A 274,142-nucleotide genomic window follows, 5' to 3' on the forward strand; every position below is an offset into this window, starting at 1 on the left:
GTCCTGATATATTTTGTCCTGGTATCTTTTGTCCGTGAGATCATTTGTCCTTGAGATCATTTGTCCTGAGATCATTTGTCCTGAGATCATTTGTCCGTGAGATATTTTGTCTGAGATATTTTGTCTGAGATCATTTGTCCTGAGATCATTTGTCATGGAACCATATATATATATATATATATATATATATATATATATATATATATATATATATATATATATATATATATATATATATATATATATATATATAGGGTCATATATGATATATACATATATATATATATATATATAGGCTCATATATGATATATACATATATATATATATATATATATATATATATATATATATATATATATATATATATATATATATATATATATATATATACATGGCGTTTGTCATGATACTCATCTTGGCAAGATTTATCTGCACATAAATTGCATCTGACCGGAAACAGATTACTGACAAGGTAGACAAGAGCGGATGTCCATCCACATCCGCTACCCCCCCCCCCCCCCCCCCTCTAAAAAAAACAACAACACCATCTCGCTGTGATTGACGAGTCTTACATCTGATCCACCGTAAGCGGTGGAGCAAGTGAATGGATTCGGTGGAAGACCGCCAGATCTGAGCGACCAAACAAGATTAGAATCTCAGCCCCCGCTCCCTGCGCGGACGCCTGCAGACGCCCAACAGCAAAAAAAAAAAAAAAAAAGGCCATGGGCGGGCTATTCAGAGTTTTGACACCATGTAAACAGAAGACGGGTTCGCCATACTGATTAAAGGGGACAAAAGGTGAGGCCGAGCCCATATTCAATGATTCACCAGTAATAGGGGCTTGCAAAAGCCTCTTCAAACCATATTCCCCTGCCAATATTAATTTTCTTTTTAAACATATCCCAGAGCCCAGCGCGCGCGGGGAAAGAATTTCTTGCACAATTTTCTTGAGATGGAACTATGTTAACAGCGGAGGATTAAAAATGGGGGTAAGTAGGCTTGGAATAGATTGAAGGCAAACAGATAAAGATACGTGGAAATTATGGTTTTTATCATCGAAGAGAATTTATTGCATCTATTTCTGCAACGTTTGCAAGTTCCGATTTACTCAATAATAACCCTGATCAGACGTGTTGTTTATTAAAAATCGCAATCTTAATTTTAATTAATAAATATTATACTAATCAATCTGATTAACTTAATCGAAACCACTTAATCATTTTTATTCTAGTAAAATAAATACTCATTGCAATCAACATGCAAAAAAAAAAAAGAAAAAAATGCATAAAATTGAATCCAAATATTAAAAATGCAATTGATTAATATAACAAATTATTATACAAAAACTACAAAAAATGCAACTGATTACGGTTTTTGTCAGAATGAACTGTTATTAAATTGTCTGCCTAGACACAATTAATTATAACACTGATAAGAAAGATTAATTTAATGGAAAAAAACGAGAAAAACAACAACAAAAAAGCAATAAGAATTTAAAATAAAGTGATATTGGCAAAGAAATTAAAAAAAAAGAAAAAAAAAACCCAACCATTTCTATAGCAACACAATTGTATAAAACATTGAAAACCGCAGGCCCGGTGGGGTAGGAAAGGGAAATCACCGCGAGCGATCCATGACGCTGTATACTGTGACGAGAGTTAAAGATGTAACATACATCGAGCGTAGCGGCGAGAGGGTTAACTGGGGCGGGTCGACATGGGAGGTCCGGGGTAACAGCTGCAGCCAGGCGTTAGAGGGTTAAAACCGACAAAACCGACACCAAATGTGTTAATCATGAGGGTGTGATACTAAAAATGGTTTCTATGAACTAGCGAGGTTTTATTCATAAGTGTTTGATGGTATGTGATTCTAGGTGTATGATATTTCCAAACTGGAGTTATAAATGCAAATTTCCATACGAGCGATATAAGTGTATGATATTTATATATAAAAGTTTTCGAAGCATATTTCCATATTGGTGATAGTACATTTACATTTGGGAGATTAAGATATATATCCATATGGCAGATTTAGATGTGTTTTATTTCCAATAGGGAGAGTTATGTGTATGTTATTTCCATTGACGAGTTATGGTTCAAAATGGGTGATTTCGATGTATAATATTTTCACATGAGAGGCAGTTTTTCTCACGTTGTTAAATGTTACTTTTATTTTCTTTTTTCCTCATATTAGAACTAGGCGCAGAGAATAAGCATTAAAACTTTATATCATCAACCATCTTTTAACTTTTGTGCGATGTGTATTTTATTATTGTGTATAGTGAGAAATTTTTAAAGTTAAAGTCGAAGTCTTGAAAAATTTGGGATAGAGATTCAAATCACGAAAGTTTATGGTTAAAAACTACATTTAATTAACACAACCCGATCCATCCCCCTCAAAGTTATTTTTAATTAGACGTCTAAGTCTGTCCCCACCCCCATTTTCGATAATTAGTCTGCAGTAGTCTCCCCTTGCTAGTCCCACTCAACGCGCGGCGCTGCGAACGCCAGTATCCGCCACCCATCTTTTGATCGGTCGGTACCTGATGGATCCACGAAAGGCAGGATTATGCAAATGAGGTCCCGGTTCCGAGTGGACTGACGGCTGCGGGAACCTCACCCTGCCGTGACGTCATCGAGTGCCCCGTCGTCCGATGGTATCGGTCCGGGGATATATTACGTAATTACTTCATTGGGAGCGAAGTGATCCGAGTGATAAGAGCCCCCTAGTGTTGATGTCCTTGTGAAGATAAGGGTATCGCACCTGAGGACAACACAGGTAGCAGGTGTAAGACGGTAACTACCACACACCAACCCAGCCACAACTGCAGAATTACAGAATATTTTTTTAAAATTATAAATACAGGTAGGTAAACTATTTCTTTGAAAAATAGTTCGCTAATATTTTCTAAAACAAAGAAAAATAGTTGGCTAATATTTTCTAAAACCACAGGTAGGTAAGAATATTTCAATGAAAATAGTTGGCTAAAATTGTCTCAATCTCTAATTAAAGAGTTGTCCTGTTTTTCAAATCAAATAACAGTATTTTGAGATCATTAATTATTTAACTGTAACCAGTAAAATGTTTTGGATTCAAAAGAGATATTAACATCTACTTTTCAATATTATGAATAAACACTATACCTTAGATTTTTTTATACTTTTAATTATAGATATAAAAATATATATAAATAAATAGACAAATAAATAAATTATATATATATATATATATATATATATATATATATATATACTTGTTTTTAATTTGTGTGTAGTTTTAACAATAAATACTTAATAGAATTTAAAAAAATAAAGAAAATATAAATAAGTGAATAATTAATTGAGAAATTATGAAAAGAAAAAATGTGTTAACTGGATAGCCCAGGGAAACAAAAATAATAACGAATGTAAGTTAAAATTACATTGATATTCCGAATAACAATTGTTTATGTGTTTTTTTAATATACTAATTACTTCAAATTTTAATTTCTCTTAAAAGCTGACACTTTTAGAAAACGACTTTGAGAATTTTACAAAAAATATAATTAATTACATGAAATATCATGAAACGTTTTAAAAATAAGTAGCGTATAAATTAAATTATCATTGTAAGAGAACATTTAACCTCTTACGATGGTTAAATTTAGATTTGTAGTGCGCTATAAAGTAATATTGGCTTTGTAAAGAGACGGAAAATTTAAAATATTTTTTTTTACTTTCAATTTCTTAGTTAATTCTAGTTGGCACATAAAACTAACGTTTCGCCGTCTAAAATAGTAAACGATTTGACTTAACCGTATGCTCTCCAAGTAAATTTAGTGTACAATAAAAATAGCGTGTAAGAAACGTGTCTTCTAGCGTTCGAATATTGAGTCCAGTAGCGTTAACGCCTAATTTTGTTAGCAGCGATTAACTGGGAAGAGAGCCTAATTGTTTTATACTTTTAAAAAAAAACACAATTTTTCAAATTTACAGTAATCATTATATTATGTGGTGTAACAAAAAAACGAGCTATTTTATAACAGTAACAACCTTAAACGAACTAGTAATTGTTAACTTAAACACTGTTCTCTTTTTTCACAATTTATACTAAATTTATTTTATTTTGGTTACTAGTTTCCAGAGGCGTCGCGAGGCGGGAGTGGGGGGTGCGGACCGCACCGGGTGACACCATTACGGGGGGGGGGGGTGACACCAAGACGAAAATTTGCAAAATATATGGAAGGAAAATGCTTTTTGCCTGTTCAGTGAATGAATAATTAGTGTTAAAAAGTCTTAAGTATACATTGAGCATCTCGACAGAACATATACACCCACACACCCACCCCACACACAAGTATATATATATATATATATATATATATATATATATATATATATATATATATATATATATATATATAACATTTTAACTTAAAAACAACAATATTTATCGTTTTATTGTCATTTGCATTCAAGATTTTCATTTTACTTTAAAAATAATTTCCTAATTTGATTAATGTGCCTTTCTCGTAATATATATATATATATATATATATATATATATATATATATATATATATATATATATATATATATATATATATATATATATATATATATTTATATATATATATATATATATAAACAGAGAGATATATATATATATATATATAGATATAGTTATATATATATATATATATATATATATATATATATATATATATATATATATATATATATATATATATATATATGTATAGTGACAAAAATTAAAAGGATATTTTGACCGCTGTGTAATTTCTAGGTCTTAAGTTTCCATGTAATTTAATGAATTTATATATATATGTACTGCCTGTGTATTATATAAATTATAATTGAATAATTGAATATAATTGTTTCTTTCTTATAATTAAGCCATACATTTTTCAAATGTAGTTTTAATATAATTTTGCTATTTAAAAATGGTTTTAATTAGATTTAAAATATTAAATTTACATAAAGTATGCTATTTTATGTATGTACGTATTTTAAAAATATGACATACATATTAACCGTAGTAATCTCGTTTAAAATTTTTAAAAATCGGCAAGTTGTTTTTTTATTAAAGAAAACTAATGACAGTAACTTTATTTTTTTCTTGTTTCAAGATTTTAAAACACTTCTTAAATTTTGCTTGAATTTATATTTATACAAAATTTGGCATCAAACTATTGATAAGTAGGCAGACTATCCTTACACAATAAATTCAACTGCATCAACATTTTAAAATAAAATATATTTTTTCTTTTGAGTGACAACATAAAGTTAAGTTATCCTTTCGAACCTGACGGTGTTTGGGGCAAATGAAGTAGAGTTTACATGTTTATTTGACCTCGGCATATATAGAGAAATGGATACTTTGACCGCTGTGTAATTTCTGTTTTATTTTTCCATGTACTTTAAATTTTAAAACGCTTAAACTACATACCATAAATAAATGAAATTAAAGTTAAAATATCATGCACATATATTTAACAATAGGAAAAAAATATATGCATTTAAGTTAATTATGGTGTTTATTAAAATTAACATTGTATAGAGAGATGTTATTCGCGATGTTAACAAAAGTTAACATTTTAAAGAAAACTATCAAACACGATATAAATTATGCATGCTAGCAGTTATCTTAAAGATGAATATACATAGTCACCAAGAGTAGCCTATACTTGCCGTAAACTTTGTTTGAATCTAGAGTAGTAAATATGATTTATTCTTTATTTGTGATGTATACACGAGTTTATGTTTTCATAATTTTCTGAGAAATTGTATCAAATATATAAATAGTGCCAACTTTTTACACAAAGGAATCACATAAAGCATTCTTTAAAGTATCTTTAACATTTAACACCCGTGATCTATACGCGAGTTTACGTTTTCTAAAGTATCTATTATAAATTATAAATAGTCTGTATGACAAAATCATTTGAAGTTTTTCCAGTTAAAAAAAATTAATCGGTAACTATTTTAATCATTAACATTACATTAAGCATTATTAAACAGAATCTGCAACATTCATCATTCTTATTTTTTCTCTCCATATAACATGAAAACTTTAAACACATTGAGGCACAGAATAAACACTATTTTAGCAAACAATAACCAACTCGCTTATAGTATCAATCAAGCCTGAAATTATTTTTATTAAAATGTTATTAAGGGAAGTAACTCTGCTGCCCTCATATAAAGAGAAATATATGACAAATAATACATTGGGGTGGCAGATTTGTATTAGATTAAGCTGCTTCACATCTAACTCGGCTTAGAGATTTACAAAGGATTAACAAGCATACTAAACGTGGCCGTCATTAAAATAAAAAATCTTAGTGCACACAATATTAAAAAATATATATTCACTAATTTAACTATACGGAAAATGAATTACCTTTTTGGGTAGATAAAGTAGAGTGATCTTTTTTTTTTAAATTTAATTCATAGACGAGTCTCGGGAAGAGGGTGTGTGTGTGTGTGTTCAAAATAAATACTTATCAGCAGATTTAGTATAATTTGCTATACTAAAAGTGTTCGTTTCTTAAAGTGAAATATTAGATTATGATTTATTTTGTTATTTTTATTGGCAATTTATTAGAAAATGTACATTAAACCATAACCTATAATTTACCGTCGTGTAGATTAGCGCTTTTTATCCATCGCGCTTGAAAACTATGACCCTATCGGGCGATGTCTAGAGGCAACACTTATCCCATTTAAAATGACAGGTTGGGCATGCTACTCAATCTATATATCCTAGACACAGGTGAATGTCCAGGTAAAGGTGATTGCTATGTGATGGTGTAGTGAAGACTACTGTGTGAGACCCGCTGGTTCTGAATATCCCATGTGTTAAATAAAGCTTGAGTTTGAACCAGAGTCTTAAATGTGAACAGTTCCCCCCACTTCAATTTAAAAAAAAAATTTGAACAAACTTTTCCCCAACCATTTGGGTATTCATATTCGCCCGGGCCGCATAAAGGCCCACTGACACGCAAAGCATCCTTCACCTGTGAAGGTCAACAGCGGGGTCAAAGTTGAACAATGAACCCCAGCGATGGTGGCTTTTCACTCAGGGGAAAGAACTCTATTCAGAAGATTAGAAGGTGCTCGAAAGGGAGAGAATTCGTGGGGTTGGAATTGAATAGTTTGTACCACCTGATAGACCACCTGGAATTCAAATCAACTTAGATTTTTGTAAGTCATAAATATTTAATTAAAACAGCTCATAATATGCAGAACTGATCAGTTCAATTTTTCTCAGTCATAAAAAAGTCTTAACCCTTATTTAACTGGGATACCCCAAATGAAAAGGGTGCGTTACTCGTTAAGAAATGGTGTAAAGCTTACTTAAGTAGCAGTGATTCTTGGGATGTTTCTTTCAAGTTACAAATATTTTTTATCCAAATACTTAGTAAAGACCTTATGCTACCTCAGGGGTCGGCAACCTTTTGAGACAAAAGAGCCAAAAGTTACAAATTACAACATTATCCGGTTTTTAAAGAGCCACTAACATTTTTTGTCAATAGTATATTTGTTTAGGATTATATATATATATATATATATAAAATCCTAAACAAATATATTATATATGTAATTTAAAATAAATAGCTTTGAATATATGAAATAATTTCATTTGAATTTGTGTTGAGAGGATCTACTATGTAAGTCAGAGTACTTGCATTTGTTTTGAATTGCTCAAATCTCTCAGGGTTTTCCTTTCCTTTCAGTTTCTCACTTAGCTGGTTTAGTTTCTTCGTGATATCCACTATGAAGTTGAACGTTTCAATTCGGAATGGACAATGTAATAGGAAGTACACTAAATATTATAATATAATAGTGAATGTTTATTGTTTATATCTATTGTTATATCGTTTATTACCGAGTGTTGCAGACTAATATTTTTATGAGTTTTGAAAATAAAATAAAATAATTATTAATATTTGTGCATGGAGCTGAAGAGCCGCAACTGGACACCAAAAGAGTCGCATGCGGCTCGCGAGCCGCAGGTTGCCGACCCCTGTGCTACCCAATGGGGTTTGAAATTGAGCAGTGAGTCCTACCCACGTCTGTAAATGTATTGGACGGAGCCCTGACCGGAAACGGAAGTAAGCAGAGGTTGCTTACGGAGCAGCTTCTACGCCGTGACATAATAAATAGTCGAAGTAGAGTTTAGCTGATTTTCTAGCCACCGTTGATGGAAGCTTAACGTGGTTAACATAAAAGACGAATAACCTATCCGCATTTCATTTCGCCACGTAATTCGGTACATAATGTTGTAAGGTGATAGGTTAATGAACTGTGGTTAGGGTTATGATTCTGTAAGAAATTCTCGGAACTTATGTTCTCTTGGAAAATAATGTTAGAGGGTCGGGGGGTAGGGGGGGGAAGGGGGAAATGAAGAACGGGGTGGTTATCGCGAAGTAAAAAAAAAAGTATATTTTAGAAGTTAGAATCACAGCCCTAACTTAATTTCTGCCTCCAATCCTAGTACAAGCCTGACTCTAACCCTAACAAACGTAGAGACAGAGCAGAAAAAAAAACACAAAAAAATAAAACAACACCTATCTCAAACAAAAAACACTGAGACAAACACACACAAATACACAATTAAACAAACAAATAAACACAAAAGCATACTTAAACATAGACTAATACTAAAACAAACACACCCACAAACACACACAAAGAAATACATACACACAAACACATACACTAATAAACAAACACCAAAACACAAACAATAACTTAAATATACACATACATACACAGCACACAAAAAAAAAACAACACCCACTCAAAAACACACACGAAAACAAATACAAACACACATATTCACGCAACAAATAAACAACACACTAACAGAGCACTATAACACACCTTAGCTAAACACATCTATAACCATTTCTTAAAACAATCTTGATTAACTTGTCATGTTCATGACGTCATTCTAATTAAGCTTTAATCAACACTGATCCACCCTTCAAGATTTATTGTTTAATTTTAGCTTTTTGTAGCGGTCATTAATTGAAAACATAACAAGCTAAGTCGGAGTTGTTGATATTAAAATTTAAACCATTACATTTTTAAGACAACGGCGTCACGAAGATAAACAGGTTTTAATTACACACGTCATCAAGCCGTCGTTAGTGATTGTAATTAATTATGTTTTTCTTTCCGAAACTCAGATTCTATCTTTAAAAACACATCCGCTTTATCGCACGTGAAAATCATTTGCTCTCTTCTCATAATCCATTAATTACTATTACAAGTCAGAAATCGAAAATTGTTTCGTTTAAAAATAAAATTCATATTTTATTTTTCGCCTTGAAAAAAAATCAACAACAAATTCGTCGGATAATTCGGTCTTAATCAGCAAATAAAATATGAGCAAAACACATTTCTTTGTGGTGAAACACGCGGTAATATATCATAATTAATAAACAAACTTATAGGCATGCAATTAACTCTCTTATCTGATTACTGCGAAGATTGATGTGTATCTTAAGCCCAGCAGATAGAAGCTGCTTTTCATCCTGTTTATTTTTATTTTTTATGTGAGCACGATTAGCATAATGTGTATGTAATACTCCGAATTCTCCCCCAGCATATAGCGATAATTCTTGTTCTATTCATCATACATTTAGTTATGTTCGGAGAAAATGAATACCATTAAAAAAAACAACAACAATATCTGGTAGATGAACAGTGATTCTTCCAGACTTTTTTCTCCCGGGGTGATTGGGGGGGGGGGGGTGCTGGTAAAATCCTGGTAAAAGTATATATTTTCAATATTAATTCTGTGTTTCCTCGGGAGGGGAGGGGATGGGGGGGGGGGGGTGGTAGGCGTTGCCTGAAAGAAACTCTGTAGATGAATTATAGCATCGATATATTTTTTGGGGTATAGATTGAATATACATGAACACAATTTTGACATCTATCTGGTAATATTAAAACGCATGTTGATCATGGTAATTACTTAATTACTTTACTTCTTTATTTTTCTTTTATAAATCCTACAACTTAAAAACAAAACATAATAATACATCCGTTGCCGTGAAACGTTTTCGAGGTTGTTTTTGCTAGTATCATATAATTTACATTTATCTTGACTCTGTACAAGTGGTATTTCGCTGTATAACCATTTAGACAATACTAGGTGCTTTTCACTAAATAATCATTTAGAGAATACTAGGTGATATTTTACTGAATAAACATTTGGCCTCTACGAGGTGGTATTTCACTGTATAACTATTTAAGCAATACGAGGTGGTATTTCGCTATAGTCATTTAGCTATAGTAAGTGGTATTTCACTGCATAACCAGTTAGCATATACAAATGCCATTAATTCAAATAACTGTTAATGTCACAAATTTTAAAAATATTTTTTCTTTTAGAAATATCACCAAAACAAAAACAACCCAGACAGAAGCAGGCAGAAATACCATAAATGAAAATCCACCTATTAAACACAGACAAAAAAAAAAACAAAACAACTACTGAAATGCCAATCACGAATTTTATACCACACGACAGCAACTCCATAGCACACATGGATTTTCAAGTTTGACTAAAGACTAGACAGGTACCACAATTTATGTTGATAATCACAATTATTTCTTCCTCTATTCATTATTTTATGTTGAAACATAAAAGCTGATAATTAGCCCCCAGTGAATCATAAGTGGTTACTATTTCATTTGGTTTTAATTAAATTTGGTAATTTCTAATTAAAATAAATTTTATAAGTAAAATTACCTAGATCTAGCAAAAACCAAATATTACGCGAAGCATATTCTAACTCTGAAGTGTTTGAAAATCTAAAAGAAAAAAAAATACCATAAACATAACCCTGAACTATTTAGCGAAGTAAACCCGTAAACAAAGGTTAAGATATAGGATATAAGTTCCGATTTCTGCGTTGGATTCCTTTTTGAGGAATCGAACCGCACGATATGATCTTATTAGCCCACCTCCCGCATTAATTGTTTAGGTCCAAACATTTAGGGTTTGGGTCCAAGTTTAAGTTTTGGTTATTCCATTACGATTAAACAATACAAATAATTTTTAATCGGTTAAAATAAGATTTTCATAATTTTGTTCGTTACCATGGATATTTCGGGTTTTCATAGTTTCGAAAATTAGTGCTTAAGTTACATGTACAACGACGAAACGGGTTTCCATAAGTTGTACCAATGCGGTCGCCCGTACAAATCTATCAATATCATGGCCTACCGGCGCAACGCCATGATTGGTGCAGAATCGCATGGAAATAATTACTAGCATTAGCACCGGCGTTGGCAGAGGACTAGTGGAATAGTGTGTCGTTAGGCGCGCACCGTGCTCTGGCGTGCACAGCAGTCATCAGTGCGGCGGCGGCGGCGGTGGTGGGGTGGACGAATTTGTGACGGATCTGTTTAAACTGGTGGGCATAAAACACGCGCGGAAATGGAAGACCAACTCACGTGTGGCCCTGTGTGTGTGTGTGTGAGTGTGTTTGTGTGTCTTTGTGCGGGAGGGGGGGGGGGGAGAAGGACCGACATTTGATTTAAAATATTATTATTTGCGTTTGTTCTTTGTCTTTTATTTCCATTGAAAAATGTATGGGTTCTGGTGACCGATATGTGTATGTGGAATATTTTTAACACGACAATACGAACCCGACTAAATGGCCCCAGACAAAACGACCCAATCAAAATAGTCCCCGACTAAAGGACTCCCGACAAAAAAGCTCACGACAAACGAACCCGCGAAATTTGGCATATTGCAATAAATGTCCAAAGGTTTTCCAGATTAAATGGGTTCCCGATATATTGGCACCCGGTTATAAACTCAAATGTGGCCCACGCAAAAGAGTTCATTTAGACGGAATTCCTAAGAACAAGGGTCCATGCAGTGCGTCGTAGAGAGAATAACAACCCAGCAGCTTGCACCTGCATCTACGAACCCACCCCTCTCTCCTGTACCCCCTATCTCCCCCGCACACTCAAACGGAAGATGAAAAACAACCCGTCTGCTCATTAAATTCTGGGATTCGTTAATGAATTACCAGACTTCCTGTCTTTGACTTGACCCCCAGTGGAAAACAAAATCTCATTTAAACATTAGAAAATGTGAAATTAGTCAACGGCTTAATTCTATAACTAAAGGACGATTTAAAAAATTAAGTACATGTATGTCGTTTACAGGCGATATATATATGTTACGGTCAAAGCCCGAAGTGCGGCCAAAGCGCGGATTGGCCGGCCAATCCGCGCATTGGCCAGCTCTCTTGGCCAAAGCCAGAAGAACTGAGAACTAAGATCGTATTTCGTACATTGGCCGGCCAATGTGCGCACTGGCCGGGACGTACTGGCCAAAGTCCGAAGCGCTTAAATTTGACAACGTATTTTGTACATTGGCCGGCCAATGCGCGCACTGGCCGGTATGTCCTGGCCAATGTTCTATCTAGACTAAGTTGTGATCGCATTTTCATTACTCTGGGTGATTTTCATTGAGAGTAACGTATTGTTTAGCTTTTGTTTGTAAAGCATTCTATATGCAAGGCGACATGGATCAAAAGGGCCGTCAGACCATGAGACAGACATAGCAGATGGCTGTCAAAAGAAAAAAAATGTAAATCCATGTTAGTTTCCATATATGGGCTCTCGATACAATAGTTACTGAGGAAGATCTTGAGAACATTGAACAAGAAATGGAGGTTGCCATAAATGCTACGACATCCTCATCTAACACATCTGCTTCCGTGGCGGAACGTCCAGACCAGTTGCGTGACAATAATGTGGCCATCAGGTTCTGTATAGTTTGTGAAAAACATTGTAGAACAGCCCATTCTTGTGGATTCTGTGGCAACGATGTCCATGCTATTTGTGGAATACCCAATGAAGCAGACGAAGGGTACGGAGGGAACATTACCTGCAGATTATGTCACAACAAGCAAGACATTATGGAACACAGGTCAGCAGCTCATACTGGCGTGCAAACTCAAGGTGCTAAGATGCTTAAAACATCAAATACAAAATTTAAAGATGGTGAAGTGGGTGACAATGTACGCATCCGTTTTCCAGATGTTGACAGAGGTCACGGTGATCCCCGAAGCGTGATTGCAGTTGTCATGAGCGCCGAGGGCGGTTTCTACAAATTAGGAACGGAACATGGTGTTCTAAAACAACTGTATGCTAGAAGTGAGTTTTCAATTCTTCATGAAAAACTGCTCTTATTGTCGTCAAGTGGCACTGAGGAAAAATCATTACGAACCATCGCATCTTCACAATCATTGACTGGGGGCCAAGGCTACACTCGCTGCAATTGCACATTTAAGTGCACAACAAATCGCTGCAAGTGTAAATATAACAAGCTGCTATGTAATTCTAAATGCCATAAAAGTTCAACTTGTTGTAACAAATGATGATATTGATAGATTGAGACTATAGTACAATAAAAAATTTGAATGTTTCTGTCATTTACTTTAATTAATAATCAATAAAGACTTAATTTCATGATCTTTACGGCATTAAAAAAACCCAAAATCTGCTCATGATCTTCTAATTCGGACTTTGGCCTGTCGTCCCTAGCCAGATGATCTTCTAATAAAGACTTTGGCCGGTCCACCATGGCCAGACCGCGGACTGGCCGGCCAAAGGCAGAAATCAAGCAGAGTTTCGGACTTTGACCGACCTATGGGAGGCGATATTGGCCAATGCGCGGATTGGCCGGCCAATCCTAGCATTGGCCGACTTCGGGCTTTGACCGTAACATATATATATATATATATATATATATATATATATATATATATATATATATATATATATATATATATATATATATATATATATATATATATGTGTGTGTGTGTGTGTGTGTGTGTGTGTGTATAAAGACATCTTTTAATGAAGACAGTTTTTTTTTGTAAATAGAACACATCATTGTGTATAAAAAAAACACAAAAAAAGGGGAGAGAAGTATCCCGTGTTGTAAAGTCTCACCTTAGAACACATTATCGTTCTTGGCGTGACATTTCCTTCTAGGTTCTGTGACCTTTTTCTTCGTTGTCCGACCGTCTAGTCTTTGAAACCCAGAGTTTCTTCCAGGCATCTCTTCGGGGGGGCGAATTTTTACCGCCCCCCCGAACGAAATGAAATTTATATAATTTATATAGAAAATATATACTTTTAACAGTGTCCGCCCCCCCGAAGAAAGTTTACCGCCCCCCCCCGAAGATTTCAAGTGCCCCCCCGGAGAAAAAAGTCTGGAAGAAACACTGTTGAAACCTAATATTTGTAACACTATCGCATATACAACTACTGAAACAACTTTTTAAAAAGTATGTTAAACGTCGGATTAAAAGCAGATTTTAAAAAACCGAGTTAGTACGACGAGTGCATCAATTTTTACACGTGACTAAGGACAATTATTTGGTTGACACTTTGGATCCAGATAAGCCTCTCCAAAAAGTTAACCCCCGCCACCCAAAAAGATAATAAAGAAGAGGATATCAAATTTGAGATTTTATTAAAGAGGGTGAAATTGGGATATGTCTTTAATAATTAGCATAAAAAGGTCTGTATTTTGTTACCGTTAATCCTAATCCTAACTTAAGCAACTATTTTTACAGCGATCATTTAAATATTCAAATGTCTATCCATCAGAAATAGTTCACTTTTCGCATTTTTTTTTTGGGGGGGGGGGGGGGGGGGGGCTTATCTTTACAAGACCCAATACATTAACTGGCTGTCTTCATCCCACTTTTAAATGGCAAAAACAACAAAACATTCTTCATTTTACACATTGACTCGTATAACAACTAGACAGTGTTGAAGACAAATGAAGTACGGCAACTTTTTTTGTGAAATCAGTGTATATTTAGATTGGAAATGCGGCAAGCTTGTAGGGTATTTTTTCAAAATGCCTGAAAAATTTAGGCCTATAATTAAATAACATCACGTAAATCGACTGCCTCCGTTCTAACCCACCCGCAACACACCCGCCCCCTTTGAGGTTTCAGCAGTCCTTTGTCACGCTCAAATCTCTCCCGTGTGGCCTTGTAGCTCTGTGTCACCACGTCACACAGCAGGGCAAATTGTCGCACAATTTCCCCCTCACACACCTACCCCACACACACACTACTCACCCACCCACACACCGTGCTCGTGTCACACCAACAAACAAACAAACAAACAAACAAACAACCACCTCACGTCGTTTGCGTGGATCACCCACACCTCACGTAAAGAGAAAGAGAGAGTGAGCAAGACACGGGAGAAAAGAAAAAAAAAGAAAAAGCCAGCCTGTCCCCTCTCTCTCACTAGCATCCAGATCAAATTAGGAATAGAGTCGCGGAAAGTGCCGAAGATTTGCGTCCCTTTGGTTCTCCCCCTTTCCGCTTTATCCCCCCTCCCTTTCCCCTCCGCGCGCGTTCATCTCCCGTGTATGTGTGTCTGCGCGCGTCTCTTCCAGTCGCCAAGCGTATCGAATGTGTGCAGTGTCCGACAGCCCCCACACACACATCAGCTCGTCTGCTCGTTGATTTCATTCATTCGCGGGGTTTCACGCATGGTTGCCCGGTTCGCAGGCTGGTTGTCGGGTTGTTCCTGTGTTTGGTGCCACGAGTTCCTTGACGTGCTTGTCATTGGACGAGGATTTCTGTGTTTACGTTTCGCGTGTGCCGGCATTACACTTGTGCCGTGACAGAACTCGTGTGTTTTCCCCGAGGATATGTCGAGTGTTCTAAAATATCATATCAATGTGTAAGTTTCTATCGTCAACGATAATAATGTGCTATCTCTAGGGACATAGGGTCATAGGTTACTCATTCATTTGTGTAGTTGCAAGTCTTATGTGAACAAAAAATAAGGAAAATATTTCATTATCGCGACCGTGTACCATATATTATCTAGTATTACTTTTAAATAGTAGACTAGTAACTAGATCGGGGACTAGTTGTTTACAAAAGTATTGTATCATAATACTATCAATCTAGATTCTAGATAGATGCGCAACTAGTGTAAGTATATGTATATCGTCTAGATCTAGATCTAGAGTATAGGCCTACTGAGATACATCTAGATCTAGCCTTATTTTTACTGTCCTAAACATGTGACGAATATGTAAACAAATTCAAATACGGAACGCGTAACACTGATTATCTAATAAGCTGTGTAATATACAGGCCTATTTGTATTATTAATAAGATTATGATTACAATATTTAATTTTATCTTTAGTATCCTTTAGTAGGCCTAATCCCTAAATTTACTAATAAATTAATAATATTAATTTAATACTAAACCATGCTCAACATCGGTTTTTTTAATCAGAATTTATGAATTTTGACAAAGATATTCTTTATAGCATCTGGGGAAAAACATTTTATTTTACTCGCTAAAAGCTATTAATTTAAGTAGGCCTAGAATCTATAGCCTAACCAATATATTAATATTAATAAGGTTGAGTCAAGGGCTACAATAATACAAATACACTAAGCCTAAACCCTAGTATTAGTGCCATTAATCTGGTTAAATTTTTTTTTACCAGAATGTGAAGCGTAAAGATTAGAATTAGATCTCGCTAAATCAAGTTCTACTCCACTATTCAGTATTTATTAAATTTAAGTCATCTAAATCTAGATCTAGGATCTAGATCTATAGGCCTAGATCTCTAGATCTAATATTCAAAGCGTTTATTTATCTCTAGATCTATAAGAAGTTGAGTACTGACGTTAGCCAGTGACATAGATCCAACTGTCTGGTTTACAAAACACAAAATATCGATTCACACTCGATACAGTTAGCGTCCGTCTTCATCTCGATTGATTGTGTTCGATCTGCTTACCTTTGAGTGTCAACACGTCTCGTGCCGGCCAGTTGTGGACATGACGCAGACATTTAAATGGCAGGGGTCAAGTTTCGCCCAATGAGAACCGCCGTGTTTGGTGTGTGAAAACATGAAATAGCCGGACGGAAATAGTTCGGGGTCGAATTTGACCCAATGAGAACCGCTGTGTTGGTGTGTGGTTAAACAAAATGAAATAAGACACGTACATAGTTCGTTGTTAAAAAAATAATTCGTTTGGATTTATGTGTATAGTTTTATGACCACTAAGTGACCAGTAGTGACCTTTGAGTTTGTGATATGACTACACAACTGGATACAAGATGAGTTTATATTTCCTAATTTGTGAAGGATTATGAAGGTAATTTTCTATTTTTTTTTTCCCATTAGACCTAATTTATTTTTGATAATCCATCTTTCTGTAAACATGCTTGCTATGATAAAATGATAATAGTTGCTAACCGACACTGTATGTTTATTACATACGCTAGGCTTGGCTATGTCGTACTGTATCGATAAACATTAATAAACAATAACAAATATTCTTCTAAATCTAACAGACGTCTATCTCCAGACATTGATGACAGATCTAGTTTGATAAAGTAACTTAAACTAGCGTTGTTTTACTTTTGGCGTGAAGTAACTTAAACTATCGTATTACTTTTGGCTTACAGTAACTTAAACTATCGTCTTACTTTTGGTGTAAAATAACTTACTACCGTTGTGTTATTTTTTTCGGAGTTTTAGTGTTAGGATTTGGCCTAGTCTGAGTTACCAGCTGTCAAATACTGTAATGGTTAGATTTGGGCTTGAAATATTATCCGCAGCCATATCTATGTAACTCGGATGGGTTCCTAATCCTTAAAGCTCTGACATACATACTGTTATATCTAATCCAACAAGATGTAATACCAGTTAAAAAATAAAATAAAGATAGGTAAACTATGATATGAAATATGAAAAAAAAAAAAAAAAAAACTTGCCATACATTATATTTAATGTCTACTTCTAGAGATTATTTGTTATTTATTTTCCTGGCGCTGTTGTTTGTTCCATGTCGTGGCGCCAGGGGTGAGCGTATCTTCTGTGCGAAACATTGGGTGTGGGGTGGGGAGTGTGTGTGAACATATAGGCCTATTTAGGGGGGGGGTGAACATATAGGCCTAGGAGGGGGGTGGGGGGGGTGAAAATACAGGCCTAGTTAACAATACATAAACATGTATATTCTGTTACATAGTAGGATGTTAAAAATAATATATTGGTGATTTAAAAAAAATTGGAACTTTCGATTCGATTTAAAAACTACTAAGATTTTTTAAATAAAAAAAAAATTGATATTGACCTTCATTAAAGTAGGATAAGTTATCTGTATATCTCTATTAAAAAAATCAAAGCTGTAAATATATTTAAGTATATGACCATAGAAAAAAAAATTAATCGTTCATAAGTATGAATAATGAAGGATTTGAATGCATACATTTTATGAAAATACAATAATAGAGATACCAGTAATAGGCCTACTATTTACATTAATGCATTCATGATTCTATTTTAAGATCAAATGTAAAGATAGCAATTTTAAGGGCAATACAAAAATGACATACATAATTTAAAGGAAACTTCAACCAGTAATATATTTTCACGACCAGTACAAAATTAAAATAGATAGTCTATATATTTTGTTTTGTAGTGAAAATTAGTATGTTATAAGTAGAAATATATGATCATATTGTATAGCGCCCAGCTTATTCTTAATGTATTACAACGTTGATATATATCTGTGTGATATTTACATTTGATTAGATTTTACACCTACATATTTTAATAATTTCACAAATATAAAAACAACCGTTACAATTTTTAACATCTTTTTTTTTCCCTCTGGCGAACTCAAAATGGCTTAAATGAAGAACTGGTGTATAGAAATTTTTGAACATATTTGAAATATCAAGAACAATCTATAAGCAATTACGTCTCAGCCTTAGGTCTTCGTAAGACTTTTAATACGAAAACACATCTGAATCAGTCTTATATATATAAAAAAAAAAAAGACGTTAAAAACTCATTTTCCCCCTCTAGCCTCGACTAGCTGACGAAGACTTAAGGTCGAAACGCCAATATCAAAAGTTCACAGAAGCTCTGGTTGCAACAAAAAGTTTACCCCGTCCCGTCTCCCCCTAGGGCGAAACAAAACAAAATATTCTCTCTTAATACCCCGGGAAAGCCGAGCCCCACATTAGCAGGGCCGGCTCTTGACGGAGCCGTTCCTCCTGCTAATCCCGTGCCGATGAATAAAACATGCATCTGCAGGGCCCGACCCTCGAGCTTTTGCCCTCACTCCCTAAGACGCTTAGCCCTGCTCCGTGGATGCTTGCAAGTCCCTCTGTATAGCCGGGCATCCAGTGTTGTCAAACTCTAAAGTTTGTTAGGATTAGAAGGGGCAGAAAGTCGATCTGTCATTTGAGAGAACATTCCTTTAAAGCTGCTACTGTGTTCTTGTCATTTGTATATTTGTTATTGTATTTTGTCATTTGTATTTTGTCATTTGTATTTTGTCATTTGTATTTTGTCATTTGTATTTTTGTCATTTGTATTTTTGTCATTTGTATTTTTGTCATTTGTATTTTTGTCATTTGTATTTTTGTCATTTGTATTTTTGTCATTTGTATCGTCATTTGTATTTTTGTCATTTGTATTTTTGTCATTTGTATTTTTGTCATTTGTATTTTTGTCATTTGTATTTTTGTCATTTGTATTTTTGTCATTTGTATTTTTGTCATTTGTATTTTCATTTGTATTTTTGTCAATTTATTTATCATCATTTGCATTCCTGTCATTTTATATTTCAGTTTTGTATTTGTGTTATTTGTAGTCTTGCCATTTATAGTATTGTCATTTGTAGTCTTGTTATTGTATTTTTGTCATTTGTAGTTTTATTACTTTTAGTCTTGCCACTTGTCATTTGTAGTTTTGTCACTTTTATATTCCAATGCCCCTGACTCTGTGCCTATATTCCAATGGCCCTAACCCCCCCCCCCCCCACCCCTCAGTGCCTATATCCTAATTCCTGACTCGTTACATAGCAGTACTTTTGGTTCAAGTGATGTTATAACCATAAATTATTTAAGGATCAAAATCGAATTTTTTTTTATTTGAAGCTTACAGTATCAAATGTGTGGGTCTGAAACGTCTGAATTTAGTTAATGTCTTTAGAAAGTTGTCTTAAATTATTAATGTCGTTTGAAAGTTGTCTGAAATTTGTTATGTCGTTTGATAGTTGCATGAAAATAGTAATGTCGTTTCATTAATGTCGTTCTGTAATGTAATTTTTAGAGTTGTATAAAATTTGTAATGTCGTTTGAAAAGTTATGGAAATTTGTCATGTCGTTTTAAAGTTGTCTTAACTTTGTCATGTCTTTTGAAAGTTGTATAAAATTTGAAATGTCGTTTTAAAGTCGTATTATCGGCTAAAGATTGCAAGGTCCTAATTGACAAGTCATCCTCAAATAATGTAACGCTGAGCAACCCAACAAAATTGTGGTTTTTTTTTTGTGTGTTCCTGTAATTAGCATCTGATTCTAATTTGTCTCGCAATTAAAAGAAAGCAATTAAAACTAATTTCAAATTTTTATAAAAAGTCATTTTTGTTTTATTTTAAATACAAATTTTGGTAAAAAAAAAAGTCAAACCTCCGGATATTAGAATGACCTGTTTTAGTGAGTCATTTCAAGAGGGATGGAACAGTTCCGTAGTGTTGGCGTTTTAATTTTTAAATAAAATATCCGCTGGTTCTGACCAGGGGTGTGGTCCATATTGCCCGAACTTGGTTTAAGTATCGCCCGTACACCAAAAGCTCCCCGTGGGGTCGTTATGGGGCGGGGGACACAGAGGGGAGGGGATAGGACAAACACAGTGTGGGATGGCGCGAACTAAAAAATACGATACTCCTGTTCTATTATACATTACATTTTATTTTTACCTGTTTTTAAAAATAATCTATAAAACTATACATTTTTTGAGTGGCCTCAAGAGAACGACCACGGATTATTCAGTATAACAAAATGACTTATTAACCATACCCCTTTAATGTTATAAAGCATTCACATTGACCACACCCCTTATAATTTTATAACATTTCTATAGACCACATCTCTTATTATTTCATATATCACTTCTATAGTTCACAACCCTTATAATTTTAAAATGTTATATAACATTTCTGTAGACCACACCCTTAATGTTATATAACATTTCTATAGACTACGTCCCTGATAATTCTCTATAACATTTCTATAGACCATACCCCCTGTTATGTTATATAACATTTTCCCCAAAACCGCATATTATAAAACATTTCCCTACCTGTTATATAATACATGCACGTTCCCCAAGCACTCACTTTTGCATATTTTATAAATTAAATTTCCAGATCTTAATTACACAACTTGGTCTAACAACCAGTGGATCTCAATTTTTCGGAGACTAACCCCTGCTTATTCAGTAATACAATACAAAACTGCATACTTTAATTATAAACATATTTACTAGAAATTAGTGCCGTATAGTAAAATATAAAGTTATATCTTTAACGAGATTTAAAAAAAAACGTAAAACAAAGAACTGAGGTGTGTCTCGACAATATTTTGAGAACCACCGGTTTACATCAAAATCGAAATGCAACTCGTTTCATAGTAACGCGATCGCGCTGTGTTCTGCTGCATAGAGAAATGAGATATTCATAATAGATAAACTCATACAGAAGCAAAAATATCTTTTTTATGTGCCGGTCTAGATGTTGTCTATACGACTGGGGAAATTTTAGTCGGGAAAATATGTCAGCAGAGAGAAGGGGGCTGCTCTAGTAACGGATCAGTTTTATAGATAAAATTTAGTAGTCCTGCGTTTATGTTCCTACGTATATACTCATATACATACATACATATACATAGAAACGAATGCATACAGGCCTATATGTTTATATATACACATGAGTCTGTATGTATCTGTGTATATGTTTGTATATTTATATATGTATAAGAATATATATTATATATATATATATATATATATATATATATATATATATATATATATATATATATATATATATATATATATATATATATATATATATATATATATATATATGTGTGTGTGTGTGTGTGTACATATATATATATATATATATATATATACATATAAATGTATTTGTATATATATATATATATATATATATATATATATATATATATATATATATATATATATATATATATATATATATATATATATATATATATAGCGTGTGCATGATATATTAACATATGCCTTCCTCTGTCTGTTCATAATAAAAAGACAAACCTAAACTAGCCATACACATCCTTAAATAAACATATGTATGTATATAATATAAGGGCATATTTGTGTGTAAATGTTATTTACTTGTATATGTTACATATATAATATAGCTCTGACTATATCTTTAGCATTTGTTTCCGTTGTTTCTGTGCTTGTACCCCCCCCCCCCCCCCCCCCCCACCCCAACTCTCGCTAATGCTAGAAAGACGAGCGTGCCTTTGATGGCAAGACAAACAGGATACAGCACTGGATTTCTCCGAGGCTTCCAGATGAGTTCCCCCACGCGCGCCCGCCGGAGACCTGATATGGTACACCTGCAATATTGGGCGCTTGATCGATACACATTAGCCCGCTGGGTCGTGTTACATAGGGCGTTTATATCAATATGTTTTATGGGTGGGGTGGGGGGGGGGATGGTGGCATCACACGTAATGGATGGACTTGTGGGGTAAGTGTGAGGGGGGGGGGTTGCGTTAAATGGACTTGTAGGGTGAGTTGGGGGGGGGGTCGCGTTAAATGGACTCGTATGGTAAGTGTAAATGTGAGGGGGGGGGGGGGGTAAATGGACTTAAGAGGTAAATGTGTGTGTGGGTGGGGGGGGAGTTTAATACTTGTAGTGTAAATGTGGATAGGGGGGGGGGGGGTAAATGAACTTATGAGGTGAATCTATGTGTGTGTGTGAGGGGGAGTTTAATGAACTGGTAGGGAAAGTGTGAGGGGGTGGGTTAAATGGACTTGTGTTACGTGCTACCACTTACATGATCTGGACAACAACACATGATACGTTTATGTCGTGAGTACTACATTTTACACAACTTACCCAAGACCGACTCTCCCCTGACATTTTGCATTAAGATACACCATCGCGCTACTAGCTGCAACATGGGCATCCGCGAAAACGGTGTTGATCCCCGCATTGTTCGGAGCCCTATGACAAATGGTGTTTTAGCATACGACGCCGCAAGAACGCGAGCAATGCTTAGGCTGTCCACAGTGTAAGTATATCTCGGCATGGCTGGAATTCTTGCCTCACACCCGCACCACGTGATACGTTGATTAAGCCCAGACCGAAAGAATAGCACCGGGGGATGATTTACTTTCTGACGCGCCTGTATGAAACAGAGTGATATAGATCAAGTATTTATATACAGGCGGAGGGATACAGGCGAATAAATAGAAACAGACATATTTATGAATAGGTTCGTAAATCGATAGATGAAATATAGATAGTTGGATGAACACGGGAGTGGGCATGGGGGTTTTAGTTATTAATGGAAAGACTGACAGCTAGCCTAGGAGGCAGACATGTAGTTTTACATGTAAATATCTAGTCTTATACAGACATTTGGTGTCTTCTACAGACATTTTAATGTTAGTATTAAGGAGGGAAAATAGTCTGTGATTAAATACACATATTGAGCACTTCATAAATACGCTACTTTAGTAAGTTGTTTTATAACTAGTTTCGCAGCCAGCTAGCGTTACAGCTAAATAAGCTAGCTTGTCTTGCAGACAGCGCGTCTCACAAATAGGACAACGTACAGCCAGCTAGTCTCACGGCTAGCTAATCTCAAAGCCAGCTAGTCTTACAGGCAACTATCCCTACAGCCAGCTATCCCCACAGCCAGCTATCCCAACAGCCAACTATCCCTACAGCCAACTATCCCTACAACCAACTATCTCTACATCCAACCATCCCTACAGCCAATTATTCCTACAACCATCCCTACAGCCAGTGGCGTAGGCAGGGGGGGGGTTAGGGGGGGTCATAACCCCCCCCCATAGACCCCTCGGTATATATAAAAAGTATGAGGGGGGTGCAAATCGAAAGTTTGAGGGGGGGTGCAAATCGAAAGTTTGAGGGGGGGGGTGCAAATCGAAAGTTTGTCCCCGGGTAAAAATTGGAACCCCCCCCCCCCCCCTTGAGACGATCCTGGCTACGCCACTGCCTACAGCCAACTATCCCTCCAGCCAACTATCCCTACAACAAACTATCCCTGCAACAAACTATCCCTGCAACCAACTATCCCTACAACCAACTATCCCTACAACCAACTATCCCTACAACCAACTATCCCTACAGCCAACTATCCCTACAACCATCCCTACAACCATCCCTACAGCCAACTATCCCTACAACCATCCCTACAGCCAACTATCCCTACAGCCAACTATCCCTACAACTATCCCTACAGCCAACTATCCCTACAGCCAACTATCTCTACAGCCAACAATCCCTACAGCCAACTCTCCCTACAGCCAACTATCCCTACAGCCTACTATCCCTACAGCCAACTATCCTTACAACTATCCCTACAGCCAACTATCCCTACAGCCAACTATCCCTACAGCCTACTATCCCTACAGCCAACTATCCCTACAACTATCCCTACAGCCATCTATCCCTCCATCCAACTATCCCTCCATCCAACTATCCCTACAACCAACTATCCCTACAGCCAACTATCCCTACAGCCAGAAACTCGACATAAACATCACCACACGAACGTGATGAAACAAACTCCAGCAGTTTTCTCTCCTCCGAGAAAAAAAACAAACACCCCCCCCCCCCCAACATCCAGTCGTCGCCCTCACCCAAGAATAAAAAAAAACCCACCGGACAGAACCTCAAATCAATGTTTACCCACAGTGGTCGCACAGGAGTAACTACTTAAACACAGAGAGAAACCAAACCCTCTGGTCACTTCCAGGCCACATGCCCCGGCTCTCACATCCCCACCCCCCACGCCATTGATCATCTGGATTAACAAAGTCCAGTGGCACTGTTAAGGTCGAGGACCCCCCCCCCCCCCTGGATATCGATCTCATCGTGAGTTGCATAATACAAGACAGCACGCCTCAGTCCTCCCCCATTGACTTCCGTGTTTGTATAACGCTAATCCAATCCTTTCTAGTGGTCGCCGAGTGGACATCACGGAAAATCTATACCCCCGATTGTAGTTTTCTCTTCTTTGTTTGTTGTTTTGGTATTATCTGGCACCATTACGTTCATTTCGGTACATTGTAGTGCTAAAAACAACAGTTATTAAACAGTTGTCAAGCTTAATTTTAAAACAGTTCCCTAGACCAGGGGTCGGCAACATTTTGAGACGGAAGAGCCAAAAGTTACAATTTACAAAATTTCCCAATTTTTAAAGAGCATAGAACCATTGCCACGGGGGCTGGCCACAGCACAGTTGTGGGGCTGGGCCTAATGCCCAGCGGCTTTCAGCTGTCCATATACGTTCTACTCCATCTATTCTCATTGGGTTTTTAAAAATTTCGGTTAAAGTTGTTGTTGTTTTTGTTTTTACAGTATAATATTTTGAGTTTTGAAAATAAAATAATAGAACTATTATGGATTGGAGAGCCGCATCTTGACATCAAAAGAGCCGCATGCGACTCGCGAACCGCATGTTGCCGAACCCTGCCTTAGACCAATACACGAGAGAGATCAAACTCTGATTCCATCTGTTTTGGGCTAGTCCATGAACGGTTCTTAGAACCTTTTAAGAGAGAAACAGAGCTGCTCTAGAACATTTTTTAGAACAGTACCCGAATAGTTATAGACAGTGCTTCTTTCAGGCATTTTTCTTCGGGAAATGGAGGGGTGGGGGATGACGACAATGACGACACTTTTTAAAGTATACATTTTCTATATAAAATATATTAGGCTGGTTTCTCTTTTTAGTTGGGGGGGGGGGGGGTAGGGGGCGCACTAACTTTTTCGAAAGGGGGTGGGGTTGGAAACGACGTCTACGAAACGGGTTAAAGTATATTTTTTCTATATAAAATATACTTTTTTTTCCGTTCACGTGTGTGTGTGTGGGGTGGGGGGGGGGGGGTGCGCACTAACATTTTCGAAAAGGGGGGGGGGGGGTTGGAGACGACGACTACGATACGGGTTACAGTATAAATTTTCTATATAAAATATACTTTTTTCGTTCAAGTCTATGGATGGGGGGGGGGGGGGGGGACACGACGACGCTAGAAGTACTATTATGGTTGGGCGCAGAAAAGTACTAGAAGAGTATCGGGATTTTTCAATGTTGATAAGAATAACAACGTTCAGCAGCAAAATTGAACAATTCTAGAATCTTCCACGAGCCGTATCAATATAGTACACAGAACAGTTCTAGAATCCGCACTAGAACAATAGCACAACCTTCAGCGCAGTGCCGGAAACGGAGCCATCAAGCTTCATCTAACACGTTGACATAATCCGAATTAAAAGAATTTCACGACCGGCTGACTTACTTTAAAAAACACCCCTCGCCACCGCCTCGTTTAAATAACAACTCGCTGGACCATCTGTGTGGTAGCGTCGTCTGACCGGCAATTATACGATGGGTGACTGACAGATGTCGGGTGTTGGACCAGGCCGTTAGCATCAAATTGGCCGTCTAGTATCAAACACAAATTTGCCGTCCAGTATTTAAAAAAATGGCCATCCAGAATTAAAAACAAATTAGCCATCCAGCATTAAAAACAAATAGGCCGTCTAGAATTTAAAACAAATTGGCCGTCTAACGACCAACACAAATTGGCCGTCCAGCATTTAATACAAATTAGCCGTCTAGTATTAAACTCAAAATGGCCGTCCATAATTAAAAACAAATTGGCCTTCCAGTATCCAACACAAATTGGCCGTCCAGCATCCAACCCAAATTGGCCGTCCAGCATCCAATACAAATTGGCCGTCCAGCATCCAAAACAAATTGGCCGTCCAACATACACCACAAATTGGCCGTCCACCATCCAACACAAATTGGCCGTCCAGCATCCAACACGCATTGGCCGTCCAGCATCCAACACAAATTGGCCGTCCAGCATCCAACACAAATTGGCCGTCCAGCATCCAACACAAATTGGCGACATTGTCAAGTGGAGTTTATTGAAGCGTGAGGTACCCCATTCAGGAACAAACAAACACTGCCGCGCATTGTAGGGGAGCTCAGTGGTCCTCACTTGCTTGTGGGGGTACCCCTAGACATGGGAACATCCACACTGCCGCACATTGTTGTAGTGGAACGCAGTGGTGCTCAATTGTTTGTGTTCGTACCCCTAGACATGGGAACATCCACACTGCCGCGCATTGTAGGGGAGCTCAGTGGTCCTCACCAGCTTGTATGGGTACCCCTAAACATGGGAACATCCACACTGCCGCACATTGTTGGAGAACTCAGTGGTCCTCACTTGCTAGTGGGGGTACCCTAAACATGGGAACATCTACACTGCCGCACATTGTAGGGGAGCTCACTGGTCCTCACTTGCTTGTGGGGGTACCCCTAGACATGGGAACATCCACACTGCCGCACATTGTAAGAGAACTCACTGGTCCTCACTTGCTTGTGGGGGTACCCCTAGACATGGGAACATCCACAATGCTGCACATTGAAAGGGGTAAGGAGCGGGCACAGTGGTCCTCACTTGCTTGTGTGAGTAGCTCCAGACTAGTTGGGAGTATTCATTAGAGGGGGAAGGGGGTGGGTACGGGGCGCAGTGTTCCTCACTAGACTGTGTGAGTGCTCCTAGACATCCTGGGGATATCCACACTGCCACGCATTGTAGGGGAACGCAGTGGTCCTCAATTTCTTGTGTGAGTTCCCCAGACTAGGCTAGTTGGGAATATCCACACTTCCGCACATTTGGATAAGCACAATGATCCCCACTTTCTTGTGGGGGTACCCCTAGACATGGTAACATCCACACTGCCACACATTTTAGGAGGGCTCAGTGGTCCTCGCCTGCTCGTGTGAACACCTACGGTCCCTCTAAGAATCAAAATTTTGTTATCAAAGTACATTTTGTTTGCCGATCGCCTTCATTGAAACATGATAACCGACTGTCACCACTAACATACTAAGGGAGTCATTTTATTCTGACGTTTTTTTTTGTCTTTAGAGAATATATAACTTTATGTATAGTTTACTATCAACCTGTACGTACATGATTTCTAGGCATTATTTGTGTAGTTTTGTAGATCTTCTTAACATTTCCTTTAGCAATTGTGTGTATATCGTCTTCCTAACATTTATTTCTGTCCTGTAAAGAGCAATGATGTAAATTGGTCACGAGTCTACGGATACACTAGGCACTAATTCGTTCAGCAGTGAGCGTGTAGGCAGACGCGCTATCGATTGGCCACTTGGTTCCACGCACATCTAAAAGCAACTATTTTATAAGGACAAGGACTAGGACAGGGTATAGTGTCTCATGGACAAGGACTTTTCAGGAAAAGGACTATACAGGACAAGGACTTTTTAGGACAAGAACTTCAGTTTTATGGATAAGAACTTTTATTTAAAAGAAAAGGACTTTATTTTTAAAGACAATGACATTTTTAGGACTAGGACTTTACTTTTTTAAGTACAAGAACTTTTATTTGAAATAAAAGGACCTAATCTTTAAGGACAAGGACCTTTTAGGACAAGTACTGTTGATTTAAGGACATGGTCCTTTATTTTGAGGAAAATGAATTTTTTTTATGTACAAAATCTTTTCTTTTAAGGACAAGGACATATTAGGATAAGGTTTGTTGCTTCAAGGACAAAAACTTTTGTTTTAAGGACTATGCCAATTGTAGGACAAAGACCGATTTTTTAAATGACCACAATTGCTCATGAATACAAAATATTTATATATGAAATAAAATATTTCAATTGTCCAGTTTCATCTGATTTTTTATCGTCCCTAATCTTACTGTAATATTAAAAAAAAAATTGGAATTCAAGTCACGTGGTATTAATGTTTGTTTACCAAAAATACCGGTAGCACGTGACTATGGTTTAAAAATAAATGGCAAGGATGACGTCGTGTGTTATGTTTTCGTGTCTGAAAGCTCACTTGGGAATATGTGAACGATTGTTTTTTGGTAGGAATGTGAAACATCATGGCGTCGGTTTTTTGTTTTGGTAAGAGCAAGGAGTTTTAGTCCGTGGCGTAGACAGGATTCTTGGCACCCATGAATACAATACGAAAAGTACAGAGTTATATGTACTTTTTTAAACAGCTGGGTTCTCAGAGATTGTGTACAATCGTGGTACTTTTAATACATTTGTTTCTACTTTTCTTCTTTGTTCTTAGTTCTAGTGGGAAGGGATTCCATCCAACACAATGAAGTATCTATCTAGGAAGGGGGGGGGGGTTATGGTCCTTGACGAGCTACTTATAGTGTTTTAAAGAAATATTTTCAGTGGCAGCGTTGGTACTGTCGAATTCACAAATTATGAATTACTGAAAAGTAGAAAAAACAACAACTAAATAGCGGCGTATGTTATGCCGCGGGCCGGCACGTTACGTATAAACTTGGTATGCTCTGAAATCCGAGTCGACGGCATGTATGGTGCATAAGTTGACACGCAATACTTATTTGTGTTGGAAGAAATCACTTCCAACATTACAATTAAGAAACAACAACAAGATCTGCTTTAATAAACCACCTGGACCGAAAGGGCAATTTACTAATTAAAGTATAGGGGATTTAATAATGACATACACTGCCCAAAAGCAACTGCGTATTTTGCTTTCTGATTAATCCATCTGACTTGTCTATTTAATCAATGTAATCCCCATAGCCTAAACACAACCGAGTTTTAAAACGATAGCTATTGCACGCTGTTTTTTATTTTATTTTGTGGGTTATTATTTAACTTGGGGGTCCTAACTCAGATTTTTTAGAAAGCCACCGGGCTGACAAGCAATTTGTTACCCGCGACAAAGCCTCGCATTTTGTCCGTTCAACGTCGAATCAATACTCGTCAACAGCTCGCTAAATAAAAAAAATAAAAAATTTTCACGAATTTTTTTTTTTCTTCCTCTGCTCCCGAGTCTTGGGTAGGCACTGCGTGAAATGTTCGCTTCGGAAAGATCGTGTTTGTGTGAAGGTGTGAAGCGAATCGATTATCGTAGGAAAGGTCAGGTGTATTGGTATTGATACAGTATATTTTCGCCGTCACGGTGGTTGAGTTTTTAAAAGTCACGGTCTTGTTGGGTTCTCTGGAGATGGCATTTAAAGTTTATTGATAAGGGTGGGTTGATTCACCCAATGACCGTTTGTGTGTTTACATGTGCGGATGGGGGGGGGGGGTACTTTCCGGATAAATATAGGTAGCACGGAAGGAGTGAAATATACCTCGAGCAATCGAGTCAAGCGATGAGATGTGTAGTTTTAAGGATGTATGCTTTGTGTGTATTTGTGTTTCGGTTGTTATATTGTTGTGTTAATGCGTATGTAAGAAAAATAATGCGTGTTCTAAAACCCTAGAGTGTCGATAGAGTAGATGATTATTTGTAGGTTGAATGATAAGAATGCTGTAAGGTATTTTTACATGGCTGATTTTTTTTTACGTTTTACCTATTAATGCATGTTATGACTTGTATTATACGTATTTGGTGTATGTTTTGAGATATATGTTGGTTTTAGAAAAAAGTAATCTGTTTTTAAGCTGGTAGAAATAAATAACTAAGGCATCGGTTTCAATTTAATTAGTTCCTAAAAGCGCCTTAATTATCTAGTAAAAAGTAGTTCCGACAATGGTTTTGTACCGAAATGTAGTTCAAACATGTGTCTTGATTTGTTGGTAAAAAAAGTAGTTACAACGCCCGCCTTATTTCCAGTAAAAGTAGTTCCAACACGCGCCCTGATTTCCTAATAAAAAAAATAGTTCCAACATGCGCCTTGATTTCCTAATAAAAAATAGTTCAACACGCGCCTTGATTTCCCAGAAAAAAGTAGTTCCAACACGCGCCCTGCTTTCGTACACGTGTAAGACTTAAATGGAGAAAACACCACACCAGCTGTTTGTAATGGCCGTCCTGTTTTCGCCCTGCACCTGTCCATCGCCATCACCACCCCATCACCACCCCATCACCACCCCAACACCACCCCCATCACCACACCATCACCACCCCCATCAACATCATGCCCGTCGTCTTGCAGCACATATCAGCGTCACCAGTCTGTCCATATTGCGTCAATGTTCCTTAAAACAGATCTCCAGATGCCGAAGACATGCTTTTGCCCTGTTTAAAAAAAACAACAAAAAACTCGTTTCGGGAATCTCGAGAATTATTCAGGGTCTGTTTACAGTTCTGTTTAAACGCTTTCATCAGTTACCGCCTTTATGTCGTCTGCCAGCATTGTCTTTGTGTGAACATGGAACATGGACAAAGTTTTTTAAAAATCGTGCTTTCCCACACTGCTGAGTGCTGGCACGGGTTTGTAAGAGTGATCATATATATATATATATATATATATATATATATATATATATATATATATATATATATATATATATTGTACTGAAATACCAAATTCGGTTAATTTTTTCCAGCTTACATGGATACATAGGAGGCTAATCAAAACTATGCGGGAAAATGCCAGAAATATTTTGTATACATATAAAATTTTTACAGATATTTTATATTACACTTTTTTTAAGGTTTCTTGATGCATATTTATTTAAGCTTTGCGCTGACCTCAGGAGAGATATAGGGGACGCAGCCTCCACCCCCCCCCCCCCCCCCGAGACAATATATTTTTAAATCTTGCATCCTCCACACAAAAACACAAATAACAATACCAAAAAACTGGGAGGAAAGATGTGTGTACCCTGTTGTTGTGAGGCCATCTGATGATGTCTCCTACATTAATGACATTTCCATTCTAAAATCTCTTTCTAAACTGTCATTTGTATGCACATCTCCTCTAGGGTGTAGCTGTGATTACATCCCACCAAAGCATGTTTAAAAATTATCTTAAATAATACATAGATCATATTCAACATCTAAGTAATTCGAATAAAAAACGTGAAGAATAAAATCATGATTTCAAAACAAGAAAGACAAACACTGTATTTAAAGTACGTCTAGTAATATATGCCGTCGAAAATTTATCTTTTTAGTAATATTTGCTTTGTATTTCAAGGAAGCTTTTTTTTTAACAATTAGCATTTTCTTCTTAGTTCGTAATTGTAATGTTTGAAGGAATTTCCATAAATACAATAAGTATTACGTGTCAACTTGTTATGCGCCATTTGATTCCGATTTCAGCCTGCTCTTCTTTGTGGATTTGCTTCCTTAGCCCGTGTTCATCAAAGAAAAAACTACAAGGCAGCAATTGTTTGATTTTGGAGTTGTCTCTCCTAGATGAGTTGCTGTTCCCAACTATCAAGCCTTATCTTCCACGGGATTCGAACCCGGGACGTCGGTTTTGCAGCTAAGACTTTTACCGGCCCAATCAAGCCGACCCTTAGCTTTGTGTTGAAGTAGGCAGATTATTAGTTGTATTAAATTCAGACTCAGTAATATTTACATTGAGTTGGAAAAGGCTTAGTAATTGTTGTCGTTCCACATTTTTGTATTTATCTGCATTGGATTTGGAGGTGACTAATAGTATTTGCATTGAATTAAGACCTAGAAATATGTGGATTAAATTTGAGGCAGGCTCAGTAATATTTTGTTTGAATTTAAAGTAGACCTATTGGTATACTAATTGAATTTAGACCTAGTTATATTGTTACAATTTGAGGTAGGCTTAGTAGTATTTACATCGACTTCGAAGTAGTCCTAATAGTTTATGCATTGAATTAAGACCTAGAAGTTTGTGGATTAAATTTGACGTAGGCGTAATAATATTTACATCGAATTTGAAGTAGGCCGTAATAATATTGTGCCTTGAAGTTGGGTCTAATATTTGCATTGAATTAATGTCTAGTAATATTGGAATTTATATATCAATCTCCAAAACAAAATTAATTAAAGGTAATCTGCCTACGTTATTTACCGGAACAAAAGCGACAGCAGTTGATGTGCCTTTACTGGATACAATATAAACATATAATCCACGTCTACAATGATTGTAGACGTGGTTTCAACACAGACAATATTTTGTTTATTTACCTTAGGTTGTGGCGACCCATATCTTTCATTAGAAAAATAGTTGAAAAAAACAAAACAGCTGACTCATTTCCGCAATTTACTGAGACAAAATATTTTGCTCCGATTTTTATGGGTAAACACATTAAAAAAAAACTCTTTTCATCAAAATATACTTTAAAAAAAACAAAATTTTCTAAATTAAACATAGCTTAGTTTATTTTTGTTTTTTTTTCCGTTTAAATAATAATTTTATAAGATTTCCCTCCCCAGTAAAAAAAAAAAAACAAACAAAAACAACCCACATGTGAACGATTTATCTAACCACCCTAATACGACAACAAAAATATTTTCTCCTTATTTATTCTTGTTTTAATAACCAGTGACGTCATTGTGATATTCCGTGAGCATGCGCAGTTACTCGATTTAAAAAAAAAATTATTACAAAAATCAAGCTTTGTGTTTTGTTTTTTAAAGGAAATGTTAGCGTTTAGAGTAGCAAAGTTCACGATAACCTTGGCTGCGTCCCTTCCTACATTTTACAGAGAAAGCTTGTTCATACAACAATAGAGACATGGACAGAAAAGGTCACAATGACCGTCATAGTTTAACATTTCCGACGGTTTTTTTCTTCACCTTAACCGTAAGGCCGGTGTTTACTGAATAATTCTTTTATTTCTTTTTTTTGTAATCTAATTTAAAAATTTCGAACCGTTTGCAAAAGTCAATTACAGTTTAATCATCGTTATTGGAATAATAATAATGTTATGACATTTAATCAGAATTATAGAAATAATAATCATTAGATAACATTAATGCTGAAATATTTTTACTCGCACTAAAATACATTGATATTCGTTGTAAAAAAACAAATCGCTAGGCTCTTTTAGTCTATATATATATATATATATATATATATATATATATATATATATATATATATATATATATATATATATATATATATATATATGTGTGTGTGTGTGTGTATGTATGTATGTATATATGGTCAAAAAATACAGAACTACTAAAGGCATTTAAGAATATATTTACAAAAAAAAAACCCACCCAAAATCTAATTTTTAAAACGTTTAATTTTGTTCAGAAGTATCCTATATTGAGGAATCGAATATTGATTTAGTCACCTGACTTATATGTAGTTTGACCACACGTAAAAGTTGACTTCCATTCTGTAGTGGTGCCCCAAGACAACTTTTGGTTAACTAGTTACGAAAGTTGACTTGCATAATTTCTACTGCTGCATCGGCGAGTGGTTTTATATCAACTTACACAACTATAGCTTGAAACACAAATACAATTTAGTTTACGTTGCAATGGTTTTTTGAAAGGGGAAGAGCACTGCCGAATTGACATGTCAGGCGGAGTTATCCCCCTGTCACGTGGTTCGGGCATGCTGCGCTACTTTCTATTAATGAAGTTTAATTAAAGTGGACAGCTTCGCCTTGCATCGCAAAGACAGAAGAGGGATAAAGAAAAAATCTGTCGGGGGGTAAAAAAAAATCCGATCTTGTTCTTCGCGGGAGAAATCTCTTCGGTGAAAAGTTTCCATAGGGCGTAGAAGCAAACAGCGTAGGCAAACAATATTTTTTTTTTATTCTCTCGATTGTTTTCTACAAAATTAAAACGGCTGTCGTCTTTTTTTTTTCCCTTTTTTTTTCTTTCCTCAACACCACCCCCCCCCCCCCCCCCAACAACAGCTGATGTGTTTAAATAAAATCTGCTCAGCTAAAACAAAAGGCCGAAAAAAATCAAGCGAAATTTTGTTTTTTGTTTTATTGTGAGAAGATTTTGTTGAATTTGCATTGAATCATACTCACACAGAAGATGGCAATTAAGCTTTAAAAGTGACAGACACAAGAAAAAAGAAGAAAAGAAAGCTACACACGCGCAAGAGTTTGAGAAGCGCGCGCTTTCTTGGCACGCGCGCGCGAAATAAAAAATAAAAACACCACGGAAACCTCGAAAATTTGAAAAGAGAGATTTAAAATTAAAGAAAAAATAAATGTTACCCTTATAATCAGATGCGTCAAGATGCAGTAAAATATTAAAAATTGTTCGTTATAGAAAAAATAATTGTAAATATTGTTAAAATAATTCCTAGTTCTGTAACTTTCATGTGCTTTAACTAACAGAGGCGTGGTTTGTGTGTTTTGTGAAATGTGGTTAAGTTATATTAAAAAAAAGAAATATCTATATTTTTTACCGTAGATTCCAGCGTATAAGGAACTAGGGTGTATAGGAGCTCTATGTAAACTATGGTTTTGGATATCACCATCATCTTTGCCATATTATGCCCAAGACACATGGGGCCGCCACATAAAGCTCTTTCCTCTTTTGTCCATCTTTGGCAGTTTTCTCGGCAGTCCCCGAGATAGTCCTGTCTTTGTCAATTTCTTCTTCATCTGATCGTCTCCACGTCTCTCTTGGCCTTCCCTACCTTCGGATATACTTGCCCTTTATTGTATGAGACTACCCTCGAGTTTTGAGGTATTCCTATGTTAAAATGTCCTCACATACGCTGAAACACTGTACTTTGTGGTTTATGTTTTTTTACAGCGTAGTCGGGAGATGGTGCATTCGACTGCTAACCCGAAAGGTTTGAGAATGGTTCTCAGTCTTGTTTATGTAGGATGCAGCTGAGTCCACCCAGCTCTGATGCGTACCTAGTCACGTTAGTAAAGTAAAGGCAGAGACCACGCTATTTATTTATATGCCACGATCTCAGAAATAGATCAGCTCTACTTCACCTGCCGTTTAGATCGGTTAATTTTTAAGGATAACGACTTGTGGTGTATGAGTATGTGTTTGCTGGGAATTAAAATGTGTGATTTTAAAAAGCAAACGACGTACTGACATGCAAAAAATGATAAATGTACTGCAAATGTAGCTATTTCACAACACAATGCATTGAGGGTTTCATATTTAAAATATATTTTTATAAATGCATTTCGTAACTATGCAACGGAATGTAAATATAAACTGTAAACATTCGGTTTCAAATTACAATGTTGAAAATATATTTACTGGCTGAATTTTTAAGCATGTTTTTTTTTTGTTGTAAAGAAAACATTTATGACAACTTTAGTATTTTCTTTCTGTGGATTTACAAAGGCGATGTCTCATTTTCCCGTCTCGAATACACATACAAAACAGTGACACAAAATAAACAGACGTAACATTATGATCGTTCTTTTGAAATGTATCACCATCAAAATACACCTTCCTTGTCCTAAGTTTTTACAAATTCCGTTTGATGCTTATTCTGCCGCTACAAGAAATTTCACACCGAAGTGCGCACTGTGCTGAGTATTAGCATTGCAGGGCTGAAGCGTAGGTTAACGGCTGGGCAATAAAATTTCAAATATTGATTTTTTATTGGAATGATCGTTGGGCGGCCGGCGATTGTTTGAGCGTGTTCGCTTGAATAATTCACGGCCTCGCTCGTGGGACGTCGCGGTGGATGAACACATTCCTGAGGGGTTTTATACCGCGAGGCTGCTCCCTGACCTCAAGTGATGCATTCTGGGAATAAGGGTTTTACGGAAGTTTTACGGAAGTGGTTTAGTATGATGGTAAGAGGCAACGTTTGCTGAATCCTGAAAGTCTTGAGTTCAGTTCTGAGGCTTGTTTTCGTGTACCCATACACTAGTTGCGTATACCCATCCACGAATAGCATTCATCCACCAATTACATCCACCCATACACCATTGTCTTCCACCCATCCACCAATGGCATCCACCCATCCACCAATGGCATACACCCATCCATCAATGGCACACACCCATCCATCAATGGCATCCACCCATCCACCATTGTCATCCACCCATCCATCAATGGCATCCACCCATCCATCAATGGCATCCACCCATCCACCATTGTCATCCACCCATCCATCAATGGCATCCACCCATCCACCAATGTCATCCACCCATCCACCAATGGCATCCACCCATCCACCAATGGCATCCACCCATCCACCAATGGCATCCAGCCATCCATCAATGACATCCATCCATCCACCAATTAGATCCACCCATCCACCAATTATATCCACCCATCCACTAATTACATCCACCCATCCACCAATTACATCCACCCATCCACCAATTAGATCCACCCATCCACCAATTATATCCACCCATCCACTAATTACATCCACCCATCCACCAATTACATCCACCCATCCACCAATTACATCCACTAATCCATTTACGGCGTCCACCAACATTAATTATAAGGAGCAAAAGCGTTTTTGCAACTTGAACGTTGTATGCAAGGTGCTCCGAAATGATGTATAAACGTTTATTTGTATTTTACAAAATGACTGCGTGTCTTGACCGCGTAGCTTATTTGGAACGCTGGCTTCCACCTATCCACCGTTACTGTCCCCCATCCACCAATGACGCCCACCCATTCATCAATTGCATCCACCCATCCAACTTTTACATCCACCAGTGATATCCACCGCTCCACCAACGGAGTCCTCCCATCCACCTTTAACACCCACCCATCCACCATCATCGTCCACCTTTCCACCAACCTACAATAACAAAGTTTATCCACCTCTCATTACCTCTAGGTTATACAAAGATAGTTGTTAACATTTTCTAAAGCGTTAAAAACATGGACCTTGAACAATAATCACACATCCACCCATCCATCAACAGCGACCACCAACCCACCAGCCAATAATAAGAACGGTTTCCTCTCCTTACCTCTAGGTTTATACAAAGGCAGTTGATAACATCGTCTAAAGTGTTTAACAAGATGGACCTTGAACATTCACACATCCACCCATCCACCATTAGCGTCCACCCATCTACCACCCGTCCAAGAATTTAACAAAATGGACCTTTAACATTCACCCATCCACCATTAGCGTCCACCCATCTACCACCCGTCCAAGAATTTAACAAAATGGACCTTTAACATTCACCCATCCACCATTAGCGTCCACCCATCTACCACCCGTCCAAGAATTTAACAAAATGGACCTTTAACATTCACCCATCCACATTCATCAACAGCGACCACCAACCCACCAGCCTATAATAACAACGTTTTCCTCTCTTAACCTCTAGGTTTACACAAAGACAGTAGATAACATCGTCTAAAGAATTTAACACAATGGACCACCACCGCCGCCATTTCTCCAGAACTTCGTCTCTGATACCTCTAATGGTATTTATCTTGGATTATGTAGCTGTTGACGTCATCGCCAGCACGACCTGGGAACACCTGTCATGTAAGTCATCTGTGATGTCTGGTGTGTAGTGGGTCACGTGTGTAGTGGGTCACATGTGTAGTGGGTCACGTGTGTAGTAGGCCACATGTGTAGAGGGTCACGTGTGTAGTGTGTCATGTGTTTAGTGGTAACGTGAGTAGACAACGTGTGTAGTGGGTCACATGTGTAGTAGGTAGACCACGTGTGTGGTAGACTACGTGTGTAATGGGTCATGTGTGTAGTAGAACACGTGTGTAGTGGGTCACAAGCGTAAAGTGTGTTGTGTGCCAACTGCGTCAATTGCCTATAGTGCTTCACATGTGTAGTGGGTCACATGTGTGCTGATCCAGGCGTGTTAGCTGTGTTGTCTAGTATGTAGTTTTAACCGTGTAGTGTGTTATTTGTATAAAGCATATCTTGTTCTTTCTTTACTATTTTCTTTCTAAATCTCGGATATTTATTTTTTCTAAACCGCCGAATACGGCTTAACCCACTGTTAGCTTTTATTAAAATACATCAAAAAATATAGAAGGATTAGCGTAAAAAAACTATGCCTAGAATTTTAATTTTAAGACAACCGGAAGTTGAATATGGTTTTTAAACATTATTTGGCGCGCAATAGGCAATGGATGTTGTGACCGTAAAATAACAACCGAAATTCATTTCACTATCTACAACGCTCGTTTTGTGTTCCTATCTACACTACATTTGTCTACCCATTTTATTGATCTTCACCAACCATTCTTTAACCATCAACTTTACACCAACCAGTGTTTCTTTCAGACAAATTTTCCGGGGGGGGGGGGGGAGACACTGTTAAAAGTATATATATATATATTTTTATATAAATCCCATTTTGTTCGAGGGAGGGGGGGGGCGGTAGACTTTTCCGCTCCCCGAAGAGATGCTTGAAAGAAACTCAGACACCAACTATTCTTCCATCTTTTTTTTGCCATCAACACTACGCTTAGCCAACCCCATTAACTGGCTTTTACTAACCACCCTCCAAACACCATTTTCCCAACCTCTTTCCGTATTGCTCAACCCGATGCGAAATCCTAAATTAAACACACGTCCGTGTAAACACACGGCAAACATTTGCTCCAAACAACCCGCACGCCATATCTAAAAACCCTAGTACAAATACCCGATCTATTAATACACTTACACATCAAAGGGAATCCCCGAAGATAAAAAGGGTATCATAACTCAAAACAAATATTGTAAATCTATCCTCCGTGATACAATTATTGTGAATTTAGCCGGCGTATCGCCTCTCATAGGACCGTCCCTATCATTTCGAACCCATTTATATTCTTTCATGTAGAATGTGATTTCATGGGCGTCTTCTCTCAACGCGGGTGGTATTGAGATAATTCAGTGCTTGACTCTAAATTCTTTGTATTTATATACTTTTTTGTGCTGACGTATTTTCTTTTATTTATTACGATAAATTGAGGTCGGCGTGGTCGAGTCGGTAAAGCTCATGGTAAATCGAAAAGTCTCGAGTTTGAACCCTCGGGCAGATGAGGCTCGTTATTTGGGGACAGAAACTCTTCTAGACAACTCCATAATCAAACAACAGTTTGTTTTTTGTTATGCAAAGGCTATAGAAGCAAATTCAAAAAGAAAATCAGCCTGAAATCGGAGTCAACGGTCTCAACCAGTTAACACGTATACTTAATTGTGTTGGAGGGGATCGCGTCCAACACTAAAGTTAAGAACGAAGAAGAAGATTACGAAAAATTAAAGTTTTACAATTGAAATAATGTATCGAAATCAATACATTGTTATTTTTGTTTTAGTTTTTAACAAATAGATTCATGGCTTCGAACAAAACCTTAACACTCTATGACAGCCACAGGCGTAGAGTAGAATACTTTAAAACCTTAAAAACAAAACACCGATTATCATAAAACAAGTGAAATATAATAAATTTAATTATCGAAACAAAACATTATGTAAATAAGTAATTTTTTTAATATGTTTATATTATCATCACTACATTATAATTTATTTAATTTTTTATAGTCAACTTATTTATTTTACACTTTTCTCAAAACCTAAACAGTTTTGTTAAACGAAGTTGTCTTCGATTTGCCTGAATCGCTTTCCCAAAATTTCTAGTACCGCGCCAAGAATGTCGCATTAATTATGTATCCCATAATCCTATACTTACATGGACAGGAAGAATTTGTTAGGGTTTTGTTGTAGTGTTGTTTGACTATTTTCTAGAATATTAGAGACACATTTGTGATTGGTTTGATCACTAAACTGTCTTCTGTTTATAAGACAGATATTGTAGTTGGTTTTATGACTTAAATTTTTTAACGCAATTTCCATCTATAATAATAGTTTCGCTGTCTCTCTATCTATCTATCTATCTATCTATCTATCTGTCTGACAAGAACGCTCTAGAGAAAACACAAGCAATTTAAAAACATGCACAGTAATTCGAAAAACGAAATATGACGTCGACACATTTAGCGTAGAGTAGAACATAATCTCAAACCAGAGAGTGCACACAGTAATGTAATGACGTCATTGAAACATTGAAAAAAAGGAAATGTTGTCTAATCTAAATGGTTTGCGTGAAGCGTTTCTTGCATAGAATTCTTCGAGTAGGGGCGAAGCCCCACCCCCCGCGTAAGAACGTCTGAGCCCCCCCCCCCCCCCCCCCCAACTCAAAAGAAATTTCCTCATCGATACTCTATAATAAAATTACCGCCTAATTAATGTGTCTAATCTAAAAAGTGGTTTTCTTGCAATGGGACGGTAGACATGTTTTTTTTTGGGGGGGGGGGGGGGGGTGGAGGGGGGGGTGGTGTAAGGGGGTGGGGGGGGGGTGGGGGGGGGTGTGGGGGGGGGGTTGGTTTCAGTGTTTCTTTCAGACTTTTTCCTCCCCGGAGAGGGGTGGGGGGTACTTGAAATTTTCGGGGGCGGGGGTAGAATTTTCTGGGAGGGGGCGGACACTGGAAAAAGTATATAATTATATTTCGTTGAATGGGATGGTAGACATGTTTTTTTTGGGGGTGGGGGGTGGTGGAGGGGTGGGGGGGGGTGTGTGTGGGGGGGGGGGGTGGGGGTCGGTGTGTGGGGGGGGGGGGTGGGGGGTGGTGTGTGGGGGGGGGGGGGGTTGGTTTCAGTGTTTCTTTCAGACTTTTTCCTCCCCGGAGAGGGGTGGGGGTACTTGAAATTTTCGGGGGCGGGGGTAGAATTTTCTGGGAGGGGGCGGACACTGGAAAAAGTATATAATTATATTTCGTTGAATGGGACGGTAGACATGTTTTTTTTTGGGGGGCTGGGGGGTGGGGGGGGGCGGTGTGTGGAGGGGTGGTGTGTGGGGGTGAGGGGTGGGGGTGGGGGTGGTGTGTGGTGGGGTTGGGGGTGGTGTGTGGGGGGGGGTGGGGTGGGGGTGGTGTGGGGGGGGGTGGGTTGGTTTTAGTTTAGAGAAAAGAGACAGCACTATCAGCCTAGCGCCCGTTGTACCCTTCCTCAACGGGCCATTTTTCTCGTTCTGGAGAATTGCGTTTATTAACCCGTCATTTCTGGATGTATGAATGTATGAATGGATGGATGTGTGTCCGCAGCTTTAAGTCGTATCTCCTCCTCAACGAAGCAATATCGATGACTAGTTCCAAAAGCAATTAGGTTAAGCAAGTTACGAGGATGAACATAGGCTATAAAAATTCCGGGTTTCTTTCATGGATTTCCCGGAAAAGCCAAAAAACCTCGAAAAAAAGCAGTTTTTAGCCCATATCTCGGCAACCAGACCACTTAGCGACTTGAAACATGTACCAATCGATTCCTGCCATAATTTAGAACAATATTGCCGAAGAAAGTTTTCAAAAATATCCTTTCGTTCGGTCACAAAAATTTTTTTGAATTAATTAAAATTTGGACCGAATTAGTAGGCATTTTTTCCAACCACACCACACGCGTCATCACGTTCAATAGCTGCACCATCACGTTCTATGGCTTCGTCATCACGTTCAGTAGCTAGGCGCGCAATGTTTTTTAGTCATGTAACTCTATTGTAAATAAAACATGTATTTTAACCAATGGTTTTACTAACCCTGCTCTTGATTTACGCTACGACAGAGCTATTTTTAGATAACATAAGGAAATTGCGCTAAAATTGTCACTAGACTTTTTAATTAACTTGTTCTTCTATTTACAAATCCGACTTTAAAGTAGACCCGTATCCAATTGTTAAAAGTAGATTCCTATCCAAGTCTTAAAAGTAGATTCCTATCCACCAAGATTTAAAAGTAGATTCCAATCCAAATGTTTTTGAAGTATAAAAGCTCCGTAATCCCCCTGTATATGTTAAGCGCTTTGTTTTGTGAAGTGTGTTTTTAAAGATATAAACTCTTTACTTGGTACGATTGAAGCGTTGTAATGCATGCCTTGTGCCGTGTGATCACAGCTTTCTCCGCCCTTTGGTTACTTTAGTTTCACGATCACATATACTTCTTATATGCTTGTGAAAAAATATGCTATGTGACCGCTTGTTTCATTATAGTATTATACTCCTCTTAATTCATAACCGTCATCATTTTGTTTCGCGTTCGTGTCAAAGACACATGGGGCAAATGAAGTAGAGTTTATCTGTTACAATGACCACTGCGATGAGGGGGATAGTGTGGTCAACACTATCTCCAACCAACCGCTTTAGTTTCCCTAACATGAGTCAGGTACCCATCAGAACTGGGTGGAATTTTAATTAGGTGTTCTTAATGTGTGTAAATCCCTAGCAAAACGTTATGCTGCCAATTAGCTAGGTGTTCCAGATCTATGTAAGTCTTCAAGCACAATTTACCCCCCCCCCCCCACCCCGCACCACACACACACACTCTATGACATGTATGTACTCACATTAAACTCCAATTCACGTGCCTTGTGAGCGCATCCCCCAACCCCCTCCCCCTCGCGGCATCTGCGCATGCAATCAGCGCATCAACGTCATCAGCTTACACCAGACAATAGACGCACACCTGCTTGTGCGTAACGCACCGGCTCCCCGATTACCTGCACATCCCCCGTGTCCTGTTTAATCAGCTGGGCGCACCGGCTTCGCTGACACTTGACCTATACGGAACCGAACCCCGGAACCTTTTCATCGCCAGGCAGCCATAATGCACGATCATCGCCGGTTACGCTGGATCCGCCCCGCTGGGCCTAACCCTAACCCGACTCGTTATCTAACCCCCGCATGACGTACCCTCACACTTCTGACTAACTCGCTGATGCGTTTACCAGCGCTTTAACTCGGAGTTAACCGCATTGTGTGGGAGCCCGCGCGGAAATTGATACCTACGGGCGGTGTCTCTGAAAACAAGGATCTACTTCACGCGTGTGAATCTCTACTCACCCACACGCGTAGATCCGTGGCGTGAGTACATCGTGGGGTGCACGTGCATCGTTCATTTGCTGACGTATTGGTTTTAAATGTTTAACACGGGCATTTTTAGACGTATAACCTACACAGTGGCAGAACGATAAAGAGGAATGTGCATATATATATATATATATATATATATATAAATATATATATATATATTTATATATATATATATATATATATATATATATATATATATATATATATATATATATATATATATACATATATACATATATATATTCTACCTAGAATAATCCCGTTTAAAGTTTAAAACAGGGTTATCTAAGCTCATTGGGATTTGAAAAAAAAATATCCCCAACGATAAATTCTAATTTAATACATATTTTTATCCTGCGCTTAAAGATATAAAAATATTTTTATCCTGCATTATCGTGATACAAAAAAAATCCTGAAATTATGAGTAAATTATTTTGGAATCTAAATTACTCCCCCTCCCCTCCCTCCCCTCACATCACACGTGCGTGAAAGGGAATTAATCGCGGATCACACCGCGTTAATAGGGCGCACGTGATTTAAATATTTATCACGTGCCGTGACAACAGCACGTTGCGTATTGGTTTATAGCGGCGTGAAACATTGAAACGATTAGGATGAAAAGTGTATCAATATTTTTACTACGCGTACCCCCAAGAGCTCGGGCTTAATCTCTTCCCTCTGCAGTAAAATAAACAACATTCTTCAGTCTGACCCTCCCCCTGCGCGTACACTTTATGCCTCATTTTCTCCTTTACTCTCATTCGCGGGAATTTCTCTTTATATTATTTATTAATATGCAAATGATGTAAATATCTAAATCTAGAAATAACATCCGTGCTATTTACTGCTGTATCAATAACAAAATACCAGGATGAAAGAAATGAACGGAACACAAAAGACAGCCATAGTGGGTTGCGTATTTTGCAGGAGGGAGAACGCTGAAGTATAATATTTATCTTCGCTACCTCGCGATTTGAAACAAAGGAGGGCGCTATGTTCGAGGGTTCAAAGAGACGATCTCGTGTTCTTTTTTAGGGATGTAGTGTTCTAGAACGTGTTGTGTTGAAAAGTACTTAGATTAACCTACCCCTTGTTATTGAATCATCGGATGAATGAATGTAGTGTTAACTTTAGGGGGTCCACGCCCTTATAGCATTTCAAATGGATTGTTTGATAATGATAGTACCAATAGGGTGTTTAGTATGAACTTTTGGATGAGTTATCCAAGCCGGCATCCATGTTTTGAATATCTATAGGTCTCATTGATCAAGGTATATTGTAACTATTTAAAAATATGAAGTTCACGTACCATATGTAAATCGATTATTTGGGAATACCCAGTAGATATATGAGGATAAGTTATCCAAATACTATACGTCAATTGGATTATTTGGGAGTACTAAGTAGATGTATAAGGATATGTTATCCAAATACTATACGTCAAATGGATTATTCCGGAATACCCAGTACATGTATGAGGATAAGTTATCCAGATACTATACGTCAAATGGATTATTTAAGAGTACCCAGTAAATGTGTGAGGATAAGTTATCCAAATAGACAACTATGAAGCGAATGCAAATAGATCTATCATATTCTGTGTACAAAAAGATCGATCATATTCTGATGTCCTGCTCTAAAATAAAAATAAAAAAGTCGAAATTATCGCAGTGTCTAATGATTTATTTGAAATTATCCATATGTGGGTATGTTATACAAATATTCGCCTATGTGTCTAATAATGTATTTGAAGATATCGATATATAAATATGTGGGTATGTTATTCAAATACTCGTCTATGTACTGAATAATTATAAAACCCATAAACTATTGGCGTATTGTAATTTTAAATAAAAAATGGAAGCTGGATTAAAGAGTGTCAGAAAAATTGATTTTCTTGCAATATCCACAAGATATCCATGGATAAGCTATGCACAGGCCCACCCAGGTTGAGAACAATTATCGGCCTGGCAGATGTCGATGTATTATAATTTTAAAAAAAAATCGAATCCCTCGTACGCGTCGCCCTGGGCCCGAACAAAGACGGGACATGGAACTATGCACGCCGTGAACCCGCTGCGCAAACATCGGTCCTCGGCTACCGTAGCCGGCACGAAATGAACCCTTCAACACTTCCATATGCGGCCAGGGTCCCGCCGCACAATCCGCGCGTTAATAACAGATAATTGGAGAGTAGAGAACGGTATGCTGGGGTTGGTAGTTTGATTCAATATTATCTTTTGTTTTCTGCGACCGAGATCATTTGTGGTGTTGTTTTTTTATAACACATTTTCAAACGAAACTTTGAAGTTTTATTAAAAATATAAAATGTTAAGCTATTGTTGAGTAATTTTGTGTGGGAATACAATTCTAAAACAAACGCTGTGTTTATATTTTATACGTATATATTTTATATAGAACTGCAATTTCGAGCAAACGCTGCGTATACATTATATATTATACGTTTATACCTATATATGAAAATAAAATTTTCATTATACTAGAAATATTTATTATACTGTATTACATATTACGTTTGTCCTATTATTTTAGAGGCGAATGAAAAACGCTAGAGAAAGTAAGTTAATTTAAAGGCAGTAGGATTGCATAAATGTATGCTGTTGGTTGTTAAGGCATCACTTAATTACACAGTTGTCCTTGATATTAACCATACAAGTGCTGATAAATTATGTTTATGTATTCTTTTCTTCTTGAAGGCGTTTTTACAATAGCTAGTAATGCTACAACGACAAACGCTAGTTCACTTCGGAAAACAGAAACATAAAATGATAGGTTAACTATGAACACTGAAATCAAAGTGGTGTTAGTCTAGTAAAAGCAATGAGACGATACATGATAGGGAAGTGAACGGCACATGATTGACTTGTTTAAAAACACTAGTAAGTAGTAGTAGGCAGTGTTCCCTCTAAGCTGCGCGGTTGCGCGGCCGCACAGTAGTTTTGACCCTGCCGCGCATTCCTTTTGTAAAATACATATATCCTTGTATAAGACTTTTACAACACCGCGCACACAAAATACACGTTGCACACTCCCTTTTTCCCTTAGAGGGAATGTTGGTAGTAGGTATAGTTCCACTTCGAAAGCCACGGTCCTTGAGACAAGTGAAGTAGAGTTCACCTGTTTCTGTGACCTCGGTATAAGAAGGGATAGTGCGGTCAGCACTATGCCCAGCTGCTTTTACTTCCCCTAACGTGAGTCAGGTATCCATCAGCGTTGGATGGACTCAGAATCATCATAGGTACTCATGTCCGGATCTGAACTCAAAACTTTCGGGTTAGCATTCGCCAGCTCTACCATTCGTCCACGCCGTCCCTTACTTTATACCAGTTATAAACCAATTATAAACAGCCAGTTAGAAACAAGCAACAAAAATCTACGATGAACTACTTCGAAACGCTGAAACAACCGGCAATTTTTGGAAATTAAAAACTATAAAGCGAAAAAGAGTGCCACTTAAAGCAACCAAAATATACATTATAGTTTATTTAAAAACAATAAAACAAAGAAATATAAGCCACTTAAATGCAACGAAACAAAAAATGATAGGCCATTAAAAACAAGAAGCAAAACTTAATTGGCTATTAAAAAACATTGAAACGAAACTTGATGCGATAGTAGGCACATTATAACAAATGTTATGCAAATTACAAACATTTAAATGGCGAAATAGGAACCAAAAACAATTACAAAACCGCATGAACCCTACTCCAACACAACTCAGTACAGAAATTGGCCTCTGTAAGATGAAGTAATAATTTCTTGTCAATCTCCCTTTGGATGTAAGCCTCCTAAGTTACAATAATTAAAAAGGGCATCAAATTCAAATGTAATTCAATATACGAAACTCGCTTCCCCGTCAACATTGCTAGTCCGTTTCAATTTATCATTTCAATTTTAAAATTAATTTTATTCCGGTTTTAAAAAAAAAATTAAAATTTTGAAAAAAAAAATATTTGTGTTATCTATTTTTACCTTCGCATAACAAGAATCGGCTTAAAACTTTCAAGAAATAACAATCGCTTTGTTGTGCTAGGAAAAATCAATTACGAGAAAAATCGATAAAGGAAGTTTGATTTTTTTTTTTCTTATCGCTTGTGAGATGGAATGCAACAAAGGTTCAAAGACAGCTCAAAGACTACGGTGGTGGTTCTTAGAGAGTAGCAATTTTACGTTCTAACGCGCAGCCACGCACAAACCGGATGTACATTTAAGTTATTGCAAAACTGTTTCCACATAATCAACGGAACAAAGTCGCGGTTTTATGCGAGGGACAAATTAAAATCAGAAGGCGTGAAATGATTTAGAAAAAAAATAATTTAATCTACCTGTGTCTATTTAATGTACAAAGGTGTTCATTGTGTGAATTTATTACACCTTTCTGAAGGGTTTGCAAACTATATTTAGAGTGGCAACAAACTAGTCTATATTTATATGATCAAACCTACACTTTTTAATTATAACACTGTATTATTAATACGATGTAGTACATCAACAAAAATGTATACCTGTTTTTTTATATAAAGAAAACAACAAAGGGTTGTTTTATTATAAGCACAAATTGATTTTTACAGTAGTCACAAAGATGAGCATTGTAACATGCCAGTAGTTACAAGCAGTGTTTCTTTCTTTCCTTCTCGGGAGGGGGGGGGGTATTAAATTTTCTGAGGGAGGGTGGCGGACACTGGTAAAAGGTGAATATGTTCTATATAAATTCCATTTCTGTCGGGAAGGGTTTAAAGGGGGGGGGGGGGGGCGCTCAACTCCCCATCCCCATTCTCTCCTCCCCCCCCCCCCCGAAGAGATGCATAGAAGAAACTTTTGTTACAAGTGGCAGGCTATATCTCTTGTAACAACGCTGGCAGGAAAATACAGTATCGTATCGAAGTTTTGGCTTTTTATTCTGTATCGTATCGAATGTTGGCTTTAGACTGGTATCGCTCTTAGTGTCAGGGTTTGGGTTAGCCTAAGTACTAGGACTATGGTTAGGCATATTGTCGTAATAGAGTCAGAACTTAAGCTAGTGTTAGTGTTATTCCAAGGGTTAAGTTATGAAAACTATATCAAAGCACTATAGCAAATAAAAACAACAACATACCACCAGCTTAACTCTACTGCAACTGCCACCGTATTTAACCCAGAAAACTGTCGAACCTTGCTAGCGATGAAAGATATAGGTTATCACAACACCGTATTCATTCGGCTACCACCTTTCAACCTCCCCTTCCACCCCCACGTTTCATTTACTGCTAACCCCTACCCTCCCAAACTACCACCTCCCACCCTACCAGACCACAACCTCCACACACTAACACCTCAATAACCTCACCTTTACTACCCATACATCTATTTCCGTCTCAGACACATACATTTCCCCTCCCCAACTACCACCTCCCACCCTCATCAACTACCACCCACCCTCCCCTACTACCACCTCCCACCCTCCCCAACTACCACCACCCACCCTCATCAACTACCACCTCCCACCCTCCCCAACTACCACAACCCACCCTCCCCAACTACCACCTCCCACCCTCCCCAACTACCACCTCCCACCCTCCCCTACTACCACCTCCCACCCTCCCCAACTACCACAACCCACCCTCCCCAACTACCACCTCCCACCCTCCCCAACTACCACCTCCCACCCTCCCCAACTACCACCTCCCACCCTCCCCTACTACCACCTCCCACCCTCCCCAACTACCACAACCCACCCTCCCCAACTACCACCTCCCACCCTCCCCAACTACCACCTCCCACCCTCCCCAACTACCACCTCCCACCCTCCCCTACTACCACCTCCCACCCTCCCCAACTACCACAACCCACCCTCCCCAACTACCACCTCCCACCCTCCCCAACTACCACCTCCCACCCTCCCCAACTACCACCTCCCACCCTCCCCAACTACCACCTCCCACCCTCCCCAACTACCACCTCCCACCCTCCCCTACTACCACCTCCCACCCTCCCCAACTACCACAACCCACCCTCCCCAACTACCACCTCCCACCCTCCCCAACTACCACCTCCCACCCTCCCCAACTACCACCTCCCACCCTCCCCAACTACCACCTCCCACCCTCCCCAACTACCACCTCCCACCCTCCCCAACTACCACCTCCCACCCTCCCCAACTTCCACCTCCCACCCTCCCCAACTACCACCTCCCACCCTCCCCAACTACCACCTCCCACCCTCCCCAACTACCACCTCCCACCCTCCCCAACTACCACCTCCCACCCTCATCAACTCCCCAAATACCACCTCCCACCCTCCCCAACTACCACCTCCCACCCTCCCCAACTACCACCTCCCACCCTCATCAACTCCCCAAATACCACCTCCCACCCTCCCCAACTACCACCTCCCACCCTCCCCAACTACCACCTCCCACCCTCCCCAACTACCACCTCCCACCCTCCCCAACTACCACCTCCCACCCTCCCCAACTACCACCTCCCACCCTCCCCAACTACCACCTCCCACCCTCCCCAACTACCACCACCCACCCTCATCAACTACCACCACCCACCCTCATCAACTACCACCTCCCACCCTCCCACCCTCCCCTATTACCACCACCCACCCTCCCCTATTACCACCTCCCACCCTCCCCAACTACCACCTCCCACCCTCATCAACTACCACCTCAACAACCTCACCTTGGCTACCCATACATCTATTTCCGTCTCAGACACATACACCCCCCCCCCCCTCTCCCTCCTCTCCTACCTGCTCACCAAGAATAACAGTAATTCATATGAGGGGGATGAATATTGAATGAGATGTTTAAGACAGATTATATTCCCCGCTACAAACTGCTCGGCTATTGCTCACGGTATTGATTTTACTACCTGTATTCACTGTTCCACCTCCTATACCTTCATGTCTTTCACGTCCCAACCCCTTTCGCCCCACATTTCTTGAGCCCCACCCCCCCCCCCCCATCCTCACATACACGTCATCACTTAGCTGTTTTCAAAACAAATACTCGCGAACCCGATGTGTTTATGATTTCTGTTTTATCCGTCCGGCTCGCGTTCCCCGTACGGTGTTTATACTCTTGACCCCAAAGCGCGTGACGATTTACTTTCTTTTGTAGCCTCTAAGCTTGAAACTAATCTGGTTTATCTCGTTGCCATGGTTACTACTCTATCCTCTGTTCTTTACCCCCACCGCAGCTATAATGTAAATGAAAAGGTCTTTTTACAGCCGATCCTACACTATTCTCAACGAGACTGTCGTTGAGTGGCTTATCAACAGTGTCGGTATATAATAACGCTATAGATTTTTTCTCATTTGATTCTGTCGTTGAGACTCTAATTATAGTTATAAACTGTAAAAACTAGCTAACGGAATAAAACCATTTCGATTAATTAATCGCTTAAAATATTTAATATAAGAAAAATTAAACAACCATTCATTTTACAGAGCTAATAATAATTAATATTATAAAAAATGTATCTTCTGTCTTTAAAATTGAAAATTAAATTATTTTTAGCAATATAAATTAATACAGTGGATTGCTGAATTTAATTGTGATCATAGTTATGATTAATTTTAGAGATTGTATGATTAATTTATACACAATTTAGAATTACAGAATATTGATTATTCGGTATAGAAAACATTAGGGTAGAGATTACTAAACGATATAATATAGGATTATGTAATATAGAATATATTAGTATATTATTATAGAATCTAGGCTATACAACAAGTAATACATGATATGATTGCAAAATAGAAAAAATACATAATATAAAGGCCCATTTTTTAATCGAATTTAAGACTCATTTCGTTTACAATATGTTATTACAAATATAAAATTGCAGAATACGTAATAGCTATTTTTATCGAATTTATACATAGAATGTGCTATATAATCTTAAGAACATGATTATGTAGTGGCGTAGGTACAAGGTGTGCCAAGGGGCTATACCCCCCCCCCCCGATATATATATATATATATATATATATATATATATATATATATATATATATATATATATATATATATATATATATATATATATATATATATATATATATATATATATATATATATATATACATATACATATTTACTGTACTCAAGTAGTACCCCTAACCAGAGGCGTCACAAGGTTGGGGGGGGGGGGCGGTGCTGAGGACTGCGCAAGGTGGCAAAATTTCGGGGGTGACACCATGGCGAAAAATAGCAAAATATATAGAAGAAGTCAGCATTTTGCCAGTTCAATAAATGACTAATGAGAGTTAACTGTACTAATAACTGACTGCAGATAAAAAAATATACAATTAACTGTGCACGTTTAAAAACTATCATTCAGGGGGGGGGGGGGTGAGGGGAGATGACACAAACTGCAAAATGTACAGGTGAATACATGCTTGTTGAATTTTTGGATAACAGATTTGCTAAGCGACGACCTGAGAGAGGCTGATACCAAAATCTAATAATTTACGATGAAAACGATGCTTTTTTTCACATGAATTAATAGGTGGATTATGTGCAAAATTTGACGCCATTGGGGAAAATGGGAAGTCACCAAATGTAGCTATAAATATATATATATATATATATATATATATATATATATATATATATATATATATATATATATATATATATATGCATATGTAGAATTATTTATATTTCTCTCTATGTATATATATATAATGAAGTTTTGCTTGTTTGTTTGTGGGTTTGTTTATGTCCTCTATGCAGCACTACACCTTTCATCCTATGGCCATGCAACTTAAGTTAAGAATACCACTGGATATATTTCACAAGCACGGTGCCCCAGCAGGGCGCGAATCGATTCTATATATAGATCCCTATATAGGGTATATATACGTAAAAGTAGATTGCGGTTTAATCCCGTTCATCCGCTCGCCATAAAACTTCAGGGGAGGTTTTTTTTTTTTATTTTAACAGGGCGGTGCTTCTGGAGGGTGCAATTTTTCTCTACTCAGTTTGTAAAAAACAAAACGGATGCTGTTTGACATCGTTTATCTGAGTGCCGTTAAACTTTCGAGAGTTAATGAAAAAACTCACGAGAAGGTTTCTTCGAAAACAAAAATTAAAATTTATTATGGGCGTTTCCCTGGAGGGTGCGATTTTTGTTAATAAACGGCTTGGCGCCTGAAAATCCAGGGCGGCGATATTAAAACTGCATGGGGGCTAAGATAAAAAAGCAACAACAGGCGCAGCCGCCGGCGCCCCGGATATTACGTAACCCGAAGCGCCCCGTGCTACCATGTGAACACTATGACGCCTACGTTCGTTTTTTTTTTTAAATTTATACACTAAAGACACGATGGGCAACAATAATTTTTGATTATATGGAATCAGGCGCGTCTGCCGGCTCCCCGGCAGGAAGCGATTTGGCGCCCTGAGATATCCTAAGGTTGTGTTAAAGAGCACTCTACAATATTGACCCTGTGGCACACGACATTCGATGACAATTCGTTTGACCCGATGCGCCACTGGCTTCGGGAGGAACACTATGAGTTTTAAAAGAGCGCCCTACAGTAGGGAAATTTTTTGTCTACTGCACCACTGGCGTGTGGTCTAGCGCCCCTGTGTGGGTCCCTCATAAACACTATTGCGCCTACGTTCGTTTTAAAGAGTGCGATACATTATGGATACAATGGGCTACTGTGTGCGGTAGAATTTGCGCCTCAACAACTATGATGAAAGCAATATAACACCGGCTTTGATTACATTTAAATTGTTTAGATTTAGAAATCAATGTCAAGCGTAAAAAAATACGTGATTGCTAATGTAATTATGGAATCCTCTTAAAATATTGCGTCAGTCTGTCTTCTGAGACCGCAGCAACGCGCGGGACGGGTACGCTGGTTTAATATATATTTCTTCTATATAAATAATTCTCTTCATGGATACCATAGAAAACACCAAGCTGTAAGCGCCCCTAGCAGCCCCCTCTCTTTCTCTCTATCCCTACCACCCCCATCCCTACATGGTCTGGTGAGCTGTGGTTCAAGCTAAATGTTTACAATCGTAGAGCCGGGTTTAGTGACAGCTATTAGGGGCAGATAATTTAGTTTGAAACGATTTTAAACTTAGTGGAGGTAACTCAGAGGGGGCTGCTTTCACGAGGAGGGGGGGTAGGATTTTTGGGAAAGGAGGGTGGGGAGGGGGGTTATCGTCCTTAACGAGCTACTGATAGTGTTTTAAAGCAAATATTTTCAGTGGCAGCATTGTTACTGTCAAATTCACAAATTATGAATTACTGAAAAGTAGAAAATGAAACAACAAAATAGCGGCGTATGATAGCGGCTCGTAAAATATAAAACACAATGTAAATACCTTTGTTATACCTACGGAAAATAATAATATGTAACATGGATTCCTGAAATTTTGCGCTGCTTTAATTTTTAACGTTGGGATCCTCCATCAACATCCATACTCTCCTTTAGTATGTTCAGGCTTTTTTTTCATTTATGGGAAGGGATGATCGGAAAGTGTGACGACACATTTTTGCTTTCATCCGTTATTTCGGGCTTTAAAAGATTGCTTTTGGTATTAATTCATTTATTAACTCAATGTTTATCGAGGTCAGTACATATTATAATAAACCGGGAGTGATCTCCCCTAAACTTTCTCGAATATTCTAATATAACACTACGGGGAATGGCAACTCGGGATATAGACATGATTTTTAATCCATTTTAAATACTTAAACTTTTTAAAATAGAATAAAACCTCGTAGAAAAAAGAATTGCACACCAAGTGAACGTCAAATAAAGATGTGCATAATAGTGTGCAACATTATTAGTACTTTATAAATTTACGTGCGTTTTTTGAGAAATCGGAAATAGCGTAAATTAGTACTTCCTGTCAACGGAAATTACTCAAAATTTGACAGAAGGTAGAGAATTAGATCTTTTACTTACATGTGAAATTTCATTTATCTATCTGCAATAGTACTCAAGTTATAGGCTTTTGAAAAATTCAAAGTAGAAAAAGTACCACTTTCGGTTATCGGAAATCACTCAAAAGTTTATACGGATCTATGATTTTGATAAAATACTTATATATGAAATTTCATCAACCTAGCTGTAACGGTACTCAAGTAATCGTGTTTACACACAGACACACACAGACACAGACATACGGACAAGATTGCAAAATTATGTTTTTCCGTATCAGTGAGGTGTAAAACGTCGAGATTTGTAAAAAATCTCGATTTTTTTTTTTTTTTGCACGATTACAAGACTTTCTCTATACTTCGTATATACGAGAAAGCAAAAATGCAGTTTCAGGGGAACGGCGGAGGGGGTTATGTGTTGAGGTGTAGTGTTTTTAAAGAGAGTGGTGGGGGGGGGGGAGCGAAGATCTGGCTTTTTGTGAAAATTTGTTACAATTAGAGAAGGGGGGTTTGGTGCAAAATCGTCTGAAGAGTGAGTCGTGGTTAATGGGTGACCACTTTATGATTGTATATTGACGTCACCATCATTTTGGGCGGTGGCTTTATGTGACGATATGTAACGAGAAAAAAGAGGGTTGAGTTAATGGCGTAGCATTTATTTTGCATTTTTTAAGGATACAAATAATAAAAACACTGCTTATTTTGTTTTACATGTGTGACGACATTGTGTTAACCAAATGTATTGAATAGTAGGACTTACAGATTATTAGTTCTCTCCCCCCCTGAAGCAATTACCCCCTGTCATTTACCCCCCGCCAAGGAGGACATCCCCCCCCCACGCACACACCTCTTAAGGTACAGCTGGGGTTAGGATAATGATTAGGGATACGGCTAGGGTTAGGGTTTGGGTTAGCGTTAGGGCTAGGGTTAGAGTTAGGGTTAGCGTTCTGGCTAAGGTTAAGATTATGGTTAGGGTTACGGCTAGGGTTAGGATTAGGGTTAGGGCTAGGGTTAGGGCTAGAGTTAGAGTTTGGGCTAGGGCTAGCGTTTGTGCTATGGTTAGGGTTATGGTTAGCGTTAGAGTTAGGGCTAGGGTTAGAGTTAGGGCTAGAGTTAGGGTTAGCGTTCGGGCTAAGGTTAGGGTTAGCGTTAGGGCTAAGGTTAGGGCTAGGGTTAGATTCAGAATTAGAGTTAGTGTTATGGTCAGGGTTAGGATTAAGGCTAGGATTAGGGTTAGTGTTATGGTCAAGGTTAGGCTGAAACCTAAGTCTAGAGTTGGTTTTGGTTATGTGTTAAGTTTTAGGCTGAGGTGAATGCTTAGGGTTTGGTCATTTTTTAATCGATTAGGATTAAGGAAATACATAGGTATAGAGTTTGAGTTAGGATCATAACTTGAGGCCGGGGGGGGGGGGGGGGATTCTCCAGGGGGGTTATTGACAAGGGGTAATTGCCCCGGGGGGTAAATACGGGAGGGGGGGTCTCCTCCGGGGGGGGGGGGTAATTGACGGGGTGGGGGTAATGTCATGTAGCCAGGTCCACTATTAGAAAGCCAAGATTCCAAACTGTGTAGCCTTATGTATGTAGGTAATCTAATCTCATACAAGTTCTTGAAAGCAACATCAAAGACGAGAAATAAAAAGAGCCATCGTTGTCGGCTTATTTAACAGGGAAGTCTTAGTCTAAATCAATCCACGACAATGTCTTTAAGACAATAAACCTTAACTTTGCTTGAAATAACAATATCGTTCTTCATTCAGTCAAACTCAACATTATGGCTTCACTGAACTTTGTCATTGAAATGCATGTGTAGTTTGAAATGTGTGTCTGTTAAAATTGTACAGTTGATACCGAATATATCCAGCCTTTTTCTTCTTCGTTCAGCTGCTTTTCTTTCTGGATTTCTTTTCTTATCTTTTGTCAATCCAAGAACAAGTGTTGTATCCCCAAGATAGGTTGCTATCCCCAACTATAGAGCCTCATCTACACGGGAGATTGAACTCAGGACTTCTCGGTTTAGCAACCACGAACTTTACAAGTTCTTGATTTTGGTATTGGCGTGTCAGTTTTCTTCTTTATTTAGTCGACATCTAAAGTTAAACAAAAACAGTTGCCTACCTCAGCAAAAATCAATGTAGGCCAATTATGGCCAGTGTAGCAATTAGCAACATCAAAGTTGATTTGAATTCCATGCAACACTCATTCCATACTTCTCTAGTGTGGAGGTCTTGCTTATTAATATTATAGTGTTTGTTTGATACTTTTCTTTAACTTAATAATATTAACCATAGACACTTATTGCCTGGAGTAGAAACTGGGTCACAGTATTCTCTGGTAAACAATTAAGTTCTTTTCCAAATATATGCTCAGCTAATAGAAACAGCATTCCTAGATTTTTTTTTTTTTTTTTTTTTAAAGGGCTTCAGCTGTTTTAATGTCAACTTGTGCTGGGAATACTATAACTACATACAACCCTTTTCAGCTTTCAATCACTTGCATCTTATGTACAAAGTATGAAAACCAAAAACATCAAATTTTGAGAAATAATTTATTTATGAAACAATTGCATATAATTATAAAGCCAAACATTAATATATCAAGATTATTGCAATTATCACCATTTGCAGATTCTTGTTTAACTATGGTAGATGGAAGTATTAGTTGCCTTTTACATCACTTTTCACTTCCTGAAACAAAACAAAATGATTTTCTTAATCATCCATCTGAAATAATAAAATTAGCAAAAAAAAAAATCTTTAGTTTAAATTAGTTTAATACATCAAAACAAAACAAGAAAAAAGTGATTGAATGAGATGAATCATGGCATAGATATCTATAAAATTTTGCTTTAGTGATAAAGGGGGAAAAATTTAAGTTATTTTAAGTGAAACATAAGCTAGAGAAATAAACTATTAGGCCTAATTTAAATAATTTAATTCCTTTCTCCCAAAACACTACATGTATCCTTAAAAAAAGAAAACTTAAAATTTATCAATATTTACCTTGTGTATAAACTCTTCTGTACATCTACTGTATCAGCTTGACGCTCATTAGGTATGCCTAGTTCCTGTTGAGCAGTTAAGACAGATTAAGTAAATAATTCAAATTTGTAAGACAAACCACTAAATGATACTGTTATATATATATATATATATATATATATATATATATATATATATATATATATATATATATATATATATATATATATATATATATATATATATATATATATATATATATATATATATATATATATATATATATATCCTTCCTGCAAATCAGCATATTTTGCAAAACAAATATTTAAAAAAATACATAATGATATTGTATCAATCATCACCACTGACTTGGTTTTACTAGGTAAAATATTTTTTTAAATACAATATTTATACAAATAAAAATCTATCTCAATCAACATGTTCAAAATAAACCAAAGCAAACTTGTGATAACTTACCTGATTAATGTTTGAGAGGATTCACCCAGTTCTCGCCACTGAAGCAGATTAGATGCATGTGTTATTACACTTGTGATATACTGATTGCCATTTTGTGTACTTTTAGTCCTGGAGATCTACGTTGTAGGCATAGACTGTTAAACCTGGATAGTAATATTATAGAAGTAAATTATATCTAGTATAATATAAATATTTTAAAATATAAATGACACTAAATTATATTTATCATTATTGGAAGTAAAAATGGTACAATTAAGTTATAAAAAAACAAATTATAAAATTTAAAGCAGCTTATTAATAATTGTCATACCTTTTCCTACTTTTATGTCAAATGTAAGAGGTAATAGAGAAAGAACATCTTGTGTCATTTAGTATGCTGTAGTCTTATTACTGGTAAAAATCAGGTCTTCCCTTTTTTTTGGATGAACCTGTAAAAGAGAAATTACAACATGGATAAACACAATGAATATCATATCTAATCCTCAACTAGTTATCACCCCAATCCTAACCTCATTTTTTAAAACCAATTTCTAAATATGTTTTCAGAACAAATGTATGTTAAGTCTACCTATTTTAATGTTCAGAATACTAATATTTATCAAAACTACCTCCAGTTGAAATTCAAGATACCTTTATAAAAAGTTATTATGACTTTAACTTTGTGTAGTTGTTATTTAGGCTATTTGTTTAATTTATATTATTTAAATTAATATTTCATGCCTTGTTTTAAAAAGATCTACAAGTCTACTTTTGATTTTATGGTATAATCTGATAAAAATTAGGCTGCTACATCTGAAAACTAAGGTCAATGCAAAGACTTCCAAATTAACGATAAGTAGGCTTGTATAGTAATGTATAGATATTGTATATAATTACTAGCCCAATAGTATTACTCTACGACCAATGTATAGGACTTAATGTATCAGACCTAATTCCTATAATTAGGCCTACTAATTATTAAATAATTAATAGATCTAACAGTAGGATAATTACAATTATGGGCCTTAGCTGACATAGAGAGCTGAATACTTAACTAAACATTTTTAAAAATTATAGTAAGCTAAGTGAGTTGAATTATTTTATTTAGATAGGCCTAGGCTATAATATACTCTATAGCAGTCTATAGTGATAGTCGCAGAGTAGCGTATATCATAATAATTTCAAATTAAATCTATAAGCAACATTAAGCCTCTGCCTTGTTGCCTAATTAAAAACTAAAGCCTATTAAGCCTTTTCCTAATAAGCCTTTGGCCTAATTTAAATAACAGCCTATAGGCCCTATAATATATAAATAGGCTAAACTACTTGTAAGACCTAATAGACTAATGACTAAGAGAGTGCTAGGCCCCTTTCCGATATTATATAATAATTGCTTGATCGATATCATAATATCTAACACTGATTACATTAATTTACATAAGGCTATACCATCTTAACTATGACTAATACTTTTTCTACTAATAAAATAGGCTATCTCTAGTTTAAACTTAGGCCTAATAGTAATCAGTAATTATAATTAAGTAGGCCATTTTATGACATTTATAAAAATTTTTAGTAGATGGCCGAGCCTTAAATTTAAATACTAAAATAGATTTAGCATACTATGCCTATTGTTGGTCTAATTAATAATTTATTTTTCATTTAGAATTTTAGATCTCCAAAAGATAGGCCTAGGTCCTAAATAAATTATTTTTATTTTATTGAGCCCGCCTTAATGTATAAGATGTGATCTGTTTTTTTAATAAAAATAACCCTACACAATACTAGTGATTTAACTAATATCTAGTACTACTTTAGGCCTATTTAATTATTTATTAGTAGGCTGAATAAAATCTAAAGCTATAAGGCCTACTTTATTACTATATTTGCCTATTATTCTATAATTAATGTATGTTTTCTTTCAATACATAGTAGATCCTGTGGTACCTCAACATTCTAGTACCTCGACATACCAGATTTTTTAAATACGAGCAGTTGAGCGAGTGATATTTCGCTTTGAGTTACGCGCAAAATTTGAGATACCGTATTTCACAGTTCATGTAAAAGAAATACCCCCAAAAAGATGCAAATGATTATTTATCGCAGCTATTTAATTATAATAATAAGCGTCTTACTCATATTTGCAGCATTATGAAAGGGAGAAAGAAATAAACTTCCTAAACATGTTTTATTTTAAGCTACCAGCACATGAAAGTGACTTAAATTAAGCATGGCAAAAAAGAAGAGAAAAGCTGTCAAGAAAATTAAGCTAACGTAATAATTTTATTTAGTATTTATTTAGGCCTTACGTTTAAGTCTTAAGTGCAACAATGCTCAGTGAATTTTAGCCATTAATGGCATTAAGTTTAGGAATGATGTGTACTTGTGTAGCTTTAACTTTAGTATATTTTTAGACCTAAGCCTAATCTTGTAGATATAGATCTACAAACAATTTGAAATAGAAGAGATTTAAAATTGAGTAGATCTAGACTTCTAGATCTAGATCCTAAATGCTAAAGGACAGCTATGCCACAGAAATAATTATCTTTCTATCTAGTCAATCTAGACTAGATCTAGCTAGACTAGTAATTTTTCAGTAGCACTAGCTGCTAGTGCTACTGAAAAATTACTAGATTTTCTAGATCTAGATTCTATCATTTACTTTCGACGCACTAGGCATACTTTTAACTTTTTCTCTCTAGTCAATAATGTAGATTTCTAGATCTAAATGTAAATCCTGATCTTGTAGATTTGATTTACGTAGGTTTTACATCAGTGTAAATCGTTGATCAAGTAGATCTACTAGTCTAGATCTGGACTAGCTCTCGTCAAAACAAAATGGCTGGAATATTAGCTTCAAAACACCTACAGTTTATGCTTTCCTAATTGTGGAGAGCATGTTTAATTATTGTTTTATTTTCAACGACAGTGTTGACTGAGAAACCACCAAAGGGTTTTATTCTCAGCGACACAGTCGGAGAGAGGCTCAACGATTCTGTCGTTGAGATGATCCGCATGGGGTGCTTTTTACTATCTATGAAGTTTAAATCAAGGTCTGATTTTTACTTCATCGGTACCTCATTCTTTTTCAGGATTTGGGACATCTCCTTGTATTTTGTGTGATAGCATCTGAAACCCTGAGCCCTGGTCCTAAAACTTAGAATCTAATGCAGGCCTTAAGCTAACTCCAAATCATAGTACCGATCCTTCATCTGATTGTGGGTTTATACCTGACTCAGGATATGACCTTAATCCTAACCGGGTCCTTATAACAATACAGGTAGAAATTAAGAAATAAAAACCCACCTATGTACGTACCAGGCGGCTGGGCATAGTGCTGACCACACTATCCCGAGGTCTCTGAAGCAGATGAACTCTACTTTATCTGCCCCGTGTGTCTTTGACACGATTGGGAAAGGTCGATGATGATGTACGCACCTGTGATATCCTGTCGACATTTTTAAAGGATCAATTATTTTGGCTATTTTCTATTTATCAAGTAACGTTTACATGTGAAAAAAATGCCTAATCCTGTTAAAACAAATTTGTCTTAGTTTTTTTTAAAAAATCTCAAACACAGCGTAGTAGTTTACTCGTTTTATTATAATCTCTGTGCGAATTCCCCTATTCACCTTTTTTGGTGTCTTTCCCGGTTTTGCTATAGCCTCTAACCTAGAGCCTGTACGATGCTCGCTTTAAAATCTGCACAACGCTCGTTTTAGAATCTCTATACGAATTCTACTAGTAGCTATTTAATGAAATTTTCTCCCATCGCGTTATAACCTCTAACCCAAAATGCATTTTCTAATAATCACTATTTAAGACGCCTTTTCTCCGTTTCGCTATAACCTCAAACCCAGAGCCTGTACGATGCTCGCCTTTAAAATCTCGAAGCGCATTGTGCCAGAAATTCCTAACTAGCCCCTGCGATCTGTTCGTTCAATTTGCCATTCGTCAGCTTGTCATCTCGTCACACGGGCCGGCCATCGTTTAGTCACCAGTCATCTCTCGGACGTCCGCGATCGAAGCTGACGGACAGGAAATTGTCAAAACCGCTTCCTGATGACTTCTTCCATTGCCCAGGTGCGCGCGCGCGTGTGGGGGCGTGTGTGTGTGCGCGCATGCATGCGTGCGTGTGTTTATGTGTGTGTGTGTGTTCGCATGCATGCGTGTGTGTGTTAGTGTTAGTGTGTGTGTGTGCGTGTGCGTGTGCGCATGCATCGTGCGTGTGTGTGTGCGGAGGAGGCGGGGATGAAGTGGTCTTACCTGTGTTTATATCTTAAAAAACCTTCAACACCTGAAACAATATAATGCATTGAAAGTTTTCGGTATTTTAAATTTTTTTGTTTTAAAAGCATTCTGCGGTGTTTGCTTACAGTAACACAGTTTCCATGGTTACCAGTCGCCAAACACGTGAACTCCATTTAGGCGTTGTTATTAAGTCAAGCGTGTCACGTGGTTGCTAGAAATGATATGATTGGTGGGCGGATCAGGCATTGCTTTTGTCAGTGTGTTAGATGGTGTATGTTGGCACAGGTCGTTTGAAGAAATCTATAAATAGATTGGCCACATTATCTGATGATTAATTTATCTTTATGTGTTGGTCAAGATATCTGTGTATGTGTTAGAAAATACGTTTAGATATTATTCAGGGCAAGATATCTTGATATGTTGGCGGAGACGCTTACATGTCTTTATATAAGGCAATTATGTGAAAATATTTAGGCTAAAAACCTTTATATGTTGGTCAAAATATGTTAATATATGGCAAAGATGTTTAAAAATCTAGGCCAAGATATCATTTCTGTTGTCCTAGATATCATTTTTGTTGTCCAAGATATCATTTTTGTTGTCCAAGATATCATTTTTGTTGTCCAAGATATCCTTTTTGTTGACCTTCAACAAGTACCCGTGATCTACAAATATGCGGCTAACCATGATCTACCAACATGCCGGCTTCCCATGATCTCCAAATATGCCGGCTACCAATATGCCGGCTATCCATGATCTACCAACATGCCGGCTTCCCATGATCTCCAAATATGCCGGCTACCAACATGCCGGCTACCCATGATCGCAAAATATGCCGGCTACCCATGATCTCCAAACATGCCGGCTACCCATGATCTCCAAATATGCCGGATTTCCACGATCTCCCCAAAATAATATGCCGGCTAACCAGGATCTCCAAACATGCCGGCTTTCCATGATCTCCCCAAAATACCCGCCTGACATCTGATCTATTTCGGAGTGGACCAATGAGATAAAACGATATCAGCCAGGGAATTTGATTGGCCAGAATGTTTAGTCAGTCTAGACGTGTCAATAGTGTGGGGATCGGAGGGAGGGGAGGGGGTCGGGTGTCAGGCAAACAGATCATCACTTTCTGGGAACCCCGGGACATTGGAGTCCACAGATGATGGCACCAAATTAGACTCTTCAATTAGAAGGCTCGACTAGTGGGTAATTATTTAAACAAAATACGCGCATGTCAATGTTTTAAAACCAGAGCTAAAAATATAAGGATGGATCTTGACACAAGGCTTTGCCAGTAGACAGATTTGAGGCGGTGCGTGGAAGCGTATGGCTACTTTAGGGTCAGCGAGGATGGTAATTTGTGTGGGTCAAAAGGTCAGCATGTCAATCCAGATACGTGGGCGGTGGTTGTCCGTGTAGTGCACGTGAAGAGGTCACGCCAGTTTCAATTAGGTCTTGACATGGATAGTGGACGTTTGTTGGAGGGTCATTAAAACAGGCGGGGGTAGAGTTGAGGGTGAGGACAGGGTTGTAGTTGATGTTAGGGTTAGGTAGGGTTATAGTTGGTGATATTATGAAGGGTTATAGTTGGTGATATTATAAGATTTTTGACAGGGTTATAGTTGATGTTAGGTTTATGTAGGGTTATAGTTGGTGATATTATAAGGTTTTTGGCAGGGATATAGTTGATGTTTGTGTGAGGGTAAAGGAAGGGTTATATTTGATATTTTAGAGTTTCAATTAGGTCTTGACATGGATAGTGGACGTTTGTTGTAAGGTCATTAAAACAGGCGGGGGGGGGGGGGTAGAGGTGATGTTAGGTTTAGATAGGGTTATAGTTGGTGATACTATGAGGTTTTTGGCAGGGATATAGTTGATCTTTGTGTGAGGGTAAAGGAAGGGTTATATTTGATATTTTGGAGGGGCGTTAAGAAGGGTTATAATTGATGTGAGGTTTAGGAATGGTTATAGTTGATGTTTGTGTGAGGGTATAGACAGGGTTATAGTTGATTTTTTGTTTAGGTTTAGGGAGGGCAAGAGTTGATATTTTCGTGAGGTTTAAGAAGAATTATAGTTGATTTTTGTGTAAGGGTAAAGACAGCGTTAAATTTGATGTTTTGGAGGGGCTTTAAGAAGGGTTATAGTTGATGTTTGTGTGATTGTTTAGGTGAGGTTATATTTGATGTTTGGGGTGAGGGGGGAGGCTTTTGGAAGGGTTTAGGTAGGGTTATTGTTTATGTTTGTGTTAGGATAAAGCCAGGGCTATATTTGATGTTTTGGAGGGTGGCTTTAGGAAGAGTTATAGTTGAAGTTTGTGTTCGTTTTAGGGAGGGCTATTGTTGATGTTTGTATGAGGTTACAGTTAGAGCTATAGTTGATGTTTGTTTGACGGTTTAGCTAGGGCTATGTTTGATGATTTTGTGCGGGTAAAGAGGGATATCGTTGATGTTTGTAAAAGACTACGGGTAGTGCCTAAATATCTTCTATCGTTCGTTAGAAGAGGTAATTCGATCTACGAACAAAAGAAATCCTGGGCTTTTTCAACCTTACTTTGTGGGCTAGCATCAATCTCACCCACATTTTAAAGCGAGTATCGATATCGGAATTAGTTTAATTTTAAAATAATTTAAACATCACTGTATGTTTGGAAAATAGGTATCGATACTTGTGTGATATATTTAGTATCGATATTTTTGGATTTATAGCTTTATGTTTGAAGATGAATCGAGTATCGTTGCTTCAAACGCAAGCTGTTATGCAAGATATTGCCCATCATACCTGCTGATGCATTTATGAACCTGCTTATATTACCTAAGATGAAGAAAGTGTAATTACAGTTTTAAATTAAAACAACAAGCCGATACCCTAAGAAAGAGAGTGTTAATCTATTCTACTTTACAATAAATAAAAACCTTAATTTTTAATTATTTAAAAAAAAATAAAACTCTAGGAAAGATAAAACCAAGAGTAATATCCCCTACTATCAGATTTCTTGTAATCTCCCCTCTTTAAAAAAAAAAAATTACCTGTAATATTAACGTTCGCGAAACACACCTGGGTCCTATAACTAAAAGAAAATTGAAATGAAAAATAAAAGCCAATTAAAAACGCATTCTCCGTTGCTATGGAAACCGATTGGCTCGTGGAGAGGCAAGAGGATAGAAAATTAGAAATAAATAGCGAATCAAATAGAAATATGACCACAAGAAATGAAGTGAAATACAAGTACGAGCATTGTTGTCTTGGGATGAAGTTTAAAATTTTAATGCTTTTGATATTTTTATTAAATTTTAAGAAGATATCTACTTGAATATGTTTTTTTTTTCCTGTTAATTAGTTGTAAATTTGATATGGTTGATATATAGATAGCTACATTAAATCTCCCTGCTTGAGGTTTTGTATTTAAAAATTGCGATATTTTCAAGATTTATGTGTGTGGGTTGTGGGGGAAGGGGGGTGGGGGAGGATTGTGGTAGTGCTGGAGAAAGGTGGAGCCGTGTGAAATACTGTGTGGGTGTGAGGGGATTGTTGTGTCAGATTGGGGGTGGGGGGTGGCCACACTTTGTGTCAGGGGGGGGGGATGTTCACAAGTTCCCCCACTCCCCTTAATCACTGGAAATATAAAATATAAATGAAAAAATATCGAGACTTGTAGACAGCTGACACCCCTACCCCCTCTCATCTACCTGGAAATCTAAAAATATAAGAAAATAATATATATAATCCTGAAGGCTCACGTTGTTTCAGGTAGTAAATATCAGCAACACAGTGGTCTCAGGTGTGATAGGTTCAAGTGGTCTCAGGTGTGATAGGTTCAAGCTGTTGTGGTTTCACTCAGTGGGTATGATGGGCCATCATCAGCGATGGGCCATGATAAGTATCGGGCCAACACAGTTGATGAGCCGTCTGATGTTGTGGGTCATTAGCTGGGGGAGGATATGAGGTGTGGTGACCCATTTGGACGTAGATGCTGGTGTATAAAAAAAAAACAATAGGATGATTGGAGTTAGTCTCATTAGAAAACAATATTTCAAAACATCCTTTGTTCCCACTTAGTAATAAAACAGATAGCGTTAGTAACTATCTGTTTTATGTAGCTACCATTTGTATTTATTTATTTCCACTTGAAGGGAATCAAGTGACAATTTTCTACCTCCTCCCAAGTACCTTCACCCCCTCCCTCCACACATTAAGGTGTATAGTCCCCAGATTAAAATTTTTTTTTTATAAACAATACATGTATCTCAAATTTAAAAAATCTGTTCGAAATGGACTATGTCCACGGTTATGTTGTTTTGTAGAACTTCAGTATTTTTGAGTTTAGAGTTTTGACAAAATCTAGATCTTAGGGCAATTGTTAAGCTTGCTTGATATAATACAACACCTAACAATCCCACAAATATTTTAACAGTGAATAAATAGGGTATACGTTAGAGAAATACTACGTTTGGGGTATTATTCTTACCAGTGTCAGATAGTTAAGTTGTTATTAGTATTGTAGTAATAGATTTAGTATAGGACTAGGACTTTGTTTAGGGGGTGGTTCTTAACCTGGGTTCGATCTAACCCCAAGGGTTCGATGAGTCAGATTCAGGGGTTCGGTGAAGGTTAATTAAGACACACACCCGACTCATATGATTCACGATAGGGTTATGCTAGTGTGGACGATATAACTATTAAGAACGGTTTAAACGGGGTTCGGTACCTCCAAAAAGATTAAGCACCACTGGTTTATGGTTAGGGTTAGCGAATAGCGAGGTATATTATTTTATAGACTTCATTTCTGTAAATTTATCATACACGAACCTAATAAAGAAGATGTTAATCTGTTAATCTTGGTGAAAAATGTGTTGCACAACAGCAACAAACAGAAGTTTAGGATCATTGTATGAAAGGCACAAATAACCGATAAAAGAAACTCACGCGTGTGTAGAAAAATAATTTAAAAAATTAAAAAAAAAACAAAGAAAGAAAATAAAGGGAAAAAATTACCCTAATTTATGAACGATCGAATCGAAGATCCAAACGTCTAAATATAACTCAAATTATTGACCGGAACTTGAGCAAGCGCCAGAGCTCGCTAAAGCATCGCACCGGAGTAAGGCCTCGCATGAGTAGAGCCTGCGAACAAGGTATTTAGTACCCCTGGAGCGGCCCTGGAATTAGATTTATTATTGTTTGCTCAATGTTCCAGTTCAGCGTGAAGAACAACACACAATTCTAAATCAGGGGTTCTCGGAATGTTTTCATGTACCCCAGTTTGTTTGAAACCATCGTATTTCCTTGCTTTTTTTTTAACGTTTACTAAACCCATTGTTAAATTCTCCTGTTTCATTGGGCCTATTGTATCATCAAAACCCTTTTACTTTAGCTAATTTTGTATTACTCTTTAGAACAAGGTTTAAAACAACGTAAATGTTCTTTTTCTAAAACAAACATCATGAATTGAATAATCATATTAGTTCTCTCAGAATTGCAAAATAATACAAATTAATGTCTTAAAATCAAATATATGATTTAATTTGAAATATTTTTATTACGTCTATTCTATGTGAAGCCGTGTTCAGGCTGTAGAATACAGGGCTGCTAACCTGGGCGTCTGAAGTTCGAATCTCGGGGTCGAGTGCATAGGGTGTCATTGAATCATTGACTAACCTTAAGGAAAGCAAAAGCGGCTGGTTAGTGTTGACAACATTATCCTTAAAAATTTCGTGGTAACGGAAACAGCTGAACTTTACTTCACCTGTCCTATTGACCATGAGGTCGAAAAAAAAAGATAGATTTTACCTTTTTTAATATATACATTGTAAACTAAGTTATAGTAACTAAAGAAATAAAGTTTAACTTATTACTGGTAGAGTTCTTTATTCAGCGATTGGTTACGTATTTTTAAAAAGATATTTATTCATTATATTCAGTGAGTAATACTCAACTGAGAATTCCTCATTTTCTCTCACTTTCTCCTCCTCCACCTCTCCTCTCTAAGCACCGAGTTGAACCCGGCGTGCCATAATAAAACGGCCATTCTACTCCTGTGCGAACAGCGCGCTGTGCCATATCTCCGCGCTCCCCTTGGAGGTTCGCGTTCTTTGTTTCGGTCGAGGGTTGACACGTTCGGTGTGGAAAAATTTGAAAAGCTTGCAGTCCATGAGTTACCGTAAGCTTTAGCGTGTCGCATCGGGCGTTATTGGCAGTTGAAGGGCGGGACCTTTAACCTTTGACGTCACGCGAAATGAAAAAAAAATTGTAATGACCCCTACTCCCCTGGTATTTTATTGGAGGATAATATTAGATGCGTATGCAAATGAGTGTGTGTTGTATCTAATTTTAGCTATTGAATTAGGCGAACAGAACAATCTCCTAATATATTGCAAACCGTATAAATTGATTTTAGTAATTTTATCTTATTTCTCGCAAACATTGTTTGTTAAAACAGTTTAATTATTTTTATTCTAAACGTGAAAGTTATACGTTTATATTACAAGTGATGCTTTAAAATTTTTAGGGTTTACAGTATTTCGTAATATTCAGAATGGAGCGTCGATTTTTTTTTAAATCCCATATTAAAAACCAGACAATGTTTTTTTCCTGAGATCGTTTTAGGTGGCCCGCTGTTCATGCGGGGTGTTGACGGATGGAGGGGGGTGATGGGGGGAGGTACCGACGTGTCAGAAGATTTCAATAGTCGACAGCGTAAATAGTGCGCGGTACCCGTGGCGGAGTAATCTGATCATAGTGGTCTCGTGAGGCAGGGGGCACCAGGAAATAGTTACCCTCGCCCCAGCCCCCGGAGTGCAAGTGCATGAGGGGGTGGGGGAGGTTGGAGTTAAGGAATTAATCGAACTTGTCCTTTTACTGGTGGCCGGAAAGAACCGCAACGGAAAAAAGCGCAACGGAAAAAAGCGCAAATCAAAAAGCGCAACGGAAATAAGCGCACACGGAAAAAAGCGCAAAGAGAAAAAAGCGCACACAGAAAAAAGCGCAAAGAGAAAAAAGCGCAAACGGAAAAAAGCGCAAAGAGAAAAAAGCGCACACAGAAAAAAGCGCAAACAGAAAAAAGCGCAAACGGAAAAAAGCGCAAAGAGAAAAAAGCGCACACGGAAAAAAGCGCAAAGAGAAAAAAGCGCAAACAGAAAAAAGCGCAAAGAGAAAAAAGCGCACACAGAAAAAAGCGCAAACAGAAAAAAGCGCAAACGGAAAAAAGCGCAAAGAGAAAAAAGCGCAAACGGAAAAAAGCGCAAACAGAAAAAAGCGCACACGGAAAAAAGCGCAAACGGAAAAAAGCGCAAACGGAAAAAAGCGCAAACAGAAAAAAGCGCAAACGGAAAAAAGCGCAAACAGAAAAAAGCGCACACAGAAAAAAGCGCAAACAGAAAAAAGCGCAAACGGAAAAAAGCGCAAACAGAAAAAAGCGCACACAGAAAAAAGCGCAAACGGAAAAAAGCGCAAACAGAAACAGAAAAATGCGCAACCAGAAAAAACACAAAGAAAAATGTGCAAAAGAGAAATTTAGCACAAAGACCATATGGACTAGATGACACATTTATACATGACTGTTAGGGCTGCTGTGAGAGTGTCGTGTTTGATCACGTGATCTACTACCATTTAAAGCGTACCACTACCATCTGCATTCCCATCACCACGATACAGGCGATAATCACTTTACACAATGCCTATTATTTTCTTGGTCAATAATTATTCAACTACTATTCTCGTATAAACATAAAACTATCGACATTACACGAAGTATCTTTCACATTCTCCCTAGTCCGAACTACCTAGCTTGCATACTATAACAACCCGTTCCAATGGCAAAATTTCACTCTCTTTCATCCGCGTCATCAAACATGCATTCGTCATATCTCTCGTAACAACATTCATTCGCACCAAAATAACAATTTTGTATTTAATATTTTTTCACATCATGACGCACCTACCTACCTACCTACCACCCACCTACCCACCTACCTACCTACCTACCTAACTACCCACCTACCCACTTACCCACTTACCCACCTACCCGCCTACATACTTACTAAACTACCCACCAAAAAAGTATCGGTGAAGTTCGTAAGTTTCGTAAACTGTACTAGACATCTTTTTTTTAAAATGAAAATTCATTGACATCATTGACATATGTTACATATATGTTACATTTTGCGACAACCTTAATTAGTGCGTTGGGCTTGTATGAAAACTCACTTCGAACTAACTCAATTACATGCTATTTATTTTAACATTACACGGTAAGCGTAACCCAACTGTTGTGATGTGAGGTGAGGACAGGTTCGACAATAAACCAACACGAAAGTACGAAAGAGACATAGATTGCCTATTAGAGAATGGACCCCTTAACTTTCCTAACCCCACCATATATATATATATATATATATATATATATATATATATATATATATACCGAGGGGTCTATGGGGGGGGGGTATGACCCCCCATAACCCCCCCCCCTGCCTACGCCACTGCATATAAGTATTCGCATAGATTTAGAGTAGCGTCCCTTTTGTTTACATGTTTTCATTACCCTTCAAACAAAAGTCTATTTTAGTTATATTGAGATTAAAGAATGTAAATAAATAGTATTCACAATTCTGTAGAATAGGAACGATTGGGAGGGAAGTGACATTTAGCGCAGTAAATTTAGAGGTTAGGTAGGGTATAATAAATGGTGGGGTTAGGAAAGTTAAGGGGTCCATTCTCTAATAGGCAATCTATGTCTCTTTCGTACTTTCGTGTTGGTTTATTGTCGAACCTGTCCTCACCTCACATCACAACAGTTGGGTGACGCTTACCGTGTAATGTTAAAATAAATAGCATGTAATTGAGTTAGTTCGAAGTGAGTTTTCATACAAGCCCAACGCACTAATTAAGGTTGTCGCAAAATGTAACATATATGTAACATATGTCAATGATGTCAATGAATTTTCATTTTTAAAAAAAGATGTCTAGTACAGTTTACGAAACTTACGAACTTCACCGATACTTTTTTGGTGGGTAGTTTAGTAAGTATGTAGGCGGGTAGGTGGGTAAGTGGGTAGGTGGGTAGTTAGGTAGGTAGGTAGGTAGGTGGGTAGGTGGGTGGTAGGTAGGTAGGTAGGTGCGTCATGATGTGAAAAAATATTAAATACAAAATTGTTATTTTGGTGCGAATGAATGTTGTTACGAGAGATATGACGAATGCATGTTTGATGACGCGGATGAAAGAGAGTGAAATTTTGCCATTGGAACGGGTTGTTATAGTATGCAAGCTAGGTAGTTCGGACTAGGGAGAATGTGAAAGATACTTCGTGTAATGTCGATAGTTTTATGTTTATACGAGAATAGTAGTTGAATAATTATTGACCAAGAAAATAATAGGCATTGTGTAAAGTGATTATCGCCTGTATCGTGGTGATGGGAATGCAGATGGTAGTGGTACGCTTTAAATGGTAGTAGATCACGTGATCAAACACGACACTCTCACAGCAGCCCTAACAGTCATGTATAAATGTGTCATCTAGTCCATATGGTCTTTGTGCTAAATTTCTCTTTTGCACATTTTTCTTTGTGTTTTTTCTGGTTGCGCATTTTTCTGTTTCTGTTTGCGCTTTTTTCCGTTTGCGCTTTTTTCTGTGTGCGCTTTTTTCTGTGTGCGCTTTTTTCTCTTTGCGCTTTTTTCCGTGTGCGCTTATTTCCGTTGCGCTTTTTGATTTGCGCTTTTTTCCGTTGCGCTTTTTTCCGTTGCGGTTCTTTCTGGGAACCCCTTTTACTAAATAGTCGAAGCTGTTCTACAGTTGAGCCATGGATATTCGTATAGCAATGGTAGAAGAAACGAAACAATAAATTTAAAGGGTAATCATATATATATATATATATATATATATATATATATATATATATATATATATATATATATATATATATATATATATATATATATATATATATATATATATATATATGAGAGAGAGAGAGAGAGAGAGAGAGAGAGAGAAGTTGGGGATATCGTTATCATAACTAATAATTTAGTAGGTTGAGGAATGAAACAGGTTTAGGAGGGTTATGTTGGTATAATTTATATTCTTATGAAATAATTGTTTACGTTCCTTGGGTAAAGATGGAACTATATATATATATTTATATATATATATATATATATATATATATATATATATATATATATATATATATATATATATATATATATATATATATATATATATATATATATATATATACATATATATATATATACATATTGTTTATTTTTGTTTTAAGATAGGTATTCAGGGTATGCTAGTTTGAATCTTTAATACGTTGGCGATCGCCACCTAGGAACGCTATGATTCTGTAAGAAGTCAATTTTGTGATCACTTTAAAGAAACTCATCCAAACATATCGCATGAATATGTATATCTTTAGAATTCATTTCACACGAAATACCAACAAAAAAAATAATGTCATTTCCTGGCTAGGTGGTAAATTAAAACCCTGCCTGTCACGCAGGCGAGTCTGACGTGACAATGACGTGACACCTGCGGTAATGAGATTTATTTGTGACTGAAATTGTGTGCTCGACTCCACAGCTACTATCAAAAGTTCAATAGGTGCAGCGCCGATAACTCTCGTCAGAAAACTGTAAAAGGGCGACAACCACGACTTCCGGTCAAACGTTTTTTACCGAACAAGAGCTAAATCAGGGTGGGCTTTGTTCTGGAGCGACTGAATCGTTGGTGGGCTTTGTTCTACTCTGGCTTGACCCGAGAGCGTTAAGCCCGTAAGTAGCGGCCCTAACACGCAGCCAATCCCCCCCCCCTCCCTTCCCACCCGTCTCCTTTCTGAAATTACCGGGATTTCGACAATCACGAAAATAAATTACTACGCCGGCGATAGTCACGCCGCACTCAGTTTTTATAAATAAAACTCTCCGCAACACGAAAATGTCGGAAAGGGATTTGGGAGGTGATGATGTTCATTTCACCGAATTGCATAACTTTTTTTTTTATCACTACAACCGATACAGCTATAACCGATAGATTTAAAAAGCCCGAGTCCTTTATTAGACTATCATCACCGGGCTCTCCACGCCAACTATCCACTGTGGATTAGTACTTAAAACCTCCCCACTACTTGGGCGGTCCGGAACTATATCCAAAACGGTGCACTCATGAATATTCATGAACCGAATTGACTTGGGGATTAAACGGATGATGAATAATAAAAGTCCGGGCCGGGCTGAAAGCGAACACTACCGAAACAGCGCGAGAAAATGTAAATGAAACGTGTTGTTATAATGCATTTTTAAAAATGGCCGCCTTTGATAACATGTAGCCTTTAATGGATTTATTTCATTCAGTTAAAGTCAGTCCCTTCGACAAAGACATAGTAATCAGAACCCTCACTGCTCGCCCGTGTTAGTTAATTGATTCTTTTTTGTGTGAAAATAAATTAGCGCTGTTGATTTTAAGTCCATTTTTTTAAAGCTACGTGGGAAAGATTGTTAGTTGTAAGGCTAGTGATTAAAAAAATGTTATTGAGTTTTAAAAAAATGCGTTTTATGTTGATGGAATTGAGTTTATAAAAATAAAGTGAGATTGTATCTGTGTGTACAAGTAATGATGGTTTAGTGAAATATACGATACGTAATTTAAAATCAGCTGTATCAAATTTACATTTAAATTTTATTGGTTTTTAGACATTGGTTCCCACAGTTAGATTTATTTTTGGGTTCAACAATTTAATACATTAGATCCAAAATATAATTTATAATAGAAAATAAATAAATAAAAAGATGAAATCTTAAAATAATTTTTTTTAAAATTTACAAAATGGCTCCTTATTAAAAATAAATATTGAAAAAAATAAGCATAAATTAGAGTTCATCTTATTTTTACTTTCTCGTATATACGTAGTATAGAGAAAGTATTGTAATCGTGCAAAAAAAAAAATCGAGATTTTTACAAATCTCGACGTTTTACACCTCACTGATACGGAAAAACATAATTTTGCAATCTTGTCCGTATGTCTGTGTGTGTGTGTGTCTGTGTGTCTGTCTGTCCGTGTGTAAACACGATAACTTGAGTACCGTTACAGCTAGGTTGATGAAATTTCATATATAAGTATTTTATCAAAATCGTAGATCCGTATCAACTTTTGAGCGATTTCCGATAACCGGAAGTGGTACTTTTCCTACTTTGAATTTTTCAAAAGCCTATAACTTGAGTACTATTTCAGATAGATAAATGAAATTTCACATGTAAGTAAAAGATCTAATTCTCTACCTTCTGTTAAATTTTGAGTAATTTCCGTTGACTGGAAGTAGTAATTTACGCTACTTCCGATTTCTCAAAAAACTAATGTAAATTTTTAAAGTACTAATAATATTGCGCACTATTATACGCGTTTTTATTCGGCGTTTGCTTGGTGCGCAATGTTTTTTTTATGAGATTCTATTCTATTTTTAAAAGTTTAAGTATTTAAAATGGATTAAAAATCATAACTATATCCCCAGTTACCATCCCCTGTTGTTTTATATAAGAATATTCGAGAAAGTTTAGGGGAGATCACTACCGGTTTATTTTACCAGAGCATCAATAGATAGTTTTCTCTTCTATGCCCAGCTGTCTTTATTTTCCCGAACGTGAGCAAGGTACCCATTTTAGATCCGAACTCTAAACTTAAAGTTTATCAGTCCAGTGCTCTACTAAACGATCATACTTTCATTCAGAGTTTCTACCAGGGGGGGGGGGGAGTGGAATGGATAGGGGAAACGGAGCCTCCCCGAACGAAATTAAATTTATACAGAAAACATACTTTTACCAGTGTCCGCCCCTCGGAAAACTTAGTCCGCCCCCCCCCCCCCCTAAATATAAAGTGCCCCCCCCCCCCGACAAAAAAGTCCGGAAGAAACAATGCTTTCCTTAACATGAGCGGTATCAAAAAAGCTGGATGGACGAACAAGCGTCCTACGGACTTGAGCCTGGGATCAGAACTCCAGACTTCCGTTTGAGACACGTTGTAACTACCCTTTGAACTCTTGGAGAAGGCTGCCTTTTCAAAACATGCCGTATGGTGACGTTGTAGCTACAATTTTAATTCTTGCAGAACCAAACTGCATTTTCAGAACATGACAATTTTTGCAATAACCAAACAACCCAATAACTGGTAAACTCTGCTTTATCTTCCCATACACACATTCCAAGTTATTCCCTCGAAAAGCCTTCTTATATACACGACAATCCACGCAAATTTTGGCCTATTCTGCATGCTCTAGCTCCGCGAAGCAAATAAACCAGCCATGATTTCATAGACAACAGTTGTTTCTGCCGCATCATAAAACGTAAGCCGCGTCCATATTTTTATTAGAAGCGTGCTTAACTCTGGTTCATTGATTAATTGAATAAGGAACGATTGCATAGCTCATGCGCTCTAGTTTATTCCCGTGTTGATTCATTTAAGGAAAAAAAAAACAACAAGACGAGTCTATGTGTGCTTAAAGGCGAGGGAAAAGCAAGGACGGCGTCTCTTGTGTTTATACGCGTTTGTAAAAATAGATCTTTATATTTTTTTATATTATTCCATCAATCGTTCCCACACCTCATATCTTTATCTATGTTTTTTATTTTATTTTGCCAAATATCTAATAAATAGAATCATTGGATTTATAAAAAAAAAATATTATTTAGGCTTCTGTAAAAAAAGGGAATGTATCTGTGATGTTATTTCTAATACGTAGAGGATTTTTAATCAATCTTCAATAGATAAGGGGTTTTAGTATTTCGTGTCTTTCCTTCATTTGTTTTTGAAAGCACTATCCTATAGATGATAGTCTAACAATTTTACCGGTTAGTCAAGTAGTATACATACTTGAATGTGCAAAGAAGAAATGGTAACCTAGAGAATCTTACCGCAGGTGAAGTAGAGTTGTGCTGTTTCAACGTGCCTGTACTACAAGCTGATTTTGATTTCTTTGAGTTACTGAAGTTAGAGCTTTACTGAATCAGTGACAAACTTTTTGGTTGACTCAGTGACTGACTCAGTGACTGACTTAGTGATCGAGTTCTTGACTGTCTTAGTGATTGCTTCATTAACAGACTTAGTGATTTAGTCACTTACTATCTTGGTTATTCATTCACCGAATAGTTCAGTCATTATGCCAGTGACTAGTCAGCTTAGTGATTAAAACACTGACATAGTTATTGTGTCAGTGAATGACTTACTCCCACTGTTCTGACTTGAGATTCCTATTTTCGAGCGCTCTACCACCCCCACCCCCACCTTAATATAAAAACCCCTACGGTCAACCCGCGAACTCTTTAGAACCGACTTCTCAACGTATCCCCGCATGTTGCCTAGCAACACATGAATGTTAAGGGCGATAAGTCCACGGCAAGTTAGGGGAGATAAGTCCACAGCCATCACCAGTTCGTGCTAGCTAGTGAAGATAACTGCTAATGCCGTACAAAATAATGATACGACGGTACGTTCATAGTGACCTGACGGTCAGCAGGGCAGGGTCGGTCCAAGTCCCGTGGTCACTGAATACAAAGTGGTGGCAGGAAATGTCGAGTTTTTAGTTTCCGTGGAAACCCCTCCCCCCCCCCGTGTGGGGTGGGGGAGGTTGACCCTTGGTTGTCGATAATCTGATAGGTACTCCAAACAGAAAATAATTGGGGAAGTGTGTTCGTGCTCTACGACCCCCCCCCCCTCTAACCTTCTAGACCTCTGAGACATGTATGGTTGAATTATTCTAGGCTGATTGTAGATCAGTGCATAGTCGGCCCGCTGGAAGGGTGTGGACCGATGGGATACCATGGCGAGGGGGGTGGGGTGGGGAAAAAGGGGTGGTGGAAATATGGGTTTCCACCGCGAGGGGGTCGCTGCTGAAAAAAATGGGATATGACTGTGAAATATTTTGTGGTAGCTCAGGATAAACTTGCCTGGGAAATTTTTGTTGGCGGCCTATTTCACTAGGACGACAAGCTTACTAGATCTACTACCACTACTACTACTACTACTACTACCACTATCACCACCACAACAACTACACTACCACTACTACTAGCAGATTGGTACTCAAACATTATTCTTCCCGTCCATCGACTTTAATGATAGTGATGTCAAAAACGAATCCCCCTAAAATTATATCCGCCCTATGCAAGTTGGGATTGATGTCAATATAACCTGTGGGCCAGGGTTCGAATCCGGGCTAGCTTGTTACAACAAGCTCGTTAGCTTTTGAAAAAAAACAACTATACAATGTTAATGCGTTACTCTCGACGTGAAATCTTTGCTGAAGTCAGGTCCCAGAGTCAGCTTAATGTGATATCGCTTTAGAAGTATCAACGTTTTTTTTTAAAGATGAATAGAACAAAGAAAATTGCTAAAGTGGCTATAATTAAAACTACGGGAAATCCCATTTTCCCCTCGATGTTAGCGTTGAAACATATTTGTTTACAGCAAGATGGCTTTTCACTTTGATGATGGGTTTTCGTAGCTGGATGATGGGTTTCTGTTGAAAAGTAAATGATTAGGTTTCGGATTTTTTGTTGTGGTGAGGATGGTGGGTTCGAAATGATAGTGTTAGGTGACGCTGTCGGCGTGGTGGGTGATGGATAGGGGGCGTGGTCACGGGCCCGGGGGGTGTGTCCGGTGTCGGGAGGTTTGTGGTGAAATGGATACGGCCGGAAGTCTTGTGGTGGATTATATAGTGTTGTGGATAATGCGATCTTGTGGATTATATAGTTTAATAAATGAAATTGTAATTATAAAGTTTGCTGAAGTTAAATTTGAAACGAAAACATGTTGGAAGAAACAAATTAAGAAATACTTTTATAATATGTAGAATGTAAACATTACCGCTTTTAGATTTTCAATATCGTCCTTTCTCGCAATATAACACCTTTCGATATCTAAGAAATACTTTTATATGTATATTTAGTTAATTACTACTTTTAGAATTTCAATATTTTCCTTTTCTCGCAATGTAAGAAATTTCTATATCTACATTATATATTTAATTTACCTATGTTTTGTATTCCGGAAACTAAATATCTCGCGAAATAAAAAACAACAACAATACAACCCCAAAAAAGCCATCGGTACAGATCTCAGCTAATAATCAGGGAACAATTTACCATCAACTTCCGACCAGCTCTTAAGGATTGTTCCTTTTCTTCCCCACTCCACTTTTCTCAATTGTTCCATCATTTCTGTCTCCCCAAACTACTTCCGTTTTGTGTTGGGTTCGCCCGAGAGGTGGCTTGCCTGTACTTAAAGTCTTGACCCCCCGACCCCTCCCTCCTTCACCCAGGCTACTCTCTGATGGATCCCGGTTGGCCATAAATTCTCACCCGGCGACCGTACGGAGGGACAGGGGGCCGGAAAAGACTTAATACTGCCACATGGCGTTTCACGGACCACTCTTTGTCTAGCCGGACCCTGGCCTAATCCTGAATTAACCCCCCGCACGACCCCTTCATCCCTCCCCCAAAAAAACTAAATCAATTTTTTGACCTTTCCAAACTTAATCCTCCATCTCACATTTGTTTTAGTTTTTTTTTTTTTTTGGATTGTGAATTCAATAAAGCGAAATATAATATGATATTAAATCTAGTTGAAAATGTTATGTGTAGAGTTGTACCAGCAGTTTAAAATCTTGACTGCGGCATAAGTTACTACTTAGGAGCTATGTAGATAAACTCGGTCTTTAAAAATGTTAATACCGGAATTTTTGATAATGGAGAAAATAAATGATAATTTTACCGTAAAAAAATAATAAGCTTAAGAAAATTAAAATACTTTTTTAAACAAAATCAGACAATGTGGCCGGGTGGTAGAGCGCTAAATTTAAAGTATTGAGGTTCTAACACTTACTCAAGACCATAGTTCATCATAGAGTATCCAGCTCTGAGGGGTACCTTAGTCACTTAATGGAAAGGACGCTGGAAAGACGTTGACAATAATAAATACTGATAGTGTTTCATCAGACATATCTTTGCGATGGCGGTGCTAATTTCAACTTTTGTCCAAAAAAAAAAAAAAAAAACCAAAAAATAACAACAAATAAACAAACTAATTTACTACAATTTATAGTACCAATTACATCAGCGCTTAGCGTTCTCATGTATTAATATTATCTGCTTTGGAGATAGGTAAACTCTACTTCTACTTCCTTTAGTGTTTTAGTTTTGTTAACTGTTATATAGCCTACATTGTTCATGAAATTATTTCCCCTTGGGTTCATTGACCTAATATTGTTAGTCAACATCATTTTAACTTAAATAAATCCCAGCCTAATTTTTTTTTCTAACGAAGACCTGTGTCCGAAACGCTGATTGCTATCACGCGTGAAACCATTCACCGTGTCGCGAGGAAAGCTTAAAGTTAGCTAATTCGTTTTTACCAGATCCAAGGGACGCCACAACATCACAGTTCATGAATTATTCCCGGCGAAAATTTACATACAGGAGTAAAAAAAAAGTAGTTTTGTTCGGAAGTGTGAGCTAGATGAAACGGAACAAAAATCGATCAATTTCAAATTAGGATAGTGCAGAAGCGGGGTCTATATAAAATTGAGAAACACGATGGAAATGGAATCGCGCGCTAAATGAAATAAAACGATTGGTTTAAAAATCACCACGTGATTTCAAATCTAAAATTAGCCTTGTAAAAACACCATCTATATACTACTAAAAGTCAAGTTTGTTTACATGTTTGAATATTTATTTGTTTGTTTGCCTGATCGAAAATTGTGATATGTTCGACTCTATCTGGAAAGCTGTAAAATGGTATGCAGGTAGAGAATAATTTTTTAATGCAGACAGACTGTTAATCACACATTTATTTAAAGACGTTAATTAATTTATTGATTTATTCCTACGCAGAATAACCCATTTTTTTTTAAAATGTTTAAACCTTGACTAAACTTTGTGGGAATAGTGACGTCACAGGTTTTTGTTTACTCTTTAGTACAATAAAATGGCGGCGTCTTTTGAAGAAAATTGTGTTCCCATTCAAAAGTTTAACGCGTTCTAAATCTAATTTTCTGTCGATCATAACTTTAACAATACGTCCGTTTGCTGTATTTATTACGTCCCAACACTTATATCAATTTTCAACTGTCTTTTTCATTTAGTTTTACGATAAATTTCTCTAGATCTAAAGATCAGCTATCGAAGGAAATTTATGAATCTAGCCTAGATCTAGATCTAGCCTAGATGTAGGTCACTAGATTCAATGTAAATTCTACATCTAGAATCTATTTCAGGCCTTAATTATTTTATATAAATCTTTGTTTGGCTTATTTAAGATAAAATTTAATTTGAAAGTTAGTACTACTAGACTTATTTTTAGATCTAGATCTAGAATCTATACGCGTAAATCAAGTTGCATAAGGAGACACATAGTATAGTATAAAAATTCACTTGTGACGTCACGAGTAAATAGCTAAAATGGTAGCGTAGTCAGCTCTCATGCAGGAGGCACGGGTTCTAGACCAATATGTCAATGAAATTTTTTTTTTCAATTTTTTTTTTTAGATGTGAATGATAACGTTGCCTATCTGAACTTGGCAAGATACAGGGCAGGTGAAGTAGAGTTCATCTGTTTCTTTGTCCTAAGCATATGAAAGGATAGTGTGGTCAGATACATGCTCGGCTGGAATTGTTTTTTAAACGATAAAAACATGTTGTCTGAGACTTGGCAGGACACTGGGCAGGTGAAGTAGAGTTGAGTAGGTCACCTGTGACGTCAGTTTATGAAGGGATAGTCCGAAATCGGTGTTTTCGGTGTTTTTAAAAGATAAAAAACATATATTTGAATGTGGGGTCTGTTTTTTGTGACGATAAGTGACACTGCAGTAGCGTACCGAGGAGGGGGGGGGGACGGTAGGGGAGGGGAGGCGGGGGGTGGGGAGGGGAGGCGGGGGGTGGGGAGGGGAGGCGGGGGGGGGGGAAGGGGGGGTGGGGAGGTGGAGGGGGGAAGGGGGGGGGACATATGTTGGGGCGCCAAAATGGTTTGGAAAAATAAATTGATAGGTTGAGGGGGGTTCAAATCGAAAGTTTGAGTGGGGGGGGGGGGGGTGCACATCAAAAGTTTGAGGGGGGGGTTCAAATCGAAAACTTTGTCCCCGGGCGCCGGGAAGGGTCGCTATGCCTCTGAGTGACAGACGTGATGTTTTTTGATGGATGACCCCCGAAACCCACAGTTATCCAACGGATGACGGGTATTCTAGTTTTAACTAAAGACAAAGTCATTTCTTTAGACACGCTATATTAGGCAAACATTTCAAGGGCAATAATTTTATTAACGAGTTATGTTTTCTTGCTTTGGAGTTGAGTGATTTCTGTTTCAGCGCCCGGCGCCTGAAATAAAAAACGCGACGTTGCGTATTAATTTTAATTCGATAAACGATCGACCGTGTCCGCGCCGCCCCTAAATAAGACGCAGCAAAACGGAAGTGGAATTCTGTGCGGTACCTTCGTGGGCTCCTCCATTGAGCGAGGCAGCCGAGTATGGAGCTAAGTAAATAAGCTATAAGTGCATCTAGCCCCAGGGAGGTGGGTGACGTGGTGCTTCATGGAGTCGGGTTGAAAAATTGGAGGGTGGGGGTAGAAACAGGGGGGGGGGGGGCGGCTACATAGGTGTCCACCCACGTTTTAGTTCACGGTGTTATAAACATTCGTTTCGTTAAGTTTTTTAAGGGAAACTTTTGGGTGTTTGACTGGATAAATGAAAGGATAAGGGGGACGGTTGTGCAGTATCAGACCTGGTATGAGTAGATAAAGTAGAGTTCACCTGTATATTGTTACTTCAGTAAAGGGATTTTATGATCAGCATCATAACCTTGTGGCGGTGTTCTTAAAGTCTTATACAAGGAAAGATGCATTTTACAAATTGACTGCGCGGCATGTTCAAAACTACCGCGCGGCCGCGCAACCGCGCAGCTTAGAGGGAACAATGATTATGGCTATCAGCATTTACTTTGTGCGACTTAAAATGCAGACTAGGTGACTTAGGACCGCAAGCCCGAAATGGAACTCCAGACTTTCGGTAAACAACATATCAGACATATTCCTCAACCACACCTTAGATAAAGTAAAAACTAAAGATTTTGTCATCTGAGAATGAAGTATTGATTTTCATAACGTTTCAGTTTTCAAGGCAGGTACCCATTAGAGCTGGATTTGCTAAGAGAAGTCATACTATTCTTGCTAGAAGCCCTGGATTGACTGGTATTTGAACCTGTCATCCTCGTGTTAAAATATTCTCCGATACTGTTTTGTAGTTAAAGATGAACTCGTTGGGCGTTGTTGTTACTCAAATAGTTATTGTAGCCGGTTAGCGTCGTGTGGGGGTGAGGGAGGGCATTAAAACATTGAGATATCACTTCTATCACCGAAACGTGCTTGGTTTTATTAGAAAAAAATAAAGTTCAAGGACGCTGGAGGAATGGTATTTCGTCTACAGATGGGCTTAAAAGATTAGCTCGGGTAATATGGCGGTCAAAATATCATTAAAAAAGAGTAGCGTCCCTTTAATCAAAATGGTAGCTTGAAGCCGCATTCTTCCTCATCGAATCGTGTTTTCTTTTTTAGACTCTTGCAATCTTTCGCTTCTAGCTCATCGCTTTATGCGTGCGGCTATACTGGGAATTCCCGAACCAGCATTGGGAATTCCCCAAACGATCGGATTCTTGCACTCCTTGTGGGACCACATTTTTTTCCTTTCCGTTCTCCTCATTTTCTCTGTGAAATTGATCATTTAAAAAAAAAAGTTTGACCATGGCTTCTGAGGGACGCAAGCTGATGGAAATTGACGCGGGAAATAATTTAATTATAAGTGGTAAATGAATAAGGCTCGGCCAGTTAACGCGAATGTATCTATTCGTCATTTTCGTTTCGTGTTTTTCCCCGTTCGTGGTTTTAGATTGAATAAAAATTCGCTTACGGAATGTGAGCTAATAAATACATTTGCAAAAAAAAAAAAAAAAAAAAAGATAATATGGATTCTGTTTATATATGTAATCCGAGTAATCGTTTCGTTAGAAAGGATTCTGGTTAGTTGGTTTGGTTTAAAATTGGCGAACCCGAGTTTTTTTTACGTGTATGTATTGTACAAATTAGGCAGCTTGCTTTAACGTTTTCTGTAGCGCATGTTGACCCTCACCCCCCTTCCTCCGGGAGAAATATATATAATTCATGTAATCCAATAACAACACAATCACACATATACACAATAATCCTGTTCTTTACGTAAACAAATCTAGCTGAACCTCTTCTCCAAAAAATTCTAATTTTTACTGATGTATTAGTATTGCTAACTCGGACATTTTGTTGTAGACTATGTGTACTGATAGACCCGTTTCCATTAAGGATCAATCTTTATACTTTCATATAAAGCAAGAAGCAAGTTATCCCCCCCCTCCATCTCCTGTTTCAATAATGCTACCTAGGCGAATAGATAAGTGCAATGTCTCCATATCCCCTCCCTATCATACATGCCCATAATGGAAGATTAACTGCTATGTTCCCACTTTCCCTCACCATACTTGGCCAGTTATGTGACAGGTCAATAATCTTACTATACTTAGACTCTAAGAAATGTTCCCAATTCCCCCCTTATCATACGTATCTACTGGGGAACATTAATTATTGTGTTCCCTATTCTCCCCTCTCTTTGCTCGGCCACTAAGGAACATTCAGTTCAATGTTCCCTATTCCACTATCACTATACTTCGCTAATAAGGAACATTACGTGCAATATTCCCTATTCCAACCCCCCTCTCTCCTCGCAATACTCGGCCACCTTGGGACACATTTAATGCAATCCTCCCCTCCCCCCGGACTATGGGACACACACTGCAGTGTCCCCGACCCCCCCCCCCCCCCGACCCCTTACTTTCATATACCATACTTGGCCACCAAGGTTGGTGCAATGTTATGTTCCCGATCTCCCCCCCCTTCATTTACCATACTTGGCCACCATGGGACAGTTGGTGCAATGTTCCCGATCCCCCCTTCTTTTACCATACATGGCCACAACGGGACACTCAGTGCAAATCCCCCCCCCCCCCCCCACACACACACACCATTGGACATTTGGTGCAATGTTCTCTGTTTATTCCGTCTGGCATTATTTAAGTTTGATTTCTCTCCAAGACACTTAAGACAAATCGGTCTGTAGAGCTGACGTAGCGCTTCGAGATGGATGCTGTAATTACCAGCATCTGTGGTTAATTTAACCACTTCCCCGCTGCCATTTTTCTTCTCCAAAATGTCATGTGACGTTTAACAATTGTTATAATAATTGTTATAGTTTATTTTTTTCTAGCCGTTGACTTCAAAATTAGAACAGGGGGGAATGTTGTTTTAAATTGGGGACAGAGCATTAAACAAACAGAAAGATATTTAAATTTAATTTAAATTGTTTTAAAATTTAAAATTTGCCTTGTTGGGAGGATTTAAAAAAAGGTCGAGGTAGTTTTGTGTGTGGGTTGGGAGTTGGTTGGGAGTGGGAATCGATGTGGATGATGGAGAACGCAGCCAATTTGGCAGTACAATGTAAACTGTGTTTGGAAGCCGGTTCTTTGCGTTAAGTGTAATTACAATATACGTCGACGTGGCTGTCTTGAAGAAAGATCCACATTGAGCGGTTATTCGTGTGTTGAAGTTAAAGTCAAACCAAGTCAAAGTTATTGGCTTGGAGATGCTGGGTTTGATATGACTGATTCAAAATTATGTATCCCTTTGAGCATGGAGGCGAGGTAGAAAAATAGAAGTGTTTTACACGAAATATGAATGGATTAGGGTGGAGTTTTGTTCTAAGAACAAAAGTCAATCGTCAATAATTAAATTAAGGCTGGGGAGCTCTCGAATCAAGAATTCATGTAAATCTACATGTTTACTACTTTGTTGGATTAATACTTGATGCATGACTTTTTTACTTTCTCGTATATACGAAGTATAGAGAAAGTATTGTAATCGTGCACAAAAATCATTTGAAATTTTAACAATTTTCACCGTATTACACCTCAGTCCTTCATCACATCCGAAGTATAGAGGACTTATTTTAATCGGGCAAAAATTATCAATCCAGATTTATCAAAATTAAGAGGTTTTATGCGTAATCCAGTCTGAAAAACTGGACTTTGCAATTCTGTCCGTATGTCTGTGTGTGTGTCTGTGTGTGTGTCTGTCCGTGTGTAAACACGATAACTTGAGTACCGTTACAGCTAGGTTGATGAAATTTCATATATTAAGTATTTTATCAAAATCGTAGATCCGTATCAACTTTTGAGCGATTTCCGATAACCGGAAGTGGTACTTTTCCTACTTTGAATTTTTTAAAAGCCTATAACTTGAGTACTATTTCAGATAGATAAATGAAATTTCACATGTAAGTAAAAGATCTAATTCTCTACCTTCTGTTAAATTTTGAGTAATTTCCGTTGACTGGAAGTAGTAATTTACGCTACTTCCGATTTCTCAAAAAACTAATGTAAATTTTTAAAGTACTAATAATATTGCGCACTATTATACGCGTTTTTATTCGGCGTTTGCTTGGTGCGCAATGTTTTTTTTATGAGAGTATATTCTATTTTTAAAAGTTTAAGTATTTAAAATGGATTAAAAATCATAACTATATCCCCAGTTACCATCCCCTGTTGTTTTATATAAGAATATTCGAGAAAGTTTAGGGGAGATCACTACCGGTTTATTTTTACTATCCACAGGTGTGTATGTGTGTGTAGGGGTGGGCGAGTGGGTAGATCTCAATACATTTTCTGTGTTCCTTCGAGTGTCCATTTAAACAAAAAAAAAGTGATCCTTAATAGCCTTTCACAGCCTGTGTCTTCTATGCATTTTATTTATCCACATCACAGCTTTTCTTAATCCGCTTAATCCCTAATCTTAATACTTGTTCTCTATAATCTGTTTGGTACCTACGAACCACGAACTATCAGTAAATCTACCTTTTTCATGTCTAAAAGACATTTTCTTCTCCTCTATCCTAACTTCTTTTTAATTGGTTTTAACCCCCCCCCCCCCTTTCTTTCTACACTGTGACCTTTCAAACTGACCCCTGCATCCCAGTAATTACTCTGCTATACTTCAGCATATATATTCTTAACTATATATATATATATATATATATATATATATATATATATATATATATATGTGTGTGTGTGTGTGTGTGTGTGTGTGTGTGTATGTATGTACAAATAACTCGTGTAATCTCTGCCTGACCCCCATTTTTATTTTATCTCGACCCCCAATCCCCGGCCCCCTGCGAGTACTCCCACATCAAGCTTCCGCCCCTGCTAGTCCCCCGTCCACCCCTCTGTGAAAACCGCTCATTTCATTGGACCGCTTCATTACCGGCGATCACCCGCCAATTTTGACGTGTGTTATCCGCCTTCTGCCCGCCACGTTGATTGACGCTGATATGCCCGGACAACCTGTCGTCTGCTCTTAAAAACGGATATTTACCGCCATTTTTACTTGCAGCTTTTCACGGATGGACAGAGTTTATTTCCGGTTGAGATAAAAATAGACGCGTGTAAAAAAACCTGCTACAGATGTGTGATTTTTCTAGCGGTGTTAGTTTTTTTTCTTCTTCTTCGCCCTGACAGGAATGTAATTTTCTATTCTATTGATTAGGGTTAAAGAAAAAAAAAACGAAACAAAAAACGGAGGAACAATTTTTTAAAATGAGATATTGATAATTTCTTTTCTACTCATGACATTCTTAGGGAAGCGTATTTTGTGGGTGTTGCTCTTTTAAGTTTTGTTTTTATTTCATAAGCGGTTATTACGACGACCTTTGGCCGAAACACAATTTTTTTTTTACATTTTTTTTGTAATTCGTTTTGTGATTGACAGTCCCCCCCCCCCCCCACACACACACACACTCCCTCCCTCCTCAGGAGCACGTCACCATCCCACCGGGACGAAATAAAAAAAATAATTTAAATAGAAAATATATACCTTGACCAGTGTCCATCACCTCGCATCCCCCATCCCACCCCCCACCCAGGGTTCCCTCTAAGCTGCGCGGCAGCTGCGCGGCAGTTTTGAGCTGCCGCGCAGTGATTTTGTAAAATAAACATATCCTTCTATAAGACTTTTAGAACACCGCGCACACAAAATACACGTTGCACACTAACTTTTTTCCCTTAGAGGGAACATTGCCCCCACCCTTACGGAAGTTTCAAGTGCCTCCATTCCATTCCTCATGCTCATAATACCGCAGGCCCTATTAGGGCCGTAAGCAACTGAAATGATAGTTCACTATATCGACTTCACACCAGGCGCATACGTTGTTGTATTGTCTCCCTTTATAGTCTGCACTGACAGACACAAAAAAAATGTCTGTTTCATTTTCTGTCCTGTGACACCAAGAGCCCGTCAGGTTTCTGTAATGGCGCGTAAATTATTCACGGCTCCAGACGACGGGCCGGTTAAGCTGTTTCCCGCCACCTGAGGTTGACGGTCGTCTGCCGGCCGCAGATGGGAGTTACGGCAAAATGGCCGACAGCTTTTCCTAAACGAATTTTTTTTTTATAAATTGTTTCGTGTCTTACGATAAAGAGTAGTTTTTAGAGGACGTATTAACATTTAAACCATATCTACAAATTTGTGATTTAAACTTTATAAAGACATGTAGATCAGTAGAGCAGAGGAAGTAGAGTTTATCGGAATCTATGACATCGGCATATAAAGATAAATTAGTTATATATACACATAGTCTTGAAAAGAGTCAGGTACCCATTAGAACTGGGCGGACTCAAAGACTTGAACGCGTGGTCCGAACTCGCGACATTTGGGTTAGCAGTCGTGCACTCTACCGTCCGACCACGCCGTTCTATTAAAGAGCCTTAGTTAAGCCTAAACCTTCAGCGTAAGGAATGTTGGGCGTTTTTTAATTAAAATCAACGCGTGTTTCTTTTTCAACGTAGTATAAAATTGAGGGTGTAAAACCTAAAATACGCCGGACGTGACTAAAGAACATATCATCAGTGGTAAATTTTGGTAGTAGTTACTTCTATTATTGGTGAAGACATAGAGTCTAATTTACATGGGATTATTATTTTTTTGTGTGTTGCGAATTTTTATTTTCAATCTCCTTTTATACTTTAGTGCAGGATTTTGTAATCTGCCGCTTTGGAGCTGTAAGCGGCCATTTGAATGACTAAATCGGGCTCCTTTTTATGAATAAATGCTTGTTATACAGCGAAATAAGGGGAAAAAGTAATTTTTAACTCAAGCCTAAGTAGATAATTTAGTATGCATAAAATCAAAAGAAAATAAAATTGTTAGTGCGGCTCTTACAAAATGGTTCTTTAATCAGAAAATGGTAATAACCGCTGAACTAGTTTGTGTTTGCATAATCATAATGACGTTGAAAAAAATTTCACAAAAATTCTATAAAAATATATAGGCCTGCTGTTATTCTAGGTATTATTTTAATCTGGTTTGAATGGCGTTAATACCCTGAACCAGTTTCCGGTGAAGTGTGCTACTTCCGGTAAAAACGTGTTGCTTGCCGTGTCCCTTCAGCGAATTGTGTTTTTTTTTTTTTTGAGCAGTCCATCAAATCACGTTTTATTTCGATGATTGGACCTGACATTGACACTGGTTCCTGGTAGGGCGGTCAGTGTTTGTCATTCCGGCACCGTCAGGCCCGGGTCCATTACTGTAATAAGGTCACTATCAGCCTCCCCCACCCCCCACCTCCTCACTAGCCCCGAGTGCTCGCCCGTGTACTAGCTCATTAAGTTATCCATTTCTATCGTTTTAAAAAAAAAATCGACAAAGGCTTGAAGAGTACGCTGGTAGCTTTTTAGAATAGGTGAAGTTTAGTAACGAAAAAGCAGAGTAAAGGAATGTTTATTCGATTTTTTAAGAACATACATGTTTGGTAAAGATTTAAAAGATTTTTCTCTATATACCGTATATAAAAATAATAAAAGTGAATTGCCGTGACACCGTTCACACGATCGCCATGAAACTTTGAGAATATGTTGAGAACATACATGTTCTTTCTATAGTAGGAAACACCAAGTATATGCAGCATAGCAGTCGGGATGTTATACTGTTTAAAGGCACATTAAGAAAAAAATTATTAAAAAAAATTTATTGAGAGGAAAAAAAAACAATTTAGTATTTTCATCAATTAAGATAGAAACTTAATTAATGATGTGTTTAACTGTTTTTCCATCAACAAACACAATTAATTAAGTTTTCTTTCATTAAGAAAAATAATTAAAATTAAAGATGTGCTTATCTTTTCAGGAACAAATCTTAAGTGTTCCTCCATTAACCATATATACAACTGGAGCTTTCAACCATTGTTAACGTTACTAACGACTCGTCCCTCTTTATCACACACAAACACACTGAAGGGAACAGTGTAGATACATAGTAAAAAAAAGTCTTAAGTTTCCCATTGGAAAAAATAAAGAAATCAAAGGGAATGTTTCAGACAACAGCGTATTATATCGGAAAATTTACAGTAGGATTGAACAGATAGAAATACAATTTATTAAGTAATTATGCGATTAAAATATTCGATTTATAAACTTTATGATGTCTAACATCATTATTAGAAAAAAAAACTTTAGATGCAATGCTTCAATATTGAAAAATAATTAGTAATGTTTTATATTATTAATTAAATTGTGATAGTTACTTCCCATTTCTAAAATCATTAATATGCAAGGGATATAACCAACCAAAGTTAGCAAAGTTCGTTACAGAGTTCATTTGCATCCAAATAAAAATTCCGATTTTTGTTAATTTTTAGATAAATGCGAGCATTGAATGTAGTATACGAAAAATTGTGTATTCTTTTAGTTCTTAAATCTTAGAATTATTATTTAACTTTTAGTATAAATAGAAAACTTTTAGCGGTTTAATATAGGTAATTTTTCTTATTGTGAAATTTTATTATAAGAAGTTTTATTAATTAAATCAGCTGGCTGTTATATTGTAAGAAAAAAATATCTACAAAACTAGTTTATAAAAATATAATCTACGAAACTAGTGAAAGCCATAACGCTTTACATAATAACAAACTTTAAAAAACGTATAATTCTTTCATCGTTGATTGTGACTTAGTATGTCTAGTATAGGGTACAAACTCTGAAGAGGCAGCAAGAGGTTTTCGGAGGTGCCAATACACCTCTAACATATATATATATATATATATATATATATATATATATATATATATATATATATATATATATATATATATATATATAATTTCTGCCTTAACTTTTGGAACACCACCTGACGCTCACCCCCTTCTCACCACTGGATGAAAAAAAAGGTCTTATTCTGAGCATCTTAGCTTATACCCTTTGGGTTTGCTGGCTGAAGATGGGTGGGGAAGGAGGGGGAGAAGGAGGGGGAAAAGATAACACTCTGTAAATTCAGTTATTACATTTTGAAATATAATTATTTTCTTCTGGTTTCTTAGATGTTAATTTTGTTTTCGCTTTTGGTATTTTTTTTGCATCCCCTGCTTTTACTAATTTTAAGCATAAAAACTGCATTTTTTATTTCTTTTTCCTATATGTCCATATATAGATCTAAATGTGTGTTTATCGCTTGATTCGTTTCACTAGAGCCAGACTTCATTTTTAACTTTTTTTTTCTAAATTTATGCATGATTTTGTTCTACATGTACTAAAAGTATCACGGTACAAAAATACGTGTACATTATTACAATTCTTACCCAACAATTTCATTTTACCAATTGTTCAACATTGAAATGTTATGGAAAAAACTATAAAGACGTGTGAAAATGTAAAAAAAAGGTTTTCAAAAGGTGTGGTTCTGGGGAAATGATACTTGTATGATTGTGAAAATATTCTAACAGTGGCGTAGCCAGGATCGTCCCAACTTTCAATTTTTACCCGGGGACAAACTTTCGATTTGCACCCCCCCCCCTCATACTTTTTATATATATACCGAGGAGTCTATGGCCCCTGCCTACGCCACTGTATTCTAATAACATCGGTTGGCTACTTCCATGTTAAACTGATCCATCTCCTTTCGTGATAATAATTTTATCATTTAAAATATTAATTGTATAAGAAACAAAAAATTTCAAATTATTCCTATTTTTTGGTTAATCGATAGATATAAATTAATTTGAAATGTCTCTTATTTCCGCAACCAAAACAATGTGTAGTATTTCATAATCTATTCATTTTCCACGATTTTTATATGAAATTACCCTGATTCGTTACAAAGATTCAAAGATTAAACACAACTAGCCCCTCACTAAAACGTTTTTGTTTTCAAATCACAGCTGAGAAAATAAATTTGATTTGTCTTAATTCCATTTGATCTGGCATCCTTTGTTCCGTAATGTCCCCCTCCTGACTGACTCCGACTTTTTCATTCGTCACTTGACCTAGTTCTTAACCACCGATCTAACCCAACTCGCGTCCTCTCTTTTGCCGTGCCGGTGGACTTAAGGACAGAATATCGTCTTTTGCGCTCCATATTAATGGCCGTATGAAAGTTACAATGGCATTTTGGTCATGTTATTGATCTCCGTTTAAGCTTCTGTAGTGTTTCTCTTTCTTCTAGAATTTTTTTTTTTTTTTTTGCGGAATTTTTTTTTTCTTTTGTGTTATTGTTATTTTTATTCTCGCTGAAAAAAAAAAAGAAAACAATTTGTAAAAAAAAATATCATGTTAATAAAATTAGAAAAGCTGATAATTATTTTTACTACGAATTTAAATGTATAAAAAAACTAGTTCATTTTTTTAAAAAGAAAACATTTTTGTACTTTATTTTTAATTTCATACTCTATATTTTTTAAAACTCAGCATATTATGGATACAAATTTACAATTGGATTTTTTTTTATTACATCGAATTAGTAGTTCATAGTTCATTAGATCCTAGTCATTAAGCAAATCAAGATGATGTTTTAGATATTACAAATGATAATGGAGAGCTATGTTAATAACTTATTGCCTGTTGTTTATTATATCGTAATTTAGTATAGTCTTTCCATTTGTATAATCAAGCTATACAAATAGGTGTTGAGCTCAAAGAATGGTTAATTGTAGTGTTTAAGTATGAATAATGCCAGGTACTAATTAGAGCTGAGTGTGTTCAGATTTCTATGTAATCTTGAAGATAATTAACTGCAGGTTTTACGCTATGACTGCTGACAAGTATTAATAAATGCTCCCTGTGTTAAGTTGTCCAATTTATCTCTTCGTGAGTCTGGTTTGGATAGTATTCGATCCTAGAATTTTTCCGTCCTCTGTTGTGGTAGCAAGCTAATCGCGGATCTCTCACGTGCAGTAAGCCAACGAACTAACATTATTTTCACTCCTTTGCCCATCCATAACCAAGAAGTCAGTCTACGATACACAGACAGTCATATAACAAATACTTCTCTGTTCTTAGACAGGGCGTTTTTTTTTTTTCTGCCATTTATTTCCAAACCTTATCCCCAAACCAGAGGCGTAGCGAGGGGGGGGGGGGGGAGGGGCGGGGGGGGGGGGGACATATGTCCCCGGGCGCCGAACTTAGGGGGGGGGGGGGGGGCGCCAAATTGAAAGTTCGAGGGGGGGGGGGTGCAAATCGAAAGTTTGAAGGGGGGTGCAAATCGAAAAGTTTGTCCGGTAGGGTCGCTACGCCTCTGCCCCAAACTCAGTCATATTTATCTATTTGAAACAACTGCTAACCCTGACCAACATTCCCCCTAAGGAGATCTTGTGCAACTTGTATTTTGTGTGCGCGGTACTCTGAAGTATTTACAAAAGGGTATACATATTTTACAAAAATGACTGCGCAGCAGGTATACAACTATTGCGCGGCTGCGCAATCACACGGCTTAAAGGTTAGGCTGCCCCTAGCAACGATAAAGGGGTCGGGGTGGGGGGAGTGGTATCAACAGAAAAAAATAGTGCTACACACCGTCTTCAATACCAATGCGTTATTAAACAAGACCATATGGAACCAACGCCAATATGAAACAGTAGTTAATTACACCACTACAACAGCAAATCTCGCGATCTCACGAGTCGACCAGCAGCAAATATAAAACACATCTCCGAGCTAATCTCTCCCTCTGTCCGTGTTCGCCGCCCTGATCAGCCGCCTCATGATGGCCGAAATCACGTGATCTCGCTGTTGCCGTGTTCACTGTTCAGATCTGGCGTCTCAAGATGGACGTCGTCACGTGATCGCGATTTGCCCACGGAAACCACGTGACGTTTTACATTTTAAAAAATCGTTCGGGTTTATCTCCCTTGCATGTACTTTAGAATAACTTCCCCTGCCGATTTCGTCATTGTACTTAGTGGCTATATTCAGCATCTAATCATAATTATTATGAAAACCGTTTAAAGTAGATGTACTGTATATTTAAAAAAAATAATCACATTGCTGTGGTGAGATTAAGAAATGTTAAAATAGCTGATAAAACAGACGTACTATTAAAATCTTAATTTCTCTCTCCAACACGCATATACTAGAGTATATGACATTTCGATCCAGTTTTAAATAAAAACACTTTACAATACCAACGGATGAAAAACAAGTTTTTGTCTATATAAAGAAAACAAAACCACTTACCTCCCCACCCTATCCAAATAGCCTCGATAAAAGGTCAAGAGGTCAGAGATTTGTTATTCATGACTTTATGATAATGTGTTTATTTCTCTTTATCTTTGTGGGGATGCTGAAAGGGTCTTCTATGTGTAAAGGGGGTGGGGGTGGTAGTAGAGAGAGTTTAAATAAAGTTTTCTTCCCTGTGGACGGAATGGTCTAGCGGTAGAGAGCTGGAGTAAGTCTCGAGTTCGAATCCGAGGTCAAGTCAGTCCCTGAGTCCACCCAGCTCAGATGGGTATCTAACTCATGTTAGGGTAAGAAAAGGCGGCTGACCACACTATCCCTTCATATGTCGAGGTCACAGAATTTAGCGAACTCTACTTCACTTGCCCCATAGACCGTCAGGCTTAAAAGGGAACTTTACTTCTTCCCTGAAAACATTCTTAAGTTTCTTTCGTTAACTATTTAAATTATTGAGAGAGCGCATTCAAGGCCACTTATGTAGTTGTGCATTTCTTATTCTAAAACCTTATTCCTGACGTATATCCTAATCCATATCCATATCCTGATTCTAACCGCGATAACGGCAATTAAAAAAAAAAACGTTACAGGATACTGGCCCGTTCTGACGTTTTTATAAGAACAAATCCTCCACTTTTTTTTCTAGTAAAGACGCCCTAACCTTCTGATACCTCGACGTATAACACTTCCTGTTTCCACGACCTTGCACTGTGACCTTTGGGTCCGAGTCGCGTGCGGAGCGAATCAGATGATTGGTCAACGCGACCGGCACTCTGTCTTTGTCAGTAAGCAACTGCTCGTTCCCCCCTCCTGACGGTAGTTACTTGACCACTGTTCGCTATCGTCCATCTCCCCCGCCTCAAGTGCTGCCGAGGGAGCAGTTATTGTTTATGGTACTCGGAGGAGATGGATTTATGACGTCAGGTCAGCGGCGATAAGCAGGGGACTGCCCGCGGTACAGGGGGCTTAAAGCTAAAAGCGTCATGCAAATTAATGGAGAATTCCGACGGATATCCATATCGCATTTATCTTGGTAAATGATTAGTTTTTTACATGAAGTTCGTGATTGCGGATAGTAGGATATGAAGTGAACTTGAAAAGTCAAAAATTGATTTAGTTTTTTTTTTGGGTTAAATTAAGCGTAAGACGTGTTTGCAAGGATTTGTTTTCGTGTAAGACTGCATGCGTAGTAATCTCGGCGTGAAATTAGAGGATTTATTTTTTAACGGCGGAGATACCCGCTCTTAGTCCCCGTGGAGTAGTTCGGTTACTTCCGGTAGGGTGAGCAGTAACTGATAGTAACAAAGATAGTTGTAGTTCTCCGGTCGTTGGTCGTGTGGGGGTGGGGAAATGGGGGGGGGGGGGGGGGGAGACGACCGCGATGCTTAAATGACGAGTCGGGTAAGGCCATTACACAATTAGGACGAGGATGAATCGGGGGTCTGTTTATAATCGTTTTATGCTGGTGTAGTATAGTTGAGGGTAGAGGATGGTGGGTGGGGGAGTAATTGAAGGGGAGGGGGTTGATGCGAGTGTGGTTGGGGAATCGTTAAAAAAAATGATACGACTAGCCAGTTTGTTGAGTTATATTTAATTTTGGTCACTGAACTGAAAAAATATGAAGTGTGCCGATCAAAGTTAAAAGAGTCGGAAGAAAAAACGTTGGGCGAGGATGGGGGGTAGGGGGTGGAATTGAGTATTCGAAAAATGATCAACTTCCGTGTTTCAAATCAAATTACCCATGCTCCTACGCACAAGCTACCGATACTTTCTGCTAGAGCAGTTCATGGTCGTACTGGAAACTAATGTAAATAAATCAGCTAGCTTGTTTTGTGTCAAAGTTGTTGTAATAAGAAAAAAAGTTTTTTTAGGAACCTAGTTATGCTAAGTTCAACGGGTGTGGGGGTGGGGGGGGGCTATGGGTAGAGTCTCGTAAGTCTCGAGCTCGATTCCGGGTTCAAGTCAGTAGAAAATCTCTGAGTCCACCCAGCTATGGTTGGTAAGGAAAGGCGACTGGGCATAGTGCTGTCCACACTATCCCTTCATATGCCGAGGTCACAGAAACAAGTGAACTCTACTTCACTTGCCCCGTAGACCGTCAGGTTTGAAAGGTAACTTCACAACGGGGGGGGGGGGGGGGGAGGATGGGCAGAATGGCTGCCGCAGTGAGACTCCATTCGGTGTGATCTCAGCACAACGGTTTTTACAATTCCCCCAAATAATGCCCAGTACTCAAAGTAGTTGGGTTGCCTCAAAGACTTAGTAGCTTATACAATTTTGATAAGTGCTGGAAATAGGGACAATCGCGATCAGGCTGTTTCATTCAAACAAAAATAAACACATTATTATTATGAATTCGACATTTTCTAAGCGAAAGTACTAGAAAGTATTAGAATAGTGGTTAAGAACCACTATTCTAATACTTTCTAGGAGGTACCGAACTCCACCGGTTTCATACGCGCAATCACCGAAACCTTCTAAATAGTTCTATCGTCCGCACTGACCAAATCAGATCGTGAATCATATGAGTCGGGTGTGTATCGAACCCCCGAGACTGACTCACCGAACCCCGAGGGCTCTATCGAACCCAGTTTAAGAACCACTGTATTAGAATATCATTTTATCCTCAACTGACGTATTAGTAATCTGATTTATTAACTTTGTTTTGTAATGTCGGATTTTAAAAAAAAAGTTAAACGCTATGAAAAAAAAACGTAGACGTTTGTATTATAGGGTTAATCCAAGCAAATTCTAAGTAGACATTTATTGCATCACTCGAATAACGAGATAACGGCACTGAGGTATTTTTTTTCCCCGTGGCCGGGGCATCGTGAGAATTGTCTGAGAGTGGATTCCACTCGAGTCCTTAACCCCAGTGTTACGGTGACATGGGAGGAGGGTGGGGGGGCTGAACAGGGGCGAGTGACGCGGTGTCCTCTTCTGGTAACTCGGCAGGAGTTATGGGCCCTTTGAAGAAAATAATCTTGTGTGGGAGGATGGGCGGCTGAAGGTGGCAGGTTAGTGTGCGTGGAGAGAGATAGAGATAGAGAGAGAGAGAAGGGGGGGGGGGAAGAAAGGACAGAATAAAACGGATTTTTGTATTATTTCTAGAATGTATCTGATCTATCTCCGATTGATTTAGGGTACGTCAGTGCATACATGGAAAGGAGACTTGAGTTTTTTTTATTTTTTTATTCTTATAGGTATAGGCTAGGTTTTGGGTTAGCATGTGTCTGTGTGTGTGTGTGTGTCTGTCTGTGTGTGTCTGACTGTCTGTGTGTGTGTCTGTGTGTGTGTGTTTGTGTGTGTGTCTCTCTCTGTGTATGTGTGTCTGAGTGGCTGGGTGAAAGTAGGGCTCGTTGTTTTCTTGCTATATTTACTTGGAGGGTCATGACAAAAGTTAGGGGTTTTGTCCCCTTGAGACAATGCGTCTGTTAAATTAATTTTCTCTCTAAGCAGAAGGGTAAGGGGTGGGGTTAGTATTTGAATAAAGTTGTTTTTTTTCTCGTCGGATCACGTGAGAGAGGGATGGGTCGAGGTGGGGGGGGGGGGGGGAGTTAGGTCTTTTTAACTGTTTTTTTATTTTTTGAGCTGAGAGCAATGTTCCCTCTAAGGAGGAAAAGCTAGTGTGCAAAATGTATTTTCTTTTCGCGCTGTTCTAAAAGTCTTATACGAGGATATATTTATTTTACAAAATTACTGCGCGGCAGCTCAAAACTACTGCGCGGTCGCGCAACCGCGCAGTTTAGAGGGAACATTGGCAGAGAATGTAGGGGGTGGGTCGGAGATTCGACATTTGTAAACTTTCTTTCCCATGTGCCCGTCTCAACTCGATGTGTTTCAACCAAGATATGCTAGAACAGTCTCAACCAGTCATCGAGGGTTGGCACTATCAATCTGTTTCCGGGTTGTCACAACCACCTGATGCTGGGTTGGCACAACCCATCAGAATTCTGGCTTTAAATGTTTGTGACATTACATTATGAACTTGTTACAGGATTACATTGGGATTAATAAACGATTGTGACGATTGTTAAATTATTTTTGTTAATGGGTAAAAAAAAACACGACATTTAATAGAATTTGGCTTCATTGTAATTTGGTTAAAAACTAATTTTATTTAATATTTTAGTTTTTATACCACAGTGTTCACACGCACGACACAAAGCAGTGAGTCTCCACACGACTCTGACTCCACAAAATGTATATTAGTGACGCCATTGCAAATAGAATTTAATAATGGCACCAAATGTTTGATTACTGACGCCAATAACATTTTCAACACTCCACGATATCAAAATATTTGTTAGTTCTTAGCACCACAAGTTCGTTTGTGACCCACTATTTAGACTCTCGACGCTCGTGTTTATTGTCTTCTGACACATAAGCTCGTATGTGACGCCACTCCTAACTCTACACAATTTCGACTCCATATACCAGTGGTGATCAACTTCTGATCTTTTAAATTGGCTTGTGACGCTTCCTTTACCACGACGCAATTTCGACTCTCGACGCCCGTGGTGATTATCTTCTGACGCCACATGTTCCTTTGTGACGCCACTCCTATCAGGACACGATTTCCACTCTCGGATTCTCGACTCCCGTAGTGATTATCTCCAATGGCCACAGAAAACCTTTTTGTTTGCCAACCTTCTAGTGAAACTGGATTTTCGTGTTTTCGTGTGCGTATCAGTCCGTGTGCGCGTGCGTGTAAGCGTATGTAAGAGTGAGTACTCCACGAGTGTAATAGCAACACTAGACCAAGTGGCGCGTGACGCGCTGAATATAACTCACACACAAAAATCAGCACTCGCACATAAACCAGCACTCACGCACAAATCGGCACTCACGCACAAATCAGCACTCGTACCATCATCGGTCGACGAGAGCCAGACATTCTTGTTTGTCAATGACGTCGAGTCCAAGTGACTACGTGCTTGTGGCGGGAACCAGCGCGTGCTAGGACCATCGTTAGACCCCCCCCCCCCCTTGTAGTTCCGACAATAAGACTTGGTTGCGACATCTGGGCGGTTGGACAAGATGTTTCAACAATAATCTCTCCCTAGACGTAACATTATCCTAAGTGGGGGGAAAAATATATGAAATGCCAACTAACACCATGGCAATCATTTTTGAAATTGAAATTGGATCAAAGTGTCACTTTTTAATCATGTTTATCAAAGAATTGGATGAGATCATAGAACCTCTCATATGTCTAGTCATACTCTTTTACTGCATCCCACCTTAATACCGACCCAGACCACATTCCATTTAAAATATTTAAATATATGGTTTCCGTCCAAACAAAATTTATAGAAAAAAAAAAACAAAAACAAAAAAACAAAAAAAAAACAAAAGACATGCTCCAACCCCCGCTTTTCTATCTCCATCATCCCCACCCCCCCCCCCCCCCCACTTCTTCAGTTGTCTTTAAAGCAACCTCTGACCTTCCTCGAATTTTTTCAGGTCTTTTAAATTAAACATCCCCCCCCCCCCCCCGCCCCATCCTCCCACTAATTTGTCTTTTTAAAAAGATCTTGCCCCTTCACAAATTTTACTTTATAATACCCCCCTTCCATTCCTACATGTTGTTTAAAAAAAAAACCATAAATGCCCCCCCACCCCCGCCCTCATTACCTAGACATAGAATCGCCCATGCCACCCCCTAGAGACGCCCTATAAACCACCCCGTATCGCCTCCCCCAATGACGCGGCATCACCTCATAAACCAGGCAAAGATTAGCCGTTAGGATGTGAGATGATGTGCCAACACGTCTCCACCGGCACCCCTACACTGTACCACCGGACGTACGGGTAAACAAACAACCGCCGCCACTGTAGCATCAAGTATGGCAGCCGGTCACGTGATGCGGGGTGGGAAAAAAAATACGTGCCGCAGTGAATGCCGCCATGTTGAGAGGATCTACGTTACCACCAACAGTTGCGGGCTGTTTGTTTTTGGTTGTTGATGTCAGGGGATGGAGTAGCTCTCACTGTATTACGTTCTACAGAACCAATATTTGTTCGCGTGTATCCTTGCGGGGTAGCGTTTCATGTTTTTTTTTTCCGTACCGTGTTTTTTTAATAATTATATATATATATATATATATATATATATATATATATATATATATATATATATATATATATATATATATATACATTTGTTTTGGTGATACCTAAGCGTAGATATTTTTACCACTTGTTACTATTTTGAATGTAGCTTTTTTTCTAGACGTTGTTTTCTTTTTGCTAGATTAAGTACCTTTACACTTCTCCGCCCTTCAAAAGCTGGTGGAAAGTTGGGTAGGGGGGGGGGGGGGGGTTCGTGAAATCTAATTCTTTCTTGTTTAATACATACACATATATATGCACACACACACACACACGCACGCACACATGTATGCCATTTGGGGTTGACTATAGGGCTGGTAAGTAATTCACCAACCAGTTCTACGGCTCAATAAAACCTGCATGAGCCATAGAACTGGTTGGTGACCTACTTACCAGCCCTATTCCCTCTTCACACGAACTAGTTTCGCCTGCCCAACCCCCTCCCTTTTTAAACATAATATAAGTTGCAGTCGCTACTCCTTTGTTTCGCCCTGTATCAAAGACCTTTATCGAAGGCTATAATATTACCTGTCAAATTCCTCTTTCGTGACGGTTCTGCCTGTATTCATAACCCCCATCTTTACTGTTGTGGTTCAACTGTAGTATGTTGATGTGCTCTAGCAAACACTGAGTCATCGTTACCTCCAGTTTTCGAAACACTAGAAAGCCTTCACGCAAGATGGTTAATTTAAAAAAAAAATACATCGAAAATAAATCGATAAACAGAAGCAACTGAAACCGCCAATCAATAGATTGATAAAAAAAAGTTACCTTAATAGGAAATCACGCTGAAATTTTTCTCACAGAAAAGCAATCTATTTTTAAAACAGGATTTTCCCTAAGTGTATTTTAAGCTAGCGGATTTTGCCGATTCGAAATCGCCATTAGCAAAAGTTTCCAAACCGATAAAAAAAAATTAAATCCTTTTTTTTCAAACGTTGTGGACTGGGTATTACATTAAAACGACGACGAATTATAGTCTTACATGAAATATAACTACGCTAAACATGAGAACACAATACAAATATTATCAGCAGTGATCGGTTTTAAGAGTTTTAAAACGTGTGTGCATTAACTATCCAATAACAAACAGGTTTATTCTTCATTTGTATTTCTAAAATAATAGCATATCAGGTATTCAGACAATAACAAAGGAGTAGAGTCTAGTTTTAAACCTTTAAAAACTGTGAAAGTAGTTTTTACTGCGAGGTTAAAAAAATGATTTTTTTCTGTTTGTTCTGACCGACACAAATTTATTCGATAAAATTTTGTTTTACTACATTCTGTAATAGTTTTGGTGTAGCCCTATTGTAACTCCTCATTGTGAAAATAATAGTGAGGGTTGAAAACTTCTGAATATGTACAAAATCCCATTGCAAAGTAATGTAACTCCTGCTCAAAGGATGCTAACTCCTGATTATTAAACGACTTTAAAAACAGGTTAACCATTTTATTACAAGACGGCTTATTATTAATTTGCCGTATGTATCTTTAGGTACGAAAGGGGAACTTTACTTTAATTATTACAACATGAAAACAAAAGGATGTTAAATTCTCATTACAAAATAACTGCTAAATTACATTAACTCCTTATAATGAAATGACTTTAGAACTTCATTGCAAAAAAGAAAAAAAAAAAAACCCACCCTTACGGATGTTATATCCTCATAACAAAACGTCTACATGTTCTTAACTCTTTATTACGAAATGACCAGAAAAAGGAGATTACGTTATCGTTATGAAAAGACTAGAAAACCATATTAAACCCTCATTACAAAATGACTACAATGGGCTGATAACTTTGTCTGCAGTAATCTCCATTGTGAAACACACCCCCACAAAAAAAAGATGGTCTCCACGCCGCCATATTGATCAGGTGCAATGACTGTCAGCCGGTACCCAGTCCCGTTGACATTTCCATAGGCCCAGGAGTTAAAAGCTAATCCTGGCCTTAAGGCTTCCAATTCTAAGATGGGCCTGGCTCTGGTATGAATCACAGACAGCACTAGCACATAGCACCAGCACATAGCACCATCGACCTGAGTGGCAGAGAGAGAAAAAATTTTTTTTTTTCATTTTTTTTCATTCGTTCCATTCTGATAATGACGACCACGTGATATGCGCGCGCATTAATTATGTAATACGGAGACAAAATAAAACTGCAACGCGTAACAACGAATCAATTGATTTATTCATAAAATGTTTGCAAAAAAAAAAAAAAAAAAAAAAAAAAGATATCTCCGATGGAATGGTGGGGGCTTTGTTTCTTTATTTTCATCCATGTTTTTCATTTTGAATTCATGACTTGTGTTCTACAGTCCAGAATTGCCTAAGGTTGATATTTTTTATATTTTTTTTAAACCGTTGGAAATGTTTAAAAGTTTTGCTTTTTTTTAGGAATTATTTTTGTACTCAACTTTAAAAAAAAAATCGTTTGTATTTCTAATGATGACATCACATCTACAAAGCCCCTTTCTTTTCATTCCACTGATACATTTTAAAAATTGGTTTGAATATACAGAATGTTACTTTATAAAAGCTTGAACATGAAAGCCATTAGACACGTATATGTTTCTTACCTTAGAATCAGATTCTGGTAAATTTAGAAGACGTTTTAAACTTAGTGACTAAAAATGTTAGGCAAACCAATAAAATGTATTTTAATTATAAATAACTTAAGGAAAGAAGAAAACAAATAATGTTTCAATTTTTTTTCTTTATTTTTTTATTGGTCTCTGACGTAATTTACAGCGCCAGTTTGCCTTTCCATGTTCGCATTTGTATGATGTTTTCATCATCGGCTTGTGAGGACTGATTCAGATTTACAATAGGAATACATTTTTTTTTTCCGCCCCAGACATGTAATTTACAACGTCTGTTTGGCTTGCAAGTTCGCTTTAGTATTTCAGTTTTCATCATCGGGTTTTTTTTTTTAATTAATTCAATTGTGTTAAACATTTAAATCAGTAATAATAATATATTTGATAGATTTTACACAGCAACATCGGTTTGTGAATTAGAATAAAAACGTAATTGGGGCATTCAATTTAATAATAAGCAAAGATGTCTGTTTCCTTTTAATTCTTAGTAATTTTTCTTCGATTACTATTTTTAATTCAAGTAATATTGCAAACTTTCTTGTTCGTTACCTTCACAGAAAACGCACACTTTTTTATAGCTATTTGTGAGATTTATTTAAAACCTTTTACATTATGGTTTGTAAAGAAAGTAAAATAAATATTTATAAATATGCGATATTTCAATAAAAAATGTTTCATGCAAGGGTTCACTCCCTTAAATTTTACCAAAACATACTCACGTCCCTTGAATATGACGAGGCTCAAAATGGCGGTCATGCCATTGCAAGCTATAAAAGCTGCTGCAAAAAGCATGAGGTAAATAAAGTGGGTACAGTGTTGGTCGGAGTCTTCGGGTCTTTTATCCACCCCTCATCGATTCGGTATATCCTGGGTTCCGTCCTGGCAATGCCAGAAACACCGCCACTTTTGCAAGTATCGTATGAGTGAATGAAGAAAGACATCTTTTCTGAAAAAAAAAAAAACTCCATTGATGTGTATTAATTAGTGCTAGCTTAAACTTACATTTTCCGGTACGTTTTATTTTTAAATGTCGTATTGTATCTTTTTAAACCCAATGAACAGGTAATGGAATGACTTATGTTGTTCTTTACTATTGTACTTTTTTATTTTAACCTTAATTTTTAAAATTAAGTTTAAGCGGCATCGTAAAGCGTTAATACAAATATCATTCAGTAATCGCGTTTTTGTTTAAGATAGTATGTTGTCATTGTTTATTCTGAATATTTTTTTATATTTATAATAAAACGCTTCTGAAAATATATCATAGCCATTTAGGGGGAAAGATCTATTTGCATAGGCTAATATGGGGCATTGTCTAAACCACGCTACACATTAAAAACACACACATACCACACACTCAAAGACACACACACACACACACACACACACACATATATATATATATATATATATATATATATATATATATATATATATATATATATATATTATCCATCATTATATATATATATATAATGATGGATAATGACATCATACAAAATGACAATAGCATGTCGAATGTGTTGACCGGCTAGCACTAAAATGACATACACAATTAAAATAAATTCAGTTTTTAAAAACCTCCCCCCCCCCTATCAGTGTCATTAATTAAACCTTGCCCCAGTCCGGTAATTGTTTTGACATTTAAATTTTGTTTCGTCTTTCTTTTTGAGATGTTTTATAAACATCACTGTAACAACATCGGACTAGCAATATTGTTTCCCGTATGTTTCTCCCTGACTGACGGGTTCAAACTGCTAGTATAGTGTTGTGACAATGCATTGTTAAGGTGGACGGGTTTACGAATAAATAGTGCTATTTAAAAACAGTGTTGTGTCTGTACTTGGCAGTTCATGGACGGATGTGATTCTGATGTTTTTGTGGATAAAGGACTGATATTTTGATGACCAGGATAATGAATGGATAAAGGTCATAGGTCTGATGTAGCTCTGATGTTTTGACGGCCAACAATCGCTAGGAGTGGCCAAAGAACTTTTGTTGCTCTTTTGTTTTGATTGCCAAGGATTGCTTGAAAAGTGGCCAAACGACTGATGTTGCTCTGATGTTTTGACTATGTTGTTCAAACAGACCTGAATTCGGCTGATTTTTAATCCATAGTAAAGTATGGCCCTACCGTCCCATTGCAGCAAAAATATTTTTTCTAATTTTCAAAATGTAACAAAAAAAAAAAGGATTATGACAGGTACTTATTAGAACTGAGTCGACTCAAAGATCCTATGGTCACAGAAAAGTACATTTTTCTTTATGTCTGTATTCGGATAAAACCTTAAGTATCGCAACCCCCTACCTGTATACTACCAAGCTTCGAGTATTTAAACATAACCGAACTGCAAGAAGTAATCGACTATTCACAACGCCGAGACAAAGATATGGTCTTTGCCGCCATTTGCAGCTCCCCTCCCCCTCCCCCCGGCCATCTTCCAGCCTCATTTTTAGAACTACCCCTTGTGTTGGGGAAATGAATACATGAATAATTCACGGAACTTATGAAGTTAAATAAGAGTAGTGACCAAATTACCATTTCGGCGTTGTGGTATGAGATGGATTGGGGTGGGGGTTGGGGTGTAGGGGGGGGGGGGGTCTGATGACCAAGGAACCCTAGTCTAATCTTTGATTTATCAAGGTTTATGACGAATTCGATCCAGGACGTACGAGGGATCAAAGTTCTATTTACACCAATATGTGGGGTTCTGTTTGGGGCTGTGCTGTGTGAATATGCGGGTACCCCTTATAGTGCACGGGTGTTTCAATCTGTGGGTGCTTTATGGGATGGTGCTGTTTAAGTGAATGGATGAATGGGCCCTTTAAAATGGCAGGGCTATCAATATAAGGGTCCTATAAACATTAATGGGTATTTAAAATAAATGCGTCTTATTTTGGATACGGCAATTTAAAAATATATATTAGGGTAAGGACTTAAAAAATACGTTAGTACGCTATCGGTAGGTCTTTTAAACATTGTCCTTTTTCAGGTATGGGACTATTTAAATAAATAGCGATAAAATGCTGTTAGTTTAAAAAAAAAATTCTAGTCAAATGAGGATACGTCTTACCGTATCCTTTTGTGTTATATGTTTAACACGTAATATTTAATCAGCTGTTTTTTTTAAAGGCAGGTGGGGGGTGGGGGGCTTCTGATTACTAATGAGTTTTGGCCCATTGTCTTAGGTAACTTTTTATTTATTTTTGTTTTAGTGTCTCTCCAACTCTAAATGGATAGGGCTTTTTTCTTCTTGTTCTTCTTCATTCTTAATTTTAGTGTTTAGGAGAGATTTCCTCCTCAGTATTATGTGACAACTTGTTATGCGCCATATAGGTCGTTGAAACCGATTTCAGCCTGCTTTTCTTTTTGGATTTGCTTTCAATGAGAGTGTCTTAGTCAAGAACCAACTGCAAGTTGTTTGATTTTTTGGTAGTTGCTGTCGAGCTTCATCTACCCTAGAGTTTGAACTCGAGACTTTTTGGTTTAGCAACCATGAGCTTTACCGACTCGACCACGCCGACCCCTGGACATTTTTTTCTGATTGTGTATGTGTAAGTGTCTGGGGCTTTTGGAATTTTTTTGTATTTAACTTTTTTTTTTTTTTACATCTTAACGTCCTAAAGTGCACAAATAAAAATTCAAGTCTAGATGTAAAATACAAAAAAAAAAAAAAAAAAAAAAAAAAAAATGCAACATACCTCGTTACGTATAAGGAATGCTGTAAACCTGTTTCAAGGAACTTCCATAGCGTTAAAAAAAACAACAACAATCGAGCCCTATATTGAACGTGAGCAGTGTTGCTGCCTGTTGTGCACGATTTCTAATTCCCCTTGCTCTTAATAAATGCACGTCTGCCCATGACGTAACCCAAATATCGTCTGGAGTCCCCTAGTGGGCGGCAACGACAGGGGGTGTCTACCCCTGGATTAGCGGGGATTAAGACTCTCAGAAAACTCGTTACACCTCAGACGAGCGGGTGTAATCCAGAAATATTCGCGACCCGAGGCGTTAAATACATAATTTCTCCGCGGGTGTGGCCTGTTCTGACGTTATTTTCATCTTGATCGGCGGATGGTGTCGTTGGTGTGAAAAATCACCCAATTTAGTGGCGATGGCTGTGTCGGCGTTTGGATTGGTTGGGGGTGAGGCCGGATGTTTAGACGCATCGTAATTGTGTTTGTTGGGCAATGGATTTGAAGAGAAACATCTTTCCGGAAAAATAAAATATTTGGGTTAAAGTGGTATGGTCGCAGCAAAGTGGATTGAGCATATGTTTGAAGAATTGGGCGTGTGCTGAAAAATTAGGCATATGCGCTAAGTACTGGGCATATGCTTTAAAAAATGGACATGTCTTGGAAGATTTGGGGGATTTGTTGAAATAATTAGGAATATGTTGGAGGTAGTGGGCATATTTTACTTATGCTGTAAGTTTTGGGTAGTTTATAGACACGGTGTGCATATACCGGAAGCATTGGGTAGTTTATAGACTGGCATATACTAGAAGCATTGAATAGTGTATAGACGCTAACCTATACTGGAAGCATTGGGCATATACTGGAAGCATTGGGTAGTTTATAGACACTGGCATACACTGAAGGCATTGGGCATACATTAGAAGAACGAAGCGTAGGCCAACGGAAGTTTAAATAAGGGTAGATAATGCTGTAACGTATTTATTTTTAAATTTTTAAAACGATTTTTAAAAAAACAAGTTAAGCTTTATTTATGAACCTGGAAACATTTTCCCTGCATGGCAGATCATAAATATGTTGTGTTGTTAATGGAAGGATAATTTTAGCATAACATAAATATGTTGTGTTGTTAATGGAAGGATAGATTTACATGAGAAAACTGCTTAAAATTTCATCAAACAAACTGACAATTAAAGAAAAAACAACGCTGGTTTATAATAGAAACATTTTAAAAACTAGAACCTCGTAGGTTAGTTTTTGTAAATTAAAATTGCAAATCGTAATTAATGTTTATCGAGTAGTATACGAGAAACATTACATGTGGTATTTACATATGAGGATTAACGCTGCATTTTAATGCATTGCTTTTTTATTTTAACTTATTTGGTATGACGAATACCCGATTTCGAAACTTCATGTGTAAATTTCTGTGTGGCGTCTTTCTGTGGACGCATAACCAGTTGACACGTATACTTCATTGTGCTGGAGGGGATCCCTTCCAACACTATAATTAAGAACGAAGAAGAAGAAAGAAGAATCCGGGTTCAATTCAATAGAATTTCCCTGAGTACACCCAGCTCTGGTGGGTACCTAAATCTCCTAACACACCATCCCTTCTATTTGAGGTTTCTAAAACTCTACTTCATCTGCCCCTTGATGTGTTAATTTCTAGACACAAAAATTTTATTCTTGTTTTTTCGCTATTTAAAACAAATAAGAACACGTTTGTAACAGACATTACTTTGACTGTAAAAGAACAGATTGTTTTTGATCGGTATTGAACTTAAAAAAGAAAACAGCAATCTTTGCATTATTTAACACGATGGAAGCTAAACGCGGGGAAGGTGTTTATATATCTGTTTACACCATTGTTTTCTACGCATAAGAAAACAAAGCCACACCACATTTTACAGGAGCTAAACCTTCGCATAACGTTTTTCTACCAGAAAAAAAAATCTGATTAATCTGTCAAAACAAGACTAGCCATTTTAACAGACAAAAAAATCGCTTCTGTTCTTTGTATGGGTCCTTCTCAACAGGACATCTGATAAACTTCCCCCCCACGTACGTCATGCAGCGCGTAATCTACACCAGCGTGTCTGCTTTTTGTCTGGGTTTTGTCTGCTTTTTCTCTGCGCTCATGGCCTGAACAAAAACACACATGAACAAACACAGCAGGGCTTGTTTTGTTCATGCGAACAAATGGATAAAATCTACCATTCTGAGTAGAGCAAAAAATAATAATGAAAGGTAGAGGCTGGGGAAAAAGGAAAGATAACTCACAAGTTGAAAGGTCTTAAATTGTGCAATTTCGAAGTAAATACGAACATGTTTTTTTTTTCTTTTTTCTTTTAACGTAATAAAGATTCCATGAAATTACATTAGGTTTTCATCTTCGTAAAATTTAGATAATGGCTTTTTCAATTTATAACAGTATATTCAAAATGACATTTCTATTTTGAAACTGCTCGCTCGCCATGCATGGTGATGAGATGAATGCGGTGTTATTTATGTGGGGCGGTGAGGAGGGGGGGGGGGTTTGATCTAATCTAAACTAAGGCGCAGTAGGGGGTGGGACAGCGAGCAGAGACTGGGGCTGGACTTATGACAGCACTCACACACACACTGGCTCATACACACACACGCTCACATACACACACACACACACACATATATATATATATATATATATATATATATATATATATATATATATATATATATATATATATATATATATATATATATATATATATATACATACACACATACGCTCACACACACACACATACACTCACTCACTCACACACACACACACATATATATATATATATATATGTGTGTGTGTGTGTGTGTAATATATACATACACACATATATACAGATATATTATATGTGTGTCTTATATATATATATATATATGCGTATACAATGTGTTAGGGAGAGTTGAATAATTACATCGAAAACCCCGGAAAATTTGAGTCAGGAAAGAGGAAATCAAGAAAACACGTAATGTGACAGGCGATACGAAAAGCTGAAATATCAAATAGGAAAGCTGAAAGCTGACATAGACAGATCGGCAGTCTGAAATGTAAAAAATAAATTCCGAAACCCGAAGCAGAAAATGTGCAATTCGACATGACGAGTCTGGCCCGCGTAGGGTTAAACTAAATTCTTAATTGTCGTTCCCAGTCGCCAACGTCAGAGTTCCATTAATGCTTCATCGTCTTGTAGATAGCGTCATATCTCGTCACCCAATCCGATGTTAAGCTCTGAGACCACGTGACGTGCTGGATCCACTTAGCTCCGGGCCGTGGGATGCAGTGGATTGTGGATCTTGGTAAACAGCGGTGTGTCAAAGAGGGGGGGGGGGTGGCATCCATCATTATTTTGTCAGTTTCCGGTGGTGGGGAATTTAAAGTTTGAACTTTCTAAGATTTGATGGATAGTGTGGGGAGGTGTGGGGTGGGGTGGGGGAGATATTACTTGAGTGAGTTTGATAATGATATTCCGTCCTTTGCTCAAGTGTTTAGATTAGGGTTTGGTTTAAGGTTAGGGATCGATTAGTTTAATCTAATGTTAATTGATTGTACCTTGGAATTTGACTTCAAGTTAGAATAAGGTTGGTTTAGGGTTAACTTCAGATTTCTTTTAAGGTTAATGGGTTGTGCCTTAGGATTTGGATTGTACTTAGACTGGCTCTTATAGCAAAATTCCTTTAGTTTTCGGGTTAATGAATTGTGCCTCAAGTTAGAATAAGTTTGGTTTAGTAAAGTAAAGTTCCCTTTCAAACCTAACGGTCTATAGGGCAAGTGAAGTAGAGTTCACTTGTTTCTGTAACCTCGGCATATGAAGAGATAGTGTGGTCATCACTATACCCAGCCGCCTTTACTTTCCCTAATGTGAGTTAGGTACCCATCAGAGTTGGGTGGACTCAAGGACGGTCTACTGCCTTGAACCGGTTTCGAACTCGAGACTTACGGGTTAGCAGTCCAGCTCTCTACCGAAGTTTGGTTTATGCTTGGACTAAATTTGGTACGTAAGATTTATTTTGTTTTAGGTTAATGGATGGGGTCACAAGGGTTTGGTTTGTTGGTAAAACTGAGTTCAGTTAAGGGCTACATTAACATTGGTTAAGGTTAGGGTTTATTGCTTCAAAGTCAGGTATATGGTCAGATCGAGTTCAGTCCAGGAGACGGGTTAGACTAAGTTTGGTTTTGGTTATTTCATTTGGCCTAATGAATACTTAGTATAAAAAGGTTAGGCTTGTGTGTAAATAGCGTTTGATTTAGGTTAGATTGGAGTTGATTTAGGCTATAGGTTATCTCTACAAAATTGGAATAAGTTCAGTTTAGACATAGGGTTAGATTGAAGTTCAGTCCAGGAGACGGAGTTGACTCGAGTTTGGTTTAGGTTAGTTTTTATTTTATTTTTTGCCCAATGGTATACACAGTATTCCAGGGTTTGGCTTGTAAATTGCGTTTAATTTAGGTTAGATTGGAGTTGATTTAGGCTATATGTTATCGCTACAAAATTGGAATGAGTTCAGTGAATACATAGAACCAGACTATGATTTAATGTAAGTTAAGTTTGTGTAACGCCAAAATTTTTATAGCTTGTATGTGGGCTTGATATCAATAGACAACATATGATGAGGTACGCCTAACCCGAAAATAGCCTCTAGTAACAACACGTACAAATCATTAACCCTATCTTAAGTAGATTTAATTTCATTTACCTACCTTTAAATTAGTAATTATAAAAATCGGTTCCCCTTCCGGACACAAGTGATCTACTTTTAAACTACACTTGTAGCAAATAAATCCTAGTTGTGCCTGCATGTCCAATCTTCAATTCACTGAGATATGTCTACAAAGCCAATGACCCGAAACAATTATCCACTGCAGATTTTTTCACCGCCTCTGGTTCTATTGCTCGCTGCTCAGACGTCCGCGCAATTTTCCTCCAAATATCCATACACTATTAATCATTAGCTTACTGCTACAAACTGCTTCAGTAAATCTTGATCATTTTTCTATTGGAGTTTATTTAACTTTTAAATGTCCTAAGGCGATTGAGATAGGCAAATTCCAGTTCTTGATAAATAAACGATTATTTTCTTTATGTTACGTAACTTGCTATTCATACGTTTTTTTTTTTGTTTGTTTTTTTGTTTAAAAAACTTTATCATATTCATTTTTATAACAATTTTATTTTTTAGTTTTAATTCAATTTCCGTCGTTTTCTGTAATTTAATTGGTTATTTTGAATTCAAGTTAAACTTATTTTAAACAGTTCTAAAGAGTTTGAATAAAATAAAAACAGAAAGAAAAATAAGTTTTGATTTAAAAAAAAAAAAAAAGAAGCATGAACTTTTGTGAATAGAAAGATTTTTTTTTTAAACTTTTCAAAATATATCTTAGGAAGAATGAATGGAGTTTCTTTGCTTTAGAAGACATTGGTGTGACGCATTTTTACTCAATGTCTGATTTAGTTTTGAGATTTTGAGCACGGGTCCTTGCTGGTGCAAGGACATTATGTGTTTCACGATGTGATCCAGTGGAGGTAGGACATTTTGGATCGACATAATGTCGGTGCTCTGGAAAACAGGACTTCTTGTATTTCGCGTTGTCGGTCCTCTTGAGATAGGACATCTTGTTTTACATGATACCGGTCCTCTGGAAATAGGACTTCCGGTGTTTATTTCAGACTTTTTTCTGGGGGGGGGGGGTACTTTAAATTTCAGTGGGGGCGGAAATTAGGGGGCGGATACTGGTAAAAGTATATATTTTCTATGTTTTTGTTTAAATTATGTTTTGTTCAGGGGGTGGTAGTCGTTCTTCGAAGCGGCTCAGCCCCCTCCCAAAAAAAAAACATGCCTGAAAGAAACTGTGAGTACTTCTCATATTACATAATGTCGCTTCTCCCGTGTGCAGTACTGTAGAGTTGTGCTGACGCCTCTCGACTAGTCGTGAGAGTTTTATCACGAAAACTTGATAAACGACCTCGTTTAACACACAGATTGTTACCGACCTCAAGAACGATAACTCGTGTTTGTTTACCTCTTAGAGTCAGCTCCCGCTGCCGGGAAGGTCTTAAGGCGAACGCTCTGGTGTTGATGAAATTAAAGCGTGGTTTTTCAATTTGTTTTAGTTAGCTGCTTGTTCTTATCTAAACCACGGTGGTGTTTTTTTTTAATTTTTTTTTTACCTGGGTTTTAGTTTGAACAGGTTGATTTGTCGTAGATTAGGTGTGGTTGGGGGCGGGGTTGGGTCTGGGTCTAAAATCGTGTGGGTGTGATGTATTGAGATTTAGGTGGGGAGACTTGACTTTTTGACACGAGTGGATTGGATTAATCCTTGGGATTTATTGGACTCTATAGACTTTGACTAGTCTGAAACATGACGTATTAGGATATAATTTTATTAATTTGTCAGAAATGAGACTGTACACAGCTAGACAGGAATTTGACTCCATAAAACTTATCAGAAATTTGACTCCATAAAACATGACTTGTTAGAAATTTGACTCCATAAAACTTGACATGTCAGGAATTTGACTCCATAAAACTTGACTTGTCAATATTTGTAACAAAGGAACGGTGGGCAATATTTGTAACAAAGGAACGGTGGGCAATATTTGTAACAAAGGAACGGTGGGCAATATTTGTAACAAAGGAACGGTGGGCAATATTTGTAACAAAGGAACGGTGGTCAATATTTATAACAAAGGAACGGTGGGCAATATTTGTAACAAAGGAACGGTGGGCAATATTTGTAACAAAGGAACGGTGGGCAATATTTATAACAAAGGAACGGTGGGCAATATTTGTAACAAAGGAACGGTGGGCAATATTTGTAACAAAGGAACGGTGGGCAATATTTGTAACAAAGGAACGGTGGGCAATATTTGTAACAAAGGAACGGTGGGCAATATTTATAACAAAGGCACGATGTGGCCGAGCAGTAGCGCGCTAGTATGCTAACCTGAAAGCTTGAGTTCGGATCCAGAGCTTGTCCCTGAGTCCACCCAGCTCTGATGGGTACCTGACTCCCGTTAGGGAAGCAAAATGCAGTTGGGCATAGTGATCATGCGATTATTTCTTTGATTTCAGTTGGTTGGGGCAAGTCGGTTAAAAGTCCTTATGTCATCGATCAAGGTACTGAAAATATGCGTATGTTATAATGTATTGCCGTATGGGAAGTGTTAAAAAGCATGTCACATTTTTCAAAATGAAAACAATAACTCATTTACGAAAAAAAAAATTTCGGACGCAGGAGCATTTTCTAACGTAATTTTTGACATAAACAAATTAGGTAATTAAATGGTAATTATCAGAGGAGACAATCAACGCTAAATGATGCATCGTGACCACTTAGACATGCAGATGTTTTGCCATAACGTAAGGTTGTCATAGCAACGTGTAACAATGCCTTGCCAGTGTAGGCTAACTTTCTGGAGGTATGCCTAGAGTGAATAGTTCACTTGATTTTGGGGTGGGGGGAGGTAAAGTGAATAGTTCACATGATTTAGGGGGGGGAGGTGAATAGATCAATTGATTTAGGGGGAGGAGGATTTTATTGGGGGAGGAAAGATGAAGTGAATAGTTCACTTGATTTAGTGGGGGGGGGGGGGTGGAGGAGGTAAAGTGAATAGTTCATTATTGGGGGGGAGGAAAGATGAAGTGAATAGTTTACTTAATTTAGGGGGGGGTCAAGTGAATAGTTCACTTGATTTAGAGGGGGAGAAGGTAAAGTGAATAGTTCATTATTGGGAGAGGAAAGATGAAGTGAATAGTTCACATGATTTAGGTGGAGAAATGAAGTGAATAGTTTACGTCGTGGTGAGAAATATAAAGTGACATATTATTATGTTTTTTCATTTCTTTAAGGCGGGAATATAAAGTAAAAAAGTCACTGAAATATGAAATGAGTACTTTCTGTAGACGGGAAAAATGAAACAAATAGTCCACGTCTTCAGACATTGAAAAGGAAGTAAATAATTCAGTTCGAATTTCACTAGACACAACGTACAGTGATATTTACCTTAAACATGATATCAGTATTTCACGTTCTAAAAACAAACTTTAAAATAGAAGGGTTGATGTTAACACGAGAAGCCTCGAAGATGAAGGCTATACGGTTGTGCATTAAAGTATCGAATTCCGTCTAATTATTCTTGCCCTGATGAAAGCTTAGGCCGGGGTGGGATCTAACCTTACAGAGATAAACACCCCCCATTATAGACCAGCGGGGATGACAGGCGACATTTATAAGGCGGACAAATGTTGATAAGTTAATGAGGAAGGGGGTGGTTTATGGATGCGCAGGCTAAATAATAGCTATCAAAACACCGACAGCGATACATATATCAAGAAAAACTGAAGACATACACATTTCATAATGGAAAAAACAATATCCGTAAAAATATACATATATACATACATTTATACATATATATATATATATATATATATATATATATATATATATATATATATATATATATATATATATATATATATATATATATATATATATATATATATATATATATATATAAATATATGTATATATATATATATATATATATATATATATATATATATATATATATATATATATATATATATATATATATATATATATATATAATGCGTATATGAATATAGACATCACAAATATTAATTATCCTTTTGAGAACAAGAACCGTTTTTAAACATATAAACAGCCTTTACTAACTTCTTTTAAAAATATACTAACATGGTTAAGTATTAGCTACCATATATCAGAAAAACTCTTTGAAGCTTGACAACCATTTCTAGGATCAAATACACTGTGAAAATAGATATAGTTATACATTTTAAAAATTTTGCTTTAAAGCGAATGATACGAGGACTTTTAAAAACTCGGAGTGAAGTAATTTTACTTAGTTGTAAACATAGTTGTAAACATCTTTTTAAATCCATTCTATTTTTTCCCTACATTATCTCCCCCCCCCCTCCATTTCGCCATACACACACTCTGTTTTATTTTATTTCGTGTTTTTTTATGATGGCACTTATTGACTCCTTACGTATTTACTCTTTATTGACTTCTAGCCATTCACCATCTAGTACACAAACTCTCCCCAACTTTACACACCTCCCAATCTAGTACACACCTCTCCCCATCTAGTACACACCTCTCTCCATCTTGTACACACCATTCACCATATTGTACACACCTCCCCATGTAGTACACAACTCTCCCAATCTAGTACACACCTCTCCCAATTTAGTACACACCTCTCCCTATCTAGTACACACATCCAAGTATTCCAAAACTCAACCTAACATTTACACTGACTGTTGACATCCTCGCTCCGTCCCATCAAGCTAAAAGTCTGACACAATTCTACCCCCGACTCTATGTTCCTAGCTACCATTAACTTTTCCTTATCAATCCACGTACCGATCGATTAATTATTACTAGTATGACCACTATTAAGTAAGCAAGGGGCCGCTACTCTAGCCAGAGTATTCGATTAGTGACTGGAGTGGCGAAATATGAGGCAGTTCTGGGGTCATTTAGAGTCGCCAGGGCAGCGGGGCCCTAATTAATCTTCAACGTTTATCCAGTTAGAAAGTCGGGTGGGCGACACCAAGGGCGACCACTCAGCCTACACTTGTATGGGTTTCCATCTGTACGCTAAGTTTTTTTTTTACACGAGTTATTCCCCAAACTAATTTTTATCTTTAACCAATATGGTCGTGTGTGCTCAATTTTGCTATATACCTATATACCTTATATATATATATATATATATATATATATATATATATATATATATATATATATATATATATATATATATATATGAGTGTGTGTGTGTGTTTAAACCTAAATAGGCATATGTACATATATATTATATGCATATTAATAAAATTATAGATATATTTATATGTATATTCATATCCCTACTATTCCTTATATTTGCTTGAAAATGCGAGTTGCCCTTTTCATTAACGACCTTTACTATAAGCTAATTTTTATCTCCTAAAAATGCTGCTTCAAATTCGAACTTCTGTCTCTTTTGTCATACCCACTCATTACTAGAAAACTAAAATTTTGAACTAACGGATTTTAAAAAATAAATTGATCTCATAAATATCTTTAAGCCGGGTTCGTGCAGGTATGTTCAGTAACTTCCGTCAAGGGAAGGCTACCCGTTTGAAAAAGAAGTTTAATATCCAAAGTGGCGCAACTCTAGACTAAATCCAGCCTTGTATAAAAATAAAAACCCCTGATTTACACTGCTGTGATTAGCCTGGTTAAGGGCACGCAACTCTGGTTTATCACTAAAGGGAGACAAATCAAGACGTCATGGATACCGAAAGTTGACTCGTATCCTGAGTTACCATAGTGGAAGACCTAGATCTGGCCTGGATTAGGCGGGTTTTATCTTTCTTAATGAATGTTAGCGGTCAACCAGTTTCTTAGTGGAGATATAGGTCATTTCAAGACGACGGCTGGCTCCGTTATCGATCGGAAGGAAATGTCCACATATTTTTTTTTACAAACTGACCTATTATTTTTTTTCCGTTTTTTTTTTCGTTTTTTTTTTCACGGAAGATTGATACAAAAATACTAGTTAGTTTATTCGGTACTACAGTAGTTCTCAAATTATATACAAAAATACCAGTTAGTTTATTCAGTGCTAAAGTAGTTCTCAAATAATACAAAAATATCAGTTTATTCGGTGCTACAATAGTTCTCAAATTATACAAAAATATCAGTTTTTTTTAAATTCAGTGCCTTAGTGGTTCTCAACCTGTAGTACCGTAAAGATGGACGATTTGGCCACTTGGGTTCGGCCACTCTTAGAGCACTCATAAACATGGGTACCCAGATGTTACCCTGGGTGTCTGTGCTTAAAGGGAATCTATGCTTAGGTTTCTTTTGCTAAAGGATATTTATGGTTAGAATAATTATACCTAAAGCATACTGTTAAAGTATGCATAGCTAGGGATGTTTATACTTAGGGTACCGGCATGCGTGAGTAGTTATCAACGAATACTTATTCTACACCAACCATATCTCTTTTTTTTCTATTTTCTCTTTTTTTTCTATTTTTCTATAACCGTCATACATCTGTTTCTGTGGTTACCGTATACCTTTTTCTACAACCACTATACCCCTGTTTCTACTGCCAATATACCATTTTTTCTATAACGAATATAACCCTGTTTCTACTACTAATATACCATTTTTTCTATAACGAATATAACCCTGTTTCTACTGCAAATATACCTTTATTTCTATAACGACTATACCGTTGTTTACCGTATCTCTTTTTCTGTAACTATTGTAACCCTGCATCTTTAACTACTATACTCTTGTTTTTACAACTAATATCTTTCCACAAGCTCTATATCGATGTTTCTAATTGCGAAATCCTCCTTTTCAACTACTACAACTATATCTGTTTCTATTATTACTATATCCCTATTTTACAATTATACCTTTCATTCTATCAACACTATATCGATGTTTCTAATTGCTAAACCCCTCCTTTTCAACTACTACAACTACATCTCTCTATAATTACGATGTCCATCTTTTTACAACTATTATGCCTTTCATTCTACAAACACTATATCCTTGTTTCTTCTGCCACGTTGAGCATTCTATTGATACACACACCACTTTTCCTGTTCGTTTGACTATTTCATCCCCTCCCCTATCGTCTACTGAATAGCCACCCCCCTCACCCCCACCCCCCATGTTTTTATGTCACGTCCACCCCAGCGTGAAATCCTTCTTGCAATATTCACGTCTCTATTGTTTACCTTTGTGTTTCATTAACCAATTTTTGATTACCCCACCAATCAACAACATCGATTTTTTTTCTGCTTAGCAACGTCATATGTAATTATAACCTCATAATTACTAGCTGAAATTTACGGAAATAATTATCACAGATTTACATAATTACTTTAATTAAGATATACGTACTAAGACAGTAAGGTGAAGCGTTTGTTAAAGGGCGGTTACTCTGTACAAACAAGAGCGTAGTAAAAAAAAATCGGTTTTGCATTGAATTAGGTCAAAGGTCACTCCGGCAGTAAAACATCAGAGACAAACTTGTAGCCGGCATAAATGCTGGAGCCCTACAGGAAACGGAGAAATCAATTTTTGAACCTGGCGAAGATGGGTAATTAGGTTGTCAGGGGCAACAACGCATGGAGTTCACAGACCTGCTGTGTGCCTCCATGTCGGCTGGCCTTTAGACATCACATACGTCTCTATTAGCGTATGGATCGCGTCTGTTTAGGCCTGTGTGTGCATATGTTGTTGTTTGTGTCTCAGTTATCGAGCTATGATGAGTGTGTGTGTGGCTTTATTTATATACATGTTGATAGATAGAGAGAGATATAGATATAAGTATAGATATTGATGTAGATGTAGATGTGGATGTGGATGTGGATGTGGATGTGGATGTGGATGTGGATGTGGATGTGGGTGTAGGTGTGGATGTGGATGTGGATATAGATATAGATATAGATATAGATATAGATATAGATATAGATATAGATATAGATATAGATATAGATATAGATATAGATATAGATAAAGATATAGATATAGATGTAGATGTAGATGTAGATGTAGATGTAGATGTAGATGTAGATGTAGATGTAGATGTAGATGTAGATGTAGGTGTAGGTGTAGGTGTAGGTGTAGGTGTAGGTGTAGGTGTAGGTGTAGGTGTAGGTGTAGGTGTAGGTGTAGGTGTAGGTGTAGGTGTAGGTGTAGGTGTAGGTGTAGGTGTAGGTGTAGGTGTAGGTGTAGGTGTAGGTGTAGGTGTAGGTGTAGGTGTAGGTGTAGGTGTAGATGTAGATGTAGATGTAGATGTAGATGTAGATGTAGATGTAGATGTAGATGTAGATGTAGATGTAGATGTAGATGTAGATATAGATATAGATATAGATATAGATATAGATATAGATATAGATATAGATATAGATATAGATATAGATATAGATATAGATATAGATATAGATATAGATATAGATATAGATATAGATATAGATATAGATAGGTGTAGGTGTAGATGTAGATGTAGATGTAGATGTAGATGTAGATGTAGATGTAGATGTAGATGTAGATGTAGATGTAGATATAGATATAGATATAGATATAGATATAGATATAGATATAGATATAGATATAGATATAGATATAGATATAGATATAGATATAGATATAGATATAGATATAGATATAGATATAGATATAGATATAGATATAGATATAGATATAGATATAGATATAGATATAGATATAGATATAGATATAGATATAGATATAGATATAGATATAGATATAGATATAGATATAGATATAGATATAGATATAGATATAGATATAGATATAGATATAGATATAGATATAGATATAGATATAGATATAGATATAGATAAATATGCAAAGTGGAATATGCAAAGTGGCGTACACCACACATACGCACATATAAGTTTATATATGTGTTGTGTGTACGTTAGTGTCTACACAAAATACATGTATATATGTATGTATGTATATATACATACATATTAGTGATATATATATATATATATATATATATATATATATATATATATATATATATATATATGTATATATATATATATATATATATATATATATATATATATATATATATATATATATATATATATATATATATATATATATATATATATATATATATATATATATATATATATATATATATATATATATAAATGCGTGTATGTAATAATTAGTGTATGGATCTATGTTTTCAAATTATTTCCTCATTTCCTTTATATATTTGTCTTGTATATTTCTGCAAACAGTTATATTAGAAATATACTGAAGTATCTCCTTTACTCTCTCCCCTCCCCTCGTCTTTATCAAATCTCCTCTCTCTCTCCCTTATCCCTGCTCAGAGAAATCCACTCATCCAGTCCTTTCTCTTTACAGCTTATCACAAGAAAACTTGCATCTTAAGCTTGCCCTGCGTGACTTTAAGATTACACATACTCTGATCAAATTGTGAACTTATTAACCTTTGAAATTTAATTTAACTCACGCCTCGGTTTCTTTATCCGGGTCTTTTGATTCAGGCGTACAGAATTATGGGATAATGGCCGAATATAAATCACCGCTCACAGTGGAAAAAAATATTTTAAATTTTAAATGGCTGAAGTTTTTTTCTTTTTTAACATTTTTTTTCTACAAATAAATGCATTTTGTTTTCTCTTTATCAAAACTATAAAAAATAATCTTTCAAGTTTTATTTTAAAAATCGCATGATTATTATAACATCACCATATTTCAATATAAAGTATACAGTTTTCTTTTAATATACATGTACATTTTAAGTGTTTTTTTAAAGTACGCGTTAAAACAATTTTATTATTTCAAGTTTTTATTTTAAAAATCGTATGATTATCATAACATCACCATATTTTATTATAAAATATACAGTTTTCTTTCAATATACATGTAAATTGTATTCATTTGTTGAAGTAAGCGTTCATTTTTGTTTTATCTTTCAAGTTTTTATTTTAAAAATAGCATGATTAATTATTATAACATCACCATATTTTAATATAAAAATACAATTTTCTTTTAATATACACGTAAATTGTAGTTATTTCTTGAAGTTAGCGTTAAAATACTTTGAATTTTGACGGTTAGTTAACACCAAAGTAATTTAACCAAATTCTAGATTCGCTTCCGACATGAGATCTGTTTTATGGAGAATTGACACAGTCTTGGCCTCTAGGTCAGTTGTTTGCACATTTGCACAAGTCTCTGCCATTTCTTGACGGTCGACAACTTGCTCGTGCTCCGCGAGTAACGGGTGACGTCACTTCCTGATTACAACAAGAACGGATGACACCGGATCCGACAGGGGGCGAATAACTCGCACTTATATTGGCAGCCAGAGGGTTGGTGTGGGATAGGGTTGTCTGTGAGGGTGGGGATGGGGGGTTTTGTGAGGAACGGGTGGTGTGGGATAAGGCTGTATGAAAGGGGGTGGGGTTGGGTTTGTGGAGGGGCCCGGTGTTTGCGTGAGGGACGGGGGGTGTCTTTTACGGGGAGGGGGGTGTGTGTGGGGAGGGGGAGGGGCGGGTGGTTGGTGTTAGGTGTTAGGGACGGCTGGTAGGTGATAGGACTGTCTTTTAGGGGGAGGGTTTGTGTATGGGGGGGGGGGCGGATTGTTTTATGTGAGGGACGGGTGGTAGGTAACAGTAGTCTTTATGGGGGCGGGGATTTGTTTGTGGGGGCCTGGTGTATGGTGTGAGGGTCGGTTGGAAGGTTACAGGGCTTTCTGTGTGTAAAGGTGTGGGGGGAGATAAGGGGGGGGGGGGAGACAGTCCTGAACAGCTAGCAGACGATGCACAATGCAATCTTTACATCCGGTTCAGAAGATGGCGGAATTGTTATAGGGCTGGTAAGTAGGTCACCAACCAGTTCTGCGCCTCAATAAAACCTACATGAGCCATATAACTGTTTATTGACCTACTTACTAGCCCTATAGTCGTTTTGATTGAACATTCATTACTGGGGGAGGGAGGGACGGGGTGTCCCTCACTCACGTTGTACTGAAGTATTTAGTTACCACACTCTGTGTACTGATGTTACTTGCGGTATATGTGTATGTTTATATTGGAAATGACTGTAAGTAGATTTTTAAAATAAATTTCTAAAGAAGTTGAAAACATCTGTATCGAAACTATAATGTGGTCTAGTATGAATTGCGTTGAGGGTAGAAGATACAACACAATTATTTACATAAAATTGTTTTTAAAAAGTCATTTTCTTTTATTATTTCAACATTGTAATTTTAGGAAAAATGGTTGGACACACACACATATATATATATATATATATATATATATATATATATATATATATATATATATATATATATATATATATATATATATATATATATATATATATATAAAGAGATGTTTTTAAGAGATGTAATAGCTCTAAGTATTTCAACATTTTAATTTCTGTCAGGAAAATCAACCATTCAACAAAAAATATATTTAGATAAAACGTTTCTAACATTCAAATGACGATGATGGAGGTTGAACATACAACAATATTTATTAAGATAAAAAAGTTTTTAAAAGTTGTATGATCTTCAACTATTCCAACATTTAAATTGCGTTGATAAGGGTTGAACATACAACAATATTTGTTGACATGAAAATCTTTTTAAAAAGTTGTATAATCTTCAACTATTCCAACATTTAAATGAGGGTTGAACATACAACAATATTTGTTGACATGAAAAACTTTTTTAAAAAGTTGTATAATCTTCAACTATTCCAACATTCAAATTGCGTTGATGAGGGTTGGACATACACCACCGACGGCTGAACAAACGCCCCGACCCACAGGACGAGTCGCCTGACACCACTCGACCGTCAGGCCCGGGCATCGTGTGGCTGGGTGAGTGACGGCACGTGCCCGTGGTGGGGCTGGGGGGTGGGGGGGGGGGGGGCGGGACACACAGCGACTGTGGGGGAGATCGTCTTACCATTTCTTGCTTTAATTGGTAACGACCCGATCGATATTGATCTTCATCGATATCTTTTTTGTGACTCACACACGAGCGAGTGAGACTGAGATCTTGAGACTCGGAGTTCTGCTGTTGAAAATGGTCTCCACGCATGCGACCCCGCCATTTTGTACCGACCGGGTTCAATAGCTCAGAACTGGATGAAAAGTTGTAGTGCTAGGATTTTTTTTTTACTGCTAGATTAAAATTCATTAATTTCATACATTATTTAAAACTTTAGGTTTTTAAATATTTACTGCTAGATTAAAATTCATTAATCTCATGTATTATGTAGTACGCTAGGTTTTTAAATTTGTACTGCTAGATAAAAATTTAGTTTTTTTTTTACTGTCAGATCAAAATTCATTACTTCCGTGTATTATTGTGTACTATAGATTTTAAATTCCTACTGCTAAATTAAAATTCAGTATTAATACTGCTAGATAAAAATTAATTAATTCAATGCATTATTTAGTACGCTAGGTTTTTAAATGTGTACTGCTAAATTAAAATTCAGTTGTTTTCTTTTTTACTGCCCGATCAAAATTCATTACTTCGGGGTATTATTTTGTACCATAGATTTTAAAATTTGTACTCCTAAATTAAAATTAAGTATTTATATGTGTTACTGTTTCAAAGTTTACTACAAGATTAATATTATTGTTAGAGTTTGAATACTTTACTGTAAGACATTTATTTCTGATAGAATTAGATTTAGGCATACGACGCAAGATGTTTTATTGTTTGCTAGCTAAATATCTCCTGTTATTTAAAAAAACCTCTTCCATTATTAGCTAAGTTTTAATATTCCACATATGGTTTATGTTTTTATACCAGATACTCTAAAACAAAAATTTTTCAGCGAAATACAATTAAGATCTGACGATTATTTAAATACAGGAGGTAGAGTTTGTTTATCAGTAGATGCGTATATAATTGACAGATTATGTTCACTGTTTCTTCCAGACTTTTTTCTCCGGGGGGGGGGGGGGGGGGCACTTGAAATTTTCGGGGGGGGGGGGGCGGTAGACTTTCTTCGGGGGGGGGGGCGGACACTGTTAAAAGTATATATTTTCTATATAAATTATATAAATTTCATTTCGTTCGGGGGGGGGGGGGGGTAGAATTTTTTCGGAGGTGACAAAGCCCCCCCCCCCCCCCCCCCCCCCCCCCGAAGAGATGCTTGGAAGAAACTTTGATTATGTTCTTCATGAATGACATTATTCATCTATTAGAATATCCGGATTCTCATGTGGGTTCGAACTCCAGCCTCTCGACCACACCCTGTTATCCTTAGAAAATATCGTATGCGTAATTTTTTTGTTTTGTAATTGCTTTATCCACTTTACTGGATATTGTGGATCCCGTCTCGAAATGGCAATGACGTGATCCGAGGCATCTTCTCCGGAAACTTGACGAGCCGGAAATCGTAAAATTTAAAGATTGAAACGACAAATGAAAAAGCTAGCGAGGTGTGTGTGGGAGGATAGGGTGAAGTTCAATAAATTACGAAACACGTGGAAAAAAAGCTATAAATATGTAAACACGTCAGAATGGCACGCCCATAAAAAAAATTGGAATCAAATTTTTGAAAAAAAAACAAATTTGAAAAAAAAAACTTCCAAGAAAATGTGTGACCTTCCCCTTGCTTCCTCAGCTGTTGAATGGCTTCTTGCCAGTTTTATGACTTGGGCATGGTCATTCCATCCCTCGCGTTTCACTATGCTGGTTTCTCATTGGGGATGTGAAGCTCAACTGATCTAACGGCTGTTTGAATATGCTGTTAACTACATAAGCTATCGTCCTTGTTTTTAAGTCATGAAATACACAAGTGATCTAATAAATATAGACAATACTGAATTTAGTACCTGATGTTGCACTGTTTAGTGTTTAGTGTTCTGTTTAAAAGGCTATAAATAGATACAGTTTGAGTATACTGTATACTTGTGACTGCTGTTCTGTATATATTCAAATATTTGACAGACAGCTTTTGTAATATCAACCAGATGTCGCACAGCCTTTGTTCGGATGACAAAAGGATGAATTTTCTGGCTATTTATAGGTTTATAAATGGAATTTAATTACATACATATGGTGTTTTAATCTTCAAGCTTTCAGCTTCGGATTAGTAAATTGTTGCAGGGACGGAAATAGTAACATAAAGTGTTGGCTGTTTGTCGAATATGGTTAGGTTAGCTTGACTTGTGGTGTAGGAAGACAATTTAGAATAAAATTGGCGGATGTTGATTGCTAGTTGGTTTTTACTGCGACACGAACACGCATGCGCAAACGCTCGCGCAGGTTTTTTTGAGCACACGTGACGTCATTCAATGCGTGACACATTCGCGAAGTATTTTGTGAATTTTTATTCCATTTCTGGAACTCAAGATTTTTTAATGTTTAATATTATAGTTATAATAATTAAATCTAAGATATTTTTTATCATTGTATTTAAGTAATGTATTTTAGCGTCACGGAACGTAATCGAACGCAACGAACCAAAGACGTGGTGAATAAAAATTAATATCGAAGCTTCGTGTAAATAAGCACATACTAATGGCGTTTCAACATTAGGTCTTCGTCAAGGTAAAAACAATATAATTTCTGGGAAAACAGCAAATGAAGTTTCTCTTTTTTTGCCCTTACATCGAGATCAGTAAAGTTCCCTGAAGGTCCATGTCGCAAGTGAAGTAGAGTTAACCTGTTCCTGTGACCTCGGCATATGAGGGAGTAATGTTGTCAGCACTATTCTCAGCTGCCTTTACGTTCACGAACGTGAATTAGATACCCATTAAAGATGGATGGACTCATGGACGTTCTAATAACCTGAACTCTGATTCAAACTCGAGAATTTCGGGTTAGCAGTCATATGCTCTACCATTCGACTACTCCATCCCACAATTCTCGATCAACGAGTATCTGAATTCCAAAACAAAGAGGAAAACTCCCAAAAAACGTTGCAATTTTTCGACTTAAGCGGTTTAAATTTCCACTTGAAACTACCAACTGTTGAAACACAGGCTAATCTTCAAAATGAAGCTGGAATTTTTTTTTCCTCTTCTTCTTTCTCTGAGACAACGACGCCGGGAATGAGATGCAGGGGACGATGACTCGGCCATGAGACCCCCCGACCATGGTGAGAATACTAAAGAGGATCGATTTTGAAATGAAAACACGGGGGCACTAACGAAATCCAGATGAAAATTGCAATATGGCTGATGTCGGTGTGGTGTGAGGGGGTGGGGGTAGAGGGTGGGGGGGGGGGGAGAAATGTAACAGAAGTTCAAATTAAAAAAAAATTTCTTGAAAATGTCGAACCCGACTCAGGGGGAGCTGCGTAATCCGGAGTTTTCGTTGGAGGGGGGAATTGCTGCTTGCATGCTGCCCGGCTTAATACGGCGGGTTTTTGTCGTCAGGTTTGGGGAAATGGATGAGCAAACAGTTGACGGGTTTTTTGAAGGATTCTGACACTGGAATGAAGCAGGCCCGGGCGGTAATTGAACACCGATATTTTTGGAGGGGTTTCCCCTTGATTCTACTTTGACCTGTTTGGAATTGCTTTTTATGTTTGTAATTCTTTGATTTTTTTTTTTCATCCCTTTCTCTCCCCTTTTTTTTACCTCCCTTTGACATTGTAGTGTTTCTTTAATGGAGGATGGTTTTTAATTATAAAATACAGAGAGACGCAAAGTCAAAACCCTTTTTTAATGGTTTACGTAAAGAAATCGAGTTTTGTCTTTAATAAAATAGAAAAGGGGTTCGACAAGGGGGAAAACTCTTGCATTTGCTGATGAGTGTTCGTCAACTGCACTTCGATTTATTTCCCTTTCTTACTCATTCAATTTATTTTCTTACGTTGCATTAGATAAATGATTTGAAGAAATATTCTTGACGTATTTGAAAATCAAATATCTGGAAGTAACAAAAAAAGGAAGTATTGAAATGAAATGATTAGAATAAAGCAGAAACTCGCGAGTCCGATATCAAGTTTTTTTTTTTTTTTTTTTTTTTAAATTTTCGATTGGTTTGAGCTTAGGGTTGAAGTTTGGATAAGTTTTTCAAGTTGCCGGATGACGCGTGTTTGTCCGGGTGACTGAGTTCGTCATCACACACGTCTCATCCATCAGACGTCCGTCCATCACGGAGGAAAAAAAATTGCCGTCCGACGTTTTCATGATTCACAACCTATGTCACAGCCCGGGTCTCAGCACCGATGCCGCTTTTACAAGATTTTAATCAACAATCGTGATACGCGGGTTTCCCCTGACCGACGGTCCACCCCCTCCACCCTCATTCTCTACCCCCCCCCCCACCCACCCATTCTCTACCTCAATCTTTTTTTTTTGCTTCCACCTTTCCACACCCTTCACTCGTTCACCACCCCCACACCCACGACACTTACCCCACCACCACTCTTCCCTCACCTCCCCCCCACCTCCCCACATACATCACACATCCACATTTCCTCATCCATCACTTGCCCCCACCTCCCCCATCTATCCCTCACCCCCAGCCTCTCCACACCCACCCCTCGTTCACTACCCCCATACCCTATCCTCTCTCTCCCCCCCCCTCCTATCTGAATACACAACATCACACTTATCCACATTAACAGCATCACGTCTCGCAGTTTTTATTTTCATTTTCCACATTTTAAAAAAAATCTATATAGGCCTAAATATCCCATACAATTTAAGATTGATGTATATATATATATTTAATTTAAATGCTGAAGGATTTCAAATATTTATCTTAAATAGCTATTAACTTTTAAATGCCAATCATATTCTTCCCAAGTTGTAAACAGGCTTATGAAAAAGCCGTGGTCAAATAACCATACATACATTTCTATTTCAGTCATTAAAAAAAATATTAAATGCACTTTGAAAAAGCATTTAAAATAAATCTAATTTTTTTTTTTTAAATTAATCTTTGCGTGTTTTTCCCCATAAAAAAACAAAAAAAAATCCGCAAACACTGAAGTATTTGTTATACATGTATTATTATAAAGATAATCTCGATTACGATGCAAGTTTATTTTAAAACCCTAACACTGGTGTAACACCCCTCCCTACATACAACTTGTACCTAACCCTTTATCCCCTGCCCCTATCCTCTTAAAACCTACAGCTGCCCAGCTCTGAGAGAATGAACGAAAAAAAAAACCTCTTCTGACAAGTGTAAGCTTTTCTCAGGTTTATGAAAAACCAATAAAGCCGATTGGTTGCAAGGGAGAACACCCAGAATTCACAAATATTGCCTTGAACTCGTCGGCTACTTCCGGTGGCCGGAAAAAGATTTCTTGTCACACAATCAGAGCAAGACAGTCAGTATTTTCGTGTGTCTCATAGACATGTTATATACGAACAAGAGAGTCAGTATTTTCGTGTGTCTTATAGGCATGTTATATACGAACAAGAGAGTCAGTATCTTCGTGTGTCTTATGGCCCAATATATGAAACAAGACAGTATTTTCGTGTGTCTTATGACCCTATATATATGAGGAGACAGTCAGTATTTTCGTGTGTCTTATAGACATGATATATGAGACAAGACAGTTGTATTGACACACAAGCAGAGCAAGACAGTCAGTAGTTTCGTGTGTCTTATGACCCTATATATGAGACATGACAGTATTTTCGTATCTTATAGACATGATATAATGAACAAGACAGCAGTATTTTCGTGTGTCTTATAGACCCGATATGTTAAACAAGACGGAAGTATTTCCGTATGTCTTATGAACCCTATATGTGAACTAATACAGCTGTATTTCCGCCTACGTTATAAACTCCATACGTAAATCCGAGTGTTTCTTTTTTTTTAATACTTCAAAACATATCAGCAATGAAGCCTAAGAGATTTCATGCAGTTACTGGTTATTGAAGAAAATATGCCAGTGAAGGTTGCTGATACTAAAAAAAAAATATAAATCGATTTTTTACGTAACGTTAAAATCGATCATAGGATTAAGTATATGTGAGAAGGTTTTTAAATGGTTTCATTTTTTTTTTCACGTAAAGAAGCTTCTAGTGAGTTCGGGCGATGAAAAAAAAAGTGTAGATGTACTTATTGTTAATCTTCAAGTATTTCATAAATATACACGGGTAGATAAGTTGTCTAACGCCTACTTTGTTGACAGAAGTTTTAGAACTATTATTCATCCTATTAATGTGAAGGTTTAGTTTTATAAGTCTTAGAAACATCTGACTCATTAGGAAAACATTCATTAGGAAGCAACCATTAGTTTTAAGGCCAAAATAAAATAATTAGAAGTATTTAGCAATAAATGATTTTGTGTACAAGATTACATAATACATCAAATTTCAATAAAATAGTTGAATTCGTAATAAATAAAACAAAACCACATCTTAGTACGTCCATGCTATACTGACTTGTCTTAATCTTAAATTATTAAAAAAAATAATCTGAAATTTGTATTAAAATATGGCATTATTTAGAAAACTAACATGTAGGAATTATTGATGTAGTGATTTTTAAAAATTAATTTGTAATGGGTTATAATGTGCGTAAAAAAGTTTGTTTAGTTTATTTGTCATTTTACAATCTGATTGTGTTGTAGATTTCAAATTTGAAAACAAAGATCTATCGGATTTATATTGTTTCTGTATATTTTATTTGTTAGTTTACAATCTGGTTGCATTCAAGATTTCAAATTTGAAAACAGATCTATTGTAATGTTTCTTTTTTTCCCGAATGAACTTTCTGAATAATTTAAAGTTGTTTTCACAGAAATAAAAAGTTAAAAAAAAAACACAACAGAAAGAGAATTGAAGCTTTTATTCACGGACGAAAATAAAATTTAAATTGTCCCTAATTCACTTTAGGTACGCCAATAAACATGGCGCTAATTTATCAAACACGTTGACGACAGTTGCGTCGGTGGACCATCACTGATGGCGTTTGATCTCACGGACAACTTCGATCGCCACGGACAGATCACAACGACGCTCGTCCATCATGCGTAAATTTAGTTGTGGGTTGTGGATCAACCCTCCGGGCTTCCCTTCATCGGGCGCAGGCTTATCTGATTGAAGATGACAGTTTAAAAAATTTAAAAAAAAAAATATGCATCGGTTGCTCGTAACTCCTTTCACGCAAAACTCCGACCTGTTCGACCTGAAATGACCTCGGCATGGCACCGCTGATGTAGTCAAAGATTTCAGCAATTTTTAAAAAAATATTTATAGCAACACCCGATTTGTCACGTGACAACCACTGCTCGCACGGAGGGGAAGAGGGCGGATGACGTAACGGCGATGGCGGTGTTAGGCGGTGAAGATGTTAGGATAGATATCCTAGGGTCAAAGATCGCGGGACTAGCTGTATCGAGGCACCACTGGTTAAAAAATATTTAATCTGAATTTTTTGTTAACTTTTAACAAATGTTTTTGCTCAATGAAGTCAGTTTTTTTAAATTTTCCATTATTAATCGTCGAATAATTCATCATAACTCATACAGTTGGATAATATGGTCAGCACTATGCCCGGCCGCCATGTTTAAACAACGTAAATCAGGTACCCATTAGAGCTGAGCTAACTCGGGGACGTCCTACAGACTCGAGCCCGGGATCCGAACTCATTTCGTGTTAGCATTCATAAGCTCTATAATCCGACCACGCCTTCCCTCATCAAAGAATTAACGCGATTTATTATTCTTTACTTAAAGTATTTGTTTGAACCCTTACATTTATCTGCCATTTTCGTGCCGTAATTTTCCCCGCTGTGAGTTATTGCGAACAACTTGGTTTTTTACCGTCAAATGATCTCCCCTGCTGGTAGTTATATTTATCTCCCCTGTTGTTACTCCCCTCTTAAAGACGACGCTGACCAATGTTTTCACGTCCAAGATTAAATGCGTCACGCTTCTTTTTGCGCCCAACTGCCATGACAATTCAGACTGGCGAATGCTTTAGGGGGTTGGGGTGGTGGTGGGGGGCTGGAGACCCCCCCTCCACCCCTTCTCACCAACCTCAACCCCTGTTGGATGCCTGTCAGTGTTGATTAACGGTGAACCCAACCCTGGGGCGAAGCGAGACGAACCCTCCTGGGGATGGTTCGAGGCAGTGATTATGCTGCCCGAGCTTGTATGAGTTTTGTAAGGCGTACACGTCATCGTGTTGGTTTAGACTGGTGTGATTTGTTCAGTGTTTAACATCGTGGCTTTTTTATATAAAAAATCTGATGTTGTATTGTTGATGGTAAATGGTTGATGGTGTAGGAAGAAACGACCCGAAAACATTTATTAAACTGTATAAACTCCACACAAATGCAACACACAGACCACATTCACCACACCACACACATACAACACACTTCTCACTCATATCACAACCACAACACACACAACACATAAACCACATAGACCAAAACACACACACACAACACACTTCTCACACATACCACACGCATACAACACAACACACACACACATAATACACTTTCCTCACACATACCAAACACAGGCCATAACACATATATTACATTCTCATATATCACACACCACACACACATGAATCACACTTCTTACACACACCACACACATACACACCCACAACACTTAACTACACCCAGTACCACACACGCCACCACAACAACGTTTTCATCCTACTCTTGCAACCACAACCATCCATTACGATACCATGCACACCGTCCAACACTTCATACTCCCCGACATCCCACACTATTTATATCGTATACTCACCGACACCCAACACCATCTATATCCTATATCCATTGACACCCCACACCATTTATATTATTTACCCTCCGAAACCCCACACATACCGACACTCCATACTTACCTACACCCCACGCCTTCAATAATCTACACCCACTGGCACCCCACACCTACTTGTATTCTACACCCCTCCACACCCCCCCATCCACTGATACCCCACACTCATCTATATTCTAAACCCTCTCACACTCCATACCACTGACACCCCACGCCATCTGTTGTCTACATCCACTGACACCCCACTCTCACCGACACTCCATGCTCACCTTTATTCGTCCCCTCCGACAACCCACCCCAGTTATGATCTACACCCTCCAACACCCCACACTTACCGACTCTCAACACCCAAATACACATCACTCCTTCGTACCCATTAGCACTACAAAACACCCTTGAACACATCCTCTTCTAAACCACACAGCGACCTTTGACTTCTACCAAACCACACAAGGACCTTTGACTTCTACACAAAAACTCAACCATACCCTGATAAACACCCCACACACTGTACCCACCACACCCCACACACCCCGTCCATCCCCAAGCACCGCACCACCCCCACCCCTTGTCCCACACGTTTCTCCTCCATTTGACTAATTTATTTTGTCACTAAAGCCGATTGCCCGGGCATGTATCACGGGCCAAGGTCACGTCACGGGTCAAGGTCACTCCCCCGTGTTGGTACCTCAGCTTTAACTCATTTTAAAATGCAAATGAGATTTTTTCTTTCGTTCATTAAGAATTACAGACCACCCTCTCCCCTTCCCCGAATAGTTGAAACAGGAGGGGGTGGGGATAGGTGGGAGGCGGTTTCCAGTTTTGGAATGGTCTGTTGAAATAGTCGAGTTCAGTAAAGAAAAAAAGTCATTTTTTTAGAGATAAAATACTTGTATAATTATATCAATTACACTATTAACTCCACGCATTGCATATTCAATTAGCATGTATATTGAATTTCTTTTTCTGTTTCTTATAAAATTTAAGTATGCTCATTTGATCATTTTAATCTTTTGGCATCGATTTGAAACTTAAAACTAAAATCTGCTTCGTCAACCGGTGGATTCGAACTTTCGACCTCCGTGTCGTGAGTAGCAGCTTCAGGCTACCATCCAAACGTTATTTTTAGATTTTATCTAGCTTGTTTTTACCTATACGTTAGTACTGTGTGCCGTTTTAAGATTAGCATTCAGGTACCAGACATGTGAAAAGAGTAAAGTTACCCTTTCAAATCTGTCGTCCATGGGTAAAAGTAAAAAGTTTCCCTTTCAAACCTGACGGTCTTTGGGGCAAGTGAAGGAGAGTTCACTTGTTTCTGTGACCTCGGCATATGAAGAGATAGTGTGGTCAGCACTATGCCTAGCCGCCTTTACTTTCCCTAATGTGAGTTAGGTACCCATCAGAGTTGGGTGGACTCAGGGACGGTCTACTGACTTGAACCCGGATTCGAACTCGAAACTTACGGGTTAGCTGTCCAGCTCTCTACCGCTACACCACTCCGCCCCATGGCGTCCATGGGTAGGTGAAGTAGATTTCATCTGTTTCTGTGACCTCGCCATTTAAAGGGATAATGCGATCATCACTGTGCCCAGCCGCATTTACTTTTTTAACGTGATTCGGGTACCTATCACAGCTGGGTGGACTCAAAGACGACCAACTGGCTCACGACTGGAATCCGAACTCTCGACTTTCGGGTTAGCAGCTGTGTGCTCTACCATCTCTACCTTGATGTGAATTTCGTCAAATATTATGAGTTCGCTTCCAATGTGATAAACAACCTTATGGCTTTTTTTTTTTTTTTTTTTTTTTTTTTTTTTTTGTAAAGAATTACTGAAGTTCAAAACCATAATTTATTATTGTCTTTTGAAGCCAAAAAAAAAATAACATTGTCTTTAAGAGCTTGGAGAGTGATGGATGAATCTATAATCTGACCAGCCTGAGACAAACCAGCGGCCCATGCACTCAACACAACACAAAGCCTGGTCGGTGTACTGGTCCTGGGTCCCCGCCCGCTCCATGCAAATTAGCAGGCGTTGTTCACCATCCACGGAGGTTTCCTTACAGATATTCAAATGACGAGTGTCGGTTGTTGTTTTGAGTTCAGAGTTAACTTGGTGTTTGAAGAGCTCCATGGCAACCCAGTGCAGACGCCGGTGATTAGAAGGACAGGTTGGACAGGATTCACGTGCCGGTGATCGAAGGTGGGTGGCGCTGCAGACAGCGGCGCGCGCATCCGGAAGTGCTGCAAAACCAGAATAATTCAATATCGGGGAGTCTTCAATGTCTAATTTTTTTTAATTTTTTTTTTTTTTTTTTTTTTTTTTTTTTTTTTTTTTTTTTTTGTAAAAAGAAAAAAATTTAGTGCCCTTACGAGATTATAATAATGGGAAGAGAAATAAATGCAAAACCGAACAACACTTTTATCGATATTTAGCTTAATCCATTTACTTTGTGTTTTCTTTTTTTTTATTCCTCCCCTTTTTTTCTAACCCCGGATTCTTGTTAAGTGTGTCGCTACATCTGGTAGGCAATTAATGAATAATTTATACGCAGACCGCCTGTAATATAATTTATTGAGTGGGATGGATTACACGTAGGTTCTCTTGTTTCAGGGGACAGAATTTTCTTTAAAAAAACAGATGTGTTAAAAATAAAACTTTTGTGCAAAGGTTGTTCGGTGCTCTGTATAATCACAGTGCACTATTACATTCAGATATAGGGGGCATATATATATATATATATATATATATATATATATATATATATATATATATATATATATATATATAAGCAATATATAAATATATATATATATATATATATATATATATATATATATATATATATATATATATATATATATATATATATATATATATATATAAAGACCTGGGTTCGAATGCTTATCTGTAGATTAGCTGTTGTATTTAAGGACGCAAGGTTGTATTAAAGAACTAATTTTTTTTTTTAAATTGAAAAACAATGATATTATATAATTAATTTTGTTGTGTGTAAAGAAATAAATTTCATATCTCCAAGCTATTAGAGGCTTAAATTAGAGGCTTTTACTAGTTGAAGTAATTTACTTACAAGGTTTATGTGTGGATTTCACATCAGTTGTGTCCCTTTTGATTATTTTTATTAAGCGAACTCAATATTCTTAAGAAATTCCCCACCTGTTATTTTGGAGTTGTACTGTCGTGATACATACCTTACACACAGAAACAACATTCAACCCGTTGTCATAGCACAACTGTATTGCCAAACCAGTGAGACAACGGGTGACAAAGAACGCAGATGGAGTAGAATTTTTCGGTTTGTATTATTCCGACATTGTCTAAAGAGAAAAAAAAAATACGTGGTTGAAAAGTGGTGTGTGCGGTATGGTGGGGGGGGGGGGGGGGATAGTAATTGCCCCTTTCAAATTAAAAAAAAAACTCTCTGTCTCTGCCATTATATCTATCTCTTTCTTTCTCCACGTTCATAGAATGATTTCGGGAAATCTTCGCTACCCTTTAATTACGTTGCCAGTGTATAATGCTACCGTGAACTAAAATGTATATTTTATCATTCTCAGTATCGAAACCCAATGACAACCCGAGACCACAACCAAATGACAACCCCAGACACATATTACTGACAGAGTAAAACCCGAGTTGACAAATGAAAATATGATCGGACAATTTGGACGTTAAACGTTACTTAAACGCCACACCCCGGATTATTTTTGTTTATTTTAATAAAAATCTCTTGAGCTGTCCAGATTGGGAGAGGCCAAAAAAGAAAATTTGATTAAAAAAAAATTTCGGCCATAAAAAAAACCTCCATCTGGCTGTTCCCGATTTCTGTGGGTGTGGGAAGGGGTGGGGGGGGGAGTGGTCGTAGCTTTATTATGGTTCTGGACAAGCGACACCCCCCTTAAACCGGCAAAAGAACCGGCATCGCATTACCATGAGCCGTCAGGATTACAAATATTTTCTCTGCCGTCGACGTTATTAAATGCCCGGCTCTGAAATTGGCTGGCTGAGACAAAACGTGGGCTCGTAACTGTCCCCATCCACGGGCGTGGGGGGGGGGGGGTGGGCGCTGTTCGCTGTGTCTATTTGCATATCCTTCAACAATTTTTGTTACCCACCCCCCTCTCACCCACCCTTCTGTTGGCGTTGGTCGTTAACAAGTGTTCTAAGCAGTGGTATATCTCTTAATTTACCGCAAGGCTACAAGAAATTTGTGATCGCACTAAATAAAAAAATAAAAATAAAAAACCAAGAAAGAAAAGAGAAAACAATCTGTAAAAGGGGGCGATTACTTTTACATGAGTCCGTTTTTATTTAGGTGGTTTATTTTCGTTCTGGTAAAAAATGATACATGAACAGTTTTTCTATTCAGATTTCGTTTTTATTTGTCTGAGTAGTGACGAAGTGAAGGATAACATGAGTGGCTTGTGTTGCAAGTAATTTATGCTATTTATATATTGATTATATTATATATAGTTTACGGTTGTATTAATAAATAGCTTAATAAGTTCTGATTTGCATATTATTTATTTTCATTAAAGTTTTTTAACTATCGCAAATTGCAACGGTTGTATAATTATTAAATGCCACAAAATATGTAATACAAGAAACATTATACATATCTATCCTTCCGTCTGTCTGTCTGTCTGTCTGTCTGTCTGTCTGTCTGTCTGTCTGTCTGTCTGTCTCTCTGTCTCTCTGTCTCTCTGTCCGTCCGTCGATCCATACATATACATCCATATATATATATATATATATATATATATATATATATATATATATATATATATATATATATATATATATATATATATATTCCTTCCTCTGGCCCTAACATCCGGTTCCCTATCCGGTCTACAAATCACATCTCTAATCCCGCGTAATATAATCCGTCTCCAGGCAACCGATCAAGTGACCTCCTTTTCAATAATACAACGCGACGTCTTGTCCTGTTGTCCAATTTGACGCGGACATCTGTCAGCAGCTGTGGAGAGTCCAGCTAAATCGTGGCCGTGTGCTGGTCAGTTGGCTGGGTTATAAGCTAACGCTGTTTGTGTAAGCTAAAGCCATTGGTGTTAGGTGTATTATATAATTTATATGAGTTTAAGATATGAGTTATGGTTTGTGTTATAGTTGGTATTGGGTAACGGCTGTGGTAAAGGTTTTTGTTAGAATTAGGTTTAAGAATTAAGTTAGATTATGTTGATCGGAAAATGCGTAACGGAAAGCTGCGCACAAAAATATGCACTTGGGAACTTTTTTTGTTTTTAAATCGAGCATTTTTAGACATTAGCTAAGAATGACTACATATACATTGTAGCATAATAAAACAATTTTTCACGAATAGAGACAACATTAAAGTGTATTAATATAGTTAGTTGGTATATGCGCATTTTCTGTTTGCGCAGTTTTCCATTGCGCAGTTTTCCGTTTAGCACAACAGTTAAGGGGGATGTTGGCTTAGTAGAAATTTGGGTTAGACTTGTTTCAGTTTAAAATCGGTTAATTAGAATTTCATTTAATTATTTAATTTGTACTGTATCATACTGGTTGATTAAATGGTAGATTCTATAGTTATGTTTAAGAATTAAGGTGCAAAATTTCTACTGTATCACTCTGGTAGATTAAATGGTAGATTCTATAGTCAAATTGCAATACGATTTAGAGTAGCAAGGTCAAGTCTAGCATACAGACATAAGTGATAAAAAATTTGCATCAACAAAAAAAAGTGTGTATATTCTGTTACACAAATATTTTTACATTAGCTAATATATTTTTATAAACGCGGTTGCATTATTCGAACGGACTGACCTCAACGCACACATCACCCAACCATCAAACACAAATATTTCACCACACCAACATAACCCCACACCCACCCCACCTAGCCTCAACACTCACGTTAACCCTTTCCCTCCTACACGCTCTAAATCTTCTCAAGCAAAACCATAACTCCACCCCTATCTGTCTTCAAATCCATGTTTTCTTACCAGTTAAAAAGACAAACCTTTTTTTTATTAACCCTAGTTTTCATCGATTTGTTTGTAAGTTAATCAGTCCGGACCACCCCTTTTGACGCGTAGAGGGTTAACTGACTCATTTACCGTACGGAGATCGTATAAACAAGGTCTCCGTGTCTCGTCGTGGTGGGAGATGGTGATGGGTTTAACATGTGACGGCCGGGCTTGTTTGTTTTCCTGTAGCGTGCATGTCCCGTGAGTGGGGGGGGGGGGGGCTGTCTGTTCCGGGCTGTGGGTTGTTGAGTTCAGAATCTTTCATGCGTCGTGTGTGTTTGGGATATTTTATGTCTTTTTACTGGGGCGTAGCCACGGGTGCGACGGGGTGGTCCATCCAGGACGATAGATTTATGTATGTGCATATATATATATATATATATATATATATATATATATATATATATATATATATATATATATATATATATATAGTGGTGATGTTCTAGGTGGCGGTGTGGTTAGGGATAGTGTTTTAGATGGTGGAATTTATAGTTTATAGCCTAGCCGTGTTGAGCTTTTAGATGTTTTTATGATTGGTGTTTCAGTATGGGAACTTGTGGAGTTTCGTACCTGTAGGCTGGGCGGTGTGGTGTTTAGTGGTGTTGAGTTTAGTTGTGTAATGTTTGGTGGTGTTGTTTGGTGGTGTTTGTATTGTGTTAATTGGTGTGGTGTTTGATAGTGTGTTTTTTCCATACCTCTATGCCATGCTGAATGGTGTGGTGTTTGCTGCCATTGCATTTGCTGTGTTGTGTTATTCAGTGTTAAATTTGTTGTGCTTGGTGGTGTTGTGTTATGTTGTGTTGTGTTATATAGTGTTGTGTTCTGTAGTGGTGTGTATGATGGTGTTGTATCATGCAGTGTTAATTTTGCCTGTGTTTTGTTATTCTGAAGTTTTGTGTTTACTGGCATTGCGTTTGCTGATATTGTGTTATTCAGTGTTAATTTTGCATGTTTTGTGTTATGTAGTGTTGTGTTTGGGGGTGTTGTGTTCTGTAGTGTTAATTTTGCCTGTGTTGATGTTGCTAAAGTTGTGTTTGTGTTGTGTTGTGTTGCACCATCTCATGTTGTCTGTACTCTGCCTTGAGCTGGCTTCCACTCCCCGCTGCTATTAAGTACGAGTTGATGACGATCGTATACTCCAATCGCCCGTTATGTTAATCGATAAACAGGGCGGTACTGGGAGGGTGGTGAGAGGAGGGTGGGAATGGGAGTGTGGGGACTTAAGCCGGGGGGGGGGGCGTGTGTGAGTGAGGGGAGGGGGGGCGTCCTACAATTTACCTTCACCGCAATGATACCGTGACATCACTAATTCTTTCCACTTGACTTAATATGTAGTTGCCTGTCGTGCACTTGAAATGGTGGGTGGGGTGGGGGGGGGGAGGGCTAGATAGATTTCTCCACTGAGTAGCTAGGAAGATTTATATGGGAGGTTTAGTAATTCGCAGGGATTCCCCCATTGTGATAGCATGTTGCCATAACAACAACAACAGCATATGAAAATTGGTGGGCTTGATAGATTGAAGCAAAGAGATCTAGTCATTTATAGTGTTCCTAAAACTATTAAGTATTACACAAAATATGCTTGATACATACCACATAAGAAGGTTATGTCTGCCGCGATAAAAAAGGAACGAAAAATGTATATATTAACATATATATATATATATATATATATATATATATATATATATATATATATATATATATATATTGATATATTCATATATATATATATATATATATATATATATATATATATATATATATATATATATATATATATTCATATACACGAATATATACTCACATACATATATACATATATATACACACATAGATATAGATGTACATGTAGATTTAGATGTAAATAGATAGATGTAATATAGAAGTAGATATAGATGTATATATGGACCATATGGTGGTAAGACTATAAAACATCAATTAAAAGAAACTTTATGAGAAATGCTATGTTTTGCTTGGTAACCAGCATTAGCGTATTACATAGCTACAGCAGCATCACATTTCGCTTGTTATGATACAGGCTTATCTGGTGCCGTTCTACTTTTCTGCCCACTTGGTTCGTCTAACGGTTTTACAATACGAGCGCGGTGCGGTTTAACGCTGCCAATCAATAACCATTTCACCAATCAATAAATCTCAATTTTCGTGAATATATTTGATTGCATGAGCCCCGACAGAAAAGCATAGAATGCTGTGTATGCGCCGCAAATATTCCCTCCAACGTCGACCACCGCAGTTCATTTGATCAAGTTAACACAGGGAGATTCTCTCCCTTCTTTTTTCCTGCTGACGGTTCTCTCCCTTACCCCTCCTTCTATGGTGTTTCGTCGCCTATTGTAAGAGCTCATCTTTATATTTCACGTCCAAGCTCTCCGCTCACAAAAAGTCTATGTTTACAGTCTGGCCCAAGAAGTATAAATACTCAAATCATGTTTTTCTTATCAAGAGGTATTCTACAATCTGCCGATGAATTTCCGTGTGCTTTTTTCACCAGCGCACTTCGCGATGTGAAATAAGCGTCTTCTAGCGGTCTAAGTGTTCTTGAGGGATCCTCAAGCTCTGATCCTGCTTCAAGAGACGGGGGATATTATTGGTCGTAGCAGATCTTAGACTTGAAATTCTATCGGGGAATCAATTTCTTGCCCAATTTTAATTTTTTTTTTTAAGGAGAAGATCGTTTATAGAGAAAAAAAATATGAAGACTTAAGTTTTTAAAACAACTAACACTATTTCTGGACTGACTGTAGTTTCCTTTAGTCTTTTAAAAATTCCTCTTATGTGAAAAGGAGTGGGGATTTGAAATTTGGACGTGGGGGAAGAGGGTGTAGGGGGGGGGGGTGGTACTGTGACTGATAAAAGAGTTGCAGCTCCTGAATAGAGGGTGGATTTCGAGTCCTACTCCCCCCTGACGTACATACGTGGCGTTACTAGGCCGGGAGTCAACCGGTGGGGTACCAGATGGTTTACTCCCAATATATATATATATATATATATATATATATATATATATATATATATATATATATATATATATATATATATATATATATATATACATATACATATACATATATATATATATATATATATATATATATATATATATATATATATATATATATATATATATATATATATATATATATATATATAAAATTGGGCCATCCCCCTTCCCACTTCACATATTAACATAGATAGACTCTAATCAATTTACAATAAACGAGATTTATTATATAACTTTATTATAATTAGGAATTTGCATTAATTTATTAAATAATTTAAATCCGGCATTAGGTTTAAGGTAGAATTTACCTATATTTTAAATAATAGTTGTAAATAATGCATAAATTATGCTAATAGCGTAATCAAATGTAAATACGGCCATTGATAAGTTGGTATATAAATAAGGCTTATCATCAATCCCTCCCGGCTGCGCGTGTATACGCTTGATGTTTACTGTGTGCGCTGGGAGGTCTGATTTCAAACATGTAGCTCGCTGTATACGGGAGAGTGTAATTGGATGGATTTCGGGGGGTGAGCCGCTGGTGGCTCAACCCATGTTGACAGAGATCGTCAAAACGGGGGGTCGGTCGAGCCTAGAAAAACAAACCCTCAATTACAGAGTCCTCGGTAATTGCCCTCGGAACGTGACTCGGGTGCCGTGGAACAGAGGCAGCGAGAGAGTCTTGTGATCCTAGTCTTGTGGAAGTCGTGGACGGGGTTCTGGGGAAAGGCTTTGACGCGGAGGGGAGGAGGCTATTACTGACGGAGTTAAAGTGTTGACACAGGGTTGATTGTGCCGGTCGAAGAACGGTGATGCGAGGTTTTTGGTGTTAGATAAAATATATTTGTTCGGAGACGCGATCGGACTAGTAATATTATTCCTTAATTACAGGGTTTTTTTTTTACTTTTTTTTTGGTGATTTAAAAATATTTTTAACCTAAAAAATGTATTTGAGTAAGATAGTTTAAATTTGTTTATACTAGCACTGCGAACTAGTTCTAGAAGACTAATTTGGTAAACGTTGTGAAAATAAACTTACCATAAAGTAATCTAGTTAAGTTTTTTAAACCAAATATTATCTCCAAGATGATTGGTTAGTTTAAGAGCTGACAGGAGTTAACTCGCCGCGTTGTCCAATAGAAATGCTTGTTTTTATTTCAAAATAAAATTGTGAAATTTTGACGAGTTTGTTACAATTGGCACTTTTATTGTAGTATACATTGTTAGGATTTAAAAAAAAAAAAAGATTGAAAGTTTGAGTGTAAACACAGAGAAAAAAAAGGGAGAGAAAAAAAAATGATACTGTTTATTTTTACCTTTTAAAAATGTATATCAAACTTGCATGTAAAACCTATGAATGAAAAAAAAAGAATATTTATTGCCTATATCACCATAGAGAAGTAAGGGATTAGAGAGTATTGTGTCGGTGTCTATGTTTGTCGTAAACTGTTTGTATTAGGTTCTGATTCGCGGGTCCGTTTTAGTGTTAATGTTAGGGTCTGGTGTTCGAGTCAGGGTTAAGATTAGTTTCTGTTAGGTTATGGCATTCAGCTCAAGATTAAATTTTATGTTAGGGTCTAGTATTCGGGTCTGGGTTAAGGTTGTTGTTGTATTTTTTAGGGCGTGAAAGCGAATTTAAAAAAAAAAGTTAAGAATTCTTTTAGACCTAGCGATCCATTGGGCAGATGAAGTAGACTTGACTTGTTTCTTGACCTCGACATACGAAGGGAAGGTGTGGTCAGCACTTTACCCAGCAGCCTTAACTTTCCGTAACATGAGTTAGGTACCCATCAGACCACTAACCTGAACCCCGATTCGAACTCGAAACTATCGGGTCAGCAGTCTAGCGCTATACCGCATATGCCACGTCGTCCCATGAATCAGAGTCAAAGTTAGGTTTTATCTAAGTCCTGGGTTGGTTTTGGCGTCTGGTACCCTTGTCTAGGTTAGGGTTTGTGTATGGTATTCGGGGTGGGTTAAGGTTGATGTCAGTTTCTAGAACTCGGGTCTGGGTTAGGGTCATTAACCCGCGTTTAAGTTACACCCTAGGTCAGAGCGTGTTGACAGACAAGTCTGTGCCCTAGGTTAAGGCTAGTGTTAGCGTCATCGGGTTCTAGGTTAAGGTTAGTTTTGGCGTGTGGTACTCGGGTTTATGTAGAGGTTAGTGTCTAGTGCTCGGGTCTGGGTTAGGGTTATTGACCCGCGATTATGTTACACTCTGGGTTAGGGTTATTGACCCGCGATTATGTTACACTCTGGGTTAGGGTTATTGACCTGCGATTAAGTTACACCCTGGGTCAGAGCGTGTTGACAAGCCTATAGCTCTGTACCTACGTAGTCTCCAGCTGAACAATGTCGGCCTGCAAGTCGGGGGATAAAATATTTAAATTTTAATTAGAGAGAATTTTAGTGGCGCCCTCTGGGGTAACGTAAACGTCGAAATCGTATGAATGTTTAGGTCATTTGACATCGTATGTCACCGTACGTTATACTTCAATCAGTAGTGTGGATAGGTCATTTGACATCGTATGTCACCGAACTGTATACCTCAGTCAGTGATGTTGATTGGTCGTTTGACCGCGTATGTTACCGTACGTTATACATCAATTAGTGTGTGGATAGGTCATTTGACCGCGTATGTCACCGAACGTTATACTTCAATCAGTGATGTGGATAGTTCATTTGACATCGTATGTCACCGTATTTTATACCTCAGTGGCGTGGGGATTGGAAATTTGACATCGTATGTCACCGCACGTTATACCTTAGTGGTGTGGATTGGACATTTGACATCGTATGTCAACGTACGTTATACCTTAGTGGTGTGGATTGGACATTTGACATCGTTTGTCAACGTACGTTATACCTTAGTGGTGTGGATTGGACATTTGACATCGTATGTCAACGTACGTTATACCTTAGTGGTGTATGGTTACGTTACTGTCAAGGTTAGCGTTATGGTTAAATCTGTCTTGTAAATTAATACCGTCGAGATAGATTCTTTTCTTAATTCGTTGCATAGAAATGTGTAAAATTTGTGAAGTTGGCGTGTAGAAGAATTTAATGGTCTATTATGTTCACGTGGTATAAAAATAAATTCACTATTTAATATACCATGTAGACTACACTACAGAGATAAACTATTATATTTACATTAGTTACAATCGTGTCCAAAAGTATACTCTTGTACTTGTTTTGTAATTATATTGAGATATACTCTGCTTTACCTGTATATTGCAACACCACAGGGCGTATTAATCACATTTTTTTATCTAAGAGAAGTCGTGTACACGAACTCGTTGCCAACAAAAAAAAAATAATAATTAAATTGTTTCGGAATCATGTGCTAAGAAAAGAGACAGGTTTTTACTTGACGCGTTGAAAAAGTTTAATTTCTGTTTTTCCGTGTGTTTTTTTTTTCCTTCACGGATCTATTTATCCTGCTGCCCGGCAATAAAATGTCACTCACCGATCAAATAAGCGAGGGGAAAAAACTAAACAAAGAACGGTGATAATTACATTTTTGTGAATTTAATTAAGTTTTTGATTCGTCATTTGCTTTGGGTTTTTTTTTTTACCAGGGTATATCTTGGCAGACGCTAACACTAATTGCCTGACGCGAGTTTATCGTTGAGGGCGGGATGGGCGGCAGGAGGGTCGGGGCGATATTGAAAACAATCCAGGGAGATGTATGATTGTGGCAAATTGACGTTTTCCCATTTGTGGGTTCATTTTGTTAACGAGGTTAGCGATGACGACCCGCAAATGTTATTGGGTTTGTTTTTAATTTGGTGTGGTAGTTTATTTCGCTTAATTTTTGGGCTTTTTTTCTATTCTTAATTTTAATTGTAGCAATTTACATATAGCTATTTTAATATTCTTGTAAGTTTAGAAATATATAACTTGTTTTGGAGTTTATATTTATGTATTTTGGGAACTTGAGAACTGTTAAAATATTTTTGGATGTTTAGGCCCAGTGGCATCATTTTACTGTGAATATTAGATCTGTTTGAAGATATCTAGTAGCTATAGTAGGAGGCGACGTGGCCGAGTGTTAGGGCCGTAGACCGCTAACCTGAAAGTCTCGAGGTCAGATCCTGGGCTCGAGTCTCTATGACGTCCCTGAGTTCACCTAGCTCTGCCGGGTACCTGAATCACGTTAGGAAAACAAAACCGGCTAGGCATACTATGGTTATCCCCCCCCCCCCCCCCTGTGTACCGAGATAATTAAAACAGATTAACTGTACTTCATCTGCCCCATGTCTTGGCCACGAACGGGAAAAGATGATGATGAATTGTTATAGTGAGAAAAAATATTGATGATGCCGTAGACTAGTAATCAGATGCTGTCATAAAAAGATGCCTCTCCGTTTTCTCGTGGACAGTAGCAGACACTGAATTTTCCCCGTTTTTAATGAGGTTTTCTAAGGTCGGGAAAATTAAACTGAAATGGTCGTGTCAGTTTCTTTTTCAGGGGTATATTTTTTAATTTTTTTTCCTTAATACTTGTTTCTTAGTAAGTGTCACATATTGTTTCATGAAAAACAGTACTTGTTATATAGTGCTTGTCATATAGTTTCATGAAAAACAGTACTTGCCATATAGTGTTTGTCACAGTGTACTTGTAACGTAGTATTTTTGTCATAGTACCTGTCTAATTGTATATGTTACACAGTAATTGTCTCATTGCTGTTGTCACATAGACTATGTAACTCACAACTTGTCATATAGTTGTTATCACATAGATCTTGTCACATGTAACTTGTCACATAGATTATGTCAATCAGAACTTGTCATATAATTGTTATCACATACAACTTGTCACATATAACTTGTTATATAATTTCTTGCTCATAGTACTTGTTATACAGTTGTTTGTCACATAGCTCTTGTTACGTAGTACTAGGTAGGTGGCACTTGTAACAAAGTACTAAGGGTCATCCATTTATGACGTCCACACGGGGGGTGGGTGTCCGAAAAAAATTTACTTTTGCGGACACGTGTGGACTTTGAATGGGTCCAAAATAAAATAAAAATTTGGACGTCATATATGGATGACCCCTAAGCACTCAGTACTAAGTCCATACTACATGTTACATAACGTTTATCACAAATGTACCATTATTATTAGCCGAATTCATAGAAGAAAAAAGTCAAGGCATATACATGGAAATGTTGATAGCGTATGGGAAATAACATGATAAATGTACACAGGTATGTACCCAGTTGTCTAGAAAGCTACGAACACAGTCGTTTACTCACGGTTGTGTATACAGTTATGTACACATGTATGTAAGCACCCTTTCCAGACATTGCAATAATAAGACGGCCGATCACTTTAAAAAAATTTCAATTTACACTTAATAACAATTTTCCCCCCATTTTTAACAAAAAGTTAACATTTTCGATTGAGGGTTTTCCCAGCTGTTACAGTTCAAATCCTTTGAGGACCGCTGGTGACGTTTTACTCATCTGACAGACACCGTAAGAGTTCTTTCCCCTCTCGACGGTACCCAGTTGTCCCCCTTGAGGCTACGGTTGATGTATGTTAGACATTGTCTTGAGGAGAAGGGGAGAAAAAAATAATCTCTTGATTGATTTGATGACGTTGTTGAAAGGGTGTCCCCCCCCCCCCCCCCCACCCCATATAGGTTGGGTTCCTTAGCTGGGTAAAACGGGACTTGGAGAGTGAAGGGGGTTTAATTTAAGTACATTTCAAGTAGGGGGAAGGAAAACAACTCCAAGAGCATTTTAGGTTAGAGGGTTTTATTGGATTTAAGTAGGATCCTCTTCTGTGGTTGGGGAGGGGGGGGGGGGGCGGGTCACACAAAACGTCATCATGGTGCCAGATTTTTGTCAGTGTGGTCAACTGGTAACAAGCTTCAAGACAAGGGGGTGTTTGTGGCCTGTTTGGACAAACAGTCTTATGTCGTTTAAAAAAGATGAAGAGGGTTAAGACGAAGGGAGTAAGAGGACGGGTCTAAAGTTAACAGGATGTAGAGGGTTAATAAAATATAGAGAGAAAACTTGGGGGGATGGGGGGGGGGTTGAATAGTCTGACACAGTTTAAAGCTGATAAGGGTTAAGGCAATAGAGTGTGGGAGCTTAGTAAATAGGATGTAAAGGGTTAAGTGAAGACATTGTGACCAAGAGGGGAGCAAATAGCCTTAAACCGTTTATAAGGGGTTAAAGAAAGCAATAGGGAGTGGGGGACACGGAAACAGTGTTACAACGTTAATAGTGTACATTGTTTTTTTTTTTGGTGTGTAAGGGGTTAAATACAGATGGAGAAGATAACGTGTGTGTAAGGGGGGGGGGGGATAGATTTACTCAGTTTGCAAGATCGATGGTCAAATGGAACAGGATACACTACCATTATTTCGTCTTTTAATAGGTAATAAAGTTCAGATTCTCTTTAGACCTAACGATCCATTGGGCAGATGAAGTAAGGTTCATATGTATCTTGACGTCGGCATATGAAAGGAAGGTGTGGTCAACACTTTGCCCAGCCGCCTGTACTTTCCCTAACAAGACCTAGGTACCCATTAGAGTTAGGTGGACGTTCAACAGACTCGAGCCCGGGATCCAACCTTGAGACTTTCAAGTTAGCAGTCTACCGCTCTACCACTCAGCCACGCCGCTCCCTACTGTGACTAATAGACATTATCAAATACATCTAATGTATAGTGTAGATTATCTAAACTTGAAGTCTACCTCAGGGGGCAAATCGCTCCACCTTAGTTACGCCATAGTATACTAGCATAGATATCGCACCAATATGCTTGTATGATGAACAATGCTCCGACGTCATAAGGTGAATGTCTTGAACAATACTCTCACGTCATAAGGTGTATGTCTTGTTGCCTTGTGATCTGATGCTGTACTCCTCCCCAAGACCGGCATCCATATTTGATGAACAATAAATAATTAACACGCCACAATTAACTTTCTCGTCTGCGGCAGGGATAATCCGAGCACAGCGCGAGACATTAAACCGAAGCACTGGATTTTCTCGCCCTACCGATCGATCGATTTTTTTTCATTCGATCTCTAGCTCAGATATACAAATTGTTTCTGCGATTTTTAAAGGATAGATTTTTAAAAATACTTTAATTTCATTTGAAATCTGCTTAGCTGTAGGTTTTTGTTTTATTGGATGATTATGTCAATCTGACCTACTCTCTGAGTTGATCCTCTCATTAGGTATAACGTTAAATACAACTCCTGTAGCAGATGTGTAAATAGTTGATGCTGTGTCGTATACAGTATGTGTTGCTTGTTACTGGTCTGTGCTGAAGCCCGCCGTCACTGTTATACCACCTTGTCAAGACCACATTCTAATTTGTGAATACCATTTCTTGTATCACCGTCTGGTAGCGGCTACTTGTATCACCGTCTAGTTGGTTGCTACCTGTTTAAATCAAGGTCAAGTGGCCATCTAGCTTGTATGTACTAAATCACCCTCTAGTTAGTTGCTGCCTCTACTAAATCATCGTCTGCTTAGTGGCTACCTGTACTAAATCACCATCTAGTTAGTGGCTACCTGTACAGGATCACCTAGCTAATGGCTACCTGTGCTATACTAGATCACCTAGCTAGTGGCTACCTATACTATACTAGATCACCTAGCAAGAGGCTACCTGTACATGACCACCTTCCAATGAAGTTTTCTGCTCCTCTGCACCACAGTCACGTGATGGTCTCCACAACACGTCACCCAGCAGACCGTTATCGATCTCCACCTGTGATTAACACGTGTCCCTTATCACGTGTTCAACAAGGCCGACCATGTTGCTTTGTCACTTGGAAGTGCCCCCCCCCCCCTCCTTGCTTCTTCTCCCTCCCCCCCCCCCCCCCCATACTTGATCACAAAATAAAACGAGATTTTACTACCTGAAATAACATTTTGCAAACGTCCTCTTGTACGGTTATTAATAATCAGCCAATTGAAAAAATTAGAATAATATCTATTAATAGATAGCCAATGGTAACATGAGAATAATGAAAATGGATGGGCTTCAACAACCCCATCGAGACAAACAGCACATTAACAACTTGCAACTCTCAATCACTAGCACAATGTGCTATTGTCACAATGGACGCTCCTGTCTCTCTCCCTTCCTCCCTCGCCCTCTTACACAGAAACACTTAACCACTCTTCCCTCCTTTTCCCCGTCCCTCAGTCTCAAGTAATATTTTTTTAGATTGACGATGGATTATGTCCCATATTAAGATGCATAGTTTAAAAATATTTCTTCCATAAGACGACTTAATCATTCGTTATCTTTTGGGTTATGTGTTGAATGAGATGATTTATCAATTCGCATTTTTAATATATGTGCTAAACGAAGTATTGCTACAGTTATTTTAATAATTTTTATTTTGTTTTATTCCTCTTTTTGCATATTTTCTTTGATATTCACTATAACAAAAAGTAATAATACTAGAAGTTAAATTTAAAAAACGAATAATAATACTAATGCAATAAAATAAAAATAATAGAAAAATAGAATATAAACAAATAAAACAAAAAAATTAAATTCTTGTATTTATTATCTATTCTCTCATAGATATTTGAAATTAAAATTGCATATTTCTAGCTAACGATTTAACTGAACTACAAAACAACATTTTATGTCCATGTAAATCCAATTGCTTTGAATGGCAGTTTTGTAACGAAATTGTTGAATGTCGATTCTTTAAGGCAATCATAACATACAATACGTAAACAGAATAGATTATTTTAAAACATGAATCTTGATAGATAAACATAACAATAAACGTTTCGACCGTTATGTCTTCATGAGAAATGAAATTATTTTAAATTAATTTAATAAACGATGAAAGACAAAGCTTACAATTGTTCCGTTATCATGCTCGTGTTTTTTTTTTTAATAACCTCTACTTTCATTACTTAGTCAACATAAAAAAAATATAGAAAAAGGACGAAATCGTGGAGAAAGATAGAATTTGTAAAAAAAATTTTTATAATAAATCCAGATAGAAAACGAATTGAAAATGTTCTAACATCGCAGGGTACGTTTGCTTGAGTGAAAGCGATTGAATGATTGTTTGTTTGTCTGAAGTAAATGATGTTTGCTTAAAAAAAACTAGTGTAGGAGTCTGTTTAAAAAAGTATTGCATTACGGCAGGGGACGTAAGCCACCTTATTATTTATAGATAGATGGATGTCGGATAATGGATGCGTTCTTCACTGGTTGGATGCAGTGCCCTATTTTTATTTTTGTTGGCTATTGCCCGCAAGCTATCCAGACAATGTTTTCCTTTTAAGAATGCCAGTCGTACAAAATTTAAAAGGAAAAAACCAAACAACGAAACCACACAATTAGATAACTTTAAATGAGTTTATTTTGTGCATGGGTAATAAATGTATTCATCCGTGACATAGCAACAACAGACAGCCTTTGTTGCGACTGTAGCGCTCTGCTCCATAGAATTCCTTAACAGAACGGACACAAGAATGCACAATTTATATATTTCATTGTGCTGTTTACATGGATACAGAGATACACGGATAAATTATATTGAAAACATGGTCTAAATCATTCATACATATACATTCACATATACATACGCATACAAACATATACACATTCTCATATGCATATACATATACATACGCATATATACATACATGTACATAATCATACACATATACACACATACAAACACACCTACATATTTTTTTTTTAAATATGGATAATTATATTGTACAAATACCTATTTTGCATGTTTCTGTAACCATACATACATACACACACACACACACACACACATATATATATATATATATATATATATATATATATATATATATATATATATATATATATATATATATATATATATATATATATATATATATATATATATATACATATATATATATATACGCATACACATATAGAGAAAAAGTATTAGATGTACAAATACTTTACATGTAAATGTACATGTACCTCCATACACACACATATACACATACAAATATGAAGACAAACATAGATATAGGTACCGCTACTCGTACATATACATGTGTAGTTTGCAGGTGTGTATGTGTATATGTATTCGTTAAATATGTTACGTAACTATTGAGATTAAGACTTACATAAACGAGACAGACACAAAAAAAGTGGCCTCTTCGAGGTTCGCGCACAACCTGCTCATCAAATTGACTTTCAAAACGGTTTCATAACTACCGCAACAATTATACCCTAGACACAACAGATCTAAATCGCCCAATCCAGCGTGGGGTACATACATCACTATGGCTCTGCTACGAGTAAACGCAGATCCTCTTTAACCGTATATTCCACCGCCCATATATTGATATATGTGTAGCGTACCTGCCGTTTCAAGGCTGAATACGTTGTAAACTCACATAACATACAAGTCATTGTTTCTTTGTATGGATTCTGCGTAAACATCCGGTATAGAATTCATGTCTCGTTTTTAAAATAAGAATTCGTATTGTCTGTTTTGTTAAGAATTCATATTCCTTGTTCGTTCTTCCGTCTACGCGTTGTCAACCTCTGTTATGATAAGACAATGCGTCTGTCATAGAATTCAGGAACTCTCCTCATTGAAAGGTGAGTTAAATCGATAACGAAAAACCTGGGAGACGGGATGAAGTCAAGTCTTTAAACAGTAAGCATTCTTGTTTTTCGTTTTGAGAGAGCGCGTCGCGGGCATTAATTTCATGCTGGGCCGAGTTATCTTTTCTTTGTTCCGTTGCCGTGTGCTGGATTTTGATTTTTTTTTTTTTTTTTTTTTTTAAATTCGCGAACGGAGGATTGTTAGTTTTAGATGTCAATTTTATAGCGAGACACGGAGAAGCAGATGTGAGTCATGGATTGGAGTGAAGGTCTTTAAACTTGAGATGCAGAGTATTTAAAAAGAAAAAACAACAACCGGAAATGATTTTTAATACACCTTGTCTTCAATTTCATGCATCTTAATTTGTAAACGTAGTTTTTAATAAGATGGGCACTGGAGCAGATGAAGTGAGTTAACCCACTTACCCGTATAAATAAAGGGGTAAGAGTGTGGCCCGTAATTTCCGCTTCTTTATAAAGTTACGTACTTGGAGCCCACCTGGCTCATTAATGACCCAATATTTTTTGGGATTTGAACCCAGGGACTTCTGGGTTGTAATCAAACAAAACTCTACTACATCTTTACTCCTAACCTGTCACAAGTACACTCCACACCCGTATGACTTATATCCCCTCCCAATAACTAAACTCCCCTTAATAACTAAACTCTTAGGGGTCGGCGTGGTCGAGTCGTTAAAGCTCATGGTTGCTAAACCGAAAAGTCTCGAGTTCGAACCCTCGGGCAAATGATGCTCGTTAGCTGGGGACAGCCACTTATCTAGGAGAGAACTCGAAAATCAAACAACTGCTGCCTTGTAGTTTGTTCCTGTTTGGACAAAAGCTATGGAAGCAAATCCAAAAAGAGAAAAGCAGGCTGAAATCGGAGTCAATGGCGCATAACCAGCTGACAGGTATACTTAATTGTGTTGAAGGGGATCCCTTCCAACACTAAAATTAAGAACGAAGAAGAAGAAGAATACTAAAATCTCCATCCGAAATAAAGACAATCTCCACCCCTATTACTAAACTATTCCTAAACTCTCCTCTCCATATCGCATATATATCTATACCCCCTATTCTACCGTTATAACTCGACTCCACACCACTATAACTAAACTGCCCCCCCCCCCCTCGTTCTAACTCCTCTCCACACTCCTATAACTTAACTCTACTCCCGTCATACCTCTACTCCACATCCCTATTACCCCCCTCCCCTATCACGACCCCCCACCCCCTTTACCTGACTCATTAAAACAATTACCCGCCCCATTACTCTCGACCATCCTAACCTTATAGTTCCAACCTTTCAACAAAGACGATGTAGCTTCTCGTACTCCCGTTCTCTGTTTACACAAGATCAGAACTTTGAAGTGTTCTAGTAGAAATAACACAAAACCCAACACCAACAACGAAGCAGCTGGTAAAAATATAAACACAAATAAATAAACGTCAGAATTTCTTTGAAACAGTTCCGCACGTTAGCTGAGTCGACCACACGCGAGTCAAGAATTCACTCTTTAACTTAACCGTTACCTACCTTACTCTTGACGTCACGTGGGGTTAATTATCTTAATGCGTTATGTTTAATTGAAGCAGATATTAATTAATAAAACAGGACATCTTCTCTAGTTTCGGTCCTTCCGCGATGGAGGTTTTGTTGTGGTTAGATCTCCGAGCGAAATACGCGCAGCCTTAGGAAAACATGCAATATCAGCTTCCAGAGTTACCCGGAAGTGGAATTAGGTTAATTGATGGCCGGGGGTTAATTAGGAACTTAGACATGGAGGCAGGTGGGGTTCTAATTAGAAATGTGATGGAGAAATTGTTAGAAGCTTCAAATAAAAGTTTTCTTGGGAATGTTGAAAATATGATTTTTGTTTACATTTGTTTTAAAGAGTGTTATGTTTTACTAGCTTCAAAACCCGTAGACCAGTTGTCTTTCGTTCAAAGCTAGCCACGGCATTTAACTGTGGATTGCTTTTCTTTCAACTGAAATATAATTGTTTGGAGCTTTACAATCTTTAAACCTAAGGGTAGAACTTCATCATCGACAAAAATAATGTACATTGGCTAATTATACAGCCTTTAGATTAATTCACGGTGTTAGACTCATGTATAAGGGGCGGGGTGGCTAAGCGTATCCGGGTTCAAATCAGTAGAACGTCACTGAGTCCACCCAGCTATTCTGGGTACCTAACTCACGGTAGGAAAACAAACAAAACGTTTAATTTTTTTGTTGAGGACCTGAACAGCGCTGGTCAAGATTTCCTCTAAGGCGCTGGTCAAGATTACCTATAAGCTTCTGGTCAAGATTCTCCCAAAGGGGCGAAAGCATGTGTGAAACTTATATTTTGTGTTATCATCTTTTCCTGTTCGTTCCCTCAGAACACATTGGGCATATGAAGTACAGTTTATCTGTTTCAATCACCTCGGATAGTGTGGTCAGAACTTTGCAAACATGAGTCAGGTATCCATCAGAGCTGGGTGGACTTAAGGACGTCCTACAGATTTGAACCTGGATCCGAACTCGAGACTATCGTGTGAGCAGTCGTGAGTTCTACCATCAGACCACACCGTCCCCTATATTGTGTGTGGTGCTCGGAAGCGACCTACAGTCTACAAGGTTATGTATATATATATATATATATATATATATATATATATATATATATATATATATATATATATATATATATATATATATATATATATATATATATATATATATGTGTGTTACAATACGACTGGGCGACAGGCTTATAACTATAACGCAGCCACACAGCTTAGTGGGAACTGTGTTACTGGTCATTATGCTTACAGTGACAGTCATAACAAACGATACGATTTTGAGTAGTGTGACAAAGACCAAGTATTGATTGTTACGTTTTTTCTTCTCGCGCTAAGTATGTTTTACATGAATTATAGAGTAGTAGATCTTGCTGGGCAGATATTCCGGTCGGATAGGCTTGTGGAGGGGGGGGGGATCTGTGAGGGGATTTGTGGGGGCGGCGCTGATAGGTCCAGTGGCTGTGCGTTTTGTTGGTCTGCGTTTTTCATCGTGTTTTCGTTTAGGTATATATATATATATATATATATATATATATATATATATATATATATATATATATATATATATATATATATATATATATATATATATATATATATATATATATATATATAAAGATATATATATGGTTAAACCAGTAGCTAGTTAGCTTTTGATGCAACCGGTGAGGTTTCAGTTACCATATTTAGCAGCTATGAGCAAGGTTAAAATAGCAATATGCTTCTTGCAGGATCCAGGTTAAATCCAATTCGCTTCTATTTGCTTAACCGTACCTCACTGTGGGTTAGGAAAAGATTTACATTAGTGTTAGATTTTCCGCAGCGTTCCGTGGTAATAAAATATATATTATAACCAAGACGATTAATCTAAAGATAAAGGTCTTGAAATTTTAATTTTAAAAAATAATAACTTGGATAGAATTAAAGGTAAAAAGTGACCCCCCCCCCCCTTTTTTTTTTTAGCTTCTATTTAGAGAAAATATTTTTAAAATAGAAAAGAGAAATGCAGGAATGAAAACTAAAATGGATGGAACTAGTTTCAATTTTTTTGTCTTTCACTATTTACCCACGATTCCGCGGGCAACTGGGAATAATTGAACTTTACATGGGAAGGGAAGTAATAACGACGGGTATCGTATTACTCGGCCCGCGAGCCCACCAGCAAATTCTGCGGCCACAGGGTTAAGTAATTGTGCCGAAAACCGTCAGCTCTAATTAATAATAACACAGGAACTGTCAGGTCACATGCAGGATGATATGTGGGGGTGGGGGAAGGTTGGGGGTGGGAGGGGTTTTGAGTGGGGTGGGGTGTTGGTCGGAATGTGCAGCGGGGTTGCATTTCGCCTTTGGCGTTAAAAAAAATAGAAAAAAAAATAATAATTAAAGAATGTTTTTTTTTCAATTTTTTTAGTTAAAAAAAATGTTAATAATAACGAATATGTATTTTAAATTATGAAAGCGTTGAAATATAATTTATTTTTGATGATTATTATTTATTGAATTTAATCAGGGGCCAAAACCCTGGTTCTCTTCAGAGACAACTGATGGTAGGGCGCAGTGGCATAGGCAAGAGGAGAGGGTTAGGGGTTATAATGGACACACACCCCTATATATATATACATATATATATATATATATATATATATATATATATATATATATATATATATATATATATATGATTTTATACATATAATATACATATTTTAACCCCTCCCAACCACTGGTAGGGCGAGACGTTTAAAAGATGTTATTTGACGAGATTATAGGGCACATATGTATGATGACTAGACATCGTGCGCTTACAGATTTTGTAATCCTGTTAAAGTAAGGCAACCTTTCGATCCTGACGATCCATTTGGCAGGTGAATTAGAGCTCACTTTGATGTCACTGTGCCCAACTTTCTCACTCCCCCCCCTTCCCCCCCCCCCCCCCTTCCCCATCCATTTCCCGCTATCTGCCTTTATTTCAATACATTTAAAACAATTACCTCGATATATTAAATCAGACGGGATCATATTAAAAATACTGCTATTGTTTTTAATTATGAAGATTTTAATTTGTCAAGATTATTTTTCGCACGACACACACACTCACGCACACACACACACACACACACACGCACACACACACACAACAATTGTTACTCTGTCAACAACGTTTGACATTTCAATTCTCAAGACTATGTTTTTTTAAAAATCTAGGTCGACGCACACACACACACACACGCACGCATCACACACACGCACACATATGATACCCTTTACATTAGTGTCTAACCTATCGACAAAACTTAATCCTTTAACTAAACTTTTTCTAAGGATACATGTTAAATGCGGTTTTCCCAAAACAAGGCTAGAGTAGATCTGGTTTTATACACTTCACTGTTGCTTCAAAAAAAAAACAAAAAAAAAAACAAACAGGAATCGCATGTAAATAGATTGAACTATCCAGGCGGAAATGGCAGAACCAAATTGCATCACGGGAAAAGTGATTGTTAATGGAGGCGCAGATGGTGGTGACCAATCGGATAAATACGTGGCTAAAAATAGCGCTAGTCTATTTTTGAAAAATTATCTAAGTGTTTTTTTTTTTTAAATACAAGATGTAGTTATTTAGCTATATCTTCTTATCAAGTATTTATAGAATATGTTCACCTGCTTATTAGTAACATGCATGAATGTTCTTTAAAAAAACTTTCATATTTATATTTTTTCTAGTAATTTTTTACTGTAGTTTCATCTCCCCCTTCATGCTTAGTTAAGGTTAGATTGAAGTTTAAAATCAGCAGTAGGTTTAGGTTATAGTTGTATGATTTTGATTAGTGAGTTTCAAAGGTCGCATTGGCAATGAAAGCGCATTCACTTTCAATGTTTAGGGTTGGGTTTATGAATACTGTGCTTGTTAAATAATCTGATGTATCAACGTGTGATCGTGTATTCGTGAAATACATTTACCCCAAGCTACTTCTTCCCAAATCATCTAGGTTTTCTAGGTTTTAAATATTTTAATCAATATTAACATTAGATTCGTTTTTTTTTTCTCCTTTCGTTCTTTGGAATATTTCTTTATTCAAAGCCTTGCTTGTAGCACCATTTAAAACTCAAAGGGAAGAAAAAGTAACTCGTCACTAAGGGAAACGCGAGACTGTTGTAGGCTATTATCTCCCCTCTGATGGCAGATTTCTTGCTGTTTAACAGCACCTTCGGGGCTTACCGTGAACCAATAAATTTGGTCGTACTCGCGTTGTGTGCGGATTCACGTTGCTGGGAGTATTGGAGTCAAACAATAGTGCGATACGTGTTTATGTTCCGTTTTTTTGTAATCAGTCTTTTTTTTTTTTTGCTTTTAATTACATGGCACACCGTAAAAAAGCTACGAGTTAACTCCCTGAAATTTTTTTCTGTAATGTAAATACACATACACGTACCATCACCACAAACTACATTTGCAGAACCCACACAAATAATGCAAATTACACACTTTGCCCAGTACACACCAACACAAACTACACATATTTGTAAATAACTTACACTGAACTACACAACTAACTTACCTCCCTTTCGCACCTCAAACCACACAACTTACCAACTCCCCGTCCACACAACCTACCACCTCCCCACCCAAACCACACAACCTACCATCTCCCCACCCAAACAACACAACCTACCAACTCCCCACCCAAACCACACAACCTACCAACTCCCCACCCAAACCACACAACCTACCATTTCCCCATCCAAACCACACAACCTACCAACTCCCCACCCAAACCACACAACCTACCATCTCCCCACCCAAACCACACAACCTACCATCTCCCCACCCAAACCACACAACCTACCAACTCCCCACCCAAACCACACAACCTACCATCTCCCCACCTTAACCACACAACCTATCATCTCCCCACCTTAACCACACAACCTACCATCTCCCCACCCAAACCACACAACCTACCAACTCCCCACCCAAACCACACAACCTACCAACTCCCCACCCAAACCACACAACCTACCAACTCCCCACCCAAACCACACAACCTACCATCTCCCCACCTTAACCACACAACCTACCATCTCCCCACCTTAACCACACAACCTACCATCTCCCCACCCAAACCACACAACCTACCAACTCCCCACCCAAACCACACAACCTACCAACTCCCCACCCAAATCACAAAACTACCCTAAACCCCAATGCTCACCTTAAACCCCATAACCGCCCCTACCCATCTCAAATTCTACAACCTCAAATCACGCAACCTACCACACCCACTTCCTCCCCTGCACATCACAATCGGCCTCCCTCTTTCCTCCCATCTCACAACCCTCCCCCACACATCCCACCCCCAGATCCCACCCCACCAGCCTCCCTTTAACAATAACTTATTTGAAAACCATTATCTTGTTAATGTATACCTGCTCACATTAGCTTCCCTGAATAATTTAACAATTTTATAAAATTTAAAACCGTATTCAGATAATTTACGAATGCTTTTCCCCATTAGTTTTGTATCCTACCCGGCAACTGCTTTTATTTAGCGTGTCCTTGCTTTGCCAGATTTTTACGCCGTGGGCAGTTAAACATAATGCAGTAGCTTATCAATTAAAGCCAGCCAATACGGAGTGAATCATGTTTCTCGGATTGTTTAGCGCTGTTAAGTTGATTGCTTTGTTTCGTGAATAATTCATTCTTGAAGGAGTTTTTTTATCGTATATTTTAGGAAAAATAAAGAATAAGTTGTCATTTTCTCAAAGATGTAATGTTAATGAAATATATTGCATAATTTTGTTGGGATTATTGTTAATTTATTGAGGCGAGTATTGTTGTTATGTAATATAGGTGGTGGCGGGGGGGCATTGTGGTCTAGCGGTAGAACTCATACTCAGAGTCTGGGTGGTTAGCAACATAGGCACAATAAGTGTTCGATTCTTTCTCCTACTGCAACCTGTCGAACTTAAGGGCATTGCTCGAACCTGTTATATGACCATAAAAGAAAGACAAAAGAAAGTAGGGATAGATTCTTAACACACACACACATACACACACACACACATATATATATATATATATATATATATATATATATATATATATATATATATACATATATATATATATATATATATATATATATATATATATATATATATATATATATATATATATATATATATATATATATATATATATATATATATGTATATATATATATATCTATATATATATATATATACATATATATACATATATATATATATATATATATATATATATATATATATATATTTATATATGTATATATATATATATATATATATATATATATATATATATATATATATACTTCTGTATGTGAAGAGAGGGGTCCTGATATCTGGCTCTTCTCGACTTGCTGTACAGATATTGCGCCAATGATAATCAAAGTGCCTTATCCAATCGTCTTTAAGACTATGGAAGCATTTACTATAACATTTGCACATACGTCAGAAAGTCTGAAATCAATTGTTATTTATATATATATATATATATATATATATATATATATATATATATATATATATATATATATATATATATATATATATATATGTATATATATATCCAAATAAGTGAGTACTTTGTGTAGGACCCTGTTTTACAACCGAACCTTACAATGTGGGTGTTTATTATTGCATCATGACATTACTCAGACAGACTACCAAGCGGGAATAACCCGCTAGCACACAAATATCGAAGAACCATTTGTACTGTAATCGGTATTTAATGGCGGAGATTAGAGGGACGCCAGCGTCGACATTTTTAAGATAAAGGGGAGATAATTTAAGAGGCTCTGCGGACCCCTAACGAGCTGCGGAAGTGCGGGCTTGGGAGGGGACTTGAAAGACAGAACTTTGCAACACAGGTGCATCAAACAAAGCGACTTTTTATCCCTCTTGTTTATCTTTCTTCTGGAAATCCTTTTATGTTTTTTATTCTTCATAGCGTTATAAATTCGCCACCTTTTAATTTTCTTTGAATCTCCATTTTTTTTTGTTGTTTCTGAAATGAAAATAAATTCTTTTATAGTTTATTAGAATACGAACTTTTATATACTCCGTGAACTCCAACCATTTATTAGTTTATCGGATGATGCAGTTCATCATAAGAAAATGACCCCTTACAAAGAAATTGTTAAACAGATATCTTTTGTTGTTGATTTTTCTTTTTTTTTCTTTTAAATTGTCAATCGAACTTTACAACATCAATATGGGTTTTTATTCTTTCGACGAGCTTCGTCGCCTGAAAGTTATAGCTGAAGTAGAGTTAACATCAAACTCGTGACAACGACATTTGAAAAGACATTTTTTTTCCATACCGTGCAGTTATGTTTCTGTGACTTCTGTTATTGGCCTATTAGATACTAATAGGCGACAGAATAATTTCGAGGCTATTTCCCGCCTTTTGCAAATATAGCTACACTAAGCATTTCCTGGACCCTAATATTTACTCTATTCCTAACCATAACCCTAATCCTAACCCTGATTCTAAAAGGCAATCTAGCATAATAGACACAGAATCGATATTGCAAGGATTGTGGGTCAATAAGCACCAACTCGTCTTTTATATTCAAACTTTACAAATGCCCCCGAGCTAATTTAAATCCTTTCGAGGCCCTTTAGGGGCTGCCCTGTTAGCCCACGCAGGAGATGGGCACTGCTTGTAACTGTTGTTACCGAAAATTATGAAACGTTTATGAATGACATTCGAACACTGGGATCAATAAAAGGCCTCCGTTTAACATATTGTTTACAAATCTCCCGCCCTTACCTCGCTGTCTTGGCCACCCTCGATCCAGCCTCGGTAATGATTACAATTTGGAAGGGGGAGTACACAATTACATCGAGGAAAAAATATGTTCTCGTATAATTTATTCCTCTGTAAATAACGATTTACCATTATCGCTTGTCTGGGAATAGACAGCTATTAGAGGTCAGGGTCAGTTGCTATGGCTAACACAAGAAGCAGACGACATTTAAAAAAAAATGGCGGTAGATTGTGACCGGGGAGGATAAAAAGTTAAACATATTTTGTGAAAAACGAAACGTTGAAAAAAAAATTAGGTATTGAAGTAAAGAAAAAAAAAGTGCCCTGATGCATAATTTTCGATACGTCTGCGCTTGTGGCTATAATTATGTGCACAAATTATGGCGGGGCCTCGTCGTACGACGATGAATTGAGGTGGTTTCCGATATTTTTTTCTATCAAACATGACTGTTTCCGAAATTGCCACGTAAATAGCGACTTTTTAAAAAAAACGTATTAAAAAAAAATTTGCTTCGCTATTAAATAAGATATAATAACAGGAAAGAAACAACTTTATAGTAACAATACAAAAAATAATATTCTAGCACACCACGATATCAAACTTGAAATGTACCAAGTTATATTACACTCCACATTGTAAAGGGAGCTTATCCGGAAGATTTAAAATTTACAAACAAGAGAGAAACAAAAGAAAAAAAAGTCATTATAAATAAAAATTATGACATCTTCAGAAATAAAATAAATAAAATCTAACGTAAACAAGCTGTTTAAAAGTAATTTTACAAAAAGTTAAAATGTAGCTAGATTTATATTTATATTGCTCATTAAAGTGTATTGGGTGCAGTTGGCCGACATACGTGTAGGAAAAATTTCAATGTTAACATTGGACATTTTTTTTTAAATGTAAAATTATGACATCTTCAAACTATGAGTTTAAAAAACGTGGTTTACGTAACACAACGTGTATTTAAATTGCTCTCCAAAGTGTAAAGAGTGCGGCAAGCTTACGTAAATGAAGAAATTATTTCCACTTTGCAATTGAAATAAAATAAAATAAAACACATTAAACAACAAAAAAAGTATGACATCTCCTAAGTCAGTTTTAAAATCCCTGGCTTACATAACATAAACTGTAACTGGGTCAGCCTTTTTCGCGCGTTTCTTTCTTCAACGAGAACCAATGTTTTTTTTTTAAAAATAACTTTTTTTTCCGTTTTTTTTATTCCAGTTATAATTTTTAAATAACAGAAATTATTAGCTGATCCATCATCTCAGCCCTTTAACCAACTTTTAAGCGAATCGATGGGAAAACATGGGACTGATTTATGTATCCGAGGTATTAAACCATTGCCGGCTTTTGGGTAGTGTGTTTACACAAGTTAACATTTTACACAAGTTAACAGTTTACGCAAGTTAACATTTTACGCCAGTTATCATTTTACAAATGTTAACGTTTGACATAAGCTAACATGTTACACAAGTTAACATTTAGTAGATGTTAACATTTTACGCCTTTGACATTTTGCTGATAAATACGCTTGTTAACATTGTTAACTTTTGAAATAAGTTAACATTTTACAAAAGTTAACATTCTGCACATATTGCGTTTGACACAAGTATGCATTGTTAACACAAGTTAACATTTAATACAAGTTAACAATTTACAAAAGTTTACATTTTAAACAAGGTAACATTTTACAACTGTTAACGTTTGACATAGGTTGATATTTCATACAAGTTACCATTTTGCAGATGTTAACATTTAACGCCATTTGACATTTTACACAGGTTAACATTTTGCACATATTAGGGCTTTACACAGATTAGCGTCGTTTACTTTTAACACAAGTTAACATTTTATTCAAGTTTACATTTTCACGACACATTTCGATGTTTTGGTTAAAATTGCTATGAGAAGTTCGTGTTGGTCGATTTACATTCAATAGGGCAATTTCCATTTCTATTGCATTTTAATCATTTTCTTGTTTGCAACCAGATAATCCTTTACAAATATGGCATTGTTTACGAAAAGCGAATCATTTACATCTAGGGCATTGTTTTTAATTAAGGATGTGTTTACAAAAGGATAATTATGTATAAACAGAGAATTGTTTTAAAACAGATTATTTACACACAGAAAATGTGTTTACAAATAGAAGAAGTTTTACAGTAATACAACACAAAGGGAAATTGTTTACGAATAGAAAATGGTTTACAGTTTCATAAGACAGAAACAATGGCTAGCTATAGCTCAAAAAGAAATCCTCTTCAAATATACGTAAAGACTACACAGTTTATGATTAGACTAGATTATTTGTACCGACCGTAAAAAAAATTAAAATTTCAAATCTTGTTTGCGTACAAAGTAACCCAATTTCAAATAATCTCGAACACAGAACAAACATACTAGTACATGGAGTCAGGAGTGCAAACACTACGACCAGTTAGCTTTACAAAATGGGGCGTTCTTGATAGTCCACCTACATAGCCTTTGACGTCACGCCTCCCCACCACTTCCGTGTTTAGTGCGGTGTCCTTTTGTTTACTATGTACAACCTTGATGAAGTAAAATGTTTACTGTTTACCACTAAGTAAAAATGTAACCAGAAACAAACTTGCCCAAAATAGATTGGGGAAAAATAAACCAAAACTGATTTGTTTGCGTTAATTACAAATTGAGCAATACATTCACTTTAGTAATGCTTGAGCTAACCAGAAATGACGTAGGCATTAACGAGGTTAGCTTGTTACACCAAATCTCGGGAAAAAAAATTTTTGCCCATATTTAAGTTGCATCAATCATAGTTACAGTGGTTATTTCTGTAAAATAAAAAAAAAGAAGAAAGAAAAGGGAAAAAAAGCAATCGATGCTATCTGATCCCCAAGTTTTAAAGTATTGTTCGCTGGCTAGGCCACGGCTGGGCGTCTTTACTAGTCTTCTTCTATTATTGTCACCGCGCGTCATGGGACCTGCCTTATTTCCCTGTGGGTCCCCCTCCTTCGTTTTTGTCTCAATAACAATCGGAGTAAAAATTACTCCAGTGCAAGCTACTGATTCTATGCTTGGTTGGGGGGGGGGGGGGGCGGATTTTTAAAAAAATCTAGATAGAAAGACAATAAATGAGAAATGGGAGGGAACAATGGACATTTTATGCTGTTCAGGGGTATGGGGTATTTAAAGCAAAACACATCTTTTCTCTTCACGAATTAAAATTAATACGTTGCCTCATGTTGAAGAACAATGGAGGGTATTTGATTTATTTTGCTATAAAAAATTAACAAGAAAAATATTTTTGAAAATTATTTAAAATACGGCACATCAATTTAAAAAAAAAATATATGTTTAGTTTTTAATTAATTTTCTTTTTGTTGAAAAAAAAATTAATTACATCTTTGTAATATATCATATTTTGGTTTGGTTTACTTTTTACTTTTTCACTCAATATTTTTAAAATTTGTAACATCAGTTATTTGCAATGTGTTTAATGGCATCCGAACATACTTAGGTTTTTGAATAGAACTATCCGTTCTTTTGTCCCTTTATAAGGACTAGTACAGATTTTTCAACAAATGTCCCCTATATATATATATATATATATATATATATATATATATATATATATATATATATATATATATATATATATATATATATATATATATATATATATATATATATATATATATATATATATATATATATATAATAAGAAAGAAATACTAAAAATAGAGAAATATGTAGAAAAGTACCGCCTGGGGAGAACCGTCCCCCCTCTCTTGCCCACCCTCGCTACGCCACTGCTTTTGATAAGTACGTGTTTCAGCCGTCTAATCCGAATTCTGAATGGGATCCCACTGTGCGGCGAACATGGCGCTAGACATTAACAGCGACCAGCATCTCCTGTAATTTCTTACTCACGGGCCCGGGAATCGATTCTTGCACGCGGACGCCATCTTTTGGCACCCCGTAGACGTCGGGATTACTGCCATTGTTGCAGGGGAGTGCAGCGTTGAATGGCCGGTGGAGCAGGGGAGAGCAGCGGTGAATGGATGATGGGGGCCGGCAAGCAGGATCTGAAGGTTTGCTCCCGAGGACACTTGAACAAGGAATTAACTAGGAGAAGGAAGTGACGTGTATGAGTGGTGTACACGCGTCGACGTCACCGCTGACGGGGTGTGCATGGTATGACGTCGTCGAAATTTGGGACACGGTTTCACAGGCTTAGGAGAAGAGGGGAAAAATAAGGCTTTTATAAATAATAAAGAAAAAAAATAAGAAGAAAATAATAATAAATAGGCTTGAGTAATAAGTATCTCATTTACGAAAACTTATATTCGTTTTCTACAACACAACATACAACTATATTTTCTATTCAAGTTTAAAACTGTCATCTGAAAAATTGCTAAAAGTTTTGTCAAAAGACGAAACATACACATAAAATCGAAAGCTCTAAACAACACTTTCTGAAATTAATTAAGCACCTTCCTTTAATGATTTAAATAGCAATCATATCCAAAAGCTTAAAGTTTGCCTCCTCCCAATTAAAGCTTTAAGTCATCCCCCACCCACCAACCCCCTTACCCTTGTCTGATAGAAATCCTTGTACGATATCTTGTTGGTGTATGTTTCCCTTAGCTTTGTGAACGTCGCTCCGCCTCTGACAATATGCGTGATTTGAGACTCCTTTAAGCTTTTTTATCGCTAAATATCTGTATGGCTATGTGGCTACTTCTATATTAACTAGCAGGGATGCATATAACGAATACGAATACATGCTTTGTTTTTTAACCCTTATCTGTTTAGTTGGGGTTTTTAACAATAGCTGCAGTATGAGTAATATAATCAGTCAGGTTTTTCAGTATCACTGCTAGTGCTAGTTTAGAGTTGAGGTCATTGCTCATTAGGTCTATAGCGATACTGGCAAAAAATTGTCTCCAATTTTTTTTCAACAGTTTTTAAAGTTGTTTTTAGTAAGGTTAGGAAATACAGTAAAATAAATATTTTTTCAAAATGTGTGTGTGGGTGTGTGTTTTTAATAAAGAGGGGTGGGGAGGGAGGAGGGGGAGTGGTTGAACCACGGGTCAGGAAACCAAACCAAACCCTCATTGGTGAGGAGACAACGCGATGTTTAAAAAAAAACAGCGACAAGAATGATAATGAAGAATTGGCAGTCAAACGAAGAAAAAAAAATGATAGGAATCTTCTCCTCGTCTTAATACCCGGGTCATTTGAATATTCGATTTTTGTCAGTTTTTTTCTCTCTCTTTCTTTTTATTTTTAAATGATATTATTTTAAGGCTGAGATTTTTCGGGAGAAGAGGTCGCTTTGTGGTAATCGATGTAGGGTAAATGTGAGTTTTATTGTATTCTGGGAGTAAGGGGGGGGGGGGGGGGGAGTTGGCACGCTGAAATATTTAAAAAATAACATTTATTTTTTTAATTTAATTTTTTCTTTGATAAGGGGAAGTAACTACGTTTAGGTCTTACTAAGTATTATTATATTGTCAACTTCAGTTTTGTAAAAACAGTTTTTGGGTATTAAATAAAAACACTTTCGTGTTTTTAGTGGACTTAATACCTTCACTTTTGGAATTAAGTATTTCGAATGTTTGAGTGCCCATACTATTTTTATATAGTCTTAATTATTTGTTAGCAACAGTAAGCTTATATTGATATGGTCAAGATGTTAAAAAAAGGCACTTATTAAAAGTTTTACGAAATTCTTTTGTATTCCTGATTCTTCTTTTTGAAATTATTACTTTTTAGGTTGTAATGTTTTTGTAAGAGCATGATTTCATTACAAGTTCTTTAAAATGTTGTAATGTTTTTGTAAGAGCATGATTGTGTATTTTAGAAAGTGTATGTGTATTTATTTGTAACGTTTATGTAAGAACCTATGTATTTGTTGTGTTAAGTAGGCTAAACATATGTGTATTATAATGCTTTTTATTTTTAGCAATCTCACTCTCACAATCATTTTATTTATTATATCAGTAAATGTGTAAACACATTAAAAAATGCGAAATAAAATGTATTTATTTTATTAATCTCACATTTTTAAATATTGCATGATATCAACTAGTGTGTAAGCACCCTATAAAATGTGAATTAACGTGTGATTATCTTTTTCTCTCACATTTTAAAAAATATTGCATGATATCAGTAAGTGTGTAAACCCCTATAAAATGGGAATTAACGTGTGATTTTATTTTTCTCAAAATGTAAATTAACGTGTGATTTTATTTTTCTCAAAATGTAAATTAACGTGTGATTTTATTTTATTCCAGTGCGCTATGGAACGTGGTACAGACCGCCTAAGACTCCAGCAGAAGCCGTTGCTATGAGTTACAAGCGGGTGAACGATATCTGCTCTAGTAAGTCTGTTGTTAAATTTCATTACAAGTTCTTTAAAACACCACAAAAACTCTGATGTTATATTTCATTACAAGTTCTTTAAGACACCACAAAAACGCAGATGTAATATTTCATTACAAGTTCTTTAAAACACCACAAAAATTCAGATGTTATATTCATTACAAGTTCTTTAAAACACCACAAAAGCTCAGATTTATATTTCATTACAAGTTCTTTAAAACACCACAAAAATTCAGATGTTATATTTCATTACAAGTTCTTTAAAACACCACAAAAGCTCAGATTTATATTTCATTACAAGTTCTTTAAAACACCACAAAAATACATTATTTTTATTTTATTACAGTAGTTTAAAATCAAACAATAATACAGTAACTGTATTTCATTACAGTACTTTAAAATAAAATAAAAATAATACAGAAATTGTATTTGATTACAAGTACTTTAAAACAGCACATAAACACCGTTTTAGTATTCCATTACCAGTACTTTAAACCACAAAAAACACTATATGCTTCGTATATCTGATGTAGTATTGCGTTAAAAGAACTTTTTTTTACACACAAAAACACTATATGTTAAAGTAAGTTGTGTATTTTAATTCAAGTTCTTTTAAAACCCCTAAAAACACTTTATATCAAAGTAAGTGAGTTTGTAGTTCATTAGAAGTACTTTTTAAAAATCCACACAATAACACCATATGCAGTGTTCTGAATGATTTTAAAAGTAGGCTACATTTATTTAAATTACTTAAAGCTGAGAACTTAAGTTATTTTTTTTCCTTATTCAATTCATTTAGTTTTTTCGACCTTTCTACACTAATTCTCATTGCAGAAAAAAAAATCAATTAAAAAAATGTATATTGAATTTGTCCATACATTCCCCTTGTATCGACCCCAGGCCCTATACCCCCCCCCACCCCCCTTTCTCCCCCCCCCCCCTTTTTTTTTCCATTGTCGTGTCGCCGTCAAACTTATCTTGTATCAGTGCATTGCGTCCTAACCAGCCCATGCAAAATAAATCATGGACTTCCTCCCATAGTTTCGTGAATCGCCATATCTATCTCTCTACCCGTCTGACCCCCCTTCAGCCCGACCCGGGGCATCGCGCTACGGCGCATGCGCGACTCGGGAGAGAGGATGTCATTTAAAAATAATAAATTATAAACATAAATTTTCTAGTGCTGATATAATAGAGTAGTGCAGGGGGATGTCAGAATGTAAATATATTGGAAGGAAACTGCACCTGAAATTGGCAACGAAATATTTATACGAGATTTTTATAAAACGGTTCTAATAATATTGAAAAATGGGAACCTACTCTATAATGGAGTTGGGTTCTTGGAAAAAAATTGCACGTTAAAACAAAACAACAAAAAGGACAATAACTTTTAAAGTTTTTAAGCATGAAAAAAGGGGAATACTTTTGTTCTTTAAACTAATTTACACCCCCTTTTCATTTTCCCTCCAGTCCCTCATTACCACAATCCCTGGGGAAAAAAAACATACATTAACTACTTTGTTCCGGTAATATAATAACCAAATGGTGCGTGGGAAATATTCCGTTCCGATTTTCTAAAAATTACATTTAATACAGCTAAAAGTTCTAAAAACATGGTACGGATGATAATAATCTTATTCCAATTTTCCCATTGAGTACATAATTTTTTTTCTCCCGATTTATTTTTAACCGAAACCTTTCTTCCCATTGCTGTTTGTCTCGGAGAAGCGATAAAAATAACGGCAGGAAGTGACGTAATCAGGGCGTAAAATGAGAGGAAAAGCTCGCTTGGAATTGCCATCCGAAGACGTGGAGAGACGTCTTTAACTTGAAGTCGTGTATTTGTTTCAGCAGGTCAATTAAGCGTCCAACTTAATTGGGATTTTTTTTTCCGGAGACGAACAATATAAATACGGAAATCGGTTCAAAGATGAGGGTTTTGTTTTTTTTTTGTTTTATTTTTTTGTTTCTTTTTTTTTTTTGATTGGTTGTTATTGTGTTGAGCTTTGAGATTTCAGGGTTCTTTTCCGTTATGCGGTACCAGGAAGCGGTAGACATGTAGATGCTAAACGTATCCGTATGTTGAATTTTATGCTTGGGTTGGGTTCGGGTTTCGCTTAGGGTTGAGGGTATTTTTAATCAGCGAAGCGAAAACATCAATATCAATGTGCATTGTAAAATATACAGATATATGCATACGAATTCATTAATGTAATTGTACTATTCAATAATACATTTTTGATTAATATTTTGATTAATATAGTTTAAATACAATATAATGTTGAAAACATATTTTTAATTGAAAATGTATGTAATCCGACTGTATATAAAATCTCGAGAACAAATGTGTTTATAAATCTAATTCCAGTATTAATATAATGCAAAATATTATGTTAAATCGTTCATAAAATATTTGCGTTCTACTTTTCTGACATTGTACATGAGTACTCTGGTAGCTTGTGTTATTTACAGCATAAGTTTAAATGTAGATTGATTTCACACTAAAAGCGGATATACTATAATAGTTACTTCCCATATACAAATTTAAAACAAACAAGGGAAAAAACTTATAACTCTTTTCACAAAAGTCTAAATATCTTGAATCCAAGAGTTACAAAATGAAAATCAGGATAATTGTATATTTTCAAAAGTAAATGTCTAAATTTGACAATCTAGAAGCATGATTTGAAACTTTCTTCCTTTTATTTTTTTTTACAGTTATCAGTTGACTGAAGTGTAAATTACAAAACCCTTTACTGTAATGAATACTGTAATAAATACTTTATGTTGACCAGTTAAAATTGGTTGTTCAGTGGCCAAAATTAATTCTTGAGATAATAAGTTTTTAAAAAATGAATAACTAATATTCTTCAAGATAACTCTAGTTCAGAAAACATAACGAAACCGCTAAAGGAAATTAAAAGCTCACAAAGTATGTCAGCAACAAAGGTATCAGGTCAACTGTCATATAGTCAAGCAATCAGTTCAAGTAAAAATCAATTACCTACAGTAAAGCCACCTCAAAGGTTCGTGACCAGGGCCCAACGGGATAGCAAACCAACGGCTGGAAGGTTTGGAATTAAAAGACCACCACCATCCAGCCCTCCAGAAACAGATGTTCGAAAGAAAACCCCAAATAATTCATGCTAACTCTGGCAACATTGAACATCAGGGGGGGCTAGGGACAAAACACATTATATAAACAACATAATAAATAAACACAATATTGACATCCTACTTTTACAGGAAACTAAAATTGGAACTACAGAAGAAGCAAATAAACTAGATGCATAATTAATATCGACAGTCTCAAGCAAAACATCACTCGATCAGCCCCCAGTAATTTAACATTAGAACAGTCTTCTGTTTCCCAGGTTTTTAAAAGTGCACAACCTGAATGGTAGAAAGAGATACACACCTCACCCCCCCCCCCCCCCCCACACACACACACACTTCCCTCCACTCAACCGGACTGGCGGATTTTTCAAGGTAGCGTGCCCTCTTTGCCAAGGGTCAATTTTATGTCATGGAAAGTTTTGGAATGATAGATCAGTAATGTGTATTACAGAGACACTTCTCCCACGGTGGTTTTTATTTCTGTCTACAATGTGAACTTTTGACTCCTCAGCTAAGGACAGAGCACAGTAAACTAAGCAGTCAAGAGAAACCTAGTTTGCACACCTTATTTTAGTCTAGTTCTAATGCCATTTTATTTTCTCCATTTGATTATTATATATGCAATTGATGTTCATGTCTTTGATGCTGTGTAAAATCTATCAAATAAATTATTATTACTGATTTAAAGGTTTAAAACAACTGAATTAATAATAATAAAGAAAAAAAAAAGGGAAAAAAAAAAAAAAAAAAAAAAAAAAAAAAAAAAAAATTTAAAAAATGAATATCAAATAAAAATGAGGTTACTTAAATGATATGTACAATCTTAACGATAACTGCAAAGTTTAGACCACAAAATGTACACCAATGGCCTACATACAGAGACCGTGAGTTGGGACAACTTTATACTTACATGTATAATACATCCACATGTATATAAATCATGTACATGTGTGCCAGTGTGTCTCTTTCTACGTTTGTGTTCGTGGATGATTAGTGAGTTATTTTAGGGTTTGTGCCAAGATTTTTTTAAAGGGACGCGAATGGATAATTTTGGAATCAGTTGGGTTAGGGTAAGGGCTTAAGAGATGTTATGATAGGGATGGGTGTAGTTGAGGGCACTTTATTATGGGACTATAACACGTTTTGCTTAGTGTTACATCGTGGTGGCTGATATAATGACGGATGTGGGCATTCTCTACTGAGGTTAGAAATACAGAGAGACGTCCTGACGTACTAGGGTACTATGAGGAGCTCGGATATAGAGAGACGTCCTGACGTACTAGGGTACTATGAGGAGCTCGAATATAGAGGGACGTCCTGACGTACTAGAGTACTATGAGGAGCTCGAATATAGAGGGACGTCCTGACGTACTAGAGTACTATGAGGAGCTAGGATATAGAGAGACGTCCTGACGTACTAGAGTACTATGAGGAGCTCGGATATAGAGAGACGTGTTAACCGACTTAGCTAGAGACGTCATGGCTGATAGCTAAAGATGCCAGATGTGGACAATGTAGCTGTGTGTGTGTGTGTGTGTTGTGTGTGTGTGTTTTAGTGTGGGCGTGTCTTGTGAGGGGTAGAGGGTAATTATCTTATATACTTCCGGCATGAGCTATAATACCTAATGCAATTAACCGGGACTGATAATTCAACAAGGACAGGCAATAAATCATGGGCAGACAATTCAAAACAGGCAGACCATTCTACATGCAAGACAATTCAACAGGGGCAGACAATTCAAAACAGGCAGACAATTTAACATGGGGCAAACAATACAACCTGGACAGGCAATAAATCATAAGGCAGACAATTCAAAATAGGCAGACCATTCAAAAGGGGCAGACAATTCAAAACAGGCAGACCATTCTACAGGGGCAGACAATTCAAAACAGGCAGACAATTCAAAACAGGCAGACAATTCAACAGGGGCAGACAATTCAGCGAGTGAATGAAAAGCGTAACAGCGACGTTGTCCTAAGCTTGACTAAGCTCCACCAGAGGCCGCAATGTGGGTAAATCTCCGACGTGAGGTGGAATACAGTCTGGAGTTTAGTGCTGGGAATAGAGGGCGGTTCTATTCATCAGGTTGTGATAGGGATGTAACCTCCCAGACACCTTTCACACCCTCCCCCGACGTTTTCTAAATCCATTTTTTTTAAATACAGGTCCCCGCATTGAATTTACACCCAAGCGTACTACTAGAAAATCTACTTTTTTGCTAGTTTTTTCGTAATGAAATTCTATGTCGAGTTGTTTTCTCAAATTTAGGGTAATTAATGTGATTTTTTTGAGTGGTTGGTAGTTAAGGAGAATTATTGATGTGTTAGGTAGTTGGGTAGTTGGTGAAATGCTGAGTAGTTAAAGAGGTTTGGTTACTTGTTAAGGTAGTTAATGAGACTTGTTACAAAGCGTTATGGTTTAAGCTAGTCGGTTCTTATGATGAGTAAATGTGGTAGATTGGGATATTTTAGAATGGTTGGATGTATTGAGGGATATATTTTAGTGGTAAGGGAGATTTGGGTGTGTGATTGAGTGGTTGGGGAGGTTTTGGGTATGTATGAGTTGTTCGGGATGTTTTAAGATGATCTTTCTATGTTGTACATTTACCTCGGCTGTTAGGCAGGTTTGTATACTAGCTTTAGCTGTTTGTGGAGATTGGTACATTAACTTTGGCTGTTAGGGTTATTATATTAACTTTAGATATGGAAGATTGGTATGTTATCTTGAGCGATTAGGGATACTTTTTAAAAATGTTCTAGATGTTGGAAAAATTTGGTGACATAGTTAAGGGTATTTGTTGCATTTAATTTTTCAAAGTGCTTGCTTGGTAACATTTACTGCGCCGTGAGAATATACTTACAGCGGTCTGTTGTTTGTTTTGCTGTGATTCATCATAATTGTCACGTGGTACAGATGAAGCAAAGTTCATCTGCTTCAGAGACCTCGGCATAAGAAGGTATAGTGTGGTTATCACTATGCCCAGCCGACTTCGTTTCCTTAAGTTAAGTACCTATCAGAGCTGGGTGAACTCAGGGACATTCCCCTTACTTGAACATTGATTCGAACTCGAGACTTTCGGGTTAGCATACTAACTCTATACCATAGGCCACGTCGTCCCATAACACAATAATAACTGTATAATAAATTATAACAAAATAATAAGAATGTCATTTTTTTTCTGTGCGGCTGACAAAGGGGTATCGTCGTGGTCCATACCGGAACTTGATAATTTTTTCTTTCGACGCTGATGGCGCGCGCGGCCCAAATCGACCGTGCTGTCACGTGGTCAGCACCGTAATTAAACGTAATTAAAAAGTAATCAAGTGCCGAATATAACTGCGCTAAGTTAAGCGCATCAACCACTTCCTTTGTCTGGGTTAGCAGTTGAACAAGTGAATTATTAAACAGTGTTAAACGGGTCAGATCCGAACTAGTGCATTCGATTTTAGTTTGTACTCTAGAAACGATGAAATATCTATATTAGAGTAACTTCTGCATACACTTATGGAAATATAAAGAAGGACTGTGTGACCGTTTTTGAATATATATATACATATATATATATATATATATATATATATATATATATATATATATATATATATATATATATATATATATATATATATATATATATATATATATATATATATATATATATATATATATATACACTTAGAGAGCCGAGCGTTTTCCCGAAAGACACTGGCCCGTATGTGACAAATGACCGAATGGATACTTGCCCGCCTTTACTTTCACCAACTGAAGTCATGTACCCATCACATTTGGGTGAACTCAGGGACGTCCCACAGTCACAAGAAGAAACCGAGATCCGAACTCTTGACCTTCGGGCTAGCACCCAAACGCTCTACCATACGACCACGCCGTTCCATAAGTTAACTATTTAATAAGTTATTATGGCTAAATAAGTTAAAATATTGAGAGTTAATGTGGAAGGCTCGGCTTATAAAATCGATCCATAAACTAAACCGTTGTGTAAGTTAAATCTATATTCCGGTTAAACTTAATCGAAGGTTTAACTTAAACCCGCGAAACATTGATTACAGATGTTGTCCACATCTCAGATTATGATGATGTTGTCCTCAAGATGTTTACCTCGTGTCTAGATAAGAGGGAGAAGAAAAAAAAACACAGCGTCGGCGACGAAGACAGTTTGGCGTGACAAGACGCTAGACAAGAGTGTGTATTGATTTTCTAACCTGTAATTACGCTGCTCTGGCGTGGTCTTACCTGAGTTCCACGTTGTCAGGTAACCTCAAGGTCAGGCAGAAGATAATCGAGATAATCCCCGCATTAGCTGCCCTCGTTTGTTGTGTTTTCTCTCTTTTTACGCGGCTTTGTCTTAGATAAGGAACTCAAGGGGGATAATTCGAAGGGAGGTAATTCGTATGCAATTTGGGACACTGAAAATAAATATATTATAAAAAAAAAATTCTAGCTTCTTGTGACATTTATGTTGTTAACTATCATTTTGTGTGTTTTGAAAATCATAAATTGCGTTTTAAAATGTGTTGGCGGTTTCAATTTTTTTTAAATCAGATTTTTAACTTGGTGAATATAACAAGCCATTAGTTATAAGAATGAATATTGGCATGCGTATTATAGTAAATAACCAAGTAGTTACTTTCACAGCTCACTGAAGCAGTTACAGCTTCGGCTAATCACGGCTCCAGCCGTCTTATATATGTAATCTGTAATCGTTTATGTGTTTATGTATTATAAAATTACTTACTGCGCATAGTACCTACAGCTCCATGTTCCTTCAGAGTCTTTATGATTGATCATCTTTAAGAGATCATAATAAATTGCGCTTTTATGTTTATATGTAAGTGACTTATATGGTATTCGAATTGGTTGGTTTTGTTGGTTATTTTATTTTTGCTTGCAGGATAAATTTGTTATTTGGCAATTGTTAAATTAAAACTCAATGGCCTGTTGTAAAACAAGGTTGATAACTCGTTTTCAAGGGTAATATCTTGTCGTAAAAAGAAGGGCAGTAACTTTTTGTAAAAACAAGGGCAATAACCTTTTGTAAAAACAAGGGCAATAACTATTTGTAAAAACAAGGGCAATAACTATTTGTAAAAACAAGGGCAATAACTTTTTGTAAAAAAAAAGGGCAATAGCTTGTTGTAAAACAAGGGCAATACTTTTTTTGTAAAACCAGCTCAATAGCTTGTTGTACAACAAGGCCCAGTCACGTATGTTAGCTGACAGTTGCTCAAAAATCCCACTTTAAAAGGATTACCTACCACACTCTATCACTCCATCCTCTAAGACCATTATTATCTTCATTACAAAAAAATCTTAGGACGCTCCCACCCTCAACTTCTCATCTTTGCAAGACACCCTTCCCCCTCCCTTATCTCAGCATTAGTTACTACAGACATCCCGCTCTCAGCTACTCACTAGTGCAATACACCCCTCTAACCCCAACAATAGTTACCACAGACTTATACCCCGTCCCTCTCCCAAAATAAAAAAAAATCTGAGGACACCCCGCCCTCAACTATTCACCATTGCAAGACACCCCCCTAACCCCCATCATCAATTACGACAGACCTACACCCCCCACCCTATTACAAAAATCTGACAACGCCCCTGCCTTAACTACTCACCTTTGCAAGACACTCCCCTAACCCCCATCATCAATTACGACAGACCTACACCCCCCCACCACCCTATTACAAAAAAATCTGACAACGCCCCTGCCTCAACTACTCACCATTGCAAGACACTCCCCTAACCCCCATCATCAATTACGACAGACCTACACCCCCCCCACCACCCTATTACAAAAAAATCTGACAACGCCCCTGCCTCAACTACTCACCATTGCAAGACACTCCTCTAACCCCCATCATCAATTACGACAGACCTACACCCCACCCTATTACAAAAAAATCTGACAACGCCCCTGCCTCAACTACTCACCATTGCAAGACACCCTCCTAACCCCCATCATCAATTACGGCAGACCTACACCCTATTACAAAAAAATCTGACAACGCCCCTGCCTTAACTACTCACTTTTGCAAGACACCCTCCTAACCCCATCAGTTACCAGAGACCTGCCCCCCCCCCCCCCCCCCCATCTCCTCAACAGTATATAACATAATTCCAGCTAATAATCTCTAACTCCCACCCCTCCAACCCTTCTCTAGACGACCCTTCCAATAAGTACCACCCCCTCCCCACCCACGACAACCATGTCTAGTACACCCCCCCCCCCCACCCCTCTACAAATTTATTCCATTCACTAGAACATAATTATATCCTTGTAATTTACAACGTAGTCACAAATTGGATTTTTTTTCCCTTTCCCCTTTCGTCCCTTTCCTCTGCTTGTATAATGGACGTGTTAGGATTCTATGAAAAATTGTGCGAGCATGGATTATTGAAAGTTGCGGTCATGTTGATTAGAGAGAAAATAATAAAACGACCAGGGTAGCTAGTGGTCTGCGGCTCAAATCTTTCGTGCATTCATCTTTCTACCCGGACGGGCACGAAATATGGAAATGAGCTACGACTGCGGGGAAACGGCACGATGAATGCGACGAAGGTTTTAATGAAAAGTATAATAATGAAGTGTGTTTTGTGCGCACAACGGTAGGTTAATCAATGGCCTTCAACTTTGAACCTCTGAAGTAGACTAAATTGTATAGGCTGCTACTGTGGTGAATAGGTTTAGGTACTACGTAATAATGCATAGAAATTTTAAGGGTAGTAGGTCTTGACAGTGTCAAAAGAAATTAATTAAATTTAAATATTTTTATGAAATACGACATGAAAATTTAAAACTCCGGCTTTTTAGTACTTGATCTGTAAGTAAGGGTTAGGGTTTTGATTAAAGGTTTAGTAGCTTGGTAAAGGAGTGGGTGATGAGAAGTCTAGCATTTGAGATTCTGAGAAGTATTTCATATGAATAAGCGCGGTGATTTCGGGAAATTTGTATGTGTTAAATATGGTTCGGTATTTAGAATATAATTTATAACCAATGTAGTGAATATAGTCCTGTTGTGAATAGTTAATAATGACATCACGAAAATTTCTAAATCTGTAAATCCAATATGATTTTTTTAAACAAAAAATAAAAACTTGATATATAATAGGGGTCGACATGGTCGTTAGCTGGGGACAGCCACTCTTCTAGAAGAGACAACGCCAAAATCAAACAATTGCTGCATTGTAGTTTGTTCTTGGTTGGACAAAGGCTATGGAAGCAGACTGAAATAGGAGTCAATGGCGCATAACCAGTTGACACGTATCCTTAATTGTGACGGAGGCGTTGTCGAGTCGGCAAAAGCTCATGGTTGATAAATTCGAAAAGTCTCGAGTTCAAACCCTCTGGCAGATAAGGCTCGATCCCTTCCAACACTAAAAATTAAGAACGAAGAAGAAGAAGATATATTATATACTTGGGATAACACCCCCCCCTACCTCATACACAAACATAGATTAGGGTGATTTAATTAGAATGTTGGTTTTATTGATTCCATATCTAGATATTTTAATGTGAGGTCTGTGATCATGTGTAAGAGCTTAAGCGATTGCTCCCAGGACAATATATGGATCCCCAGGCTAGAGTTAGTTTTATGTCTTTGAGTCCACCCAGCTCTAATAGGTACCTGACTAAATTTGGTGTCCCATAAATACATCTGGGATCTTCTCTTCATATAAACATATTGAACCCAATGTATTTGCCATATCGGGCTTCTACGTTCAACATAGTAGACCTGATAGCTTTATATTGTTAAATGACGATATCCTAGTTCAAACAACGAAAATTGCTTCATTTGATCCACATCGGCGCCTATTTGACTCGCCAGTCTACGATCATGCAAATGTGCAAACAATCCTGTCATGCATGCTCCACTTACAAATGGTCTAGACGAGTTTTGAAAATGTTTCCCTCCACCTCCCCCCACACCTCTCCACACCCCCTCCTTTTACTCAATCATCTCGCCATGCTTTGAGACTTTTAGCGTCCTGTAATCCTCAAAAATCTCTGGTGGATCTAGGACAATACCCTCTTGGTCTTTCCTAACCCACCGCCTCCCCCCCCCCCCCTCAGTCAATCAAACCCCGTGTTTGGTGTGCTTCGGTTTTTTAAACACCGAAGCATACTTTCCGGGACTGATTTTAACACCGAAGCATACATTCCGGGACTGATTTTTTTTTTTTAACAATGTAAATTGCATAAAACTACAGACCTATATTTACATTGTCGCCAACGTGATGGGGAATCAGAAATCTCTATAACTCTAGTAGAGCTCTTTCCTGTCTGTGACATTTGACCTTTTTATGGTCGCGCTAAGTCGTGGGGTTTTTCATGGCGGCGGCTGGGGATCGATTCACAGCGAGACAGTGAGGTGATATGGTTTTCTAGGACAATTTTCTACGTCTCTAGAATTTGGAGTATTGGAAAAATATACCCTACTGCCACATCATCACCAGTACAGTACAACAACAACCCACCACTACCACCAGCACTAACACCAGCACAACAACAACTACATCACCACACCACCACTAACACCAGCACAACAGCAACTACATCATCACCACCAGCACAACAACAACCACATCTCCACTACCACCAGCACAATAACTACATCACCACTACCACCAGCACAACAACAACCACATCTTCACTACCACCAGCACAACAACAACCACATCTCCACTACCACCAGCACAACAACAACCACATCTCCACCACCACCAGCACAACAACTACATCACCACTACCACCAGCACAACAACAACCACATCTTCACTACCACCAGCACAACAACAACCACATCTCCACTACCACCAGCACAACAACAACCACATCTCCACCACCACCAGCACAACAACTACATCACCACCACCAGCACAACAACAACCACATCTCCACTACCACCAGCACAACACCAACTACATCACCCCCACCAGCACAATAAGAACCACATCTCCACTACCACCAGCACAACAACAACTACATCACCACCAGCAGCACAACAACAACTACATCACCACCACCAGCACAACAAACACTACATCACCACTACCACCAGCACAACAACAACTACATCACCACCACCAGCACAATAACAATTACATCACCACCACCACAACAACAACTACATCACCACCACCACAACAACAACCACATCACCACCACCAGCACAACAACAACTACATCACCACCACCAGCAAAACAACACATACATCACCACTACCACTAGCACAACAACAACCTCACAACCGCCACATCATCACCACCACCATCACAACACAGACAAACTACATCCAGAACTCCGTTATTAAGTGCTGCAATTAAATGTAATTTGTAAACCACTTTGCGTATTGTTGTGTCATAGTTACGAAGGACGATGGTTATTGTTGTTTGGTTTTTTTTTTTTTTTTTTTTTTTTTTTTTTTTTTTTTAAATTTAAAATGTTGTTTGGTTTTTCTTTTTTTTAAATTTAAAATGTTTCGTTGGATTTATTGAATGAAGATAATTCTAGAACTCTCCTACATACAATGATCTACTAGCATTGAAATAATGCATTCACTGTACACTGGATTCAAGACTAACTCAATGTCAGAAAGCTGTACTCAAATTACAGGCAATTATCCCCGGATAATATTGTTATATCATCTTATGTTTATTGGGGAAGTATAGAAGTAGGCTTCGGCGTTTTGTTAAAATAGTTGCTTATTGTGGAGTGTATTGACAGTAGGGTGTTGGCTTTGTTGGAGAAGTTCACGATGAAGGCTAGACGTCTAGGGGGTCTGTAGTGGTGGAAAATCGTTGCTGGTGATGTTGTTGTTTATGTGAGGTGTGGCAGGGTGTGGTGTGTCTAGTATTCGGTTATTGAGGTGCATAGGGGCGTAGAAAGGTTTATTTAAATTTTTGTGGATTGTTCTTACTATGAAGCTTTATTTTGCTGTATACTTAAAGAGAATGTTGAGTGAGGGGGGATCGACTTTAATTATGCATAAATACTTGCAAAAATTCGATAATTATCCCTGTGTTTTTTTTTAAATCTTTTATAATTATCATCAATTTTTCACTTAAGTGCCCAAGACACACGGGGCATGTGAAGTAGAGTTCGTGAGTTTAAATGACCTCGGCATATTAAGGGATAGTGAGGTCAGCATTATGCCCAGCCGTTTTGGTTTCTCTATTCTAAGACAAGTACTGGGTGGATTCACTGACGTTCTACGGATTCGAACCCATTCTTCAAAGAGACTTTCCGTTCCGGTAAACAGTCGTAAGTTCTACCATCCGACCACACCTTGCCAGTTGTTTTTTTTGTGTAATGGTAATATAAATTGATCGGAGTTTAGTCATTAGGTGTGTGCTAAACAAATGTAAGGGTGGGTGGGTATGGCATCTCATGCGTCAGAGTAGAAATTACTCAAGCTCTTGAGTGAAACACTTTAAACTAGAGTGGCAATAAAGCGGTTATGACAAGTCGAAAACCCACCAAACTTTTGCATAAAAAAACCCACCAAACTTCTTTTACATACGAAACCCACCATGCTTTTTGCATACGAACCCCACCAAAGCTTTGCAGACGAAACCCACCATAATTTTTGCATACGACACCCACGAAATTTTTGCATACGAAACCCACCAAACTTTTTACATATGAAACCCACCAAATTTTCGCATACGAAATCCATAGAACTTTTTACAATCAAAACCCACTCAATCTCAAACTTATTTACAAACAAAAACCCACAAAAACATTGACTCACGAGACAGGTTAAACCTTTTACACATGAAACCCACCAAACTTTCTACACATGAAACCCACCAAACTCTCACCAACACAACCCACCAAATCTCTTCGCGCATGAATCCCACCAGCGTCCAAAACCACGCCCCCCAGTGTCCGCCATATTTTCGGGCATGCGCCGGAAGTCTCACATAACAAACGGCTCTGATGACTCGACCGCTCCCGGCAACCGGCCCGTGTTCCGGTCACTTTCAAGCGTCCGTCCATTGATTGCTCACGGCCGTCACACGAGTCATGAGCAAACACTCAGCCCGTGAGACGGAATTAACGACTTACAATGTACCCCGGGTCAGCGGGATCAGACGGTGCCAGAGGTTGTCGTCCGGCCAGCCGGGTTTCGATCCTGGTATGTATTCACCACTGACACCAGACGATGATTATGTTTGCTGAGCTGGAACCGTTTTTTGACAAGGGTGATACAAGAAAAAAAAATGTTTGGAGATTCTAAGCAATCTATTTGGAAATACTTTACCCGAAGCGACCAATTTGTATATGGAGTGACGAGCAAATACGTGTCATTGAGTAGCTTGACAAGTATAACAGTGAAATAATATTTGTAGATCGTTAGCGATCCTTTTAAAAATACTTTACTGAGCTCGTCAGTTTAAATGGTTTGCTGCCCTGGCTATGCGTTGGAGAGGCGCTGTCACCCCCCAACAGGGCGAATCTAATTTAAGCGTGTTTCGAGACGAGGAAGACTGATGAATGAATGATGTCATGCATTGAGTTGATATAGACGAATGTCATTTTGTCTAATTTGTACTGTTAACACTTCTCTTAGTATGATTATTATTATGATTTTTCTTCTTCGTTTTTAATTGTAATATTGAAGATTTCCTCCAATACAATTAAGTACTACGTGTCAACATGTTATGTGCCTTATGGTATGTTAACTCCGATTTCAGCTTTCTTTTCTTTCTGGGTGTACTTTCTTAGTCTTTGCTCAACCAAGAACAAACTACAAGGAGTTTTCTCTCCTAGATGGGTTGCTGTTCCCAGCGAACGAGCCTCAGGATCTACTCTTTTAAACATTTTTTACTCGTTTCGCATGTGCAGATTTTATTTTCAACATTTTAATCCCAATGTATTATAATAGGGCTGGTAAGTAGGTCACCAACTAGTTCTATGGCTCATGCAGGTTTTATTGAGCCGTAGAACTGGTTGGTGACCTACTTACCAGCCCTATTTTTTTAAAAAAACGTAACGTGAAAGAAGCATTACACGTGTAGTCAGTATATAGAATCTACATATACATAGAATCTACAAATAGTGTTGAATATATTTAGCCCTATACCTAACCTTCAGAAAGTAATACGAGTGACTTTATTACGAAAATAAGGTTTCTTATTTTACCTAAGGCTTTAAAGATAGTTAATGAAGTAATTAAGATAAGAAATTAAATACTCAATGTTTTCAAAATTCATAATTTACAAAAGTTTAGTGAATTTGTTTTTCACCATTGATATCTAGGTTAGATTTTGCTGTAACTAAATATGACATATACCAACAAATATATATGAAATCTTGACAAGGAAAATATGTTTGTTGCACATCTGCAACATACTTATTATTCAAAAACTCCAACTGCCGATTTCTCAGCTTAGTCGAACAAAGACAGTGTTCCCCCACCTTCCCTCTTTCCCACTCCCACCCTCCCTCTTCCCCACCCCCACCCTCCCTCTTCCCTACCCCCACCCTCCCTCTTCCACACCCCCACCCCAACCTTGTATCTCCCCAGCCGACGCCCCTGCCCCTCCGTGTCCAATGTTTGCCGTAATGTATGCGATTTTTTGTCGTCTGAAACAACTGCAGACCTTGCTTGGCTTGTATGATGAAGTGGTCAGCTCCGTCCCGAGAGGTCAATTAGTCACCGGTCAGGGCCGTGGTCAAGCGGTCGCTCGATGGCACCACGGTGGTCTCAGAGGTGGAGAGACAACTTTCTCTGGAACTTGATCTTGGCAGATAAAAACCCTCGCCTCAATTTCCAATTCTTCAACTCCTTCCTTTCATCAATTCTCTCTCTCTCTCTCTCTCTCTCTCTTTCTATATAGGCCTTTCTTTCCTTCCTTCTCTCATTTTTTTCTCTTTCTCTTTCACTCTTATTCTCTCTCTGTCTCACTCTCTCTCGCTCTCTCTTTCTATATAGGCCCTATATAGGCCCTATCTCTATCTTCCCTCTCTTATTTTTCCTATCTTTCTCTCTTTTTTGTCTATCTCTGTTTCTCCCTCTATCTTTCTCTCTGTCTCTCTCGCTTTCTCTCTCTCTCTCTCTTTCTTTATAGGTCATATCTCTCTCTTTCCCTCCTCCACATTGTCTTTATCTTTATCTCTTCCACTCTTATTCTATTTCTCTTTCTCTCTCCCTCTATTTTTATCTCTATCTCGTCGTGGTGACGTCATGCTAAATATTTCTACCCACGTAGTTAGGAATTTAGCTTAACCTATCTTTCTCTCTCTTTCTTCCTGTTTTCTCCCTATTTTTCTATTTCTCTCTATTCCGCACACTCTCTCTTTCTTCTAGTTTCTCTTTCTCTCTCTCTCCCACTCACTACTCATTTGTTAGTACGGCGACGTCATGCTAAAGATTTCTGCCTGCGTAGTTTGGATCTACTAAGCATAACTCTATTTAAACTTTTTTTTTTAGTATTGATAATAAGAAAAGAAAAACATCACATAAGGTGAAAAAAACAAATAAAAAATAAATAAACTGTAATGTTAATCTAAATGTGAAATGGTCTTTACTCTTATCATTTGCTTATATTTTATTCATATCTAATGCCAGACGTATCTACTTGAAACTAAATTTTAAACCATAAACACATGCAACGTGTTACAATATATACATGGTAACAATACCCCGATCGTAATAGTATACAGAATGTTACGACATACAGAATATTCAATATTAATATAGATTGTAACTTGACATATACATTGAGCAATACTCGTGCAGGAAGATTACATATATAGTAACAATACGCAGACAGGAACGATACTTGGACTATAGCGATACTTTGACTGTATCGATACACGGACTGTAGCGATACTGGCATTGTAGCGATACTGGGACTGTAGCGATACTCGGGCCGTAACAATACGTATACAGTAACCATTATAGGATTGTAGCGGTACTCAAACAGTAACGGCATGCAGACTGTAACGATATTAATTAAGTAACAATACTAGGATTGTAACAATACTTGATAATAATCTTCATACTCGGACGTTTTCGATACTAGGATAGTAACGATAAATGTTCCCTCTAAGGAGGAAAAGCTAGTGTATTTTGTGTGCGCGCTGTTCTAAAAATCTTATACAAAGATATATTTATTTTACAAAATCACTGCGCGGCAGCTCAAAACTGCTGCGTGGCCGCGCAACCGCGCAGCTTAGAGGGAACACTGGTAACGATACCCACACTGACTGAATACTCAGACTACAACTTATACTGTAACTATATTGGGTAGTAACAATACATATATAGTGTAATTGTCTTTCAGTAACTATACCCGGATTGTAACGATACAGAAATAGTAACAAATCGCCCTATGTAATAAATAGAAAATGTAACAATATTCATACGGTAAAAACACATAGTTTAAAGGTACATTTTTATAACAATAATCTTACTGAATAAATATACAAAGTGTAAAAGCACTCAGAACAAAAACAGACAGATAATAGATTGCACTCTGTAGACAACGAGGAGTCTCCCCTGTATTCTATTACAGATAAATGATATATTAAACACGTATACGTAAGTCGTGTCTGATGTTTTCTTATATGTCCCTTGTGACCAGTTAACCCTTTAGTTCCTAGACTAACTATAAGTAGGGTATACTTGCGTCACCGTTTTTTAAGCCTCTATAGCAAATATGTATGAGTTTGACTGTGTATATTAGAGAAAGGCTATGGAAGCGAATCTAGAAATGAAAGTAGGCTGATGTAGGAGTCAATGGGTCATAAGACGCATAACATGTTGACACGTAATACATAATTGTGTTGGAGGAAATCCCCTACAATATTATAATTAAGAACAAAGAAAAAAGTCTAATCATATACATGTTTATTTTGTTCATAAACCTGTCGGAAATATATGTGTTAAGTACGATATTAGTACATCTTTAAATGAACTCATGATTTTTTACGATCAAATCTCTCCCCCCCCCCCCAGTGTTTCTTCCAGACTTTTTTCTCCGGGGGGGCACTTGAAATTTTCGGGGGGGGGGGGGGGGGCGGTAAACTTTCTTCGGGGGGGCGGATACTGTTAAAAGTATATATTTTCTATATAAATTATATAAATTTCATTTCGTTCGGGGGGGGGGGGCGGTAAAAATTTTTCGGGCCCCCCCCCCCCCGAAGAGATGCCTGGAAGAAACTCTGCTCCCCCCTCCTCGACATATACACACTTTGAATTTTCTTACATAATGCTTCAAGCTAATTGTTCTAACCATTTCTCTTCGTTTTTTTCTCCCCCACAGTGGATACCTACCATGGATTCCTGTACGTCCACCCACATAACGATAAGTCCCGGCTAATCTTTGATTACAACGATAATCTAGCTGGTATACAGGCTGTGGTAAGTGTTCTCATATCGTCTTCCCTTGTACGCCTAAATGTACTTGTATATATATATATATATATATATATATATATATATATATATTCATGTAGGTGTTTGTGTTTATGTGCTGGTGTGGGTGTAAAGGAATATATATATATATATATATATATATATATATATATATATATATATATAAATATATATATTTATATATATGTATATATATTACTATGTGCATATAATACTATTTATTTTTTGTCATGATTAATTATCACGTCGAGTGTAGCTACTTAGTGTTTATTATTGGCGTCCTAAAATAGATCAAGTTAAATAAAAATCTTTCACGCGGTGTGTTAGAAATGGAACAATTTACCGCCATCATGAACTGTTCTATTTTGAGCCTTTTCCACCTTTGTTCCTGATTTGAACTAGTAGTTTAATTGATCACGTGTCTCAGTTGACTGTTTTACTAATTATCTCTTACACGCAGTGATTTAAAAAAAAAATTTAATTAACTTACACAATACGTTACAGCAGCGATTTTTAATAATTATTTTTTTGTAGTTGTTTTTAATGAAGTAACAAATATATTGTTGAAATTGTCTCGTTGAAATTAAAAATTCTACTAATTAAAAGCCTTGAACTTTTAGTGATCATACTTGTAACCCGACGACTATTTTTCACAAGCTTTCCCACTTTTGTATTAAACATTTAATGAATTCACAATTTTTTTTTAAATTTAAAAAATAAAAACACCAAAAAAAACCATTAAAATCATAAAACTTAAACAACGAACAACAAATCATTTTATTCCACTAAAAATGGAATTCCCTCCCCTGGCGAGGTTATCCTGGAGGTGAAAGGTGAGACCAAAGCGAGGCTTACTGCCTATCATTGTCTCCTCCTGATGGATGACGTAACGATAACATCCGGGTATTTCTTACATCAAACTGTACCCTCGATCCATAAAGTCTAGTTTATGCGTCTTTACCGAGACCGCGGTTATCTACCCTGATATCGGCGTACGTTGCCGTGGTAACCATTATCAGAAGTTGGATGCTACTCTCTAGCCGTCTGCTTTTTTGTGTGCAGACGATTTTTGTATCTAAAATGGATCTGGGATTAGTGGTGATGCCGTGACTTAAAATTCACGCTTGTCTGATATCTGTAGCAGCGGTACCATTTTGTTAGAACTTTTTAGAAGGTGGCCCAGTGCTACCATTTTGTTAGAAGGTAGCCTAGTGCTACCATTTTGTACATAGGTAGCCCAGTGATACAATTTTGTTAGAAGGTAGCACAGTGCTACAATTTTGTTAGAAGGTAGCCTAGTGTTAACTTAGTTAGAAGGTAGCCCAGTGCTACCATTTTGTACATAGGTAGCCCAGTGATACAATTTTGTTAGAAGGTAGCACAGTGCTACAATTTTGTTAGAAGGTAGCCTAGTGTTAACTTAGTTAGAAGGTAGCCCAGTGCTACCATTTTGTTGGAGGGTAGCCCAGTGATATCACTTTGTTAGAAGGTAGACCAGTGATATCACTTTGTTAGAAGGTAGCCCAGTGCTAACTTTGTTAAAAGGTAGCCCAGTGCTACCATTTTGTTTATAGGTAGGCCAGTGCTACCATTTTAATTGGTCCAGTGTAAGTCTACATCGTATTGTATTGTTAAAGCTCTGGGTAAAGTCATTTTTGCGTGTAAATCAGGTCCAAACGAATATCCGTGTGTAAACCAGTCTTCACGTAAATTACGACCAAGTCAGTCTTCGCGTGTAAATCATGACCAAGCCATTTTCACAGCTTAAATCATGACCTAGTGATTCTCCCAGTGTAAATTTTTCCAAGTCAATCTTTACGTGCAAATCGATCTTCATGTGTAAATCAGGACCAAATCAATCTTCCATTGTTCAGTGTAAATCACAACCAAATCAACCTTACCGCGTAAATCATGACTAAACCAATATTTACGTGTAAATCATGACCAAACCAATCTTCCATTGTCTAGTGTAAATCATGACCAAACCAATATTTACATGTAAATCATGAGCAAACCAATCTTCACGTGTAAATCATGAGCCAGCCAATCTTCACGTGTAAATCATGAGCCAGCCAATCTTCACGTGTAAATCATGACCAAACCAATCTTCACATGTAAATCATGACCAAACCAATCTTCACGTGTAAATCATGATCAAACCAATATTTACGTGTAAATCATGAGCAAACCAATATTTACGTGTAAATCATGACCAAACCAATATTTACGTGTAAATCATGACCAAACCAATCTTTACGTGTAAATCATGACCAAACCAATATTTACGTGTAAATCATGACCAAACCAATATTTACGTGTAAATCATGACCAAACCAATATTTACGTGTAAATCATGACCAAACCAATATTTACGTGTAAATCATGACCAAACCAATATTTACGTGTAAATCATGAGCCAGCCAATCTTCCTGTACCAGAAGTCTCATCCAATTAACGAGACACAACGTGTTCTAACCACCACCCGTCTCTGTCTTGGATTAGTTTGGGTTAAAAGAAAAGTGCATTTTATTAGCCAAATAAACCTTTGAAGACTAGCTTTAATCTTCAGCTCATTAGCTCCGCGGGATAGTTTAGCGAGGTTTAAAGGGATTAGTTATAACAAGGCAATAGTTTATCCAGAAAATCGTTCATAACAAGGCGAAGCTTTGTCCGGAAATCACGTACAATGAAAGTACATGATAAATGTGATTTTTGTCAAAACATAAACAAAAATATAATAAAAACGTTTTGATAAAAAGCTTTTATATAATTATGCCCAAAAAAAGTAGAAAATTATTTTCTTTAAATAAATAATAATGCATTTCTATTTCAAGAGCGTGGGTCGCTTCTTAAATTTAAGTCAAGGTATTCAATGGATAATATATTTGACCTCGCTTTTTTTAAATAGTTATTTAAATACATTTGCATTATTATATACTTAAAGAAAATAATTTATTTTCTACTTTTAGTGCATTGTTATATAAAAGCTTGTTATTGAAACAATTTTTATTAATTTTTTATATACGTCTTAATATATTATTTTAGCCCAAGAGAATCGCGTGACTAAAAACTACTACACACTAATGAACACAAAAATGTGCGCAAAGTGGCATAGAAAATAGTACTGTAAATAGAAAATGTTAATTGATTTTTTTTATTTAAAAATTAATTAACTATCTAATTAAGTCAAATGTGATATATTGCATTGTCATCGGCTCTTGACCTACGTGCCAAGTTTGAAATTAATTGGTCCGTTTAGAAGTGGTCGAAATTTCGCTCGTCTGTTTCGACTCGTGACCGACTAAGCACAACAAACAGACAAAAGCATTAAGCACGAAGAAGCAAGTTAAATAAAAACCTTGTAGAAATAAATAAATAAATAAATAAATAAAGATGAATTTCTGACACTTTTAAACGTATATATATAGAGAGAAATTTTTTTTATAACAAAACTCATCTTTATCCAATGAATTAATGAGGATACAAAGATAACAATCCGCAGTTAAGAGCTACCAAAAGTCTGACACGTTCTGTAAAACCTTCAGTGCTGTCTGGCACCAGGGGTCGCCCGTAATCTTGATCAAGATTTACATTTCTAAATATAGCGACAGCTTGGATGCTTTTATAATCGCCCCATGTCTGCTGTTTAATGGACGCGTTTTTAGCCTTATCTCCGCGAAGCTCTGGTACCATTTATAGGTTTCTGGAACGTGCATAAAAGTTCAGGGTCTGTTCAAGAATATTCGATACTTATGGCCCGACTTTTTCGATATCTTTAGCCTCCCTTCGAGCGTACCCTGACATGGTCGAGTGGTAGAGGCAGAGGCGTATCCAGGTTTTCGTTGTTGGGGGAGCGAAAAGAGCAAAAAAAAGGCGCCGAATTTTGAACACGTTCTATATACGTGTATTTTATATATATATATATATATATATATATATATATATATATATATATATATATATATATATATATATATATATATATATATATATATATATATATATATATATATATATATATATATAATTACTAGCTTTATGTCATTACTTCGCTATGATGTAAAATAAATTGAAAGAAGCACTCTGAAGAAATAAGAAAAAACATACAATGTAGGCCGACAAAACAAAAATTGTATCAATCTAAACAAAAAAAAAATATACACACACAACAACCAAAAACAATGAACGTAACACAATCTGTTTTGTAATTCTTGTAAAACAAGTTAATTAAAAAAGTCTAGTGACATTTATGCGCAATTTCCTTATGTTATCTAAAAATAGCTCTGACGTATAATGATTGGGTGCGTTCAAGCTTGAAGAGCGATCGGTTTGTAGGTGTTTATGTAATTTTAAAATTTGTGACCGAACGAGAGGATATTTTTGAAAACTTTCTTCGGCAATACTGTTCTAAATTATGGCAGGAATCGATTGGTACATGTTTCAAGTCGCTAAGTGGTCTGGTTGCCGAGATATGGGCCAAAAACTGCATTTTTTCGAGGTTTTTTGGCTTTTACGGGAAATACATGAAAGAAACCCGGAATTTTTATGGCCTATGCTCATTCTCGTAACTTGCTTAACATAACTGCTTTTGGAACTAGTCATCGATATTGCTTCGTTGAGGAGGAGATACGACTTAAAGCCCGGACACACATTCATCCATCCATCCATTCCCAGAAATGACGAGTTAATAAACGCAATTCTCCAGAATGGAAATTGCGCTAAAAAAATTCTTACATAATAATTCCTGGGAAATTATTTAAGACAAGTGAAATAGGGGAAATAATCACTCTCTTACTATAAATATGTATATATCTACACATTTAATTATAAACGTCAAAACAAATAAATAATTACTTTAGAATATAATGAAATTCTTTAACACTATTCGTGTTTACAAAATGTTTTTGTCTATAATCAGAATTTAATATATCGTCATTATAAATGCTAAAGCATTACAGCATAATGAAAGTTTTTAAAATCAGAGTTGGTATAAAACCACGCTTTTCGATAAAATAGAAAAACATTCGGAATAACAGCCTACATTGAACTAAATATCGGTGTTTTTTTACAGATCAAATATTTTTAATTAACTACTTCTTCTTTGAGTTCTTTAAAGGTAATTTTTTAACATAGTGATAGGTATGGGTTAGATCACTGTATTGATCACACACCTTTTTACTGGTAATTGCAAAAACAATATTCACAGAGTTTTACGTTTAAAAAGCTAATTTTCTGGCGGCATGGTACTTTGGTACACCATTACGCGTTTTTCTACATGTACTATACAGTTCGGGGTGGGTTGGGGGGGGGGGGGGGTCGGTTCAACTTCATTCACCACAGTCCGGTCACTTTAGGTCAATTATCCAACCCAGTGTATACCTAGGTGTGACATTAATATCGCTCTACACAATTCTGGTGGTGTTTGTGTGTGTGTGTAGGGAGGGGGGGGGGGGGGAGATAACCAACTCAGAGTGAACATAGCGTCAGTTTTTAGATGACTGTTCTAAACATATATATTACACAAATATATATTACACAGATATATATTACAGAAATAGATTTAAATAAGTAGCAGTGGTATTATGACGATATTTTTTTACAGAGGGGTCCATGGGGGAGGGGGTTGTAACTGTTTCATATAATTTGTAATCGTAATCACTATCGCCCAAACTGTAAGAATACTACTACTTCATCGTGATGACGTTGTTGACCTTGTCAAAATTTCCCCACCACTACGCAGTTTGCTCATAAGTAAATTTAAATAGAGGTGCCACATCAGTTGTATTTGTTTCTGTATTGTATTTTTTTTAAATTAATCACACGATTCAAACTGTATATATAAAGTAATTATGTGTGCAGTTTTATATATAACATTTTCTAATTCACTTATTCGTACGCAAAAACATTATACAGTTGCCTTAAACTTAACACCCCTCTTGCCAAGTGGTACTACCCGTAGAGGTTTTTTAAACATTGCAACGCATCGTAATGGTTATTTTTAGAATGGAAAATGATTCAGCTGTTAATACGTGTCGTAAACGTAGACACTACTAGACTAGTACAATAATGCTTAATTGCTGCATGAAAAGAAATCGTGTGATTTACATAGATGTGCCGACTAAAAATATTTTTTTAAACAAATTTCATTGTTTAAAACTGTGAATTAAAAAAGTTTCCAAAAAGGCGCCACTTTGCTGAAAATGGCCAGAGGGGGAGCGGCCGCTCCCCCTGCTCCCCCCCTGCGTACGCTACTGGGTAGAGGGCTCGATTACTAAGATAAGCCGTAAGTTCGATTCCCAGACCGAGTCCGAAGAAGGAAGTTGAATCTATACATAATGGATTGTTAATTTAGGTACAGCGGTTAAGTTTTAAAATATGCTTCGTATGCTGATCTTATAAAAACAGCTGAACTCTACTTCATCTTTATAATAACCGCCAAGCCTTTATAATATCTGACTTGTAAACTTCAGAAAAAATAATAAAGAAAACTATCTTTGGGTGTTGCAGATCTACTTACAGTCGATTAGTGGAGAGACTTTAATTTTCAATATTTCCAAAGTTTACCACTCTTATTGGAATTAGGAACCATATCCCCACACTTTGAACTCCGCTGCTATTCAACATAAATTGTGCTTAATTTTTTAACCTACCAAATTATTGAATAATGAAACAGAATTATGATTTGCACACTTGCTAGTTACAATAAAAACCAGTTCAAATTTAATACTCGACTTTTTTGTCCCCCCCCCTCCCTCCCCCACCCTTGACTCGACGCCCTGTAAAGTCTGCCCTAAGCCCCCAGCCATTCCTACCCTACCGATGCTGACTACCCTATACCTGCCAAAATTATTGCCATTTTATTCAAGTTTAGGATTACTAATCGTTTTTTATTTTATTTTTTTAAATACCGTCAAGGTTATCGTGACCTAGATCGTACCAGATACATCAAAATTTGATATTTACTGTAGACACCCAGACATAACTGGTATCACATTCCTGGTTTTAAACATTTTATGTAAATGTGCCCAGATAATGCGCACGATACGGGCGCCATATTGCCAGGGACTTTAAATTTTATGACCGGCAACTGTAATTCTCAGCACGGCAAGTTCTTGTGGCAATCTGGTGATTTTCATCTCCGCGGTGAGGTTCGGTTACTGGCGTGTACGCGGCGATGGTGTTGTGATGGTGGGTGAAAGGAAGTGGTGTCTGGTGATGTGGTGTTTGTGTGTTTTTTATACAACTAGCGGGAGGAAAACTGGTATCTTCAGGTACAATCTTGTTTTGTTTTTTCAAACAGCGAGTTTAAGGGGATGGGAAGGAGGGGGAAAGAGGGGATATTTTAAACTAAATTTTGTTTTGTGTAAAAAAAAAACAAGAGAGATCAAATGTAATAATCTAGCTTTTGGATAGTATTTTAATTAGTAATAATAAAATAATATCAATTTTCAAACCTATGAAATATATTTGCCTATTCATTAAAAAGGAATGTATGATGTAATATCATATAAATTATTTTACTTAAAAAGAATTTAACGTTCGGTAACACTTAATTAAAAATAATATAATGATTGATATCAGGGTTTTTTTTAACACAAAGTTTTGCTTAATAATGCCATTTTTTATAAAGTGATGTTATATAACTGGATTATTTTTAAGTAATCGTGTCTTTGTTGTTGTTGTTTTTTTTTTTTTTTTTTTTTTTTTTTTTTAAACAAGGTTTTGTTCTTGTTGTTATTCTATCTGCAACAGACTTTAATTTTTTACTTAAAACACGAACTCGGGCTAAAAATAAATACAATTTAACACGACTTGGAATGAAATAAAGCCTAATTTTTGTAGAGACGTTCAAAGTGCAGGATCTCTTTTCAAACGATTTGATGGTGTGCAGTGCTTGTTTAAAACCAAATTAGTCCGTCATTTATCCACCATGAGTCCGTGTTTAGTCCGGTCCTTGAAGCAATTGCTTTGTCAAATGTCAGTTTGAAGGGGGATGTTTTTTGTTCTGCTTTAAGCCGGCTTGCAGAAATCAAAGCGAATTTTTTTTCGGATTCGAGATTTGAATAAGTCGATACCGACCGTCTGGTCACTGTTGGTGTATTCGATTTTTTTATTTTGTTGAACTTTAACCTTTGGTGGGTAATATGGTGGTTGTACACAGGAATGTGGTTGACCGAGTGGTTTTTGTTGACTGCGATGTGGTTGTCGTTTCCTGGGATGTGGTTGTCGTTTCTTGGGATGTGGTTGTCGTTTCTTGGGATGTGGTTTTCGTTTCTTGGGATGTGGTTGTCGTTTCCTGGGATGTGGTTGTCGTTTCTTGGGATGTGGTTGTCGTTTCTTGGGATGTGGTTGTCGTTTCTTGGGATGTGGTTGTCGTTTCTTGGGATGTGGTTGTCGTTTCTTGGGATGTGGTTGTCGTTTCTTGGGATGCGGTTGTCGTTTCTTGGGATGTGGTTGTCGTTTCTTGGGATGCGGTTGTCATCTCCTGTTTAATAGGATGTGGTTGTCGTTTCCTGGGTTGTGGTTGTCGTTTCCTTGTTATTGGGATGTGGTTGTCATTTCTGTTTACTTGGATGAGGTTGTCGTATCCTACTTTGGTAGTAATCGTGCTGGTTGTACATTGGGATGGGGTTGGCCTAGTGGTTTTTGTTTCCGGGGTTATGGTTGTCATTTTCTGTTTACCTGAATGTGGTTGTCGTTTTCTGGTTACTGGGGTTTGGTTGTCAATTGTCTTATGTTCACTGAGATTAGGTTGTTAGTTCTAAGCTCTCGTTTGATCTTCAACTTTTATAACCAAACATAAAAACTTTCGCGTATTAAACATCAAATAGTTTGTTTCACATCTTTTACGACTGCGTTTCCGAATTTTATATTTCATAAATTTTACGCCTGATTTCAAAATATAGGGCCCATGAATGAGGTTTTAACGTTCGTATTTTAAAAAATCTTAATTTTTAATAGCGCACTTTTAATTTTCCCTGCCATGGTATTTCTAATAGCTGGTACACATGATACAGTTAGCGGTTCGATAAAGGTTTAGATTAGCTTTAGGGTTTCTTATAGGCACCTCTTCGGGAGGTGGGGGGGCGGGGAGGGGAGGAGGAAGTCTACCGCCCTCCCCCCCCCCCCCCCGTACGAAATTGAATTTATATAGAAAATATATACTTTTAATAGTGTCCGCCCCGTATCGTATGTGCCCCCCCCCCCCCGGAAATTTAGTCCACCCACCTCGAAAATATCAATGCCCCCTCTTTCCCCTCCCCCTCCCTGACGGAGAAAAAAGTATAAAAGAAACACATGAGTCGTGGATGAAAAAAACATTTCTGCTTATATTTTGGGTTCGTATTTGGATTATTGTTAGAGTTGATTTTAGAGTTATTAAGGTATATAAAAAGTCTAATCATCGTTGCTTCAATAAAATGTACTGTGGTGGTATGTCTAACAGTGTTTCTTCCAGACTTTTTTCTCCGGGGGGGCACTTGAAATCTTCGGGGGGGGCGGTAAACTTTCTTCGGGGGGGGGGGGCGGACACTGTTAAAAGTACATATTTTCTATATAAATTATATAAATTTCATTTCATTCGGGGGGGGGGCGGTAAAAAATTTTCGGGGGGGCGACGAAACTCTGATGTCTAACCAAAAAGTAACTTTATTACAGATTTTTAAAATCTCTATCAAAATTAACTTTTTCTTTTCAATTTGTTTACATTTAAAAAAAATCTCCTAACCTAAAGACGAGTAACTCAACCGCTCGCTTGCCATAACGACGAAATCGCTGACGTTTCACGCATGCGTACACCCCCTAAACAAGATTGTTTGGTCAGCTGACCATTATAGCCTCTTCCTGCCGGCTGAACTCATTCGACTGCTCTGTTGATGGTTTTATTAAAGGTTTCAGCATCTTCTGTCTGTCAATTACGTGCTGATCCGGGGGTCGGGCCGATGGGCCGGGGGTAATGACGCGGGGGCTGGTTCGTGTTGCCGCTGTCCGGGTGTGTGATAAGCCGAGTCTTTGTTTGCTGCGGAGGATGGATACAAAGAGGGTAGAGAGGACTGAAGTAGTCCAGGTACATGGTGTGTATATATATATATTATATATATATATATATATATATATATATATATATATATATATATATATATATATATATATATATATATATATATATGTATATATATATATATATAAGTATCAATATGTATACATATATATGTATAAATATATACATATTTATTATTTATATAATATATATATTTACCTAAATGTATATACATAAATAAATATACATTTATATATATGTATATATATGTATATATATATATTTATTTATATATATATATATATATATATATATATATATATATATATATATATAGACATATATATATATATATATATATATATATATATATATATATATATATATATATATATATATATATATATATTAACCTAAATTTATATACGTATATAAATATATAAATATACATTTGTGTATACACACACACACACACACACACATATATATATATATATATATATATATATATATATATATATAGTTCGTGGCAGCAGAATGATTACTCTCGAATGGGGGGATTATAAAATATTGAAACTTTGTGCTGTGTTATTACAACGAGTGATAAAACAAACTTTTTAAAATTAATTTTGTACAAATTCGATGTACTTTTATACCATTTTAATAACAATTTTGTTAATGATATTTTTGTTTTTTGTCGCCACATAGTAATGTAATTTAATTGTTAATAAACTAGCCTTCATTGGCTCATGCTTATGTTTAATAGTACATACAAATATTTAACGAAAATGGGGTGCGATTTATAGCTCCAAATTAACGGTGGTCCCGATAAAACATAGTCAACGATAATAATTAACATGGAGGCAGTGGCGTAGCGAAGTCGGGTGTCACCCGGTGCTGCACTTAATGGTGTAAACCCCCCCCCCCCACCCCCAGAGGCGTAGCGACCCTTCCCGGGGACAAACTTTCAAATTTTCGATTTGCACGCCCCCCCCCTCGTACTTTCGATTTGCAGCACCACCCCCCCCCCCCCCCTTCAAGTTTTTTTCTATATATTTTACTATTTTTTGCCTTGGTGCCACCCCCTTAAATGGTGTCACCCGGTGCCGCCCGCACCCCCCGCCACCCCCCCTCGCTACGCCTCTGCATGGAGGTCTATTTGAAACGTGATCTGACAAATAAATTAATATAGTACTAAAAGTTGTTGGTTGTTTTAAAGTAAACAGAAATAGTTGTTGAAGCCACATCTGCTAAGAAGAATGCAGTTTGTCAATCAATTTATTTATATATATTTATTTAAACTTTAATTTTAATATTACTTGCAAGTGTAAGAAACCTGAGAACTATCGAGGTAGAGGTTCTATGACGTCATCTGGAAATAAACAGATGGGAGATTATTACCTTGGATCTACAATATACTGTTGATGCACAAATAGAACAACCAAGATCTCCGTCACTAGACTAAAAGTACATTTATTTAGTCCTCTTTAGTTGTTACTTCCCTTTATCTCGAGTGTACTTTTCTCCCTTTCATTGGACCAAATATTTTAACATAAGTCTGTATAAGTTGGTGTTGATTTTTCTAGCTTTCCTCTTACATTTAGATCGGGCGCCAATCGGTTTTCTTGAATAATGTCTCAACAAAAGCCGGCTTAATTGGGTCTTCCACAACACCCCCGCATCCCCGGCAATCTTTTCGTGGGGGGGGGGGGGGGGGGGAAATCACGTCCACTGCTCACTGACGAAATAATAAATAAATAATTTATATAGAAAATATAACCACACCCCCCCCACCCCGGAAATTTAAGTGCCTCGTCCCCCGCCTTGGAGAAAAATGTCTGAAAGAAACCCTGGCTATTTAAGAGATAGTTTAGTAATCTGGGTCTACGATGCCCCACCCCCCCCAAAACACACACACACTGTTCTCCATCTCTCTCTATCTCTCTCTTTCTCTTCATCAAACAGCATCTATTCCCAAGTGATAACAGGATATTCGCTATTTAATATTTTAAAAATTAGATAATTACTAGGGGTAATTAATTAGGTAATTTAAACGCTCATTAGTAAAAAAAACGGATTTAATGTCAACTTTTTAAGAATTAACACCGTCTGTTTGAATAGATTTATCACAATCATAATAACTACCAATTTAGTATGAATCAAAAATATATTATAAAGAAAATTAAATGTGCTTTAAGAAATTCTTTCGTCCATAACATCTTCAACCTGTTTTTTTTTAAGATTTACTACAATTAAAAAAAAGATTTTATATAATACAAAATAATTGAAAAATTTCAGTATCAGCAATTACATTATGAGACACTGAAGTGTGACATCACACATTCTGACCCCCCCCCCCCCCCCCCAACCCTTCCTCCCTTATACCTATTCGCACACCATCGCAAATCTACCCACAAACACACCCATTCTCTCTTAACCTATTCAGACATCATTGCAAGTCCACCTCCACCCCCCCCCCCCCCCCCCCCACACACACACACACAAACCTCGTTGTAATAACACAGCACAAAGTTTCAATATTTTATAATCCCCCCATTCGAGAGTAATCATTCTGCTGCCACGAACTATATATATATATATATATATATATATATATATATATATATATATATATATATATAGTTCGTGGCAGCAGAATGATTACTCTCGAATGGGGGGATTATAAAATATTGAAACTTTGTGCTGTGTTATTACAACGAGTGATAAAACAAACTTTTTAAAATTAATTTTGTACAAATTCGATGTACTTTTATACCATTTTAATAACAATTTTGTTAATGATATTTTTGTTTTTTTGTCGCCACATAGTTAATGTAATTTAATTGTTAATAAACTAGCCTTCATTGGCTCATGCTTATGTTTAATAGTACATACAAATATTAACGAAAATGGGGTGCGATTTATAGCTCCAAATTAACGGTGGTCCCGATAAAACATAGTCAACGATAATAATTAACATGGAGCAGTGGCGTAGCGAAGTCGGGTGTCACCCGGTGCTGCACTTAATGGTGTAACCCCCCCCCCACCCCCAGAGGCGTAGCGACCCTTCCCGGGGACAAACTTTCAAATTTTCGATTTGCACGCCCCCCCCCCTCGTACTTTCGATTTGCAGCACCACCCCCCCCCCCCCTTCAAGTTTTTTTCTATATATTTTACTATTTTTTGCCTTGGTGCCACCCCCTTAAATGGTGTCACCCGGTGCCGCCCGCACCCCCCCCGCCCCCCCGCCCCCCCCCCTCGCTACGCCTCTGCAATGGAGGTCTATTTGAAACGTGATCTGACAAATAAATTAATATAGTACTAAAAGTTGTTGGGTTGTTTTAAAGTAACAGAAATAGTTGTTGAAGCCACATCTGCTAAGAAGAATGCAGTTTGTCAATCAATTTATTTATATATATTTATTTAAACTTAATTTTAATATTACTTGCAAGTGTAAGAAACCTGAGAACTATCGAGGTAGAGGTTCTATGACGTCATCTGGAAATAAACAGATGGGAGATTATTACCTTGGATCTACAATATACTGTTGATGCACAAATAGAACAACCAAGATCTCCGTCACTAGACTAAAAGTACATTTATTTAGTCCTCTTTAGTTGTTACTTCCCTTTATCTCGAGTGTACTTTTCTCCCTTTCATTGGACCAAATATTTTAACATAAGTCTGTATAAGTTGGTGTTGATTTTTCTAGCTTTCCTCTTACATTTAGATCGGGCGCCAATCGGTTTTCTTGAATAATGTCTCAACAAAAGCCGGCTTAATTGGGTCTTCCACAACACCCCCGCATCCCCGGCAATCTTTTCGTGGGGGGGGGGGGGGGGGGGGGGGGAAATCACGTCCACTGCTCACTGACGAAATAATAAATAAATAATTTATATAGAAAATATAACCACACCCCCCCCACCCGGAAATTTAAGTGCCTCGTCCCCCGCCTTGGAGAAAAATGTCTGAAAGAAACCCTGGGCTATTTAAGAGATAGTTTAGTAATCTGGGTCCACGATGCCCCCACCCCCCCCCCCCCCCCCCCCCCAAACACACACACACACTGTTCTCCATCTCTCTCTATCTCTCTCTTTCTCTTCATCAAACAGCATCTATTCCCAAGTGATAACAGGATATTCGCTATTTAATATTTTAAAAATTAGATAATTACTAGGGGTAATTAATTAGGTAATTTAAACGCTCATTAGTAAAAAAAAACGGATTTAATGTCAACTTTTTAAGAATTCAACACCGTCTGTTTGAATAGATTTATCACAATCATAATAACTACCAATTTAGTATGAATCAAAAATATATTATAAAGAAAATTAAATGTGCTTTAAGGAAATTCTTTCGTCCATAACATCTTCAACCTGTTTTTTTTTAAGATTTACTACAATTAAAAAAAAGATTTTATATAATACAAAATAATTGAAAAATTTCAGTATCAGCAATTACATTATGAGACACTGAAGTGTGACATCACACATTCTGACCCCCCCCCCCCCCCCAACCCTTCCTCCCTTATACCTATTCGCACACCATCGCAAGTCTACCCAAAAACACACCCATTCTCTCTTACCTATTCAGACATCATTGCAAGTCCACCTCCACCCCCCCCCCCCCCCCCCCCCCACACACACACACACACACACACAAACCTCGTTGTAATAACACAGCACAAAGTTCAATATTTTATAATCCCCCCATTCGAGAGCAATCATTCTGCTGCACGAACTATATATATATATATATATATATATATATATATATATATATATATATATATATATATTATATATAATATCTATATATAGTTCGTGGCAGCAGAATGATTACTCTCGAATGGGGGGATTATAAAATATTGAAACTTTGTGCTGTGTTATTACAACGAGTGATAAAACAAACTTTTTAAAATTATTTTGTACAAATTCGATGTACTTTTATACCATTTTAATAACAATTTTGTTAATGATATTTTTGTTTTTTTGTCGCCACATAGTAATGTAATTTAATTGTTAATAAACTAGCCTTCATTGGCTCATTGCTTATGTTTAATAGTACATACAAATATTTAACGAAAATGGGGTGCGATTTATAGCTCCAAATTAACGGTGGTCCCGATAAAACATAGTCAACGATAATAATTAACATGGAGGCAGTGGCGTAGCGAAGTCGGGTGTCACCCGGTGCTGCACTTAATGGTGTAAACCCCCCCCCCCCACCCCCAGAGGCGTAGCGACCCTTCCCGGGGACAAACTTTCAATTTTCGATTTGCACGCCCCCCCCCCTCGTACTTTCGATTTGCAGCACCACCCCCCCCCCCCCCTTCAAGTTTTTTTCTATATATTTTACTATTTTTTGCCTTGGTGCCACCCCCTTAAATGGTGTCACCCGGTGCCGCCCGCACCCCCCGCCCCCCCCCCGCCCCCCCCCTCGCTACGCCTCTGCATGGAGGTCTATTTGAAACGTGATCTGACAAATAAATTAATATAGTACTAAAAGTTGTTGGTTGTTTTAAAGTAAACAGAAATAGTAGTTGAAGGCCACATCTGCTAAGAAGAATGCAGTTTGTCAATCAATTTATTTATATATATTTATTTAAACTTTAATTTTAATATTACTTGCAAGTGTAAGAAACCTGAGAACTATCGAGGTAGAGGTTCTATGACGTCATCTGGAAATAAACAGATGGGAGATTATTACCTTGGATCTACAATATACTGTTGATGCACAAATAGAACAACCAAGATCTCCGTCACTAGACTAAAAGTACATTTATTTAGTCCTCTTTAGTTGTTACTTCCCTTTATCTCGAGTGTACTTTTCTCCCTTTCATTGGACCAAATATTTTAACATAAGTCTGTATAAGTTGGTGTTGATTTTTCTAGCTTTCCTCTTACATTTAGATCGGGCGCCAATCGGTTTTCTTGAATAATGTCTCAACAAAAGCCGGCTTAATTGGGTCTTCCACAACACCCCCGCATCCCCGGCAATCTTTTCGTGGTGGGGGGGGGGGGGGGAAATCACGTCCCCTGCTCACTGACGAAATAATAAATAAATAATTTATATAGAAAATATAACCACACCCCCCCCCCACCCGGAAATTTAAGTGCCTCGTCCCCCGCCTTGGAGAAAAATGTCTGAAAGAAACCCTGGCTATTTAAGAGATAGTTTAGTAATCTGGGTCCACGATGCCCCACCCCACCCCCAAACACACACACACTGTTCTCCATCTCTCTCTATCTCTCTCTTTCTCTTCATCAAACAGCATCTATTCCCAAGTGATAACAGGATATTCGCTATTTAATATTTTAAAAATTAGATAATTACTAGGGGTAATTAATTAGGTAATTTAAACGCTCATTAGTAAAAAAAACGGATTTAATGTCAACTTTTTAAGAATTAACACCGTCTGTTTGAATATATTTATCACAATCATAATAATATAATTTCCAATTTAGAATGAATCAAAAATATATTATAAAGCAAATTAAATGTTGTTTTATGAAATTCTTTCGTCCATAACTTCTTCAACCTGTTTTTTTTTTTTTGAAGATTTACTACAATTTAAAAAAAAAAGATTTTTTATAATATAATACAAAATAATTGCAAAATTTCAGTATCAGTAATTACATTATGAGACACTCGAGTGTGACATCACACATTCTGACCCCCCCCCCCCAACCCTTCCTCCCTTATACCTATTCGCACACCATCGCAAGTCTACCCACAAACACACCCATTCTCTCTTAACCTATTCAGACATCATTGCAAGTCCACCTCCACCCCCCCTCCCCCACACACACACACAAACCTCCTTTTTTGCTAAGAGTGTGACATAATTTATGGACGACTTCTCTCCCCCCTCCTTTAATTTATTTACCAGTATATCAATTATGAGCAAAAAAACTTAATAGTTAGACTAGGCAAACAGCCTCTCTCATATGTGAAATAAAAGAAAACCTTTTAACTTGGCCATTATATCAATTACCGTAACGTGTTAAATTAGTAAAAGCGAAGTTAATTCACTTTGAAGTAATAGTATGGAGCTTAAAATTTTCACCATTATATCAATTATCATATGAGTTAAATTAATAAAAGCGAATTTAATTCACATTGAAGTAATAGTATGGAGCTTAAAATTTTCACCATTATATCAATTACCATAATGTATTAACTTAACTTGGTAAAAGCTAATTTAATTTACTTCAAAGTGACAGTATGGAGCTTAAAACTTTCGCCATTATATTAATTACAATGACATAAGAGTTCAATTAATAAAAGCGAATTTAATTCACATTGAAGTAATAGTATGGATGGAGCTTAAATATTTCACTATTATATCAATTACCATAATGTTTTAACTTAGTAAAAGTGAATTTAATACAATTTGAAGTATTTAAATGTTAACCATTATATCAATTACCTCACAGCGACATTAAACTAGAACAGTATAAAACAATTTCATCTCGTGATACCCCCCCCCCCCCCCAACACGTCTGAAGTCTTCTGAAAGTGTCAGTTACTTCATTTGGTGCCTGCGTTAATGGGTTTTAGGTCCCATCGGATTAAGACTGATCTTGACAAGTCAGAGGATGTCGTCTAGATAAACATGTGGGCGCCGGCCGGGTCACCGTGACCCCCGGGGTGTCGTGTGTCGACCCACGGGGGGGGGGGGGGACACACTCTCCGCGTGGGTCACCATACGGATCCTGGGATGAGCGGGGTTATTTTTTTGTTTTATTCGATACCCTAAAGACTATGGTTCAACAATTGGGAGGGGGGTCAGCCTCAAAGCCACACGTGTGTTTGTTGTGTGTGTGTGTGTGTGTGTGTGTGTGTGTGTGTGTGGTGGAGGGGGTGGGGTGGATCTAGAGAGAGGGGCTACTTTGTGTGATTTTTAAAACAAGTTTCCGAAAGCCAAGCCTGATCCTATTAACGTTTTGACTCACTCTGTGACCTTCAGAGGGGAAGCTGACCTTCAGAGGTCAAGCTTTCTCGCGTGTGGAGGGATGAGTTCGAAGAATGTAGCTGGTAGCTTCAAATTACGAACATCTGCAATGGTAGCTTCAAATTACCAACATCTTCAATAATAGCTTCAAATTACTAACATCTACAATGATAGCACCAAAATTACGAAAATCTACAATGATAGCTCCAAATTACGAACATCTGCAATGATAGCTTCAAATTACGAACATCTGAATGATATCTTAAAATTATAAACATCTTCAATGTAAGCTTCAAATTAGGAACATCTATAATTATAGCTTCACATTACGAACACTTACGTGGATACAGGTGGCTATACATACAGCACAGATGCATGCATGTATTCTTGATACGTATTGCTTTAAAAATGGCTTCGTATTACAACTCCGTACATGGGTAGCTTCATAATGCGTACGTCATTTTTGACTCAATTTATAAATAAAACAGCTTTGATAACTTCAATCGACGAACAAATGCCTTGCTAGCTTCGAATTACAAACACCTGCATTAAGAGTTTCGACACACGAACACCTACATTTTTTTTCTTTAATATATATATATATATATATATATATATATATATATATATATATATATATATATATATATATATATATATATATATATATATATATATATATATATATAAACGTACACTGATAGCTTCAAATTACGAACACTTTCGTGGATACACCAAGTCCCAATGAGAAATGTTTTAAACTATTTTTACATATTTTTTCTTACCAAATATTTGAAGGTGGCACGCTAAAAATAGTTGTTAAATATAGTGAATGTCTAGATTAGGTTGAGCTACTGATACTATTCTCTGCTTTAGTCCCTAAGACTACACGTAGCCAGGGCTATTTTCGTGCCATTTCTATTTTAGCCCTGGCGATCTGATGTGGGGAAAATAGGTTTCATCCACAGAGTTATTTCCCTTCCTTTGTTAGGTAAAGAAAGATGTCATCAGCCTAAGGGAATTTCCACACGTTTTTCGGATAACTTTTTTTTTGGGGTGAACATATTCCTGGCACATGTATGAAATTGTTGTGTTGAGTGGTCCAACGTGTTTCTGGCACATGTATATAAATTGTTGTGTTGAGTGATCCAACATATTCCTGGCACATGTATGAAATTGTTGTATTGAGTTATCCAACATGTTTTTTGCACATGTATGAAATTGTTTAGTTATCCAACATGTTCTTGGCACATGTATAACAATCGTGTACTGAGTGAATCGACATATCCACAAAACATGTTTAACCTTTTCCCACATACCATGCATCGAGTCGTGTTATCTGATGGACAAATCCCCCGGCACTTGTATCAACCTACATGTTGAATGTTCCACAGATCCCCGGCAACATGTTTGGGTTCAACACCAACAACGAGTCGGTCAAGTTCCCAACCAACGAGGTCATGCCACCCATTCTCCTCAGCCTGGAGCAATACAGCCCGGGTGTTCAGATGTACACCATCACAGGTAAGTTGACTTTTCACAGGTAACATGATATATGACAGGTAGCCGAGGTAACTTACCGTATGTAGGTGACTTCATTAATGACAGGTAACTTGACTTAAACAAGGTAACTTGATGTGTGACAGGTAGACGAGGTAACTTACCGTGTGTAGGCGACTTCACTAATGACAGGTAATTTGACTTAACCGAGGTAACTTGACTTGTTGCAGGTAACTTGACTTAGGATAGGTAATTTGACTTAACCGATGTGACTTGACTTATTGCAAGTTACTTGACTTAGGATAGGTAAACTGACTTATGACAAGTTACTTAATCCAGGAAACTTGACTTGTTGCGGGTAACTTGACTTAGGATAGGTAATTTGACTTAACCGATGTGACTTGACTTATTGCAAGTTACTTGACTTAGGATAGGTAAACTGACTTATGACAAGTTACTTAATCCAGGAAACTTGACTTGTTGCGGGTAACTTGACTTAGGATAGGTAATTTGACTTAACCGAGGTGACTTGACTTATTGCAAGTTACTTGACTTAGGATAGGTAAATTGACTTATGACAAGTTACTTAACCCAGGAAACTTGACTTGTTGCATGTAACTTGACTTAGGATAGGTAAATTGACTTAACCGAGGTAACTTGACTTAGGTAAATTGACTTATGACAGGTAACTTGACTTAACCGAGGTAACGTGATTTCGTCATAACTTGACTTACTACAGACTGACTTATTTCGTCATAACTTGATACTTAACTTACTACAAAATGACTTATTTCGTCATAACTTGACACTTGACTTTCTACAGACTGACTTATTTCGTCAAAACTTGACACTTGACTTACTACAGACTGATTTATTTCGTCATAACTTGACTTACTACAGACTGATTTATTTCGTCATAACTTGACTTACTACAGACTGACTTATTACGTCATAACTTGACACTTGACTTACTACAAAATGACTTATTTCGTCAAAACTTGACACTTGACTTACTACAGACTGACTTATTTCGTCAAAACTTGACACTTGACTTACTACAGACTGACTTATTTTGTCATAACTTGACACTTGACTTACTACAAAATTACTTATTTCGTCAAAAACGTGATACTTGACTTACTACAGACTGATTTATTTCGTCATAACTTGACTTACTACAGACTGATTTATTTCGTCATAACTTGACTTACTACAGACTGACTTATTTCGTCAAAACTTGATACTTGACTTACTACAGACTGACTTATTTCGTCATAACTTGACTTACTACAGACTGATTTATTTCGTCATAACTTGACACTTGACTTACTACAGACTGACTTATTTCGTCATAACTTGACACTTGACTTACTACAGACTGACTTATTTTGCCATAACTTGACATTTGACTTATTACAGACTGACTTATTTCGTCATAACTTGACACTTGACTTACTACAGACTGACTTATTACGTCATAACTTGACTTACTACAGACTGACTTATTTCATCATAACTTGACACTAATTAAACACAATTTGACCCATTATCCCAACAAATTGACCTACAATCATTCTACCTCTGTAAACTTCATACTTTATTATTTTGCAATAAGATATAATTACCGGCAAATAATGGTTGTGGGTTAATTAAATTTTAATTAAACATAAGAAAACAATTTAATTAGTTTCTTGTTTTTCAATGAATAGCTATTTTAAAATTTAAAACTGCATAGAATTTTAATTGAAAGTAATTGAAATATTTTAACCTTAATGTAAAAGAAATATGCAATCTATTAACCACTTGGATTTTAGAATAATTTAAAAACCTTTTTACAGCTTCTACCTTCATAAAAAATTATTATTAAATCATTAATTAATACAGGCTAATAATTACTGGCAATTTTTTTATATTTAAAAATATTGTTAAAATATATATAAATACGTAGAAAAAATTAAGCTAAGCTAATTATCATGATTGCGCTATATTGGAGCCTATACAAAATAAAATAACTCAATTACGTAACTAGATTGCCTCATGCACACTCCAAAATTATACGTAAAACTCAATCATTCTCTCTCCCCTACCCCACTAGCATATTTTAAGCACCCCAGCCTCGTATGTGGGCCATACACGCCCCACGCCCACTCTGGAAAGGGCTTGTATATCCAGATGGGCTACAGGGTAGAGAGACAGTTCGAGAAGATTCCACTTGAAGCCCGCCATTTATCAGACGAATGGAAAACTGGCACCTGTTTGCCTAGCATGGGTAGGTAACTCTAGATTTTTAAAAATGTATTATTCTTTTTTTTTTAAATAATTAAATTTCAAAATAAACAAAGATTTTAATTACAATTGTTTGGGGAAAAAATTAATTAATTACTTCCTGTGTAATTATGAAATTTAATCTCACATATATTATTATTTCCTCATAGCCAATCATTAGAGGCGTGTTTATTTTTTTAAACAAATAATTACAATATATTTTTGTGTAGGCCTACATGTCACAATTGTTTTTTTGTTTTTATCAAATCCCAAAAAAAAACGCATTTTGAAATATTAAAAAATTATCACCTCAAGAAATGAAATACATCTTTCATTATACTTCACCACTACACCTATATCCCCCCCCCCCCACACACACACACACCCATCACACACACCTAGAAGAGCTGTTTTTACTATACCCTAATTGACAAAAATATAATTAGGATTAAAGAAAGAATTTCGTTTCAATAGCTATGCCATGCAGAATTTCTTTCTAACATTTCTTAGTGGGTTAGTGGGGGGGGGACGAAATACATTGCCCGCCTGTCGACCTTGTGCGTCCCCCACCCCTCCTTCCACCCCCCCCCCCCCCCACCCCCACTGATACCATGATTTGTAATTGATGGGATACCCAATTAAGAACATTTTTATATACATATACAAAACTTTAATTAATAAAATACGAATGTGTTGCAATTAGCATTTTAATTATTTGAACCGTTAATGAAGTGTTTTTTGTTTTAAATTACACGGAAAGCTGCACAAACTGAGCTTTGTTATTTAAGCTGTCGTTATGTAAACATCGACACTAAAAACATTAATTTGAAAGCTTGTTGTGGGGAGTTGTTTTTTTTTCTCTTCCTCAAAACACACACACACACACACACAAATACACACACACACACAAATCAGGTTAAAACTCGTTAGTGGAAATGACAAGGGTTTTTTTAGCACTGGCTTTTAGCAGAAGTTGCCTATTTGGTGGGCTGATTGTACCGTTTGAGAGTGAACGTTTGGTACTTTGCTAGGCATGGTAAACTGTGTCCGGAAAAATTAACCTAAAATCCGGATAAAACGTTAGAGATAATCCTTGATCGCTAGGCGCACCCCCCCCCCCCCCGCCACCCCACCCACCCAAAAAAAGTGTCTCTTATTATGATACAGGTAGGCCTATTGGTGCCGGCCAACTTGCTGTTAGTTTTAAAGTTTTTCATTTGTTCATAGTATGTTATTTTCCGCGGTTGTTGTTTTTCCCAATCTTTACGTATGTGCTGTAGTTTTTAAAAAAATGTATAAGCATATAATATCCAAAGCATTATGACTTCATAAAAATTGTCACCTACACCCAAGCCCCCCCCCCTCTATCTGCCCCCCCCCCCCCACCTCACATACATCCTACCGCAGATTCAAACAATATTTTTGCGATATCGCCCCCATCCCACACTCCCACCCCCCCCCCCCACCCCCCACACACACACCGCACCACACACACATATATACATTGATGTACATTTACACAACTAATGACAGATTCATCTCCCACAAGTAACGTATGTTTTTCCACGTGAAAATCGCTTCACGCCAGTTTTTAAACTGCTGCCCACAGCACATATTCCAGGCCGCCACTCATTAAATTCTTCTATTCCAGGCCGCCTCTACTTAACTCTTATATTCCATGCCGCCACTCATTAAATTCTTATATTCCAGACCGCCTCTACTTAACTCTTATATTCCATGCCGCCACTCATTAAATTTTTATATTCCAGACCGCCTCTACTTAACTCTTATATTCCATGCCTCCACTCATTAAATTCTTATATCCCCGGCTGCCACTCATTACATTCTTCTATTCCAGGTCGCCACTACTTAATCCTTGTATTCCATGCCGCCACTCATAAAATTCTTCTATTCCAGGCCGCCACTACTTAATCCTTATATTCCATGCCGCCACTCATAAAATTCTTCTATTCCAGGCCGCCACTACTTAATCCTTATATTCCATGCCGCCACTCATAAAATTCTTCTATTCCAGGCCGCCACTACTTAATCCTTATATTCCATGCTGCCACTCATAAAATTCTTCTATTCCAGGCCGCCACTCATAAAATTCTTCTATTCCAGGCCGCCACTACTTCAAGAACCTGTCCAGAAACCTCCAGTGTGAGCGCCTCTACCCCGTGTTCCTGATGTACAACGACGAGGGCCAGCTCGGCGGCTTCGGCTGGCTGTTCCAGGGGGTGCCGCCCTCGGAGTCGCCTCGCTCCCCCGTCAAGTGGTTCAAGCACTCGGTACAGTTCTACCCGGTAGGTTGGAGGTAGAATTTGAACCTGTAGGTGGAGGCTTAGGTAGAATTTGAACCTATAGGTGGAGGCGTAGGTAGCATTTGAACCTATAGGTGGAGGCTTAGGTAGAATTTGAACCTATAGATAAAGGCTTAGGTAGAATTTGAACCTATAGGTGGAGATTTAAGTAGAATTTGAACCTATAGGTGGAGGTTTAAGTAAAATTTGAACCTATATGTGGAGGCTTAGGTAGAAGTTGAACTAGTAGGTTGGAAGTTTACGAGGCCCGCCCTCCCCCCTGTGAGTGTGACGTCATTTATGGACGACCCCTAACTGGTTGGCACGCAATACTTAATTGTGTTGGAGGAAATACCTCCCAAATTACAATTAAGAACGAAGAAATAGAACGAAAGAATTAAAATTCGAAGATGAAAAATAAGCAGTTTTATCTTTCATGATAAATAAAATAGCATAAGAAATAGGCCCTAATCCGCTATAATACTATCGGAAGATCAGGTTTTGAAAAAAAAAAACAGGGACTAACGTTAAAATTTGAGCAAAAACCGATGTCTTGTTTTTTTTCTTTAAAAGGTAGTGGACAGATTTTTATCTTTTACCGTAGCGGCAATTAGCTGTCTATAGCAAATGTCCCACCCCGTCATTGATATCGGATAAATCTATACCTGCCCGATCTATAGGGAGAAGATTGACACGTTTTGTTGACATTCAGTGATGACGTCAGTCCACACAAATAGCTGCAGGGAATGGTGAGAAGGGGGGGGGGGGGGGGGTTGAGAACTACACACTTGTGGCCTACACGTTACACACACGCGTTCACACACACACAAAAACACACATCTGGATGTAAATCTTTTTATGACTTGTTTAAATATTTTATAACTGTAATCTGTGTAAGGTCTTGCTAAATTAATCATAGTAATAATTAAGTGCTTTTTTTAATATGAATATAGAACTTGAAAACAAAGGCGCACAATACGTTTAGACTGATTTTGTATTTCCAAAATAACTGAATGGTCATCCAAGGGAGAGAAGTCAACATTTTGTAAAAGCAACAGAGTTGTTACCTTTTTGGCTTTTCAAATCTAGATTCTAATTCTTTAGTAAATTACAAAATAGAAACATAAAAAATAACTGAGTACTAAATTAAGGTTTTAGTAGGTCTATACTTTTTAAATATTGAAATTGAAGAAAAGCTGCCATTCATTTGTGATGCCCCATGTGAATACCATTTAGTGCTGTGCATAAAGAATTATGTAGTGTAATTTACAGTATTCAGTTCAAACTAGCCCAGGGGTCGGCAACCTCGAAAGAGCCAAAAGTTACAATTTACAACATTACCCGGTTTTTAAAGAGCCACTAACTTTTTTATGTCAATAGCTTATTTGTTTAGTATTATATATATATATATATATATATATATATATATATATATATATATATATATATATATATATATATATATATATTTATTTATTTATTTATATTTATATATATATATATATATATATATATATATATATATATATATATATATATATATATATATATATATATATATATATATATATATATATATATATATATAATCCTAAACAAATATCATACTATATACTTATAATTTAAAATAAATAGCTTTGAATATATGAAATAATCTCATTAGAATTTGTGTTGAGAGGATCTACCATGAAAATCAGAGTATTTGCATTTGTTTTGCATAGCTCAAATCCCTCCATGAAAAGATCCTTCATTTTGTTTATAGTAATGCTGAAGTGATTGAATAGTAGCATTGGTTTCTTAACGATATTTTTTTCAGATTTTTCGTAATTAAGTAATTAAATGCTCACCTTATATATAAAAAAAATAAAAAGCAAGACATACACTAGGTTTTCCTTTTAGTTTTACGCGTAGCTGGATCAGTTTCTATGAACTTGAATGTTTCAATTCGGAATGGACAATGTAATAGGAAGTACACTGAGATAGGGAGTAACTAAATATTCTAATATAATAGTGAATGTTTATTGTTTATATCTATTGTTATATCCTTTATTACCGGGTGATGCAGACTTATATTTTAATGAGTTTTGAAAATAAAATAAAATGATTATTAATATTTGTGCATGGAGCTAAAGAGCCGCAACTGGACACCAAATGAGCCGCATGCGGCTCGCGAGCCGCAGGTTGCCGACCCCTGAACTAGCCTCATAATATCTTTTCCTGTATGTGCATGGATGTAGTAGAGTTTACCTGTTTTAATTACTTGATATATGAGGGACAGTGTGGTCAGCATTATGTACTTTGTTTCCTTAATGTGAGTTGGGTATCCTTTAAAGCTGGGTGGATTTAGGGACATCCTACAAATCCGTGCTTGGGATTCGAACTATAGACTAATATGAGGCATACCATACTGTAGATTTTTCAAGCTGTAGTATTTCTGTACCATTATTGGCAGCAACTTACTCTTCAGCTTCTTGAAATGGTCAATTACACAACACCCTGAATTGGTCTTTTCACTTATTAATTATGGCTTTAGTTAGAATCTTTTATTTACTTTAATACTATACTATTACTGTAGGCTGTTTTATTTGACTTGTTAAACATTTCAATTACTTATTTATTTTAATACTTTTATAACTTTTGATAATTCCAAATTATTTTCTATGCTGTCATCATTGTTAAACATTTCAGTAACTTATTTAATTTACTACAACAAAACCCAACATTTATAAGTTTTAAAAATTCCAAATTATTTACTTCCGCAGGCTATCTTTGACCAGACCATGCTGCCGCCCTGCATGTTCAACCCAGAGTTCCACGTCTTTGGCATCCGCATCTACCTCCGCAACGAGCACACCATGACCTGCCCACGCCATCACGTGCCTGGTGATAGTGACGACTACGGCGACAACTTAAGCGAAGACACGGACGAAAGTACCAAAACCCAAGAAGTGACCTTTCGCCCGCTGTTTAACCGGGAGCCGAGCCCCAGTTTAAACAGCACCGTGGGCCCTCGTGGGGCCCCTAAATACATGAACCCAAAAAACAACATAATTGTCGATGACGTGACGCGAGGGAAAAACAACCGTGCCTCAATGAACAATGTTTCTCTGACGTTAATGTGTGCTTTATTTTTCTTCTCCATAACTAATTTTCTGTCCGCCAGTTCTTTGATCCACTTGAAACACAGTCTACGGCACAGTAGAAGGTAGCAGCGGATTCTGGTGGATTATTTCTGTTGACATTTTGTGCCATTTTGATTTGATTCTAGTCATTGTTGATTGCTCTAAAGACCGTAATGTACCATTAAACTTTTTTCGGTTACTTTGTTCTGTCTGTGATTTGTAACTGTAACTCTGTAACAATATTTTCCTTTCACCAAGTTAGTCTTGTATTTGACCATGCCTGGGTATGTGATATGTAACACAAAGAAGTCTCAGATCCTTCGCTACATTTAGTCTACAGCAGGCCTAGTAAAGAAACTGTTTAAATTCCTTATAATTAATATAATGTATCAAAACTAAAAGAAATATTTTAAATATCTGCTTACCTCTAAAGTTGATTTCTAATATAATCTACTGCGTTATATAAATTATACTAATTTATTAATTAAATTTAGTGTTCTTGAATATTAATTAGTATCACTTTCAGTTATATACTTAAAATTTATGAACAAATGCAAACACTAGTTAACTAAAATTTATGTTTTTTAATATAAAAAATACATGGTTAAAATGTTCTACTGCTTAATTGAACAGTTCTTAATACATTTTTTTTAAAACATTTGTGTCGACTTGTGTTGAAATGAAAATGCCCTCACTGATAATGTTCTGCCTTACCAGAGTTCTAATTTCCTTTTTTTTTTATCATTTGTTTTCAGAAACTATTATACTCACTGTTAACGTACCAAAGCTTAATTTTAAATGTTAAAAACACAAAATTTTATTTAAAATTAGAAGAACAATCCTATTCCTAAAATATTTTATCAAAAAGAGAAGATTTTAAAAATTCTTCAACATCATGGCTTGGTTTTTTTAAAATTATTTCATATCTTTTTTTAATTAAAAATAAACAGTTTTACATTTTCCAGTAAAAAGTTCTCATACTATTATATTTTTAATGCCCCATCTATATGATTAATGTTTTTAAATGACAATTAAAGAAACTTTGGGTAAAGACATACTTAACATTTTTTAATATATACTTTCATGTGCTTTAATGTATATAACATTCTCAAGAGAACTTTATTAAATCATATCCACTGTGAGTATGTATTTTTGAAGTGAGGAAGATCCATGTTATATTCACTCCATGTTTTTACCAAGTCAACATCATTAACAGATTTGCTTGTGCAAGTACATTATAGATTTCTATAATGTTAGCACATTGTATTTTTTAAAGTTTTGGCTAAATTGAATGATTAGCAATTTTAGCTAGAAAATATTTTTAAATTCCTTACAATTCAGAAAGGTCTATGTGAAATTGTAATCATAGATCTGTTTCTTTTTTCAATATAATTTTTAAAATTTTGCTAGATTTTTATAATTTTTTTAACAAAAATATTTAGATTCTTTTCAGTCTATTATCTTGTCTTGTAAACTGTATTTACATAAAATATAGAATGTTCAGTCAATTAAACTAACATTATCTTTCATATTTCAAGGAGTGGTAATCTAAAATTATGTTGGTGTAATGCAACTGATCAAAACAAAAATTTATTTCAAGAAAATTGTAATATTTTATTAATATAACTTACGGAAAGCTTTTGTTTATTATATTATACCATTTTAAAAATTATTTTTCACATTAAGGTTAAGCAAAGATTAAAATTATATTCTAATGATTAACAAGATTTTATTGGAATATATTCAAAATTTATTTTTACTTATATTCTAAATTCAATTTGAGGATGATTATATTCCGTCTGTTAATGAATTTTCGACTGAATGTTTGAGTGTGTGAATTATAACAACAAAGACAGTTCAGCTGTATTTACTATCACATTCCATGTTTAGAAATAAATTATTTGTCCCATTACATAAATAAGGTTTGTAGTTCTATTTTTTAAACGGTCAGTGTGTTTGTTGTTCCAAGCTTTAAGATGTGGGCAGTTCAGTTGACTTCTTAGATCATGTGATACAGGTTTGCAGCTTCAGTATTTTTGCAACAAGTCCTAGGTGTGACAAACAACATTGTACATATTGCCACGTTGGCATGCTTCAGTTTTGTTTGTTTTTTTCATTCATGAATTTAATGTTTTTTATTGTTTTTATTTTCATTAAAATGTGAATGTAAATAACAATTTAGTGACTTTGCTGTAATTTTTTGCTTACTGATACAACCTTTGTAACATAAATATTAAAATACAAAGGTATAAAGATCAATACTTTTGTTATGGTATTGATGTAGTTCAATGTATATATTAAGACTTTTAGTTTAAAGAATTTTTTTTACACTTTAGCACAGTAGTTATAAATTAGAGCAGATATTTAAATCCTAAACAAAAGATGGTCCCCAATTAAAAATAACTATTCTCTTACTAAAGGTTTCTGAAAATCAGATGTTTCATTCATTTCAATCATTCAATTCTTTATTTTGTTTAGCTAGCAACAGCACTTAAGTATAATTGTAGAAAATGTATAAATTATCAAATATATTTTATTCAACATTTGTGCCTACTATCATTGTGAACAAGTTTATAGATGTTACATTTTTTTGAATATATCGACTTCCACTATATGGAAGGATTAAATCAGTTTTAAATTAAATTAAGGAATCATCTAATAATGATGAATATTAAACAGTGTAATTATGTTTCATTTGTAAGGAGATTTTTAAAATATTTTCCTATTCCTAAATTATTTGTTTTCCTGATTGTAAGCAAGATCATACAAGCATGATGGCTTTTCCCATACGAAAATGAAACTTTCAAATAATAAATATTGTTTTATGTGCTTATTAAATATTTTCTAGTTGCAATTTCATTTGTAACATTTTTATTTTGAAAATGTAAAATCTGTTAGAAGATTTTGGGGAATTATATCAAAAATATTAACTTGAGATAATTAAGCCTAGCACTTTTTTCGCTAAATTGTCAGAGGCAGCAATAAAATGTATGCCGATAGAAAAAGTGCAAAATATATTTCCTCATTATTTTTAGTAAATTATATCAATATATGGAAAATAATAAATTTTAATTTCTAATTTTTAATACAAAATTTGATAAACTATTGTAATCCTTTTCAAAGTGTGATTCTAAAATGTTTTATTTTTAATGCTAGAAGTAACTGATACATAAGAGAAATTTCAGAACATGCTTTAGTATTTTTTAGTGTGTGATGTAGACAGTGAACTTCTCAAAGAAGATTTTATTAAATGTCTGTTAGCGTTTATTTCCTATAACTGTTATGTGCTATTTAAATTGCCTTATTTTTTATGAACTTACTTCAAACTTAAACTTTTCTTTTAATATATTTTCTCAAGTTGTCTTATGATTGTCATTACCAAACATTGTACAATAAAAATCATATGATCATTGTTTGTAAATGAATAACATATTGTAATTTTAATTAATTTCACATCCATTATTGACAAGTGGCTGTGCATTATAAATTACCTTCAAAGCTAGTAGATAATCTGTCTTAAAATACTGGATATAAATTACTGATCTTGAAAAGGAACTGATTAATTTCAATTTATATATTTCTAAAAATCCATTTGCTTTAAGAATTTTATTTTATACCATGGGCAACAATAAAATTTGTAAATGATTTAGCCCCCATGGTTAGAGGCATCTGTACATTGATTGTTAATTGCCTAGAATTCTTCTTACAATATCACAAGTTTACTTTGAGCTAGATAACATGTCCACATATGATTCATGTATGTTTTTATGACCTTGACTGTGCTTTGTGTATGTTCATTAGAGCTGATAGATTTAATGAGAAGGAAAAAAAAAATACACCAAAAGAAAAAAACTTGAACTCAAGCATGTTTTTAAAACTGTACATATTATGCCTGTAATTTATGCACTTCCTGTTTCCCTAAATAAAATTTTTAAAAGTTTATTTTATTTATGTATCAAGGAACAAAATAAAAATATTACAGAATGTAAATTATTTTTCTGACAAACAAGAAGGACTTTGATATGTGTATCTTTTTAAATAGCTGCTACAACTACAGTTGATTTTTGTTATTCCTGTATTTTCTTTAATCTGTTATAGGTAAAACCTAAAGAGTTGCTTACTAGATATGCTGACAGAATTGTTATAAGTATTTGTTGCTGTGACGTTGAAAATTTACATGTTTCGTAAATTTTCTAAAGTAAAATAATTTTTTTTAAAAAGTAGCATGCTAAATCTTTCAAGAAAATATTTTTACAATTATATTTATGCTTGACTGCTAACCTAAAAGTCTCGAGTTCAAATCCTTGTTTACATTAGTAGAACGCCCCTGAGTCCACCGAACTCTGATGGATACCTATTTAGTTGGGGAAAGTAAAGGTGTTTGGGCATAGTCAGCATTGCACTGACCCAGTGGCGTAGCGAGGTCGGGTGTCACCCGGTGCGGCACTTAATGGTGTCACCCCCCCCCCCCCCCCACCCCCCCCAGAGGCAAAGCGACCCTTCCCGGGGACAAATTTTCAATTTGCACCCCCCCCTCAAACTTTCGATTTGCATCACCCCCTAAATGGTGTCACCCGGTGCGGTCCACACCCCCCGCCCCCCCCCCCCCACCCTCGCTACGCCTCTGCACTGACCATACTATCTCTTCATATGGTGTCTTCTTCTTCTTAGTCCCCTTCGTGCCCAAGACACATGGGGCAGATGAAGTAGAGTTCATCTGATACATTGACCTTGGCATATGCCAAGGGATAGTGTGGTGAGCACTATGCCCAGCCGCGTTTGTTTCCCTAATGTAAGTTAGGTACCCATCAGAGCTGGGTGGACTCAGGGACTTTCCACTAATTTGAACCCGGATTTGAACTCGAGACTCTCGGGTTAGCAGTCCACACTAGGCCACGCCATCCTATCTTCATATTGTGTAGTTCACAGAAATAGGTGAACTCTGTTTCACTTACCCCATGGACCATCAGGATAAAAAAGGGAACTTTACATTTACATCAATTCTAAAGATTTTGAAAAAAATATTTTTAGTATATATATTCTTAATTTTTCATAATGACACAGAATTTATTTAAGTAATTATTTTATTTATTATGAGATCGGGTAAATCTATGTTGTTAATATGTCATTAAATCTTAGTATACAGATAATGGGCAGGTCACAGATGGCTTCTAATTTTACCCAGCATTAATGATAAATCTTGGCTTATAGATTCAGTGTTAAGGAAAAACAACTCTGTCTGACTATTACTAGTAGCTATAAATATTTTATTTTGTTTTGGTTCTTTATTGCTTTAAACAATTTTTAATTTAATAAACATATTTCTGTTTATTGAAGTTATGTTAAAATAAACATGCCTTTATGAGAAAAACAACTTTGTTCTTTCGGTTTTTTTTATTTACAATAAAAAAAATTCACTTAAATTATTCTAGAAATTGGCAATTCATCCCAAAGTGGTAGAGAGGATGTTTGTCAGAATCAGAAGGAAATATAAAAAAGTGGACCATAAAAAGAAGAGAAAGAAAAATCTCCAAGTGGCTCCTCTTACAGCCTGTCATCCTAGAGGGAACATGAATGGGGGTCAACTCTATGCTAGTGTTGTCTAGATTTGCTTGTAACACTCCGTACAAGGCGACATATTGACTGTTTGTGAGTTCTGATTCAACTCAGGTTATGGCTGGCTTGTACCACCAAGATATCTTTCTACCCACATTTATCCTTTAGATAACACAGGTTGTCTAGTGTCTACAAATTTTAGGAGATATTTTGCTTGGTTTACATAGGGGCTTATAGACAAGCACTGTGTGTGTGTGTGTGTGTGTGTATAAATACTGTAGGTTATGTAAAACAGTCTGAGTAGAGAGTTGTAGTTTCCAACCACAAGTCCTTGTTCTTTTACTCTGTGTATTGAACAAGTTTTTTTTTTTAAATGTAATGAATTAATACGCATATTGAAACAGTTTCCTTTTATGATTTTCTAAATTTAAATAAACTAAGTTGTTATCAATATTTTACCAAGAAAGCTTGATTTTTATTGCTGCTAATAGCATAAAAAAACTAGAGACCTAGGCAATGCTGACATTCAATTTGTATATATCATAGGGACAAATTATTCCCAGAATGTGTACAAGTATAGTATTAGTTTCAAGGGATAGTATGGTTGGATGGTATCTGCTAACCATTATGTCACAAGTTTGGATCCAGGGCTCGATGGTTAACTGACACATATTATGGAAAGTAGAGACAGTAGAGCATAGTGCAGAGAACACCACCCTGTCATGTGCCAAGGTAACAAAAAGGTGAACTCTACTTCACCTGCCAAATGGACTATCCAGTTCAAAGGATAACTTTTAGTTTCAGATTTTTTTTATAAATGTAGGTCTTTTACAAAGACCAAAACATGTGATGCATTAAAAATCTTTCACATGTCACAGAACGAAATAATTTGTGGAAAATCATATAACATAAATAACGGTGATCCTGATTTTAGTTAGCAATTCAATTCAAAGATGTTCATGCAAAAGTGATTCAGCAAAAAAAAAAAGAAATAACATCAAGGTAACATAATGTCTGGTAAGTATTCACAAATACAAATGTAGTTTCAAATTCTAAAAAATAGCACATGTATTAAGCTCCCACTGTATAAACCTAGACTGGTGGTTATGCCCCTCAAGAAGCTTGTGATAAAGATGTACAGATGCAGCGATTGGGTGGTGACAAAAGGGGTGGCCGTCTGCTCTTGAAGGTGCTGCACGCTCCGTAAAGAGCACAATTAATGAAACTTACACTAAGCAAATTATAGTTCTGAATCAGTTATGTCACTTTAAAACTCACATTCAACAAAAAATGGTCAAATAGAAGAACATTTGACTGCTAACCTGAAAGTCTTGAGTTCAGGTTCCTAGCTAGAATAACTTAGTCCACTTAATTTGGTCAGTCATCTAGCCTGTTGTTTTAAATATAAAATAGAACACAGACGTAATTGACTACCCAGAAAATAAATGGCAATTATTGTCTATATATGAAACACAATGTGAGCAGGTTTGTATTTTGATAGTGTAGTTTCCACTCATCTGATAAAGTGTGACTAGAGAGTGGGGAGGGGTGGATTTAGAAGTGTTTACATTTAGTTATGCCCAAAATACTGTCACCGTTAATCATAAGCTATACTATAATTAATCTCACTACAACAACCGCTTTTTTTAATCATAAAATTTTCATTCCCTGAAAAAATATTTTTAAATGACTACAAGGACAATGCAAATAAATATATATATTATATAAAAATTAATCAGACATGTTTATAAAAAAATATTGATTTTTAATTTTTTTTTTACACAGAGAGATAAACAATAGGGGTAGTGTATGTCATTTGAAAAGTCAGTTTATTCTATCTATAGTAATGACTTTGGTAAAGGTAATAATTCCTAGAGCTGAAGACACTTAACTGATCTTACTTACTATAAAAAGTAATTGAATAATTTGAATAACTGAGGAAATACACTAAGCATTGTCAAATATTAAACACTCACTGTTTATTTTAATCAAGTTAAGGCATTTTTAAAGTAAAAGGTAAAATTAACTCAGTAGAAAGCTTCTCATTCATTTTGGTGTTTTCTTCTACCAGCTTTTGATTCTCTGCCTTCAGGGAGGCATTTTCTGCTTTCAGCTCCTCTATTTCAATGTTATTTAATTGCACCTTTATTAGCAAGTTGTGATGCATATCAGAAATTGCTTCTAATTCTGACATCAACTTCTCATTTTCTGTGGTTGTGCTCAGTACAGCCTGCTGCAGCTTTTGTAATTTTGGGACAGTTTTTGGAAGGCAGCGCCATTTTTCTCTAAGGCTTATAATTGTCTTTTTACGCTGAAGTAATGCTTTGTTATTCTTTTGACACTTAGGACAGCTGGGTTCTTTTTTTAGACCATTTTTACTTTCTCCCTTTGTGATCATTTTTTTACCAGCAGAAGAACTTGGATCAGCACAACATTTGAAGAAACTTTGAACGGCTAATGAATTTCGTTTTTTAGTGTCTTTTACTTCATTTGATTTATTGAAACTGAAAGGAGTATTGAACAGGTCCACAAGTCTTTGCCAGTAAAGTATTTGTTTCTTTCTTAAATTTTTGACAGTTTTTATTAGTTTTACAACAGTTATGAAATATCTATTCCAAAGTACTGAGTTATTTATATCAAAGAGGTTATGTGTCTCTGCAATTTGTTTGCACAGTGCAGAAAAACTTTTTGCCTTAGAGAATTTCACACTGTGAATAAAATAACCATTTAGTAGAGGATCAGTAGGCTCTGAGAAACAATCAAGTAAAGTTTCATATTTTCCAACCACAATGCCTTGTTGCTTCACCCTGTTATAAGATTTTAAAAATATGTTATGAATAAGCGACATCCATGTATTATGTAATGCAATAAGTAATAATAAGTCCTGTTGTCCTCTGTCCTGTCCCCCCCCCCTCCCCCTAAAGAAAATATGCTATTCAACATTCCACTTTCTCCTTCCTATATTCATTTCTTTATTTTTTAAAATAATAATAGTTTTAACCAAGTTAACATGCTTTTATTCTTTTTTTTTCTCCGACAAACAAATTACATGGTGTCACTTTTTAAAAACTTTCCTCTAGATGTATGATGTTACTGATGTTAACAGCGCAAAATACATTCAATATGGTGCACAGAGACAGGATTAATCTAAACTTTTTTAAAATGACTTTTCTATAAACTGGATGAATTTGTTTTCATTATTTATATTACCTCAACACAATTTAAGAAAAAAAATTGACTTAAGCACGCTGTTCAGTAATATAATAGAAAATTATGAAAAAAATCCAGGCAAGCATATGTTTCCAAATTTTTTAAATGTATTACAATCAACAAAAAGTGTGCTGCTCTAAACATCTTTCAAATGTAACAGAAAAAAATATTTTCTGGAAAATTATATCACAAAATTGATGGTGATTATAATTAATTATAAATGATAGCCAATCAAAGTTTGTCATACAAAAATGATTCAGCAAAAAAAAAACATGAAGGTAATATGTCAATCTCAGTTAGGTTTATGCAAATAGTCATGTAGCATCAAATAAAAAATGTGCAAAGTTTACAACAGAAGTTCTTAGACTACTTTATTTCTAAATTAATTTTCTAGCTTTAATTTTATAATTATTTTTTGGTGCATGGCTAATCAAAAGGTAAAGAGTATTCTAGGTCCCTATGTCATTGTCTATGATAAAGATCTTTAGAAGTAAACTGGGCTACTGACATTTGATTAAAGTAGAATTGCTACAGGTTGAAAAAACTTACTTCGAGCAGCTGTCCTCCTCTGTATGTTGAATCAAATTTCTAGAATCTGTTTAAAACAACAAAACATATATAAGTCCTGTACATCTAAAACTGTATTGCAATGATTATGATATAAAAGTAATCATTTAAAATTTATTTTGGTAGAGAAAGTAGGAATAGGATCATTTTTTACTTTCTCTCTATATACGAAGTATACAGAAAGTCTTGAAACCGTTCAAAAAAAAAAATGGAGATTTTACAGCTCCATGAGTCGAAAAAACATAGTTTTGCAATCTTGTCTGTAGGCCCTATGTCTGTGTGTGTGTATGTGTGTCTGTCTGTGTGTGTGTGTGTGTAAACACGATAACTTGAGTACCGTTACAGCTAGGTTGATGAAATTTCATATATAAGAATTATATCAAAATCGAAGATCCGTATCAACTTTTGAGCGATTTCCAATAACTGGAAGTGGAACTTTTTCTACTTTGAAATTTTCAAAAGCCTATAACTTGAGTACTATTTCAGATAGATAAATGAAATTTCACATGTAAGTAAAATATCTAATTCTCTGCCTTCTATCAAATTTTGAGTAATTTCTGTTGACCGAAAGTAGTCATTTTCGCAAATTCCGATTTCCCAAAAAATGCATGCGAATTTATAAAGTACTAATAATATTCTGCACTATTATGCAAATTATATTGGTGTGTAAATCTTTTTTCTAAGAGATTTTAATCTATTTTAAAAAGTTTAAGCATTTTAAATGGATTAAAAATCATGTCTATACTATATCCCGTGTTGCCATCCACTGTTGTTTCATATAAGAAAATTTGAGAAAGTTTAGGGGAGATCACTCCCGGTTTATTGAAAAATAGTAATAGTAATAATAAATTAATAGGCCTAATGACTTATTTTACTTTTATGGGTACAGATCTTTGTTTCTGTAATTAATTAATTACCTTCATCATCAGCCCTCACAACAAGCTCTCTGTTTTCAGTAGCAGCCATCATTTCATCAATGGTAAAACTTGTTTCATGTATCACATAGTAACAATTTTCTGGTGGAGAACTCTCATCTAATGACCAGCTAGTGCCATTTATCTCATTCTCCATTACCATTATCAAGTCATTTTCCTCACTAGTGACACTAGAAGTAGAAGGCCCCTCCAAATAGCTCTCCATTTTCTAATAATTAAAATTAAATTTTATTAGGCTATTAATTTATTAAAATTTAAATAGTAGGGCCTATACTATACGTGTATACACTATCTATTCTTATGATTCTTAAGGAATTGGTTAGTTAATAATAATAGATTCTAGATTCTAGTTACATTAGGGCAGGGCCTCAGTTATAGCCTAGGCCCTATATTTAATATTAATTATAGAATTATAGTTTATAGTGTAGGCATTGACCTATTGTTACAGTAGTTTTAGTTTAGTTAGTAGTATTTAGTATTTAGTTTACTATTTAGTAAATTACTTTATATTAACTCTAGGCCTAGAATCTAGATTATAGTTCCTAGTTGGCCTATTATTATATTAATATATAAGTATTAGATTAGGCCTAGATCTAGATCTAGATCTAGAGATCTAGTAGTTAGTAGTTAGTAGATCTAGAATAATCTAGATTTCTAGATCTAGAATCTAGACTAGATCTAGATATCTAGATCTAGTACTTTTTACTTTTTAAATATTTTTAATGTTTTTGCCTTTTGAAAAGTGCCCTTTTGCTCCTCTCCTTGTAATATTCTTGTAAAATGTAAGTAGATCTAATCTAGATCTAGATCTAGATCTAGACCTAGTTAGTAGTAATGTATTAGAATCTAGTCTAGTCTCCAGGTCCACATTCCCAGTTTTGAAACTACTGTCCGTAGAAACACAATATAAATTCTAGATTAACATTTACTTAAAAATAAAGATTAGACCTAAATATAATATTATTAATTTAAAATTTAAATGAAGTAATCAAGCTGACTTGTAGCTAGAATCTTTTAAGAGAAGGGAAGCTACTCAAAATAATTCGAGATTTGTTTACGGAAGTTATTTTATTTCAGTTTCAACAATAATGAGACTAGATCTAGATCTAGTCTAGCTGCTATACTGTGGACATAAATTACTATAGTCATGATTCTTTGACATTTATTTAATATTATTTTTATTTAATTAGATCTAGATCTAGATCTAGTAGTCAAATTTCAAATTAGATCTTTGACTACTTTGAGTCTACTCAGAATTACTTATTTTTAGATCTAGCTAGATCTATCTGAAATTTAGGCTCTAACTCTACACCAGAGCCCGTGACCTGAGGTTTAATTAATTTTTTTTATTAAATTAATTAAAATTAATGAGTCACTAGTCACTACTATACTCAACTATGGGGTCATCCATAAATGACGTCACACTCGTAGGGGGGAGGGGCGGTCCGTAATTTTGTGATGATGTGTGATGAGGGGGAGGGGGGGGGGGGGGTTCAAATGTTGCGACGTCACATTTTTGCATTATAAAAAAGCAATGTTAGAAAACGAATTTTAGACGTTATTTCGCGTGTTAGATAACTGTTTTAATAAATTGTAATAGTTTAGACAAGATTTTGGAAAAATATCGATGTTTTAAAAAAATTCAACTGCAATTTTGAGGGGGGTTGTAGGTTGAGGTGTGACGTCATTTTAGGGGGGGGGGGGGTCTGACTTTTTGTGACGACGTGTGACGGAGGGGAGGGGGGGGGAGGTAAAAATCGTCAAAAAAGCGTGACGTCATTTATGGATGACCCCTATACTGAATACTGCCATCTGTAAATTAGAGTGGTTTCCCTGAACCTCGCGCTATAATTTTACCAAAAAAACTTAAACTAAACAAGATGGCTTCTAATTTGTTTTATCTGATGAAAACATCACTAGTCTTAATTAATTTATTACTGAAAAACTTAATTAATAATTATTAATTAAGGCTACTTTTCTATTTATTTAATGTCATCAAGGCTAATCTATAAGAAAATGTTTCATTTTTCTTTTGTAAGACAAACTTTGATAGGCTGTAGGCTACAGGAACTTGATATTCTGACAGCCCCCACATCATACTTATCATACTGCATTTTCAAAACTTTACCCATTAAATATTTAGATCTAGATAATATTACTATTACTATGCTTTTTTAAATCACATCCTAGTTCTGCCATTTTTGTTTACAAAGGATCGACTCGAAATATCGTCAGCAGGGGATGTCTTCTTTATGTCGCAATTTCCATGTGAAAACTAAATTGCTTGTGCCTTAGCCTATTTTTAAATTTTTATAAGTAGGCCCCCTACCGAAAATATTAAAAGGTCAAATACACACACTTTTAAAAAATTCAACAAAAACCAAACAGTCAGGATTTTAAAACCATATTAATTAAAATTAATTTTAATTACACCGTGCATGATTTTAAAAAATATTTAAAGAGCCTCTTGAATAGCTTCGAAACTATTCTAGGTAGGGAACATTATCAAGTTAATTTGTTTAACTAATAATTAGACTTTATATTATAGTAATATTATAATATTAATCATAATTATTACTAGCTCTTTTGACGTCAAGATGCGGCTCCTCTGCTCCATGCACAAATATTAATAATTATTTTATTTTCAAAACTCATAAAAATATTGTTCTGCAACACTTATAAAATCATAAACTCCCTATTTTCAGTGTACTTCCTATTAAACTGTTCATCCTGAATTGAAACATTCAACTTCATGGTAGATATCACAAATAAAATAAACGAGCTAAATGTAAAACTGCAAGGAAAGGAAAATTCAGCCTATGCCTTGCTTGAGAAGTGGATGTTTGTAGACTGAGGTGTGATGTCATTTTAGGGGGGGGGGGGGTCTGGCTTTTTGTGACGATGTGTGATGGAGGGGAGGGGGGGAGGTAAAAATTGTCCAATAAAGTGTGACGTCATTTATGGATGACCCCTTAGGCTTATGATCACTTTTTCTGTTTACTCCATCACTCACTTGCTAAAGAGGTGCCATTTTTTTTTATTATGGATCATCCATGATGTTCGAACTTGTGTAAATGTGAGGAAGATTTCATAAATTATGATGACACACTTTTGCAATAATGATGTTAGAAACTGAATTCAAGCCGTTGCTTTATTTTGTAAATTTCAACATAAATTAATAAATTGAGGCCACCTGTGTGTTGAAAGAGATCAGTAAATTTTTAGGAAAAACTCACTAATTTTTTTAAAATATAGTTCTTGAGAACGGTGGTAGTGAGGTGTGATGATGTGTGACATTTAGATGGAGGGGGGGGGGGGGGAGATAAAAATTGTGAAAAAATCATACTGTCGCTTATGTTGGTTGGTATAAATACTTTGATTTATTTACATGATTAAGCTGGTTTGTTTTTTTAAAATAACCTGCATTTCTTTTAATTATTCAAATTTTATATTTGTTTTAAAATGCTAGCACTTTGATGTTAAATTCAACATATGCACATCCACAGTATCAATAAAAATACTTTTTGAAGATGATTGCATCTGGTGGAATTCACAATTTAGATTTTTGCTGTTATTTGTGAAAAACTCACTTTCATTTTGTTAAATAACAATTCAAATTGTATAATTGTTGTTATCCCGATGTAAAGTTTTATTATTATTAAAATTATTATTATCATTATTATTATTAGTGTTATTATTATTAAAATGGACATGCTATTTTACCAGGTATTTATTCTATCTTAATTAATAACTGGTAAATGGCAATTGTAACCTTCAAAAGTAATTATAAGCTTTTAATTAAAAACTTCCCTGAGGCCAGATTTAACAGAGTGCATAATTAATCATTTACATAGCAGATATGAACATAAACTTAAACCTTTTCTTATAAATATATAACGCAAAATAATAGCTCTGCTCTCTTACTAGATCTAGATATCTCCTTCCCCAGTTGTGATCAATGCTATTGTTTTTTATATTATCTGAAATTATATCCAACTGGGAATGTCAACTTGGAATAGCCTTAAAATAGCTGTCGTCGGCCGAATGGGAATAACCTTTTTTCTAACCAATAATAATATATAAATATAATTCTTCTCATGAAGGGACCATTTGGGACACCACATATATGCACACCGCCCCAGCCCCTCCCTCGCTCTCCAGGGCGGGGGAGGATAATCGTAATACTAATAGTATTTTAGAGCAAACTATTTTCAGTCGCAGCATCAGTAGTGTTGAATTCACAAATAATGAATTACTGAAAAGTAGAAAATTAAACTAAATAGCAGTGTATGCTTACAAACGGGTCAGCTCATAATAATAATAGGCCTAGAAGATATAATCATAAAGCTTAGGCCTAAAACTTAAACACATTAATAAAGATGAGAATTTTTTAATTAATAATTTAATATTTTCATAGATAATCAAATATTTGTTTACGGAAAAAAAAATTACAATTTAACTTAACGACATAATTAAATTTTCAGCATTAATTAACACTAGTGAATCAAGAAAGCAAAAATGGTCAACACACCAATCCCCCACAGCTTGAAATCAGAAGCAAAGAAAGCTGCCAAGATACTCAGAGAATTTACCATCCCCAATGCTAAAACAGGACCAGATAAATTAATACCAGGTATATTTGTTTTAAAGCCTTAGGTTTTCCTTTGCATATATTATATATAGGCTTTGTTATTAGTGCCATTGCTTTTCTGTTAGCTAAAGGGTGTTTTTTTTTTTAACTGTTTTGCTAAAATAAGGGTGTGGTAGGGTCATTCTGGAATGGGCAGCAATATATCTTTTGAATTACTAACTTTAGCTTTCATGAGTTTTCTGCCCTGATTTGCTCTTTATGTGGGTTCCAATTTTAATGATGCGTCTGCCCATGTTCTTTTAATGGTATATCTGCCCCATGTTCTTTTGATGGTGTATCTGTCCCATGATCTTTTAATGGTGTATCTGCCCCATGTTATTTTAATGGTATATCTACATCAATTTCTTTTAATGATGTATCTCCCCATGTTCTTTTAATGGTGTATCTGCCCAATGTTCTTTTAATGGTATATCTACATCAATTTCTTTTAATGGTATATCTACATCAATTTCTTTTAATGGTGTATCTCCCCATGTTCTTTTAATGGTGTATCTGCCCAATGTTCTTTTAATGGTATATCTACATCAATTTCTTTTAATGGTGTATCTCCCCATGTTCTTTTAATGGTGTATCTCCCCATGTTCTTTTAATGGTGTATCTGCCCCATGTTATTTTAATGGTATATCTATATCAATTTCTTTTAATGGTATATCTACATCAGTTTCTTTTAATGGTATATCTGCCATGGTTCTTTCAATGGCATATCTGCTTCAAGTTAATTTAATGTTGTATCTGCCCCATGTTCTTTTAATGGTGTATATACCTCAAATTATTTTGGGACTGTCTTCTTCTGTTTGACTTCAGGATTCCATTTGATGTTTATAAATATACATATTATATATAATATGATATAGATATACAAATAGGCCTGGTAGATATGGCTAATAAAGAAATTCTCCAACAGCAGTATTATGTTTAGATATGTCATATATTATGTCTGTTGCTGTATAAGCTTAGCTTGAAAAAAAACACTTGACACTGCGGTTAGCTAGAAGCCATTTTCTAAAAGATGATTGCTTAATGGCTGTTAGCCTAAAAAAAACTATTGCCCAAAACATCCAGCAAACTCCCAGCACCCTCTTTTACCTAATAATATATTTTCCATGGTATGGAATGATCGATAGATAGAGCTCACAAATACTAACCCAGCAGCTTCAAGTTCGGATCCTGAACTCAAGTCAGTAGAACTTCCCTGACGCGCATTTGAGAAACTAAGGTTGTTGGGCATAGTACTAATCATACTATCCTCCTTTAGGGTAAGATAATTGAAACAGATAAACTCTACTTCATGTAGGCATGAACAAGAAATGATTATGATGATGATATATCCCCCAGCTGGAATTCTGTTGAAGGCCAAAGGTCTAGCCATAATAACAGTGTTTAAAGCTGGCTTTCTTGTGACTGCCAGAGGGGGGAGTGGCATTGTCATAGCAAAGATGAATGATGACCCAGAGAGTGGAGGTAAGCCCAGTCATTGATTCAAACAAGGGAGATCACTTCTTAACAAAATCTAAAAAAAAATGTAAAATTGATTAAACTTTAAACTTTGTATTAATTTAAATAAAGTAATAGAAGTAAGTTAATAGTAAAAATTTGATAATTTACTGTCATATTAAGACAGGGATTGCAGGTTTTTTTTTTTCAAACCTGAAGATAAAATATAATTTAGTAACACAGTTAAAATTATTCATTAATAACTTTTTTTAATGTTTCATTAACTTATTTATTAAGTCATTTTAGAAATTCTTGAATATCAGATTTTTATACTTTCTCCTCTATGAAGTATAGAGGAAGTATTGTAATAGTGCAATTAATAAAAATTGAGATTTTTACAAATCTTGAGGTTTTACACCTACCTCAGTCCACCAACCTCAGTCTGATAAACAGTTTTGTTTTGTCCGTGTATGTGAACATGATAACTTGAGTACTGTTACAGCTATGTTGATGAAATTTCACATAAGTATTATATCCAATTTGTAGTTCTGTATCAACTTTTCAGTGATTTCCGATAACCGGAAGAGGGGCTTATTCTACTTTTAGTTTTTGAATAGCCTATAACTTGAGTACTGTTTCAGATAGGTAAATGAAATTTCACTTGTTAGTAAAAGATCTAATTCTCTGCCTTCTTTCAAATTTTGAGTAGTTTCCGTTGATCGGAAGTAGTAATTTACACTATTTCCGATTTCTCAAAAAACGCATGTGAATTTATAAAGTACTAATAATATTCCACACTATTCTACACATAATGTTTGGCGTTCACTTGGTGCACAATTCTTTTTTCTTATAGATTCTAATCTATTTTTAAAAGTTTAAGTAATTGAAAATGGATTAAAAATCATGTCTATATTCCGAGTTGCCATCCCTCATAGTATTATATAAAAATATTCGAGAAAGTTTAGGGGAGATCACTCCCTGTTTATTTTAAAGTTAAAGTATGTCTAATTGAAATCCATTGTATGTTAGTTATAATTTGTACTTTTGTAGTATTAAGTATTCAGATTTTACAATTTTTCTGTCAACATAAGTGTATTGGGCTTTATGACAAGTATAAGGGGATCGGAGTGGTCGAGTAGGTAAAGCTCAACCGAATAGTATCGAGTTCAAACCCTAGAGCAGATGATCCTTGATAGCTGGGGACAGCAACTCCTCTAGGAGAGACTCCTAAATCAAACAGCTGCTGCCTTGTAGTTTGTTCTTGGTTGGACAAAAGCTATGGAAGCAAATCGAAACAGAAGAGCAGGCTGAAATCAAAGTCAATGGCCTAAATGGCGCATAACCAGTTGACACGTATACTTAATTGTATTGGAGGGAATCCCTTCCAACCCTAAAAAATTAAGAACGAAGAAGAAGAAAATATCAAGTATTGCAGCAAGCCTTATGACAAAAAGGGACCAATATATCCGGAATGTAACAATTTAACGACCCTGAAAACAATCCAGTGGGGGTAGTATCCCACCAACCCCACTTCAACCCCCCTCCTCATCCAAGTTGGTTCTGTAAAGTAGCGTCAATCTTTTTAATTAATTTCCAACCAAATGTTATTTCTACCAACTAGAGTATAATTGGCCTTCAAAATCATTACCACAGTAAATCTTTACATCAAGCAACCCTTCTTTTTCCTGACTAATTTGCTAATTGTTACACCCTCACAACTTGACCATTATTAGTTATTTTACAACTATTTGTTTATCGTTTTTTATTACATTAATCTTTATAAGTCCTATTACATTTATTAGGGCAAAAGGCTATTGTTGTCAAAGTACTTAAGTAGTACAGCATTTATTATTTTGTCTTTTGTTTCATTTCTTCTGAAACACATTGTGTAAAATCTTTTTTTTTTTAGTTTTTCTTTTTGTAAATGTTCAAATATGGCTGGCACAGACTACACAAACACCACAAATGCTGATGTATTTGTTTTTATTTGTAAATAAAAATCCTACTTAAAAAAAAATTACAAATAAAGAATTTCAGTTTGTTGTAATAACTGAAAGTGTTTACAGTTAAAACCATCACAAAAATTTTAAGTTTCAGGATATATTGGGCTGTACTTATTATAATGTGTTGATTCTATTTATTTTGAATAGTGTTTGTACTTTAAATTATAATGAGCCATTATTTACTAAATCACCAATGCTGCACATTGCTACCATATTTACCAATTACCTTTGGATTAGAAACACAATGAGGCTATTTTTTATATTCAATGGTCAAGAGAAATAATGTAACTATTGTTTTATATGAATTGTTTGTTTTTTTTTTTTCTTTTTAAAATTTGTTGATTGTTTTAATTGGTGAGGGTTTTTTGTTTTAAAGATTTTTCTTTTTTTTTAGAATGGTCAGCACCATCAGCCATAGCTCTGGCAGGATTGGGCGGTGATTTGAAATTGGAATGGAGGTAAGAAATCTTCTTTATAGCAGCCTTGAATCTAATAAACCCATCTAATAAGGGGTCGGCGTGGTCGAGTCGGTAAAGCTCATGGTTGCTAAACCAAAAAGTCTCGAGTTCGAACCCTCGGGCAGATGAGGCTGGGGACAGCCACTCTTCTAGGAGAGACCAACTCCAAAATCAAACAACTGCTGCCTTGTAGTTTGTTCTTGGTTGGACAAAGGCTATGGAAGCAAATCCAAAAAGAAAAGCAGGCTGAAATCGGAGTCAATGGCCTCAATATTTCATAACCAGTTGACACGTAATCCTTAATTGTGATGGAAGCATGGTCGAGTCGGCAAAGCTCATGGTTGATAAATTCGAAAAAAAAGTCTCGAGTTCAAACCCTCTGGCAGATAAGGCTCGATACCACCCAACACTTATAATTAAGAACGAAGAAGAAGAAGAAGATAAACCCACAGGCTGCCAACGGTTTTTTTTTTTACAAAGACTATGGCATCATACATTGAATTTAAAAAAACTGTCTTACTACGTAATTATATATAACATTTAATATCTGTTATTGATAAACACAGTGGCGTTGCGAGGTTGGCTGTCACCTGGTGCTGCACTTAATGGTGTCACCCCCCCCCCCCCCCCAGAGGCGTAGCGACCCTTCCCGGGAACAAACTTTCAAATTTTCGATTTGCACCCCCCCCCCTCAAGTTTTCAATTTGCATCCCACTCAAATTTTCATTTTACACCCCCCCCCCCTCAAGTTTTTCTCTATATATTTTACTATTGTTTGCCTTGGTGCCACCCCGCTAAATGGTATCACCCGGTGCGGTCCGCACCCCCCCCCCCTCGCTACACCTCTGGATAACACATACATCATAAATCGAAAACTAACAACGTCCCTAACCAAGCAATATCATATTTGTATTGCTGTATGTGTTTGATTTATGGAAAAGGAGAGTCGAGAGAGAAATGTGTGAAGAAAATGGTGGATTGGAATAGGCCATACATTGAGGAAACAGGTAACAGTATTACCAGATAAGGCATTTCATGGAATCCACAAGGATAAAAATAAGGAAGACCCAAAAATACATGTTATAAAGAAATGGAAACAGACACGAAAATTATTGTGAAAATATTTTTTTTTGTTTATACTTAATTATTTTTCATATGGCATTGACATTCATTTTATTTTGTAATTAATATTCTTCAGGTCACAGATTTTGTCATCATTCTCAATACAAGATCAGCTGTGGATGCCTTTTCTAAGGGAGGCAACCTCACACTAGGAGGAAATTTCACCATAGCTGCTGGGCCTTTGGGTCGAAATCTTGAAGGCGACATTGCTATCAGGAGTCTGCGGCTATTTACACTTACTCTAAAACTAAAGGCATCTTTGCTGGCATTTCAGTGGAAGGCAGCGCACTTATAGAACGTAAAGATGCCAACAAAAAGTGAGTTTCTATTCCGCAACTTTTTGTTCTAAACTTTGTATTCTTTCTATACATACATCATTCTATCTATATATATGTATATATATATATATGTATATATATATATATATATATATATATATATATATATATATATATATATATATATATATATATATATATATACTATATATATATATACACACACACAAATATATATATATATATATATATATATATATATATATATATATATATATATATATATATATATATATATATACACACACACAAATATATATATATATATACACACAAATATATATATATACACACAAATATATATATATATATATATATATATATATATATATATATATATATATATATATATATATATATATATATATATATATATATATATATATATATATATATATATACACAAATATATATATATATACACAAATATATATATTTATATATATATATATATATATATATATATATATATATATATATATATATATATATATATATATATATATATATATATATATATATATATATATATATATATATATATTAATATATATATATATATATATATATATATATATATATACACATACATATATATGTATATATATGTGTGTGTGTGTGTGTATTTTGTATTGTACATATCTGTTAGTTTTCAATTCTTCTATTGCATTAGTTCAAGTTTGTCATTTTATATATTATATTATATTCTAAATCAGTAATATTCTAAATTAATATAATAATGTATTGCATCATTGTTTAATAAGGTTAGACAAAAAAAGTTGAACAAAAATTGTTTTATGTTGAAATCTAATTTCTATAAACTAATTCTCATTTATAAATTGAAAAATTAAGGGAGACAACTTTTAATTATATAGCTAAAAGTTGTAAAAAATCTCAAGAAATTCAAAAGTTATAAAATAAACTCGGGCATTGTTGTTATTTATGTTACTAAACATGGTTATTAACAATTATTATTACACTTTATTCATCTTTGACAATTCTTAAATTTTAGAATAATCCCATAACTTTAGTTTAAATTAAACACTGTTAGCTTTCTTAAATGCTGAATCTGTAAACATCTAAGCAATTCAACTAGGTTTTAATTAAACTTTATTAGTGATGCAGTTCTATCAATCACAGTTATCCACCACCATATTCAATTTGTGCTTAAACAGCATAAATAACAATAAAAATTAATTAATTTGCAAGTAATAAACAATTTGTAGCTTTGTTGTGTTTTAAGTATATTTAAATGCATAGGTATGTTATTTTGATTCAATCACAACAAACGCTATAACAATCAGTAAAATTCTGAGACTTAGCAGTTTTAAAAAATTATCTTGAGAAATTAACAAATACAGAAGAAAGAAGAAAAAAAAAAAACCAGAAGTAATTAATGTTAAATTAAATGATGATTAACTGGATTTTTCCTTCTAATCAGATCTAAACATTTGCATTTTAAGTTGGGTTTTTTTTTTCTAAATAAAATTGTAATTAGAAGTTTTATATAGTTCCATGTATAAGTAAACCATCTTAAATGAATGAAAGTATGCTACAAGTAAGAAAGAATTATTACTATTGTAAATCTGTATCAGTCCTCACAAGCTGATGATGAAAACTGTAATACTAAAGCGAACATGCAAGGCAAAGTAATGCTGTAAATTACATGTCCCGGGGGGGGGGGGGGGGGGGGAATAATGTTACTACAGAAAAATGCACTCACACACATGTTGATGTTACTTGTTTTAATTGGAAATAAACGTATTTTTTTTTAAAAATGTATATAATGTTTTCTAACTAGATTAATTTCAATTTACATATAGACCTTGGCATACACATACATATATTGAAGTAATTTGTTGTCTCTAAAAAAAAAAATTAAAGTATGTGGGTTTGTTTGTGGGCATGGCCTGATCACTATGAAACTGGGGAGCTGATGAGAAAACTCCAGGGAAGGTTTCTGTGGCAAAAAAAAATTCAATTTTGCAGGGGCACGCCCTGGCAGGGTGGGATTTGGCTCCCCAGGCTCTGTGAACACTATGGCACCCCTGTTTGTTTTTAAGATCACACTACAATATTGACACTCTGGCAATTATTTCTTTGATTAAATCTAACCAGGACCGTACAATCTAGTCTACAATTACTTGTGGGCCATTAAAGATATTGTAGGAATTGGTTTTTACTGAAAGTTCTTAAAGAATAATTTTATTTTTAGGTTCTACGGCAGAGAAGTCAGAGCATTCCAGATCTTGAATGGTGAAGTAGATCGTCCAGATGAGTGTCAGGCACTTTACGAGGTTTTACGAGAGCACCACGACATCGCCATCAGCGCAGTGGTCAAGATGGCCAAAAATCAGGCTAGTAAATATGTGGAAGGTGAAAGGTCAAGCGAAAGCCGCCCAAGATTTGTAAGTATATTTAATTGTAGATTTATACATAAATATAAATTTTCTCTATGTGTATTATTTTTTTCCTACATTGGTTTTTCTGGTATAAGGTCATTGTCAGCTCAAGCTCTTTGGCTTATAAGCCAGGCAGGCTGGAACAGGGATAAGAAACAAGTATTTCTCTTATCCATGTTACCAGCTACTAGACTCATAGGTTTCCGCCAGGCTTTTGCATCCTCTCCCAACCAGCCACCTGGTTTGGACGGTTGAGGGTCGGTTCAATCAAGAGAACCTAGTCTAATGCCTGGGTTTTGAATGTTGACTTTTGTGTTAGCATATGCACGTTCTACCACTAGACCACACCATCCCATTTGAGGATATATCTAATTACAAAATTCTGAGATAGCTGTGCAGTTTGTGTGTGATGATGGAGTAGTTGTATAAAGTTCCAATGTAGACACATTAAGAAGGGGATTGTGTGGCCTAGTGGTAGAGAGCTAGGCTGCTAACCCAAATGTCTCGAGTTCAAATCCATGTCAGTCAGTAGAACATCCCTGAGTCCACCCTGCTCTGATGGGTACCTAGCTCATGTTAGGTAAATCAAAGGCACTGGACACAGTGCTGATTACACTATTCCTTTATATGCCGAGGTCCCTGAAGCAGATGAATTCTACTTCATCTGCCCCGTGTGTCTTGGGCATGGAATGGGAATAGTTGAAGATGGTCATGAAAAAAAGAAGAAATTAAAGTTTATTTATTGTACAAAACAAAAATAAAATTTAGGTTTCAGCTGTTTTATTAAGTGGTTGCTTATTAAGATTCACATATTTAATATGAAGTTAAATTAAAGAAATAATTGAATGGGCTATAGAAATATTTAGTGACATCAATAAACAATGCTCATTGTGCTTGAGTCATCAGCTAGTCTAGCTATAACCTCTGCCTGTTGCAATCTTAGGCCTCTTTCCTTCAACTCTTTCTTCATTGATCTTGTTTTTTTAGGCTGCCCTCATTTTCTCTTGCCCTGTGGTGTTCATCTAATTGAGAGATAAAATTACATGTAATCATTTTCATACAAGTTTTTTTTTCAGACTGTCTTTAAAACTTTTTTAAAAATATAAATGTATTTTAATGAAACTACTTTTTGTGATTGCAATATTATATGTATTAAAAAATTGTATGCTTTTTATAAGAAAATCTCAAATCCCAACAATATTTTTTTTACAGTACGACAGTTTTAATTTCAAGTCTAAAAAATCCGACTCACACGCCACGCCTCCAAAATTTCCACTATCTCGCCCAACAATAACAACAACAAGTAAACCTGCAGCTACCTCAACAACATCCGCGGCCGCTAAAGATCCATGGCTGGAAGCGGATATGAAACAGCAGCCATCAGCGGAGGCAACACAGCAGTCACTGTATCCGTGGTCTGACATGGATCGGATGAAGTCGTCACACTCCGAACCCAGCAGGAAAAGTTCTCTTGATGAGAAGTTTTATGTGATCGCAGAGTTTAATTTTGATGGACAGCTGCCCTGTGATTTAAAGTTCTCTGCAGGTGAGTGCCTAAGGTCCTGTGGTTAATTCAGACCTGCATCTATGGGAATACTAGATCTAAAAAAAAAAACATTACATAATTTGAAGTCAGTTGAATTAATTAAATTTTGTTTTTCTCTACTGTAAGTTTTTTGTGTATCTTTGTCTATTTAGTTTAAATCAACTGAAATACAACTGTATATCATGTAGGCCTATTGTTTTTTCTGTTATAAAACATGAGTATGCAACTTATAGTTCCCTTTTTAACATAATATTTGTAGAATTCTATACTAGATCTGCTTTGTATCATGTGTTAGTTTACCTAGCTTCAAACTATGATAGGTAAATTTGTTTTGATTTTTTTCTATTTTCAGGTGATAAAATCCAAGTGACCAAATCTACCCCCAGCCAACATGATTGGTGGGAGGGTGTGGATAGGCGGGGGAACAAAGGAATTTTCCCAGCTAACTTTGTATCCAGAGCTTAATTTCAACCAATCAGCTTCTTCCTCTTCGGTTTCCTCCTGTCTTTCCAAGTGCCTAGCTTGCAGCATTTTATACTTTTGATGCTGTAATGTTTTTACCTGTATGGAAAAAAAATTGGGATGTATTATATTTGCCAAAATATGTAATTTATTTTTGTATTGTATATTTTATGTGGTGGGGAAAAATGTTAAGATTTGTGATTTTTTTATTGAAATCACATTTTACAAAAACAGAAAATAAATCAAATGCCTTTGATCTACACTTACATTAATCATCTGATTTGATTTTATTACTATTTATAAATTGCTACTTTGCAATGAGTTTCATTGTAGATCATGGTATACAATTATAAAAATTTACCGTTGATCTCATATGCTATTTTAACTGGATGTATAATACAATGTTTGTGTATATATATTATATTTTTTTTTATAAGCTAACTGCTTAGCTATTTTTTCTTTATTGCAATCCTCAAAGTTATTTTGTACTGAAAAACAAACTTGGTCTTGCTATTGCATGATTATTAAGTAAATTTTACTGAATCAAGCATATCATTCATATCAAATTATGGAACCAAAAGAATTTATTGATTTTTCCTTGAAAATCTTTTGAAGACAAATACTATTTATGTGTTATTTACAAATATAACGAGATGTATCTTTGAAAGTTAATAGTGTTTCCATAAAAGGTAGTAACACATATATTTGCTATTTTTGGATTCTCCATTTTTTGGCTGTGAATTATTTTGATCTCATTTTATGACACAGATTGTAAATTTTCCTAATGGCAAACAAAGAAAAGAACATATGAATGTTGTAACATGCAAACTATTTTTTCTTTTAATACGTAACTATACATATACATAGGCCTACATGTATTTATTAATAATAATTTTTTTTTAATATAACCCACAGGCTTATCAGTGTATCAATGTTATATGAGAAATTTGAATTGTATAACTATATTGCTCACGTATTTTATACTTGTCCACAGTTGCGTCACAAGATGGGGTGGGGGGCTGTCCATATCAAGTTACAGCATTTACAGTCAAGATGATTTATCAAGTTAAAATAATAAAATCACCAAAGTGAAAATGCAAATTTTTTTTAGTTACCTAGTGATGACACTTCTTGTCTTTATCTGTAGCTGCCACTACTTCACCATCTGACTACCTTGCTGTACTCTGCTTTTTTCTGCAAGAAGACAGAGTTGCTGTTACTACCGTGGTGATTATCATTACCTCCCCTTTACAAGTTTTTAGTTTAGAGAGTAACTTTTCCACCCTATTAACTCCCACTTTGTTGAGCTTTGACTTATTCCCATGTTGGATATGATTTCATAACAAATACATTCTGCAGCATGACCCCCACCCCACCAAATTCACTTTTAACACCCACCCACCCACTCCACACTGACACATAGATTAAAAAAAACACTCGCTTTTAAATCCAGCCATACATATATATTTCAATATTCCCAACCGCACACTCCTACTCCACCCTCCCCCCCCCCCCCCCACACACACACCTCACCCGTTCCACACATATGCTTCAGACACTACACACAAACACACTTCAAACCCCACTGTTCCCCCATACCCACACCCCATACACTTTACCTCTAGCAACACACATACTTTAACCCCTACCTCCACATATACTTTATCCCCCGCCCCACACATAAAGCTGTAATACCATCCTGCTCAATAATCATAACTCGTAACTCTTGTTTATCTATTAATTAAAATAAACCAAACTGATCAATGCGTGGAAGAAGCAGTAGATCACCACAAATCATTGTACAAGCATTTATCCTTCCCATAACACTTTGAGCGTGTGCCAATGATTTATATTGTAATTTTATAATAATGTATTTTTATTCTTTATACTTGACCATGCCTACCTTTTATATTTAAATAAAATATATATATAATTTTCAAAAACTATATTTGTTTTGTTTTGAACATTAACCTTATTTCTTCTAACAATGAATGTACAACATTGACTTAACATTACATATTGGTTTTGTACAACGTTTTCAGGTTTTTAGAGAAAAAGGAAAATTTAAAGCAAAACAAATTGTATTTCTTTTAAGTTCTTCAGATTGTCACATTTACTTCACAACTATCTGTTAAAGGGCTACAGGACATCCCCCCCGTATTTACCCCCCCCCCCCCCCCGGAGCAATTACCCCCCACTGTCAAATTACTCCCGGGGAATTACGCCCCCCCCCCCCCTCAAGTTAGAATCCTAGCTCTAACTAGATATCAATACTTATATATTACCTTAATCCTAACCTTAAGAAAAAGACCAAAACCTAAGCATCCACCTCAGCCTAAAACTTAACACAAAACCAAAACTAGACATTGGTTTAAGCCTAACCTTAACCCTAGCCATAACCCAAGCCATAGCCATAGACCTAACCCTGTCGGGGGGGGGGGGGGGTAATGCCCTGTTCCTCTGTTAAGGAGAGATTTCAGCAAGTTTAAAAATACAAGACTCGAAGCTTTGTGGTATGCATATATATATATATATATATATATATATATATATATATATATATATATATATATATATATATATATATATAACGTGAGTGATAAGTAAACCTACATGTCTGAAAGATAGAATAATATTGTAAATCTGTATCACGAATTACAAACATTTAAAAAAACGAATCCTTAAACAAACTGTTAAGTTACACATCTGAGGCAAATTAAATAAAAAAATGAAAACGCAAAAAAAAAGTATTTAGGAATGAAGAGTGGGATTCAACAAACATATCATCTAAAAAATTGTATCGCCAATGTTGTAGGTATAATTGATCTTTAGCTCTTTTAGTAAACCAATGAACAACACTTCCGCGGACATGATTTAAACATTAACACCTGCTGTACAAATTAAATATTTTTTAACTGTTTAAATTCTACACCTACGCAGCGTATTTGGCTGAAAGTTTACCAGATAATTAACGGTAAGATATTTTTTAAATTTCTCTTGCGTGACAGTTCAAAACGGTTTGCTAAATTTTAAAAAAGGAATCGATGCTGAAATATGTTGCGTAGAAGTGATAAATTAGACGTAGAAAAACATTCAAGGGAGACAATATAAGAGCACAAGGGAGGCAACACGTTAGTTCAAGGGAAATAATAGAGGCGACAACGAAGGAAACAGGAGAGCCCAATAAAGAGAAGAGAAAGAAGACTGGACAAAATTAAAATAAGCGGACCAAATAGAGTTAATAAAAAAACACAATGAAACACGAAGATATTACATGGTGTTGGTAAACAACAAAATCTCACAGAAGCCTGTCCATGAGGAATATAAACAGACCAGAAAAGGAAAATACGGGAGACAGCTAAACCAGAATGAGCATACATAAGATATGGAAACATAAGGGAGAAATTAAGAGAACCAAGGGGGACAACGGGAGACAGCAAATAAAAATAAGGAGACAAGAAGACAACTCAAAGGGAGACAAGAGGACAACTCGAAGGGAGACAACAGGACAACTCGAAGGGAGACAACAGGACAACTCGAAGGGAGACAACAGGACAACTCAAAGGGAGACAACAGGACAACCCAACGGGAGACAACAGGACAACTCAAAGGCAGACAACTCAAAGGGAGACAACAGGACAACTCAAAGAGAGACAACAAGACAACTCAAAGGGAGACAACTCAAAGGGAGACAACAGGACAACTCAAAGGGAGACAACAGGACAACTCAACGGGAGACAACAGGACAACTCAAAGGCAGACAACTCAAAGGGAGACAACAGGACAACTCAAAGAGAGACAAGTAGTATATTAGGTCACTTTTGGACCGCATTTGGGATGCGCAAAGGTTATATAGCAAAATACTCCCCCAGCCTGGTACAATGACATATAGTAAAATACTCGGATCGGGATGCGCAAAGACATATAGTAAAATACTCCCACCACCTGGTGGTGGAGCAGTGGGGGTGGGGGGGGTGGAGAAGAGTGGGGGAGAGGGGGAGTAGTGGTGACCTGGGGGTGGTGGTGGTGGCACACCATGGGGTTTGTTTATTTGATTTCTTTGTATGTGTGTTTAATAGTAAACGGAGAGGGGTGGTTGAGGGGAGGAGAGGGGGAGTAATGATGGGTTTGAGGGTAGGGGTGTGCTAGTTGTACTTTGTGAATAACATCCTTTAACCAGACATGTAACACCTGTTACGTATCGATCCGCCCGTGAACCTCCGCGCCGCTGCGTGTTTTTGAATGGGGATGTATTGATCGACTCGCCTCGACCCAGTGTACCATTAACCATCAGGCGACAGCTGTGCATTAGTTGGGTAACAGCTGGTCCCGCACTTTCCACTAACACTTAAACGTACAGTGTCATGGGTTTTTAAGTTTCTGGTACGAGTATGTTAAACGTATACACACACACACACACACTAAATTAGAACAAAACTCTTCTTATATTTTATTTGTTTATTAACGTTTTTCCAATTCATCAAAGGCTTTTAAAATTTCATCCTGTAAACTCAACAGGCGCTCAAAGCAGACGCGACTCATACTAACACCAGAATTTGTAGGAAAATTAAGATCGGTCCCATCTATAAGCTCTCTAAGATTTAAAGTGTTTTTGTTCATGAATTGGCTAACAATCGCCAATTTAAATCCGGTGTGATTCATCGTTCGTATTTCCGTCACTTTATTGTTACTCCTGGCCACAAGTATCCAATCTTCATTAGACATCTTGAAATAATCTTTTATAATTAGTTCCAATAATTTGAAGTGTTAAACGTGTTATAATACGATCGTTAATATATTGACGACTCGCTGACGCTGAAAAGGGTTGTAATATAACTTTTAAATTTGCACCTCGAGCTTTCTTCAAAACAAAATAGGTTGCATATAGCCCACAACTGTTGGTTAGAATATCTTGTAACACTCTTGAATTGTAAACGAGTGGTCTGTTTGAATTATTTTTTATAAAAGACAAAATGGCCGGCTCCCGGGGTGGTAAGCCAAAACTATCGAAATAAGTAAATTGCGATAGTCCGTTGAAAAATAGACCAACCCAATGACTCCCTGCCTCCGAGGACGAATCTAGATTGATAATGAATGCCGCTTGCTTCGTTCTATCGAGACGCGCGGGTAACTGATCGCACGCTAAAACGGCAAAGAGAGTTGTGCGTTGCACAAATAAGTCCGCGGCCAGTATACTTTGTAGTTCTCTTGTGTTCATTTTCTTTTATAGGCCAAGTTAGGCGGTGTAATCTGTCAGCACTTGCCTCGTTTTCGAAATTTCTAACACCGAATCAAGTTCAGCATACACAATAACTTGAATCGGGTCAGCTGTAACTTGTGAAAATTTAAGTTCAATAGAAACAGGTCCGGATTTAGCCAATTCAAATTGTTCACCATCCAAAAGACTAGGGCTTAAATCAAAAGCAAACAGGGTATACCCGTTCTTAAAGTTTTTATAATCTATCCCATTACCAGCATCTTTTCCAACCATACCAAGAGCGAGGTTACTATTGAAAAACGCTCTAATGGCTTGTTTCTTATCAAAGTCCATGACCAGTGGTTTTCCCGATAACGAGCGACCATCAACGCTTACATTTAAATACGTCAAGTGAAAATGTTGAAAATTGAAGGGGTTTTTCGTGTAACTTCCATTAAAGGCGGTAGAGGCGACTAGACCGATCACTAAACGGGTCGGTGTTTGACTCATATACAAATTGTCTTGGTTGTGACTTAACATACCTTTCGGTATAGCAAAGGTTTTTATTACAACGCGTTTAAAAGGGTATTTTGCATTTGTTGTCGTTAAAGCCTTTTCGTGTGCGATAGAAATGGCGGGGTTAAGTCTGGCTTTTCTAACCACCAATGTTGCGTACGTTATAACCGCTTTATATCCCTTGTTTGGTTCTGCTGTCAAGAGAGTGAAACTGTCTTTTGCGGGTGTAAGTTTAATTTTAATGTCAACACCATTCAGCATATACCGATCTTGAGCGAAAATGTCAGAGTGTATACGTCCCATCATATCGATCTCATGACTTTCAGCAGCGGTGGTGCGGCGAATCCTATACCCTTCATTATTGTCATCTTTGAATTCCTCGAAATAACAGGCTAAGTCCCTCGCATAAAGAGCGGCCGATAGAGACCCATTCTTGGCCTCTTCCCCGTGATTTAACGTAGCTTCCAGATAGGCGCGATACGGATAGGTGTTCTCACTAGCAGTAATTAGCGTATCGTTTAGAGAAATATCCACTTGTGAAAATAAACTGTGCAAAAAATAATTGACGGGTGCGACATCAACGTCCGCTGGTATTGAATCACCATTCGCTAAGGTTACTTTAGCGCGCACGTGTAAATAAGTATTAAACAAATCGAGATAGTCTTCACTGTTGCCAGAAATGGCAAATTCTATAGGTGCACCTTGTGCCAAGGACGCCAGGGGATGTATTTCAACAAATTGACCCTCCTCGACGGCAGTTTGTGTCGGGGGTGTACTAAATAAATCCAATCCAGAATGTAAGCACTCACAGGAACTCGGGTGAATAAGAGCCATGGTTAAGCAAATATATCTGAATACTTGGGATGCTTCTTCTTAACACACGTCTTCGAATGTTTGTGGTTTGGTCTGCGTGTTAGTTTTATCTGTTGTTCGAAGGGTTCACCCGGTGGTCTCGAGAACCCCCGCTTTCTTCTCAACCCGCTTCCTGATTGGTTTTGTCCTAGGTGATCAACGGCGCCTTGCAATAAACGATGTCCGGCTTCCTTGGCGTGTTCTTTAAACGATTCTCCAACGTCTCTTCCCGCTAATGCGTCGTTTGCAACTTGCAACCCGGTACTAACACCTTCTCTGAGTAAAGCCTTACCTCCCGTCTTTATCCAAGGGAGGACCATTCGACCTAGACCACTAAAGAAACTACCAATACCGTGTCCTCTCTGATTTCGTCCACCGATAAAAACGGGTAAACCATCACCGTACTGGTTACAGTAAAAATCCTCGTACAATTTAGGGTTTCGATGTAAAAGTGTGTGTTTCACCATGGTGTGAGTTATTCGAGATCGAAATGTTTACGTGTTCTAAAATGGAGTGTCAACACCGACGTTCCACTTGTGAATGAGAGCGTTTGTCCCAAGTCATCGCATAAAAGTATTTCCACAGTGTCGAATGAAAAGCGGTTCAGGGGGATGTAGTGTGGTTTGTCGTAAATACGAAAAACGGAACTTGGGTTCTTCTCAACGATCGGTACGGTTCGAAGCAAAGGGACCATGACATCACCAACCGGTCTCGTTTTTACGAGGTCACAATAGACGAATACCGTTTTTACTTCGTCTTCAGGGAGATGTTTCTCCCTAACTCTACCAGGAATATGTAAATAGCCTGTCAACCTGTCACGGATGGTACTTTCTATTCCAGCCGCAATTACTTTTACGACAACTTTCTTAAATCCCTTGTTACAGTTTGAAATTATAACTTCCACTTTTTGTTCATCAATATCTCTTTTTATTAGTTTTTTAATAGCGTTAACAAGCGGGTCTATGTAATTATTTTTGGTCTGTCGTACTCCATATATGAAAAGGTTAACGTCTTCACCTTCTGTACTGGAATGATACTGGAGCCAAATTTGATGTTCTCTAAGCATACAAAACGCGTTCGGCATTTGAATCTCGACCAGACCAACTTCGTAGTGTAAACTCACATCGATAGTCTGTGGTAATTTAACGAAAAAATGCCCAGCCTCGTTGTCTGGAAAAACATTCGGTGATGTATTGCTAGGCAGGGTCACATAAAAACTCATTGTAAAATTTTGGTCCTTGCAATGGTTGGGTTAGGTAAAATATATCCGAGACAGCTGGATAACAACACGACCCAGAGTTTTCCCTCTTTGTCGTCGACCGTTCCACGCGTCAGATTAAATAGTGAAAAAGCAATGACGACAAATATAACCAACATTTGAGAGATGAAAACGATTTCCGGTCGTGTCCTTAGTCTACCGAACCAACTCGAAATGGTCGAACCGATAGAAGACGTGGTGGATCTGGGTCTCACCTCGATCCCACCGAACGGTCTGAGCGTTTCTTCCAACACGGGGTCATCCAGACTTAGGCTTTTTACCGTTTCCTCCATCCTTAGTCTTTATATTTCGAAATGTCTCTAGCTGAAATCCAACTGTTGAATGAAGGGTTATAACCGAACCACTTGACTAAATACTCTTTACCACCGACACCCTTTCTTTCTTGTATAATTTGTTCGACGCGGTACACTTTTTTGTCCCCCACTTTCTGAAGCTCCTCTTTGTAAAACGAACCTTTCACTTCTTCACCTGAATCATCTTTCAAGACGTATGTTACAGGCGTTGTCGCGTTCACGCGGCTCACCGTAAACAGTTCTTCCGTCCACGACGGGGTATAACCCTTTTTAAACGTGTTTCGGCTTTGGCCGATCCGTACACGATCACCTTCGTTAAATACTTTTCGATAAGTAATGTCCCCATGTTCGTATAAAGTATTCCAGACCCTTTCTTGATTAGACAAATTAACATTCACAGGGGCCATACGAATACTCCTATGGTACGAGTGGTTATAGTTGGTGATCAAGTCGTCTACGACATCAATGTAACGAAGACGATTTGTTTTTGTAAAGTACCGCCACATTTTTTCTTTTAATGTTCGATTGAATCTCTCAACTATAGCCGCCTTAATATCTTCATTCTCAGTGGTAAAGAAATGAACGCCTTCATCTTTAAGAAATTTTAAAAATGTCTTGTTGACAAATTCACTACCTTTGTCTGTTTGAAAATTTATAGGTTTTCTAGTAGTAAATATTTTACGTACGGCCTCCGCTAGACCCTTACCCGTTTTTTTCTTTATCGGAATCGCCCAGGCGAATTTGCTAAACACATCGATGCAGGTCACAAGGTAAGAAGCACCACCATTGTACTTTCGTAACATGCGCATATCTATAAGATCCGCTTGAAACTGGTGATTTATCCCACCGGTGATGGTGGCGCGCCTCTGAAAGCGTCGCCGAAGAGGTTTATGTAACGTGTAGGTATCCTGATGACTTAACCATTCTTTAATTTTCTTAGTGCCAATTTCAGGGTGCTTAAACACGCCGCCGTAGGCACCTGGTCTACTAGGATCATAGTAATGTCTTTTTAGTGTTTGGTTTTTTCCCACGCGTCCCATTTGGTAGTGCTTGTTTTAGTTTTCTTACTTCTGGTACGTTTCGATGGTGGTGTTTTTTCTACGTGTGTCTTCGTTTTCTTCGAGGGGTGAATATCAGAGTCAGGCGAGCCGGATTTCGTTTTAGTTTCAGATTCTGTTATGTCTATCGTTTCTTTTTTAGGTTCGGTTATGTTTTCTTGTGGTTTTTCAACCTCGGTCGTTGGGGTATTCACGGTGGATGGTTTCACATCGACTAATCCTAGGGACTTGTTTCTATAATCGCTAAGTCGCGTCGTGTAGAGCTGTAGTGTCTTTTGATATTGTCTCACTTTGTCGTGTGGTGACAAATCTTCCCTATTTAAGATATGTTCCATTTGCATATCCAAAAGGCGTAGACTATCGTTGAGTGTATCGGGTGGTACATATGCTTTTTGTTGCATAGACTCTAATATTCGAGGATCCATTAAAAGCATTTTCCTGGCCATCTTTAAAATCCCAAGACACCTTTAAGCACACCGAGAACTGGTCCGAGTAAAGCACCTAGGAAACCACCGGTCTGCAAAATTTGCTTTCGTCTTTTGACGGTCAATGACTTTTTGGTAAGTTGTCTCAAGTTCACTTTGTGACGACGCAAACGTCTCTTCTGACCGGGCGTGAGGGGAACGTTGCCTTTTAAGACATTGTGACAGCACTCGCATAACGTTTTTACGAGTTGTGGGGTAGCATTTTCGACAACGGCTTTCACGGCGGGTGGTTTGGCCCGAGCCAAAAACCTTAACATCTCACCTTGTTGTTTTACCGACTCAGACATGGTTGCTTTTATTTCGGGACGTAAACGACTTGCTGCTCGTAAGAAAAGATACTACTGCGTAATCTCAGATTATCCGGTGTTTCCTGTCGAAGGTCGATCAACAAATAACCATGAGGGGCCGATGTTGCGTCCTTAAAACTTTCCTGGACATATGAAACGCGACCGGGATACATTTGTTTTGCCAAATTTGTAATTTGTGAACCGTCTCTAGGGTTCTTGAACAACACTATGTAATGTGAATTGAGACTGATGGTTCTTTGTTCTTTATTTTTCCCGAATAGGTTTTGGACAATATACATGACACTAATATTACGATGGTGACTCCCTTTCGTAAACAATTTTGTAATTCGCTCATCTGTTTCCGCCATCAAATCGTCGATGACGACTAGACGTCGACGTTTTCCATCCCCCATTGATCCACTTTCTAAGTCAGGAAGACCTTCCACAAACTGAACGTTCTTTATGGTATCAAACAAAGGCTGCCACTCCCCGTAACAGTAATAAATTTCCTCAGGTGCAGGATCCATCATCTCTGACACCTGGGATAAAAATGTTTTGACAAATACTGTTTTACCACTCCCAGTTGGCCCAGCGATCAGAGCGGTAAAGGGATGTTTCCATCTCGGATCCATCGTCTTAAATGATTGATTTTGATTCCAATCAAAAATCTTATATAGGATACCGAGTTACATAATTTGCAGGGACAAGTAACAAAACAATAACACACATCAACAAGACCGTTTATATCATAAGTTTTTATTGAATAAAAAACAACCCCATCAGCATTCCGTCATGGTTCTGTCTTATTTACATATTTACAGTAAAGTCTTGTTAAAGTCACGGTTGCTAAACTAAAAGGTCTTATATGTCTAGGGGAGATGTTGTCACATTGTCTGCGTGTACTTGACTTTTAATGTAAAAGTTGAAAGTGAGTTTCTGTATTGGATGTATGTGAGAAGTCATTCTAGGGGATATTCGTTGAGGTGATAGAGAAAAAAGGTCGTGGCTGGTATGACCTCAACCGCATATTTTGTATTCGGCCTAGTATGTTGTGCGTAGTTAAGTATGTCCGCATTGTTTAAGTGATCTAAAAATTCTTTAAAATCTTGTCTATTGTGAATTAATTTAGGTAGCTCAAGGACGCATGCATTATTATTACTCGAATGAAAGAACCTATATTCCCCTGTTTCTTTGTGTTTTAATATGGTGTGATGGCTGTAGTTGATTTTGAATCGTTTAGTTTGTGGAGTAAAAATTGTATCTATAAGTTTTGAATTCCAGTCTATGGGTGTAGTGTCTAATGGGTTGTGAAAAAAATTGAATGTGGATAAATGTTTACCAGTATTACCGTGTGTCTGTATGGCATCCCAATTGTCAAGGTATATGGTTTGCAATTCTCTGTTTAGGTTATAAAGGGTGTCAATTTCGTCTAATGGTAAGTCAATGTCGTTTATGTCCTCTAAATGTAGGTCTAACGCATCTCCCCTAACTCCGTCTACAGGAAAAATATCGGTGTGTGAATTAATGGTACTGTCTGTTTGATTCGCTGTTGGGGGTTGGAGGGTTTGTCTCTCAGTTGCTGATGGGGTGTCGGTTAGTAATGTTTGGTTGGTGTGTGTTTTCTTAAAGTGTCTTGTTAAATTGGAAAGTAGTGTAAATACTTTCCCGCATGTTGAACACGAATGTCTTTGTCGTCCGTGTACAGAGTCATGATGCCTTGTCAAATCGTTTCTGCGGCTGAATACCAGCTCGCATATGTCACACTTGTTACGGGTCATGGCTGGGTGGCTGGTAGACTGGACGGCTTCCATTATTGACGACGTGTCTAGTAGTTGGATGACTGGGTAGATCGGTAGCTGAAGAATAAAAAGAATTACATACAATAAAATACATAAAATAAAATACAGACTTAAAACAAAATAAAAAAACGAAACGTACCTACGGGTTTGAACGCGTAAGCTGATCGTGAAGTTAACTGTATGTGGAGAGCGGGGTTGTGTAGCTGGATGTAGTTGGATCCTTTGGTTCAGTGGAGGCGTCGGGGATGGGTGGGTAGCTCAATAGGGTCAGTGTGTTGAACGGTTGTGTCGATGAGTCGGTTGTACACTAAAAAGGAATACATGTGACTACTTATTTAGATACATGTTTATTTAAAAGGTATTTTAATGGGGTTAGTTCCCTTAAAACAATAAGTACTATTAACCTTACGTCGGTGTACGATACAAAAAGTAAATTAATTAATTAAAATGTATTTTAATAGGGTTATCTCCCTTAAAACAATTTATACTATTAACCTTACCTTGGTGTACGATACAAAAAGTAAATTAATTAATTAAAAGGTATTTTAATAGGGTTATCTCCCTTAAAACAATTTATACTATTAACCTTACCTTGGTGTACGATACAAAATTAAAGTAAATACATGTGCGTACTTATTTAGAAAAAGGTTTAATTAAAGTTATTTTAATGGGTTAGCGCCCTTAAAACAAAAGTAATATTAACCTTACCTTTAATACAATAAACACGCACAAAAGATGTGTTCCGTGGTTGTTTAGGTAGATGTGGTGATTGGTAAAGCTGACGTGGGTTAGTCTCGGGAGTCAACAGAGGTCGCAGGCTGGACAAGTCGGTGTGACGCTTGGTTTGAAGTCCGAAGTCTACGTGATTAGATCACAATTTTCGCGTTCATTTATACGGTTGGTCGGCCTAATTACACCACCAGCTGTCGCACAACAGCTGTTGCATAATGACCTACGTACTTCGCGGAGAGGCACTTAATGTACGTCGTAAATTACCATAACCTGTCAACCGCTCGGGGGAAACTCGGTGAAGTATAACAAAAATTTAATTAGATGGGACATCATGCTGTGATGGGCCAGCGGCTGCGATCAATATAAAGCCCATTAAAAACCGCTCAGCGTGTGTCAACAAAGGATCGCGGATCGATACGTAACAGGTGTTACATGTCTGGTTAAAGGATGTTATTCACAAAGTACAACTAGCACACCCCTACCCTCAAACCCATCATTACTCCCCCTCTCCTCCCCTCAACCACCCCTCTCCGTTTACTATTAAACACACATACAAAGAAATCAAATAAACAAACCCCATGGTGTGCCACCACCACCAACCCCAGGTCACCACTACTCCCCCTCTCCCCCACTCTTCTCCACCCCCCACCCCCACTGCTCCACCACCAGGTGGTGGGAGTATTTTACTATATGTCTTTGCGCATCCCGATCCGAGTATTTTACTATATGTCATTGTACCAGGCTGGGGGAGTATTTTGCTATATAACCTTTGCGCATCCCAAATGCGGTCCAAAAGTGACCTAATATACTACTGAGACAACAGGACAACTCAAAGGGAGACAACTCAAAGGGAGACAACAGGACAACTCAAAGGGAGACAACGGGACAACTCATAGGGAGACAACAGGACAACTCAAAGGGAGACAATTCAAAGGGAGACAATTCAAAGGGAGACAACAGGACAACTGAAAGGAGGACAACCCAGAGAGACACAGGGAAACTCAAAGGAGACAACAGGAACTTCTCTTGGGAGACTCAAAACTCAAGGGAGACAAGTAAATCTAATGTAGAAGAAGAAATCTAAAAAGTGAACGCTCAAAGAAGACAACAATATATCTCAAAGGCATACAAGAAAACTATAGGGCGACAGCAAGTGAATATAAACTGGAAAATTCAAGGGAAACAACAAGAAAACTCTAAAGAAACAAGACACCACAAAGCAACATAAGGGAGACAACAAAAAAACCCAAGGGAGATAATAAATGAACATCATGGGAGACAACAAATGAATACATGTGAGACAACCCCACCATGATATTGTGAAACGTGAGCCGCTGGGGCGAGCGCTGGGTTGGCGCGTCATGCGTCGATCGATCCCCTGGCTACATATACTCAGGACGCAGTGGGGATGGCATTAGAACAAATCTGTACGGCACTGCAGTGTCGACTGCTCAAGATTCCAACTCCTGCTCACTCGGAACTGTAACAGAAGTCTGTCTGGTAAAAGAAGTCTGGTAAGACTTTTTTTTTCTTGAGTTTGTCTTAATTTTAATAAATTGGTTGTCGGCTTAACTCGTTAATTCAGGCTTTTCTGTTAGTCTTTTCTATAGGCTGTGACAGACACTATATATTTCTGCTTTAGGTAGAAATTTAAAACCACGTTACTGTCTTATAAAAAGAAATAGACCTAATTCCTTTTATGAGGACACGTATTTGGAATATATATATATATATATATATATATATATATATATATATATATATATATATATATATATATATATATTGAGACAAAAATGTAGCATGTATTTGTCTTGATAGTTTTGTCTCTCTCGTTGGTAATGTCTCGATTTCTTTTTCTAATATGTAGCAATACAGATGTTAAATACAGTGATTACTTTTTATGTATTTTTTATAGGCAGTGGTATAGATTGTACGCTTATAATAAGTCCAGTGTGTTCATAAATAGTATAGTAGGTTAGATTGAAATCTATATGATGATAGACTGCACAATAAAATTGCGCAAAATATTGGGGGGGGGGGGGGGGGTGGTTAGACAAAATATTACACGTGGTATATTTAATATGAGAATGTCTGTGGAATATTATGTCAGTGGAAAAATTATCCAGGGATATTGTATCCAGGAAGAAATAGTTCTTGGATATTATGTCTAGGGAAAATTTATGCTGGGATATTGTGCTTAAGGGCAAATAGTCTTGGCTAAAAGGTATTGGGTAATTGTACTTGTAATAGTGACCGCTGTTAAAGATGGTATGTCTATTATCCAACCCCCCCCCCCCACACACACACACACATGCATACACATACACACACACATTGGGCGAGGTCGGCTGGAAGAGCATAGGAATGCTAACACGAAAGTCTCAAGTTTGAATCACGGGTTCGTGTCAGTGGAACGTCTCTGGGTCTACCCAGCTCTGATGGGTACCTGATTGAGTAAAGGCGGCTGGTCATAGTGCTGACTACAATATCCGATGTAAGTGAAACAGGTGAAATCTACTTCACCTGCCCCATGGACCTTTCAAAGTCCTACGGATACTTTACAACTGACACCCCCAACATTGGGACATATGTGGTTAGTAGAGTGGAGTAGGGTTTAGTAAAAGGAATGATCAATTGAAAAAAAAAGATTGAATGCACCACGCAATACTTAAAACTTTCCATTGACAATAACGATAAAGAAACAATCCTTAACCTGGATTTAAACTCCTACCCTCAAGACTGAAGATGAGCTGTTTATATGTACACTACAACAAACTGGAAATCCTGCCTACATCCCCTTCTGACCCGACCTCTGGATTTTTTGTCCAAAAATTATCCCATGTATGGAAAATGATGTTGTGGATGTCCAGAGTGTCCTCTATTGGTCAAGTATTAAGCAAATTGTTTGGGGTTCTGGAGATTTAACCCTTGGAATAAAAATCCGGATCTTCAACACACTAGTAAAACCGTTTTACTCTATGGAGCTGAGACATGGAGAATACCTGATATAAATAAGAAGAAAATACAATCATTTATAAACGCATGCCTCAGAAAGATCCTGCGAATTCGCTGGCCTACAACCATCAGAAATGATGTTCTATGGCAACGGACAAATCAACTGCCAGCTGAAGTAGAGATCCTCCAGAGAAAATGGAAATGGATTGGCCACACACTCAGGAAGCCTGTATCCAGCATAACAAGACAGGCCCTCACCTGGAATCCACAGGGCATGAGGAAGAGAGGCAGACCAAGAAAGACCTGGAGACGTGACCTGGAAGAAGATACCAAGAAGATTGGATACACCTGGAGGCAGTTGGAGAGACAAACCCAGGATAGAGATGCCTGGAAAGCTCTTGTCAGCGGCCTATGTCCCAGGAGGGGCGACAGGCAAACATAACCTAAGCTAATTATGCAAATTATGACATGCGTACAAAAATGGACGTGTCTCAATTGCGTAAAATGTCAGAAAAAAAAACGTATTTATTGCATGCAATTCTGGATAAGTATTAACTTAGTATTATAAAGAAGTATCTACTTTAAAGAATGGACAACTCAGAAGCTTTCTAGTGAAAAAAATTAAAAATTTACATTTTAAAATATTTTCACCAAAATGGTCCACTGTAAGTTAAACTCCAATTTGAATGTATAAATTGTAAAGCAAAACAAAAACTAAACTTCGTGCTTATTAAACTGGCTTAAATGGTTGTTGCAAGAAAGCATATTTTTTTTTCAAACAAAATTGAATATTTTAAAACATTTGAGAAATAAGTAGGCCTACCTACAAAATGACTTCCGTTTTACTGAGGCGAGAAATATTCGGACAAACAAATACTAATAATATAATATAAATTTAGAGGGATTGAGGGTGTTTTTTTTTAATATTTGAATTGATAAAATAATTCTAAACGGCTTTTAAATGGCTTATATTTAATACAAAAATACGAAAATGAATGTAATCGATGGTTCCCAAACAGCTTTAAATTTCTTTAATGTAGCTTTAATTTTATCGCTTGCCATATTTTTTTAAAGAATTTTTAAAAATTTAGTATGATCACATAGATTTTCAAGCCTATTGTGAAAAATATGTGCCTGAATAGGCTTACAAATAGTGCAAAATAATAATAAAATTCGTGCTTTTACTTTAAAAAATCATTTGGTCAAATGACAATAAATGTCATGGGTCTACGACAAGTTCCCGAAAGACACTTGCCCGAATGCCGATTGCCCGAAGGCCGATTTCCCGAATGGACACTTTCCCGAATGCGACAAATGCCCGAATGGACACTTGCCCGAATGCGACAAATGCCCGAATGGACACTTGCCCGAATGCGACAAATGCCCGAATGGACACTTGCCCGAATGCGACAAATGCCCGAATGGACACTTGCCCGAATGCGACAAACGCCCGAATGGACACTTGCCCGAATGCGACAAATGCCCGAATGGACACTTGCCCGAAGGCCGTTTGCCCGAAAAATGTTAGCATTTATATATTACCAAATAATCATTTGTAATCAATTTAAATTTGAAATGTTGATAAACAAAACATATTTGTGCAAAAAAAATAATAATATTATATATTACATTCTTAATTAATTTGTATTTGCTATATAAAGTGTGGAAACATGAAATAAGACAAAAACACCATTTTCATTTATTTCAAGATTTTAAAAAAGAATTTTGCTTTCTTTATTAAGTAATCGCTTCAACACATTGTCTAAACAAGGTGTATAAAATGAAGATCAAACATATGTGACTACTTTTAGTTTTTAAATTCGCTGCCTTGACGCGCCTAGTTCTGTTGTGAAATAGTTACCATACAAGTTAAGCATAACAAAATAAATCAAACAAACGCGCATCTGTTCAATGTTGCGAGACGCCGCGCCGCCTACACCATGTCATAAGCGCTATATAACCACCGCAACACGTCGGCTAAACAAGGTGTTCAAAACTTACATCAAAAGAATATAAAGTCAAAATGCGCGATCATCATATTGCATTTAATAGAGACTAACGATTTTTTTCGCAATATCTCAGTTAAAATAAAAGCTAAACTTTAAAAATAGAAAAACAACTTTGTTTTTATGCTTAGAATTGTGTTTATGATCAAAATTTCAAACTTCTATTGATTAAGAATGTCTATTTTGGTAATATTATTTATTTTTAATAATAACATTTTTCGGGCAAATGGCCTTCGGGCAAATGGCCATTCGGGCATTTGTCGCATTCGGGCAAGTGTCCATTCGGGCATTTGTCGCATTCGGGCAAGTGTCCATTCGGGAATTTGTCGCATTCGGGCAAGTGTCCATTCGGGCATTTGTCGCATTCGGGCAAGTGTCCATTCGGGCGTTTGTCGCATTCGGGCAAGTGTCCATTCGGGCATTTGTCGCATTCGGGCAAGTGTCCATTCGGGAAATCGGCCTTCGGGCAAACGGCATTCGGGCAAGTGTCTTTCGGGAAAACGTCCGGCTCCCGACCGCTCCCAATGTCATGTGTACAAAGTTAATTCGACCAACAGGTGTCGGTTCATTTCGTTGCGGTGTCTCGTACTAATAATCACATTTCTAATTTCCCTAAGGATTTTTATCTTATTCTCTTCATCCAACAAACTCTACGCACCTCAGTCTGAAATATTTATTTTAAACCAATGAACTGAACTTTTATTTATTAAAAAAAGATAATACGATTATGTAATGTATGGTGTCAAAATGAACACATGCAATATGCATAACATAAGCCTAATAAATTAAAAACATAAAATAACAAAAGATATATGGCATTGGTTGAAGAACGAATGGATTAAAAATAAAAAAACATCGATAACTTTTTAATAAAATTTAAAAACATGAAAACGAAACGAAAATGCACAATGTAATATGACTAGTTTAATCTTGTTGGGAGAACATTCTTCAGAAATTACATTTTATTAAGTCTAGAATTCACCAGGTTCTTCACATTGTATATTAGAATCTCGGTCCTTCTCGTTTTAAGATAAAACAAAAGGCTGATTATTTTTCAAGATTTTTTTAAAAATGTTATATTTTTGTTATAACGATGTAAAAATTACCCCGGATAATATTTCATAGAATTTATTAAAATATTCCTTTACACGTTTTTTTTTTTAAAGAATTGTTTTTTTGCGTCTTTTGATATGTAACTTATTTTAAGACTATAGTTCATTAACTTTTGAAAGTACCTCCAGTATTGCAGCTAATACAATTTAAATGTATTTCCAACCTACATTTCTATAACAGTACCTCAGATAGGCTATGCAGAAATTATAGGCAACGTAGGCAAGTTATAAAGGGATGTCGGCAACAATTAGGGTTGTAGGAAATTGCAGGGGCGTAGCGAGGGGGGGGGGGGGCGGGGGTGCGGACCGGGTGACGCCATTTAGGGGGGTGACATCAAGGCAAAAAATAGCAAAATATATAAAGAAAAACTTGAGTGGGGGTGCAAATCGAAAACTTGAGGGGGGGGGGGGTGCAAATCGAAAGTTTGAGGGGGGGGGGGTGCAAATCGAATATTTGAGGGGGGGGGGTGCAAATCGAAAATTTGTCCCCGGGAAGGGTCGCTACGCCTCTGGGAAATTGTACATGTTGCCTTAGTTGCGGTTTACGAATTTCCGTCATTACTTTTTTCGCAGTTTTTCACAATTATAAAAACGTAATTTATGTAATTCTAAAGTATGTAATTAAGATACCTTTACAACATCATGGTGTTTTAGAGATGTGTCGAATTTATACTTTAGGTAAGCAAATTTCTCTTACCATCTGAGGAGCACTAAAAAACTATATGATATTGTACATGCAACATTTACAGGTCACTTAACAGATACAGAGTTTCTTTCGTGCATCTCTTCGGGAAGACACGCCCCCCCCCCCCCCCATTTCCTTCCTGAAGCATGTCTACCGAAAATAGAAAAGTGCTAAGTATATCTTTTATATAAAATATATATTTTAACAGTGTCCGCCCCCACCCCTCCACGAATATTTAAGTGCGACCCCCTCCTCCGAAAACTTAAGTGTCCCCTCCCGTCCCCCAAGTTTCGGAGAGAAATTTTTTTTTTTAAGGAAACACTTAGTACCTATAAGAACTATTTCTGCTAAAATAGCTAGAAGTATAAACCAATGTTAGTTTACTTGTTTATATCTCTTCATTTTAAACTTAACGTTGTAAGGGCAGGCTACACCTGCACACACACCCAATTCCAATACATAATAATATGAATTATTGATTTTTCAAAATTTAATGTTTTCAAAATTACTTCCTATTTTGAGCATTTTGTATAATTATTTTTTTAATAGTGTAGTTTTCATTATTTTTGTTTTTCCCAAAATTCGCATATAGGGTTATATATATTTCTACTTCACGTTTTTCTCAACATGTTACTTCTTTTAAATAAAATAAAGAAAAGTAAAGAATCCTATTCAGAGGCTTAGTGAGGGGGGGGGGGGGGCGGGGGTGGTGCGGACCGCACCGGGTGACACCATTTAGGGGGGGGGGGGGACACCAAGGCAAAAAATAGCAAAATACATAGAGAAAAATTTGAGGTGGGGGGTGCAAATTGAAAGTTTGAAAGTTTGTCCCCGGGAAGGGTCGCTGCGCCTCTGGGGGGTGACACCATTAAGTGCCGCACCGGGTGACACCCGACCTCGCTACGCCACTGATCCTATTTAGACCAAGCGATCCATTAGGCAGATGAAGTAAGGTTCATAAGCTTCTTGACCTTACACGTGAAGAAAAGATGTGGTCAGCACTTTGCCCAGCCGCCTTTGCTTTGCCTAGTATGATTTAGGTACCGATTAGACCTTTGTGGACTCGGGCACGTTCTACTGACTTAAATCCGGATTCGAACTCGAGACTTTCGGGTTTACAGCCTAGCTCTCTACCCAAAATTTAACAAAATAGTACCGGTTAAATCACTATCACAAAGAACTACTTCCGATATGTATTTGAAATTGTGTACACAGGCTCATTTAAGGTTGTTTTGGCTCTACAAACAGTGTTTGTATTTAGCATGTGTGCTCATTTTGTAAGTGTCATAACCTATACTAGGAGTATAGTTGATTAGGATTAAGGTTATAATTAGACTCAGTGTTTAGCTTAGGGTTAGTGTTACAACGGCGATTCTAGAGAAAAATCTTAAATAAGGCCCTTCAAAACATTTACTTTTAATGTATGTTTTCGTTTATTACAGGAAATGCTTACTAGAACTAGTCTAAATCTTTAACTACCCCAGCTAAGCAATGTTATCCTAAAATATTTATAATTAGAAGAAGGCAATATAAAAAAACTAAATGTCTGAACATGAATAATTAAAAACCCGCCATTGGTATTTATACAATAAATTAGCTGGCATTTTCCAGCTTTTAAATACACAAAAGTTCAAAACGTCATTCCACAATCTAAATTCTGCTCAAATATCTGATTATTCCGTGTTTTTTTTTATTCAGTCATGAACATTTTTTGTTGTTATGCTCGTTTTGTTCGCAAGTACAATAAATTTGTGTAAAAAAAAAGAAGTAAAAAAAGACATGTCACAACCGAGCTCTTTAATTAGCAGTTTAAAAACTTTTTTTTATGATCATTGCCATTATTCAAGTTGAGAAATGTTTGTATGGAAGAAAAAAAAATTTTTAAATTTTATAATCAATAATTAAGATTTTGTAGTAGAGGAAAAAAAAAGAAAGATTTATAGCTGTAAGAAAAACAAACATTTTGTTTAAACGAATGTGTATGAGATCTACTGAGGTAGAATGAAGCAGGTGCATAAAAAAAGCAATTTTTATATTTTATCCGCATGCAATTTTTTTTCCCACGTTTTCTTTAACTTGCTTTCTCTGTTTGTCTTTCCAATCAAATCTTGCGATCGAAATTTCTGGCACTTCCCAGTTAGCTAGCGCGCTGAAATTTTCAGGGAAGCTTTCTTTTGGATGACCATTGAATATTCAATTGTTATTATTACTAAATTGATCAATGGAAACATTTTATTGAGCATTTTAGACCGCTATATAATCTATATATATAATTCTCCTCTGCTAGCCATTAGAAAAAAAACCAGCGACGCGTACCTCGCGCGCAGTGAAGCGAACGATCACATGTCGCCACAGGCTTAGGGGCAGAGAATTTAGCTTGAACCGAGTTTAAACTTACAGGAGGTAGGCCAGTTTGGGGGAGACGATATGGTCGAGTGGTTGGGCACACGATTGCTATCCCACTCGACACGGGTTCAAATCTATGTGTTCTAGTCAGTAACGTATTCAAACAACGTGTTTTAACGTGTTTTTTACGAGTTGTCTTTTTACGAGTTTGTCTTTTTACGAGTTTGTCTTCGTTTACCCAAAAAAAGTGAAAAGATAAAATCGATAGCAAGATTTTAATGCAAACAAACAGACAAAGACTAAAAAGTAGAAAATATAATCATTAAAAAAGTTTTAAAAAACCCACGTTTTCTGATTGAACTAAAAAGTAGAAATAAATGCTATAGGCCCCTACATCACAATAATGCAAGCGATCACTCTACTATAAGCGAGCAAAAACGTGGGGCGCCGTGATTTTCTTACAGTTTCTAATACTGTTGACTCTCTACAAGCTCCCTAATAAAAGTCAATAGTATTATCTAATCAATAGTAATATAACTTTTACTTCGGCGCCCCACGTTTTTGATCGCTTATAGTAGAGTGATCGCTTGCATTATTGTGATGTAGGGCCTATAGCATTTATTTTCTACTTTTTAGTTCAATCAGAAAACGTGGGTTTTTTAAAAACTTTTTTAATGATTATTATTTATTGTTTGTTTAATAAATGAAAAGTCGTTAAAGGGAAAGAGCTCTAACGTAAAAAATGTTTTTACAGAAGAGTGGTCTACAATGTAAATGATTTGCGGGCAATTGCTATATATCTCACGGTAAATGTCACCCATAAATGATGGTTTTTTTTTTGTTGGTTTTTTGTTTTTAATTTAAATTTTGAATTGTAAAAAAAGTTTGTTTATAGACCCACCCCCACCCCCCCAAGTATTTGCGAATCATTGCTCACAATCTCTTTTTTTTTAATTTATTAAAACAATTAATTTATTTTTATGTTTGTTTTGTTTTAATTATAATTTTTTGTTTTCATCATCGTTAGTGTTTACTTATATAAAACATAATCGGGGGTTATTGACCAGGGGAGTTTTGTCGTGGGTTTTTTTTTGTCTTTGTCATGGGGTTATGTCCAGGTGGGACGGGTTGTCCACCGCCCCCCACCCCCCTACCCCAGAAGAGAGGCTCTAATGAAAGACTGGGGTTGTATTGTATTGTATTGTAATAGATGCTGTGGGGAATCTAAGATAGGACTGAATAAAATTACCCAAACATTATCCCGTATAAAAACATATTAACTTTAACATGATGTAAATATAGGTGTAAATAGTATATTCGTACACAGTGGTGTTGGTAGTTGGAGTGTGTCTGCGGGGGTGAGGGAGGAGGGGGGTTTATAACAGTAGACCCCAAAATGCAAGCAGTGTTTCTTCCAGACTTTTTTCTCTTGGGGACACTTGAAATTTTCGGGGGGGGGGGGGGGGGTTGTCACTGTTAAAAGTATATATTTGCTATATAAATTCCATTTCGTTCGGGGGGGCGGGGCGGTAAACTTTCTTGAGAGATGCCTGGAAGAAACTCTGAATGCAAGCAGTCTCAGATCATGCTCACGTCGGTTTATGTAAAAGAGTAGGGTACACCCCTACGGCCAGCTCCCCCCCCCCCCCCCTAAAATGACGTCACACTTTCTGAAGCCCCTCCCCCCCTCATCACACACCGTCACAAAACTACGGACCCCTCTCCCCCCTTCGAGTGTGACGTCATTTATAAACGACCCCTAGGCCTTCAGTTTCGTTTTTCATCTCAGTACTTCTGGTCCTATACAAACTGGCTGACACGTTAATTAATTAATCATGTTTTTAATAAGTCTCGTTAATTAAGCGGCTTGTTGATTGATGTGTCAGATGAGGTGAAAGTATCGATACAAAATTTAAGAGGATCGATACTGAAAAAAGTGCTAACCGAAGCAAAAAACAAAAAGCGAAAGAAACGAAACGAAATTTAATTCCGTGCAGTATTTTTTTTAAAAAAACCATGCCTTGGCGAACTGTAATTATAAACAGAGTTTTGTTACAACATCCGGTTTCTAAATTTAGCTTGTAACATGCAAATTAACACAGCTGGGGACCGTTTAAAAATTAAGTCTGAATTAGTTGTTACATTAAGCTAGAATAAAACAAAAATAATTTTAAAAAAATAAAAAAATTAAAGAGAGTATTTTATGTTCATGTCTCCTGAACACAATCAGACAGGAAGCGATTACGGCGCAAGTCAGGTGACGTCACGCCATGCGACAAAAAGCCGCCTTGTCACGCGAGGTCGCCGTGACGTCATCATAGAGAAACTTAATAGTGGTATTGATCCCCCCCCCCCACTTTCTCCTGGGGGCTTTGACGGGTTAATAATCGGTAAATGTGACAACTCAGGAGAAAAGATGGGCTGTGATTTTAAAAGTCGCCTTAGATCTCGAAGTAATGATTTCATGTAGAGAAATTGGTCTTGGTGCAAACAGCTATTATACTTCAACTCCTGTACTGAGACTTAGCTTTACATTACATACATATACATGTACACACTGTAGATATATATATATATATATATATATATATATATATATATAATATATATATATATATATATATATATATATATATATATATATATATATACCCAGTACCCTCATTTCCTTAAGGGAAAGTAAGGGCGGCTCGGCTAAGTGTTGAACACACCATCCTTTCCAGAGGCGTAGCGACCTTTCCCGGACAAACTTTCAATTTTCAATTTGCACCCCCCTCCCCTCTAACTTTCAATTTGCACCCCCCCCCCTCCTATATATTTTTTATATTTATAATGCAAAAAAATGCAGCAAAAATGATATTTTAATTTGTTTTTACAACCCATTTTGGCGCCCCCTAAGGTCGGCGACCGGGCACATATGTACCCCCCCCCCCTCGCTACGCCTCTGATCCTTTCATATGCCGGGATCAAGAAACATATGAACTCTACTTCATCTGACAAATTGATCTCTCGGTTTTTTATATATATAGTTACCTCTGGTAACTACTACCCTAACACTTAACTCCCCGCCCCTGATAAAAAATCAGAAAATCGGAATTCTATACAATACAATAGGCTGTCAGATAACAAAATAGTATTTCGTACTACCTCAAGGCATTTTATAATGGGAAGCCAGAACATTCAGAATAAGCTGATGTCTAACAGAACATTGACATACCCTACCCCTAACCATGTCCCCTGCCCTCACGCTAACTCTAACACTAGCCGTATAAATAAACACGTCATCTTTGACAAGAGGAAAAAAGAATTGCGGAAACGTCTCGTTTAATTAAATTTAATTGAATAAATTCTTTAAAAAAAAACTTTTAGAAAATTGTGAACAATGAGTATTCAGTTTGAAATAAATGAATCGATAAAATGTTTAAGTAGTATTTCATTTTTTTTATAAACTTTATTCAAAGATTTTTTTTTAATCTGCATTAGAATTTAGTTTAATTTCCTCAACAATTTTTTTTTATATTAATTAGCAAATTAATTCGTTAAGTTTATTGTTATGCAAGAATAAATTGATTAAGAGGAACTTCGCATTATGCTTTCAAGAATGTCTCCACAGAACTTCAGACAGTTCTGAGTACTTGGTGAGTTACATGCCTGTACTTGATGAAGATATAAGTTCTCTCCGATCAAAAGAACATTCTGGTGTAATAGTTTAATATGAGTACTTGGTAGATTTCTTAAGGACATGGGGCGCTCGTAGGATTTTTTGCTAGGTGGTGTGTGTACGGGGGGAATGGTCAAGCCTACCAGAGTTTTATATAGGCATATATATCACAACGGACGGCGTGGCCTTGCGGTAGATTGCTAGACTGTTTACCCGAAAGTTTCGAGTTTGAATCCGGGTTCAAGTCAGAAATACGTTCCTAAATCCACTCAGCTATGAGGGGTATTTGACTCAATTAAGGCGACTCGGCAAACTGTCACCAAATTACCCTTTCGTATGACGGGGTCAATGAAAACAGATGAACTCTACTTCATCTGCCCCATGTGTCTTGGGCACGAAAGGGAAAAGCTAATGATGTATAAAACAATCGTTGGCTTCTACATGCGCCTTCAGAATTGTATAAATTTTTTCAAACATTTTTTCCCAATATAATAGTGTGGGTGGGTGGGGGGCGGGGATTCTTCTTGACCTAATATGTAGGCGCCCATGTGTAAAGAGTACTCTATAAGTAGTTTATAAGAACTCAACGAGCATTTGACAAGCACTTGATTGAGTAGTTTTGAGATTGTCGATCGATCAATACGGCTATTAAATCATTCATTCTCAATTCCAGAAGTTAAAAAAAATTCTTTGTATCGATTTCAACTTGGAAAAATAGGTCTACGTATGGTAATGAGTAAATGCACATTTAAAAGAAAAATATTTCGAAATGGAATACTTTTCAATGGAAAATAGTTCAATTTAACGTTGAGTCAGTGGCGTAGCTAGGATTTTTGGGCCCCTATGCAAAAAGTGTTAGTGGGCCCTCAGAGGCGTAGCGACCCATCCCGGCTTCCCGGCGACCGGGGACAAACTTTCGATTTGCACCCCCCCCCCCCCCCCCCCGGAAGACTTTCGATTCGATTTGCACCCCCCCCCCTCAGACTTTCGATTTGCACCCCCTCCCCCCCTCAGAATTTCGATTTGCACCCCCCCCCCCCCTCAGACTTTCGATTTGCACCCCCTCCCCCCTCAGAATTTCGATTTGCACCCCCCTCCTTCAAACTTTCGAAAAAGGGCCCCTATTTTGCCTTGGGCCCCTATGCCTTGCTTACGCTAGCTTTACGGTAGCTACGCCACTGCGTTGAGTTCCTTTTGTTTGAATTTTGGGATAGTTTAGTAACAAAAGCTGAGCTTAAATGGAATATTTACATTAGTGAATTGTCAAGCAATGTTGATTTAAAGTCTAGAACTAGAATGGTAGTCTTAACCACTTAACCAATCAGGAATAGTGGAGTATCAAGGGACAACACATAATGATGGGATTCATTGAGGTGGGTTTTTTTTCGATGAGGGGCTGTTTATATTGTATTAGTCCCTGGTGGGACGGTGTGGTCGGGCGAGAGAGCGAATGAGTTACACCTAGAATAAAGTAAGTAAAGTTCCCCTTCCAAACCTGACAGTCTATGGGGCCAGTGTTTCTTCCAGACTTTTTACTTCGGAGGGGGGGCACTTGATATTTGGGAAGGGGGGCGGTCGACATTTTTTGGGCCCCCCTTCCCCCCGAAGAGATGCCTGGAAGGAACTCTGTATGTGGCAAGTGAAGTAGAGCTCACCTGTTTCTGTGACATCAGCATAATGTGGTCAGCATTATGCCCAGCCGTGATTTTTAGTACCCATCAGAGCAGGGTGGAGGGTCTAATGACATGTACCCGGATTCGAACTCGAGACTTTCGAGTTAGCCGTCTAGCTCTCAACTGCTAGGCCACTCCGTCCCATAATTTATACCTTAGGAGACACTAAAATTCAAATCAAGCTTCATAAAATTTATGGTTTGAAAATATTAAAATACATATTGCTCTGTGTCACAGACTGTATTATTATGTATCTTTATTATATTGTGTTTTGCATGAATGAAGAGTACCTGGCTAGCGGAAGGATCGTCATGTGTTTTTTCCGTGTTTTGGGTGAGATCGCTCATTGACGTAAGGGGAGAGAAAGTTGTGAATAAAAGGGAGAGAAAAAGGTGAACGGGTGTTGTGTGCTAGGACTTGGGACTTGAACTGTGGCAGTGAATGTAAGATGTCTCCATGACTTGGAGTCGTGACTGTGACTGTACTTGTTGAGTATCTTCTAATATGGATTTACCATGAATAACCATGGATTTATCATTCTCACTGTATATAGTGTAAATAAAGTCATCATTTGAAGTTGCCACTATTGCTTGTATTCCTGTGTGAAAACTAACCCACAACAACAAAGAATTCATGTTGTTACACTCTGATTTCTGGGATTTTAGAAAGAGTGGGAGAGTGGACTAAACATGTTACGTGATATTCAATAATAGGGCTTGGTGCAAAAAGTACTAATTACGTTACCTACTTTGTAGCACTTGGAGTATAACAGTAGACGCCATCAAATTAACTTCAACACTGTTGTTAACTTGTTAGTCATGCACAGTACAGCTCCGACGATACGCCATTTCCCTAGTCTCGTTCATAACAAACTCACTGACAACAACAACACGGTTACACAGTACACAGATACAACACATTCAAGGGATATCACTAAGATAAAAAATAACACAAGGGAAGTAACAATAACTAACAAGTCATCCAAACACCTTTTAATATCTTCAGACTCATTTATCTCAAAACTATCTAATTACTTTTGAAGTTTTAATAGAGATAGACATTATTCATTAAGGCTCCCTAAATATATCTTCAATTTTAAAAATAATGAAATAGATGTTTTTAAGAAAAAAATTCCGACTTCTGCTCAAGGTTAGTGGCTCTTAACCTTGGTTCGATCGAACCTCAGGGGTTCTGTGAGTCAGTCTCAGGTCAGGGGTTCGACGCAGATCACGATACACATCCGACAGATATGATTCACGATCGGATTTCGTCAGTGCGGACGCTAGAAACTATTAAGAAGGGTTCGGTGAATGCGTATATGAAGCAAATGGGGTTCGGTACCTCCAAAAATGGTTAAGAACTACTGGTCTAAGTGTTGCCTATATCTATGTGAGAAGCCCTGTTAAACCCTATTCTTAATTGCAAAGAGTTGGGGTTACATTTTCGTTAACTTAACTAGCATAACAAATAACAAAATAGGTGTTCTCAAGAAATATTTCTGATTCTTGCTCTAGGTCTTGTTTATATATATATATATATATATATATATATATATATATATATATATATATATATATATATATATATATATATATATTTATTTATTTATTTATTTATTTTTATTTATGTATATATAGGTAAGAAGCCCTGATTAACCCTAATCTTAATTTCAAATAGTTGGGGTTAAATGTTTGTAAACTAAGCTGAGAGTGTGATAGGGTCGGTTGGGTATGCACAATAATTCAGCCTGTGTCAGTTATGCAAATTTTTTTCCTTGCCACGAAGTAAACTTTTGTCTCTATTTTATGCAGAGGGTAGTGCAAAAAAAAAAAGTCGAAAAAAAAGGACGGTTTTTTGTGAGTGTATGTGTGTGTATGTGCGTGTGCATGTGAGCCTGGGGTTGTATGTAAAGGGAGGGGGTAGAAGTCTGTGTGCGTTTGAGTTAAAACTAGTGCGGGGCGCACTTGAAACCTAATGCATTGGCTGATTGTGTTTTACGATAAGTTACCTTTTCAAAGTTAAGTCTAGAAATTGATTTTCTTGGCAGGGAACGTGGGCGGGGGCCCACGCGGTGTGAAACATTACAAGCTAGTGCAGGTTTTGTTGAGTAGTTGCCCTTGTCGTGCTAGTAGGAGCGTGGACACGGTGATGGCCCTTTATTTTAGCCACAGAGTAGCGACAATTTTCTGATTAGTTAGAGTAGCTTCCCATTTTAGCTTACGCAAAAGAGTAGCATCCCTTTTTGTCTTTTATCGGCTAAGCTATACCCTTAAATAATTGTAGTACTTTTTTTTGCATAACAATGGAACAAACACTATTATATTCTAGTTTATTTTTTTCCTTTTAGTTTAAAAAGGAAAGCAGCCATCTTTTATTTGTGTTTTTTTTTTAAATATGTGTTGGAGAAATATGATAACTTTGAAAAAGACAAAAACAGACAAAAACAATCATGAAATTATAGAACAACGGTGTTTATTCTCCTGAATATAAAAAGTGTGTCTATTTTGTCGACGGTGAACGGAAAAAAAGTCACAGGAAAAAAATATACAGAAAAAAGTCACAGTTTTGCAGGGAAAAAAGTCACAGAAAAAAGTCAAATACACATTTGTGGCTTTTTACTTTCTCATGTAGGCCTATACGAAGTATAGAGAAAGTATTGTAATCTCAAAAAACGCATGTGAATTTATATAGTAGTAATAATATCCCGCACTATTATGCACATTTTGTTTGGCGTTCACTTGGCGTGCAATTCTTTTTTCTACGAGACTCTATTATATTATAAAAAGTTTAAGTAATGAAAATGAATTAAAAATATTGTCTATATCTCGAGTCTCCATCCCCCGTAGTGTTATATAAGAATATTCGAGAAAGTTTAGGGGAGATCACTCCCGGTTTATTTTCCCTACAATCTTGTCCACAGTTGTTCACCACCGAGTCACGACAATGCTGTACAGCTGCACACGGCTGCGTCAGTGTCTGGCTGTTGTCGTCGTGCTGTCGGTGATGGTGGACAGGGCCAGCTCCAAGTGCAGCACCCTCAGCTGTCGGCTGTTGTGTGCTAAGCTGTCTGAAAAACATGTGAGTGCTTTTTTTTTAATCTTTTTTTTTTTGTGTATGTACTAGTTACTTGTTGGGTTAGGATCGAAGATGGATAAAAAAAAATTGGCGTGAGGGGGGGGGGGGGTATCTGAGAACTGCGAAATGGGAAGGGGGAGGGGGTCAATACTCCGCTATCAATAGGGGCGGGGGTTGGGGGTGTAAGCTGAGAACTGTGAAATGGGGGGGAGGCAGTGTTTCTTCCAGACTCTTCCAGGCTCTGCCCTCCCCCCGAAGAGATGCCTGGAAGAAACTCTGGGGGGGGGGGGGCATTACCCAGCTATCAACTCACTTCATCTCCCCCCTACTCTCCCCCCCCCCCACCCCCCCACCTCACCCCTTCCCTCCCCCCCCCCCACCCCTTCCCTTCCCCCCCCCCCCCCCCCCCCCCCCCGACATTTACATTTACTTAACCCGTACCAATTGTGTAAAGACTAGCTAAGAGGGTGAAACTGAAAAGATTGAGGAATCACTGAGGAGGGGGCCTAGAGCAGTGGCTCTTAATCTTTTCGGAGGTACCGAACCCCACCAGTTTCATATACGCATTCACCGAACCCTTCTTAATAGTTCTATCGTCCGCACTGACAAAATCCAATAGTGAATTACATGATTAGGGTGTGTGTCTTGACCTCAGCGAAACCCGTGAGACTGACTCACCGAACCCCTGGGGTTCGATCAAACCCAGGTTAAGAACCACTGGACTAGAAGGAATGTTGTATTCGGGGTTAATGCTGATAGCTCGAGCGTTTAAGGTAGTAAATGAGTGACGGCACATTGTGAGTTATAAGTGCGGGCGAGAGAAACTCAGATATATAGAAAAAAAAGGGGGGGGGGGGGGTAATTTGAGCTTTTCGCGATGCGACAAAGAAGAGAGGGGGAAATGTAATATCTATTTTTTATACGCCTGTGCATTGTAAAGGTTAACTAAGAAATCGGATAACAGTAATAAGGTTATAGGCTCGAACCAAGGACAAAATTATTTTAAAAATGAAGTAGGGGAGACAACCAAGTTGTCATAAGAAGGGAGATAATGAATTAAAGGACTCTATCCATTCTCTTTTGGGATTGGGTTCTTCAATCGCTTTTATAAATCTTCAATTGCCTGGGGAAAAAGTACAAGAAGAAAATAATTTAAAGATGAAAAAAAAAAGGAAAGTATTTTTAGAATTTAAACAAATAAAAAAAAAGAACAGTACCAACCTGTAAAACTAAAATAAAATTCAGTGGTTTGTTAAATGATAATGTATTTGTATGATTGAAAGTTCATTATAAGAGAACGTAAACCGGGAGTCATCTCCCCTAAACTTTCTCGAATATTCTTATATAAAACAACAGGGGATGGGAACTCGGGTTATAGACATGAATGTTAATCCATTTTAAATACTTAAAGTTTTAAAAATAGAATAAAATCTCGTAGACAAAAGAATTGCACACCAAGTGAACGCCAAATAAAAAAAAGTGCATAATAGTGCGCAATATTAATAGTACTTTAAAAATTTACATTAGTTTTTTGAGAAATCGGAAGTAGCGTAAATTACTACTTCCGGTCAACGGAAATTACTCAAAATTTAACAGAAGGTAGAGAATTAGATCTTTTACTTACATGTGAAATTTCATTTATCTATCTGAAATAGTACTCAAGTTATAGGCTTTTTGAAAAATTCAAAGTAGAAAAAGTACCACTTCCGGTGATCGGAAATCGCTCAAAAGTTGATACATATCTACGATTTTGATAAAATACTTATATATGAAATTTCATCAACCTAGCTGTAACGGTACTCAAGTAATCGTGTTTACACACAGACACACACACACAGACAGACACACAGACATACGGACAGAATTGCAAAGCCCAGTTTTTTCAGACTGGATTACGCATAAAACCTCTTAATGTTGATAAATCTGGATTGATAATTTTTGCCCGATTAAAATAAGTCCTCTATACTTCGGATGTGATGAAGGACTGAGGTGTAATACGGTGAAAATTGTTAAAATTTCAAGTGATTTTTGTGCACGATTACAATACTTTCTCTATACTTCGTATATACGAGAAAGTAAAAATACAAGTACTGTAAATGTAGATGAAGTAAAACTTTCAATGTCGTAGTTATAAGCCCTTCCCACCTTTCCGTCGTTCTAACTATATACTGGCGCATAGGCCGAAATTGGGGAGTTAAGTGTTTTTTTTAGTCATTGTGTACATACATTCATCAATGATTCATTTTTTTTAAAAAGAGCTATTACATTATTGAACAAATAATTCAGGACAAGACGGTAAAGTAAGCAAAGTATTGTTTTGAGCCTGACGTTCCATGTGCTGGTGAAGTAGAGTTCATCTGTTTTCTGTGAACACGGCATGTGAGGTTAAGACGCCTTAATTTCCATAAGCTTGGTCAGGTACCAATTAGAGCTGGGTGAACGCAGGGACGTTCTACTGACACGAGCCCTGGATTCGAACTCGAGACTTTCGGGTTAACAGTTGTGTCTCTACCACCCGACCAAGCCGAGGACGGGTTGGGGGGGGGAAGGGTAGAGTGGGTAAACCTACACACAGAAAACATTTTTTTAAAACTAGCAGTGAAATGATCGACGCGTTTTAAAATAAAATTTAATAACAAAATTTACCACATGAAATATACGATACGTGAGGCCACCGGATTATCCGTGACCCCGCATGGTGACTCAGAGAGTTACCTCCGTTTGAGGTTTAAATCCTTCGAATGTCCCTAAGCCGATGTTTTGACAATTTCCGTAAACCGACTTACGGACGCTCAGTAGAATCAATAAAATAGTTTACAGATGAGGTATGGACTTCCTGTTATTGTAGATGCGATGGGTGGAAGGGATGGGTGGAATGGATGGATGGAAGGAATTGGTGGAAGGGATGGGTGGAAGGGATGGGTGGAAGGAATGGGTGGAAGGGATGGGTGGAAGGAATGGGTGGAAGGAATGGGAGGAAGGGATGAGTGGAAGGGATGGGTGGAAGGGATGGGTGGAAGGAATGGGTGGAAGGGATGGGTGGAAGGGATGGGTGGAAGGAATGGGTGGAAGGAATGGGAGGAAGGGATGGGTGGAAGGGATGGGTGGAAGGGATGGGTGGAAGGGATGGGTGGAAGGGATGGGTGGAAGGAATGGGTGGAAGGGATGGGTGGAAGGAATGGGTGGAAGGAATGGGAGGAAGGGATGGGTGGAAGGGATGGGTGGAAGGGATGGGTAGAAGAATTATGTGGAAGGGATGGGTAGAAGGAATGGGTGGAAGGGATGGGTGGAAGGGATGGGTGGAAGGGATTGGTGGAAGGAATGGGTGGAAGGAATGGGTGGAAGGAATGGGAGGAAGGGATGAGTGGAAGGGATGGGTGGGTGGAAGGAATGGGTGGAAGGAATGGGTGGAAGGGATGGGTGGAAGAAATGGGTGGAATGGATGGGTGGAAGGAATTGGGGGGAAGGGATGGGTGGAAGGGATGGGTGGAAGAGATGGGTGGGAGGAATGGGTGGAAGGAATGGGTGGAAGGGATGGGTGGAAGGGATGGGTGGAAGGGATGGGTGGAAGAGATGGGTGGGAGGAATGGGTGGAAGGGATGGGTGGAAGGGATGGGTGGAAGGGATGGGTGGAAGGGATGGGTGGAAGGAATGGGTGGAAGGAATGGGAGGAAGGGATGGGTGGAAGGGATGGGTGGGTGGAAGGAATGGGTGGAAGGAATGGGTGGAAGGGATGGGTGGAAGAAATGGGTGGAATGGATGGGTGGAAAGAAATTGGGGGAAGGGATGGATGGAAGGGATGGGTGGAAGAGATGGGTGGGAGGAATGGGTGGAAGGAATGGGTGGAAGGGATGGGTGGAAGGGATGGGTGGAAGGGATGGGTGGGAGGAATGGGTGGAAGGGAATGGGTGGAAGGGATGGGTGGAAGGGATGGGTGGAAGGGATGGGTGGAAGGGATGGGTGGAAGGGATGGGTGGAAGGGGATGGGTGGAAGGGATGGGTGGAAGGGATGGGTGGAAGGGATGGGTGGAAGGGATGGGTGGAAGGGATGGGGAAGGGATGGTGGAAGAGATGGGTGGAAGGAATGGGTGGAAGGGATGGGTGGAAGGGATGGGTGGAAGGGATGGGTGGAAGGAATGGGTGGAAGGGATGGGTGGAAGAGATGGGTGGGAGGAATGGGTGTAAGGGATGGGTGGAATGGATGGGTGGAATGTATGGGTGGAAGGAATGGTGGAAGGAATAGGTGGAAGGGATGGGTGGAAGAAATGGGTGGAATGGATGGGTGGAAGGAATTGGGGGAAGGGATGGTGGAAGGAATGGGTGGAAGGGGATGGGTGGAAGGGATGGGTGGAAGAGATGGAAGGAAGGGATGGGTGGAAGGGATGGGGTGGAAGAGATGGGTAGAAGGGATGGGTGGAAGGGATGGGTGGGAAGGGATGGGTGAAAGGGATGGGTGGAAGGGATGGGTGGAAGAGATGGGTGAAAGGTATGGGTGGAAGGGATGGGGTGGAAGGGATGGGTGAAAGGGATGGGTGGAAGGGATGGGTGGAAGGAATGGGTGGAAGGGATGGGTGGAAGAGATGGGTGGGAGGAATGGGTGTAGGGGATGGGTGGAATGGATGGGTGGAAGGAATGGTGGAAGGAATGGGTGGAAGAAATGGTTGGAATGGATGGGGTGAAAGGAATTGGGGGAAGGGATGGGTGGAAGGAATGGGTGGAAGGGATGGGTGGAAGGGATGGGTGGGAGGAATGGGTGGAAGTAATGGTGGAAGAGATGGGTGGAAGAGATGGGTGGAAGGGATGGGTGGAAGGGATGGGTGAAAGGGGATGGGTGGAAGGGATGGGTGGAAGAGATGGGTGGAAGGGATTGGTGGAAGGGATGGGTGGAAGGGATGGGTGGAAGGGATGGGTGGAAAGGGATGGGTGGAAGAGATGGGTGGAAGGAAGGAATGGGTGGAAGAGATGGGTGGAAGGGATGGTGGAAGGGATGGTGGAAGGGATGGGTGGAAGGAATGCCTAGATATCAGTACGGTTTGGTTGAGTAATCCTGACCGTGACTGAAAGCTGTTTTGAAAAACCGTAAATTAATATATTAATTAATTATTTTAAATTTGGCTTTTAGTGGTTGTGATTTTTTTTAAACAGATGGATTGTAAAAAAAGGGGGAGAAGGTACTGGAAATCTTTAACGATAAAAAAATGTGGTAGTTTTGACGAAAATTTTGCAGAAAACGTTTCATACCCCGATATATACCAATTCTGGTTTATATAACTTCTTTATGCCCCCCCCCCCATATCTACCAATTCTAGTTGCCATGACTTCCTGTTTGACCCTCCCCCCCCCCCAAACCCTCCCCCCCCCCCCCCCTCATATCTACAAAGAGAACCAAGAACTATTCTAAAAGTCTCAAATAAAAAAAAAAAAAGAAAAAAGACTAAACCCAATAAAATACGACCGGACAGTCTTTTCCGCGCGGCTAATCAAATTGATTTCATTAATGACCCTTGTCGTCTGCTAGTATTTCCTTTTTCCGCGCCCGTCTAATGCACTTACTGTCACTACAATCAGACAGAAGATTCCAGAACATTCCCTCGTGTGCACGAGTATTTCTACTTACACGTTACCTTGGTTACCGAGGACTTCATATATATTTCAGTTGATGTATATAATTAACATATAAATAGGTGATGAAGAGATCTGAAGGGCTTTGTTTTAGAACGAGGCGGCTTTAAACAAACGAATGCCGGAAACTCACTGTAAAGTTAATATTTTAAACGATAAGGATGTATTGAATGTATTGTGTTAGGAGGTGAAGAGCACGCCAGACATCTTTAAAATCAAAACGAGGTTGATGTAAACTCGTGGTTTTTGTTACTCAAATGCTAAAAATGTTACACTTGTCAATTTCCAAGAGCAGATTTTTTTACAGGCATCTCTACGGGATGGGGGGGGGGGGGGGGGGGGAAGGAGAGAGTCAACAAGCGCTAACCCCTCTATTGCCCTTTCCCCTTTATATATATATATATATATATATATATATATATATATATATATATATATATATATATATTTATATAAATTATAAAGAAAATAAAAATACTTCAAAACTGTGTTGTCGTCGTTATCGTCCTCCCCCCCCCCCCCCTCCGGAAATTTTAAAGTACACCCCTTCTCCCCCCCCCCTCAGAAATTTAAAGTGCATCCCCTCCCTGTCCCGAAATTTAATGTGCACCTCCCCCCCCCCCCCCCCCGCCTCCCCCGGAGAAAAAAACCTATTACATAAGTGGCAACTCGCAGCTAATGAAAAATGTTCTTATCACATATTCTGTAAAATTGTGACAACAGATAATTTTGGATTACACAACATTATCTGTTTACTGTTTAGTCGTAAGATAATACTATTACCATAGTACTCATTTGTAATTTCTTAAAATGGTTTTTGTGTTCCTCATTAAATTGAGTTTCTTCAAATTGTGAAATTCAATACATATACAAGACAAAAAATGTAGGTTAATGCTTATAAATAAATAGTAAGATTTAAGGGGGTGGGGCATCTTTGTTTTGGTTTTTTACATCAA

The 274,142-nt window shown here is 36.9% G+C and overlaps 4 protein-coding genes and 1 long non-coding RNA gene across 7 annotated transcripts; 2 read left to right on the plus strand and 3 right to left on the minus strand.

Annotated features, from left to right (window-relative positions):
- The first annotated feature begins 2,541 nt into the window (after positions 1 to 2,541).
- Positions 2,542 to 213,697, plus strand: LOC131949908 (uncharacterized). The gene is made up of 8 exons (XM_059311874.1): positions 2,542 to 2,866; positions 38,181 to 38,344; positions 167,064 to 167,150; positions 185,568 to 185,665; positions 205,071 to 205,200; positions 207,272 to 207,445; positions 209,566 to 209,747; positions 212,507 to 213,697. The coding sequence occupies exons 2-8, from the start codon at positions 38,227 to 38,229 to the stop codon at positions 212,951 to 212,953; spliced, it is 1,236 nt and encodes a 411-aa protein (XP_059167857.1). The 5' UTR covers positions 2,542 to 2,866; positions 38,181 to 38,226; the 3' UTR covers positions 212,954 to 213,697.
- Positions 57,176 to 61,095, minus strand: LOC131949909 (uncharacterized). 3 transcript variants are annotated; one of them, XR_009388254.1, is made up of 5 exons: positions 60,763 to 61,095; positions 58,412 to 58,529; positions 58,102 to 58,244; positions 57,646 to 57,710; positions 57,176 to 57,330 (listed from the first exon to the last, which is right to left on the minus strand). It is a non-coding gene; the product is annotated as an uncharacterized LOC131949909 (long non-coding RNA). The 3 variants fall into 3 exon arrangements; XR_009388255.1 differs by having other exon boundaries at positions 60,950 to 61,094; XR_009388253.1 differs by lacking the exon at positions 60,763 to 61,095 and having other exon boundaries at positions 58,412 to 58,948.
- Positions 213,698 to 220,225: 6,528 nt separating the features above from the next.
- Positions 220,226 to 223,900, minus strand: LOC131949912 (uncharacterized). Its single transcript, XM_059311878.1, has 4 exons — positions 223,867 to 223,900; positions 223,117 to 223,342; positions 222,182 to 222,227; positions 220,226 to 221,229 (listed from the first exon to the last, which is right to left on the minus strand). Exons 2-4 carry the CDS (start codon positions 223,337 to 223,339, stop codon positions 220,416 to 220,418), a joined length of 1,083 nt encoding a protein of 360 aa, XP_059167861.1. The 5' UTR covers positions 223,340 to 223,342; positions 223,867 to 223,900; the 3' UTR covers positions 220,226 to 220,415.
- A 3,729-nt stretch (positions 223,901 to 227,629) lies between these two features.
- LOC131949910 (SH3 domain-containing YSC84-like protein 1) lies at positions 227,630 to 237,755 on the plus strand. Its single transcript, XM_059311876.1, is given in 9 exon segments — positions 227,630 to 227,767; positions 229,121 to 229,246; positions 231,617 to 231,658; positions 231,661 to 231,680; positions 232,879 to 233,017; positions 233,020 to 233,119; positions 235,356 to 235,548; positions 236,755 to 237,088; positions 237,441 to 237,755. Coding segments are annotated over 9 exon segments (1,182 nt in total). The 5' UTR covers positions 227,630 to 227,652; the 3' UTR covers positions 237,554 to 237,755.
- Positions 237,756 to 242,786: 5,031 nt separating this feature from the next.
- LOC131949911 (uncharacterized protein F54H12.2-like) lies at positions 242,787 to 244,097 on the minus strand. Its single transcript, XM_059311877.1, has one exon. It carries the CDS (start codon positions 244,095 to 244,097, stop codon positions 242,787 to 242,789), a length of 1,311 nt encoding a protein of 436 aa, XP_059167860.1.
- Positions 244,098 to 274,142: the final 30,045 nt, after the last annotated feature.

Source organism: Physella acuta, unplaced genomic scaffold (genome assembly GCF_028476545.2).
Source record: "Physella acuta isolate Inbredline_101_S28 unplaced genomic scaffold, ASM2847654v3 ptg000719l, whole genome shotgun sequence".
Lineage (NCBI taxonomy): Eukaryota > Metazoa > Mollusca > Gastropoda > Physidae > Physella > Physella acuta.

Excerpts from the sequence above, each read along its gene's own strand:
- LOC131949908 (XM_059311874.1), top strand. The coding sequence starts at position 38,227 with ATGGACCACCACCGCCGCCATTTCTCCAGAACTTCGTCTCTGATACCT. Across the intron at positions 167,151-185,567 it reads GGTGAACGATATCTGCTCTA|TGGATACCTACCATGGATTC; the intron begins GTAAGTCTGTTG and ends TCTCCCCCACAG. Across the intron at positions 209,748-212,506 it reads ACTCGGTACAGTTCTACCCG|GCTATCTTTGACCAGACCAT; the intron begins GTAGGTTGGAGG and ends TTACTTCCGCAG.
- LOC131949912 (XM_059311878.1), bottom strand. The coding sequence starts at position 223,339 with ATGGAGAGCTATTTGGAGGGGCCTTCTACTTCTAGTGTCACTAGTGAG. Across the intron at positions 222,228-223,116 it reads TGTGAGGGCTGATGATGAAG|ATTCTAGAAATTTGATTCAA; the intron begins GTAATTAATTAA and ends TGTTTTAAACAG. Across the intron at positions 221,230-222,181 it reads GAGGAGGACAGCTGCTCGAA|GGTGAAGCAACAAGGCATTG; the intron begins GTAAGTTTTTTC and ends ATCTTATAACAG.
- LOC131949911 (XM_059311877.1), bottom strand. The coding sequence starts at position 244,097 with ATGGCTCTTATTCACCCGAGTTCCTGTGAGTGCTTACATTCTGGATTG.